This window comes from Vidua macroura, chromosome 2 (assembly GCF_024509145.1).
Source record: "Vidua macroura isolate BioBank_ID:100142 chromosome 2, ASM2450914v1, whole genome shotgun sequence".
Classification (NCBI taxonomy): domain Eukaryota; kingdom Metazoa; phylum Chordata; class Aves; order Passeriformes; family Viduidae; genus Vidua; species Vidua macroura.
Genome location: NC_071572.1, coordinates 39,851,883 through 40,140,240, shown reverse-complemented (window position 1 = coordinate 40,140,240; position 288,358 = coordinate 39,851,883). Strand labels below are relative to the sequence as shown.

At 40.1% G+C, this 288,358-nt stretch overlaps 2 protein-coding genes and 2 long non-coding RNA genes across 10 annotated transcripts; 2 read left to right on the top strand and 2 right to left on the bottom strand.

The window, feature by feature from the left end:
- Nucleotides 1–9,403: 9,403 nt before the first annotated feature.
- LOC128803769 (uncharacterized) lies at nt 9,404–19,602 on the bottom strand. Its single transcript, XR_008435827.1, has 3 exons — nt 19,517–19,602; nt 11,065–11,239; nt 9,404–10,439 (listed from the first exon to the last, which is right to left on the bottom strand). It is a non-coding gene; the product is annotated as an uncharacterized LOC128803769 (long non-coding RNA).
- Nucleotides 19,603–28,703: 9,101 nt separating this feature from the next.
- IPO5 (importin 5) lies at nt 28,704–70,036 on the top strand. Its single transcript, XM_054003350.1, has 26 exons — nt 28,704–28,886; nt 33,934–34,014; nt 38,463–38,655; nt 39,143–39,245; nt 39,471–39,567; nt 40,588–40,692; nt 43,890–44,012; nt 44,099–44,219; nt 47,709–47,796; nt 50,901–51,007; nt 53,363–53,487; nt 53,577–53,666; nt 53,756–53,929; nt 54,157–54,375; nt 54,826–54,909; nt 55,624–55,756; nt 55,850–55,971; nt 56,491–56,587; nt 57,037–57,209; nt 57,397–57,508; nt 58,106–58,161; nt 61,276–61,398; nt 61,985–62,204; nt 65,450–65,678; nt 67,158–67,299; nt 69,889–70,036. The coding sequence occupies exons 1-26, from the start codon at nt 28,803–28,805 to the stop codon at nt 69,973–69,975; spliced, it is 3,288 nt and encodes a 1,095-aa protein (XP_053859325.1). The 5' UTR covers nt 28,704–28,802; the 3' UTR covers nt 69,976–70,036.
- Nucleotides 70,037–70,792: 756 nt separating this feature from the next.
- On the bottom strand, nt 70,793–83,356 carry LOC128821932 (uncharacterized). Its single transcript, XR_008441282.1, has 3 exons — nt 83,231–83,356; nt 73,987–74,071; nt 70,793–70,990 (listed from the first exon to the last, which is right to left on the bottom strand). It is a non-coding gene; the product is annotated as an uncharacterized LOC128821932 (long non-coding RNA).
- A 1,142-nt stretch (nt 83,357–84,498) lies between these two features.
- FARP1 (FERM, ARH/RhoGEF and pleckstrin domain protein 1) lies at nt 84,499–285,345 on the top strand. 7 transcript variants are annotated; one of them, XM_054003333.1, is made up of 27 exons: nt 84,499–84,733; nt 123,522–123,717; nt 217,184–217,288; nt 221,858–221,900; nt 223,004–223,082; nt 225,539–225,636; nt 230,110–230,224; nt 231,383–231,530; nt 234,141–234,236; nt 234,877–235,040; nt 236,634–236,702; nt 237,439–237,502; nt 239,186–239,423; nt 253,657–253,844; nt 255,281–255,370; nt 257,559–257,692; nt 266,654–266,735; nt 269,279–269,516; nt 271,515–271,645; nt 274,661–274,729; nt 276,648–276,737; nt 277,796–277,878; nt 278,215–278,324; nt 278,824–278,987; nt 281,426–281,533; nt 282,544–282,695; nt 283,774–285,345. In XM_054003333.1, exons 2-27 carry the CDS (start codon nt 123,547–123,549, stop codon nt 283,853–283,855), a joined length of 3,111 nt encoding a protein of 1,036 aa, XP_053859308.1. In that variant the 5' UTR covers nt 84,499–84,733; nt 123,522–123,546; the 3' UTR covers nt 283,856–285,345. The 7 variants fall into 7 exon arrangements, with proteins under 7 accessions (XP_053859308.1, XP_053859298.1, XP_053859291.1 ...); XM_054003323.1 differs by having other exon boundaries at nt 253,654–253,844; XM_054003316.1 differs by having other exon boundaries at nt 237,439–237,514.
- Nucleotides 285,346–288,358: the final 3,013 nt, after the last annotated feature.

The window sequence follows — 288,358 nt, the reverse complement described above, 5'->3', positions numbered from 1 at the left end:
GACAGAGTCAAAACTCACCAAGGACAGATGGTGCTGAACCCTCAGCTCTGCCCCTTCCCTGCAGGCAGTGCAACAAGAATAACACTCTCCAAATACAATTTTTCAAACCAGTTTTGTTCCTATTCTCTCTCAGGCTGTTTTAGCAGACTAAGCAAGCAAAGCTTTTTCTATTTCTTATTATGAAAGATGAGATACTGGTCCCAGCAGTGGTTTCCATTCACCTTCATAGAGTGTGAGCCAGTCAGCTCCCAAGGCCTGCGATGGTGATTCTGTGCCATTCCCTTTCATGTGAAAAAATAGCAAGAACATGATGTTTAAAGATCTCAAGACAAAAATTATCACTTTAACAGTCTCTCACAACTTGTACCACAAGGAGAACTGGCAAAACAAACCATTTAATTTAATTATCAAGACATGAAAATTTTTTTCCTCTAAGAAATGCGGATTGACCTCTAAAGCTGTTTTCAAAGCAAGATGCATTCCTCTAGTGCATTCACAGAACACATTTCGCACCTGTTTTTCTAATTTAATATTCTTTCTGCTCCTTATAACAGAATTCACTCAATGCATTCACTTACACTCTAGTTTAAAAACAGCAGCTCTTAAAGCAGGTACATGAAACTGGGAAGGGCATGTGCTGCTGCTGGCTTCCACTTCAGGACAAACTTTAGTACCTCTTCACTTGCAGATAAATTCTTGCCCATTTGTTAAAATAGAAGTTCCTCTTCCCATGACTCCAGGAGCAGGTTTGAAGGTTTCCACATGCTCCTATGCCCAAAGTCAAGGTGTTCTGTTATCACAGTACAGGGGACAGTGGTGTACTGTGGAGCTCAGATCCAAAAAAATGAGGAGAAGAGCTGAAGACCTCCCAAGATCCACCAGTTAACCTAATGAAGGCAGATCTTGAATCTGGAAAATACATTATGGCTCTGAAGCATGATAACCCATGGCATGGAAAATTTTCACAAAGAACCTGCATGCTAAGTCAGAATCTCAAGCCTAGGAAAGGATGCAGAGAACTTGTTTTTCCTCAGGATTCTGCTGCATGAAGTGGATTTCTAGAGGAGTACTGGTAGCTTCACTTTTCTGGAGTGGATTGTCTCCTCTTTTCATCTTACTAATTATTTCACCTAATGCACAAGAGGCGGTCCTACTGACACAATATAGTCGATATTTGAATAACTTTTTCTGGTTTTCTTTCTTGTCTTGTTTCTTATTTCTCATATTCTTTGCATAATTGGAGAAAATTGTGTATTTGGACTCAGAAACTTACCTGGGTTTTTTGTCCTCAATGAAATAGACTGTAATTCATCATCCATGACATATCATTACTCACTGTAGATAAACACAAAGTCAAGAACAATACAATTTCATAGGAGGAATACTCTCTGCGAAGCAAAGGCATTTTAAACATCAAGTTGCTGGCTTTCATATTTTTAACAATCTAAAAATCAAAAATATCACGACTTATCTGTATGATGAGAAATATTTGTAAACACCAAAAACTTCTTGAGGAATTATAGAGCTCCCTCCTATTTACTGAACAGCTTGCCTACTAATATACTAGATAGCCAATGCCTTCAAGCCAAAACTTAGATGTTCTCAACTGCACTGATGCTACATCTATCTGCATACTCAAAGGAGGATTTAGAAATTCTTTGCATTACCTTCTTTGAGGAGCCTCTGTCTGATTTGAACTTAATCTTCAAAAATTCAGATTCATACGAAGAAACATATGAGAAAAGAAAATATTTTGGCTTCAGGTAAGCTATGAATTACTCTCCATCCATCTTACTGTCCATCCATCTAACATTGTTTCCCTCTCATCTCATCAACCAAACACTTCAAATTAAATCTTCAGCATAAGATGGAAAAGTAATGGAACATTAACTTTTAAAAAGTGAGTATCTTATCAACAAAGATGCTGATCCTTTAAATGGTTCTATTGGTATTTAGTGCCTTGATGAAGTATACACTGGGAACATAAGCTGCATAAAATAAATTACAATCAATGCCTGTATACTCTGTGACAAAACCACTATGAGCTGTATATCAAAGAACCTGGACACTTCTGAGTTCAATAATGAGAAGAACAGAGGCTTTTGCTGAATACAATGCATCAATCAACAATGCCACTACAGCCCTCTTCATTTCATTTAATTTAATTTATCCTTGATACTGTTTTCAATTAATGAAAGGGCATCTTTAAAATTTCAATCACTGTGTTGCAGAATCCTGGATATAAAACTAAACTGTTGCATGTGGGAATTAGTTAAGTTGCACTTTTAATGCTTTGAAAACATGTAAAGGATGCATAGACTTTATAAACACACCAACTTTCCATACCTTCTCTCACAATCACAAACTTAGAGCAGTTCAGACTCAATAGCATGGAACAATCACACCACTATAAAATGCTTTCCATGAGGAGAGGAAAATAGATCCCATCAGTTAAAGGAATATTTATATCACTGCAAATATCTCTTATTACAGCTCATGCAAATATCCCTTGTTATGGGTTATGCAAATACTATCCATTATTAGATTTATGGAAATAAGTGATTTGTTAAAATAAGTTGTGTAGTTTCTTCAGGAAAGAAGAGATAAAGAAGAGATAAAGAATTGCTGTGTGCATCAGTGGGGCTCAGAGATCCAAAATGCTGCAGGAGTAAAACTTTTTAAATAAACTTTGGTGGAAACAGATGGGAGCAAGGATGTGTTTGCTAGCATGGGGAGTCAGGTGTCTCTTGGTCACCAAGGCAAATGAGACCAACACAAGACAGAATTGCTTGCAACTATTCAAGAGTCAGCACTAGTGAAGGTATTCATCTGAGCCAAAATTGTTGGGAAAAACATAGCCACACATAGCTCTTACGATGTTTTGGTTTTTTTAAGAGAGTAGAAGCAGCAGTTAGAGAAGGCTTTTGTAAATCTTATCCTTACCAGAAGCAGAAAGTGATTGAGAATGTGAGACTGCGTATGTAAAAGTAACATTCACATTCCCTAAGAAGGGAAGAGGCAGAAAAATGTAATTAAACAGGGATTTCAGGGAAATAGACTTCAATAAGCACAGAGAATTCACAGGTAAAATCTCACAGATCTCACATACAAAGAGAAAAAGTCATCTTGGAAACTTTGTCTGGTAGACAAGCTGGTCTGCAAGTGACAGTTTTCCCAATGCAGAGAGAGGACAGGAGCTGCAATGAGAAATCAGTTTAGCTATATAATGGTCTTTCCAATTATATCAAATGAAGCAAGTAAGTACACATCCATAGAAACAAGGTTGTATTGATTGGGTGATATACAAAATAATAGCATAAGCAATTAAGGGAAAAATCAGAAATTCCCAGAGGAATTAAAAAAAAAAAAAAAAAAAAAAAAAAGGAGATGCTGGCAGATAAATCCATCTGTAGAGATACCAAGTGCCAAGAAGATGACCAAGAAAAATATGGATCTGTTGTTTTATTGAAAAGACAGTCTATTGGCAGATGACACCAGGGAAGGCCAAATACCTTTCTATGTTTGTCTTCACACAAAGCAACAAATCAATTAGCTAATGAACCAAGGAGAGTAACAGATCACTGTTCAGAACAGAGAAAAGATGGATTGGAAAGTGTTTAAGAAAAGTGTTTTTTAAATCAGCCAGGCCTCATGAATATTATCCTAGTGGATTACACAACTTGATGTGAGCTATCTTTGAGCACACTTGGAGAAAAGACAAGTTGCTGTAAAACTTGAAAGGGAGACTCAGATTTAAAAGGAGACAAAAGCAAGACTAAAAACAAAAGAATTGCTAGTTGTCTTCAGTTCCCCCAAGCCACTGAAACAAACAACCCAGTATCTTGAAGCATCCATAAAACAAGGAAACAAGTAACAGTCAATGTGAATTTGTCAAGGACAAACATTAGGCTAAAATAGTTTCCTTTTGTGGGTAGAGGAGAAATAGCAGACATCACATAGCTGAACTTGGAAAACAGAATTTTCATAAATGAACTACAGATTAAATTATTGCAGCAGAAGAGCAAAAGTAATGTTTCTGCAGGGTTATCTTAGAAATAGAATTATCTATTACCAACTGATGAAAAAAAAAGCAGAATTCTATCAAATCTGCAAATTGAAAAATAAATAAATGAAAGAAGAAAATAAGGTTTTGAACAGGGTTAGAATTAAAAGTAATTGCTATACTGAAGAAACCTTTTCTAAAATAGCCTATGATTCAGCAAAGAAAAGTACAGAAGTCTTACACTTAAGCAGGAATAATGAGTCACAGGACTGGACCAGACAGCAGACCTGCTCAGATCTAGCATTTCAATGGATCATAAGCAGAACAGAAGTCAATGATGTTATGCTGTTGGCAAAACTTATACATTCTACGGGGTCATAACATGAGGAGTATAACCCATAAAAAAGTAATTAATTATTCATCTGGCCTATCCACACTGGCTAGTTCTGAGAAGTACAGAGGGCAGCACTCAGAATGACCAGAGATCTAGAAAACATCACCTACGAGGTAAGAGGTTGGTCAGTTTGGAAAGACAACCTCAACTCAAGAAAATCCCAAAGTGGTGACAGGGCTGCCAAAAGGGAATACAAGAATGAATGGACTGCATCTGTAACAAAGAAGACACAGATTACATATTAGAAAAAAAAAAAACTTCTATCACTGAGGATACAGAAGGATGGAAGAAGCTGTAGCAGGAATGTGAAAAATCCAGCTTATGAGATATTAAAGACTAGGTTATATTACTGCTTGTCAAGGAGCATTGCTGATAGGGCAGGTTCTGCTTTTGGCATGGGAATAGACCATATGACTTCTTGGAGCCTCTCCCAACCATATAATTTTATGATTCCATGCTTCCATGATGATGAAGCTAATCAAACAAGCTAATTAACATGTCTTTACACATCTCAGTTCTAGTCTCAGCATTGCATCAGCCTATCTAGGAAAAAAGCTCCAGTAGATTTACTTTGCAGCCACAATCTTAGGAATTATTTTAATGAAAACTGACTCTGCAGAACTAGTTTGTGTCAACTCTGTAGGCAAATAGCAAGATTATAGACTCCTGTGTCGAGGCAGCAACCTGGAGCTAAATCCCATCACATCTTCAGGGCTGTGCAAGTCCCAATGGCTGACTTTGGTCCCATGGGATTTGGCCCCCAGACCTGCTCTCTGAGCTGCACTTGGCTGCTCAGTAAGGACCCAGGCAGCTACTGGCTGCTCCAGGAGCCTGGGGTTCCACTTGGATATGCTCTATTTGGGATATTTTAAAGCCAAACAAGCTGCTACTCTTTTTTTTTTTTTTTTTTTTTTTTTTTTAATGTGCATTACTTGACAACTTACAGCCTCATCCTATTATTGACTGCACACATTAAAAGTGAAAAACAAAGCTAAATTCTAAAACCACGGCCTAAATACATGTTAGTTTTCTTTTCTACAAAACCTGCTGAGTTACAGATATAGAAGCATGTTTTTGGTTTTAATTTTTACTGACTCCAGTAGGTGTGCTTTAATTTAGAAGCTGTTTGTAGGTAATTTCTAAGCAAATCAGACCTGATTCCTAGAAAGGGCAACACAAATTACCTTCACCATAAAAAAAGATAATTATGCTGTGCATGTTTTATTTGCCACTAGGTGGGAGTGGAACATAATCTTCTAGTTAATCTTTAAGCAGTATCAATAGAGAAAGTGAAAGACAAAGTATATTTTCTTGGCTGGTCACTAAAGAAAGATCATTCTGTCGACAGAGAATGACTTCAGTGATTCCCAGGTGTCTAGAACTACAAGCCGTGGGAATGCTGAATTTTTATTTAAAACTTCAATAAAGTACTGATAATTCATAAGAAAACATTTTGACTCCTACTCAGAATGCAAATTTTAAAAGTTTTTTTTTCAGTCAGCATTAAGAAGTAGATTTACATCTTTTTCTGAAACTTACACACCTGTCTAATGCATTTCCAAGGAAGTGCCTTGAATAATATATTATTGCTCGGCCCTATCACCTACTGCTACTGCTGCATCTCTTGTTAGTATTGAGAACACTGCATATCTGTATAAATAGTCTTCATATACATTGCACCATTTGTATACACCTAGAAATAATGCTCTTTTTTATCATATAAGGCCCACTTGTGGTTTTTTTTCATGACGTTTATTTGCAATTATTTTTTAAAGCCTCTGTGTTGTAAACAAAAAGGGTGCTCCTTACAATAAAACATCGTGTCCAGTAATTCTTCTGCATGTGTCTGTACCTGACTAGAAACAGGTACCCTTTTCTTAAAGCACAATATCTTAGTCTTTTATTAGTAATCAGCAATTACAATATTAAACTATAACTGGATCATCAAAGAAAGAATGACCCACAATCACAGGTTACAGTCTTTTCTTCCTTTTTTAGAAAGCTTAACATTAAAAAAATAATAAATTTAAAGACATTTTTACTATTTCTTGGAAAAGCACGAAGTTAAAGTATATGTTAGGAGGAATACACTAGAGGTTTCTAACATCATGGTGGTGAAGATGGAAAGATTTTGCACCACCCCTGCTGGTGCAAGTGTTTTCTGTAAAATTAGAAAGGAGCTGATTTGAACAAACAAGAGGAAGCAACTTTTCATACAACACACAGTGAAACTATAGAACATTGCATTAATGATTGCAATGAAGTAAAAATAAAATTAGTTAATTAATTGATTGATAAATACTCAAATTATGGAAGGATAAATCGGTCATGTTTTTGATTTTTGTTGGGTTTTTTTATGTTTATCTTTATTAAAAACTATGTCTAAGATGGAAAAAACCCGGTAGCATCTATATGTGGAACTAGTACAAGATGAAGGATTGTATTTTCCCCTTGGCTTTAAGAGCATTTCAGTTCTTGCTCGAGCCTTGAAAGTCCAGCCCTGCTTTGGGAACAGCTCTACAGTGGCATGAAGGAGGCATGGTACCACTACAAGAAATGTCAGCAGTGCTTCCCTTCCAGACTGAGCAAGGCTGATGGCTGCTGGGCAGGAAAGGCTGGTACCTCACTGCACTTCAACCTTTAGGGACAGCTGCAGGCAGGCAATAGCATATCTGGTGTCACACGTATTTGTGGACTCCCTCTGCCATTCTTCAGGGTACAGCTGGCTCTCTCTGGGTCACCACAGCCAGCTCCTGCCATGTGTCCAGAAACTCTGCCAGAAAGGTACAAACTGCTTAGCTGGGTTTCCACCAGGCAACTTTTCTTGATGAATATGCACAAGAGACAACTGGGGTTTAAAGAGTTACCAGGCATTAGTATGCTCCCCATGCTGATAAGACCCCTAAGGGAGTCTTTGCCAGCCCAGCAGGCATCAGGCAGGTGGAGAAGGGTCAGTCCTGCTGCTCCATGCTGTGACCTACCACCTCCTCACTAGAGTTCTCCTTAGGATTTATACCTTTCCATGTTGCTCAGTTTTGCCTCCTAAATTACTCTCAACAGCCCTGCCTCGGCCTGCAATTGTGCCTTCCTTATGTTCCATGATTTCACTCACAGCTTGGCCATACCAGTGGATGCCTGAGCCAGGGCTGCACAGCTGGGACAAAGCCAGGCTGGATTCTGGGCATCAGGGTCCTTGGGGAGGGTAAAAAACAATGCAGTGGTTACAGCCCATGCCATCTCCAGGCAGTCCTAACATAAATTTAGCCTCCCTGGGACACTACTGGGCTCTTCTGTGGTCAAAAATAGTAGGGATGACACACACCCTGCTGCTCGTCCCCTCCCCAGCTGCACACCCGTGACAGTCAACCTGTGACAGGGGATATAAAGCTGTTCTGCCAGCTCCAAGTAAAAAGTGAAGTCTCTTTGTGAGACAAAAATTTTTGTTTGTGATAAGAGGAACTTCTCTTTATGAGAAGGAAATTCTTCTGTGACCTTTTCCTCATGTTTTTGCTTCCATGTGGCTGTACAGTTGCACAAAATTTGGTACCACAGAATTGCCTGCAGCACAAAGCAGGTTGTTTTGTGACCAGGAGTCTCTAGCAGGATGTCATGGAAACAGCTTGAGCTCTTAAAATGAAGACTTCATTTACATTAGAAAATTGTTTACACTGAGTCCAGGATAGAGTGAAGCTGCTAAAATACTTTCTAAGAGCTCTGAGGACATCCAGTTCCCTACATTATGTCCTGACTATCAATAATTTGGGGAAAAAAAATGCATCTAATTTTAATGAAATCAGAAGAAAGGTTTCAAAGCAGGCCCTCAAGACACACATGGGGTACACTTGAGAGCCTGTGCCTCAGCAGTCAGTCAACATGACCTGGGACCCTTGACCCACAGGCACACTGGGACCTGGCACCTGTCACACCATTTCTCCCCATCTTCTCGAGTGATGCTGGATTCCCTGCTCTCTTTTCTTCCCCTCTCCCCTCACATTCTTTTTCCAAGGAAGGATCCAGCTTCCCCTCCCCTGCTTGACATTTTAGCCTAATTTTTGTACTTTCTGCTTGCAGCAGTGAGCTAATGGGAAAGGGACACTTCCATAATTAGCAACTTTTAAGAGTGGGAGTAGATGCTTCTGGGACATTGTGACTTCTGTGCAGCAGAGTTCAAAATTATAATCAGGGTGACTGACAGAGACATGGCGCGCTTGGGGACTGAGGAGGACAGTTAGTAGGACAGAGAATGCAGCGTATGCTGGCACCATCCCAGAGGAAGCTTCTTAACCAAGGATGTGTTTCATTAGGGTGGTATCAAAAAGACAGGGCTTGTCAGCGTGGAACAGGAATACACACAGCCATGAAGAAAAGACTTCTTTTTCCAGAAAAGCTTTAAATGCTCATCCTAGTTTATTATTTTTTTCCTAGTCCAGACCTGTTTCAATGCAGATAAGGCTAATTCTCCCAGATACATATTCTCATATATATATATATATATATATATATATATATATATATATATATATATGTGACACATTCACTTATATATCCTGGTCTAACTTGGAAATCAGTCATGATTTGAGCATGTTGTTGGACTAGATGGTCCTTCAGAGACTCTTTTCCATCTGAAATTATTTTGTGATTTGATAATTTAAATAGCTAGAAAGCACTATTGTAGCCAACCAGTTGGCTTTTAATGCTCATTTTTCACTCACAGTGCCTCCATACAAATGACAAATGCAATGCCAAGCAGTCAGAAAGCATGCTTCAGGTGTTTCACCAAGGGCTTTGACAGCTCAGATCACTCCCTAGCAGTTATCCCGGCTGGGTCTGTCTAATAGGGGCAAAGGGCAGGATCAGGGGTTGTCATCTCCAAAGGGATGATGGCTGCCACTTGTTTGACCTATCTTCCTTTTATAACAGCTGAGAGTAACCTGAACTGCATTTCAGCTCAGATACTTTCTCTTAGCTGCTTAAAATGAACAGCAAGCAAAGAAGAAAAGAATCTTGCACAACAGCTAGAACACTGTATTTACCAGGATGATTTTTATGCAGTGAGAAATAATTAACTTATAATACTATTTACAATTTTTGAAATTTACTCAGTCTAGTCAGTAATTCCATTTTTGCACTCAGAGGAAGTGCCTCCGGTGATTCAACCACTCTTAAAGGAAGAATACAAAGTATTTTCAATATTCTAATGCCAGCCGACAAAACACTGATATACATTAGTTTGGAAATTATGGGGTGAGGTGCACAATAATTCTCATGAAGAATAAGCAGGAATTCCAATTAAAAGTAAAATTGCAAAATACATCCAATCAAATGATGCAAATTACAGGGAAATAGAATCATATATTTTACCTGAGATAGAGACTGCTACAACTGGAGTGACAGAACAATTTTTCACATTTTTAAATAGCTCTGGAGAGAAAAGCTTCACAGCTTTATTTTAAAAGCATTCAGACCAGAGGTCCTCCTGGTGATTGGCTTCTTTGAGAACCTCTGTTATGACAATAAGGAGAGGTACAGTATAAGGAGCACCTTAAGTTATAATTTTACCCACGAAATAAGTGTACACAAAAACTAAGAATAAGTAGTGCAAACAGATTCACATGTACTTTGTGGATATGTACATTTAATTTTTATCTTACTGAAGAGGATTTTACAACACAGCAAAAGGAAACATTCTTTGCAATGAAGTAGAATAAAGCAAAACTGCAGGGAAATAGTTGATCTTGAAGGCTCTTAGAAGGACCTGTTAATTTTAACACAAGTTCATATTACCTTTTAAGCACTGATGAGGGCAATACAACAGTATTCAATTTCAGAGTGGAAAAAAAAAAGTGCAACTAATCCTGCAACGAATTCACCTCTCCTGTGACCTCAGTGGGACTCCTGGCCTACAGGTTTAAAAACAGCAAGGAGCACCACACATTAACTGAGTATCAGTTTAACTTCAGAAAAAAACACTAAACGCTGTGGTTAGTTGACCTTGTCTGGATACGAGGTGCCCATGTACAGCTCCATCACTCTCTTCATCACCTGGACAGAGGAGAGAGAATATAAAAAAAGGCTTGTAGGTCAAGATAAGGAGAGGGAGACATCACTCACCAATTACTGTTTTGGGCAAAACAGACTTGGGAAAATTTGTTTCATTTATTACCAGTCAAATCAGAGTGGGGTGATGAAAAATAAAACCAAATCTCAAAGGCTCTTTGCCCCATCCCTCCCTTTTTTATGGGCTCAACTTCACTCCCAATTTCCTCTACCTTCTCCATATAGGAGCTCAGAAGGAATGGGATTGTGGTTAGTTCATCACATGTTGTCTGCTGTTCCTCACACTCCTCCCCTGTTCAAGTGTGGGGTCCCTCCTATAGGAGATGGTCCTTCATGGACTTCTCCAACTGAGTCCTTCCCATGGGTTGCAGTTCTGCACCAATTGCTCCAGCATGGGTCCCTTCCATGGGGTGCAGTCCTTCAGGAACAGGCTGCTCCAGCCTAGATGTCCGATAGGGTCACAAGTCCTGGCAGCAAACCTGCTTCAGAGTGGGGTCATCTTTCCATGGGGCCACAGGTCCTGCCAGGAGCCTGCTCCACATGTGAGCTTCCCACTGTTGGTCATTCCATGCTTCCCATGTGGTGGTTATTTCCTCCTTTGGGCACACACCTGCTCCAGCATGAGATCTTCCACAAGCTGTAGATGGATGTCTGTTCCACTGTGGACCTCCTTGACTGCAGGAGCACAGCTGCCTCACCATGGTCTTCACAACAAGCTGCAGGGGAATCTCTGCTGTACTGCCTGGAGCACCTCCTGGCCCTATTCACTCTCCTGTGGGATCTGCCTGCACAGAATAAATTGCAAAGGTAAAGACAACTGCCTATGAATAAGCCTTACCTGCTGTCAGAGAGATCTTTGTTTCGGTGAGCTGTTGTTGATACAAGGAGCAGGTTGGAACCCCATGAAACATCCTCTCAGTTGCTTCTTCTTTCTCACAGAATGTAAGTGCCGCTGGAGATAGTGTTTTTTCCACTAGACAAAAAGCATCTTTTCCCCCTTTTCATTGCTTAGATATAGGAAAATATCTTTGTGACTGAAAGCCTATAATTTCATGCAGATATATAGAAAGGGTAAGGACAGATTTGATTTATTAATGGTCTCTCATCCTCTTGTCCTTTGCTCAGACATGCAGTAGGCACCAAATTAATTTGCTTCCATTACATGCTTCTTCCAGGAGACTGACATCATGGGAAGAAGGGGGAGGAGACTTGCAAAAGGTTCTTAGCATGCAACCACAACTACTGCATCTCAGTCCACTGAGAATACAGAAGAGCCTGGTTAGCAAGACATCTTTCTTCATTTCTAGTAAGTTACATCAAAAACTATTGTCATGCAGGGAGAGTTCTTTAGCATTTAATCTGGTTATTTCAATAGAGTTAACTTTACCAGACCATTTCACAAAATGATGTCCAAACAGGCTTCTCTGCAGCATTTCATACACAGACCAGCACCAGACATAGGCTCTCCGTGCTCTGCGTGGAGTCTATGCATTGATTCCTGCAGCACTCCACTTGCAGGATCCACTGATTCCTGCAACCCCTCTGCCAGATTTCTGAAATTGCTAGCACAGAGACAAAGGTATGTGACTTCAGTCAGCAACTTCTCCAGGTGCCCAGCCAAAGGTTCTGCCAAATCCTTCACACTCAGTTTCCCAGCCCACCAACTTTTCAAGACCACTGGTAGAATCAGCAAGCAGGGAGGAAAGGAGTCCTCCTTCTCCCAGCTTTCATGCAATGTGGCAGAAGATCTAGACCCATCCTACCTAAATGGCAAAATTACACTGGAAATCCCATCATCCTAGGTTTTGACAACAGAAAGAAGAGAAGAACATCCTGGAATAATCCTAGAGCCAAGTGAACTGAATTGCCCTGGGGTGGCAGCTACTGCTCTTCTTTAAATAGATAGGAAGCCTGAAGTAACTAAACACCAAAGAGATGCTTTATGGGGATATTTGCCATGGTAAGTACAGAAAGGGATTAAAAAAGAAGGGAAACAACATGAGCACTGAAGGACACAAATATGTAAGGATTCTTGAATACATTCGGGATAGTGCAGCAAAGCTGGTGAAAGGGTTGGAAGCTGTGTCCTGTGAGGAGCAGCTGAGGAATTTGGGCTTGTCTAGTTCGGAGAAAAGGAGGCTGAGGAGTACTCTTTTCATCTTCCTTTGGACAGGAAGTGGAGAGGGAGATGCTGATTTCTTTTTCCTGGGATCCAACAATAGGAAGTGTGGGAATGGTTCAAAACTGTGTCAACAAAAGGTTTAGTCTGAATATTAGGAAGCACATCTCTACAGAGGGTGGTCAAACTCTGAAAGAGTTTTAAAGAGGTGGTTGATGCCTGAAGCCTGGCAGGGTTTATGAAACATTTGGACATACCCTTAATAACATGCTTTAACTTCTGGTCAGCCCTAAAGCATCAGGTAGTTGGACTAGATAATCAACACAGGTCCTTTCCAACTAAAACTATTCCATTCTTTTTCTACACCTGCCTGAATTGGCTTTTACTTTGATTTTTCAGATAACATTTTGATAGTTAAGACAGCTAATTGTCTTTTTGTAAAGAATTGGACATCTCCAGTTCATTGATATTAAATTTCTATTAGTGTAAATGCATGGGTTTAATTACACAGTTTATCTAACTACTGCTTGTTGTCCACTCAGCTGGGAAGTGGTAGTCATACTCTAAAGTTTTTTCAGCATAATGAAACAGCAAGCAACCCACACAAGCCAGTAAAACCATGCCCAATAAAACTATCACAGAATCACAGAATATCAAGTTTGGAAGAGACTTTCAAGATCATCTAGTCCAATCATCAACCATCACCATTAAGGAATGCTGCTGAATAGAGAGATTTACACATTATATTTGGTAAATAAAATTGATACTTCATTTGGAAAATAAATAAACCATCAGACAATGAAAATAAAGTGAATCTGGCAGGTGATGTTCATATCCTCACCCCAGGAAATTTAAACACTTGTCACACCACCATCAGTTACCCATCACCACCACCCCCCAAGAGGCCTTCACACATATTTCATGCTGTTTAATCTCAAAGCACCACATACAATGGCAATAGCTCAGTGCAATTTGTACATGTGGCATGGATATGTGCACAGACTAGAGTGTTTTACTGTAGTGATTTCCACTAGTGCAAATTCATTGTTTGTCGTTCATTCTGTAGGAGAAAAAAAAACCAAAAACAACACAAAAAACCAAACAAATTTCTGACATCAGAGAGGTTTCCTTAAAAAAAATCTGTCTAAGCTCAAAAGCAGTCTCTCCTGTAAAGAACCTTTTTCATCAGGAAATCATTAACAGAGACAATTATTTACCTATGTTTGTTCATAATTTAAAGCCAAATTAAGCAACCCCATATCTATCTCACTTCTTAAAGACCCTTTTATTGATTCATCCCCATACCTATTTGTGCTGCTTCTCTCTTCTGGGAGGCTCAATTAAGTGAGGAAGTGAACCTTGCTTAAGCATCCTGAGTATCCCTTCAGCCGAGTGCTCCTGGGCAATCTTTCTCTTCTCCATTAACAGTGTCTCTGCTGTGCTGCCTGGCTGACACTTTCCATGATGTGCCAGTGGTCTGATTCAGATGTGGCTCCATTTGTCTGGTACAAGGCTGCCTTACTGAAGACTCCTTTTTCTAGTGTTGATGTTGCATCATTGTCCTCCTAGCAGGAAAGTTGCTCCTTCCCATCACGAAGCCCCCCTAACTCTGACCTGTGCTGGCATCTCTACCAGTGCAATGTACAGCATTCCCCACAGCTAACAGAACATGGACTCTCTGTTGGCAAAGGCACTTTCAGGATGATGCAGGATTTCTCCGTGTGAGTTACCAAGCCTGAAGGAGGCCAGCTGTCATCAGACCTGCCATGCACTACAAACGAGCGAGTAGACTGCTGACAATCACAGGCATGTGAGAAAACTGGTGACGTTGCTGGAGGGAAGAGCAAGCCAGCCGTATGGACTCTGAAGGGCTTTGGCATGGAAATAAATCTTACACAGCATAAGATCTCTAAAAACAGAGTTGAGCCAAGCCACAGCATGAAGCCGCTCCTGTTGCAAATGCTGCATGTGCGAGAGGCAATGCTGACAGCTCTCAGAGCCTGATTATTTGAATGCAGATGGTTGGTAGTCCCAGAGGCTGTGCTCATTTCTTAAAATCAGCTAACCTTCAAGATAATCACAGCCAAGCATTTCCTTGCCTAAAACATCAAGATGTGCTCTTAGTCAAAGCAACCACACCTTGACTGTCATGTCTGCAAAGCTACTTCCTGCTATCACACAAATTAGACTGTTTTACCTGAGAAATTGAATTACTACCTGCCATGAGACTCTTCTACTCCTTGATGTAGCAGGAAAATAAGTATCTCTTCACTGCACCCTCACACTTTCCTAGAACTAACCATTAAAAAAGTTCTTGAAGCATACAATTCACAAGCAGATGCTTTCATCAGATAACTCACTTGCTCTGCAGCAGGTAAGTCACTTCTGAGACATGTGGGAACACTACTCAATATAACTAAGGCAGAGCTGCTGGTTGCCTGAATAATACCACCTACTATGTAAGATGTTGTTGCATCAGCATGCTGGCTTCTTCCCTAACATTGAGGACAAGCAGAGATCCATTTCACTTCATAATATGTTTTGGGGAAGGAGTGTTTCCTTCTGAGAAAGAACTTTGGGATGCCCTCCAGTTGCTATATTCTTTAATTTATAGACAACCAACTCATCATGTTAACAGTTTTCCCATTAAGACCAAAATTTGCCCATTAGGTTCAGCTTAAAATCTTTTTAACCTGGTACCCTCTCTGGAACTGAAAGCACATCCAGACATTTAATGGGAAATCAGAAGGCTGGAAGGAGCTCTCAAGCTTCTATTTTTAGTGGTCCTAATACCTCCAGTTTATTATCTCAGATGTTTTGTCATCTTCCATTCACAGATATTCCAGATGGGAATGTGGCAGATGCTCAATATTGAAGGATGATGTGCCCAGGGATAGGACATGTGTCTTACTGCATTAGGAGCAAAGTATGCAGGCAAGAAGGCAGAAGTGAGGACCTGCATATTCACAGACAGAACCCTAATGCAAGTTTTCACCTGCCACTTCCATCACTGAATATTCCCAGGGGTATTTAATTACTATATTTTTATTCTGGATCTTTGTTCATATTTTCCAAAACAGAATTATATCCTCCCAAGGAAACACATTTATTTATGACTGTGGTGCCATATATAGCAAGAGTTGTGAAGATGGCTCTCTTCCTGTCCCTATTTCCAAACAACCTACTTTCCAAGCTAGGCATGGCTTGCTTAGGAAGACTTCTACAATTATAACACATGCAGAACCTGGCACCTGGGCCACAGCAGACAAAAACAGTGGCTGAAATATGTCCAGCATCCAAATAACAAGCACATAAAACACAGAGATAAAACATCACACATCTACTTTTCCCATAGATTTTCTCTTTATATTGCACTATATGCCTAAGGGGAAAATCTAGGGCAGAGTTTTTTGCTGGTCCAGTGTGTCATTGATTTCCTTTGAGAATTTTTAAGAACAACAGAATATGTCTGTCCCTGTATTTTTGAAGTATTTGTATCAGCAAAAAAAAAAAAAAAAAAAAAGAAAAAAAAAAAAAAGTGATCTAAGGAAAACAGAAAACAAGGAAAAACCCTGCAGGAGATTTTTCTACAAAATTATCATGATTTTCTGCAGATATTTTTAAATTCAGTTTTCTTACATTAATCTTTAAAAAACCCAACACATGTTCATCAATTTTTTTTTCCCAACCATTTTATTAGACCATTGCCATGGCTGGACTTTAGAACAATAGAAATGCTGTGAAGAAACAAAAAATCAATTGGACCTTATTTACCAAAACTATCAGAATTTAAATACTCTGTCCCACAAAAAAGCTTTCATTAGATAAATATGATCTTCCCTGAAAGATCTTAATTTACCTATTCTGAATTCTGTCAATATCAAGCAAATACTGCTCTGTTAAGGCTAATCAGAGGTGTGGTGATTTCTAAACCTTCTGTTTAGATAGCTGTTACTGTTTGCCAGTATTTATTACCTGCAACAGAGCTCACTTGAAAGAGATAAACCATCCATCAATAGGACATGCCCCTTCAGCAGTTGTTTTATCAACTGCTTCAAGTATCATTCTTTTTCATTAGCTGCTTCATCAAACATCTGTCTGTCTTTCATCTTTTTACAAAAAAACTGCCATAGCAAGCTACCATTGACACGTCACACCTTGCAATGATGATATTGTGGGGTTTTTTTTGTCTGCATTACACTTTCTAATCTCCGCCCCAGAAAGAAGGCAAGTAAAGGATAGTATGTTTTACTGAACCATACAAAAAAACCCCAGTCCAGCATGCATTTTCAGACATCCAGCCCTTCAACACACTGGTTTAAAAAGAGTAAAATCCTTTTACTATTTACACTTATTTACATATTATATTAAAATATGTAAATGTTAGAACCATAAAATGAGAGAATATTACTAGAAGCATACTCCTGTTGCTGTAGAAACTGAGCTTGATTTTTTTTCCTGCTACACCAGTGAGAAGTAACTGAATGGAAATCAACATCTTGGCAACTCACTATTTTAGGATAATTAAGGTGTAAGGCACAACAAAGAGATATTTGAAATACTTTTGTTAAAAAAAATACATTAGAAAATGTTTTCAGGTAGAGCTGGATGGAGAGAAGCTGTTAAAAAGGACAGAAACAACCATTAGAATCACAGAATCAATAAAGGTTTGAAAAGACCTCCAAGATCAAGACCATCATCAAGACCAACTTTTAGTTGACAATACCTTGTCAACTAAACTACAGCACTAAGTGCCATGTCCAGTTGTTTCTTGAACACTTACAGAGAGGGTAACTCCACCATTTGCCTGGGCAAGCCATTTCAATGCTTGACCACCCTTTCAGTGAAGAAAATCCACCTGATGTCCAACCTGAACTTACCCTGGCACAGGCTGAGGCCATATCCTCTTGTCCTGTCACTTGCTGTGTGGGAGAAGAGGCTGACCCCCACCTGGCTACACTCTCAGGCAGTTGTAGAGAGGGATCAGGTCTTCCCTGAGCCTCCTTTTCTCCAGGCTAAACACCCCCAGCCCCCTCAGCTGCTCCTCATAAGAATTCCTCTCAGGACCCTTCCCCAGCTCTATTGCCCTGGACATGCTCCAGCACCTCAATGTCCTTCTTGTAGTGAGGGGCCCAGAACCAGATACAGAGCTTGAGGTGTGTCCTCACCAGTGCTGAGTACAGGGGGACAATCACTGCCCTGGTTCTGCTGGCCACATGAGTTTTGATACAAGCCAGGATGACATTTGCCTTCTTGAGCACACGCTGGCTCATGTTCAGTGGCTGTTGACAGCACACCCAGGTCCTTTTCCACCTGGCAGTTTTCCAGCCACTCTGTCCCAGCCTGTAGCACTGTATGGGGTTGTTGTGACACAAGTACAGGACCCAGCACTTCACCCTATTGAACCTCATACCACTGACCTCAGCCCATCAATTTAGTCTGTCCAGATCCCTCTATAGAGTCCTCCTACCGTCCCACACATAGGCATTGCTGTCTGACTTGGTGCCATCCACAAACTCACTGAGGATACACTCCATCCCCTCATCTAGTTCATCGGTAAAGATATTAAGTATCTTTACTGGCACAATACTGAGTCTTGGGGAACTCCACTGGTGACCACCTGCCAGATGGATCTAACTCCACTCACCACCACTCTCAGGGCCTGGCCATCCAGACAGTTCTTAACCCAGCAAAAAGTGCAGCTGTCCAAGCTGTGGGCTGCCAGCTTTTCCAGGAAAATGCTGTGGGAGACAGTATCAAACTGTCTGGACTTTACTGTAGTTCAGGTAGGCAATATCCACAACTTTTCCCTCATCCACTAGGTGGGTCACCTGGTCATAAAAGGAGACCAGGTTGGTGAAGCAGGACCTGCCTTTCCTAAACCCATGCTGGCTGGGCATGACGCACTGGTCGGGCTGTGCATGCCATGTGATGACTCTCCATGATCACTCCAGATGATCTGTTCCATAACCTTCCCAGGCACAAAAGTCAGGCTGATTGGATATCCCCAAGATCCCCAGATCCTCCTTCCAGAGGATCCCCAGATCTTCCTTCTGACCTTTTTTTTATTCAGGCATGAAACTGGCCAACCTCCAGTCACCTGGGACAGCCTCAGTTAACCATGACTGATGATAAATGGTTGGGAGTGGCTCGTTGAGCTCTTGCAGCAGCTCCCTCAGTGCCCCCGGTGGATGCCATCAGCCCCACGGAGCTGTGAGTGTCTCAGTGGCACAGCAGGTCACAAACTGCTTCCTCCTGGATTGCAGGTGCTCTGTTCTGCTCCCTGTCCCTGACTACCAGCTCAGGGGCTGGTTGTCCTGAGGAAAACCAGTCCTTCTGTTAAAGACTGAGGAAAAGAAGGTATTAAGTACCTCAGCCTTTTCCTCAGCCTTGGTTACAATGTTCCCCTCAGCATCCAATAAAGGATGGAGATTTTCCTTGGCCCAATTAGAATGCATTTCTTCCCCAATACCATACATGATCTAACAATATATTATTCAAATTTTGATATAGAATCATAGAATGTTAAGGGGTTGAAATGGACTTTAAAGATCATCTAGCACCAGCCTCCCCTACCATGGGCAGGCACGCCTCCCACTAGACCAGGCTTCTCAAGGCCTAAACCAGCCTGGCTTAGAATATTGCACAGGTTGGGGCATTCAAAACCTTCCTGGGCAGCCTGCTCCAACATCTCACCATCTTCACAGTAAGAAAATTCTTTCTAATATCTAGCCTAAATTTCCCCTCTTTCCATTTGCAGCCTTTACTCCTTGTCCTATCACTACAGTTCCTGACAAAGAGTCCCTCTTGGGCTTCCCTGTAGGCCCCCTTCAGATACTGGGAGGCTGCTATGAGGTCTCCACACAACCTTCTCTTCTCCAGGCTGAACAGCCCCAACTTCCTCAGCCTGTCTTCAATAGGGAAGATGCTCCAGCCCTCTTACCCACTTTGTGGCCCTTCTCTGGACTTGCTCCACCAGTTCCATGTCCTTCCTATGCTGGTGGTACTGGAGCTGGATGCCGTGCTCCAGGGGGAGTCTCACATGAGCAGAGCAGAGGGGGAGTCACCTCCTTTGAGCCACTGGCCACACTGGTTTTGATGCAGCCCAGGATTTAAGGATTTAATTGTCTTTCTGGGCTGTGGGCTCACACTGCTGGTTTATAGTGGGTTTTTCATCAACCACCAACCCCAAATCTTTCTCTGCAGGGCTGCTCTCAATCAACTCTCCACCTTATCTTTAGCATAGAAAAGAATCACAGGCTCCAAACAAATAAATTCAGTGAGAGCACAAAGAACAGAGATACCTGAATTACAGATAGCTTATGTAAGATTTATTTGATGAAAGACAGCTAGAGAAATGTAATGTTAGAAAGCTGGAAGAGACAAAAAGAAAAACAAAGGACTTCCTAGACTTCTAAGATAAGTTTGGTATTCAGGGCAATTAAAACTAAATTAAACTAGATTAAACTGAAAATCTTTGGAACTCAATATATCTTGCAGATTGTTCTCAGTCTCCATCCCTATTTAAAAAAAAATCAAATCTTCTTTTAATTAAACAATTTGACCTTCATTCTTCTTAGCGAACAACTTTCAGTTTCTACAGGATAATGAAAAACAAGTGAGCAGAACCAATGCCACTTTGTACTCTATGTCTAACAGACCCCAGGAGCTACAGTCAAGAATGCAATTTAATAGCTGGAAGATGTCACAATTATTTGAGATGAAAGAACTACGTAACTTATAAATAAGAAGGTAATTAAAGCATGAGATAAACTCAGCTGCTACCCTAACTACTGTTTAAATTTTATTGAACTCTACAACCTGGCCTAAAACTTACTAGGTTTGTATCAAACACTTTTAGTTTGATTTCAAGCAGAGCCATTAGGCATTTCCAAGAACGGAACTAAAGGGCAGTATTTTCATTTTCTCACGTCAATAAATTTTTACAAGCTTTTCTTTGAGACATGCCTGGTTGAAAAGCCTTGAAATTTGAACTGAGGAATATTTTGATGACATAAAATGTCCCTGGAAAAAGTAATTTAGCACACTCTCAAAATATTGCTCAACCTTCAAAGAAAAAATCACAGCTTATACATGCTGAATAGAGAATTGTCATTAACTTTTCCAAGAACATTTCAGCAAAACATTGATTAAAGTGAGAATCCTGTGGGCTGCTGTTGAGCTGGATTTTTATTCTGCAGGACCACATCTGAGCAGGCTTTGCCCAGATTAACAGCTGGAACCAATCTGAAGTACCTGAGAAGTACAGAAAGACAGGTTCAAATACTCGCTCACTGGAAAGCCAGGCCTGAAGGAAGACCATACATTTGCAATGTTCTGTCTTAATCCTATATGATAGATGTTTTTATTACCTTTTTTTTTAATAATAGTGTTGAAAAAGATTTAAATTTACAAAGCTAAGCACCCAGAATTTGGAAAGTATTTATGTTTTCTGTGCAAAGACATATTTTGGAAATCTTTTTCCATTTCTGCAATTACTTACATGTGACCTCATATGATCAGGGAAGTTCAAGGAAAATTTTCCAAAAACATAGCCAAAGGATTTTTTCCCCTTAATTTAGCCCATTTGTAAAGATATATAATACTTCATATAACTCTCAACAGTGTAATTTGTGTTTTTAGACTCTGTCATGGTAATTGCTGATTATCACTTCTAGTTTTTCCTTTTAAGTGCATCCTCCCAGACTTCAAATTCTAGGTTAGAGCCTTTCCTGTGATAAGCACATTCAGTTTTCATCAAAGGGAATGGAAATGGCACATGCACAACTTGTAATCTGCACTTGTGCTTGCTACTTTGCTCTGATCACAAGAGGTGATGTTTGCATAGCAATGAGCATCTCCCCATGCTGGAGAGCCATGCTTCTGTTGAGCAACCTTAAACTACATTGGTGGTTTTGCCACACTATTCTTTTACCAGATCAAACCTAATTTTCTACCTGTCTTGTCTCCATATGTCTATCCTTTTACTTATCAAAGATTATGACTGAATTTAATATCTTTTTTTTTCCACATGGATTATTTAACAGTTCCTTTACAATGAGTCACATGTTCATGTTTTTCTTAGTCTCTTATTAAAACTGTCCCTATTAAATTTGCAACTGACATTTTCTTTAATCTAAAGATCTGAAAGTGTTCTTTCAGAAGGTGTGTGGAAAGAGGTTAATCGTTGGTAAGCGTTTATAAAGGTGCAACAAATGCAGGATATTATATGCAAAATTTTAGCAAGTGATTTATGAGTTAAACCACAGAACAAATGAAATTTGACATTCAACTCATGTTTGGGCACATCAATCTTTGTAATTTGGAAACACATTTCATTATAATTATGTGCTTCCAGACTATGCTTCCTTCCAATGGATTTGCCAATTATAAGCCAACTAATACGCTAAATCAATTGACTCTCTGTCTAATGCACAAACAATTGAAAATTTGATCCCTGCTGAAAGGGCTATTTTTCTACCAATATAGCAAAATGAATTGTTGAATTGTGACTATTTGGCCATCTCTTTTCTCCCATACATATGGAAGCTGGAAGGAGAAAGGAAGCTATGCAACATTAAGGCAGAATCAGTTCCAGAGGGAGCAGGAATCTTGAATTCTGACAAGATGACCTACATATAGCAGGATGGCATTTTCTCAGTGGTTTCCATGATTTTACATTATTTCTGAATAATACCTGACGAAATGTCAAAACAGGTGAGAGCAAAGAGGCTTTTACCATCTTAATACAGCAGACGGCTTCCCATTTTTTCAGTAGGAACAGCAAAATTTTTTGTGGGAGCTCAGCAGGTATTCCACAGCACCTAGTTCATTGCTTCAGAGAAAATATGACTTTACTATCATTCTGTGTGCTCATAAAACATGCTATACAATAAAAAATGTTATTGAGTAACTAATAGAAAGTTCTGAAAATGGTTGAGAATCTGTCTATTTCCTCACAGCTTGGCAACATGCTTGGAGCAGAGGGACTTGCCAAAGAAATAAATACGTAACCAGACCTGCCAACATTCACTCATTCAAAACTACACTCTTTCATACTGAATTAATTTTAATGTTATCAAGTTTCTCCCTTTAGGGGTAAAGAACATTTCCCATTAATATTATGAGACATTGACAAAAATGTCACTGCTATTTATTCCATGTAGACATTGAATTTGTGAGAGAGGAAATGGTATTTCACCTAAGAGCCCACACAGTGGCAATGTACTCATTCTGGAGTAATTCTGTTCATATCTTGCTTTTAAAGGCAATCCTCCCTTTCCATCTCAAGAAAAGCATTCTCCATAGACCTGCATCTGAAGCACTAACAGGATCATTCATGTATTTTCTTGTTCCTTTCCAGGCTAACACAGGGAGGGTCAGAAAGCTTCTTTAATCTGCTCAAAGCCTATGTTCAGATCACCTTGTCAGATGGATGCTTTTGACAAACTGTCTCAATAAAAGCAACAATATCACTGAAGCCATCTACAAATATCCAGTAATAATTGAATTCTATAACATTTAATTCTATTCTAAGAAAGAAACTCTATAAAATGGTCAATTTTTGTTTGTTTGTTTTGGTTTTTTTTGTACCAGCTAATTCCCTGTGTCTTTATATTAGTCTTTCAGAGAGCAGTAACATCTCTCCCTACCACTTCTTGCTGTTATTGACAAAAAACTATATTCCTTTTTTCATAATTTATCCATTTTTTTTCAATACAAACCCCACAGGTTTTGCACTCTTCTCAGCCTCTGTGTTATCAATACATCAAATAATGCAGTTCTACGAACACTGGGTTTTTAAGTGTCAGAAAGTTACGTCCTAGATTAACAAAATCACAGTATTGTCTGGAACTCAAAGGCCTACATTCATAATGCATGTAAACTACTATTTTTTTAAGTGCATGTGGAGCTTTGTGAAGCTTGGCAGGTTGTAGAACTTAGCATTGCTCAGGCTGCTCAGTAAATTATCTGCCTTGTCTTCTGACACAGCAGGCACAGCCTCAGTGTAGTATTATCTGTAATCCACACAAAAGCCTTGTCTCCTACTTCTTCCACTGTATCACTCTTTGGTAAAATGACCTGGACAGAACCCTGTTCAAGAAGTCACTTATCTCCACAGGTTATCCCAGCCCTTTACACTTCATTATTCTGCACTCTCTGGTGGTCTCTGGAAAGGTTGCAGTGAGCTTTTTTACAGGTGTACTTGTTCAGAAAATACTCCTAGACAAATATACAAGTCCCTCCGCATTCTGCTTTCTGGGAGTAGCAAAATTTCATGTCAGTTCCTCAGTCTGATGTCCTCCAAGGGATATCTGACTTCAGTGAGAAGACCTGGGAGGAGGGAAGTATGGGATGTCTCTTTGCAGCTCTACAGGATGTTCAAAGCTTCTTCACAACAAAAGCTTTTCAAGCCTGCAGTGTGTAGGACTCACGGAATAACCTGCATGTGAAGTTTTCCTGCCTTTTAATTAAGCTTATTAACCATTTCAGTGGCTTCAGAAAGCTCCCACCCAAGAATTCTGGATGTCATTAGTGGTTGATGGCTATTCTCCAGACTCCCAGCATGCTCCGCAATCTAGCAGACCCCTCAGCTTGTGGCTAGACACTGTTGTATCACCTCCCAGCTCTGCCTTATGGACGCAAAAAAACAGTAAGAAGCTGCAGGCCAGGGTTTATTGGAGTAGAATTGAAAGAGCAGCATGTCTCTCAGCACCCTTTATAGTTAGAGGCATCCCATCCCCATGCTTTAGGCATAGGAACTGACCACTATGCCCCTTCTGAGCTCTGAGCACACGAAACAGATGAACAGACAAACAATTTGTGAAAACTATAGTCCACTACTGATAGTCATTACTGACAGGATTGTAATTCTTTGCCTCACCCCACATGTTGGCCAGAGCAATTTTCAGACACTGCCTGCTCTTTGCAGATAGCTTGCTCTGCCAAGATTGCTTCAGACAGCCCCCGCTAGAGCATAGCTTCCCCCTGACATCAACTTACTCTGTTTCTTGACTTTTGCTGGAAATCTGCCCTCATGCACTTTCTAACTATTCTATGACCTCAGAGGCTATCATGGTTGCACTTTTTTGTGATATGTAGAGTATATGGAATTCATATGGACCATCAACATCAAACTTTAAGCTTATGGTAGATCTCATATGACAGAGCTGACCTGTTATTGTGCTTTGCAATATGTTTGAATTTATTTTGCTGTATCTTCTTTTCTGTATCTTTCTTTATCATCATCTCATTGTTTACTTCTGAATGTTGAAACATAGACATGTCAAACCTTTCACCTGTAAGTCAGCATCAGAAAGCATTTTACAAGAATCTGAGATGCCTTTCCTATTTTGTTTGTCATTTCACATCTCCTAATACTCTGTAAGAAACATTATAGCATTCCTGAGGTATAATAAATAGTTTTCTAGCTCTCCCTCTCTTTATAATCCATTTGTATTCAGAGTTGTGAAGTTCAATAAATACTAAACTAAAGCCTCTGCTTTTCAAAGACTTGAATTTTCAATTTCAGGGTCTGTCCAAGTTTTAAAACATCAATAAAATTTCACTGGAAAAAAACCACATGTTGTTCAACACACGTCTTGGGCCTTAACTGTTTAGAAGATGTCAAGGTAATTCTTCTGATTTCTGCTGTCATACTTTCTCCTGTCTTTGGTGGTGGTGGTGGTGGTGGTGGTGTTTTTTAAACAGACTGCAGGAATTGGGCAATATCCAGCAATAGCAACATTGCTGCTGGCTACTTTGCAGCTGTATCTATTTGAACTCTCCTCAGGTACTTTTTCAAAGCCTCTTTAATGCTGATAGCTGCTTCTTTGACATAATTTCTGACTGCTTCCCACAGTTCAAACTTGTCCTGAGTGAGAACGAGCACTTGATGTGGCAGACTCTGATCCCACTGCATTAGTGACAACTTTGTTTGCTTGGAACGCTCTGCCATATCTTAACTGCTTTTTACCTAGGTGAAGTTTTTAATCTGCTTTCCCCAAACTGTCAGAATTTGAAGTGGAACTGCATTTATCTGCTGAGTTTACCAGCAGGTTCTTCTGAACCCAGTATAGATGCTCCCTTCTATGCTTTGAATACCAGGGTGAAATGTATTCAAATGTATTCCTAGAGCATTACAGTACTAAATTTATTGATCATTACACACACAGAAACAGAAACACACACATAGACATGTAGAGAGACACTCTCGCTTGGCTCGCTCTAATGAACTGCATCAGGTTGTTCCTGCCTTCCCTGCCTTCCCCTTCCAAGGGAGCTCTAATGGAATCTGATGTTCATCACTGGTACTCCAAAGATAATCTGACAACTGTTTTTCAGGTCTTAGGCAAATTTCATACGCCTCGCTCTTTCTCAAAGACAACTAGGCAGTTTTTATATAACAACGCACTCCCTGCATTTACAGATGCAAAAAACAGCAGGAATAAGAAAACAATTTTCCGTGTCCTGTGGTTTACATTCTCTTCCCAATCCCCATTACATATTGTATTCTTTAGCTAACAATCCTACTACAGATTTATGGTGAAATCACCATTAAGACAAGTCAAGATGACATTTATTTGTTTATGCATGGAAAGCAGACAGCAACATTACTGAAGTTAATACAAACCCATTTACAGGTGATAAAAAGTGAGAAAACCATGCCTATTTCAAGAAGACATCCAAAAGTCCCTCCAGAATATATAACAAGCTCTACACACCTAATCCACATAGCTGAGGTCTGAGGACATTTACAGGAATGCACTTCACACTAGAAAGCATGCTTGCTTTTATATCTTTTATATTTCATCTTCACTTATGGCCCTTCTGAGCTTTCAGTCAGCTTTAAATCATTCTCTAGCCCTGCCTGCAATTCTTTCTCGATGCAGTCATCTTCCTTCCTTCCTTCCTTCCTTCCTTCCTTCCTTCCTTCCTTCCTTCCTTCCTTCCTTCCTTCCTTCCTTCCTTCCTTCCTTCCTTCCTTCCTTCCTTCCTTCCTTCCTTCCTTCCTTCCTTCCTTCCTTCCCTTCCTTCCTTCCTTCCTTCCTTCCTTCCTTCCTTCCTTCCTTCCTTCCTTCCTTCCTTCCTTCCTTCCTTCCTTCCTTCCTTCCTTCCTTCCTTCCTTCCTTCCTTCCTTCCTTCCTTCCTTCCTTCCTTCCTTCCTTCCTTCCTTCCTTCCTTCCTTCCTTCCTTCCTTCCTTCTCCTTCCTTCCTTCCTTCCTTCTTCCTTCCTTCCTCTCCTTCCTTCCCTTCCTTCCTTCCTTCCTTCCCTTCCTTCCTTCCTTCCTTCCTTCCTTCCTTCCTTCCTTCCTTCCTTCTCCTTCCTTCCTTCCTTCCTTCCTTCCTTCCTTCCTTCCTTCCTTCCTTCCTTCCTTCCTTCCTTCCTTCCTTCCTTCCTTCCTTCCTTCCTTCCTTCCTTCCTTCCTTCCTTCCTTCCTTCCTTCCTTCCTTCCTTCCTTCCTTCCTTCCTTCCTTCCTTCCTTCCTTCCTTCCTTCCTTCCTTCCTTCCTTCCTTCTTCCTTCCTTCCTTCCTTCCTTCCTTCCTTCCTTCCTTCCTTCCTTCCTTCCTTCCTTCCTTCCTTCCTTCCTTCCTTCCTTCCTTCCTTCCTTCCTTCCTTCCTTCCTTCCTTCCTTCCTTCCTTCCTTCCTTCCTTCCTTCCTTCCTTCCTTCCTTCCTTCCTTCCTTCCTTCCTTCCTTTTCTTCACCAGCTCACTGGCTGACTCCTGGTTTTAAAGCATTGGCATTCCCTGGGCACAACTAAGGCACAGTAGAAGGAGATACTTGACCTGGCCAGCCACTCCCGTGGCTGCACCCCAAACAGCTGGCTGGACAGAGCCCTCCACCAATGAGCAGGGTAATGCTCAAAGCCTCTCACCATGCATGTCATGAACCTGTGATATCTCCTGTGATCAAAGGGAATACTAATTAAGTTTTGCTCAATCTATTAAAACCTCAACAGGTTGAAGAGATGGACAGAGAAGAACCTTCTGAAATTCAACAAGGGCCAATGCAAGGTCCTGCAGCTGGGGAAGAATAACCTCGAAGCTGGGGGCTCATCTGCTAGGAAACAGCTCTACAAAGAAGGACCTGGCGATGTGGGTGTACAACGAGCTGTCCATGAGCCACCAGCACCCTTGTGGCCAGGAAGGCCAATGGTATCCTACGGTGCATTAGGAAGAGCGATCCCAGCAAATCGGGGGAAGTTGTCCTGCCCCTCTGCTCAGCCCTGGTGAGGCCATAAGCTGTATCCAGTGCTGGGCTCCTCAATACAAGAGAAATACGGAGCTCCTGGAATGGTCCAGCAGAGGGGGATGAGAAGACTGGAGCAACTCTCTTACAAGGAAAGGCTGAGGGAGCTGGGCCTGCTTGGTCTCCAGAAGAGATGGCTGAGAGGGGACCTCATTAGTATCTATCAGTATCTGAAAGGAGGGTGCCACGATGTTGGAGCCAGGCTCAGCTCGGTCGTGCTGAGCAATGAACAGGAGACAATGGGCAGAGACTGACACACAGGAAGTTCCACCTGAACATGAGGATGAACTTCTTTACTGTGCGAGTGACTGGGCACCGGAACAGACTGCCCAGAAAGGCTGTGGAGTATCTGTCACTGGAAATATCCAAGAACTGTCTCCATGCAATCCTGTGCCGTGTGCTCTAGGACGATCCTGCCTGATCAGAGAGCTCGGACCAGATACCACCGTGGTGTCTGCCAACCTGACCCGTTCTGTGACTCACTGATTCGCTGTGGCGGGACAGCAGCACGACGTCACCAGCGCCCGGAGGCGACGCCCCGCGATCTCCCGCGCTTTCTGTCCCTCCCCTTCGCTGCCCTCCCCCCGGCCCGGCCCGGCCCCAGCTCCGCGTCCGGGCGCGACCCCTCCCAGCCCGCACCGCCCGACCGCGGCTCCGGCCAATCCCGCCGGGGCTGCCGGAGCCGCCCGCCAATCAGAGCGCTCCGCCGCCCCTGCCTCCCGCCCCCGGCGCGGCGGCGCACCAATGACACGCGAGGAGACAAACCCCCATTGAGGGTCGGTTGAGCCGCCGCTCCCCGCTGCCCGCCTCGCCCCGAGCCGCCAGGACGTCAAAGGGAGGCAGGGCCAATCGGGGGCGAGGCTCCGTACGCCGCGACCAATGGGAGCGCGGCTGGCGTTGCGGCCCCGCCCCTCGTTCCCCCGCCGGCGGCGCGGCCGGCGCTCCCCCTTCCTCCCTCTCCTTCCCTCTCGCAGCAATGGCGGCGACGGAGCAGGAGCCGTTCTACGCCCTCCTCGGCAACCTGCTCAGCCCGGACAATGCGGTCCGCAAGCAGGCCGAGGTAACAGGGCCGCCGCGCCAGCGGCCGCCGAGACGGCCTGTCAGACCCGCTGGGCCTCGTTGGAGGGCGGGAGGGAGGGAGGAAGGGAGGGGGGCAGGGAGGCGGCGGGGCCGGCCGAGCCCCACGTGTGAGCAGCGGCAGCAGCTGCCGCCGGGGCGGCCCGGGCCTTGTCCCGGTCGGGGCGGCGGGGCCGGGCGGTGGCGACCGTTTTGCCTGACGGGCGAAGGGCCCGCGCCGGCCCTTGGCCCGTGAGGGCGAGAAGGGTCCCGTTACTCTCCTCGGCGCCCGCCCCGGCGTGTCCGGCGCCGCTCTCGCCCCTCGCCCGCCTGGAGACCGCTCCCCCCGCGGCCCGTGTGGGACCGTCGCCAGGGGCTGCTTGTCCCCGTTGCCCATGGCTGGCTTCGCCTGGCGTGACGGAGCGCGGCCCCGGCCCCGCCGCGCAGGGGGGGGCACAAGCCGGTGGCGGCAGCGGCGTGTGGGGGGCCGGCTCTCGGTGGCTCGGGAGCGGAGGCGTTTCTCGAAGGAGGTCAGAGCGGGTGCCTGGCACGATGGAAGCGCTGTTGTGTGCGCTCCCGAAGCGGCCCTCGCAGGGGCTCCGTGCTCCCGCCCCGGCTTGGCCGGCAGGAGCGGGACCGAGGTCCTTCTCTGTTGCCACACAGGAGTTTGGTTTTTTAACTTTTCGGAACGGCCCCGTATGTGTTCAAGTGTTTCGTCAGCTAAGAAGTATTTCATCCAAAAGAAGTGTTTCCAGTATGCTGAGTTTCTCTTGTTATCAGCAAAAAGTTTTCAGACATGTTGTTTCAGCTGAAATTCTTTGTGGCGGTTAAGCCACGTTAATTCTTTCTCTCTGTCATGCTTAAGGCTCCATTGTCAAGCCTGGTGGGGAATCTCTCCCGTTGAATTAAATACCAGCGTCTAGGTTTAGCATGAATTCCCGCTGCATGGCTGCATCGGGTCTTTTATCGCTCTCATCACTCCAGCGGTCAGCAGAGTTCAGTGCATTGTTTGGTGAAGAATAAAAAGCATTATTCCCGATGCTGCAGTGAAAATTCCTCAAATATGAATCCAGAGTGAGAAGGAGGGGAGACATATTTTTAGAAAGCTAGTGAAGTTTGGTATTGATAACTGCACTTTCTAGAGAGTCAGCAAGAATTATTCCCACATTCCTGAACATAGAGCTGCAATGGAGGCCATTCCCTGGGAGCTGAATTTCTTTCTCTTCTCAACTGCCTACATATAACCTAAAAACATTTCTAAAAAATTTTGAGCTTTATTGGAATTATAACAAAGCAAGTTCATTGTGCACCTGTGTCACAATGCCTATGAAATAAAACATTGGGTAAGAACTCTAAAGCTTAGATTTTTAAAACTGGTATATTTTGTCAGAAACTTGCTTGAAACTGATTTGGAGTTTTTTTAATCTTCATAAATACATGTGTACTATAGTCAATCAGAGTAAGAAACCCTAATTGGCATGCTAGATACCAAGCTTCTCAAATCTTGGTTTCCTATAAAAATACAAGGAATAGTATGACTTTTTACTTATTTATCTGCACTGAATTTGTCATTAGTTTCTGAATATTTCCAAGGTGTGCTGCAAATTATTTTATGGTTTAGGATCATTCATATTGGAAGGGTTCTCAGGAAGTCTGCCATGCTCAAAGCAGTGTCAGCTCTCAGGTCAGATCAGGTCACTCAGCGCTTTGTCCTGCTGACTCTTGAAAACCTCTAAGAATGGAGACTGCACAAGCTCTTTGAGTTACTCACTCCTGCTTGACTTGTCCTCATTAGGACAGAGAGATCTGCACCCCTTGGAGTCTGAACCTCCTTTTTTCAATTTACACCTGTTGTCTTTCATTTTTCCACCATGCATGGCTGTGAAGAACCCCACTTAGTCTTTGTGGTGGGTTAATGAACTTTCACCTAGAAACACAAATCTGTCTCTCTACAGTGTAGCTAGACTGACTTAAATTGGTTATTTCTTAAGTAACATATTTTTGGATAAAAGTGTTGCATAGCCTTTAAAATATTTGCTTCCTAAAATCATACAGGACTCATACTTGGTTTTAAACATTGGCATAGTCCAGTCAGTTTTTCAAAGTGTACTTACTGTTGGAAGGTAATATTGAATACATAAAGGATTCAAATAACTGCAGGTAAATTGAATTGCAGGTTTTCATTTGTATCCAGTGAAAACCAGTCAGAATGAGAAATGGATAGACAGGAAACTAAGCAGACTCAGGTTCTTCCAGATAGGTTTTGAAATGAGAATGAGGGGTGTTCAGCTGAAGACTGAACTTGATAGAGATGTAGAGACATATCCTGTTTGGGAGGATTGTAGTAAAAGATGTTAAAAAAAAAAGGATGAGGAAGAAAGCCTGGTGACTCCAAACTCAGTTGATGTGAATGGATTTATATGTGTATAGTCTACTCTTGTGAGACCCCACCGGAGTACTGTGTCTGTCTCTGTGGCCCCTAACACAAGAAGGATGTGGATGTCTTGGAGTGGGTCCAGAGGAGGGTCACAAAGATGATCAGAGGGTCTGGACAGCTCTCCTGTGAAAGACAGGCTGAGACAGTAGGGTTTGTTCAGCCTGGAGAAGACTGGAGGCACCTTAGAGCAGCCTTCAAGTACCTAAAGAGGACCTGCAAGAAAGGTGGAGAGGGGCTTTCACAAGGGCATGCAATAATAGGACAAGGGGCAAGAGCTTTAAACTTTAGGGGGGCAGGGTTAGATTAGATATACAGAATAAATTCTTGCTGTGAGGGTGTTGAGGTGCTGGAACAGGCTGCCCAGAAAAGCTGTAATGCCCCATTCTGGGAAGTCTAGGTTGGCTGGGGCTTTGAGTAACCTGGTCTAGTGGGAGGTTCTATGGCAGAGGGTTTGGAACTAGGTGGTCTTTAATGTCCCTTCCAGCCAAAACATTCTATGATTATGTGTATGAGCTAGCATGCTCATAACTTAACTTGACTAGTTGGTTGAAATCTGGTTGGTTTATTTTACCATCCATCCTGGAATGTTGTCTGTTGGCTGTAAAAGCCTGTCTTCTTACTTGTATGTGTGTCTTCTAATAGAGAAACTTTTGTTTACTTTGTTTTGGTGATTTTATACTCTTTTTAAAAATGCATTTTTCAGGTTTGGGAGAACATAAGTATCAAGTGTAGACAATAGATACTTTCTTGCATGTGTTATGCAAGTTGGTCGTGGTGTGTGAGAAATTTGCACTTCTGTGTAACATAACTGGGGAACTAACTGTAAACTTAAAGAATACAGTAAGATGTAGCAGGATCCAGGTACATAGAGTGTACATAGGTACATAGAGTGTAGGCAAGACGGGTAGTAAGATGGGTGGGGCCAGCAAAGAGGTCTCCTACCAGCCCAGAAGGAAGGTTCTGTGTTTGGCCATATATTCCTTGTACCCCTTTGATTTAGTGTCCTCTGAATCCAGTTTACAGAATTGACAGAGTTATGCCATTGAACAATTGCTTAGGTTGCTGCCATTTTTAGTGAGTTAAATAAACAACTCAAAATAGAATTTTATGGTTATCAGAATTGACATGAGGGAAGCAGCCTTTAATGTGCTTCAGCTGTCTGTGAAAGCATATCTTCAAATCCATGCTGGGCCTGAGTTTAGGGAGCCGTCGTGTTTCTGTATTAGTTTTTGGATTTGTAGATAATAGTGCAGTATAAATATATACATTCATGGAAGAGGTTAACCTGAGAAAGACTTTCTGTTCTGACCATAAACTTCATTTAATTTTGCAGTCTCCATGAAATGATTAGATTAAATGTAGTGATTCATTGGGGATTCAGAGTCTCATTGACTGTGAGTGTATGTTGGCAACCAGAGAGAATATGAAATGTGGATTCACTTTGTGAAGAAGGCCTACTAGGAAGCAGGTGCAGAAAGGGAGGAAGATGATGTCCAATATTAAATGCAAAACTGCTTAGTTGACAATAGCAGGTATCCTGTCAAGGTGTGTAAGAGTTTATTAGAGTATTGGAAGGAGCTACTGCAGAGTTGGAAATGGGAAGTAGGCAGGCAGAGAACTGATAGAAATGAACCTGGGCTTTGCAGAATAGGCTCATTCCTTGAGTTCAAGATGGAATAATGAATATTTGGAAAGGGTGAAATAATTCATCTTCAAGATTGCCAACAAAAAGTAATTCAGAATTACTAAGTATAGAACTATTTCTGGATGTTATGAGGGGTTGCTATTTAGCTTGTGATTCTGCTGCTCCTACCTTACATAGGTTTTATATATTTATTTTTTTAAATTGTTTCAAAATGCACTCATATACCATGTTTTGGATACCAAAAGTTGTTTTGCTGTGTCTTCACTCTAGCTTCTAAGTAACAATATAATTTAAAATGGAGATATGTATAAAATGCATGCCAGAAGCATGTAAGACAATGTAACTGAACTTACTAAACTTCTCATTTTGTTAAGAGGATTTTCCTAAGGAGGTGACTAAATAGCTTCTCTTTCTGAAATTCAGGCAGGCATTTAAAAATACAACGTTCTTATTCAGAATGTGTGGTTGAGACGTGGGGCTGCCACATAACATTGTAATAGTTCTTAAAAGGTTCAGAACCAGAACTGATCCAATTTTTGGACTATACATACATTTGTCTGTGATTATTAACCTGTTGGTCATAGCTCAGTCTCAGATTTCCAAAGTTCTTAATTCTTTGAGATGATAAAAGCTATGATGGATTCCCAGTAGGACATGTTTGGTGTATGTTGTATTTCTACGAGTTTATGTTCTATTTATATTTTGTAACTAATCTCCTAAGTGGCCAGTCATGCATATGTAGATCATTCCAATATGGCAGATCTTACTAGATAACTAAGATTTTACTCATAACTTCAAAATAGGTCATACATTTTTATTTTGATAAGTTTAATTTCTTTTTTTCTGCTACGTTATTTTTTTTTAATTGGATGAACTGATGTTGTTTTAAAAGGAAAGTCAATTCATATTAATGCTTAACACATGCTTTCTAATAAATGTTTACAATAAGCTGCATCTCTTTTTATGCAGGAGACGTACGAAACTATTCCTGGCCCATCAAAAATCACTTACCTCCTGCAGGCAATCAGGAACAATGCTACTCCCGAGGAGGTATGGCTCAATAACCTTGGATTTGTGCAGATTTTCAAGGGGACTTGGAAAAGAGGGGAAGAAATCAGTGCTGATCATTTTGGGATAAATGAGCAAGTTTGGTGTTAACTTTTCACTTATAGAAGTTACTCTTGCCAAAGAAATCAAAGGCTAACATTTGTAGAATATCTTGACATTTAACTTTACCAGTGGATTAATTAAAGAAGGGTTTGAATGTTAGCTGTTACCATAAGTAAGCATTAGGTGCTGGACTCAAAAAATCCTGATTAATAAAACCTACAACCTCTTCCCTGTAAATCCAGCTACTTAGTAGCCTAATTAGAGCCTAAGTGAAGTAATCCCCATGCTCAATCTAAACACTGCATATAAACATGCTGGGAAACATCCTGTGCATGTTTAATATGGTGCTGGTATCAGCAGGTAGTTCACGTATGTTTTGTAGAGATCCAAATGCTGAGCAGTGGATAGAGCTTTGGACCTGGTTTGTGTCCTTTGAGCACATTGAATGTACCAGAGCCACCAAACACAGGATGCTGGAAAAGCTTCAGAACTTTAAACGTGCCTTGTCCAGGCTATGTGAAAGCTGGGTTCAGATCCCTCTTCATCTTGAAGGCTTTGTTTTGCTTTACCTCCTTGCAGGAAAACTAGGCTGAAGAAAATACCCCATCCTGTTTGCATGAGTTGGGTGTCTGTGTTGTAGAGAGTGTAAGATTTGTAGGACTACTCAGACAACAGTTGGGGAAATCCTGCCTCTGCAACCCAGTAGTTTTGGCATTTAAATGGAGAATCAGGGATGCAGATTGTGTTCCCAGTACCCCTTGCATTTGACATAAAAAACACCATTAAGCTAGATTTGGAATAACTCTTTTAACTGACTGTGTAACAGTTTTTCTCCTAACCAGATGCCTAAACTATGGAAATATTCACCTCTTTCCTCTGTTCTTATTTCATACTTTCCTAATAGCAAAGTAACACTGTTCACAGAAGTGGAGGGAAGCATCTGACTTAGCAGTTAGAACACTTCTGTGCCAGGTGGTGTGCTGTTTGTGCACCTCAGTCTGAGGAGGGGCTTGTCCTTATTTCCTGCACTTGTAGACTCACTGTTATGAAGACTGCTTTCTATGCAACTGCATTCTAAAGGGCTGTACAGAAAGGTGATATATATTCACAGTTTATTTGATTCATTTTATTTGTAGGACTTAAATATTTTAGGCTGTTACTTTGCAATTTTGATTTACCACATACATATTTGAGAGGATTTCTGCATTTTTGCCTGCATTTGTTTTTTCTTGGTTAACTCTGGTTTGGCAGGTTTTGATTGTGTCCCAATTTACAGATGATTGGTAGAATAATAAATGCTCTGTAAAACTGTTTCTGCTGTTCTCAAAACCTTCTTGGAGGGCCCTGACCTCTCCCAGACCTCTGCCCATATTGTCACGTGAAGGGATGCATTTCTTAGTTTGAAGACTGCTGTTGTGGACAGCTTCCTGTTTAGCCTTTGGGAAGGAAGGCAGCCCAAGGATGCACCACAGTTCTGCCTTTGAGTTGTCTGTGGACCTTGGGCACTCTGTGCTTTGAATTCCACATTGGACTTGATCTCTGAATGACAGTGTGCAAGTACATCTTTGAACCACATGCTAAATGTTCTTTACTTCCATCCCTGCATATTTTCCTCCTTGAGGACTTGTACAATAAAACAAAAGTAAAACTCAGTGTGGCAATGCTACACACAAGATAGTCAAACTTTTTCTTATAAAATGTGTAGGGTTACGTGGATGCTTTGAATATCAGTGGAGAGCATAGCATCCCAGATTGCTGTTCATAATTCTGCTGCTGCCCTGCTCAGCAAATTGATTTTCTTCTTGTGCTTTATTTTCATCATCCCTAAAATACTAAAACATTTTAACACTATAAATTCTACTAATCAGAAGCAGTATTAAAATTGAAATTTGAGTATTATGACTACTTTTTATATTAATAACTTTAACACTTTAGTTGTATGTGAGCATCTGAGTAATTTAGACATGCAGAAGACTTAATGCTGGGAAAAAATGTGCTCTCTTTATGCTTCATTGGTAGCTGGAATTCCTTCTTTGGGGATGTATGCTTTCTATTGGTCCTCTCCTCATTAAAAGCTATTGCTACTAAATTGCAGAATTTTAAAATGTTTAAGTACATATTTTTAAATATGTAAACATAAAAGAACCTTTGGGGTGTGTGAAAAATACATATATTCTTTCTTAGAGTGGAAGAAACAGCCCTGAAGGTGCCATTAATTCAGCCATGTTTGTCATAATTAAATTGACAATGATAGTTTTTCTATGTAAGTGAGTATCTGCTGAGGAAAATATGCCAATTTTTATTATTAGAAGTCAGTAGCTCATTTGTCACTCCTTAAAACACTTGAATTTGCTTTAGGGATTTTGTTTTTTTTTTTTTTCCTAAGCTAGTAACTATAACCAGGAGATAATTTGTGTAGTGTTGGTCTTGTGTTTTTCTGTATGCCTTACTACTTGTGTTTTTACTTTGCAATCAGTCTGTTTATCAGTCTTCTAATATTTTAAATTCTTCAGAGTTGGAGATTCTTATCCTTGTTTTCATAAAGTAATCTTCACCTCTATTCCCTGTCTGTCCACTCTTAGTACTTCATGAAAGAATATAATATAATGCGAGTTCAGCGATTATCAGGTGTCAGGAAATCCGCACTGAAACATGATGCCTTGAGTAAGAGAAGACAGCACCAGAGTTTGTGCCCTGTTTAGTCCCAGTGAATTTGCTCCCCATTCAAGGCATTTTTATGTTAGTTTACCATACTAATGAGGAAAAATTTAATCTTTCCCAGTATTGGTGCTCCAAGGGATGGGAGAAAGAAAGATATAATTATATTTTGGTACCATGAAAGTTTTTGGACACATTGTTAGTAAGATTCCCACAGGCAGTGGGGGAAGAATGTCCTTCTGAACTCATGTTCCCCATATGACAGCCTATTGTTAGAGAATCTTGGCTTCTGATGGGAACTACAGCACAGGTGGGCACTGTGACTGTTCACCTGCTGCCTTCCTTACGTCTGCTAGGGAAGAGCTAATCCTACATATGTGGTGGCCTTAGTCCACACTGGAGATGATGAGGAGGAGATAAGGAATTATAGAGTTGGGTCCAGTTCTACTCCTGCTGGTACAGAGACACTTTGAGTGTACTACTCTTTAGTTGAGCAGAAAAGAGCTGGGTAGTTTAGAAAAAGACAGTTTGTCTGGAGACTGCAGAACATAAGAATAGTATCTTGGACGATGTTCTAGCAATACCTGGTATTTACAGCGTATGTTGACACTGCGACAATTTGTGTTTTCACATCTACAGGTTATGTCATAGTAACACTATTGAGAAATTGGAATTGGTTACTTTTGCTGCTCATTGAACAGTTTTGAATTTCAAAGGTTTATAAATGAAACTGTCATTCATGTGCGCATTAAATAAGAATATCTTAGCAAAAAAATGAGTTTGGATTTTTTCTTGTGAGATTGTAGTACACATAAGGTTTTATTACATGTGTTAAACTTTAGAAGTTTGGGAAGTGATTTTTAATTACTGTGTGTCCTTAAACACCAGTTGGTGAACATTCTATTAAGTTATTCATAGAGCTTCATGTGTCTTTGCTTTTACTGCAAGCATTACTCTATTAATTTTGGATTACTATATTTTTTGCTTCTAGTTCTTGTACAATTGTAAATGAATATAGTAAATGAATATAGATATACATGACACTGTTGTAAAATAGGTGTACACATCCAGGATACAAGATTGTAATATGTGATTTTGAGGTTCCTATGCTTAAGTTCAACTTTAAAGAAAGAAGTTTCATCATAGGCCTGCAAAACACTGAAAGCTTTATTTTGACTTTGATTTGGGTTTTCTTTTTGCCTATGTGGCTTTTTTATTGTTCAGAGAAGAATTTTATTTGCCAAATTCTAACTGTAGGTTCTTGAATCTTTAGCTTTAAGTTTAGTTGAGAATGTGAAGGAGAGCTTACAGGTTAATTATCTGACAAAGTTGCCCCAATAAGTCACTTTTTAATCCAGAAAAACCTGTCTGGATTATAATGACCTCATTAGGCCATTTAAAATAGAAAGAAATCATGGTTTAAAGATCCTTCAATAGCACAGCTAAATTCTTAACTTGCCACAAAATACGTTTGAGGTTCAGCTATAGAAAAAACCTGAATACCTCAGTACTGTCTTTATTTCTTTGAAGGGCTGTAATTGTCAGAAACATAGTTGCAAGCTGATGCTTCTTTACTATGTTTTTTTTTTGTCTGTTGCTTGAGAGGTATTCCATTCTCCAAAGAAGTCTACACAATGGAAGTGTCATTTGGAAGCATGATGTGGGTATTCCCTTGTAGGAGCATGATTACCATGTCAAACACTTTAACACACACACTTCTCCTTCAACAGGCTCGGCAAATGGCAGCTGTCCTTCTGCGCCGCCTGTTGTCATCTGCATTTGAAGAAGTTTATCCAGCTCTGTCACCTGAGGATCAGACGTCAGTCAAGAGTGAATTGCTGCTCTTTATCCAGTTAGAAGTGCAGTCCACTATGAGGAAGAAAATATGTGACATAGTCGCTGAATTGGCCAGGAATTTGATAGGTACTTTATTTATATAAGTTGATATTGTAGTAAAATGTTTATGTATTGATAGTAGTTGTATCTCTTGTTCTCTACTCCTGCTTAGGCTTTGCACATGATGTACTAACTGATTCCATGGTTTATAATAGAACCTGATATTTCTTCACACTATCCTTGACTAGGTGAACACTTAAACTCTGCTTTTTCAATTGCTCAAGTTTAGGTGAGATTGTATTAAGGTTTATAAATCCAGTTTTGTGTAAATTGTCATGAATTATGCTGAACATGGCATCAGTTTCTTTTTTTTTTTGAGTCCTGCTATATAGCAGTAAATAGAGATCATGTTCTGTTATGGAGTGTTTGTAGATTAAACATTTCACAATATTTTACATTGCGACTTAGGCACATCTTCCCATCAGGGAGTCAGTGATGACTGGTTTTCCTGCACCACTGATATCTCACCATTCTGAAGTTTGCTTATCCTAAAACTTTATTGTGTTAAATGTAGATGAAGATGGCAACAACCAGTGGCCAGAAGTTCTGAAATTCTTATTTGACTCTGTCAGCTCTCAGAATGTGGGACTGCGTGAGGCTGCTCTCCATATTTTCTGGTAAGCTACATTTTTGTAGGACAGCCTAATCATGTCTTAAAATGAAAGAAAAACTGTCACAACATAATTAACTAGAAATCATATTTATTTCATTTATTTTCTTGTATTGTGGCTTACTTAAGTGTGTACAGTTACAGTCTGTAACCTAAACAATGGATAAGCTTGAAATACTAGTTTAACCTTAACTTGTATGAATTTTTATTAATGTTTTGGTCTTATCCTTAGGAATTTTCCTGGGATTTTTGGGAATCAACAGCAACACTATTTGGAGGTCATTAAGAGAATGCTGGTTCAGTGTATGCAAGATCAGGAGCATCTCTCAGTAAGACCTTTATGTTCTTTTGGGATTTTAGTATGTTCTGAGCATAGCAACTCAGTGCAGTAGTCTCAAATACAAAGGTTAAACCATAGATTTCAACCAGAGAATTGCATTACCTGAAAATTATGTACATACGGAGTTTTGACTGTGCCTGCTGCAAACCAAAGGCTCAGACCCTTCTGTGGTCCTAAAGCTGACTGGCTGCTCATATCTTCGTTGTTTAGGCCCATATTCTTCTCTAGTTATGCTTGGAGAAACCCAGTTGCAGTGGCCCCAGGCAGATGGGGTTTTAGCCAGCAGCACTGAGGGGTCAGAAACTCCATGCTAAATTCTCTTTCTGGCCTTTGTATTTAACAGTGTAAGTCTGTCGTGTCTCTACATACAGTATCTATGTAGATGGTACATGGTATGTCTCAAAATTCTGAATTTACAACAGCTCCTTGAACTGTTTCTGCGTGTTTTGCTCTAAGGGTGTGTAAGCAAGCCTTGCTTTTCTGGAAGGCTTCAGATTAATTGATTTGTGCAGAGAATTGTACTTTGAAAATGTTTCTCTTGTTATGGAAAATGCTGGGCAAGGATAGGAAACCCTGCTGTGATATATGGGTTCAGTTTGCTGCTCCCCCAAGGATTACTTTTTCTGACCTTTGAAAGTCAACTGAATAACATTTTCTAAAGTACCACAAGTCATGCCTTTAAAGAAGAATGCCTTAAACACTTAGATCACACTTCTTGAAAAATGAGACTGACACTTGCATGCATATTTGAAGTTTTGGTAGAAGTTGAAAACAATAGGGTTTTTTCCTCTTTTATTAAATGAAAACCACCAAAACAAAAAGCAAAACTAGGGACTACTTGCCACCTCATATGATAAACTTTTTGTATTGTAGACAACATAGATGCTGATGGTCTTCATTATCACTTTACCTTAATTTGAAGTAAAATTTAAAATCACATGTTAAAAATTATCAGAGGCATGTTTCAGTACTAGTTTCTCACATTTATTTCCTCAATCTTGTCTTTTAGATCAAGACTTTGTCTGCTAGAGCTGCAGCTGCATTTGTGCTTGCTAATGAACTCAATGCTCCCCTTCTTAAACATTTTGCAGACTTGCTACCTGGAATCTTGCAGGTGAGAAACCAAACAAGTTACACTTAATGTGCCATTACTGTCTGTATTGACTATATACAAATGTAAGTTATTGGTCTGTGAATCTGTGAATTTTTGCTGAGACCTGAATTAACTAAGCCTTTTAGCCAGACAGCAGTCACCAGCAAGATGAAGTGGAGACTAATACGGAATTTTGCAAACAGAGGGTAATTGATTGGGTTTTAAGGAAAATAGCTCAGTTCTGATCAACTTAGGCGATGTTACAGAGATAAATGAGTTAAAATTCTTTGTAAGGTAAATGTAGGTCAAAATCATACAGCTTTTAAATTAGCCATGATATTGAAATACAGATATGGGCTACCCTGAGATGTGCAGTAATCTGTAATTGGGGAATTCATGGACTTGTGATATCCTGTATCTCTTCACTTTAGAGGAAAGCATCGAATTATTCTGAATGTAGATTCTCAGACTGAGAACAGAAGTCTGTAGACATGATCTTTACTGTTTGATAAATTAGGAAATTGCAAATAAATGCCTTTTTAAGCTTCATATAATTTCTGAGGCTGGATTAGATCTCTTGGATGGATGAATTTGAGCAAAAGTTGAAATTCTAGTGTAAGATTATTTACTTTTGCAGAGAAGCTTATTGTAAACCAAACCAGAGACAGAAATGGTTTGAGCTCTGAAGGATGACAATTTAACAGTATACTTCCCTTTCTATATCAAGAAACAGTGGAAGCAGCTAAGTACCTATGATAATACAGGAAGTGAACTTCTGGTGATTTTAAATTAGGCTAAATTTACATTAAAGACAGAGTTCTCACTACAGTCAGAACAGCAGGTTCTTGTTGAGGGTGTGAGCTGTAAACTGTGTGCACTTTGTGGCAAGCTGAAGAAAAATTTTGCCAAATCTACTGGCATCTGCAACTGATGGAATTCTGCTTGATCATAAATGCAAACTGAGAGGAATTTATTCAAATCATCTGAACTTGAAAATGTAATGTGTATAAGTTTTTTGATATTGAGGTCTCTGTTGGTTAGTCCCTGTCCATGCCTTTGTCAATAACAATTTTGTTGTTCAAAAGTTGTAACTGCCTGAGAGGAGCTTGGCTACACAGTACTGTGTAAGTGGGGGCGAGGCAGGGTGTGGGGTGGTGATACATTTGTCTTGATGTGTGGCACTTAAATAGTGTGTGGGTCTTAGATTTCGGGCTAATAGTCCACTCTCTGTGCTATAACTTTCAATGCTGCTATTGCTCTTTAGACACTGTAATAACATATGTACTTGGCTCGCATTTTCAAGCTTTCGTTTGCTAATGCAGAGCACAGAGCTGTGCTATGAAATCTGTCTTTTTAAAGTACTCACTGCAAGAAGAACTAGATTTTCTGGCTGTGGTAACACAAGATGGATATGAAGATCCGAGTTTATAAATAGGAATGTGTTAGAATAGTGGTGAGTGACCTTTGGAGACAGTTGGATGCTTTTTTTTTTGTTGCTGTTGAAATTAATTTTGTTGAAACACTGACGCAGTAAAAAAGCTAAAAATAAAATTCTGACTTGGCATATCAGTCCTTTCAGTACAAGATCTATAATGGTTATGCTGGAAGTTGAACTTTCAAAACTGACAGTTGAAACTTTTACCCAAAGCTTTCTCTTGCAAAGGGTGTTAAAAGCAGATAGAACTTCACTGACTTCCTTGGACACTGTTTGATACTACAGGAAAGTGCTTTTGCCTTTTAGGGCTCATGTTTCACTTTGAGCTGCTTTCTTCAGAAAACTAGTCTTGCTTTAAAAAACAGTCAGAGATGCAAGTGATGTAAAATACAGTTTTGCAGAAAATTCCAGTAAATATTACATTGTCATTTGAGAGAATCAGAGGATGTTGTAGCTATTAGACCAGAAGGCCTTAACTGTGACAGATTTTTTTTTTCCAGAGTTTTCCAGAACATTTCTGATACTAGAAGATGCTGCTTTTGTGTTGAAAATGTGGGATATATAAGTGCCATTATCAAAAATGTTGAATTCTAGACTTAAATATTAAAAATTATTTAGTTACTCACTTCAAAAAATGCTTCAACATTAGGAAGACATAAAATACTTTGCTAATGAAAATTCCTTTCAAAATCTCAGAAGTGAGTGTAAAGACTTTTTTCTTTGGAGCTTTGTTTCCTTCTAGATTCTAACACCATTGAGTAACAGTGTTCTGTTTTGGCACTAAAATATCACCCTCATCAGTTACAAGTAAGTTTTAAATTACTTTTCTGAATGTGGATAGGGGTTAGGAAAGATAGTTGCAAAAAGCTTGATTTCTTTTTGTCTTCCATGTCTGTGACTGAAGGCTGAAAGGTCTGCTTTAATTTGGTGGCTCTGGAGGGATGTCTGGAAAAAACCTCTTTAATCTTGTGGTTCCTGCTGTTTATAAGCATAAGCTATTCAAAACTTTTCTCACGTAACAGACAAAAGAGGAGTTAGGTTCATTTTCCTTCTTTCAGGCAGAATTACTTCCTTTAAAATGGATTTTGAAGTTGTTGTCAGAACCCAGTGGTTTTGCATGTTGGAGTCTCTGATGTGTGACCTTAATTCTTTCTGATTGTCTGCAGTGTTAGATTTGAACATTGTGAGTAATAACTTAGTTGTAGAAAACTTGTATTTTTGGATGCTGCATAGTATCCTGTTATGGATTTATGCACACAGGTCATCATAGCAAGGTCTGACTCTGGGATCCTGCTGAAAGTTGGAGTGAAGGCTTCTAATTAATTGTATTCTATTAGTTACAGCTTGAGCTGGTGCCTCCAGAGAGGGACCCCTGCCCAATTCATGTCTCTCAATTGTACGTGTGCCACTGATAGCCCAGTCCCCAGCCACTTACTTCTGGTTGGTGGTCTCTTGATTTCTTACTGGTTTTCACTGTTGCAAGACTGATCCTCTGGTGAAGTTACTTCATTCTCTTGGAATTTTCTGCTTGATTCTTATCTTGTTCATTCAGCTTGTATCTGCTGGAACCAGCTAGTTCATTGTTAGAACCATTAGTTTTAACAAAAAGTTTACTCTGGTCAGTTCTTGTGGCCTCAGGCTTTGGCTGATTAAATGAGACTGATTAAATGAGATTGTTCAGAGAAACAATAATACAATTAATGAAATTCCTTCTATAACACTGGTCCTATTAATAATGTTGTTTGTTTTTATTAAATCTTATCTCCATCTTATCTTTTTATAGGCTCTAAATGATTCCTGCTACCAAAATGATGATTCTGTTCTGAAATCCCTTGTAGAAATTGCAGATTCTGTTCCTAAGTATTTACGACCACATTTAGAAGCTACTTTGCAGCTAACTCTGAAGGTAAAGCTAGGAATGTTTTTTAAGAATCACTTTTTCCACCCCAAAACTTCTGTTCTAACCATTTGCTCTGATCTTTTGGGTTGTAGTTGTGTGCAGATACCAGTCTCAGTAACATGCAACGTCAGTTGGCACTTGAAGTAATTGTGGCCTTGTCAGAAACTGCTGCTGCTATGCTGAGGAGGCATACAAATATTATTGCACAAGCCAGTAAGTATTTTCCTCATTTTCTTTGTTGAAACAGTCTTCTTTTACAGTATTAAATTGACTTTGCTGTTGGTCAGTGGCAAAACCATATCTAACTGAGAGTTTGCTAGTGCTCGTAACTTAAGAAAACTCAATTCAGTGTCACCTAATGGAGTAACCCCCTTCCTATTGTGACTCTTCATTAATTAATCCATGCCTATGCAGGACCAAGAATTTGAATAAAAATAATAAAAATACAGTGGACTCTTATTTGATATTTCCAAGGAAAACTCTACTGCATGCTTTTCAGATGTCTTTGGAAAATTTTACTGTAACAAACAAAAGGCATTTAGTTCTGAAGTTCTACGTTTGGAGTTTGGTATGTAGGCCAGATACTTTGTAGTGCTGGCAAGTCAAGGCTGAAGGAATTCAGCATGCATGTTGAGCATCATTGGTGAGTTAAAGCTGTGAATTAAAAAGTCAGATGCTGGTATAAATACATAGAAATAATCTAATTAGTCTATTTAACATGCGGATGGTAAAGTCTTTGAAAAGGTACTTTTAAAATCAAGCATTATTATTTGATATGCTAAAAAGAAATGTCTTCTGAGTGGCCCCAGCATCAATGCTGTTTGCACTGGTGTTTCTTTGCCTTTTAAACCTTTTCTTTGACTAGATCGGGACACTGGCACAGCAGTGTAGCCTGCTTTTCCCTCTCACACTTGTGTTTGTCTAAATTCTTGCTTGTTTTCTGAAACTTGCATAAAAGGCAACTTTTGTTGTGTGCTCTGCTCAAAAATACTACAATTTTGCTGTGTGCTCAGCATGAGGAAAGTTGTATGGATGTCACTAAAATTATAAAACTTCTGTTGGAAAATGTTGTGAACTGGATCTGCTTGGCTTAAGTGTTTAAAATATTCATGAGAAGTTTTGTTTGCTAGTAGAATGTTTTTTTTTTTTAAGAGGTTCTTTAGAACATATTTTGGAATCTGTAAATTTTCAGAACACTCTATTTTCACTCCATCCTGTAGCTTGTTGGAATTATTAATGCTTGACACTTGCTGACCCCACATCATTGCAAGTTTCTTATTTGTTCAGGAGAGAAGTACCTCTTACATCTTTAGAATGTATTCCTATTATTTTGTGTTGCTAGTTGCTGTTTAGAAATGAAATACCTCTATTAAGATAAAGCAGTATATGGGAATGAAATACCTTTCATTTTCAAATTGTCTTAAAATTAGTCTTATTATTAATATATCATTAAGGAGAAAGACATCTATTTTGCAGAACTGGTAAAGCAGTTGTGTTCAGGGAATGATAAAAAGGTAGCAAAAAAGGATTGCTTTTGTCTTGGCTTTGTGTCTTAGTTTAAAAGGCTTTCTGTTTTCATTCAGCTGAGAAGTTGGTAGATCATTTGATACTCACAACTTAGAACTGGGACTGAGGCAAAATTGTCATCTTGTGCTGGTTTTACTGAGCACAATGCTGGTTTAGGAGTGTGTGTCCTTTGTGCCAGTTAGCTGCTCAGGAATCCACTTGGATTAAGACTTCCCTTCTTGAGCTCACAGGATTGCAGAGAGTTTTATTGCTCTGATAATAAGCAGGTTTAGTGGGCTTATGCTTAACTTGTTTGTAAGAGTCTATATATTAGCAGTAATTAAATTTTGAGGGCTTGTTGAGACCATTTTGAAATTTCTATGCACGTTCTCCATTTTTTTTAAACTCTTTGTGAAACTACATTTGCTGGCACCCACATTCATGCAAAACATCAAGAAGAAACAAGAAATGTAGGTTCTAGATATAATGATGGCTAGAGCACGTGGATGAGTGTATTCTCAGCCTTGTTTGTTAGTAGCAACAAACACTGACACGACTTTTTGGAGTCACAGAGCATTTATGTTAGATGATGTTTATCTTCCCTATTCCATAGCTGTTGTGAAAATCCAGGGTTCTCATGTGTGTACTTATGCATGTCTGTGTCTGTAAATCTTCTGGTCTGTTATACTTTGGCAGTTTTGGAGGTCTAGTCAGTGTGTATAAAACTGACATGTAGGCATCATGCTAGAGGGACCATAGTGTCTGTTATCTTGATAGTACATAAGAGGCCTCTGAATTTTTTTGCAACCATAGAATATTTTCTGTCTGAAAATACATACTCATATCAAGTAAATAAATCCATAATTTGATCTTTTTTTGATACTTGCCCTACAATGCTATCAGTAAGCAATATTTTTTTCTGTCATCAGTTGACCAGAAGTTTCTCATCTGTCCAGATATGTGATGGTGAGTTTGCTTAGGGTATTGTCTGTCTGGTAGATTACAATAGTGTAGGTGTATTATGAAATTCAGCAGTTGCAGTATACTTGATCAGTTCCAGTAAATCTCGTTAGCAGCATGAACAGTTACAGGATGCCTACTAGTTTTTCAGGTAGGTTGCTGTAAAGGACAGTTACCTGTGATGGCTGTCTTCAAGATGTGTGGTAGGCTGTGCCAAAAAGATTGTTTAAGGTCAAAGGTCGAGTATTTGACTGAAACCTTTTGTTTCCAGGTCAAAGTGAAACTTCGCTGCATAAATTATACTAAATTCAAATAACTGCTCTGAGTGGTTGGTGTGTGATAGAGAGTAAAGAAGTGCTTAAGAGCACCTTAATTTGCTCTGAAAGCCCAAGGTAGATTTTTTCACCCCTTGTGCTTCTGAAGGGCACAGCACCTGGTAGACTTAGAGCAGACAAACCACTGTGCTCCTTCCTCCTGTGAGAACTTATAAGAATAGGTGATGCTTATTGCATAGTAGTTTAATGCTGTGATAGAAGAGATTGTGTAATAGTCTCTATAAAGACTTAGAATGAGAAGAATGGACAGTCTACAGAGGTAGAAGTAGAAACTCAATCTACAGAGGTAGAAGAAGAAAACTGGTGGATTATAATGTGCAACATACGTTCATTATACAAAAGAAAAATTTGCATTAGGTGGGAAAAGGAAATCTCAAGTTTTAAACCATGGTCTCATTGTAAGAGAAAAGCTTTATGCTAAGCGACCACTGTATAGATGACAAAATCTATTGTGTTAATAAAATTAAGAGTTCAGTAGTATTCTTTCTTAATTAATAGTTTCTTTCATTAGTAGATGTTCAAAGGATGTCAGAATTTCAGAAAAATTAAGGAAGTATATCAGAGTTCTTTAGGCCTATAATACTGGTTTTAACTCTTTCAAGAATATAGACTTTAATAAAGAATTTGCTTTTTGTAATTGTCATGATCTACTAAAATTTTTTGAGTCTTGGTAAGTTACACTCAAGATTTTTTTATCTCAGTTTGAGTGTTCTGGAAATACTTCTCTGGCAATCAGTTCTGGATTATTGGCTGATGCAGTTTGGCAGACATGACCATCTGCCACTGGAAGAAAAGCTGTTTTTCTTCAAAATTTTTTGAAAAGAGAAAACTTGAAATTCATACTTGCTATTTAAGAATCTATTTTAAGAGATCAGACACAGTTTAAAACTGTTTTCTTCAGTTCCTCAGATGTTAGCAATGATGGTTGACTTGGAAGAAGATGAAGATTGGGCAAATGCAGATGAGCTTGCAGATGATGATTTTGACAGGTAATTATGAAACCAGTTGTTTCAATGTGTTATCAAGGCTGTGGCTAAAGGCACATTTAAAGTGCAGAATGCAAATGCCTGTAGTGCATTACTTTTTCTTTATTCAAATAACTACTGTAATTTTGTTCCTTTGGTCATGTGCAGTTTATACGTAGGTTACTTAGGAAGTGTTCAGCAAGGAAGTAAATTATTTAAGTTTTCATATTTGCTGCAATTAGACAAACTGCATGTCCCCACGTTTGCTATTTTGTACTGTTAGAGCTTTTCAAAGCCTTTAGCTTTTGTTTTTTTCTGTCATTTATATTACTCAGTTTAGAAGTCAGTGCCTCCTAATCCTCTAAATTGAGGGCTAATTCTGAAGTTAGCTGGAAGCCATGTTGAAGCATATTGACCTGTTTAATCATTCACAACCAATGTCTTTGTATTTTTCTGTATCTATGCCCTTGAAAATGTGTTGTTTTAGGAAAAAGATGACTTTGGAAGGATGTCATCAGGCATGACATGAAATCCTTGTTGGATTTCACCTAGTTCGAAAATACTACAATTTTGTTATTATTTTACATCCCTTGGTATGGCTAGCAATAGCTTATCTTGTTGTATGTTAGCAAGAAAGATCTAAAGACGTTCAGTCATTTGGATTTGCTTATCCCTGTATGCTTTGCAGCTTGCTCCAACTTTTTACTGAAATAGTAGTTTGCATACAGCATCCTGTTACATTTGCTCTTGTCCAGCTACTGTTAGAGTGAAATGGAAGAAAGCAGAAATAGGTGTAGGAGGTAACTATCTCCACACTTCTGTAAAGACATGGATGTTCATTTACAAGTCTAGACACTTCTTTGACATACCTGGCTCATCCAGATTCAGATGTAATTAGTGTTTTGAGACAATTTATCTCAGAACACTTAGAGATCTTCACAGGAAAATAGACAATAGAAGAGAAGTTCGTTTACCCTGAGCTGTAAAGCAACTTCTAATAGATAGCAGGCATGTAAAGACACCTGTAGAACTGATGCATAGGAATTTATGGAATTGTCCGTTTAATCTTTACCTTATTTGAAATAATCTTTTTACTTTGATGATGAAATTGAAAGTGAGCTGTCCTTTCTTCTCTGCCTCACATGGTAGACCATACCCTTTTAACCTCTTTCCTGAGTGCTGAAATTTTGCTATACAGGTGTCAGACACAACCACTACATTCAGGTTTGCTAAGTATTTAAATCTTTTCAGTCAATAAAATTTCAAGGGGGAATAGAATATTCAAGTTCATATCCTTATCAAGCCTTTCAGGGTGTGGAAATTTATTCAGATGGCTTGCTTTAGGCAGCTTAGTAAGTATGCTGAATCATGCATTTGAGGTATGTGCCATTTCCTCTTTATTGTCAGCAGAGTAACTTTAGTCTTCTAAATACAGCTTAGCTGCCTATGGATTTTGTAATAAAAATTTTCCTTTTCTTTGTTAGAAGTCACAAGTAGAGTAAGCACAGATCAGAAAACAAGTTATGCTCAACAGCCTTAGCCTGAAGGAGCTCCTTTGGCCCTCAAATAGGAGAGGCTTAGACACGAACTACTAGGCATGAGCTGGTCTCTGGTGATCATGTGTGTGAGGGCAGTTTTTCTTTTAGCAGGGTCACTCCTGGTGCTGCTTTGTGCTTCCCACCATTGAACTCACCTTTGTGGAGAGCTCAGTAGCTGATGTGCATGTTAACGTCTCCTGGTGCTTGAGTCTTTGTAGCTTCATAAGAAGACTGAAAATTTTGTGCAGTCCCAGGAACAGGCTAATGATCATCGGGCTGCGCCCTAGTTAGGGTGTGTTCGGATCTGATGAATGGGGATATGAGTCAGCCCACACAAAAGCAGCAGGGAATACTTGAGCATTTCCAGTTTTTTGTTGCTCTAACTTCATAAAGGAGTGAAATTCTAAAGGAGGAAAAGATTAATCCGACTTCCTCTTTTCTTGGCAAAAGCCTTGCAAACATTAGAGGGAGATGTGTGGTCATTTTTCTGAGATAAACTATCTTTATTTCTTGAAACGGAATGTGTGAATTAATGGTGGGAAGAAAGCTCAAGGAACAGAATTTCAGATGAAAGCTGCTGTTAACTTTAGTGAGTTTCCTCCAGTTTAACCCTGTATGCCCATGCTCCATTATCCTGCTGGTGATGTGTCTGTTTATTTGAACATGGCTGATCTGAGGAGCAAATACAATGCTGTCAATTTCTTTTCACAATCACATTTGTTCACAACATGTGAGTTTCTAGATTATTTATGGTTTGTAATGAGACTTGGGGATTCAAGCATAATAATAAGAAGACTGTTTCTGACCCAACTGACTGAAACTTTAAAGAAGGGGGAGAATGATCCCTTTGTGCATCATTACTCAACTTTTTCATCGTCATGGGTGTCTAGGATGGACTGCGATAACTTTGAGTTACTATACTGCCAGCCATACCCAGACTGTAACAATAGTTATCTGTGTCCTGGAAACTTTCTTGCTTTTTTTGTAGGGAATAATTCCATTGGGTGGAACAAATCACTTTGCATAGATAATGTTGGGCTATTCTAACTTCTGTAACTGGCCAAGAGTCACAAATTCCTTACCAGGACTGGATGTTTTCTGCCCAAGTCATTGACAAGAGACCATGCTACTGGGTACAGCCATACAAGAAAGGTCTCTTGTGTGCCAAAGTTTGAATTCTGCTGGTTCACCTGAATCATAGCAAGTCTGAACTGGTTTATGTTCTCGTGACAAAAAGGCAATGGCCAATACTTCATTCATTGCAAATTTAGTTTCAGCTTTCTCGGTGTATGTAACTGCTGTGAAATTCAGTCTGTACCTTCTGACCTAGTGCTAGTAAGACTCAAGTTTCTTTGGTAGTAGACTTAATCAGTGGCCTGCAGAAAACAAATGTCTCAGTGAATAGTAAATAACTATTTTGTGACTGGTGTATATGTTTTCAGATTTGGGTATGGTTTATTTACTTAAAGAGGCTTGTGTTTTCAGATGGCAAAAGTTTGAAGGCTAGAACTTGCAGGGAAGAGCTCCCTGTTGGACTGCTTGTTTTATTGTGGATATCAAACCACTGATATTTATGTAATCGATATTTAGCAATGCAGTGGCTGGTGAGAGTGCGCTGGACAGGATGGCATGTGGCCTTGGAGGGAAACTTGTTTTGCCTATGATTAAAGAACATATTATGCAAATGCTTCAGAATCGTAAGTAACTGCATTTTCTTTTATTATTTTTTAACAATTCTGTGCTTTCCAAGAACTTCAATACCTCTTAAGTCTTTTTATTTTGCTACTTGATATGTTATTATACATTTCCACTTTTGATGTCAGCAGCAAAAACTGTAAATGCTGTGAACTTGAAAGTTTATACTTTCTCTTAGACTGATTTATTAAACTTACATAGAGTGCATTACAACATTTTTTCTGGTACATGGACAGCTGAGCAGAGATGTCATTAAAATAATACAATTTTTTTTAAACACTGGGAATTACATAAAAATAAGGGAAGACATGGGTTTTTTCTATTTCAAAATATTCTCTCTAAATCCCTAAGCAGACCCTTATGGTACCTTAAGTTTGTCTAAAGTGCCACCATTTTTTCTGTAGCTCAGTGTTTTTGCTTCTTCAGAAGTGCTGCATTTAAGTGAAATTTTAATACATTTACAGTTTATAGAGGAAAATTTGTTCGTTTTTTTCCCCTTGGAATTTGATAGACTGAGATCATTGGTAGGCTGTCAGTCTGGTATGCTGATTTTTAATACTTGTTTCATGAGGTGCTTCTATATATTCTTATCAGTTGTTTTGTATGCTTCTTTTCCTCTTAAAATACCTGTAATGCCTGCTCAGCCAATGATTCAAAAAATACTGTGCGTTGCTTTCATGCGCTTTCACTTGACCTGTGGTTCGAGCCTTTGGAGTAGAAGATAACACGAAGTTCTGGGTACTATTTCTGCCTTCATGGTTTAAAACCCAGTCCAGAAAAAGCTGTTAGCATTTTGGGTATGGAACAGAGGGCTACTCAAGGTAGCATCTGCTGTGTGTGAAAACACTAAAAAAGTCAGTTTGGAATCAAAGTTTTTTCTGTAAAGAAAGTTTTATTAATGAAAGGAGCTAATCTGGCTCAGTATTGGTAGCTTCTAGGCTAGCAACTAGCTAATTTTGTAGTACATTCAGAGAAGTGTGGTCTAATAATCACTGAAAGACCTGACTCCTGTAATGGGGGTGGTCATGCAATTCATGCCTGATGTTTGTTTTCTTGTGGGTGAGAGCTGTCCATAACCATTAATACATCCAAATACAAAAGATGTTGTTTGGATTTAAAGCTCTCACTGGTAGGGATTTGGGAGGAAAGATGAAGCGACTTAGATTAAAACATTAACAGTCCTTTCAGAAGTCAAACATTTCCTTCTCCTATCCCCTCTTTCTTTCAAATATTTATTGAAATAATAATGTAGGACTTTGGAGTTTTGATTGGGTGGCCAGATAGTCCAAAGAAGATTGTGTTTCATTTTGTAGAGTCATTCATTTCAAGTTTGGAGTACATATTAACAGTAATGTTGTGAGAGTCATGAAGTGTAGGCTTAATTAAGAACATCTAATGAACTGAAGTAGCACAAAATAAACTGCTGCTTTTCTGTTGTACCTTCTGTCAAGATGATACTTCATTGTATCCTGGTCAGACAGAAGCTTGAGTGTCAGGATTCTACTACTCTGAACTGTGATGTTCTTCATTCCAGGAACATAATAGGTTACTAGCAATAATGACATATTGAGCTATTTTGGGAGATAAGATCTGTAATGTACATTTCCCCCAGGTCATTTTGTAAACCTGTTTATTCCTTTGGTTTTCTCTTCTGTAATCCCAATGATTTCTAGCACAGAGAAAGATTTTTGTAAAAAAGAAATAAAAGAAATTGGAGTTTCTCACATGTTGCTCCAAAAAAAGAAAGGGGCATGAAAGATTCATTTCAACAATACCCACTACTCTAAAAATAAGTTAATATGACTTGGAGGTGGGGAAAGTATACATTGTAAGTGCAATGTTACTGTTCCTACAGCCATGAGAAGACTGCTGGAAAGTTTAATACCAATCATTTATTTGTTTTAGATTCAGATACTGTTTGAGTCATTAGACCTTTTTCTTGAGGAAGATATGGGCTCTTCTGGTGATACTAAAACAGAAAAGAGATGGGGTAGAGGGAAATAAAAATATTAAAAATACTGTCCTGATATTTGCCTGGTCAGCTCATTTAATTAAAATGCAGTTTCCAGGTATTAGTATTGTGTATGTACTTGTATCAGCAGTTAAGAATTCTTTTTTCTAGGTCTGGATTTGGCCTGGATTAGACACTCAATTTTTTGTACATCTCTGGAAGTATGTATGAGGAAAATGGAAAAGTATTTAACAAATCAAGTAGATGCATTAACTTCCCTTCCATCTCCTGTTCTTCACTCTGCCTCCTCCTGTGTCCCCCAGCCCCTGCAAAGAAAAGGTGATTCATCTTTGTGGTGCTTGGTAGTTTCCAAAATGAGTAATACTTCATTTTCACTCTTCTGTAGCTGACTGGAAGTACAGGCATGCTGGTTTGATGGCACTCTCTGCCATTGGAGAAGGTTGCCACCAACAGATGGAGGGAATTTTAAATGAAATTGTTAATTTCGTTTTGCTATTCCTTCAGGATCCTGTGAGTATAGTTCTAGTAATTATTTCAAAATGTTTTCATTTCTGCTCTTACAACTGCTTGTTAACTGTTTGAGGGAAATACTTTTTCAGCATCCAAGAGTAAGATATGCTGCTTGTAACGCTGTTGGACAAATGGCAACTGACTTTGCACCTGGGTTTCAAAAGAAATTTCATGAGAAGGCAAGTATTAGAGTAGTACAGATAAAATGTGGTAAAATTATGTCCCCTTCAGAAACTTATTGTCTGAAAAAGGAGTATTTCTTTTTCAGGTGATAGGAGCTCTTCTACAAACCATGGAGGATCAAGGCAGCCAGCGTGTTCAAGCCCATGCAGCTGCAGCACTCATAAACTTCACTGAAGATTGTCCTAAGTCACTGCTTATTCCGTATTTGGATAATCTAGTGAAGCATCTTCATTCCATTATGGTGATAAAATTGCAAGAGGTATAATACACTGAACAAATTGTTTGATGGAGGGTAACCTTGTCACATAAGCAGAAAAAGTATAGCTGAACTAAGACCTCAGAAATGAGCCAGTATACCTATCTGCTGATGTTGGTCTAAACTGACGAGAATTAGCATATGTGCAAAAGCAGATTTTTATATTTGGCATGCTTTTAAGTAAAATGTGTGATTTAAAAATATAACACTTTATTCTTCCTCTTTCCAAGTTGATACAGAAAGGCACTAAGCTAGTTTTGGAGCAAGTTGTGACTTCAATTGCATCAGTTGCAGATACAGTGGAGGAGAAGTTTGTTCCCTACTATGATTTATTTATGCCCTCCTTAAAACATATTGTTGAAAATGCTGTTCAGAAGGAATTAAGACTTCTACGAGGAAAGACTATTGAATGCATCAGTCTAATTGGTCTTGCTGTTGGCAAAGAAAAGGTAAGCTTAGATTTTATATAATGGTCTGAATACGTACATTTTTTATGCCTTTATTTTATGTGGTATTAGCACTGAATTAATATAATCACTTGTTAAACATACAGCTATATTGTTGCTGATTTCTGTGCTTATCTTTGTTTCCATTTCTGAGGTGACTGTATTGCTTCTTAAGTTCACAAATCTGCAATAAAATCTTATTGTAGCTTAAGTAATTCTTGTCACACTGAAAAATGTTGAAAGCAAGAATTTTTTTCTTCGAGGTTTTTTTTTTTTTGCCTTAAGAAAAATGACACAGCATCACATTTAGGCAGTGTCAGGGGCAAAATGTATGCAGTTCAAAGGGAACTTAGTTTTGTTGTGGATGCCTGAAAAAGTTTAAGTGAGCATTTAAGTCTCTGAGAAGTAGCATCTTAATTTGCCTTTAAAAACGTAGTTGTTTTCTGTATCTAGTTTATGCAGGATGCATCAGATGTTATGCAGCTATTACTGAAGACGCAGACAGACTTCAGTGATCTAGAAGATGATGATCCACAGGTATGTTAAAATTGTGTCTTAATAGCTCATTGGTATTAAAAGCATTCCTTGTATACATGATGTTTCTGCCCCCTCCCTGGCCTTTCAGGGTAGTTGTCCAGCCTATCTTACAAAACTTGACATTAAGATGGCCCTAGAATCTTTCACAGAACTGTGGTTAGGAAATGAGACTTCCAGGACCTATATTTGCAGAAGAAATTTGAGCTTGCTGTCACCTTCTTATAAACAGATCAACAAGACATGTTAAGCAGCTGTTCTAATGAGCAGACAGCTGTTTTAACTTGTATATTTGAAAGCAAATATTCCTCTGAAAACATAGTACTGCACCCTTTTTTACTTTTTGCTCTATTTTAACATTTTCAGGAGTGTGGCTTGGTAGTATTGTTTAAATCTGGGAAATATTTCAGAAAAAATACTGTTTTTTAGAACAGGCACTTGCAATGCAATAATGAATCTTATAATGTCTCATTTTTACATGTATAGCAACTCTTACTGGAGGTGCTGTCAAGGTTTTGCTAGACTTGGGATGTCTTTTGAAGATGCATTTTTATGTGGATTGCATATTGGAGTACTTCTCTTTGAAATAAACTTTATGGACTGCTGACAAAATCTTTTCAAAAGTTCTGTTGTGTAATGCATTTCCTTTATGCCTTCCTTTTAAGTATGCATTAAAATAAAATGTGGGACATGAAAATTCTGCCTTCTCTTTTCTAGATTTCTTACATGATCTCTGCCTGGGCCAGAATGTGTAAAATTCTTGGAAAGGAATTTCAGCAGTACCTTCCTGTTGTCATGGGACCTTTAATGAAGACTGCATCCATTAAACCTGAAGTGGCTCTTTTAGACAGTAGGTTTAAGATTATGTTTTGCTTGAAAGGTATATTGAAATAAATGATTTTGTAGCACTTTTAGATTATTTTTCCTCCCCTCTGTATAACAGCACAAGATATGGAGAATATGAGTGATGATGATGGTTGGGAATTTGTAAGCATAGGTGATCAGCAGAGTTTTGGAATTAAAACTGCAGGCCTTGAAGAAAAAGCAACTGCATGCCAAATGCTGGTAAGTAATAAAATGGTTTTGATGATCTATGTGTTTCTGGTCAATCAAGTCTGAAGCCAAAATCTGTAACCAAAATATTCTTTTTTGTCTCACATAAACAAGTGTTTTGGGTGATACTGCTTAGTTTGGATTACAGGCACTTAGTTGCATGTGGTTTACTTGATTAAAAACAGTTTATTTACTTAGGAGTGTAAATTTTTTTAAATGAACAGATGGTTTTCCTTTTTTAGCAAAACTTAAATGAATTTAATATGTTAAAAAGTAGTTCCTTTTTGCAAATATTGCTGTTTGGAATTTGGTTTGAAAAATACATGTATGCCCTAAGAGTGAGACCTCATGCTGCTATCAGGGTTTCTCAAATTACCACAGTTGAGGGGGAAAGGAAATTGATTATTACATGTTTTTTAAAATAAACTAAAAAAACCCTTGCACTTTTAGCAATCTCTCTCTCAGCTGTACATAGTTGAAAAATATAAGTATTATCTCTTAAAAGAGGCATATCTGTGCTCTCTTTTTCAGGTTTGCTATGCAAAAGAGCTAAAAGAAGGATTTGTGGAATACACGGAGCAAGTTGTAAAGCTGATGGTTCCATTGTTGAAGTTCTATTTCCATGATGATATCCTATTAGCAAATTCCACTGTGAAAACGGAAATTTGGAATCAAAATTGTGCTTGCTATTTTCCTAAACTAATTGAAAGTGTTAGTGTTGAAATAGTCTGTGACTTTATAGCAGAAATTGTTTCAGAGAATGTTGGTTTACACACCCTGTTTTAGGCAGTGTATTCCTACTTTCTCCCCTCGTTTCTTTTTAAATAAGCAATCAGTAGAAAAAGAGATGTTTGTGTAATAAAGCAGAATAGAACTTGAACAACTTTTCTGTCATGGCCTGAAACAGACTTGAAAACACTTCCTATGATTTAATCTATATATAATTAAGAAAGCAAATGCATGGATTGTAGTGAAATTAATTTCGGGTAGAAAACTGAGAACTTTGTTAGGGTGGTGAGGTCTTAAATTCTAAGCACTTTGTTGGTGTTGATTGCTGTCTTTCCTTAATAATAACACGTGTCCGAGTGGCAGCCGCAGAGTCGATGCCCCTCCTTCTTGAATGTGCCAGGGTTCGTGGGCCGGAGTACCTCACGCAGATGTGGCACTTCATGTGTGACGCTCTCATCAAAGCCATTGGGACGGAGCCAGAGTCTGATGTCCTCTCAGAAATAATGCATTCTTTTGCCAAGGTAATGTTCTTACAAATTTCGTGGCGTTCCTGTTTGTAGCCTTTTGAAATAAGAACGGACATGTTTGGTGTTCTTTAAATGGCTCGAATAAATGCAAGGCATCCTCTACAGGAAATTTGTTGTGACTATAAATGTTAATGTCATATTAAATTTTAAAGCTGAAAATCTGATTGTTTTATTTCACAAGTGCATTGAGGTAATGGGAGATGGCTGCCTTAACAATGAACACTTTGAAGAACTTGGAGGAATACTGAAAGAAAAACTAGAAGAGCACTTTAAAAATCAAGAATTAAGACAGGGTAAGTTAACACAAATCCTGTTAACATGGGATGTGGCAGCTCTTTAAAGCAGAATTTCTAATTATTTCTGAACACAGAGAAAAATCTGTTTAGATTTCATTGATTTGTGTATTTATGCAAATAATTGGACTGTGAACCAACAGAATCCATGAGTTGTAAGCTCTTGGAAGATGAAGATAGCATCATTTTCAGCAATACTGTAGTTTAATCAAAAGTTAATGGACAGATTTACTTGAAAGACAGTGCACATCTATGGTGTTATCATTTCCATGGGTTTTTTTTAATCTGAAGTCTTTGCAGTTTTCTCAAAGCAATAGTAGTTGCTCATTTCTAAGTACTTTTCTTGTCTTTGTGGACAAGCTGGTGTGTTTGTTTCTATTTTATGTGCATTTTTGCACATTCTTAAATTGAGCTGTCCTGTACTTCGTCCTTTTCTGTGAAAGTTTTTTGAAGCTTCTTAAAAATGGAAAATTCCTGTTGCACTGTCAGCTACTGTTTCCTGTTTTCTAAATTTGTTTCTGCATAATTTTTCCCTTTCACAGGCTTCTTATGCACTTATAAAAAGGTAGTGGGTTAATTATTTTTTTTTTAATTTAGTGAAAAGACAAGATGAAGACTATGATGAACAAGTTGAAGAGTCATTACAAGATGAAGTAAGTTAGTTTGGAGTGTTTTTCTACTGATCAAGCACCAGGATGGAAATATTGCACAAATATGCTTTTGACTCACTTAGGGCACAGGGCATCCTCAAAATTATTTCTTCAAAGAAGAATCTTGTTACCATAATCCTTCAAAACTTACAGTAAGAAGTGGGTCACACTACATTTGTGAATTAGAAAATATGAAAGGTTTCCTTGTCTGATATGCTGAAGTAAGAAGTTCAGGATATGGCTTTTTATTTTCTTCATCTGCTCAAACAATTCTTGCATGACATTAACATTGATACAGATTTGACAGCAGACTATTTAATTACAGAATAGGCTGAGTTGAAAGGGACCCACAAGTATCATTGACTCCACCTCCTGCCTCATCACAGGGCATCCAAGAATCACACCATGTGCCTGAGAGCATTGTCCAAATACTTCTTAAGCTCTGTCAGGCTGGTGCTGTGACACTACAGAAGTGGTAGTCTCTGGGGAGCCTGTTCTAGTGCCCAACCACCCTCTGGGGAAAGAATCTTTTTCTAATAGCCAACCAAAACCTTTCCTGACACAGCTTGATGTTATTCCTTTTGGTCCTGTCACTGGTCACCGCAGAGAAGAAATCAGTGCCTGACCCTCATCTTCCCCCAGTGAGGAAATTGTAGACTGCAAAGAGGTCGTCCCTTGGGTCTAGCCTTGCTGGCTTGCTTTTTGTTTGAGCCTTGCAAGCTGGGTGACTCTTAGCCTTGGTCCTCTATACCTCTGATTTCAAGACATCTGGTGTGTCATGTCAGGAGCCTGTCTCAAAAAGAATAGCCCAAAAACAGTATCAGAAAAGGACAGGATAAACAGCTGCCGTCATGTGTTTGCTTATACCAAAGTGACTACTTAGCTACTTACACACTAGGGCACCAAAGTGAGTTAATAGTTTAAAGTGCAGGTAATTGTAGAAGAGATACAATAATTTTATTAAATCATTATTACTATGGAGAGAGGGTAATAATGACTGAATGCTGCTGCTTATAACATGAGACAAAGGATGCTCAGTAAATTTAAGAGCTAAGAATTTTTTTTTGCTGCACAATGCAGGTGTGAAGCTTGATCACATGAGTTTTACCTGTATGCAGACTCCAGAAATCATACCCATATGTAAATACTGTCTTAAATAACAGTGCGGTTCTTGACCCTCTTTTTAGGCTTTTTAGAATTAGGCCAGCATTCAAGAGGATATATTTTTGTTGCCTCCAAGACCCTTTTATTTCCTGTATGTCACTCTGTACTGTGAGAAAATGCAAGCAGGCAGCAGTTTCAGAAAAGCTGTATCCCTACTCTGCAGCAGAGTTGCAAGGCATTTTTAAAAATGTTCTAATGTTTGCTGATTGTTCTGTGAAGTCTGGAGAAAGACTTGTCTGCATTACCCTGTGAAAGGAGGTGTGGGATGAGGACATCACTTGCCATATGGACAGAATTAAGAAATAAGTAACCTTTGGTCTCAGAGTATGTTTATGTAGCTCTTACCTCAAGGCAGCAGAAATATAAGAAGCACAGAAGTAATGAAAGTTATTCAAACAGTAGTTTCAGATCCAGCCCTCACTTCAGCAATAACTAAACTGCTGATTTGGTAGAGAGCAGAAGGCACACACCAAGCAAGAGTTACACTCTCTTGCCAAGCATCTGTTATCAACTGATGGTCAACAGGCAGTACCAGGCTAGGTGGACCTTGTGGTGTGCTGGAGCAGTTCTCTACCTCTTAATGTCATTGTGTGAATTTTCCAGGGTTCCTGCTTGAGTTGTGTCTTGATGATGCAGAAATTGGCTCACTAGGAAGGGTTTAAATATCCAGTTGTGGGAAGCTGCCTGTTGCACAAGAAACAATTACTAGTTTGTCACCAGAAGGTGAGAAAGGTGAAGGTCACTAGGGACCAGAAACTAGCTGTACTGTTTTCCCTGCCTGTTAAAGTATAAACTGGTTAAAGGGACCATTCTGAGTACAACAGAAGTTGCTGTAGAAGAAAGTTGGAGTTTTCCCAGCACATATGTGGCCAGGGACTAATCCTCACCTATAGATATAATTTGAATTGATAGCTCTGAAGTAAGGCTCTTTATTTGACCAGTTTGATGTACTAACTGGCCAAGGTGAAAAATTAATTTTAACAACAAGAGGAGGAGAATAATATTTGTTATATTTTTGCCACAATCTTCATCACAAAGGCAGTTATCCATTTACTTTTCCATAAAAGCTTCTTAGGGTATCTATAAGTTACAAAGCGGAAAAAGGCTTTTTGCCTTCTGTAAAGGGGACACATTGAAGCAGCAAATTTGCACAAGACAGTTTTGTCTTGATCTGATTTTTCTGTCCCTGAAACAAGCCTGGAAGTCCTAGGCAACTGAGTTGTAGCAATCAACTTACCTTTTCCAGAAGGGTGAAAAGGAGAACTACCAGTCCGTCAGTCTCACTCTGTGCCCATTATGATCATTGAACGCATTTTCCCGGCGGCTGTGGAAGACAGGGAGGTGATTAGAGACAGCTGATAAAGCTTCCAAAATGCAAATCGTGCCTGATTAAATGATTGGGTTCTGTGATGCAGTGACTGTGTTGATGGACTAACGAGCAACTGATGTCATCTGTCTTGACTTCTGTAAGGCCTTTAAGAGGGTCCCACACAACACCCTTGTCATTAATTTGAGGAGATCCATATTTGATGAATTCGACTCAATATCTACATGACAGTAACAATTTATGTCCCTCGAGACACTGGAACATGTTGCCTAGAGAAGGATGTGGATGTCCCATTCCTCGGAATGATCAGGGCCAGGTTGGGTGGAGTTCTGAGCAACCTGGTGTAGTGGGAAGTGTCCCTGACTGGTAGGATGTGTCCCTGCCCATGGAAGGGAGTTTAAAACTAGATGATTTTTAAGGTGCCTTCCAACCCAAATAATTTTGTTGATCTATCATTCCGCAATTAAACAAATAATTGAAAATAAGCAAACTTAAAACAAAAGGTTTTACAAAAAAAGTCATTAATCAACTTTATTCCATTAGTTTAGACACCTTAGCACTTTGTGTGAGTTCCACTCCGTTAAAGATTTTTAGTTTTCATGTGAATTGTATCCTTTTCCTTTCAGGATGACAGTGATGTTTATATTTTGACTAAAGTATCAGACATTTTGCACTCAATATTCAGTAGTTACAAGGAGAAGGTACTGCCATGGTTTGAAAGGTTACTTCCACTAATTGTCAACCTAATTGTAAGTACCTTGTTTCCCTTTAATTTTTATTTAAATGATGCATTAATATGCCTTCCATGCTGAAGTCTTAGAGAACTTGGTAGATAGAATGTAGCAACTACTGTTTTACAAAATAGAAGGTTTATTCTAGATCAAGCATGACCTAGATCCTAGGGCTGTTACCCTATGCTTTTTTGAGCAGGCTTGCTGCTGTGCTACTTAAAATCTGTGTTGCAAGACCCAGGATCACTGACACACAATTGTTTTGAGAAATGAGAAATTTAATTTCCTTGAGACTGTCCAGTATCTCAAAAACGGATTTCAAGAGGAGGGACAAAAAAGTGTTGCAGACTCCTAGAAAAAAATGGAGACTGATATATGTGATTGAGTGTGAAACAGAGGTGGAAAGATAGACACCTGGATTTTGTTTTGTTCATGGTATTGCTGGAACGATTGCTACTGTAAATTACATGATTTTAGGATTGAATTTAACCCATGAAGATTTTAACAAAAGTATTAGACCACTGTTCCTGTGATTGTTGTTGATATAATCATTGGCTGTACAATAATTTCAAGATGTCTCAGCTGTTGGGTGTTTGTGCCACAGTGTCCGCATCGGCCGTGGGCAGACCGGCAGTGGGGGCTGTGCATTTTTGACGATGTAGTGGAGCACTGCAGCCCTGCCTCCTTCAAGTACGCCGAGTACTTCCTGAGGCCCATGCTGGAGTCAGTGTGTGACAGCAGCCCCGAGGTTCGGCAGGCGGCTGCCTACGGAGTGGGAGTGATAGCGCAGTTCGGCGGGGACAGCTACCGGCCCGTCTGCCCAGGTACGGACCCATGGCCGACGGAACTACCTGAACGTGGGGGTTAAAAGAATAAAATGGCTCACCTTTTGGTTGGTGAGGTCTGTTCCCCTTGGCAGTGAAATAGAGTGCCAGTATTACCTGTCGTAAACTGATGGATTGATAAAGTACCTGAGTTCCTCAGGCTTTTATTGTTTTCTGCTTAGTAGCATTTCTGTTGCAGCACTGACTGCTTAGCAAACTTGATTTACATATTCTTTTTAAAATATCATCTGGCATGCAAATGTTAATTTCATAAAAACCATCTTTTTGATACACAGCTGTCTCATAGATGCTTTCTACTAATATTGATGTGGTTACATATTAATGCAAAAGCCTTTGGATGTCTGAAAAAACACAAGAGACATATTAAGGAATAGCCTAGAATACGACTTGTGTGGCTCTCTGCTTTCTGATTATAAAAAAAGAGCCTGATTTCTGTAAAGTAAGAAGTCAAATGACTTATCAGAAAGACTTTGTCTGCTTTCTTTCTGAATGTTTCAAATTTCTTTGAAACTTCAAATTCATCTTAAATTTAAAGAAATTGTCTGCTTGCACTCTTCTTGCCAGTCACCAAAGTTAAATTTGCACACTAAGTAGCACCCCTTATCAAAGGGTTTTTTCCCTTTTTCTTAAGACAATATATAATCATCTAAGTATGCTTTTAAAATATGTATTTTACATGAATATTAAATGAAAGCTGAATTAGATGATGTAAGAAAATAAGAATCATCTGAAAGGGATTGACACAAATCTTACCTACATCCATCAGGGTTGTAATTTTCATTGTTAATGTAATGTAATGTTACATGATAACAATCAGGATAAGGTGTCTTTTTAAAAAGAAGAGAAAAAGCAGTGTGGGATGCCTTGCAATGAATCATTAAGAGCATGAAAATTTAGAATTGTCTAGACAGTTCTCATTTCGAATTTTTTGAGCTTTTTAGCATCTGTTGAAGTCTATTTTTCATTAATTACACTTTATCTTACCCCACTTAAACTTTGTAAAATCTTTGATCGTTCTCTTCCTACTTGGACATATAATCCTTGATTATGCTCAGACACCTGGCTTCTCCTTAAGTTGAATTTTATATAAATAAACTTCCAGCTTTACAGCATACAGTTTATTAGCAGACACCTCAAAAGTATTCTAAATCCTTTTGTGCATACATGAAAGAACTTTGTGATTTTTTTTAAATGAAGATATGCTGTGATTAAAAACAAATCCATGTCATGAGACGTTATCTACCCCACAGGTTTTGCTACATTTCTGAAAAACATAATGTTTGTGGGCTTTTATTTGTAATTTATTTTCTTTACTGGTTGATATATAGCACTGACATATTGTTCTTTTGCAAGTTTGAAGAGTATGTAAACACTCTTCAGAAGAAGCAGAGGTATTATATAAGCATTTTTGGCAGTCAGTTAAAAAAAGTCCAGGAATATAGCAAGAACTTGTAAATGGTATGTGAGCTACACTGATGAAACAAATGTCACTAAAACCAGTTTTCGTAAAGGGCAAAGAAATACGATGTAAGGAAAAACTACAGCAAATCAAGTCACTTTCTAATCAGGGATTAAAGGTTACAATTGATGCAACTGGCAAGGTTGCTTCTGTTAAGTTGGTGGAAGAATAAAATCAGCTGTTCTCTGTGAAAATTGTATCAATCAGCTGCATGGATTTCTTCCTAAATCACATCAGTGGCCTCAAAACTGGGTGGTGCCAGATGTCAGAGCAGTCAGTCCTTGTAGAAAAGCTTATTATAGAAGATGGGACTTCCATTGTCAAAAGGCTTTTTTAAGGTTTACCAAACACAGTATCTATGTGAGAATGGATCTGTTTTATAGACAAGATGAAAACTTGTCTGGTAGGCTGTACAGAGAAAATTATGCTGATTCATTTTTATGCCCTCCTAATTTTACAGTTGCAAGGACACACATACCTACAGAGTCATCCATTAGTATTAGTGAGTGGGATACAAATGAGATGAGATTTAGCTTCAGCAGCCATGACAGCCTCAGGTATAAAATGCAGGCTCAGTTGTCCTGGACATTGTAGACGTTTCTGAAACAAACTCTGCTTTGGAGAATAGTGCAGCATCATTATCCTGCATTCAGTATACATAAGCTAGCAGGTCTGAAGTTTCTGTAGTTCTGTAATGTTTAACAGCTTTTCTATAGCTGCTTAATTCTTCAAAAATCTAATGCAGTGGAGTTAATATAGAAAGTGGATTGTATATTCTTTAACTGCAAAGTTTCTACTTACTCATCAAAATTCAGAAGGTGTGAGATCTTACTCTTCCTCAGTAATTAGAGTTATTTTGAAGTGTGCTTTCTGTACAATTCCACAATCTGCTTACTGTGCTGATAGAGACTTTCACAGCTTTAGCATTTTATTTTTAGCAGAACACAAGGACAATTGTTCCTGCTTGCATGTAGTGTGCTTGGAAGTCTGCATGGACACTAGTAGCTAAAAATGTGACATTAATGTTAATTTAGAAGTGTGCATGTGGTTACCCACATGACTGTTAAAAAAATATAATTGCTATTAACCTAGGAAGAAAACTGGCATTTTTCCTGCATTGAAAGACATTTCCTTTCCTTGATTTTTATGATCTAAACTATGCCAAGTTGATTCACCAGGTGAGATTACTCCCATGACCTTTTCCTAGGGCATCTTTTAGTGGTGGGAGATGTGTATGTGTATGTCCATACATATTTTTATATACAGATGTGCCCACTAGGAATAGATACACAGCAGGCATACACTGAGGATGTGCACTATAGTTCACACTGAATGAAGGAGTGACATTCACAGTGAATGTCACTGTAGCAGTGCTTTTCCTCCTCCTGTGTTTATAGAGCATATTCGATTAAAGAGATAATGCTTGCTATCTGCAGTGTCCTGTGTGGTTTAGATTGCATAACTCCAATTGAGAGACATGGGAATATTATTTTCTTCTGAACTTCTAAAGCAAATTCAAACTTTTGCAGTAGCTGTTTTCTTCTGTTTCCTTGCAGAGCTTTATTTGCTTGATTTTCATATGGTAATTATTGAGCAGAGAAGAATTGTAGAAGCAGTGGAACATTACAATGATTAGATTTTAGGGCTTGGATCACAAAAAATCCTGGTTTTAATACATACAGTCATCTCAAGTAGAATTTGTGGTAATAATAGAGTATAGCTTAATTGTGCAATTAAACTTCATTCTTGTGTTTCTAACAATTAGAGGCGCTTCCATTGCTGGTTAGAGTCATTCAGTCACCAGATGCCAAAGCCAAAGAGAATGTCAATGCAACAGAAAACTGCATTTCAGCAATAGGAAAGATAATGAAGTTCAAGCCTGACTGTATAAATGTTGAAGAAGTCCTTCCACACTGGTTATCATGGCTTCCACTTCATGAAGACAAAGAAGAAGCTGTTCATACTTTCAATTATCTGTGTGACTTACTTGAGAGGTAAGGCAAAGTCTTCACACTAACGCAGAAAGTAAGCCTGTTTGCATGCTCTTTCCTTGCACTCTTTTTCCGAAACTGAGAAACTATGAGGTTAATCTACATATAGTTTAGAGAAGATAATTAAAAATGTCAGAACTGAGCCTTCTCTGATGTTATTTCTGCTTTTTTATACAGTTACTGTTCTTGTCCTAAATAGCATCTGTATGGCTGGAAAAAACAATCCTGGCTGCTTTATATATCCCTAATGGCAAAGGATCTGCAGAAAATCTTTACAGAAAATCTCAGGAAAAGTTTTTGGCACTCTGCTTACATATCAGAACCAGTAACTGATCAGGTCTTTTCTCTTAAAAGCAGCACACATTCTCTTGCAGCCTTCTTTTAAGTAGTTTTGCACCCTTTTGCTTTCCAACAAAGTGAAGTATAAAGAGAAATAATACGGAAAAAATCCTTGTACAGTGCTATCTCCCTTAATAATTATTTCAGCATCTTATCCCACAGATTATTCTTTGGGTTTGTGCTCCCTCCTATAGGTAAATGGAGGGAAAAAAGTAAACAGTTAATCTAGTGTGATGCACTTCATAAATGAGTGAAGAAATGTAGCCTCTGAGGCTATAATAATGTAGTAAGCACATTCTGGCTGCATTACATCTTAGGAGAAATATATAAAGGAAGTAACTTTAATTTCTTACAGTCTTTTCTATTTTGTGAAGACCTTGTATCTCTGGGTGCTTTATTAAGACAGAGTCTCAAAATGGCAACTGAGGTCCCTAGACTAGTTATAGAACAGTGAGGTACAGATGAGAGACACCATAATGACGCATGTGAACAGGAACATAGAAATTGAGAGCTGCAGTACCAGCACACTTCTGCACCCACCTCTGTGCAGGTGGCTCAGCCTGGCTACCTGCTTCTCTGGAGCTCTGCCAGTCCTAGATTCACAGCCTCTGCATTCCAGCAATGGTAGGGGGCAGGGCTGCAAGTAGATCATGTGTTCCACACAGATTCCTGATAGCTAATACTCCTCCACTCCAGCATTTGACTGGGAAAGAGGGAGCAGAACCACTTGCTTGCTGTGTCATGGCGAGTGCTGGCAGAGAGCTGAAGTTACTGGCGCTCCTGATGCCAGTAACACAACGTCCTGGGAGGCACAGAGGGAGGAATAAGTCCTTTTAGGCAGGGTATTTCTGTCACACTATTTACAGTTCCATCTGCATGGAACTCGGCCGTTCTGTAAAGTTCAGAACGTCTTCCTGATACATTTTAGGCTGAGTAAAGAATCAGGTGGTTAAATATTAACTGAAGGGGGAACATGCTGTCAGCAAGCAACAAAGCTGTGTATACTTATTCAGCTGTGTGAAACTTAAACCTAAATAAGCAGCTTTAGAATAAGATCTTTCAAAATCACTTCACTTACATGTAAAGTGTTTACATTATTTTTAGATAAACATTAATTCCTTTGCAATATGTCTTTTGTAACAGCAATAACCCAATTGTCCTCGGTCCCAACAATTCCAACCTTCCCAGAATACTTGGTATAATTGCGGATGGTGAAATCCACGAAGCTATCAAACACGAAGATCCATGTACCAAGCGGCTGGCTAACGTTGTTCGCCAAGTGCAGGTAAATAAATGCTTGCTTAAGTATAAAGGGAACATTTAGAATCTGCTTGCAGAAGAAACTAAACTGTTAACCCAGTTTTGAGAGCCTTATCTCCTTAGAGAATAATAGTTCAACCAGTGATCTTGGAGATCCTTTGATGTTCCTTGAATGATTAATGATAAAACTTGGCGACATTTGCACTTGAATAAAATAACTGTAACTAACTTTCATGCAGCGAGATGGTTAATATGTGAGCCAGTATTAGTTTTTGTGGGTTTTTTTCTGAGTCAGAAATTAGAATCTGGAGAGAAATTTGCATGTCCTTTTAACAGTGAACTGTACTGCAGGATTTGATCCAAGATGTGGTTCTTGTAAGGGTGGGCAGCATCATGTGGTGACTTTCTAGTACAGCAGCAGCTTGGGCTCTTTGTTAGAGAATGAGTGCAAACCTCAAGTTATTTTACTACTGCCCTTTTCAATCCTGTGCAAATACAGGTGGCTGTTTGATGTTTTCCCTGCCTTTGGGGAATTGCTTTAAGGTTCACTTCCTTTATGCCATATTGAGTTGCTTAATGATGATGGGGATGTCCAGGTAGTTAAACAGCACTTCTCTATGGTGCTGTAAGCGATAGTGCTCATAGTGCAAGATCTGCTCCAGGGCCAAATGTTGTTGGGTGGATGTAGTACTAATGAGAGAAAGGAGTGTGCCTGGTAAGCATGTCACTCATAAAAAAGCATGGAGGATTTTGAGCAGCTGATCTTCAATTATTACCTTTCTACTTGACCTGCTTTGGCAAAATTCAGATTCAAGAATTTTAGGAACATTTGATATTGGAACGGATTCACCTGTATGAGTGTAGCAGCCTGAGAGATCCATTTTGTCTGGTAGAAAAAGTTGTTAAAATTCTGAAGGTATAAGAGAAGGAAATTGAGCAAGTTTCAAAGTGAAAGTAGCATAAGTGACTGCTCTAGATTCTGCCTGACAGATATAAATCCTTTCTGTTAGTACTCATAGTCTAGGAATGCACCTTTGTATTAGGATTTACCTAATGCATTTGTTCACTTTACCATCAAGTTGGTTTTTTTTAAACAATACAGTGGCACATACATGTATAGATTAGTTGTTTACAACAATATCTGGTTCTGTCCAGGATTGATAGAAACTTTATGAGATAAGACCTTCTGCATTGTCTGAATGCAGACCAAGGAGAAAAACAAAATCTTATAAGTTGTGTCTTTTAAAAAATACAATTTTAGCACAGTGTTACCAATCCTATTTCTCTTCACACATAGTATTTTGACTTTACTAAAGTTGTAAGACTTTTATACTCTTACTAACTGTAAGAGTCTTATACTATGATAGGAATTTTCAAGGTTGTGGAGTTGCTAACAAGCTCCTGCTTCCCAGATTCCAGGAGACTTTTTTTTTTTTTTAATTATCTCAGTAAGCTGTTTCACTGCCAGTCTCTAACATGATCAACATGGTCATTACTGGAATTGAGTATAAACTTCTTTGCTTAGGTATTGTCAGGCCAGAAATATTTCAGTGTAAAGTATCAATTTAAATATGCATCAGAAATGCTGAAAGAGTGCATTTAATTCTGCAGTATTTCATCATACATTAAGAGTCTAAAATGCCTAATGGTATTTAAAACTAAACACACAAACTTACATTTGAGAGCATTTATTTTTGTATTTTTTAATCCATTTTTGTATTTTTTAAACTTTTTAAATTTTGAGAAAAGAGTATTATAATAGAACTGAACGTAAAATATACTAAATATAAATTAAACTTTTTTTTTTTAATTTACTTGAATCATACTGTTACTGCAAAAGCCAATCTAAAGACCTAAAATCAGTCACCTGGAATTTTTTTCCCTGTCATTATCCTAAAGAAAGCAGGGTGCCAATTTCTTCCAGTTTCTATTGATAAGTGAATAAATACTTTTTCCTCAATCTTGATTAATATTCAGCACTTTCTGGTGCCATTAGAACAGTCCTTACGGGTGGTGACTTTAAAAGCTAATATCTCACCTGCGGGCTGTGATAGCACAGATGAAGGGTTTACATCTACCCAGAGAGATGCTGTGCAGTTCTCTCTGAGAAGTAATTGACCTTTCCTTTCACTAAAGAGCCACACCCTGTGTTGGTAGCAGAATTTTGCACACCCTCATATAGCACATCATGCTGTAATCCCAGTGCTCACCTTGAAGCTCTGAGCTATGTGTTACTGCTGCACCAATGCCCAAAACACTTATGTGGAAGAAGCATGATTCAGTTTTGCCTGAACATTGGTCTTTTAACTTCAGTGCAAAACGATCAAATGGTTTAGGCTGTGGTTGACACAGATAGGAGTGTCATTTGTTAACTCATGTAGTAGTTACCAGAGAGTTCCCACGGATTCCGAATCAATTACTCTGCTGCTGTTCAGCCTTTTGGAGCATCTCAAGTTGAACCTGTGTATCACTGAGAATTTCAGTCTCTTTGGCATGTATATTACAGGAATCAGCTGAGTGAACGTTGAGCTTTTTAAACATAGCAGAGTTTGGGATGTGCCTTGGACACTTTCAGCCTGCATAAAGACCACTTCTCTTTTTTTTTTTTTCCTAGACATCCAGAGGACTGTGGACAGAATGCATATCACAGCTCAATGCAGATCAACAGGCAGCCATACAGGAGCTCCTGAACTCTGCTTGAAGGGCCTTAATTATCATCTGCAAGAAAACTAACTCCAAATAAACGTTTACCCTATTGTTTAGGTTTCTTTTGTTTCTTTTCTGAGTAAAACCAGAACTGTAGTGCGTGTAGGCCATTCTTCTGCAACCTACAGGCAGTGGCAGCAGGAAGAAGCATTCTTTCAGAACGGTGTTTAAATCGGTTTCTATCCCACAACATGAAAGAAGTTTCCTGTAAACCCTACAATAGCACTGAAGAGTATTTTTCTAATGTTATCAGCCATCCATACGATGGTGAAAGGGAAACAAGTTGAATTTTCTCATTAGACATAAGACCTTCAGCAGTAGATGTACGTTATAAGAGATAAACGTTTCTCTACATCTAGTGTTAATTGTATTAATTGGAGTGTGAGTCTTTGTAGGGTAGAAAGTGTCCTTCTGCCCAACAAGGTAGTAGATCAGAAGATGAAAAACTGAAGACAAACATCGAGCATGAAGACCTCATTGATCGCACTTTCGATTCCTAAAAACAACTTGTACAGTGACTCAATGAGGAAAGCTGTTCAGCTTCCAGCCCTTGAATGTGAAGTCTCTTTGGCATGTCTGACAGTATCTCATTCACTCCTCAATAAATGACATTGAAACACAAGAAGCTTGTGTAGAAGTTCAGTGATGTGTGGTTCTTTTAATTTTTTCTTGTGAAAAGATGAAAATAACAAACTATACAAGTCACGATTTTATATTTGAAACTTTGTATATTGTTGCCTATTACAGATTTTATGCTTTTTTGTTTCTTGACTTTTTAACAAATTTTTCACCTGAGTGTGTAGAATGGAAACTTAATGGCATTCCTTGTGTGACAGTAAATATACATATCTTGGCTTGAAAATGTTTTTCATGTTCAGATGCAGTTGCATTTCTTAACTTATAAAATGTAGTGTTGTACCAACTGCAAATGTGCAACGTGATCTGGTAGGCAGCAAACCTGTTGTAGTAGCCTGTTTCGTTTAAAGCAATCATGCAGTTGACAGCCTGACCTGAAAGAATCAAAAACACCTCAGGTCTTTTCTGGTACTTCAAGAGCAATACATCATCTACCAGCAAACATAGGCATAGAGTATCTGATTTCTAACAAAGGTGAGTGAGGTTTTTCCACTCTGTTATTTCAAAGCTGTTAATATATGCATTGATCTTTAAAAAGTTAAGTTCTTCCTGAAGTGTTCTTCAAGTTGATCTCAGTTGTCTCTTGAAACAGATCTTTTCACAAAGAGGATGTAAGTTTTCTTCCTTTATAATAAGAAAAGGTAGAACTTTACATGTAATAAATGCCTCTCATACTAAAGAATAAACTTGGTTTTGCCTGTACCAAAACCAGCCCAGGACCATTATACCCAAAGGTTTGTGAGACTAACTGCCTTAACCATAGAACTTGGCAATGTAGTTTGTTTAGAGGCAGCTGAAACAGTGCAACAAAGTGCTGTTCCAGTGTTCATTTTGTTCAGTATTGGTAATCTCTTATTTACAGAAATTCAAACATTCATGCATCTGGAAGATGAATGCTAAGGATTGGATACCAGTACTGTGAGCGAGCCAGTAAGTCATGTCAGTTATCTCAAGCACTGGTCCTAACAATTTTGCTATACTCTATCCATCATCTTTCTTCTTTGTGGGGTTTGTTTTTTTAGGTATTTGTTATTTCAATTTCCCCTCAGTCTAAAACATGTAAATTTTTTTCCCTGCAGCAAACTTTTTGTACTTTTTCTCAGATCTTAAATCTTAGGGTTTTTTTTCCCTTTTCTTAGGACTGTGTGGTGAGAATTGTAGCACATTTGGCATTTCCCAGAAACAGTGTCAGCTTTGGCTCTCTGTAACATAAGCAATATTTTAATTGCTCTCCTAATGGACCTGCTGTAATCCTCTTGCCTTCCTTTTAGTCAAAGTAACTGAGAACAAATAGAACCAGGAGCTGGGGTTGCTTTGTGTACTAGAGCCAGCATAGAGCATCTTTGTGTAGTTGCTTTTACCTTGTTAATCGTTTGATCAAAGCAAAGGGCACCGAGTGAATCATTGTCAGCCTGACAGGTAGGTTGGTTCCAGGTCCAACCTGGAGACTTATTCTTGCCTGTCCCCACTGAAGTTGTCAGGGTTAATCCAAAAGCTTCTGTGGCATTTTCTCAATTTGCAAAAGCTTTAAAAACTATGCTCCCTTTCCACCTATTTAAAAGCTGTCTGGATCACTTACATTGGCTTTTCTGGTTCCTTAATACAGAATTTTTAAGCAGTCAAACTGCTCCTGTTCATTGCACTTAAGTACTGTTGCCCAAAGAAAGTATAGTAGTAGAACAGTAGCTTTGTCTGCAGCTATCTATTATAAAAATAAAGTGTCATCTTTATGAAGGAGCCAAAGTAGTCTTAAACTGTGGTACTGATACAGGAAAGGTAGTTTTGATTCAACCATTTTTCATGGGTATAACTCCAATCTTGCTTTAACAAACTGCTCAGCTATTGTGTGGGTTGAGAGATGTACCTAGTGTGGCGTGAAGAGCACTGCAAACAATAGCAGTGTTTCGCTTTGCCTGAACAAAGAGGTACCACCCTAGATATCCACACAAAAGTGCTCAAAGTTGCGCTCAGTAACAAAAGCACAACTAGAGAACACCATGCAGGTGTTCCAGTACTGGAGTTCCATTAGCCCGTTTAGTAAGCATACGATAGTAACTAGCATTCGTGAGCGCTGCTTTCAAAAGTAGCTTATATCCCTGAAGTATGGGTGAGTTCCCATCTAAACTCTCACATGTTCTTACTGTTGTGAAGGTGAAGGTACTTGCTGTGTGTTTGCAGCTCTAGGTTCATCATGACAGATAATAATGCAGATGAATGTCAAATCTCCCTTACCTGGCTTTGTCTACAAGATCCCCCAGAGAATCCTGTGCAAAATCTATGTAAGCAAGTGACTTGTAGCCTTCGTGCTTTCAACATGGGCTTTGTGTACTGCTGAGGCATTCTGTCATTGCTTTTCTCCCTGCAGAGATTTCAAAGTGTTGCTGAGCGCAAGGGCTGGTATTCCCCAGCATAGAACAGTTGTTGTTATACCAAATGTTGTCTGTTCTCTACACATCTACATCTGTCAGTCTCATGTATGAAGTACATGCATGAGAGTAAGACGTGTTGCACAGTTGGAATTTTTGATGAAATAAAGAATTAAGGAAGGTGAATTTCCTATTGACTCTGTGTATGCTTGTCTGTGTTGTTATGCAGCTGCCTCAGGCTCTTGAACTGGAGCTTTGTTTTTGCCTTGGTGGTATCTGTAGGGGTGCACACATACACTGAGTCTTCAAAATACGAGGGTGCTATTAAAAGTAATACAAAAGTCAAGTACTTTCCACCATGTGTTTTCTCAACTTTGAAGTATTTTGTTGGGCATCTTTGTGGAGGAGCCTTGGCCTATGCTATTCAATCATTTGGTTTGCTCTTCCTTTGCTAACTTAGAAAATGCTACTTCCTTTTATGGGGCTCGAAGGTACCTTAAATTCTAAGAAATGCATTTGTTGTCTTCAAAGAAACAATAAACAGGATTTAAGTGTCTGTCTAGTACAGGTCCTTTCCCTTCATGGTTATCAGGAAGATGTTTGTGTTGCTTCAAGGAAGAACATCTCTCAGGACAGCTTAACCTCTATTGAGACTTGGAGGTATGGGCTCAATATTGAATAGAAGTCATGGGATTTGTTCAGGAAAAGGCTTCTATAGCATCTTCTCTGATGCAAAAGAGAAATGAGGGATGGAAGCCTACTCAGAACATGAAAGCTGTGTTTCCTATCTTTGAATACTAAATGCTAACTTCAGCCACAGTACAGTTATTCCAGTCGAAATCTGGGTTTATCTCTTGAGTTTTCAACCACTTTTCTGTATCAGAGTATTTGCTTTTCAAAGGTAATATCTTGTTCCTCACAGCCCACAAGGCCCAAATGGTCTTTACATTTGTCACAAGTTCACAGATTTTGCTCACTGAATTGACTCTGATCTTTTTAATTACCTGGTAGAGAAGCCACATCACCTCTCAGCTCTTCTGAGACTATTTAGGAAATCAGCATGGGAGTAGCAGCCTGGGATATCTCCTCCTGTTGAGCAAACAAATGATGCTCAGTGCAATTGCTCACCACCTGCTGAGCGATTCCAGACCCACCTTCCTAAACCCAGATCAGCTACCCTTCCAGGTAACCCCCCCACCACCCCCCTCCCACTCCAGTTTATGCACTGGCCATGGCATTCTGTGGTGTGGAATATCCCTTTGGTTAATTTGGGTCACCTGTCCCAGATATGGTCCCTCCCAGTTTCTTTTGTGTACCTCCTCATTGGCAGAACTTGAGACAAAGAGGGGAAAAAAAGTCCTTGACATAGGATAAACACAACTTGGCAAAAACCAAAACATCAATGTGTTATAAACAACATTGGCATTCCAAATCCAAAACACAGCACTGTAACAGCTGCTGGGAAGAAATTTATGCTACCCTAGCTGAAACCAGGACGTGCTGCAAGGCTGGAGTTAGTGTAAAAATAATTTCTTTAGTTAGGACATAAGGAATTGTTGTTTCTGCTGTGGGGAGACTGTTTCTACAACCTCTGCAACACATCATTTCCTATCATTCCAGTTCAGACCAGTGATAAACTTTCTGCTCATTTTCAGGAAGGAAAGGTAGGACCTAGGAGGTACAAGTCAGTTTTGACTTTCGTGATTTTGCTTTATCACTCCAAAGGCTGCCCATGACCTCAGTTCAGGTGCAGAGAAATTTTTGTGGATGCTAAACCATGAAATCAGAATGTCTTTTGAGTTTAGTATTGCTATCACTCTAGGCTTAAGAATAACTGGTGCTGATCTAACACTAGATGCACACAGGTATGTGTAGTGGAATTTCACTTACTTGAGGAGGTTTGTTGTTTTTTCAGGGTTTGGTTTTGGGGGGTTTTTTGTTTGGTTTTTTTTTGGGAGGGGGGTTTTGTATGTTCTTGCTCCCCTGAGGCACCAGATGAGCCATACTCATTGATGGAACAGAATTTTCTTCCAGAAGAATGGGGAGCGTACATGTCAGCAGAATTTCCTTAAGGGACCACTACCCAGGAGTATATAGTGAAGTATTCCCGACTTAATGGTGACTGATGGGAATTACAAGTTTAACTTCAGTCAGTTTTGCTCTGAAGGTTGTTACTTGTCTCTCATTTAGCCAATGCCACTGCTTGCTACCTGCTGAAGATGGCCAGTGTCTTCTGATGGTGGGTAAGAAGCAAAAAAGAAAGGGGATATTTCTTCAACTTACTATTTCTGCACTAAATGTGTGGCTGCTTTTTTTCCTATGAAGCAACAGAAAGTTTTTTTAAATATATCTGAAGTACAATTTTTCATGTAATATGTGCTGTTAACAAAATGCTGTTCCTTAATAACTGCACAGGCCTTGTGCAGTTGTCTTGTGGTGATAGGATTTGCCATAAATTAATTAAAAGGTTTAATATTCAATTCATATACTATCTTAAAAACCAATGCTAATCTTTCAACCAAAAAAAAGCTTGGAATAAAAATCACATTTGGATTCAGATCAGTGAGAAATAATGTAACACAGGATATTGAATCAGGGAAGCTAACCTTGCCTATATTACTTGAACTAAATTATGCAACATCACCATTTTTAAATACTTGCGAATAAAATGCCAAGAGACATGTTTTACTGTGAACTTTTGACTGTTTAGAGAGTTGGTATCCCTGGAAAACAAACAAACCAAAAGAAACACCAAACCTCCCAAGACTGCCAAGTTAGTGTGAAGAAGCGTGTGGATGCAGTGGTTGTGTTTCAGCCATTCCGGGCTCCAGCTAAAGCTTTTTCTGGCCAGTAGATGGAGATGAAAGAAAACAAAGAGAAAGTGAAGCGTTAAATCAGTACAGGTTTAGCCAGGTCTTCTTCCTATCCCTGTTTCTCCTGTCATTAAAGAGTGTGAATAATGTACGTGCCCATGGATAAATGTCTGCTTGTAAAATGAGACAGCCATTGCAACTTTCTCCTTGCAGCTACAAAGCCAAACTCTGTTTGGAACCTGCCACCTCTCCTTGTCCTCGGGATAAGGAGGAAATTAGTTTCATTTGGGATGCCTGTCAGTCTCTGAGAGCAAGCTAAAGGAATGGCAGCTCTGTAGATGAGCTCCTGAGGCTCTGTATTAACATTAAAAAGTGTGGATTCCTGTCTTTAAAATGAGTAAAAGCTTAAAGACATAGCTGGAAGTGGCAGTATGGTGAGAACACACATTTCTAGTGCAAAGCTAAAAAGGGTTAACTGGTAAAGAAGTTGTATTAAATTTTGAGAGAGGATCTTCATCTGCCCTTGTTGCTATTAAAATACTGTGCCATAGTATTTATTATCACTGGGGGGAAACAAAAAAAAAAAAAAAAAAAACAAAAGACCTCTACAACCTCAACCTCCAAGCTGTTGGAATTGGACTCTTCTCATCATTCTTATGCCAAACTGAATTCTGAATGGTTGCAGGACAGACAGCAGGGGAGTAGGTGAATCAGGAACAATTCACTGTTTCTCATAACACAAGACTGCACAAATAAAGTATAAAATAGGATGTTTGAAACCAACAGGGTTTTTTCCATACACTGTAAATTCTAATGGATGTGTCTGGAAGTCAAAAATAGATTATTAAAACCAATTATTCAAGAGGGTGTGAATGGTTAATAAGCAAGGTGCTCCTGAGGAAACTACTTGCTCAAGAAGTCCATAAATCACTGGCTGTCAGAAGCTGGGAGAGTAGGCTAGGAAAAGGATTATACTACCTTTGTCCCATTTGTTGTTTTCTTTCCTTAAAGCTCCATTACTCCATCTTCTGTCAGACACCCAGTTCTCTGATCAGGCTTCTCACATCCCTTTGTACACATCCTTCTCTACAGCACTCCTCACTTTCCCCTCACTGAATTTGTTTATACAGATCAAAACTCACGATCTTCGCTTGGGACTTTGGGAGATATAAATAATTGTTCACCCAGTTCATACAGGATCAACTAGAGCAGGAATCACTTTGTAAAAAACACATCTCAGTGCTAATATTCATGGAGATACTTGCTCTTGGGCCTGAGAAGGAAAAAAATGTGGTTTTTTACCTCGACACTGTTACATGGATTCTAAAAAAGGACAAAAGAGAAATCTATAATTAAGTACAAACATAATAAAATCTCTAGCCTTTATTCTCTGCACCGTTTTGAAGGAAATAATGGATTGGTTTTGTGCATTCAAATATTGCAGATCTGAAATGCTAAATATTTGTAGCTTACATGAAGGATCAAAGTGCAGTAGAAAGTAAGGCATGTGGTGAGACTCTGCCTTTCCCTAGTAGAAGATTAAATCCTTTTAATATTTGGGCAGTTTTATGAGAACTGCAGCTCCTTTGTTACTGATCTGCCTCTTCAGGATGAGAGGTGACAGCAGGAAATAGGGATTAAGATTTCCTCTCCAGTGCCAGAGAGAGATATGGCACAGAACAGATGTGTGATACCCAATGTTGTTATCAACTGCAGAGAAAATATGGAGGGAACAAATTAAACAGGGCTGGGCTGAAGCAATTGGAGATATCAAAGAAAAGACTGAATTTAAGAATTTAAAAGCATAAGATAATAAGGAGCTTCTTTTTTATAAAGAACCAGTTAAATTTAGTATGGACTACTATTACAACTCCTGGTGATTTAATAGAGTTCCTGGGAACTATTCTGGTTAAGCCTGTCCCATTTCAGCAGAGTGAATTCAATCCAATTCTATATTAAGCTCATGTCCATTTTGAAATCTAGTATTAAAAAAAAAAAAAAAAGGTATTTGTTTTTTCTTTTGCTTCACTTGGTAATACCAAATGGTCACTAGAGATGACTAAGATATTTTTAAAGGACAATTGTTTCCTAAAGATTACCAATAAACCAAAAGTGATTGCTTTCTGTATTTCATTGTCACAGTAAACCGTGAATCTCATGTTTAAAATATTTACAGACTGGAAAGCTGCACAATAAACTGGAATCCTATGGGACACCAAAATGCTGAGGGGAATAAGACATACAGGCATGCAGACCACTAACTGAGAAAACAAAAAACCACTAATGCACATAAGGGAATTTTTTTCTCTTAAGTAGGGTGGGAAATTTATCTAGTTAGAAATAGTTGTAATGAATTTTGACTGATTATATTAGGTGGAAAAAAACACGCATGGGAAAAACTCATACCCTCTGTGCCTCTGACCTGCATCTCAGAAAATGAAGATGCTGTAAACAAAAACTTTTCTATGTCTGTCTTCAGCATCAGAATCCAGGAGACAGGACAGCCCTCTCACTTAAAAGCTACAGGCAGAGACGCGGAACAGGTTAAAGAACATCTTTGGCAGTGAAAGACCAGCACTGGGAGGAACATGACCAACAGTTCTGGACAGCTTTGTCAGCAAGTTGATGGGAGCTGATGGGAGAAAAAGTGTATGCTCAATTTACCTGACCTTTTAGGAAAAATTTCCTTCCTGATTAGAAAAGAATCTCTAGTAGAAAATAGACCATGTCACTGTAGATGATTTTTCTCATCAGTAAAATGGAAATGATGCTTCATATTTTTTTCATCTAAGTTCTACTTTCTAGAGCAGTTGTTTTGTTTACATTCATTGAAATTTTATTTCTGAGAAAAAAAATAAAATAAGCAGGAAAAAATGCTTTTCAAGTCTCTAATAATTGTATTTTATTAAATGCAGATTATGCAGATCTTGCTAAGCTTTCTACAGTGAAATGTTATTTCTGTAAATTATTTAATGCTTTTTGCTTTCAGAACAGAAAGTTTCACAGATCCCTTTTGAAGAAGGAATTTCACTAATGATGTTAAGCACAGATAGAAAATTGATGATCTTGTTTCTCTTAATTCTGGTATGTTTTTCATGTGGGACACATAAAAATTACCACCTCGAGAAAACTGGGCTTCTGGTCTGACATTTAGGAATGGGCTGATTTTAGAGGCTGCCTTCTGAAATAGCAAAATCATATGCTGAATTGATGTTTGCTTTGACAGGTTTTACAGTTGCTCCCCACAGCCCGATTCAGATGTTCTAAACCCTAAAACAGGAGAATATGACAATGGAGAAGACAATAACTAAGCCACCTGTTGTAACTACCTGTTGTAAAAATAAAATGTCTGTCAGCCAGCATGAAATCGGAAAGTTCCCATGGGAGATCCTGAATGCAACAGAGCACCAGATGAGGCTCCCCCACCACTACTTTGAAGTGGGGATTATCCCAGAGGGATCTATTCAAACACACTGATGTGTTCCAGATGTATTCCCCTGTAGAAGGTCACAGCAAAAATATTGGCGGGAAGTGTTGAGGAGAGAAGAAATTTATTGTTTTCATGGGAATCTTTAAGTCTGATAATGCTAAAAGCCATGTTTATTGTTCTATATTGTTCTCATTTTCATATTTGCAAGGGGACTCATTTCAGCTGTGTTTAGTCATGGTATAAATTCTAAGGGGCTGCAAAAATGGGGTGTTTTTTTTGGTTTAAAACCATAATTTTATCACTCCAGGTACTTAAAAGGTTCTTCTTCATCATACAGTTAATCAGTTTCAAAATAATTTAAGAAATTTAGTTGCACTTTCCTCCTAGAAAAGTATCACATTTTTTTTCTCTGTTTGTTTCATTGTTTCTTTAAACAGATAAACAGTTTTTTCTGTCCAAAATTGCAAAAACAATGGAAGAGAATGAACTATGGTGCTGTGGGTTCTACCCTAGGCTCTGAATTCTAAAGACACATTTTTATTTAAAACAACATATTTCGTTTTCTTCTCCAAAGCAGTATTGAAAGATTAATGTGGCTAGTTTGTATGACATCTTTTCAGCTCTGCTAATATTTTTTCTTCCCTTTATCACTTCTCTCTCCTCACCATGACAGAGTTTCTGATGGAAATACTGGTATAGAATATGCATTTTGTCCTGATATTCAGTGTTCTTCTTCCCTTCTTTGGGAGAAAAGGTGAAAGTGGATTGTAGGAGAGGAAGCCAGAATATGAACAGCAAAATGGTTTTTTTTTAATTTGAGAAACATCTGTACTTTTCCTTGGCTTTTTTTTTTTCTTGAATATTAGTATATTTGTTATTTTATAAATTATTATTTTATCGATAATTATAAAAAAAAATTATTTTTTCATTTACACTGCAGTAGTTGACAGTTTTGTCCATTAATCAACACTTTGGAAATGTCAGTGTCATTTAAAAACACACATTTTTTTCCTAACTTGGACTTGTGGATGGGAAAAATCAAGCAGCAAAAAAGTATAAACCGATGTAGTGTAGTTTTGAGGAGTATAAATTGTTCATGAATTTCAAATGAACTTTCTAGCTCTGAAGCTTCAGGGATGATTCCTCTATGAACTGTTGCACTGTTGATCTGAGCACAGATAGGCAGATAAAATAATGCTCATTATCCTGAAACAGGCAAACTGAATAACACAAGGTAAATATGACAACATGTAACTGAGGTGATGTTGTCTGGTGTGCTGAGGCTGGGGAGAGGAGCTTGTTACAGCTACCTGACACGCAAAATTCTCTTTGTATAAATTCTTAGGGACTTGGGAAACTTGCAAACACCATTAAAAGGCTCTCTCTTAATTCATGATATTATACCCTTCCAGCAGGCAAAACAAAATCTGTTAATTAGCTGGCTCTAAGTGTTTGAATGGTTTCTTTTCAATGTTTGAGTATTTCTTTCACATGGAAATCATGAAATTTGAGCCTAGAAATTCACTCCTTTGCCAATTGGCTAAATACTTGTGTTTTTTCTCAAAAGTTAAGACATGGTCTACTGCTAGTACCATACACTATTATGAAAACTGTAAAAGACCACTGCCTCTAGCTATAAGCTGAACATTGCCTTCTAATGTAGAAACAAGACACATTGCTTCAATGTTATTAATCTTAACAGAATAGCCAGGGGTAATCTTAACAACTGATGACTCTAATAATATTTTGAGAAGACGTGGACAAGAATGTATTGCAAACAAAAGCCTTTGAAACGTAGAGAGAATCCCGAATGCTACAAAATGTGTAATAAAAATAATGGTTGGAAGATGGAGAGTTCTGTCACATTCTTGCATTGAAATTAGCAAAAAACTGATGAGTTACACAAGTTAACATAAATGCATAAGAGAGCCTGAAAGTGACCAATCAAATGCCATAGGTTTGCAAGACTGAGCCCCAAACCACATTTATGCAAGAACACACTGATAAATCTAGCACGGAAGTATTTGCTGAAAGTGTCTTTGAAACAAAATTTCAAGCTCCAGGGAAAACATCTGTGGAATGTTTTATGAAAAAGAATTACTAGACTTCTGAAATACACGGATTTCAGTTTGGGCATCATCTTAGCTTCTCACCTTAATGAAACATAGCAAAACATGAACTCAAGATATATTGTAAAGCAGTTCACAAAAGAGGCATAGATTTTTAAGGCCAGAAGGACCACTGAAGAGTCCAGTATGACCTTAGTGTAAACCAGACCAAAGAACTTAATCCAAATACCTGGTGTTTGAGTCCACTAATTTAGTTAGACAAAGCACAGACAAACAAATTCCCACCTGGGAGGTGGAAATGTAAATTGCAGGTATTCCGCCTTAACTGCCTGCATACACACATACCTTCTAGAACCTCACAACATACAGGAGAAAGTGTTGATGAAAAAATAACTGCACATCATCCCAGGATATGAGAGCTGTGAAAAAGTGAAGGCTTTCCAGAGATCTGTATTTGTATTCCGTTGTAGCCACTGCTATTTCTTTCCAAACAAGAAAAGGCAGAAGATGCAGAGATGCAGTCTCTCAAGATGACAGAACCCTTTTAAGATACTTCTCTCATTCCCTTCCTTGTTCTTGGGTTCTCCTTTATCTGGTAAAGCAGAAACTAATAATCTGAAATCCAGTTCCAGCTCTTCTCTTCTTTGTCAGTGGATGTAGACAAAGCTTGTCTGTTTTCTTTCAGAATCATGAACTAATTAGAACCATTTTTCTAATTTCAGTGAGTTTTCAAAAACAAAAGGCTTTTCTCTCAAATTCTCCTGTTTATTTGATGTACCAACAAATTCCACATCTTATTCAACAGGGAAGAAATGTAACCCAGTGTGCTACAGGAAACTAACAGCAGCAGTGACTGCTTTTCTCAGCTATTACATCAGAAGAGTACGAGATGCTGCCACTTCAATTTACAAGACAGAAATATGTTTTAGAGAAAGACTGCTGTCTTCTCAGATGTAACTCCCTAGTTGTTATTGACAGCCTTCAGAAGACCCAAGAATCGAAGGGTTAAGTAAATAAACACATGCAAACTTGCCCATGGCTCCTAGAGAAATGCCCAACACCTTACCAGCTTTAAGGTCACCATTCAAGAAAGTATTTCGCTGCTGCTTTTTGGAGCTTGGTAAGAAATGGTCAACAGCTGCAAGGCAACCTGTTACTTTTGTTCAGTGCCGAGAAATGCCACTCAAACTTGGAAGGCATTGAAGATGACATCATACATTCGAATTAGATTACAACAACTCTTTTGTTAGGTGTGAATGAGACATTAGCGATCTGGAAGTGTAGATAAAAAGCACCAGGAAATTCTAAATGTTAAGTGCTGCCACTCTTGAACAAGAGTTAAAGCTGCTGACAAAGTAAGTATTTGGGAAAAGGCAATCTTTTTATTATGTCAGTGTTTTTAACCAGAGTTCCTATGGTCAGGCACTTGGACTAGCTGGTCCTTATAGGTCCCTTCCAACCAAAATACTCTCTCCTTTTACTCTATTTCTATTCTATTTGCACTCTACACTGTCAGAATGAGATGTCTTTCTTCTGGATCTTCTACAGACAGTACATTTTGCATGGAAGAAGTTTTGCGGTAAATAACAATAATTTATTTTTCAGGTGTTGAGAGGTAAAGGCACTTTCCAGCTTTTAACTCAGTAATGTACGCATTTTTAATTAAGGTTTCAGGGTTGACTAGAGAAATTAAGATCTCTTGATCTCATGAGGTTCAACGGCAAATGCACTGAGGTATTTGTAGTGAGGTTTGTGCATGGAGAGGCAATGCTGCTGACAGAAGAGGAATTTGTCTTTTGGAGATTAAGCAAGGCCAAGGCTTGGACAAAAAAATATAGAGATTGCATATATTTTTTTTTTCCTCTTGTGACAGCATGATTCCTCAAATAGCCTTTAAATGCTAGTTGCTCAGAAGGGTTACTTTACAAATACATACCTAGTTTACTGCTCACTCCTGGGTCACTGAGAGAACTTCAAAGACTTGAAGGGTCTTCCCTGCATCACTCATTCGTGTGCACCTCCCAGTCTTCTTTCTGGAAAAACATCGGATGAAAGACCGGATGAAAGCTCAAAGAGATGCACGCTGTAACTCTTCAGGCATGCAAATGTAAGGGGGTGATTTAAGAGCTGCTGTATGCAGACAGCTCTGCTGGCCCTAGGTGTGACAGCCTTTTTGCTGAAACTCCAGATCTTCTCTGAGGGAATGCAGCCTCTGGAGGAGGCACGCACCCAGCCCTGCCCTCTGCCTGCTCTCGGCTCCTTTCTTCTGATGTACTGAAGACTCTTGTGAGAGACAGAAGCCCAGATTGCTGCTACTGGTTAAACTTTACTGATCTGTGTTTGTCTAATGAGGACGAAAATAGACTTTATGACAAACTAGTAACCATAAACGTGAATACAGTTCACACCCCGCGGTCCCTTGGTTTCTCTGGACGTCAGACAAGCACTTGGGACTAAAATGAGTGTCGTCTCCCTGCACATGAAGCACCGCTCTGTTCTCTGCTGGCTCCTGAAGCCTGGCTCCTAAAGCAGAAGAGCTGGGGTACCCATTAATGCGCAGCCCCTGAGGCACTGTCCCGGTTCCTCCTGCAGGACCCGCCTACTTTCACAGCCTCACGACTGTCGGCGAGCAATTCCCTTTCCCAGGAAGGGCGGCAGGGCGCAGCCCTCCTGCGGGGTGTCCTGCTGGCCGCCTTCGCCCGATGGTCCCCAAAACCCACAGGAAGGAACAGTGACCTTCGGGGCCTCCCCCTCTCACTGCCCCAGGGCTGCAGCCGGCTTTAACCCTTCCCGTACACCGCGGCCACCTGGGCACTGTTCGTCCCTTCTGCTGCCCGGGAGGAGGAGGCAGAGGAGAATGGGGATATCTGGAGCCCCCCACCCGGCACCGCAGCGGCGCAGGGTGGTGGTCGCCGCGCCTCCGCCTCTCTCCAGCTCGGGCTGCCCGGGTACCACGGCCGGGGCGGGCACCCCGCTCGCTGCGCCGCCAGCAGCGCCGATCCGAGCGGCCGCCGCCGCCCGCGAACGCTGGAGGGGGCTCTCGGCCGCCTCCTCCCGCCGGCGGCTCCCCCTCCGGGAGGGGGCAGGGTTAGGGGAGGGAGGTGCAGCCGCGGCAGAGCGGCGGCGAGCGGCGTCCAGTTCCCGCTCCCCCGGTCCGCGGGCGGCAGCAAGACCGACCCCTCCGCCGCCGCCTGCCGCCCTTCTCCTCCGCGCCGGCCCGGTGGGCTCCCCCCGCTGCCAAGCCGGACATGGCGACCCTGCTCCTGCGAGCCCCTGGCTGTCCTCCTCTCCCTGCCGCCGCCGCTCCTGCCGCCGCCTTCTCCTCCTCCCCGCGGAGCTTTTAATGGCTCGGACCTCCGGCGGCCAAGCGCGACTGCCCCTGCACCAGCCGCAGCGAGGAGAGCCGGCGGGAGCCCACGCCGCCCCAGCCCCGCGCACGGTAAGGGCGGCACACGGCAAACAATGGGGCCGGGCGGGAGCGGCGGCGGGTGGCGCCCGCCCCGCCGGGCACCGCGGCCGGGGCTGCGGAGCGAGCGGCGGGACCCGCCCGCGGGGCGGCCGGCAGCCGGCGGCCCCGAGCGCCGCCCCCGGCACCGCCGCCCCCTCCTCGGGCGGTGACAGCCCGGCGGACACCCCGCTCGGCCCCGCGTAATCCCATTACCGCGGGTAATCCGCGGGCAGGCTCTGCACAGAGCGGCGCCCGGACCGCTCGCCCTTCCCCGCGTCCCCGGGCTATCGCGGCCGGGCGCAGTCCGGGCGGCGGCGAGGGCGGCCGCGCAGCTCCATGCCTTTTGTTTCGCCCCGAGCTGGGACCCGGCCCCCGGTCCCGGTGGCGGGGCGGGAGCCCTGGAGGGACGTGAGGTGCCGGGCGGAGTTGTAGGGGCGGCCCGGGGAAGGGTTTAGCCCAGCCGGCAGCCGGCGGGGAGGTGCCGCTCCCGGGGGCGTGCGAGGGCAGCGCCTTCCTCCCGCCTCGGTTCGGGCCGGCCCGGCGGGGACGGGACGGGCTCCCGCTCGCTCCTGGTCAGGGCCACCACCTCGGGTTTCCTTAGTGGTTGCAGCCGTCCCGTTCTCCCTTCCTCCCTCTCTCCTTCCCATGCAGAGTACGTAGAGATGCCTCCAGCCTGGTGCCCTCGGCACCTCTGCCATCACCTTGCCCGTGTCCAAGCTGGCGAGTTCGCCGGTTTCAAACCGAGCGTTGCCTTCTTTTCGTTATGATCAGCCGCAGAGAGGCGGGAACCGCTGGGCAAAGTTTAGCGTAAACTGCAGTTTATTTCCAGAGCGGGATCTCATGTGCGGTAGGCCTACTTAGTTTTTGTGATACGGCTGCTTTCTCTCTTTTTAAAGCACGCGTAAACTCCGTGGAGTTGATTTAAAGTTGGCGGATTTGCTTGATTGCTGGCATGAAATTACTGTGTAGCCTATCTTTTTCGGCCACAGCCTTCTTACTTGGGTTACCTTCAAAGCGATCTGTCCCTCGAGAGTGGGAAGGTGATTGCTCTAAAAGAACAGCATCGATCAGCTGTTCTGTTATTCATATCCCTCAGATACCTTGACTCCTGCTCCACATTGCTTCCAATTCACAGCAAGCAGCTGATGTTGGAATCAAGCCAAGAAAAATAAAATTCTGGAGGAGGTCAGTTAAGAAAAGCCCCAGAAGTTATCTTTGAATTAAGATATCTCTTTCCTCTACTTTTGGATGTTTATGTGAGAATTGTGATATCTAGGTAACTGGTGGATCTGAGCCTTTTTGAAATGCTCCTGTTTCCCAGGAAAGTCCGAAATCCTCTTAGCTGTGCCTCACGTGTCCGACCTGCTGGGGTCTCGAAGCTGGGGCTGGCTGACAGGAGAGGACAGGACAGGACGGGAGCTGTGTGTGCAGAGCTCACTGCGTTGCTCGTGCTTACCCTGCCATGCACATGAAGGGCCGGGCTCTTGGTGAGGCCGAATGAGAGATACTCATTTTTGCCCTGGCCTTTTCCAGTGTCAGAAGTGTCCGTGCTCAGCAAAGGGTAACAACTCTTGTGCCTCAGGAGTCTCGCCAAATGTTTGTGCTTTTCAATTCAGAACTTCATTCTCTTAGATACGGTTTTGCTCCAGGATTTGGCAGACTCTCCTTTCCTTTGCAAATAACAAAGATGAGGGGTTATATGTAATATATTGAATTACGATGGCTATTTTTGAAAGCTTAGACGTGGCTGTATTGGTCCAAACATGGTGCAAATTCTTTTATCCCCATGGAATTAGTTTCAAATGTAGAACTGCGGATCCCTGTGGAAGGGGTAGTTGGCAGTAGGGCCAGTTTGTCATCATGGGAAGGGCTAGAAAACTATTTCTCAACTTGTTTTTTTTTGCACTATCTTGTGCAGTCAATTAGATTACTGGTTTTTTGCACTCTGTTTTTTGAAATAACCAAACACACTAGGAAAGTGGGCAAAATATTCAACAAACAGCAACATAGAACTGCAAAAAGTCAAAAGTTGGTATGAAATTGAATAAGTAATATCCAAGCTTGACTTTTATTTAATGGCTGGACTTCAGATTGGATTTTTTCCTTTTTTTTTTCCCCCAGGTTGACAGAGTTCATTAGTCATTTTGTAATCAATACCTTTAAACATGCTACTTGTAACCAAACTTTCTGAAATGAAATTGTGGAAGATAAATGACCTAAGGGGAAACACCACTTAAATGTGATGATTTGAAACAGGAAAAAGAAAGACTTGCCCTATGAGATGTATTTCTGCATTAAAACTCAGATGGAGAATTCTGAACTTATAGAGTTGCTCAGTAAATTTTCCCTGCTGATTTTTAGATTAATTAAACTTAGTAAAAAAACCAAACTTCCACGTAAAAAAAAAAATCATGTATGAAGATAATTAGCAGCACTTCTAAAAAGAAAATATATAAAAAATGTTGACATTGATGAATACAAGGCTGCCAGTTCTGGCAGCTTTTTAGATAATGTATGCTTTGTGATGGAGCTATGCAAAAGAAATGCTTCTCTGGTTTGAAATATCCTTACATTAAGTCTTTACTTGCTCTTGGGCATGCTTTTCTTAAAGAGACTGACTGCTGTGGATACTCCCAAACTGTGATGTGTTAGGGCATGAAGTCAGGGAAGGTGGTCCACAGGAGCGTATCGTTTTCATAGTGTTTGCAGGGACAAGTTGGTTGTTGGGCAGAGAAATCCCAGCGCTAAAGAATCGAGTGCTCATGGCCACCTGAGCACGTCCCCTCAGGTTTTACAAGATAAAAGAGAACAATGTTGGCTGTTCCTTGCTTGTTAGTGATTGTCCTTCCCTGTTTCCCCAGACTGGAATTTGAAGTGCAGGGCAGTGCTCTGTCCTTGGCCTCCCCTCTGCTCCATTTGGGGAAAAGCAGATCTGCATCTTGCTGACTGCAGCGGGGATCTTGATCCAGAACTTCCAGAGGGTTGACTCAACTCATCTTTTTAAGCTTACATTCATATTTAGGAAGCATTTTTTGTAACTGTAGGATTGGGTTACAAACCCTGATTATATACATAAATGAAGCTCTCAGTGGATGCTTTCAGCAGTTAAACCTCTGCGTTTCTAATCTTGGTTAAACTCTAGTGCTGAATCAATGTATTAGCCTTGTACTTTTTGTGCTGCACTGTTAGCATTAGGGACTAAGCTTACTGGGTTTGGTTTCTGGTTTAATTTTATTACCCCAACTGTTTTTTCATGGTTCTTGTCTGTGCCAGTGCCCTTATTTTATATTGGCTTTTTTAGAAAAGCATGCTTAAAATGCTGTTTATTGAATTTTGGTCCACCAACTAGTTCTGCTTTTTCTGTTTCTTCTTTTAGAAATTGGCATGTTTATCTTAAAAGGCCCTTTCCAGACTCAATTTCTTGACTTTGAAAGGTTACAGTTTGTGTATTCTCTTTCTCTATATTTTTCCTTTTTTTTGTGTGTACTTTTTTGACTGGCTGAGTAGATGCTGAAGTTTCTAATTTACGGATGGACCACTGAACTCAGGCGAGTAAAGGAACGGCTTGTTTTTCTGGTTGTAAAGGCACAGAAGACTAATTACAGAGGTATAAAAGGTCATCAAGCTCAAGTCAGCTTTGAATTTGTGCAAAATGTCAGTAAATTTGGCCTGTAGAAATGTTGGCAAATTAGACAGTTAGGTCAGTCTTTGTGGGTTGTGGGCGCTATCTTATTTGTCATCAATTGCAGCATGATGAGCTTTCTGACCTTGTCTGTAATGAAGTAAATTTGATTAAATATTATGAGAAAGGAAAATATGATATGCCTTTTGGGGGATTTGAGAAGCAGGGATGATCCTTTGCAACTACATTTCTTTTTCCTTTATTCTGGAAATATAAATGGAGGAAATTGTTCCTCATGCTTGGTTGTCAAAAAGAACTTAAAGAAAAAAAAAGAATGGTGTCTCTGTTAGCTGGTACTCAAATAAAATGAAGATTTGTTGGTGAAGTTCAGGACGGTGTCAAAGTTCTGTTTTCTGTTGATCTCGTGTGGGAACTGATTTTTGTAGTGTGCCCTTCAGTGTTACGCAGTGAAGTCTGTACAACAAAATCTGGTTTTGTGTCACTGTAGAATATGGAGAAAAAAACTTTCCAAGCCATGAAATCTAGGTACTGAGGTTTTCAGGAGAAGATGTTTGTACAATACCAGTTTGTTATTAGGCACGAGGAAAACTGGGAGGGTTGGGTGATATTTTGATGTAAGGCAGGGATGGTGTTTGCAGACATTGTCTTCCCCAGGTTATAAATTGGGTGTAGTGGTAAAAGCTCCCTGGAAAGTGGGAGGCTCTGTCTCTGAGATCCTGCTTCCCTTGCTGGTGATGCCTCGCCTATGCTTTGCTCTGGTGCTTACCATTAAAATCAGGTTTTTGGCATCAGCACTGGAGGTTGCTGACCCATGCTACCCATTTATCAAATGAGTAGCAATGTTAACAATGACTTCAATCCCCATTTCCTTCCAAATATGCTGTCCTAGGGTGGGGAGAAATTAATGGTTTGGACCTTGCAGGGTAACTGAATTTGCCATAATGGAAATATGTTAAGAAGCTGTTACTCTCCCATTTGACATGTAATCCTGCAGTCTTGTAAGGCTCTCTAAATTGCTGTTTCAAGTTCTCTCCCTCGTTAGGGGTAACAAAAGTGAAAAGTTGTGCAACCAAAGTGGACGTTCCCCTCCTCCCCAGAGTCTCTATTGGGTCTCCCCAGAGCATCTATTTCCATAACACCAGGTATTGAGGTGTATCATACACAAAATATTACAGAAATTCAGCAGCAGGAGATGTGTCACACAGCCACTTTTATCTAGGGAAAAGCTGTGACTTTCTGAGCAGAGATACCAGTATCAAGCCGTCCTCGTTTGAAACAACTGTGCTCGAGCTCAGGCACTGTGCTCTGTGTACAGAGGGGAATATAGCATTGCTGCCTCAGGGACAAGCTACTCGGGCACCTGGGTTGTCTTGCACAAAACATTGCTGGGGAAGAAGACACATTTTTGTCAGTCAAAAGATGACTCACTGGTAAACTGGAAATGCTAGCAGTAACAGGAGGGAGTTGGATATTGTTGGATGTTTCCTTTTCTGATCTGAGGCTGCTGCTTCTGCTGGCCATCACTGACTGGCCTTTCTGCATCTTTCACGCCTGATTATTGCAGGCCCAGTAGTTTGATCACTGGTCACTAATAATACTGGTGACTCCTTAATCAAGGGCCTTTATTTTCAGTCACTTGCACCGCAGACATGGATCAAGAAGACATCTGTCAGTGTATTCTGACAGCACGAAGGGTCTATCTGCTCAGTAACCTGAGTGTGTTTAATTGGCTCTTTCTGCACCACATTGGGCATTTTTCTGATGGTTACATTCTTTCAAATAATTTATTTCTGTGCCTGATTAAGAACCTGAGCTGCAGATGTTATGTGTTCACTCCTTCAATCTCTGAGTGTTATTTTTGGATGTGTCCCAGCCTCTGTCTCTCCACTGAACAATACTAAAGGTGTTCCATGGGGACCTTTGCTAGCCTAGCAATGGAGCACCAGCAGGCTGCTCATTAGTCTTTCATGTCTCTCCTTATCAGTTTTACTGAGAAACTCCCTATCACTTCGGTTGCACATGTTAGAATAATTAGGCTTCCTGTTCAGCAGGTTTGTTGGCATTGATTTTGGCCTGAAAGTTCAGGGGAGGGGAAGGATACCATTACATGATATGAAATAGCAATCTTCCATAGTTGCCTTTTTTCATTACAAGTCAGGTTTAAAATGTATTATTGCGCAAAGAGAGGCAGAAATCCCAAGCAGACTTTAATGCTACTTAAAAAGGAGGTGTTGTACCTTCCATTAGTAAATCAGTGAACATAAATCTTAAATTTCTAAGAGGAAAAGAGGATGTGATGATTGCACTGCTCAGTTGGAAGAGGGCTTCACATAATTCAGAGGCTCTGGGATCACAGCAGGTATCAGACAGACTTTGAGCATTTCCCTGGCCACCCTGATTTTCCTGTGATTATGGAGAGGATGGGATGTTGTTTGGGGATTAAGTTTTTTTTTTTTCTGTCCATCTCTCTCATATTTCCAATTATTCTGGAGTTTGCTGTTGCTTGTGACTTACCATCAAAGTTAACTTAATTTGGTTTGGTTTTATTTTGTTAATTCTCTACAGTCTTATGATTGTAGTAACAGCGATTACAACTGAGAAGTCTCTGGCCAGCTATTGCTCTGTATAATAGCAGTGTCTTTTTCAGATTAAGGGAAAGTAGGATTTGTTTAGTTTCTCCTGCCTGAGGTTATTTTCTCAAACATTCAAGCTAAAAAGGAAGGTAAAGCTCTTGTAAAAGTAAGAATCTACAGAAATTATGCTGTGGTTTTTTTTTTTTTTTTTATTTCCCCTCGGGAGTTTCCTATTTTCCAGGAAATTTTTAGTGTTCAGGCTCTTAAAAATACAGAAAATATTAAAGGGAGGAATGGAAAGGGGGTATTCAGTTGCTGTAGCTTTTAGAAAATGAAGAGTATATATAATTTTACGAACTCAATAGTCCCCGTACATTTTAGAAGTTAAACTTTGCGTGAATCTCTGAGATTAGTCTCCTTGGCAAATACTCATTCTTTTTGAATTTGAAGACCTCAGCTCTTATCTTATAATGGTGGGAATTCCTCTTGAAAATCTGTTTTACACTGTGTTTTTAAGACCTAAAGCCATTGTGTTTGCCTTTAACACATTAAACATTCAATAGTGCTTTTTAAACAGAGGCATCAGTTGGTGCATGTGGGAAGATAACTGTATGGTTATGCCATTGTAGCCTGTGTTATTCATTAGCCATTTTGGCTGAATTGATTGGTGTAATGTGGAAAATGATATTGTTTAATGTTTTGGTGCAGAGTGCCATTTTACCCTCCTGTGTCCTTTGAAATGTTGATCATAATTTTCAGTACTATGAAAGAGAAAATACTAGAAACCATTAAAAAAAGCATAAAATGAGCAAAAAGGAAAGTGTATCTACAATGTGTAGTCAATGAATGTTAAACTTGAAGCTAGCAGAAAATACCCTCAAAATGTCTCAATAGCAAATAAATAAAAGACAAAGCAGATGGTGTGATAGTATTGCAGTGGAGAGAAGAGCAAGTGGCTTTACCATTTGAATGTAAAAAATGTTTTAAAAGGCATTCTAATTAAGTGCTGCCCACAGCTCTGCTTTTAATAGTAATGTTTGAATACTGTGAGATAGGTCACAAATGACACAATTCCAAGGGTATAGGATCCATTTGCCTAAAACATGTGAGTCGGAAGTGAGCCTCTACGAGAAGCATTTCTAAACACACTTGGGAGAGAGGAGAAGCTTTTGGTGGTAACTTTATGGGGTAGGCTTTTCCATCTCAGTACTTTCTTTCATACTGTTTGCAATTAAGGCTTGAACAGTAGTGCTGCACCTTTGTTTGTGTGTGTTCTCTGTCTGTACCTCAGTAAACTGGTAGGCAGCTTCAGCCATGCTAGGCAAACAGTGAAGCTTAATTAAAAAGTGAGTGGTGGGTAGAGGAGAGAACTCAGATCACTGCAGCTGTTGCTGGAGGTCACCTGTGCTGCCTGTCAGCTGTCCCTGTGGCACGTGTGTGGCTGGGTGGCCACACAGGAGCTGCCCGGAGCTAATGCAGCCTCCTGCCATCTAATTAGCAAATTAGTAAATAGGACAGTGTCAGGAGAGGGGTCTGGCAGGACAGGGAGTGTGTGGTGGAGCCAACCACGCTGGCTTTTCACCCCATGGAGGCTGAGGGAAGAGCATCCATCGCTTGTGTGGAAACCAGTGGTTATTGGCTCTGTCGGTCACCACGTGTGAGCACTTTTACGTGGTGGCTCTCTGGGGCAGGAAATAAATGTGGCACTAATGAAGCCTGTTCAGAAAGTGAAATCTTCATCAAAAACCTTGCCCATATTGACACCAAGCTCAGTTTCCCACAGTTATCTGGGAATGCTTCCTGGAGCTGTGAAGTAGTGTGACTTTATCTAATGAAGTACCAAAGTGATGATACAGGAGCTGGATATCTGCATGATTTTTAACTCCAGCTGTCCAGCTTTTTAAGTGCAAATCAAGGACTATTTCACGTTCTGAACCAAAAAATTATCTGCTGGGCAATGCCCTGGACTCAAGAATTTGTCCCTTAATTTTGTGTGCAGTGTGTGCACACTGAGGCACCAGAGGAACCACTGGAGCAGTTTCTAGTTGTAATAACGCTTCAAGGATCATTTGAAGCAATGGACAAGCAAAAAACACTTGATGGTAGCTCTCTGCTTCAGAAAACCCTACACAGGGAAGCCATTCCTGTCTTCCTGAAAGAAGAGCATGAACATGATGGAGGCGAGCTAGGGACTAATAGCAGCATGCTGCAAGTGTATGACTGAAAAATCAGATCATCGTTGTGATGGAGTAGGGTGTGTGTATATTTTTCTACAACTGATGAGAAGAGGGAGCTCAGAAGAATTTTCATTTTCTGGAACCAGGATATGTGACCTTTTCATTTTCTCTGCTTTAAAGGAACCCTAACAACCCAACAGTTTATATATTCAAGACAATTCAGACATATATCTGAAAGCATTAAAACTGAAGACAATATGGTTCTTAATTGGGTATTTGCTAGGGTTGTTTTGACTCCCTCAAATCTGTTAGTGGAATTTCTTTGGGCAGTACATAAAACTATTAAATTTTCTTTCAAAGTTCTTTTCCTCAAAAGTGAGAATAATGTTTGAACATATATACATTATGTTATTATTTGAAATATTTAAAGCAGAAAATAGGTGATATAACAAGAACAGCCAATACACAGAGAAAGAATAACCTGTTAAAAGCTGGAATAGTTAGCTGTAGAGATGGTGAGCTGTTTGAGCGTGTACCACAATAGATGGATATAACAGAATTACATTTTTTCTCTTCCTCTGTCATGTAAAGAAAAAAAAAAAAACAACAGAGAGCTAGATATGCCTCTTCATCTTTGTATTTGAATTTTCTGTGTGATCATTGTGATATGACGATATTTTTAGTTGCGGGTTGAGATGTCTGTCTGTCAAGAAAGCTCAAAAAATTTTAATTCTGGTGTAAATGTAATTCAATGGAAAAAATCTGAGGAAGGGTCTGTATTGTACTTTTCTGCCTGCTTTTGTCAAAACAAAATGCCTCCTCTAACCTGAACAAAGTTCTTTCCACTTAAAAGCACACCAGGATTGGAACTGATGCTTGGATGTATGCCATGAAGGGAAAATAGTAGCTGTACAGCTAAAAAATGTCTGCCGAAAAATGTAAAATGTGTCTAGAAGTTTTGAATCCTTGTATCTCTGGCAGTTTTTGGGCTAATCTCAGTGAAGAAAGAATTTCAGAAAAAAGGTGATCTGAGAATGGTTCCAGCTTGGCAAGGAAAATGTGATTTGGAGACATGGAAGAGAAAATTAATCAGAATAATAGCTCTAGCTCTTACAAGGAGATTGAGTGTATTCATGAAATTAATATCTGAAAATTAATTATGAAACCAACATTATTATATATAATATATATATGTTTGTGTGTGTGTGTGTGTGTATGTATGTATCTCAGGATCTAAGAGGATGTTTTAAAATCAGCAGGTTACTCCAGGATTGTTCTGCAGAGGAATTTCCAGGAGTGGAGTAAGAATATCTGCTTTTGTTTTCTCATGGAGTATTTGTATCACAGTAAGCAAACCCACTGCACTACTGTGCAAATGGTCCTTTTGCAATCAGGTGACAGTTTGGTTCAATTCAGAAGAGTCTGAAATGCCTGAGAGCTGGATTGTATTGAACCGGCTGGGTAGAAGTTTCCTAAAGTCTTTTGGCAGTGTGTAACTTGTGAAATAAAATATATTGTAGCAATTTCTGATTTGTATGTATGTATGTTAACCAGTGAGTGAGTTTACTGTAAGCATTAACTTGCTTGTTTATAGAAAACCCTGGAGTAGCCTGTTTTTTTTCACTAAGCTTCCAGATTAAATTTAATTGCAATTTTGTCAGGAGGACAAGCTAGTCTGGTTGCTTTTGAATGTGTTTAAAGAAAGTTTCATAACTCCTTCTTTGGTATTCCTCCAGTAAGGCCTGATCCTTTCTTTGTCTACAATGTTTAAAGCTTGAGGGAACAATAAAGACTCAAATCAATTGGAAGTAATTGCAACTAGATCATCAGCATAGTTTTGTTTAATTTACAGTGTTTATTTAGTGCTGTCTTGTTGAGGAAGTTTAATCAAATTGCTCGTGGTCTAGAGGACTATGGGGAGCAATAGCAACAGCCCAGGTGCTTGTTTTCAGGGCTGTATCTTACATACATATATATATATATATTTGTGTTTGAGAAAGATTTTTAGTATCTGGTGCAGTGGCTGGAGTGTTTCCTCTGTAGCTGATCATGGAGACACAGGGGTTCCACTTGGCTGTGTGCTTTCCCAGTCGTGCAAGTCTTGTATTCCACAGATGCTCTTCCAACACCAAGAGAGAGAAGCTCTGCTTTTATTTTAAAGTCGCACAACAACTTAGGTGAAAAGAGTACTTTAAATACAGTGAATAAGACTGCGTTAGTAGCATCTCTCTGCTATTTTGAAACAGACTTTGGAATAGCCTCTAGAAGCTCTTGGTTCTGTGTTTATTGTTTGTACTTCTTGTTTAATTGTGCTGTGTGCTCATCTGGCCTCCTTGAGGGCTGTGGTGTGCCTGGTGCAATATTTCACTGTGCAGGGCTAGAATCCTTAACCCTCACGTTTGAGAGTGTCTGTGCTATGGGACAGCTTCAGACTGTTTTCTTCAGGGAATAACATGTGATAGGGACAGTTGAAAAGTAAAAGTCTTGACCTTTGAATGCATGGAATGTCACGGGGGATTATCCTTACCCAGTATGCAATGAGTTCATGTTAGAGGGAAAAACAGTAACCCATTTCTTTGTGCCAGTTTCTTTTGTCCACCCTTTAGTTCCCCTTCTTCCCTCTTCATGAAATTCCCATACTCATAGACTCTTTGTGTTTTAGCAGGATTTGTGGGATTTTTTTCAGATTCATTAATAAGGCTGAATTTCTTTCGGGGTAAAAGAAAAAACCTGATGAAAACTGAGGTTCTGGGATTCTATTTCTGTATGTCATGTGTGCTGCTGTTGGCATACCTGGGAAGGACAATTCCTCCTCTGTTAGTTTTAATAACATTTTATTTTAAAAAACCCAACCAGAACAAACCATACTGTTGCCATTGTAAGGCTGATTAGGGAAATGTATTTGATCACTAGAAATTAATGAATCTATGGCTTTTCTACTATAAATAGGGGGAGAAGAGTTTGCCATCGGAATAATTCCATTAATGAAAATTGGATGTTACTGATGCTACTTTTTTCAGGTGTTAAGGATTATTTGGTTTTCTCCAAATCTGCCTATATTGATTATTTGTTCAGTATTAACTTGTTTTCCTGCTTGAATTCTATTCATGTTTTTATTTCTCAACTCCTTTTTTTTTAATGCAGTTACTATCTGTGACAGCATTCCATCATGTTTATCCTTAATATCTGTAGTATTCATAATTTCCACTGATAAGGTAAATGTAGTGGAAGGACACACTGTGTATGTTTTGTAAGTTTCAGTAAGCTTATAGCCACAGCTTCTTCTGACATAGAGTCCTGGAACTAATAAGCAATTTGTTTATATTTTCAACAAAAGTATAAGTATGTAAGTTTTGAGTAATACTCTTTTTCCATTAGTCCTACAGCTTTCTTAACAGTAAGGAAGGAATGCACATCCTTGGAAGCTCATCTCGCATTTTGATGGCCCAATAAAACTATAGTCTTTTTGGCATGAAGCCTTTAAGTGTAACAGATCTTGTATGTGATTGGTACAATTTAGATTGCAAATGGCAAGCCCAGATTCGGACAGTTACCTTAATGGATGTTTTAAAGCCTTTTTTTCCTCCCCTGTGGCTGAAAACAGTCAGTTAAAAATGTTCTTTGTGATCATCACAAGATGCAAATTTAACGTTTTTTAAAAATTCTGTTCTTTTGTTGTGTAAGTTCTACATACACTTTGTTCTGTAAGTATGATAAAAATGCACTTCTTTTTGAGACAGTTACCAACTGTTAAAAGAATATGACTGTTAATGATTTGATTTATTTAGATACTTATTTATTTCAGTAGTTTTTTCCATAAAGAGAAATAATCTTTTTTTCCCCCTATGGATTTACAACTCAATATCTTTTTCTGTCGTTTAACATGAGACACTTTGATCAGTAAACACTTACCTTTTACTCTGTAATGGACAGACCCTTACATTCTGAATGGTAATTACCCTTGATATTACCTGCTTAATTTTTTTCAGTGATTTGTAGGACGAGCTTTGCGATGATTCCATTGCCTGCAGAGCTGTATTTTCAGTGATTGACTAAAGGACAAGTTTTAGGTAACTACAGACTGGAGTCAGTGTTAGTAAGGATCTTGGCAATGGGCTTTTTTGTATCCATAATCTAGTTCAAGGGTGCTCCCTATAAGGACTCAAGTTTTTGTTCAGGCATCTTTCAGATGTCTGAAATACCATGACTTCCATTAAAAGGAAAAGAAAAGTCTGCTTCACAGTTTGTGATCTTACTGTTGGGAATCTTTCCTGCTGGTAAACTGGTCTGTTTCAAACTGCTCTAGTTTCTTCCTAAATTTTTAATCTTCCCACTCACCTTGCAGACCACATCCCTTACATGCTCCCACACTTCATTATTCTGCAGATAGTTTGCTCTCTTGCTGCTCAGCTGTGTCAGTCTCCTCTGTTCCCTGGGAAGCTTTTTCTCTGCCCTGGGTTGTCTGTTTCTAGAGCAGGGAACCTTTGGGACAGAGCACTTCAGGAGGGCTCACAGTGAAGGGGTTTTTCTTCCTGGCAGCTGGCTCTCCAGAAAGATTATGAATAACCTACTTACTGGACCACTGGCATTAGATCTGTCAGTCTCTCTTCTGAATTTTAATAATTTTTATCTCACTGCTGTCTTCCATGATACAGGAAATATTAAATACATTTGCTTTCTTGAAGTGTAATTACTCATTATTTTTATGCCAAGCTGAAGCAGTTTGTGATTAATAATCTCAAGGATCCCTTTTGTGATCATATGCTTAGTCATTTTATCTGTGGTAGTAAGGCATGATGACCTATTTTGGTTAGTATGTCTGGCTTTTGAGCTGCAGGATGATAGCAGAAACATATCTTGGAATTTCTTGGGTATGCTAGAGACAAAATAGGGGAGTAAAATACCAGAAATGTTAGTGGGGCCTGGATTCTGTTCTGTTAGATGTTAGAGGCCTGTGAGACTATGAATGCTTTAAAGGGTCACCCTTGTTTTTAAAAACTGTCTTTAATAAGGAGTTCATTTATGTACTTCAGATCATTTTAGGACCCTTGAAGCAAGCCTGACTTTACTACAGGAATTCAGTAAGGTGTCACTGTGCCTTATATGCATTAACAGAGGTTCTCTGCTTCCTGGCAGTACTGAGTTACTGAGAGAGCCACTAATTTTTTGATGAATACAACGTTGAAGGCTCCTTACTGAATGAATCCATTAAGAGAGCTGCCTAAAGGGTATCTTATTTTTGCAGAACATGCAAAAAGTCAGAGTCACTTTGCAGGCAGAGGGCTGTGGTAACATACTATTTATTTTCCTTAAAGCAATATTGCATTTGGCTGCTTTGCTGGTTCTACATGCTTAGAATTTACTAACTGGGGGGGAAAGATTTTTAAAAAATTGAATACTCATATGCATACTTTTTTTTCCATTACATTGTCTTCCATTAAAAAAAAAAATCTTCTTTTTTCCTTAACTTAGAAGACCTGATGGCTTCATAGGTAGTTGGTTTTTATCCATTTCCCCATCTTATGTACTTCAGAGAGATGAGAACAGAGCCATAAGCCTCCTAAATTCCTAAATAGTATACATTGTATTCCCTAACTGCTAACTAGTCCTAGTAATTGCAAGACTCACACTTCATTGTAAGAAGGATGAAAATGTCAAGTTCATGACTGTGTGCCTGCTTTGTTTAGAAGCAACCTTAGTGCTTTTTCTTGAAGTTTCATTGACAATTGACTTGGTGAAGAAAGAAGTGTAATTCACTTAGAGCCTGAACTTTGTGAGGCAGTGAAACAGGAAAAACTATGGGCTTGGTAAATGGGGATGAAACCCAGGATCCATCAGAGTAAGCCCAGGAGATAATGTGGGTGATGAAACTGCAGGGTTTGGCCTCGAACACAGCTGATAACTGAAGGACAGGAGCAGTTTTTCTGCTGTCTATGGGATGCTCTTGCTGACCTTGCTACATTCCATATGCTGAGAATAGTGTGGTTTTCCTAAGCAGGCCAGAGGTGATCCAGGGAAATCTTTCTGTGAGAAGGGGAGAATTAGGGCTTGTGAGACACGAGCACATAGTGTTCGTGTGGCATTTTTCTTTACATTTTGATTTCTTGCCTATATCCATCATCCCTTACTGCAAAAATGAAGTGTGTTGGTAGTTTTTCAGTACTGTTGTACAGTTATTGAGCAGAAGGAGTTCTAGCTCTGTAATCTCTTAGCAGCAAGTAGAGCTTATCAAAATTGTTGCAAGGCTAGAAAACAGTCTGGTTTGTATTTAGTGTGTATTTTAGTATAGCGAGGTCTTCAGGTCCTTATTGGTGCGAACCTTTTATCCTACATGTGAGCTGCTGTGTGCAGTTTTGCTGCTTGCACACCTTCCAGGGGTTGCTTACAGCTCCCCTGAAGAGTCAGCCTGAACTGTTCAGTTCAGACTTGCAGTTGGTACCACAATCACTGTTTCCTCTTTGGTACCATTCCATAAGAACTTTGAAAGTGGACATAAGCTGCCTTGGTACAGACTTCTCTCGATTTTCCAGAAACACTACTTTTTCCAGGCAGAAATATTCCAGGTGGTGTTTCTTGGAGGAAGAACTTCTATGCTTCTCATCAGTTAAATGGGCTCTCTTTCAACACTTGCTACTTCTGTTTTATTCCTAGATAATCATCTCCATGTTCCAGCATTCTTACTGGCTATTTTTGCAGAGTTGGCAGAAAATTAGGATTATGTACATCAAAGCTTGAAGCACAAGAAGAATTTCAGGTATCTTAATTGAAGACATCACATGAATTAGGTATCTCACAAGCTTAGTGTCTTTTAGATAATTAAGGAACTTCTTTATATTTCAGTATATTTGAATATTAGTGAATCGAAAAATTAATTATGATCCTGAAATCTTAATCTCTCTATGTGTAATCAATCATTCTGTTTTAAATAGCAGTCTTGTTTGTGGTGAAGATGTGTGGTTTAGTTTTTTTTATTTCCTCTGATGCATTTGTAGAGTTGACTTTTAAGGCATCTTAGTGATTTAAGTCTAGTTCCTTCCAAGTGCTGTAGTAAAATTGACATTTTGGTATAAAGAAACAAGGTCTGTGCTAATTTCTGAGACAAAAGGTTTAGGAGCAGTTCATGTAAACAAGATGATACAACACTGAAAAAAGTGTGTAAATGTTGTTTAACCTACTGGTTGTGGAAAAGAGATATCGAAGTAAAGGCAAACACATCATTAAATTGCAAATGAATCTTTGAGATTTATCAGCTGATGGAAATGGAAACAGCATTTCTACAGGAAAATGGCAATAGCAGTTTTAATGTAAAGTTTTGTTCCTACCTAATGTGTTTGGTTTTCAGTAATGACTTAAGTCCTTTGTTTACCTTTCTTTCATTTGAACCAAAAAATGTATCTAAAAATACTTAAAAATATAATCCTGTGCTATCTTTAGGGTTTGTTTGGGGTTTTTTTTTGTTTTGTTTTGTTTTTTGGCAGGTTTTTTTTTTTTGTGTGTGTGGGAGGTGTTTTGGGTTTAGTGGTGTTTTGTTTTCTTTGGTTTTTTTTTTCTTGTTGTTTTGTGTTGTTGTTTTGTTTTGTTTTTGAATTGGCCAAGTTTCTTGTCTTGCTAGTAAAGTATGCATTAAGTCGTGGAGAAGAGTGGAAAGGAACACTGCCAAGGTGCAGACTACAGCATAAGGTTATCTTTCTTAAATGATATGAAGGACACTTGCATCAAAAGCTTGGCTTTTGTGAAATTTTTTTGGTTTGTTTTGGTGGAGTGCTTTTGTTTGTTTGGGTTTGGAGTTTTTTTTGTTATTACATGTGTTTTGCTGCAGAAAAATAACCAGTTCTTGCCAAGCAAGGCTCATGATGCTACTGCTACTAGTCCTGGTCTAGAAAGTTCAGCATCTTAGGAGATGTGTGATTCCAGTGTGCTTGTCTCTGAGAGATTATCACCTCACTTTTCCCTGCAGGCTGCTTTGTGCATGGCTGCTTGTGTATTCAGAAGAGACTTGTCCCCTCCACATGGGAACTTGAATTTCCTGTGATTTCACTTGTTGGGGGGGAAAATGAAATAAACTACAAGCAGATTCTCTTCCTAACCACAATTCCTGGAAACTCTATGTGGTTGTGGACTTGTTTTTTTCTGCTTTTCTTTCTTGATGTGATAATCTCCATTGAGGAATGGAGCAGACAGTTTATTTAAAGACCTGTTATAGCAAAATGTCATTTACATAAGCAGCAGTAGATGTCTTCATGCTTCTGAACTCTCTCTTCCTTTGCAGAGGCTTGGGAGATTTTTTTATGAGTCTAATCAAAAGGATACCCTGTAATGTTAGAGATACTTCAGAAAGCTAAGACTGAAAATTCAAACATTCTCATATATGCTTAAAGAGGCGCTCTGCTTGATCTTTCCTTTTCAGAGTGATCAGAGCTCAGTCCAGTGCTCAGATGCCACTTTTGTTTGTAGTCAAAGGCTTTTTTACCTTCAGTTCTTAGTGAAGTTGAAGGATAAAGAAATGTTCTTGGTGGTGTGGTGGGCCTTTGCAGTGTTCTTTCGTGCCCTTCTTCTCCCTTCAGCCAGCTGTTTCCCTTGTGGTTACATCCAGGCCTTATCTTTACCTTACTGAGACCTTTTTAGTTTTTGTTTGGGTATTACTTAATACTTGTTTCCATTTTTTTTGTAGCATTTGTTTGAAAAATACAAGGATCATAAGCTGCTGAAATTGGAAACATTAAAGAAATTTCAGGTGGTGAAAAAACCCAAGATGGATGAGTATATCTTAAGAAGAGCTTCAAAGGATTTGTAATACATAGGAAATTGTTAAGGCTGATTTCTGCTTGTGTGTTGTACAGGAAGAGAAAAGTTAATGCTGAAAGCATAAGAACATGGGACAAGATAATAAAGGCCTGAGAGGGAAAAGCTGGCATCTTCCTTTTCTAGCATAGTTTTCAAATATCTTCTATTTGGAGCAAACAGTTGACCATACTAATGAGGTCTGGTTTTTCCTGAAGTTGTTATGCTTGCCATAAAAGTCCCAGGTGGTGGTGCATGACTGAATAAACATGATTTTGGGTGTGTATAGGAAAGTATGGGTCACTCATTTTAATGGCCTGTTTCTGTCCTGTTTGACTGGTTGCCTAAAAGTGGCTCTAGAATAAAATTTACCTGCTCCTAAATGATCTGGAGTAATATATTCTGATCTGTATCTAGCACTGGTAACTTACAGAGTAGTACCAGTGAAACATTCATTCATGGAGACATGCCTCATTTTGTTTATTTGAAAACAAAGCAACGCTGCTTTTATTTAAGAAATAGCCTCAGAATTAGTGGTAGTTCAGAGTTATGCAAAGAGAAATGAGATACCAAGAGCTAGACTAGAGCTGTAGCCCAAACACTTTCATGGTTTTGCATGATCTCTAGATAAAACAAAGTGTCGTGGGAACACCAGAAGAGGTGGGGAAGCAGTTGTGTGATGTTGATTCTCTGGATGGAGCTGCACATTGGTGAGTGGCACTGTTTTGAAATCACAGTGGAGAAGTAGGGGCGAGTCACTGAATCAGTCATTTTAGTGCTAATATTGAAATTTTTGGGATTATCACTGAGTGGAGACAAATAAGCCCAAGAACATGATAAAATAAGCACTAACAGATTTACTATCATCTGACAAGTGGTGCTGATATCTCAATGAAGAGTTGGTGGCTGAGCTTTGTTGCTTGACAAGCAGCTCAGATGTATCCCATGTCATGCCTGAGTTATTGTTGATGTTCTCTTTGGTGCAGGAGGGGAAAGGTGGGCAGCTGTTCTGTTGCAGGCCTATCATGGGAGCCAGTAGGAACCTGCTGTGGTTTTATGTGGTTCACGTTATCAGGCTGTACAGCTGTGAGTCTGGGCAGTGGATGAAGGGGATCTCCAGTCCCATTGGCTTCAAATGGTTTGTGCAGAACAGGAGAGCCACCACACACTGTAGAACTTAAGGGGCAGCTGAAGTGGCAACCAAATACAGTGTCGGAACAGATTGGTTGATTTCTTGGAGTTTGAAATTTTTTTTTAAGTTCTGTATGTCTGCATGCACAACATGAAAGAGGCAGAGCAAGAATGCACAAAGCAGTAGAAAGCTTGTTGATTAGCCTGCTATCTGAGAAGAGATTTCAAATTGGGAATTTCTGCGTGACTGATTCCTCCTTCCCAAGGGAAGGATTTTCTCTGGGTTTCAGCTCAATCAGTTTTTCCCAAGAGAAATCACATATATACGGTCTAAATATTTTCTAGTTACTTGAGCTAAAAATGGATGGTGATACTGAAAAATGCAAATTCACTTCTCTCTGGAAGCTCACTTTCTGAAAGGGAACCAAAGTTTGTATACTTTTTTAAAGGCACTTAAAGCATTTTTTTATCAACAGGTGAGAAATGCAACAGAGTAGCTGCTCTGCATGAACTATAATTGTATTTATAATGTGGTGGTAAGGCTGTGCAAGTGGGTAAATATCTCATTGTATGAGTGGGTGCATAAATCTGTTAGTGCTTCGTAAATCTCATCAAGAGGTCATTTTCTTGACATCTCCCAGATTCATTGCTTGCCTGACAGCCATTTTAGGGAGGAGAGCTACAGGCATTGCTGGGGATGTGAAGGCAGAACAACCTTTAATGCTGTTTTGTAGTGCCTTCGGTTTCTAAATCCCTGCAGAAGTAGAGTGGCCTTTTTCTTCTTCCTCCTTTATCTTCCTCATCCCCTTCTGCTACTGACTTTTGGGAAGTGTGCAACTTCTCAAATTACTTTCAAATTCACCAGCGCAGGACCGTAATTGAGCTCAGCCACCTGAAATGGGGGACAGACGCTTCTCTTGTGTAACTCGCCTCTAATGAGGTTTTCAGTACCAGGCCACAAAAAAGAAGTAGGTAAATCTGATTGTTCTATGTAGGCAAAATTACAGACTTTCTATGCCTAACCCAGTCCAGAAACATGTAGCTGTGTTCATGTAAGAGGAACATGTTAAAACAAGTGCAGCTCTCCAATAGGAAGCAAACCTTTGTCTGACTTCTGGCTTCAGCAGGTGCTGCATATGCATGTTCCTTCTTAGGAGATGGGGTTTGCCAGCAATGAAGTTATTTATCCTCAATATTTCCAGGCAGAGGTCTGGCTTAGCCCAGCATTCCACCTCGAATAATAGTCAGTAGTAATACTTACAGGGAAAAATGTTAGTAAAATGGTGATCCCTCCCAGCTTTTGGCAGGCTGTAGTTCAAGGACTTTGAGCAAGAAAGTCATGTCTGCTCCTTTGTTTAACAATCCTTGACAGACTTTCTTTTGTGAATACATCTAACTGTGTATTAATGTATTTTAAATTTTTGCTTTCATAACATCCTGTGTCAATACCATTAATTGTGGTATGGAAAAAGTCCCTCCTTTTCCTCTTGTTTTTAAACCAGCTGCCTGATAAACTTCATGTTCTACTGCTTAATTCATTTATTCCAAGACATAATTTCCTATTTGGTTTCTCCATAATACCATTAATGATTTTATACCTGTCATTTTATCTATCTTTCCTCCTAATCTAAATGCACTTGTTTGCTTAGTTCTCCTTAGGTTGAAGTTGTTTCAGACCTCCCATTGTTGTTACTCTTTGAATCTTTTCTTGATCAGCAGAATGCGTCTCTGAAAATTGTTTGGTGCAGCAGCTGTAGGTGCAGCTACTGTGGTGTTCCTGTCAGGTATCCCTGAGCTGCTCACTCCTGCTGTTCCCTTTGCTTTCTCAGCCAGCACTGAACTCTTCATCTGTGAGTGTGTAGTTCCTGACTTTAATTAAATTGTGGTGACTCCAGGGTTCCCATTCATATTGGCTGCGACTTTGTGGTGTTTGTGAATAAATACCTGACAAATCTGTCTGCAGCTCAGTGTAGTGAGTTGGCTTTACAATTTTGCAGCTTGCTCTGTTTTTCACATAAATAATGACTATACTGAGTAGCACAAATGCAAAACCAGAGCTCTTGTGAAAACTGGCTGTATATTCCTGTGCTGTTTCTTTTAATTTAACCAATTCACATGAGGACCTTCCATTTCTAATTCAATTTCTTTAAAAGCCTGTGGTGAGAGACATTGTCAAAGGTTTGTTAGAGATCCAGGCATGTTATACATATCATACATACTATCATACATACCACATTTCCCTATATATGTCATGGCAAGTTTGCAAAAGAAGTCATGCCATGATGACATTCCTCTGTCATGTTTATTTGCATACCTGCTAATCTGTTCTACAGTTTCTATCAACTTTCTCAGTGTAGAAGTGAGCCTGTAGCTACCAGCCTGTTGTTCCCTTGAGTCCTTTTATTGAAATTGGCAGTACATCCTCAGCTTTTTATATCTTATTTTTTGAGTTTGTCTTAGAGGGAAGCCGGGCAGCATGGTTAATAGTTCTGTGGTGGTATGTTGAAGTGCCTTTAAAATTTCAGGTAAATAGCATCTAAATCTGGTGACCATTCTGTTGGTCCTAAAGTCTGCTCTAATGTTGCTGTGATTTTGACAGTCTTGTGCCTGAACTATCTTCCTGCTCCCGTACACACCTTGCATTTTCCTGAGTTTTGGGAGGGTGGTGGCCAGTTTGTCTCCATTGTCCCTTGGCTCTTCTCAGTAGGTGAGCAGGCTTTCCTTCTGTGCCCTGAGTGCTTCCCATGTGTGAAATAGGAGCTGAAAAGGATGAGGTTGCTGGAAGGCAGCAATATACAGCCATGGGGGAGCACCTCTTTCTGCCTCAGTCCTAGTTTATGTTGCTCCCAAAGCCATGGCAATAATAATATATTGATAGATATGAATTGGCATTTATTGCATTAATTATTTGGATGGACAGTGTAGTTGGATGTAATTGTTTACAATTCTTACCACTCAGAAGAAATTTCCATTTCAATTAAAAAACTTATATAAATGGTTTTTTCCAAATGTTTGGGTTGATAATGGATTTATTTAGTATACTAATGTAAACTCTTTTGTTTTGGATTGTATTCATAACAGGATTTAAATACAACTCTTCAAATGTTTAAGACATGAATAGAATTTTGGATCAGTATTAAGGGTAAGATGTTTATTGTTCCAAAGAGTTAATGTGTGTTTTGATTTTTAAGAAGTTCACAATTGAATGTTTCATATTAATTCCTGCCATTTGATCTTCAGTATTGGTAACAAAGATCCTCAGTCATGTGCAAGCTCTATTTTTGATGAGGATCAGACTTAGCCTGTCATGCCTCTAATGGCTTTCTGGCTGTTTTACTGCTTTTTACTTCCTGTAAAGAAAGAGGTAATTCATTGTTCTAGTTTTAGAGTACTTGAAGTGAGACAGCAGCGCTCTTCTCTTTCTCTTTTACTGACTTCATTTCCTCCTTTCTTCTGTCTTTATGTACGTGGTTATTTTTTGTTGTTCTTCAGTTTGTGTGTGTGTGTCCCCATGGTTTTCCTTAATTGCTTTTTGCTCTGACTGCAGGATCCTGGCTTCTGTGTGTGTGAGGTTTGTGTAGCCGTTTTTATCTAAAGTCTGCCTTTTTCAGTGGCTCCTGAATCAACTTCCCTCCCCTGAATCAATTGAGGTAATGTGGCGTGGTGTTGCTTAGCAATGCTGGAAGCTGATACCGCCTGGATGATGTGTGTGCTGTAACAGCACTGAGCAGAAGAGACTACCTGTCCTCTGTGGTCTGTGCAGAGAAGAAATCTTGCATTTTCTAATGTTTTCAGCATGCTTACCTTTATGTGTTTGGATGGGGTTTTTTTTCTTTATGTTGATGAGTAACAGTTTTAAAGACCTAGAAATGTTCCTCCCCTCCTTCCTCCTGATACATGCAGAAAACTTAGTAGCATGTAGAATCAAAATATAATTGGGATGTCAGTCTTTAAAGAACTGGGTATTTAATTAACTGTCTTGAGATAGGTATGTTTTCTGTCTTCCACCCCACGTACCAAGCAAAGCTGTTATGAAGGCAGAGCTGAGCTTTGTAGGATGTTTCAGTCCTCCAAAGCAGCATAGATTAGCAGCCAATCTGGTGTGCATGGCAGCAGATTAAAAACCAGGATGAATTTAATACCACCAACCACATAAGAATATAGAATGAGCTATTTTGGCAGCATATATAAAGGTGTTAATGGAAATTATTAGCTCTGAAATATTTCTTTAAAATCGTTGAAATCTCTAAATTTTCCACTGTGGGTAGATTTTTTTACTCTCATTTAAATGAGAAAAGAGTGAAGTGTTGTCTCTTCCAGCTTTCTTGTTTTGTAGGTTTTTTATAAAGCTAAGGGAGTATGCATTTTAAAAAAATTAAACTATCTGCTTGTTTTCTTTTTGTTCATTCTTTTCAATAAGAAGCACTAGAAAAATGACATATATTGGAATCAAATATCTTTGAGGCACATTTTTACCAGGTGGTTGCTCTCATTTTCACACAACACTGAATAGCATGGGCGATAACCCTGTGTTTAAGTTGTAGAGTAGGATAACTGTGAAGGTGTTATTTTCCTCTTTCAAACCAATCAGAATACAAACCAAAGTTTTTACTTACAATCCTGGGTAGAAGACAGAGGGGGGTGTTCTCCATCAGCCTGGTAGGAGTGTGGACCCTGACATCTTTCCTTTCTTTGATGGCAGTTACAACGAGTATATATGAATATACTCATACCCTCAGCAGGGATAAATCTTGGTCAGACTCAATTTCTTTGTTTGTTTCATGAAATTATGTTCGTGCTTCAGTAAGCACAAGCCCAACATTCTTTTGCAAAAACTCTGTCTTGGAGTTGGAAGGCTTACAAACTCCTTACAAAGTTCTTACAAATTTTGTGTACAGTTAGGCAAAGTGATTGGGTAAGCAATTGCAGCCCTCAGGTGCTCAGTACCTGCTGTCTCAGTGCTGCTGCCAGATCACCTGTTCCTTTGAGCCTTAGCTCCAGCACTGGACTGCTGATGGGGTGGAAGAAAGGTAATGGTGGGATGGGGACAGGGACCTCCACAGCTGGATCATGGGAGCCCAGCCTGAAGAATGAATCTGGGCACTGAGGGTGCACTTGATGATGTCAAAATACACCCAGAAGTCAAGGATGGTGGAGGTGGAGAGGTGCAGTCTGGAGGCTGATCCCACCTCAGTGCTGTTTATTGGGGTATAAAGGATTGCTTATAAGGCATGGGATTGTTCAATGGGTTGGTCTCTCTGATCAGCTGCTCCTGCCTCTCTTAACCAGTGTTTTTCATAACCAACAAATGCATTTCCAGTAGCCTGATAGTTTATTCATTTCTGGTTTAGACCATTTAATCCATAGGAGGTACTCATTTATCCTTGTCTGTAAGGAAACAAAACATCGAGCTGGCAAGGGGATTTTATAGCAGGTTCATTGCCATGGTTTCAGACAGCCTTACATAGCCTAAAAATAGATTCAGGAAAGAATATTCTCTTGCCTTCCCTACCTCCCCCAGCTCTAACTAATTGGAATTTCCTTTTTTTGTTTGTATGTTTTTGTTGTTGTGGGTTTACTGACTGACAGGTCAGGCAGATTTGTTTGATGTTTTGTTTTAAAGAGGAAAGTTCATCGTAGTATCTAAAACACTGGGGAGTGACTTCCCTGGTAGCGTGCCAAGGCTATAACCTCCTGCTCCTGTCTTCTACACTTCAGTAGTGCCACTCTGGCAGACTGCAGCTCATTACAAACCAGTGTAATAGTCCAAGATGTGTGAGGGACCATCCTGGGCATACCTTGGATAATTATAACCTTGACATTGTCTTCCTTGTGCTGAGCAGGGGAAATGCAGAGAGTACATGATGATGTGCCTTTAGCAGTCTGCACTGCTGCCTGAACAGCATCCTCTTCCAGAGGCCAGCTGGCAGCTTTACTGTGTCTCCTGCAACCCCACAGCTAGGATGTTGCAGACAGGTTGAGGATCATGGATGTAACTAGCAGGACAAGTTTTAAAATACTGCTTTGTGTACAGCAATGCCTGGGCAGCAGCTGCAAGGAGTTAGGGGAGGCAAACTGGGTGACCTCTCCTTCCCCTTCTTGGTGTCCTTGCTGAGACAGCACCAGAGCTACACAGCTTTGGCTGGCGTGCCTAGAGCTGGGCATGGCTTCACTACCTCCAGATTGCAGTGTCATTTGTCTTTGAATGTCAGAAAATGGAGGTGGAACACAGCTTGGCAATTAATATGGTCTCCTCTGATGTGTACTGGCTAAACTATGTTTAGCTTCAGGTTGGGCAGTTGAATTCCTGCCCCCCCACACCCCGGTCTTCAACAGAGGTGTTGACTGCTTCTGTTAGCAGGAGTCCTAGATGCTTTCAGATCTCTCTCCTCAGACAGGAAGGGCATGGGTTGGAATCACACTGATGCCTTGGATTTCCTGCATTGCTTCCTGTTGAATTGCTGGGCCAGAAGCTAATGGAGGGGGGGATACTGTACGCAGCGTTCCACTCCTGAGGCTCGCAGCGTGCCTATTTATGTTTGAAAGCAAGTAAATAACCCCACAGCAGCCTTATCAACTCATGTCTTTTAGTGTCAGGTTTTGGAGCCAAAGGAAAGTGTTCTGGGTTGGGTTGCAAAGGGGAAAAAACCCATGTGCTCTCTAAGTGGGTTGTTTGGTGAACAAGGTGTCAGTTCTGCTGATCCATTTCTCATCACCATTTTTCTTTGACTGGCCAAGAGAAACTGCAGTAAGCTTATTTGTTTGTATGTGTTGCTGCTGGTACAGGGCTTTTTCTTTCTTCCTGCTGCTGCTTTTATGGTCAGGGTGCCCTGACCTTCCTCAGTAGGGACTGAATGGAGAAGGACTGAAGTGATGTCAGGTTGTAAATACGTTAGTGAATGGGCTGCAGTGTATTGCTGTTTCCTTCTCTTCTTGGTTTATTTACCAGCTGTAAATACTTTCAGACTTTCCCCTGTTTCAGAATTGATCAGAGTTGTGAACTTCAAAGAAGTTACATCTTCTTTGTCCATATGCTGTGTTGGACAAAATTTGTGTATTTAGACAGAAGGTGGTACCAGATAGATAGGACTGCTTAAGGTACAACTGCTATTCAGAAGGGATTAAACCTTTTGAAGTCTTTTCTGTTGCTTGTATGCTGTGCTGCTTTGCATTTGGCAGCTGCAACATGTGCTTATGCTTCCCTGCTCCTCCCTCTGATACTCTGCAGTATTTATATGCCTGTTTTGGCACCTGGAGAGCAGAAGAAGAGCAGCCCCCAAGTGCAAATGCCTTCCACAGAGGAACCTGCCTTGACTTGTTCATCACCAGTGCAGGACAGGTGGGTCAGGTTGGCTGTGACTTTGTTCTGAAGAACATCTCTTCCTCTCGAAGTGGAGGTGAGTTTGCCATCCTTTTGGAGGATGCACACTGGGATTTTCACAAAGTACAGGGCTTCCTGGTTCCAAAGGGTAGCAACATATTGTTTTCACAAATGGTGATTTTTTTCAATGACCCAATCCAAACTTAAGCTGAAGGAGTTCCTCCAAGGATGAGAGCATGACTACCATCTCTGTTCAGTGATGTGCTCCCTGGGGAAAAGTGCAGACTGCTTCATGCAGGCCAGCCCAGATTGCAGAGCCCAGCTGTGTTAGTGATCCTATGAAAATATAATCCTATTTGATGCTAGAAGGGAAAATTTTCCATACCTGCTAGATGTTTAAATATTCTTTAAGTGGACCACCTTTCTGCTGTAGTGATTTAAAATCCTGAAAATACTCTATGCATGAATTTACATAAAATAAAACAACCTGCATAATATTACATCAATGCACAGTAGATCCCCTCCCATCTATCCAACACTTACGTCATTTTACATCCATTTTTGTTCCCTCCAACACTTCCAGCTGCTTCCCTGCTCTGCTCACTGGGCATCAGTGTGCTCCACATGGGAAAGCTTCTGTGTGTGCATGCTCCTGAAGTGTGTTTACTTGTGCTGAGCTTTGCACAAGTACTCACCTCCTCCACTGAAAGATGAAGAGACTGGGGTGTGTGTCTGTGTGTGTGACTGGGAGTGGTGGATGGCTGGAATCAGAGACAGAGAGTGTGTATATTTGGAGGAGCTTTCAGGTTGCTGGTGCATCTATGGGAGTGGAGGAGTTGGGGCTGAGGTGAAAGGAATGCCAAAAGCAAATCCTACACTGTTTATTTTATGAGGTGGAATTTGAAGGCAGATGCTTCATTTGTAGGCCTTGTGGGAATTGAAATATTCATATTCAGGAGTTATGAAAATTAGGGATAGTGTTTTCTGGACTCTCAAGGTAATGCCAGTCATGTGATTTGCTTTCTTTAAAGTTCACATGAGAAGTCAACCCACCTTAATACATGGAATTTCATTATAGATCAGATGCTATTTAAAGAACATGATTAATATTGCAAAGCAGAAGTTCATAATGTAAAGATGTAGTTCTCCCTTTTTGTGATTTGCACAGAAGTGTAATTATTTAGTTGCATTTTCCTCACCTAGCAATCTTTATGCTGTTTGTTGGGTGTGGAGGCAGTTCTCCTGCCACAGGGCACTGTTGTCGATTGTACTGTCTGTGAGAAAGCTCTGGTTCCGTGCCTTTTGTAGATGTTGAAAGGGGAAGGGTGGCTCAAGATAGTGATGGCCTCCTGCTTTTAAGGAACTGGACTCACTTCTCAACAGAATTCCCTGCATTGTTCAAAGTGATTTAAACACCCAGAAAATGGGTAAACTCTTGATAAGCCTGAGAAAATTAGCAAGAGCTAATTTTCTGAAAGCCTCATGCTCCTGGATGTAGCCTGCAGTTATGTCTAAAGCAAGCTGTGGTCTCTGAAATACTTGAAACATAATTTGGCCCTAAGAACCTTGCTTTTGCATGTACAGAAGCAGTGGGTTTTCATGCTGTTTGACCTAGATCAATAAAATGGATTTAGACTCCAAACTCCTAGTGGAGCCAATGTCTACATGTCTTTTGGACACTTGGGTTTTCTGTCTGTAATTCCCCATATAGGAAGTAAGGATATTGTGATGCCTCCTCCTCAAACAATCAGGAAGTTAGAATAAGTACTTTTTGAGAGAGTAAATCAGCCTTCTCTACAGAAAGCACAGAAAGATAATTGTTAATTCTGTCTTAACAGTAGAGTTCAAGGAGTTAGTAAGCCTTAAGGATAGATCAGGGTAAAAGAAAAAAAAAAAGAAATCCTGAGTGCCTTCCTGTAACTGACTGTGCTTCCTTGTGCAGTGAAATAGGCAGAGTGGTCTTCAGCAATCCAGGGAGGGAAACTGGTAATAGTTATGGTGTGCAAGAACAGGAAAAGGGTAACTTGTAGTTTGATGACATGCTTAAATGCAAACAATTCCTGCCTGATTCTCATCTCTTCCTTGTGCAGTATTCCTTTATTTAAAGAGGAAAACAAGAATATGTTCTGTTTGAAAATGAAAGCTGCCTCAGCAGCTGTAGGGTTTGCACCTTTCAGTGGGGATTTCTGGCACTGGGATAAGAGATTAGAGTAGAAGTGGCAGCAGACATTTGTGCTCCTCTGTGCTGCTCTCACCAAGAGAGGGGGAGACCTCTGAGTTGTTGTGTACATGCAGGATAGGGCTGTTGACTTTGGTCCCACCTCTGGAAGGAAATCATAGAATCATAGAATATCCTGAGTTGGAAGGGACTCACAAGGGTCACTGAGTCCAACTCGTGGCCCTGCACAGGCCAGCCCTGAGAATCGCACCATGTGCCTCCTGAGGATGTTGTCCAAATGCTTCTTGACCTCTGACAGGCTTGGAATCAATCCGGAGGAATCTGTCAGGAATAAAACCTGATGTCATTTTCCATGCACAAGGAAATAAGCTATTTTCTATCAGACATGACATACTTCCCCCCTCCCCCATTTGTCTTGCCCTTCCTGACAATCCTTTTGCACTTTTTGGGACACTTTTTCAGTTTTGGTTTCCTATTCTCTTGTCTTTCACCTGCAGTTTCAGCTCCTTTGCAGAATTGTTGTCAGACACCAGATATCTTGCCTGAATGAATGCCCCTTCCACATCCTTGTCCCATTTTTTTTTGCACTTAGTAAACTTTTGCCTTTTTTCTGCCTTGTTCTGTGCACTGCCTAAATATCCCTGGCTCCCTTCCCTGCCTGTTGCGCTTGCTCTCCCTCCTGTTTTGGGCCCTTTTCCCAGTCTGCTCCTTCGTCTTCCTCAGGTCTGGCATTCGTCCCTGCTGCATTCCAGATGCACTCCTTTCGCTTCCTTGCTGTCCGGGTGCTGGCAGCCCGGCCATGGCCAGCACAGGAAAGATGGGCTCCCTCTGCTCCAGGGCCTGGATCTGCTCCAGAGCCTGGACCTGCTCCAGTTGGGCAGCCATGGAAATGAAAGGAGTCTTGGGCTCCTCTGTTCCCAGGCTGGCGCGTGCTCGCCCGCTCTGCGGGCAGTCCTTGGGTTGCCACTGGGAAATGAGCGGCGTTCGAGTGTGCTCAGCAAGGAAAGGCTCCTGGGAGATCCTGGCTATTGGCTCTCTAAAGGCCTTTGCCTGCCGTGAATGTGCTGCGTGCTACCATCGGATATGGGTATAAAAACTGATTTCCGTGTTCAGCATAATCTAAAGTTACGTGAGACTCAGGAGCAAAGAAGGGAATATGAGGAGTATAGGATGTTCTCCAAGGGAAGGAAGAGCAATCTAATACCCAGCGTGCCTGCTTTGCCCAGCACAGCAGTGTCCTCTGCCGTGCTGCTTTACTGGGAGCCTTGCACTGAGTGAGAAGACCTATAAAAATCTTCCAGGCAGCATTCACGTTGGATTATTTGAAATGTATTATTTATTATGTCCCTCTTTCTGCTTGATCTTTCACTGTCAGCTTCTGCCTCTTAATACCCGAATTTTAAAAATGGATCTGAGTCCTACACCTCTCTGTCTTGCTTGTATTGTGAAGGCTGTTTTGGAGTGTTGCTTCCAATGACATTTTGAGGAGGTCAGTGCAGACTGGTGGGCTGCTTTGGCAGTATTTCTGCTATCTCTCCCTGCCAGTGTTGCAAGGATAGAACAAGAGAACAAGAGAACAAGGTGCAATAGAACAAGAGAATCCGTGCTTTCTACTGTCCACTTTAGTAGTAAAAAGTACAGATTCCACAGATAATGCTTTTTCACGCCTCCAAGCAGGAGAGTAATTAGTTTTGAGGTGTAACAAGAAACCACAGGGGTGTAATCTGTACTGAAACAGGTTTGTTGATAGAGACAATGGTGTGGTTGAACAGGAAAGCCCTTCTCTAGGTGCAGCTTCTAAAGCCTGCTCTAATAGTGCTGTGCTTTGGACTGACTTACGTCAATTTTCATTGTGAAGTTAGTTACAGTGGGAAAAGACATTTGTTCTGCAGGCACAGCAGCACCTCATACAGCTACATCTGTCTTCATGCAGCATGTATAATACTCACATTTTAGCCATACATAAAATGAGGCTGTACCTGTAGCAACAGTATATCCGTGTTATCTCTCACAGTATCTCTGACAGCTGTTCACAGAATAAACACAATGTTATCAATTATCTAAAGACACAAAAGTACCCTATCTTGAAAGATCAGGAGAGCTGATGTAAGACAGGCAGTGTCTGGATTGTGGTGCTTAGCACAGGTAGAGTCTTTCACTGATTGAAGTATTTGCACAAAGATAAATGAGTTAGGAACCTAAGGAAATTTGAAAGTCTTGCAATAATTTTTAAAAGAATTTTTGAATTGTTTTAAAGAATGATGTAATGGCATAATAATGGCATAATTTAAAAACACTCTAGGGTAAGTATTATACAATCACGCATCATGATCCATTTTATCTCCAGCAGGATGCAAGTGAATATATTGTTTTCTAAACAACAGTACATAAAGCAATTTTTTTCTTCATGGTACAAGTATTTCTTGCTGGTACTGTGTCATTATTGTGATATTTCCTTGGTCAAGAATAATAAAGGCTCATATAAAAAGACTTAATTAAAAAAAAAAAAACAAAACAAAACAATCATTGTATATTTAATTATAACAAACAGTTTTACAAACTTATAAAAAGTCTCTTTTTAAATATTTAAAACATCAGGAATTATTTTCTGGTTTTATAGCGGGTTATATACTGAGTGTAGAACTTCGGCCATAAATACATTTTTCCTGGTGCACGAGCTATGTAATAATTTTGTGGGAGTCTGATCACAAGCTTTGGGCATAAAGGAAACTAGTCAAGGCCATTACAGCCTCAGTTTAGCATGTTTGGATAGGCATCATCTGTGGCTCCCCAGTGCTGAGCACTGATGTCATTGCCTCTGTGGTTTGGAGCCGCTGGGCCGTAGGGGTGCCCAGCCCCTGAGTGAGCACAGTGTGCACTGCAGCTCCTGGGCTTCTGCTCCCTACTCGTGCAGCTCACCAACACAACGTGTGGGGGTACCTGGAGTGACACCTCTGATGGCTCTCAGCAGGAGAGAGAGCGGGACCAGTGCGTTTACCATGGTGTCGGGTCTTCTGGTAGGAGTCTGTGTGCTCAGGGCAGGGAGAAGCTCCTCTGAAGGGCCACTGAATGCCTGAATTAGTCTCTGGTGCTCAGCAGTTCTCTGGAGGATCTGGCTTGCATTTAGGCAGTGTGAATACCTCTACTGTATGCTCATACTTGGTTCAGAGAAATAGCATTTCCCCTGAGCTGTTTTATTTCTCAAAACCAGGACTGTATCAGATTTTCCCCCAACTGCTGAACAGTAGTATTAATGTAGTGTGTTATTTATTCTTTTGACATGTTTTTATTTCATGGAAAACATCTACGTTATGCTTGAAGCTGGGTATGAGTTGCTGGATCCCTTTCAGAATTCTGTTAAATCTGGAAGTAAATCAGATTACTTTGTTCTACTATAAGCACATTCGGCTTGGCTTTCACATGAGGTGTTGTATGGGTGAATGAGCCCAGAGCACTCCAGCTGGTGCAACAGCTTTATTTATGCAGAGAGATGGCATGAAAGGGTTTTGGAAAATGCTTTTAATGGCTTCAGAATTGATTTGTGCCACTATTGAACCACCAAACTGCTTAAAGTTCTTACTCACTTGGCTTGTGTTTTCTAGTGACAAAGTCTGGGCTCAAGTGATGACCTGGTTAATCAGGAAATTCTGCTGGTTGGAAACACAAGAAGCAGAGGTTTTCTTAGACTCTCCTTATAAGTTCCTAGCATTTACCATGGTCTTTCTGTTCATAATGTGAAATAGTTTTTGCCAACATGGTGATGCTTTTATGTCTCAACTGTAAAATGCTTTACGTCTTCATAAAATTATAACATGTACTTTCTCACTGTTGCAACACATTTTATCATCAGTGAAGGATTAGCTGGGTGACTTTGGCATGTATTTCATGTACTCTTTATTCTTAATAATTTTTCCCCCATGGATGTTTTTTTTTTAAATCACATTTTGTTACTTGTGCGACCGTGCTGAATTTCACTTTTTCATAGGTTTTAGTGACAGAATTGGCAGGTTATGCAAAGTAGAAGGGCTGTCAATAAAATCGAGTATGTAAGTATACGATACTTACACAAGTATACAATACTTACATACTTGCAGCTTCTTCCTAAGCATAATTTCTTATGCAGGCAGTTTTGTCACAGGGTTGAAAAACATCTCAGAAAGCAGGTTGGGAGTTTCACAGTGAGGAAGGAATATCTTCTCCCTGGCCCGAGATAAAGCAGAAATTTTGTAGAAGAGGTGTGGTCTTGTCCACTTGCGAAAGTAAAGTGTCAGGGAAGTATTTTCAATGGAAAACAGTGTTGAACTTCATGTATAAGTATGTTATGAACACATAGATGGTAGTTAAATGCTGATGCAGTAAGTGCAAAGCAAGTGAGCAATATTTAATTCAAATTTTAACTTGTCTAATAACAAATGAAGCATTTGTGTGGAAATACCTCCCTCTGGTCTATTAAGGGATTCACGGCTCCACAAGATCCCTGTTTTGCTCAGACTGTGCCTTTGGATGTGAAGGGAAAACATAGTTGGGTGAGAGTCACTAATTGAGCAATTGGAGCTAATCATCCCCTTGGCTTAGCAGATGAAACACTAATTTTCCTTCCAGGTGTAGCCAGAATTACCTGTTTGTACAGTGCCTTCAAGTTGGCTGACTTAAAACCTGAATTAAAAACTTTAAAATCAGTGGTGTTGGTTTGAATATGATGTTGGCATTCCTGATTCAAGTAAGTGATGTTGATCATGGTACAGGGGTGCCAGGTAGGGGTAGTGAAGAACAAAGTGAAGACAAGTCTCCAGAGGTTGGGAAACAGTCGCAATCAGGCAAAAGAGTAACTTGTATGAAGAGGTTTCAGAGGAGTTCCTTTGAGAGGGTGAGTGTAAGAAGTTTTGCTTACTTAATTACTCATTTATATATGTACAATGGCTTTGCTTGCTTGTGTGAGATGCAGGGAGGAAGAAAAATCTTTTGCCTTCAATCAGTTTCTAATGCAACATTGTCCAGAAATGTAACACAAAGTGAATCAATATGTCTGCTGACTTGTTCAATATCAGTGATGGCCATCAAAAGTAATTGCAATGTTGTGGGTTGAAATCAAGTATTTGTAGACCAGATTGGCTTAATTCACAGAGCAGTGTGTATTTGTGCTTAAGGGATGAGGATTTTCACAGAGGCAATTGGAAAAGCATAGATTTATCTATCACTGCACTTGTTGATAGATCTACTGACAGGTGTGTGGCTAAGGAAAAAAGATAGCACACGTCAAATTTGTGCAGGATGGGACCGTTCTTTGCTGACATCTGGCAGAATAATTGGAATCTGGGACAGCTGCTAGTGCCACAGAATTGCAGACAGTTTTAGGACCTGAATGCAATGAAGATAAATGAGTTCCAGTTGGAAGCTGAATGGCCCTAAAGCCGGAAACGAATGTGGGCACTCTGAATGCTGTACTGATAGGCTTGCAAGAGGTGTTTTTTATCCTGTACAGTCATAAATGCTCATTATTCTGGATCTCAGGCCACATTATTGTCCATATGAATAGTTGGAGTTCTTAAAGCTTTGTGTTATGCTCAGGTCCCTAAATTTGACATTGGTTTCAGGCTCTAGCTGGTTTGGTGTTAACTACATGTACTCTATTGCTTTACAAACCTGAGCATTCAGTTTGTCCAGCTGCATAACCATCCCACAGAAACTGGGTCAAGGGATAAGAGAGTGTTATATAGAGGTTTTCAGAGTCTGACCAAGATAGGCAACTTTATGGGCTCTCTTCAGTTTCAGTACAGGTGATGAATTTTATTCTTTCAGAGATAGTCTTGCATAGCTGAGGGAATTTCTTATTGCTGCAGATTTTAGGAAGTCTGCAGAATGCTGAAGAATCTGATTCTAAGACTTGCTTCTGCAAGTCTCTGATTTTTGCTAGGCAGCCATGGTGTTTTCTTGAGCAGGAAGATTTTTCAGGGTTAGTTTTCTGCTTCTTTAGGGACAGGAAAAAGATAAAAAAGATAAATCTGTGTTTAGAAATTAAGCCCGGTTAAGGACTTCACCCTCCATCCCCTTTTCCACTGACTGTACAGGGGATAGGTCAGGACATGACCTATCTTCTTGCTGATCTTCTTGACCATACCTCACCTTGAGCTTCTCTACTTCTCACTTCATGAAGCAGCCAACACTTACAGTGTTAACCTTTTTTGTTTTGAGCTAGAAGACAGTCTAATAGTACAGAAAAACTGAATTTTTCTTGCCTTCCTTCTCTGAGTATTGTGGGTGTGAGCAGAAAGGGCAGACAAGAAACTGAACACAAATCCCTTCAGCTACAAGGTTTCCTTTAGAGTCTGAGTCAAACTTAGTCTACTGGGTGCAAGCAGAGAAACAGACACCCAGCACCTGTGTCTGTATTACTGCCCTTCAAGCTTGAACTATTTTTCTGTAGGAACTTTTCCCATTTCTTTGCTTCTGCTTCTGCTGGGTTTTGTCAAAGAAATTATAAGTTGGACTTCACTGATCCTTTTAGGTCCCTTCCAAGACAGGATATTCTGTGATTCTGTGATTTACATGAATAATTTAATTTTTTTTTGTAATAATTGTATTTGCTTTGTACAGTTCTACCAGGGACTTGCGGAAATTAGGCAGGATAATGCTTCACAGTATAAAAACCTGAACTGTATTGGCCCTCTGTCTGCTTCCCATCATTTCAGACTGAATTTTAGTTTCAGTCTTCCTGGTCCTGTTGCCTTGTTATGCTGTTACTATTTTTTAATATGGGTTCAAGCTGCTTGATTTCATTTTTATGGTAATTCTGATGTACTGATGAAAAGGGAGCATCATTGACAATTTATGCTGCATGTATAGAATTTTCTCTTGCTGAAGGTATCCAAATCTGCTATGTGCCTTTGGTAGGGCTATACTCACACCACCCCACTGTGCCTCAGGCTTCCTCACCTTTAAGAGGAGTGTCCTGAGCACTGTGCTCCCTTCTCTTTCACGCTGTGGAAACGGGTCATAAGGAAAATAAAAGAATGGGAAAGGGCCTAGATACATGGTACCAATCTCCCCCATAACAGCAGTCTTCAGGCTTTGGGAACCACTTGCATCAAATTCTGAGCCCTGGTCTGACCTAAAGAGCAGAGTAGGTGAGAGACAGAGTGGCATCTATTCCAACATACTGCTTCTGTTTTCCTCAGTATTTTGTAATTTTTGTAGCCCTTTATTCCTGCACCTGTTTTCCCTGCCCCAGCACCAACAAGTGCTGTTTATACTCAGAGCTCCCTTTATACTAAGGAAGTTTGATACTTTTTTCATCCTGCCAGAGAAAAATATGTGGAAATTTTAGTTGGCCAGAACCTTACTGATGCTATAAAATGTGCATGCTTTAAACATGGAGAACTAAGGTGGCTTTGTGCTGAACCACATTGTGGCCTATGTCCAGCTACTGCATAAGTATATACAGACTTCCAATTTTTAATCTAAGCATTTAGTATCTGTATAAAAGGGTTATTAATGTGTGATTAGAACAAAACCACATCTCCTCATCTATCTAATGGCAGTTGTAGGGTTTTTTTTGTGTCTTCCAGGTGCTGTAAGTAGAGAAAGCTTGAGTCAGCCCAGTGGCCTGACAGCGGCTGACTGGGCTTAGCTTACCTTGGCATTGGATTTTCCAGCCTGTCAAGAGCTGATTTAATTTGCTAAGCCAGCCAAGAACAAAACAATGAATTGTTTTCTTTTGAGTTAGAGAGGTGCCGTGGCTCAGTCTGAGGAGGGTGAGAGTCATTGCTCAGCATCAGGCAGGACTGTATGGGTGGGAGCTGGGAAGGAGCAGAAGGGGACAAGCCTCCCCCATGGGCAGCTCTGCTGTCTCAGTAAGTTCTCCCCTCACACAGGTTAGGATACAGGTTCATTCTCTGCAGCGGAATCTCTCCATCTTGCAGGTGCTACAGCACTACTGAGAATGGCGCTGACATCCAGTGAACCTGCAGCTGAAACAATGGACTTCATTTTGGCCCTGGGTTTCAACAGCTGTCAGAAAGAGCAGACAGAAACTTAATAATTCTCTTTTGTTTGCTGCTCTCTGCTTCTGTATTGGTTATCTGTCTCCACATATGTTTTGCTTAGAGCTGCATATGCTAGAATCTGGTGGCTGCTGCTCTTTCTTCTTGATTAATACCTTCCCCAATTTACTGTCATCTTTCTACTAGAGTGTCTTTGAATTTCTCTATCATTTGACCAGACCTGATCCATCTCTTCATTGTGACAGACATTAGGCATCCTAATCCCCTCAGGTTTGCTCAGTGTTTGCTTAATACTTTGCTTTGGTTGCGTTCTGTGACCTTAGTTCACTGTCTCCTAGATGAAAGTGATATAAAGGTATACAGCTTGGCTGATGTGCTGTGTTGTTTTAGAGAGGGTAATTTTTAAGGCCTCTTACATAAAAGTATAGTAAAAATATTAAGCTGATGTTATGACAGCAGCATAGTGAGACTAATGGCATGCAGAAAAAAAAACCCTAAATAACTTCCATTGCAGCATGCTGATGTTTTGGCATATAGGTTAAAAAAACGAAAGGTCTTCTTTTAATTTTCCAAGTAGCAGATGCTTGTGACCAGGGTAGCCAACAGTTCTTAGATCTTTGCTTCCAAATGAAAGTGTTACAACCAAATGGTTAAATATATATTAAAACAAGAACTTCTATATTACTAACAATAAAAAATCACTCCGCTGTATATATGGAGTGGTTCTGCTTGTACCTTTCCTCCATGATTTTTTGGCTCCTAAATTATGAGTGGTTTTTATGTGTTTCATAAAGTTTATTGGTCTGTCTGATTGTGTGTGTGGGCCACTGTATCATCTAGTCAGAAGAACATTTATAGAAGGGTTCAATGTCTGTAATACTTCCTTGCATGGATTATTTTATGGTATCACTTTAACTGACTTGATTGATTCCTGTAATTATGATTTATGATTTATGATTCCTGTAATATTTCCTTGCATGGATTATTTAATGGTATCACTTTAACTGACTTGATTGATTCCTGTATTTATGATTTAATGGAAAGAACATAACCAAAAACTTCTGTAGTAACAGAGCAGTTGTAGAGGTCCTGTCTGCCCTCTTGGTGCTGGCTGGGGTATGTGGTGACTCCAAAAGAGCTCTTACTCAGACCAGAATCTGTGTGCACTTCTAGACTGGGTGCCTGTGCTACCTTTTTAGATGATCCTGTGTACTCCATACACAGGAAAACCAGATTAATTTGTAAAGGGGCCTGGAGTCTTTCTGTGTACTGCTTGGTGTCTTTTCTTCTGGAATTCCTGCTTCCATCTGAGGCCTCCTTGTTGGCACTGCTTGTCTTATAAAAAGATTTAATTTAATATTTTTAAAGAAGAAGATAAATATAACTGATTCCTCATAGATTTTTAGATTGCAATGATAATTGAGGAAAAGTTTTCCTCTCTGGTAGTGGTTGGCATGGGCTTGGGTAGGTTTCACTACTATCTCTCTGACCTTGATGAGCAGGTTAGTGCTGAATTGCTGCAAAAGCTTGCCTGCATTTTTTTCTTCTCCTTCACTTGTGCCCATTGAGCTGATATGTAGAAGTGTGGGATCCATAATTTTAAATTCCCTTCCTTCTCAGCTAACATTTCTTTTAATCCAAGTGCTGTTTTAAATTTTTTTTATGCCTAGGTATTTGCTGTGTAAAAAATCTGTGGGAACAGATTAGTCAAGACATGGAAGAGTAATGTGTAGTAAATAGTGCATCCTGCCAAATACAGGGCTGTTTTTATTCTATCCTTATGGTGGGAACTGGTGTCTTATTACCTGTCACTTTTCTTTATGGAGTCCTGTAGAACTGGTAATGCATTCACAAATTCATAGGCTGTCTTGTGCTTCCTTTTGTTCCCATATAGGCTTCTCAAGAATTGTAACCTCAGAGTTAAAGCCAGGCAGTGATTGGCAGTACTCTTCTTATGCCTCTGTTCATCTGGAAAGTTGCATTTCCATTTGTGCTCATCTGTGTGCTACATGTTTTGGTCGTTGATCACTGTATAAAAGTCATGCAGAATGAAAATGCATTTACCAAGAAAGATAAATGGACAGTAGAAGTGGGTTTCATCAGAAACCCATCTAGAGTGTCAAAAAGCAGTGTAGGAAAAGTGAAATAAAATTCTAGTGTGATGTGTAACATTCAACAATAAAACTAATGGTCTTTGAATTTAAAAAGAAGGTTAAAAGTTGTGCCAGTAATGAAGAGACGATTGTGCCAATAAGAACAGATGACTGGGGATAAAAGCATCATACAGTCAACTTAGGACACCCAATTAGTGTTGGTTTTTTTCCTGGCCTCCCCATATCATGTCCTCACAGTTCTTGGCTCATGAGTGGGATCAGGCCAGGCCCTGGGTCTAGAGCAGCTCTGGTCCCCAGCTTATAGTTGGTGTCATCTTGTACCCCTTGGCTTTCCTGCTTCGCAGACCCATATCAAGGTGGCAGCTGCAAAGTGCCAGTGAAGGCTGGAAGGAAAAAGTGCTGATGTAGCCAAGAGGGAACGATGGTCAGCAAGTGCTGAGTTGTTTCACTTGCTCTTCTTGCCTTCCTACCTTCTCTGGGAATCCTGTCTGGGGGTGATAATAGCCTGATTCATAAATAATTTAAAATTTACATAATTAATTGAAATCTGGGTTCTGTCGTGCTCTATTTCCAATGTGGTCTTGTTTACTTTTCCAGGAGAAAAGGAATAATTTTCCCTTGTGCAGTACCATAGCCTGTCTATCAGCCTTACCCAAGGTGATTAGGCTGTGTATTTTGAAAAGTATAAAGTTTGCCTGATTTTCTTGTCTTCATATGAGACACTAAGAAGAAATTGTGATGGCTCTTTTTGTTAATGGTCATACAGTTTACTACCTGTAAGCATATATAGCATGATGCTTATGTGAAAAACAACTTCTTTATGACTGATATGGTCTTCTTTGTCCTTATTCTTTTATCAGATATAAGAAACAAGTTTCCCTAAACATGGGTGAAACTGAGCAGAGACCAACAGCAGGATCCCGCTTAGGAGCTCAAGAAAATGCTGGGATCAGTACTTTGGAGCATGGACAGAAACCACCTATGACAACTCCAGGAAAACTTGTCTCTATCAAAATTCAGATGCTGGATGACACACAAGAAACTTTTGACATTCCGGTAAGGATATGGAGGATGGGGTGGCCAAAGATTAATCAAGTATTTCTGATAATGCATGTTCTCAAACCAGTTCTCTCTATATTTCAGCTGTGATTCTTTGGCTAATGAATTTGTGTTGCAGAGAAAATGGCTGTTGTGTATATCAGCATTAAATAGATCATGGTGCAATACAATAGCATTAAGCAGGGAAGTGAACTGTAGATTACAGTTTTTAATTCCGTTTCTGTTTGAACAGCTTCAGGAGAAGATAAAGTCCTTGGTGTTTTTTTTTTTTTTCCTTCAAATATTACATTAGTGGTTCCCTCTACTTTTTGAACAATTGATGTATTTCTTTGCCGCTGTTTTGCTCTTGATCCAGTAAACTGTAGATCTATACAGACCTTTTTGTGTTTCCTCTGGCAAGTCCTTAGGATATTAACTTGAAATCATCAAAGTTTTCAATAATTTATATCACTCTTACAGGCACCGAGTGCTCTCACAGAAGTTGAGTGCAAGAAAAGAAGCAAAGCAGTCTCATCTAAAGTTTCTCTGTACCCTGTTGAGATTAATCTAGGTTTGTCCTTGCCAAGCAGACAAAGCTGCTACTGCTTTAGTGTGTGGTTGTGATCAGTAGAATCAGTTAGAATTATTTTTGATACCAAGACCAATCCAGTTTCACACAATCTATCTGTTGGTAGCCACTAATGATTTTACCATGCCGAGCTTACACAATTAACATGTAATGTGGTTGAACACAGCTGCTGTTATGGAAGTGTACTGGAATGTATAATTTTTGAAGTCTTCAGGCTTCATTGAATAGGAAAGCGGAAACCTGAGTTCAAATTTCATCCTTTGTTACTTGCTTTTTCTGTAGCTGTGATAATTTCTATGTCTTCATTGGCTGAGTTTTCCCTTCTGTAAAATGGAGGATCACCAGCGACATACAGAGATCTTAGACATATAGTGCTCTAAACTGTATGTTTAGAGAAAAATGTTACCCCTGTATTAACATAAAGGAATTCTCATTATGAAAATTATAATTTAAAAAAAATGTTTATATTCTTTTTATGACCTGCTTATGAGGTTTTGTTTGTCTGTTGTACATGCAGATGCTTTTTGATCTGCTCTCTGCTGCTGTTTGTGATCCAACTGCAGCTTTGTGTTCAGTCTCAGATTTTATTTTAGTGGAAGGTAAATTCTCTGGGCAGGTAGGTTATGGGTGAACTGAACTGCCATCAAGTGAAATGCCCATGTATGTAGCAACTTGTTACACTTCTATGCCTTTCAGAATGCCTGTCAAATATCCACAGCAAACAGTCTTTAGGTAAAAGCAGTCTGTCGACAATTGTTGCTGTTCAAAAGTGTAGTTATAGTTTAAATCATCAAACACTAATAGAATTTTGGCGCTCTTTTATGTGATATAAATATCTCTACTATTTCAGAGACAAGTTTGGGTTTTTTTTAACCCATCTGTAGATGCTAATTCACTGTATTTTGAAAACTGAAAATGATGTGCAGACTTAACAGAAACCATTTAGAGATTAGGTCCCTTTCATTAAATTGTTTATAAGAAAATATAAGATCATGTGTATGCAATGCACCCTATAACTCCAGGTTTGCTTCTGGGAGTTTGAGAAAACAGTATTTTTTGGTCTTTAATATTAGAAAATATCAATATTTAATTTGTTTTTAACTTCAGCAACACCTGGAAGACCTGGGATATAAACAACTTTCTGTTGAGATCACTTCAATATGATTATTTTCAGAGACTTTTATTTCATAACCATCACTACTCAAGGAAAGCCCAGTTGGTTTGAAAGTCAGACCTGGTGGTGAAATATAAAGGATGCTTAGATACAAAATCTTTTACAGCAAATCTTTTGTAAAGCCTTTTGTCTTTAACCCCTGCATAGTCAAATGGAGGAATGCGTGTTGTTTTCAGTCTGCTCTAAAAGATACTTATTGTTTTAGTCCCATCTCATAAAACTGATTAAGTTTTGATACATCTAAATTGAGGTGTTTATTCATGTTGGAAACCCCATGTTCCTGTTTATAAGCTTCATGTTTTTAGCCAAATTGGTGCAGTATACACAGAAAAGGAAAGTGATACCATTTCAACAAAATATTTTAGGAGCAGCAAGTGTGGCCGTGGGCAGAAGACGTTAAACATACATGGCTAAGCACATCTGTGGGTTTGCTTTTCAGTGGAGAATTAAAGACTTTTTGCGTGGTTGAAGATCTGAACTACGCTTCCCAAAACCTGAGCTCCTATGATCATGAAAATAGCTTTGCAAATACCATACAAGTACAAACTGAGAAGGATTTGTTTTTCCTACAATTTCAGGAATTTTGCTGCACAAACCTGTGTTAGCAAATGAACCATACTTTGGGTGGTTTTATTGATGCTTGTAGTGTCTTGTAGGATGGTATGAAATTTAATGATGCCAGTTTATTATTTTCTCATGAAGTCTGAGTAAAAACAGAAAGAGATGCTGGTGCTACTTCCTCCTGAGTTTGAGGGAACTAGTGAAGTAGTTGGGACTGTCCCTCTGTCTGGTCCTACCTCTCTGCTATTCTTGTTATACCTTCAGCACCACCACCCCATTAGCTGTAAGACCATATCTATGTAGTATCTTTATTGGACTTGTTATTGTTTTGTTTGGACATTGTCATGGGTTTAGGTTTTTATTGTGTGCTTATTTGTTTTTTCTTGTTTATTGAATTTTGGTTTGGTTTGTTTTTAAATTATATTCTAGGAGACATGATTCAATATCCTTGCTCTTAAGCAACCCCTTTTCTCACATTGTATACAGATGACTTGTTAAATGAGTGCCAAATCCGTCTGATTTTTATGTCTGTTCTGTATATAACAAAACAGGAGGAAGATATGACCTACTTCCATTACCCCTCAGTGTTGCTGCTCTTCGGGCTTGTTTAAAAGTAAAGTAACTTCAGTGTCATTTGAGTTTCTAAAGGAAAATTATTCTTTAGGTGTTAGTGCTTTGTTGCCATATAATCATACCATGTCTGGCTCATTGTATTACTTCTCACAAGAAAAAAACCCAAATGAACAAAAAAGAGAGAAAAAACGTGCCTATGTATGGACTCGTAAATTATATATTTTTAATAGGAAAAAACCCACATAGTATGTGGAGAGAGTTTGTATGGGAGATTTCAAAAACAGAAGTCACAGTGAAGGCCTTTTCATCAATTGTTGTAAATGGAATATTGTAAAAGAAAGAGATACATAAGAAAAAATCTTTTATGCTGCTTGCTGTTAACAAACAATATTTTGTTGAAGAATCTTCCAACATTCCTGTATTCCAAAAAGCTAGTGAAAACCTGAATAGATAATCCTGGATCCTTTTACACGCACATCCATTTAGCTGGTTGGGTACACATGCTTGAAGGAGGCAGGGGGAAGGTAGGCACTGCTGTTTGAAAAAAAATAGATTACATGACTTTGACTTTATATTTCCTGCCTTTAACATGTAAGGAAAGTATAAAATTCATTAGTTATCTTTTTTGAGCACATTTTTGTCTCTTCAGCTATGAGAAGTTATGTAGAACATCCTTCCCTCTTTTGAGTTATTCAGCATTTTATGAGTGAGTCTCTGTACATTTAGTTTTTTGTCTGCCACAAACTCTCACACAAGAACTAGGTGTCAGCTGCAGTTGCAGGTGATTAGTGCCTGAAAATCAGGCCATGAATCAAGAGTTCCTGGTCATCCAGCACTTGCAGCTGTTGGTCATGATGTTGCATGCAATTGTGGAATATATTTCTCCCCTGCCTTTTGTTTCTAATTTCCACTTTGGCTGTATTTACTGACAAATTAGTTAGATATGCTTAGTGGAGACTGCAGAGGTCCAAAACACAGCGTTCTGTTTCAGCCAGTGTTTGGCTGAGTTATGGCTATGTGATAGAATGAGTAAATAAGTTTCCTTTCTGCTAGGTAAGAGGATCACAGCTTTAGCTAAAATTATTAATATGAAGGAGAAAGAATATTTTCCACCTGTGTACACATAATGATAATTATATATAGATAGATCTTGGGCATTTTGAAAAGTTGACACTTCAACCTGAAGACTTGCAAAACCCAACACTGCAAAACAGAGGTTGTGTATTATATAATAGAAGGTGGAGATGTACAGTTCTGTACTGCTTGATTTTCCTCTGCTTTTATTTCTCACCTAAGTTAGTTGAAAGAGAACTTTATTAATTCCATAAAGCCATAGCAAAACTTATATTTTCATATGTTTGTTTTGATATGATCTCCCCTATAGATTCAAAGCAGTTTAAGTGAAAATGAAATACAGTTTTTAAAGAACAGTAAAAACAACTGATGATTGCATCTACTTCAGATCCTTCTGGGGAAAAAACCCTTTCATGTGTAGTGTCTATGACATTTTTATTAAATTTACTTTTATAGTTGTTTCATTGCCAGAAGTAATCTGTTTTAAAACTGCTCCTAAGTGCAGAGTCAGTGTTGTTGCTGTCTAGGTAATGCTGAAGACAAGACTGATTCTCTTATTAGACTGCCAGGATGATTTGGTGACTCAGACCAAGTTTAACCCTGACTGATAGGATGCTTGCTGCTGCTCATGTCCTACTCTCTGGGTAAATGGCGCTGATGTGGCTGGGATGATACTGTTGATGCTACATAGCAAGTAAGAGCTGATTCTTTATTTTTGGCATCAAAGGTGAGATCAAAGTATGTCATAGGAGATTAGGATTCTTCTTTTGGTTAGGATCTGATCTCTTTAATTAAAACCAAACCGAAGTCTTCTTTATTGTGTCTGCAAGAAAATAGTTGCTTCCTTTTTGTGGCAGTCTTTTGGAAGGACCAAAACATGCTTGCCTGTCCTATTACTCAAGTTTATTAAACATCTGGTTTTTGTATTGTGTCAACTTCCTTTCCCTTTGAATATATTCAAGCTTTCTGAAATATGCAGGGTTGGAAAATGTCATCTGCTTTGGGGGATTAACATGGGTTTCTTAAGCAACAGGAGCCTCTTAATAGAAAGCAGGGTAAAGGTGTAATCCTTTGTAAACGTCACTTGTACACATTTAATTTCAATTTGCTCTTCTCTTGAAAGAGAAAAGCTGTAGATTAACTGAGAATACAGAATAAAGACCAAATGGTCTTGGATCTACAACTATTTATCTTCCACTGGAGTTTGGATGTAGTACCTTGGCAGGGAATTTCTCTGCCTCAATCCCAAATTTTTCAGAGAGAAAGACTTCATAATCCTGTTGGGGGTCTGTTTCTTAAGGATAATGTTCTGGCTGAGGTTTTTTTTGTTTGGCTGGTTTTGTTTGTTCATGCAGTCATATGGTGGTGGTTCATATTCCCTTTGTGGGGAAAATGCTGTCTATTAACTGTGCTCCCACCAGCTTCAAACCAGAATGTGTGCCAGGAAAAGCTAAATGTTAGAAAGTCTCAAGAGTTAATAACAAACATTACATGTGCTTTCTTATAAATTTCCACAAGTGCTGTGTTACCTATTAAATTCAAAATATCAGCCACAGTTTTATAAATGCTTGAATTATTTTCTGTTACATTTGTGGGTTATGATAACTGCCTTGTCCTAGGTATTTACATCTCTCCTCAATATGCAATTATAACCAGTGAAATAATGTATTAAAAAGAGCGTGAGACAGTATGGCAATGCAGAAACGTGAAACACTGTTTTATGCTTTCTTAGCCAGCTTCAACTTCAGTTCTATTATGAATTGCTTTTTTTTTTCCAGTTTAGGAAGTGAACAGCAGGTCAAATGTCAGTTATTCATCAGTCTGTGACTTTCTTTTCTTCTCGTGCCTGAAATTATTTGGCCATTGCTGTCAGACCATTTCCAGTGAATATCAAGCACTTAAATATTCACTAATTGTCACGCCAGCTCTGCTGGGTCTTCTGAAATTACAAGAAAAGTGAATTTTTTTTTTCAACCCTCAAACACGTCAGTTGTATTTTTCTTAGCAGAATATTGTTAGTGGCTACTCAAACTGATTTTTGTTGACAAATGTTTAGAATGTCTTTGTTGAAAGACAGGGTATTTTAGTAATATGTGTTAATAATTTATGTGCTTTTCAAAGTGGGAGAGTGAATAATCCAAAAGCAAACTTTTGTAACCTGAGGCAGCAGACGGTTTAAACTGCTGATTTCTTTGTTAAGATTCTGTAGAATGAATAGAATAAGTGGGAATGTAATTTTAAGTGCCAACAAATCCAGTCCATTCTCAGACTAGATTGATGTATTTGAAGATATCTGGGAAATGCATGTAATTTTCTTGAATGAATTAGCCTAACTTGTAATCATGGAAGGCTTCTCAAATATTGCCTTTTCACCTCTCTTTGCTGAGCTGACTCACCAAGTCATGCAGCAGTGTGTGAGCCAGCACAAAGCAGAAGATGGAGCTGGCACAGGAAGGTCAGCTGTGGATGCAGAGGCATTGTGGGAGCATTTGTGAACTCTGCTGCCCTGACCAAAGGGGTCAGTGAAATTATGCTGTTAATTTTGGTAGTCACGTCTATGCCTGTAAGTTGGTTTGCACAGTACTGGTGAGAGTGGATTGAGGATCTGTGTGGGGAGCGTGGGCATCCTCCCCGGTTACAGGGTGTTTCCTTGGGCCACCTGTTTGGAGGTGACAAATGTCCAAGGAACAGTGGGAGCTGTTTGCAATCTCTCCTTTTCAAACTGTACATGTATGGGTGTCCAGTGGTACAAACTCTGATTTTGCTACCTCTATGTTTTCCTGTTTCAGGAGTGATGGGAGGGATGTTCTGCCTCTGGTCAGAGGCAGGAGAGCTGAACTGCTTGTTGTATGCATCCTTCCCCTGAGACTGAGGTTCACCTCTTCCATCCTTGAAATTTTTAAAAGCTAGATGTCAGAGCCCCAGCTAATCATTTTCATCCAGACTAGGGTGAAAGCATGGTACATTGAACAGGCTGCTCATCATGGCTATCTCAAATGTGTATTTTAGGATGAGATAAATTGCTCTCTGGAGGTGCTTGTGTATCCCTACATGTTGATTTTTCTGTTCCAGCAGTAACAGGAAATCATAGACTCATTTAGGGCAGAAAAGGCCTTTAAGATCTTTGAGTCTAACTGTATTTATGTAGCATTTAACTATAAAACAGTATCATACAGTTTAAAAAACTTAAAGGAAAAATGCTGTGATATATTATTTGTAGATTTGGATCCCTCATACCTGAAACATCAGGTAGATCAGCTGGATATTAAGATAAGGAACATCCTCACCACCTTCATGCAGTCAAATGACATGGATATAATGGTTATCATCATCAATAAAATGAAGCAGAATCAGCAGCCAAGTTCTAGTTCAAGTTCTAGCACTTCCTTGGTTTTCTCATTTGGTACGTCTTGTTCCTTCCTTTGTTGGCACTAGAATGTGCCCCCCTTATGCTTATACTTTTTGTTTTCTCTTCCTCTCTGCAGCTCCTTTGGAACTGCTGGGTTCAATTCCTTGCTATTGGTATTCTCCCAAGAAACAGAAGACAGCAGTGTAGAAAGATGCATTAGTCCTGAGTGTATCTTCTGGGTCTTTACCCAGCTTCGTTCTGTGATGATGTCCTTCCTCAGTGCAGTATCTGGTCTCTCTCAGGCAGCCATGTGCAGTGCTGCATAGGAGAGAAAGTGCTCATCACCTGGAAAGGCTGTATCTACAGTCAGAATTAGGGATGCTTTCTGCAATGGCATAGTCACATTCTCATTCATACTCAAACTCTGAGAGTGGGAGGAAATACCCAATTTTTACTTAAGATAATTTGTGGTTTGAAAGTGAAATTTGACTAGCTTAAAATTATCTAAAGAAACCTTTATAGCTAGGATGCAGTGATTAAAGCAGTGTGTCTTATCTTGGTACAGTGTAAAGGGCTCCACCAGTTCCCAGATTTAAAAGCCTTCAGAAACTTATTAATATGCTGCTTACCTGTAAACTTATCTCCACAGCTCCAGTGAGCTGCCTCCACCAGGCTGCAATTACAGTACGCACGCACAATTAAATGTTGTCTTTTGCATGCCAATGTGTAAATCACATAAAATGCATGGCTGAAAATGTCTGCCAAAGCTTTTGTGTGTATCTGAATCAGGCTACCAGTGTTAAAGTAATTCTTGGATAAATATGTCAGTTTTTGAATAAAAAGTGATGCATGAGGCACACATCAAGAGGCAGATAATTCGCAAATACAAACAGCAGTTGCAGAAGTAGATTACAGTATCTCCTTTTCTTATCCCCATCCCCAAAATGGAGGCTTTGATAGAAATTGCACAAACATAATGCTGCCAGAATATAAATAGCAAATGGTGAATTATGACTTAGTGCCAATTTGCTTTTTGATGGCCTTTTGGCAGATGCAAATATTCATGCAGAACACAGCAGCAGGGAGTTTTTCTTCTCATTTCTTTCACGGTTATTGTCCCACCTGGTTTTCTGGTTGAACCTCTAGTAATTTCTACTTTTTTTCTTCAGTTTGCCTTGCTTTTATAATTCTGGTGTTGTTGTTATGCCATTATGTTTTCATACAGTTCTTACTGAATTTACAATTATCTCCATTTAGTAGATAGTGGGGGCACTATGTATTTGTGTGTAGCTGTTGCTTAGCATTCAGTTCTTCATGAATAAAGGGGGACCTTTTGCTCTTCAGTGACTCTTCACGTTTCATTGCTTCATTCCCTGGTGCAGATGCTCCATTTTATTCCCTACTGTTGTCTCACCCCCATCTAACATCTGAGTTTTGTCCTTTCTTAGTAAATATTCATCTTTGTATCCTCTCTGTGGACAGGTCGCACAGTTCCTTGTAGAGCTCTCTCTCTGGTCTTTTGCAAGGAGCACATTTGGGCAGAGCAGCAGGTCCTGGATCTGGAGTGACTGTTAGTTAGGGAGCACCTTGCTTTCTGTTTGCTGGCAGGGATAAGCCGGATCCTCATCCACTTTACATTGTCTCCGGTTGACTGGAGTTACTGGACATAAGCTGGGTTACATTATATGGTGATGTCATTCTCTGAGTGAGCTGCCTTTTGAAATGAATCTCAGATACCACCATTTTGGTGAACAGAATTGAAATAAGAGGGATTTTGCAGAATTAATTAAGGTAATACATGTAAACTGATATAAAAGAGAATGCTTTGTCAAAGCTTTAATATAAAGATACCGCTCAGAAAATATAAAAGGACATTATCAAATAGTTTTTATTACTGGATTCCCACAGAGTAGCTCTGCAACCAGAAGTATATGTAGCTCAGTATTCTTTGCTCTTTAGTGTTCCAGAGTAATTCAGAAACACCTCTGCAGTCAATTATAAATGTGGTGGCTGGCAAAAGAAAATGCTCTTCATAAAAACACTTGTATACTCACTCACAGCATGATACAGAGTGGAAGGGAATATGCAAGTAGTCTGGTCCAGTTCTTGGCTCAAGGCAGGGCCAGCAGTGAGCAAATTGCTCAAGGTCCGTAAGAAGCATTTAACTGTAAGAATTGAGGACTAATGTGTTCTAGAATTTTTTTTTTCTTTGAGAGCCTTAGTTGGATTTCAGAGTCACCAGTTGAACATCTGACACTTTAAAGCCTGTGACCTGTAGAGGTCAAATACCCTTCTGAGGTAGAAACCTTCAGGTTTTCTCTATGGCAAATGAGTGTTTGCAGCCATATCTTTGGGCTTATAAAAGAAATGAGGCAGTAGTCATTTTATAAATGAGAGATGTGTCATAAGCTTATTTATGTTCTAGAGTTTGTCAGACCCTTCAGCTTTTCTTCATAGTTTTCTCCTTCATGTCAAAGTATGGGTATGTGTGCTTTGAAAGACTATAGGAGATTCTAAAAATAAAATTCAAGTGGAAAGCAAATGCTTCAAATGGCTGATTGTGTCACAACATACTCAACTCTGTGATTTTGCCAAAATCTCAGGAAGAGCAAGGTAGAAATAGCAAACTGCAGGAGAGCAGCCTTTGTGAAAAGGAGAGACTCTTATAAATGCATCTACTTAAAAAAAGTCAGCAAGCCCTTCTGAAGATCTCATTAAAACCTGGATTCACACCAACTTTGGAAGAGCTAAGTTTTCAGACTTTCTTCATGTGAAGCCATTGGATTGCTGTTGTTAGAGAAGTAGAATTAGGAGCAGGTAATCTTTTTGTTTCTCCTATGTAGGCTGAGTCTAGCCATTGCCATTTCTTTCTGTATCTGTTCCATGAAACAGTAACTTTGAGCAGGTATATATGCCTTTGTAACTTTGAACAGGTATGTATGCCTTTCAGTGGAAAGGTCACTTCTCTGCAGAGCATTTCAGATCTGTGCTGCTTATGTTTCATCGTAGGAAGGTCGTATACACACAACTTAGCCAGGAGAAGTGACAAAAGGTTACTGAGGAAATGGTTCAGCATTTCCTTGGGCTGAGAGAACAAGTCTTTGAGGGTCAGTTAATGCTGTTGCTGCTTGTTTCACTGGAATGATGGATTTCCTGCATAGGTATAGCTGTGAAGTAAATTCCAGGTATGTTTTGGACATGATGGGGTTTTTTTGTGTGTGTGGGGGGGTATTTTTGTTTTTTTTTTTTTTTTGTTTGTTTGTCTGTTTTGGGGCTTTTATTGTTTTTAATTTTTTTATTCTTTTTTTTTATTTTGCATTGAACTTCTATTTAGGATGCCATGGGAGAAGAAAAAAACCAGAGCTCAAGTCCTCAGTGGTAGTGTTTGACTGAGAGTTAAACTGAAGGTTAACTCCTTCAGCACTCAGAATTAATTCACTAGCTATTGCCTGTTAAATACTTGAAAATAAAATTAATTTATCTGAAAATAAAGTAGCATGATAGGATTAAATAGCTAAAATAACTAATGCAAACTGATCTTTTTGAATCTGTAGGTAGCTTAGGTATTAATGTTTAAATTTCAAATTAGCTAGACATTTTAACAGAAGATGCCTGGCTAATTTGACTGTGAATTATGATTATTTATGAAGATAAATAACTTGTCCTCTTCTCTTGAAGACGTCTCATACTACTCACAGGTAATCCATTTGTCCTTTTTAGCCATCAGATCCTCACATTGATACTTCCCAGGTGAACCAGTGTCACCAATTATCGCTGTTTTCCTCTAGGGGCATTTAAAGGCCCCAAAAGACTGGCTAGTGGTTGTGCAAATTCCTTTGAAAATGTGGTGCATGTGGAAGGCCATACCACATCAATGAACTCCCTTCTTGTAGGAATGATCCATGAATTCCTGGGTATTTGCTGCTATCAGCTGCAAATCACTGCACTGGGATAGGAAGTGCTTGGGTATGTACATAGCTCTGTACCTCAGCATATAAGTTGTTTTTAACTCTTCTTCTGTCACAACTGTAGAGTTACAGCCCTGAAAAGCACTGTAGCACCAAGTGGAACACCCTCTCTTTAAAGAAAATGCCTTTGCCTTCACTCTCAGGCTTCAGTCCAGGAGTGGGTTTCTTTTACATTCCTTTACTGGTGTCTAAGAGGACCAGAGAGTGAGCTGGGGCCCAAGGCCCATGATTTTCCATGTTCCTTAGCTGTTGGCTGGGTTTCTGGCTGTGTTTTAGGTTGCTCTGAGGAGAGCTGACTGAGCTATGGCTAGCTTTGAGCAAGGGCTCATCCTGACCTGTGAGTCAGTGAGTCCATTTCTGGTTGTTGGGGTTGGGGTTGCTCCCTTGTCCTCTTTTTTACAGCTATTTACAGGATACAACCAACAACTGTAAGGATACAAGTGCATCTATAAGGATAGCCCTGGGGTACAGCTGAAGATGTGGCAGCATCTTCTAGCATGACAGATAGTAAGCTTGTTGGCTTCATTTTCTTCCTGCATTTTTTTCTGTTTCCCTGACCCTTTCTGATAAAATAATTTCATGGAAACATAAACACTGCACTGAGAAAGGCTGGCTTAACATTTTATCTCCCAACCTGGCACAAGCACTCACTCCTCTGCCTTTCTCTCCTTATTCCCCAGCATCCAAAGTCCCTTTTGGATCTACTGATGCCTCCTACCTCCACACTCTTTCTGCAGCAGAAAGTTCTAGCAGTTTGCTTCTTCTTTTACTTCCTCTAAATGGATGAAAGTAATATTAATCTCAGCTTTGTAAGGTTTGAACTATTCTGTTTAAACTGCATCAGAGAAAAGGGCCAATTATTATTATTACCTGTGACTATTGTGTTTTGGTGATTGACTGACTAGAAGAGGGTGAGCTGAAGAAGAAGGATTTGTTTAGAGAAGGGCAAGTCTACTTTAGGGATTGAACAAGTGCAGACAAGAGAGTGATGGAAAAAGGGTAGGATAGGTTGGATAAAGGAGCCTCTGAAGATGCAGAAGTATAAAAAAAGCTCACTAAGAGTAGGGGGAAAGCATTGTGCTGGACTTGTACAAATCTCTGGCTTACCTGAATTAATTTTTTTGGTCTGTACTTAAACACTAGAGGTCTGGTGCTTTTGTGTCTTAAACATCACAGTGTGGCACAGTCACATAAAGGAAGAGCACTAGAAATTAAGTGACTGCACAGTGCAGTCTGTCAGAATTGGAAGCAGAACTCCTCACTTGCTCCTCTTTTTAATTGCCGCCTATTGATGCTTACATACAGCAGAAAGTTAATGATGCATCTCTTAAAAAATTACTGCAAATTGCAAGACTGTTACATTAACATGATTAATTTGAGCTAAAAGCTGTACCCAAGATTCTGCTAAGGCACAGTTGCATATTAGAGCCATAAAGTTGTATGTGCAGCCATAACACAACTGCCTGCTCCTTACTTTCCGTGTTCTGTAAGGGCAGAAAGGAACCAATCTGTTAATTATTCTTGGCATTAGAAATATTGATGTCAGGAGAATGCTCTTTTAAGAAATACATTGAATCCAAATTACAATGGTCTAAAATACGTTTGAGTGAAGAAAATACCTTCATTAAAAATACCCAAAGTCACCAACTCAGCACAGACCATTTCATGTATCCCAAGGCAGTGGACACTTGACTTCCAAAGTGAAACCTAAGTGGTAAATTTAACAGTAAGGTGGTGTAAATCAGCTTATGTCCGTTCCATGCTTTTAAATATTGCAAGCTGCAGCAGTTTAAAAAGAAACTCAGGCTTCTGAAAATGCAAGTGATCAACAAAAGAGTGATTTGGGGTTGTTTTAATTTTGGAACCTGTTTGTTCGAGAGGCAGTTTAATGTTCTGAGTTCTCAGAATGGAGAAAGACTGGGGAATTTCTTTTCTCACCAGGCACTTCCTGCCACAGCTGCTTGAGTGAGTTAATCTACTTGGCTTCACATCTGTTCACTGCCCCCATCTTCACACCAGAGCAGGAGCCCTGTGGCTCTCCTGGCCCCTTTTTTCCATTCCAGGGCTCAACTTCTCATTTCCTAGGCTCCTGCCCTTATTTCAGCGTGTTGCCAGCTGCCAGGGAAGAGCTGCCTAGGGTACTGGATATTTATTGCTTGCTGTGTGAGTGCTGACCCTTGGGGAGAAGAGGGAAGAGGGTGCAATGTGGCACCTGCAGGACAGGCTGTCTCTAGAAGGGCTTGGGAAATGAGGCAGAGTAGCTGGATGAAGTTTTCCAGTGTCTGACTGAAATGACCAACAAGGTAATTCCAAATTACTGGAAAGGTAGGCTTCCTGCTGCCATGGCAACAGAAGTTCCAGTGCTGACTGAATTTGTTATTCATGAAGAAAACAAGGTAAGAATTGGCAAGTCCTACTTATTCTTCCACCCTTTCATTTTAATTTTCTTAGTGATACAGTGTTTGAGATACAGTCTTTGAAAGAGAATATTCATGTCTAAAACAAAATTGGAAATCTTTGGTTTTCTTGCACTCTTTAAGAGAATGGAAATGCTTTCACTCTTGATACAAGAAAGCTTTTGTTGAACCAAACTTGAGCTAAGTATGATAAGACAATAAAATGTGTAAGTAGCTTGAAGGTTTTTCAAATTCGCCTGAACTTTTGTCTGGTGAGCCTTTGTCCTGGAGAGAAAATATTTGGCTTAAAGGTTAAGATGAATTAGGTGACTTTAGATTATTCAAAGAATGAAGGCTGTGTTTGTACCCTCATTCCTGTTTCTTTGCATATGGTTCTTTCATCCATTCAGTCTGTGCTAGTCAAGGAGGAGGACTGTTTGAAGAAGGCACTGTAGAGCGCTCTGTCTCTCATCCAGCAACAGCTGAATACTTTATGGAAGTATATTAAGTCCTTGACAGGAGAAGGTAGCCAGCTGGCTGCTGCAGCAGGATATTCTTGTTCTCCCTCACAACTGAAAAAGAGGAGTTGGCAGAGTGCCTGCCAAGCTTGCCGGGGAAGAGTAGAGGCACAGACTCTTGCAGTATTTTAACTAGGTGGGCTGTTAACCAAAAAAATAAGAGAAGAAAGCACACATTTCAAGTCTGCCCAGGCCACCAACTGGAAAGTGGTAAAGGGCTGACTCTAATATGAATAATTACCCTCCAAGAGCTTCCATGCTTTGGGATAGCTTAAGAATGTGGTTACTTTAAGGTCAGAAGCAAGTGAAGTAACTACACTGGTGTTTGTTCTGCTTAAAACAGCATATGGAATGGTGGTGTCTCACTGGTTAGAATAGTGCTCTGACAGTTCTACAAAATCTGGAGTCTGGACATAATTTGATTGTCCTTTCTTGTCCTAATAAGTACAGCTCAAGTCAAAATGTGGGTCACCAAAAAAGATACTGAAAAGAAAGGAATTCACGTTAAAATTGGCAAATTCAGGAAAGAGAGAACACAAGAACACTGCTCACCATTTCATTAAGCCAAGTTTTGAAACAACATAAAACACTATCCAGTCAATCATCCTTTTCCAAAAAGCAAGCAGGTGAAAACAGCCTTAAGGCACAACCAATTAGCACAGAAATAGGTGTCTATTTTGGGTGTGGCTCACCAAACATGCTGAGGTACAAGTATATGAAACAAAACAGGCCTCAGGTCATTATTTTATAGCCTGTTCTTCCTCATTTGCTCCCTTTAATGAAGTCTCCCAGGAACTGCTGTGTGGGTGCTCCATTGACTGATGAGTGAAGCTTCTTCTTTAAGCACTGAAACTGGTGGTCCAGGAGATGTTTTTAGTAATTTAATGATGGAATCCTGACCTCTTATATAAGACTCAGAGGACAAATCAGATCTAGGTTCTGTGTTTGTAAATGCTCTTCAGTGACCTCCACTGTATTTTGGAACAAACCTTCTTCGGTTTTTCCATGATTACTGAAGATAAAGATATTAACAGTAACTACTGAGGCCTGTATGCATTTTTGGTGATGCAGTTTTTTGTGCTTAGAAGGTATTTGAAACAAACGTCATAGAGGTTCAACATTCAACATGCACTGAGATTATTTAGTTCTTTGATTACACAGTCATACTAACCTTTGATGTCTAAGATCCAGGTCACCATTTATGAAGATAACTAAATATTCACATGGTCTGGACTGACCTTTCAGAAGGCAGGAAATACTGCTCTGAATTGCTTTCCTTTACTGAATTCCTTTTCCCAGATAGATCTCATGGGTAGAGTTGGAAAAAACACTTGAATGCTGGTATCAGTTTATTCTCCCTTCCCAAACTGGCAAAATTAGAGTAAGCCCTGATTCCTTTGTTCATAGTGAATCATAATGTGTTAATATAAAAACAACCTCACATCACACTCCTTTGACCCCAAAATGAACTAGTAATAGCTCCAGTGTAAGATTACAGGTTATTATAATAGGTGCTGGCTTTAGTGCTATCTTATTGTCCACTTCACAAAGTTAAGTTTATTTGGCACTGTTTGATGCAAATAACTAGTCTGCCTTAAACACAGAAGAATTTTACAGAGCTGGGTGAACTGTGTTGTGCATTCATCTGAAGTCTGTTTTTCCTTAACTTTGATTAGCAGCAATCGTAGTCATGCTGGATGTAATTAAAAATATGGGAACACTTTATATATAAATGTGGATGCATGATGTAGATGTAACTACTAATTGAGATGTTGAATGTAACTCTGCACTTCTTGTCAAGTATAGTGGGTAGTCTTTGCTTGCAGATTTATTTTGTGGCTTGCATACCTACTTCAGCTGCTCATAGAGCTCCTCAGGCAAAGGCTGAAAGGAGGGCTGGGAATTTATTGTGCTTTTTCAGTTGTTCAGAGAAGAGGCAATGGATACATCTCAGGTTTCTCTTAGCAAGTTGAAGGAATTTCAGTCCTTGTTTTTAGATTTGCAACTGCTTGAGGCTTCAAAGGCATGTATGTGTGAAAGAGGAAAAGAGGGAAGGAGGAACACATACCGCTGCTAATCTTATGTTAACATCAACTGTAAGGGTTGAAATCCCAGTTGTAAGAAAGTAGCTGCAGAAGCAGAGAGGCCATTCAAAACACGTGCATTCCCTGCTCTCAGAAACAGGTAGTGCATCATAAAGACCTTGGTATCCTGTTCAGCAGGATATGGATTGCTTGTTCAATTTTTTAAAAATGCGTAGCTATTTTATAGTTTTGCTTCCAAGAAGACTGGGGTTTTTTTTTAGTAATAAAATTTGATCAGCAATTTGTTACTGGGGAATCTGTATGTCATTTACAGTAAGGAAAAAAATTTAAAGAACTTTTCATATGTTGAAGAATGAGATATAATGAGAGGTTAACTTTAAAAAAATTACCTCTAGTTTCATTTCAAAGAAGAAAATAGAAAGCTTTATTTGCTTATTTTTACTTCTGGTCCAAGTGTTGGGAGCACTTAAATGACTCTCCTGTTTTTTTTACTCTGTGTGTTGTCAGACTTTTAATGTCCTCAGCTGAAAAAGGAAATTAACCAGGAATCTCAGTTCCGTCTGTTCTTTTGTACAATGGCACTTTCTCACAACAGGACAGCTACTTGAAGCAGAGCAAGAATGTTCTGCCAGTTTGTCACCAACTCTTGCTAACCACATGGGAAAAGCTCAAGAGCAGAGAGAAGAATCTTGGCCTTAGTCTATTTTCCCCCTTTGCATGGGGGCAGAGGAAGTTACAGACATGAAGAAGCACTTATTACTGAATGCAGGAGCTAAAATTCTTTCTTGTTTCTGAGAGGGAGGTAGCTTTGCCATAGACTTCTGCAACAAATCTAACTCCGCAAGTTGCATTAAAAGAATACAGTTAATAGGCAAAATAAACCTGACAATTACCAAAATGTTTCATTTTTCTCCTACAGTTAGGTAACCTGTTTTGAATTCCAGATCAATGAGCATAGAATGATTTGAGTTGAAAGGGATGTTAAAGATCATATGATTCCAACCCCCCTTCCTTGGGAGGACACCTTTCACTAGACAAGGTTGCTCAAAGCCCCATCCAAGCTGGCCTTGAACACTTCCAGTGATGGGGCATCCACAATTTCTCTGGGCAACCTGTGCAGTGCCTCACGACCCTCACAGTAAAGAAGTTCTTCCTAATATAAAACCTAAATCTACTGCCTTTCAGTTTAAAGCCATTCCCCCTTGTCCTATAATTACATGCCCTTGTAAAAAGTCCCTCTCCAGCCTTCTTTTGGGTCCCCTTTACTTAGTGCAATGCTGCTCCAAGGTCTTCCTGGACCCTTGTCTTCTCCAGGCTGAACAGCCCTGTCAGCTGTTTGTCCTCATAGGAGAGATGCTTCAGCTTCTGATCATCTCCTCTGTACTCCCCCTAATAGGTCCCCATCCCTTCTCTGCTGGGGACCGCAGAGCTGGATATTGTGCTCCATCTGGGGTCTCATCACATCAGTAGAGCTGAGGGGAAGAATCACCTCCCTCAAATTGCTGTTCACGCTTCTTTTGAGCAGTAGTTGGATTTTATATCAGCCAAACAGTTTTATTGATATACTATTTAAAGAGAAAGTGAGAGAGAATGTGTGTATCAGTAAATGCCATTATAGTATATTATTAGTATATGACAAAATCACAGACTGACTGAGATTGGAAGGGACCTGGTGTCATCTGTCCAACCTTCCTTCTCAAGCAAGGCCACCCGGAACAAATTGCCCAGGACCAGATAGCTTTTGAAAACCTCCAGGGATGGGGGCTCCTCAGCCTCTTTGGGCAGCCTGTACCACTGCTTGGTCACCCTCACCATTTCTAGGTGGTTGATGTCTGTACCAGCAGTCACTCTGCAGGGCCTCACATGAAGCAGAGTGCAGTAATCACAAAATAACTGTTTTCTCCAATTTGAGAAATTGTGGTTATTATAGCAGAGTTCCTTGCCAAAGATGAAGCATTTGCATTTATTTCTAGCAGTTAAAAGATATCTGCAAGCACTAGTATAGTCCTCTCGGGTGAGGCTTCATAAGCTACAAAACCTTTTGATAAATAGGTACTAGGCTTGGTTAGGACTCTTTCCCCTAGAGCTATAGTAAGCTTGGGTTTATCTCATGTGCCATTTCTTTGGGATGCTTTTATTCAATAAATTGTCTCTGATTAATCATAACATTTACTCAGACCCAGCCTGTTTAATGTGCCTTTCTCTGCCCCTGCCCCAGCTTGCAAGATCATAGCACTTCAGAGGGATGTAAGTGCCCCTTCACTGCAGAAATTCGTTTCCGAGAGTCCAGAATAGCTCAGGTCCAGGACTTTTGTTGCAAACATTCCCAATAAGGGTTTTAGTAAGTCAGAAATGTTGAGTTACTAACTTCATTGATTATTTTTGTCACATTAACCTTGACCTACTAAACCAGGCAGCAGTTGCTGTTTTGAATGCATGCAGAACTGTAGCTGGCATCAGCAGCTATTGTGCTCTTCTGCATTCTCTCTCTGTAGCTGGATTCTTCTGTTTCACTTTGGTACCTGCTGGCATCTACATACCCAAATTTTTGATTGGCAGGTGCACTGTGACAATCAAAAATACTTATGAAATGGAGATGATAGTAAAATGCCTTAACAAGGAAAGCGAACCCCAAATGCAGAGCCAAGACAAATTATCTGTATAACTTGAAAGTATCAGCAGCTGTTGGCAAGGTCAGGAAAGTTATTAAAAGTTAAGTGTTTGTAAAGCATCTAGTATCCCTCTACCTGAATAATTTACTGTAAAAAATGTTAAGAAAGTGTAAGTATAATTCTTTTATCTGCAGAACAGATAACAAATAACAAATTATCAGACTGCTCTTGTAATTTTTAAAAATACCTTTAAAGTTTTATGATTTAAACTCTGATGCATACACATTTTCTTTAAATTAAAGAGATAGGCAAGTCTTTTTCCTTACATTTTATCCACTACCCGCTTTTTTTGCAACGGGACAAAAAACCAAAATCTTCTGGTTTTAAAACATCTCTTTATGGAAATACCCCATAACGGGGTATTGACCTCCATATGAGACAATATTTGTTCCATTTTTAAGTGAGAGGAAAATACAGCCAAACCCAGGAATCTTTAGCTTTATCATTCTTATTCAAGTGACTGCCAAACCACTGGTTTCCCATCACAGATGAGGTTTTTTAATATCCATCAGTTACAATTTCATGAATTCTCACTGCTGGCAGTGACACGCATGTTTTCATTTACTGCATTACGGGTATTCTCTAGACAACCAGTCTGTTGAAAAGAAATTAATTCCAGCAGTGAACTAAGATACTGAATTCTCAGCAGTTTATGAATTCATGTTTTTACATTGAGGCTATTTATAGCTGGATTGAATTGATTTGAATATGTAACCAGGTGGTTGTGGTTATGTCTTTTATTATCCGCTGGATTTGAAAAGCCAGCAGAGTGCAACTGCAGAATGGGAAAACTTGCTAATTGCAGTTGGTAAATATAGCATTCTATGGCTGAAATCTCAGCTTGTATTTCTCTCATTTCTGTTCATGATTTCAGGCATGATTAGCATGAAGGAGTACAATATACCTTAACTAGAGTATCCTAAGTAAGGCATACTATATACAATTTTTAGATCTGACTAATTTAAATTTTTTTACTAAAGATGAAAATCTAATAACTTGTTTCTATTTTATCCTGTGGTCCCCATTTCACTAACAATGAGAAGTGGCAAAATATTCAGGCAACATTTTAGACAAGATCTTTTGGAGAAGAGCAGAGATGTTATAGATGACTTGCAAAGCCTGTCACTAAGCTGCAGATTCATACTCAGCAGGGTTATGCTTTTTATCTTTGTCTTCTCCAATGAATATTCAAAATTGTTGGCTCAAGGAAGAAATGGGCTTAGTCCTGAACTGTGTTTTCCATGGAACAAAGAAAGTGAAAACTTTTAGTTGTTAGACAATAAGCACTTTACCCCATCAATTTTTTGAACTTGGAACTTGGTTGTTCCTTTAAGAGGAAGCTTGCATAAAATGTGACTTCTTAATCATCATCTTAATGTCAGTAAAATTGAAAAAAAATTTATCTCAAAAAAATCTTGAATTGTAGTTTGAGAGGCTTCCATAACAAAAACTGGAAAAAGTGACAAACTTGGAAGATTGTTAAGGCAAGTACATTTCACTGGCAAATTCTTTATGATTACATTAAGCCCCAGTTAGGCGTGTCCCTGTGCTGTTGGTCTTGACTGTAATATTTGGTTATTCTTGCTGTAACTGTACAGCACTGGGTAGACGGTAGTGATTGCTGAAATCTTTGCTTCTCTCTGTCACAGGAAGTAGCTGTTTTGGAGGTTGCCTTTGGTAGGACATGGGTGATGCCCTTCCTAAGACTGAGCAGTTTCTGATCTCTGCACAAGAAGAGATTTAAGATGATAGATACCCTGGTGTTTTTTTTTTCCCAGAGGTTGCATTGTAACTAGCCTTGCTTCCCTCTCAAAGACTTGTATGGTAAATTCACTGTTTGTGATGTATTACTTTTAGTCGCTCTCTGTGCACACAGCCTGCCTTTTCCAAGATGTTGTGTCTGGAATCAAAAAGTTTCTGAAGTGTTAGTAAATAATTGCAGTTTGTTTGAAAGAGGTATGCAGGCTGTGAATCTGAGTACATGCAGGTAGCTCAGTGTTTTTAGTACTAAAAGTATGCATAGCTAGAGGATTAGAAAATATCTGTTTTAGAAAGTGTTCCGTTGGTTTCTTTTGCACTATATTGATTTTACAAATTCTTTTTATCTAGTGACTAATGTATGCGTGAGGAATATTTTTGTAATCCCTTGTGTCTGAGGGGCAGCATCTCTATTGAAATGTGTTTCCCAGATCAATCTCAGTCAGACTGTTCTCAACTGTCTTGAGTCAATATACCAAGGAGAGGAAAGATCATGCAGTTCTATTTTTTAAGTCATAAAGAGAGTAGAAGCTATACTGTTGTTTTGATTTGGAAACACTATGATGATTTTTTTTTTCCTGCTATGCATGGACAGATACATGTTGATAAAGCAATACAAATGATTTTGAGAATACCAGTCAGGCCCTCTGTAATCTCACTGAAAACACTGACATATATTTGCTCCAGAAAACATTGTAGTGTATTCTGATTTTCAGTCCTCAGATTGCTGTATTTGAATGCAATCAGGTCTTTGTTACTCATTCACCTGCTCCTGTGTCTGTCTTTCTTGGATTAAATAATTTCCACAGGAGCAGCTTGGGAATGCTGGCTGTGCTTTCTTACACCTCAGCAAATAGCATATAATATAGAAAGTATTTTGGAAGAAACTTTTTTTATAAGAATAGCTGATATCCCTGTAGTGAATACCTCTGTATACATTGTGGCAATGCAGAGAAATACATCTGACACAGAAATCATTTGTTTTGAGCTTTAGTTTATTTGTGCTTCAGGGAGCAAGGCAAAGCCCAGCAGCTCTGACTTGTGCTGCTGCCAGGCCTTCCTGAGTTTTCTCTCCATGAAGAGCAGCTCCTGGCCCTGGCTGAGGCTCAGTTCCCCTTGATGGGGAGCACAGGTACAAAAAGTTGCTACCAGGATATGGCCACTCCTTCCATGGAAAATGCTAAATCAAGAGCCACAGGCCTCCACCATGGGTTTAATACACACACTGTTAACAGCAGCCCTGGAAATTGTGAGATGCAGAAGAGCATAGAGGAGTTATTCTTCATATTTTCCTGGCATTGCCAGGAGGGAGGTCTATAATTGAAAGAGCTGTATTAGTTACAGTACATGCAGTGAAACCAAAGCTAAGGCTGGTATAGGGATGGGGAAAGGTCAGAAAGCTGATGTGGAGATGAAAATTGGGCTATTGCCCCTGTGTCTGTCAGCCCCATTCAGCAGCTCAGCAGTGTTGAATGGCAGGTGCACATCTGGCATGCCCCAGTGGATCCCCACATCTGGCATGCCCCAGAGGGATGGGTGCAAGCAAGGAGCTCCTTACGTGTGTCTAGTCCTTCCTTCCCTCTGCCCCTCACAAAGTTGCATCTTCACTCCTGGCTAGAAGAACAACAGCAAGTTCTGTCACGTTATACACTACCTTCCATGGTTCTGCAGCCATCATCTCTTCCTGTAATGCAGAGACTTCTCAGAGAGTACATCCAAGAGTACTAGTAAATAAATAAATAAATAAATTCTCCAGTAAATAAATAAATTCTCTGCAATTCCAGAGGTTCTCTTTGGTTCTTCTGGTCTCTGCAGGAATGCCAATACACTCTTATCTTCCCACTTTATTCATGAGAAACTGTATGCAGGGCACACTGAAGCACTTCCTGGAAATGCAGTACAATATAGAAAATACACAGAGTGAAATTAGGTCGTTCAGAGCAGTCAGTTTTGGTTTTCTCCCAACTTACAGAATAAGTATTGGGGGTGAGACAGAGGAAGACTCCCACAGTAGGCTGACAGACTTCACATGTGGATACAATTCTGTACGTGTAAAAAGCAAATATATATATTTTCTAATAGATATCTGTGAAATCCAAATCTCTGAGAGCTTCTGTATTCTTACAGTTTTTTAGCTAATACACATACTTTGGGAAGGGAAAACAGTCTGGGGGAAATTGTGTGTTCATGAAACTGAAGAGTGACCCTAAGCAGCTCTATGTAGAAGGCAACAATTGTTTTCACACCAATTAAAGACTGAACAGCCTATTTCTTATTAGCTAAGTCTAATTTTGTTTCTAATCAGGAAACTAAATATCAAAGCAGAAAGGGTTTTTCTCATTTGTATTTAGTGGCAATTACATCACATTTCATTGCACCTATCTAGGAAACAACACATGAATGGAGCAGTTCTGAATCCTTCAATTGTTGTTGGAGTCAGTCTTTTTTACTCCTACCACTGTGATTTAGAAAAGCTTCTAACTTCTGAAAAATGCTTAACAGATGTACCATCTAGGTAAAAATACCATTCAGCATAGCTTTTTAAGAAAAGCTCTGCTTTTTCCAGTATATTACTGCATTGTGTTTCTCTCCCAAAGTTAAAATATCACCCTTCTAATGCTATCATCAATGTCACTTTTTTTCTTCCAAATCAATCAAAACAAGCGTCCTTTAAGAAGAAAAATCAATTTAGCCTATTAATTAGCTGAACTCAGTATAGTGCCTGAAGGCCAGAATGTCATTTCCCATAAGATTTGTTTTCAAAATACAAACAAAATTGGAGCACTCGCAGGTTGTCATCATGAAGGGCCCTTAATACTTCAGAATACACTGGTAATCTTTATCCTACCTCATACAGACCTATTTAAATATTCTTATTAAATGTTGTTGCATTTGTTCTGGTTTTGTTTCTGCCACATGGTAGATAAAGGAACTTTAGTCAGTCAGTGTAGTCAGTGGCTGGGCAAAACATCACTACAGCAAGCTACCAGAAGGTTGTATCTGATAATGGATTACTTTCCTGTGGTATAAGGCTCTTTATTTTCTCATCCCTCAACAAAAGAGATTATAAAATTTAGATTACCAACTCATAAATAAAGGAAAGCAAAATGAGAAAAAGTTATTAAATTAAAGTGGGTGTGTTGTAACTGTTGCTATATATTCATGGTTACCAGGGTTTCTGTCTCTGAAAGCTGCTTGGAGAGAGTTAATACATCTTAGTGAAAATCTGCTTTACTGTTGTATCTTTTTGTTGACAGTAGTAAAGTGTATTGCAGTGAGCATTCAGAGTGATTTGTCTTCTGAACCCAGTGGTTGGTACGTGCAGTGTGGAGCAAGTGACCCTCAGGAATAGAGACAGTAAATTCATCTCAGTGCAACCCTTTATAAGAGCTGAACTGTGCTAACACCAGCCATGTAATGGGCTTGACAGAGTAGAAGGGTCCTATTCAAACAACAAAAAAAAAGAACAAAAAGAGACCCAACAACCGCCACTTGATTAAAATGTTTATTTGTCAAGAAACTTTGCTTTCCTTGTCGCTTTGTTATGAATTTTAGGGCATGTTTAGGACTTCAGTGATTAACTTAGTATAATCTTGAGCAATGAAGCTTAGTTAAAGACTGTATGATTAAAGAAATAAGCTCTTCCTGTAGACATGCCATCAGTATAGTCTTTTGTCACTTTCCTATGTCATATTGTTTGCAGGATTTAATTTTGTTGTATGCCCTGATTTGTGTCTGTATTGTGCAGTATTTTTCCAGAAGTTCACCTGGTTTGCACTGCTTAAAATAAGAAAGAAAGAAAACCTCACAAGCTGTTTATCCATTAAGGTCATATTAACAACTTGAAAAACTTCCCTCTAAGGAAATGCATCTGAGTACAATTTAAGCAAAGATCATGTTCTGCAGCTGATGCTATTCTGCAGGAAGATGCCAGTGGGATTCTCCATAGCCATTCACAGGGAAGCTGGTGGGATTGGGACTGAAGAATCATTAAAACCATTCAAATGTTAAAATCATATGCAGGAGGAAACAAGAAAAGAAAAATGGAAACCACAATAGTTAAAGTGAAAGCTTATTGTCACTTCTTCAACTTGTATGTTTAAAGAAAGGCAAAAATATTCTCAGGTTTGCCAAACCCAAGAGTTTAAACATACAGTAGGGAAGACTTAAGAATCATGTTGGTAGTTCTTATATTCATAAAAATCTTTATTTTTCAGGTTTTTAAACTTTCTCTGACCTTCCTGGCAATAGACATAAATGACATTTAGAAATTGAAAAACTCAACTTGCAGCACATACAGAATATCCACATGAGGATTCTCCACCTTTTCTCAGGTGCCTTCTCCACCTTGTCAGGGGTCCAAAAAGTGACAGCATCCTTCTGCCTTGTGAAAGGATTTTATACTGGGCTGACTCTTGTCCTCCCACATGGCTGGTGAGAAGTAGTTCAGGTTACTGCTACCAAGTTCAGAATCGTGTCTACTTTGGAAGTGATTGGCATGGGAAAACTACCCTGGCTGCCTAGGAACAGTTTACACTGGCACTCGTTAGAAAAGTAGATCATAGTCCTGCTATATTCTGACAGAGTTGGATTTTTTATTCTGGCCCCTCCAGGGGAGAGAGCTACAGCAAGGAAGATAAACTTTTACATAAAAAAATAATGCCTGCATGGAGTAATGACCTATGGTGGTGTAAATGAGAAGTTTGTTCCACCTGTTTCTGAAGTTTCATTCTGTTTTTAAAATGAGACCATTTTAATTCACTTGTTACTCTGCTGGGTTTTTAAATATGCACAGTGCTTTTTGTTAAGGGTGTTTGCCTGACCCTGAATTTTTCTCTGAACTTTTTCAACAAAAGTGGTTAATGAAGTCACAGAAATTCTGTTAAATTATGAGGTGCTGTGCATCATTCATAATCGTGTCCTTGTTCATCTCCCTAGTTTGTAACAAATGTAATGCAAACACAGAGGCTTCACTGAATTTTAAATGAATTCATTTTAATATGTTTTATTCTGGCGTTGGGTTTTTTTTTTTTAAGATTGTTCTGAGATACCAGTTCTGAGTTTTGAGCAAGAGGAAAGGCTTTGCTGTGCCTTTTAATGTTTTTGATTTATTTGTTTGAGGTGTTTTTGTTGAATGCTCCTAATGTCAGAGAGCTGTACAGCAAAGGGTCTTGAAATTTGTGTATACAGGACTTATGGAAAAAAAGGTTTGGCTAAAGGGTTAACTAGTGTTTATCTCAACTTTAGCAAAGCTTTTGATACTGTCTCCCTTAACAGTCTCAGAGATGCTGGTGAATTAGGAGTCAGGTAAGTAGGTGGGACAGTGGACTGAAAGGACTGAAACCTGTCTGAACTGCTGATGCTTCAAGATCAGCAGCAGGACAATCAGCTAGAGGCAACACACTGTTTCACACTGAGACCAGCATGTAAAAATTCTTCTTAAGGGCTTAGATGATGGGACAGGATGCACCCTTAGTAAGTCTGCAGCCAGTTCAAAATCAGGAATGGTGGTTAATGCACCAGTGGCTTGTGCTGCCAGTTAGATGGACCTTGCTTGACAGGCTGGAGAAATGGGCCAACAGGAACCTCATAAAATTCAGCAAAGTCCTGCTGCTGGGAGGAATAACCTTGCACACCAGTACAAGCTGGGACACACTGACTGGGAAATGGTTTTGCAGAGAGGCCTCGGGGTCCCAGTGAATAACAAGTTGAACATGAGTCAGTAATACATCTGTGACAAAGAAACCTCCTTTTCCTATTAAGGAGGTCAAACACCAGTTACCCAGAGGTACTGTCTCTATCTTGGGAGAAGATACTCAAAGCCCTAAGGAGCCTGATCCAGCTTTAAAACTGGATCTAACTTTGAAGTTGGCCTTGCTTTGCTGAGGTGGGAAGAGCACTGAACCAGATGATCTTCAGAGCTCCCATGCAACCTAAGTTATTTTGTAATTCTCTGATTGTAGCACAAATGTTATAAACAGTATTCCTTTCCCTGCAAATACCCCCGGGGGAAGATACAGGCTGTGGTCTTTCATGTTTGCTTGCTGTAACACAAACTAAATCAAAACAGATGTTTCTGTGCCTTACAGTTTAATAAAGATTTTCCCACGTGTTGAATGTATTTAGACTATCAATGTACAGTTTACTCTAGTGTCATCTTCAATGTTATATAGTTTCTTTGCTGCTTTCTGTTGCTTACGCTGTGCCAAATGCTGTTCCAAGTCATTTCTCCATTTCTCATGGACAGCGTGTTTTACTCTTTTCCCCTGTGAATGGTTCTCTTTTGAAGAATTCAGTGTGACAGTTCTCCAGGGCAATTGCTGGAGTTGTTATTGCAGTTCCCTTCCATAAGGTAGAAAGGCATTGCTGAAGGTGTTGCAAACCAAGCTCTCCTCAATTTTTGTTGTGACTTAGCTGTAATGGGGGAGTATAGCATAACTATAAAATTTCTTCTTCACGGCTTTTTTTCCTCACCCTTCATTGAAGCTGGGTTGATCCTGCTTTCACCATCTAACCTGTGAAAACTTATTATAGACCATAAGTTGATGTTCCAGACTTGAGTCTGGAAAATAAAATAAAAAGCAAATTTCATCTCAGGGGAGTCTACTTTTAATATAAAATTGAGTTCTTTCCAGTCCTTCATAACATTATTGTTCTCTGCAATCCACTACGTCTTAGTCAGTAATGTTAGATTTTTGCTTGTGTGCAGTTCTCACTCTTGGTTATCTAGATATTTGAGCAGAATGAAAGTTCTGTAAAGAAAGATTTTGGGAAATACTACATTTGTTGAGTCAGAACCAAACCTGAACTGTTTGTTTTAATTCAAATCACCCCATGTCTAACAAACTAAGTTTGTCTAGACCAGGACACCTAGTGATACCTTTAATTTGTGCTGGTCAGTCTGAGGGCTGAAGGTAAATGATTAAGATAGAAAGAATTGTGTAAGGTCCTAATTTCTTGTTGATCTCCACAGAAGGCTAGTATTATTAACATCACTGGACTTAGAACAATTTGCTTGTTTATTTGTTTTGATGGAAAATAACATTCAAATTACTGAGGTGCCTGGAGGAAGAGATTGTAAGGATTTTGTATAGGTTTGCTCTATTTTATTCTTGTAACTGAAGGAGGAAATAAAGTTTTGGCATGTGGTTTCTAGAAGTACTCTATCTGAAACTTTCCTGCTAGAGGAGGTGAAATGCTGATGTTTGGGATGCAGTAGGTACTAAATTGGCCATGAGACATCACCATGAAGAAGCATCAGTTTGCATAACGTGTTTGCTGTTCCTCACACTGGGAATGTTAAGTGTTATGTGGAGTTACCCCCTATCAATAAGATAAACCAGTCCGCAGGTTTGGCAAATATTAACTCAGATTATATTTGCTTCTGAATAGTTTGTTTTATTAAAAATTCAGCTGTGTGCATAACTCTTTGAAGGGTTTGGACCAAAATTTGTTACAGGTGAAGCAAATAGATTCTAACATGTTGGACTGTAAGAAGTTTTAAAACATTTTGGAAATCTGGGAAGCAGATTATAAAAGCCAAGAAAATATCCACTTTTGCTAGAGGGAATTGAAGTCTAGATATTTTCTTTACCCACAGTGACAAGCTAATGATCTATGGAATGAAGAGGAGACATGCTAAACACCCGTGCACAGTTGTGTCATTTATGGCATCCTGCATTCATCTGCACTGATGTCACCTATTCTCATTGTGGACCCTGTAAATAAATTAACGTTCATCTGTTGCTACATATAAATATTGTTAGAATTTTGACCCTTTGAGACACCATTTTTAAAAAAGATAATATTTAAGAGCCAACACATTTTAACATTCCAGTTGGTATTTATGTTAATTTGAGCTCAATTCGTTCCCTAAGCATTTGAGGTCAGCTATTTTTAGCCTGGTTTCCTGAGGAACTGAAGTTTATAGGATGGCTGTATCTATCCATCTGCCTTCCACTGAGCTTTTTGAAGCCAATGATCAATTATCTTGATTTGGCAGAGAGAGTGAGGCTTTAATGCTGCTAATCTCTGGCAGGTTTCATTGAGAGCCTTGGTTTGTTTGAAGAGAGGCACACAAATAACTACCCCATCTAAGGGAAAAGGTGTAAGGTAAGTTCACCAGTGGTGTTGTGTGTGGGTTGGTGGGAAAACATCTGGGCCACGACTCAGTGCTGCTTCTCACTCCTGGGACGCTGAGAGAGCATGAGCCTGAGCTGATGTTGCTGAGGCTGGGGGGGGAACTGGAAACACGTAGGTTGTGAAGCATGGGCTGTGGATGATCACAGTTGGGGGGATGATGCATAGAGGTTATGGTCAAGGACCCCATGTTCCTGTGGTGATGACAATGTATGAATATGTAGCAAGGAGTCTGTTGGGCATCAGTTTTATTGGTCTGAAAACTATTTGCCTTTAAGAAGGGAAGCTATTGTATGGACACTGTTCATGTCTCTGGAAGCCTGCAAAAACATATAGCTTATTTTTCATGTTGGGAGAGGGTTCTTGGGCATGGCACACAGGCTTTTTTTATGGAGAATGTACACCTCCAAAACAAATGATCTCAAAGTCCTTCAGAGACAAGTTGGGCTTTGTTTCTCCTTAGCCCAAATATAAATAAAGTTAGGCTTTATTTCTCTTCAGGAATCTGGGAAGATCTGGGTGGAGAAATGAGACATGGAATTTTAGTTATGAATGGTAACGTGATTGTGGAAATGAGCTGTGAGCTCTCAGACACTATACCTTTAGATGATTAAAAAAAAAAATTCTAGCTAAGGCTTTCTCAGTAACCAAGGCTTTTCTAATAGAGTTTGCTGCTAGAGGATAGTTCTCTGGCTTCAGTGACTGAGCCTAAAATACTTACATACTAAAATAAAGCAGAGTATTGGGGGTTTTTTTTCAGGTGTTTTACCTTTTCTTCAGTATTTAAAACCTTACTTGAGATCATCATATATTTGTTCATCTATATAATCAATAGTCATAATACTTCCTAGAGAAAGAGCATTTTCTCTATATGGAGAGAAAAGTTCCATGTGTCCCTACAAAGGGAGAGTTAGCCCCAAGAATCATCATGTGGCCTCTGCAGTTGTGCTCATCATAAAATACAGGATGTGAGTTTTGTTCAAATGCCTGTCAGCTGAGATACTCTGTTTTATAAGCTGTGTTACCAGCAAAGTCTGTTCATCTTTAAATCTCCAAAAGTCTGTCTTGGGGTTTGCACTGCCATTTCACTTCTGTGAATACTTTTAAACAAAAAGCAGACACAGGACTAGACTGTTGCACTGCATTTGTCTTATCTCCTCCATAAAGCATGTATGCATTTATCTGTCTGCTTCCAGATAAGCTGATACTGAAGCTTCCATGACAGGTGGACACTCTGTACTTCAGTCTGGTTTAGTAAGTTGTGGGTTACTTTATAGAAGCCATTTCTCGAGGAACAGAAAGTGTGGATTTTGGTTATAATGAACTAGCAGAGCAAGACAAAAGTGTGTTTCAGTTTCTCTTCTTGAAAGCTGATAAGCTGATTATCTCTTCAATTTTCAGAATCCAAATAAAAACCCTGCTTATAAGCCTTAAGTCAGCTTGTGTATCTATCTATTCAACTCGGAGAAGGGCTGGATAATTTGTAACAGAAACTTAGAGATCGCACAGTAGTCAGCTGGAATGCAGAAAATGAGGTCATGTTTCTTGACCTCTAGTTGATTCTGCATTGCCCTGTTGCATCACTGACGTGCATTAATAAAAGTCATTGCATGCACAGGTTTGAGCATTTGGAGTTTTTGAATTTTATTTTTATTACTGTTTATTTCTGCAGTCACACTTGGAATATTTATCCTAATTGACCTTTATGTATACCTTCTGTAGAGAACACAGTTTCTATAAAATACTAGCAAATCAATCTGCTGTACAGAGCTGTCATGATCATGTATTACAGAACATTATCGTTTTTGATAGTGACAACGTATTAGGAGTTATGGTTTTGATGTGCCAACTCCTAGAGTCAATATTTACTTATACTTAGGTTGGGCCAGCAAAGGTGTTTCAGCAGTGAAGATCAGGGTGTAATCCATCCCAGTAATAATGCCCCTTCTCTTTTTTTTTTCCCTTTTTCTTCATTCTCCTCCTTCTTCTTCCTTCCTTCTCCTTTTTCCTTTCCCTTTGTCTGGCTGTTGTTTTAGCTGAATCAGTTCCCTGAATTACTTTGACAGCCACAGAATTTCTGTCACATATGTGAAGTTCACGAGGCTAATCTGCAAAGCTGAAACTTGAGACTCATTGAGAAGGGGGCTCCAAGAGCCTGAGACGTGTGGTCTTGGCTGCCTGTGCTCTCACTGCTGAGAGTTTGCACTGCCCTTCTGCCATTGCGTAGCCCAACTTGCTGAGTGACCTGTTGCTGGAAGATAGTTCTGCTTGGAAAGCCTCTCTGGGTTGTCTTCTCCAGACAAACATTCAACTGTCCATCAGCTGGGTCTAGAGGTTTTTATTGACCTTCCTGGGGGAGCAGCAAGAGCTGAAAGGAGAGAGGTATGGGATTAAGCCAGAAAAGCTTTGGGAGGCTCTGACCCAGAAGAGCATCTGCAGCTCCTACCCTGGAATCATCTGGCTGGTTTTCCAGAGGACAGGAAAGTGCTGAACAATGTAGTTTGGAGGGGGTTTATGCAGGGGATGTTGCAGGGTCAAGGAGTTGGGGTGTCATGTAGAGCAGTACCTCTGCAACCACATGCTATGGTTCCCCCATTCTGCTATGCTCTGAAGGGGTAAAGCCAGGCTCTTTGCTTTTGTCTTGTGTCACTTTCACAACACTTTCCTTAGCAACAAGTATTAAAAAAATAAATATTGTATTACTAACAGATTTTCTCCCATCATTTATTTGTGGAAACTCAGTTAACTGAAACTTATATTTAAATGCCTATTTGAGAGTTGATAGATCAAATTACTAGTGTACCAACTTGAATTTTTTTAAAGGAAATTGAATATGCTGAACATATTAATATTTCCTGGGCCGTCTGTTGTATATGTTCCATCTATAACTTGGAAAAACATTTTTCACTTCTTTTGTCAGATAAATATTACTACAAGAGGATAAATAGTTATGTGCAAATACATTGGCAGTTTCATATAATTATAAATGTGTGCACTGGTTTGAAGGGGCAGAAAATTATATTTAAAGGCATGCTGAGATCCAAGAGCTGAGTATTTACTGACAGCAGTAGTGCATTTGCTACAAAGCTTGGTTCATGCTAACAATGTATGTAGGCTGCACACATTAGTACTTTATGCAGAAGTAAGCATAAACACAGATGACAAGTAGGAAAGTTTAAGGGTCTTAGCTTGATCTTTCCTTGCTAATTAAGTGTCTAAGCATACCATTGTTCGTTACTTTGCTTCACAAAGGAGCCTCGTGTGTTTTCAGCATAGGATATGCATCAAGTCCCTGTCACTGAATTACTGTCAGTGTATTTACCTAAACTGTAATTTGTCCCAGAATTCATATTTGAAGGCCGCAGCTACTCTCAAAGCTGCAAAATCAGAATCAAATTGCATTTCTGTATCATATAAATGTTTCATATCACACACCTTTACATTTCTCTCATTCCAGTTTTTCCTGCCTTGAAGCTGAAGAGGCATTTAGCACAGTAGTGCAATATAAGCAAGAAAGTTTGAAGCTATCAACAGCCACTACTTACATTTAATATCTTTATTGGAATCTTTATCCTCCCTGCTAGGCTTTAAAAATCCTTCAGGTAATCAGGACCTTAGCCAACAAAATTAATTGTATTTTTTTTCGCTAAAATACTTGCTGTTACAGAGGAAGATAAAGAATCAAATATTTCTATTATTTTTCTTAGCAGTAGGTAATTTTTGACCATATCAAGAGCTATGCTTGCTAAGGTAATTGTAGCAAAAATCAGAATTTGATCAAAATTAATCAGGGCATAAAGTAGTTGTGCTAGGAGATTGAAGATATCTGTGTGCTCTTGGACCCCAAGCTTGGTAGATCATAACTAACTGGGAGGTGACTGAAGACTTTGCTTTCCTCTGCAGAGTCACATGAGAGGCTGGGTGTTGAAATGGATTGACTGTTGATAGGATTTGCCATAGTGGATCATGCTTTCAACTGTGTGCTTCTCTTCTAGCCTATTACAAGCAGGCAGACTGGACACAAAGGCTGCATTGAAATATAGGTTAGCTTATATACAGCACAATAGTTAAAATAGACTCTGTTTAATGAGAAGTGTAGTCTGAAAGTATCATTTTATTGTTGTCTGCAACATGGATCTCTTCAAATTTGAGTCTGTATTGGGGTGTTTTGCAATTATTTTTCAAGTATTCCTGAAAATTAAGAACGGAATCAACATTTGTATATATGTTGAAGAGATACATTTTAAGAGTTTGAAGCTTATTCTTTTGCATTGGAAAGCAGATGAAGTACATGGAAGGGAGAAAATAATAGCCCAAAGTTTTCTGTTCCTTATTTCTTCCTTCTGGAATGTGGATATAAATTGTTGGTTAGAGCTTTAAAAGCTGACAGAATGCATTCAGAGATTTTCAAATTACTTTTGGATTTGCTTTTAAAAAAATCCAGGACCTGACACTTCAGCAGAGTTTAGAGATGATAGACTTTATTTTATTCACCTACCTTACGTTATTGGTCAGCTTTGTCTAGTTCAGTAACTGAAAGCAAGGTGAAGTTAGCAGAGCAACGGGAGAGCAGGTTGACCTGGTAATGACCCTGAGTTTTTCAACTGCAGTGTTACATTCATGCTTACCTGTATTGTCAGGATTTAAGGGACAGAGATCCCTGGGGTGATTATAAGAATACAATTGTTACAAATGACAGCTGTTCTGCATGGTGTACTTTTCTGTCCATTCATGCAGGGGCACCACAACCCTCTGCTGGGTGCAGTTTTTCTGTACCTTTTGCATCCCGATGGGTGTTCAGTCACACAGGTCAGATAAGCCTTTCAAGATAGTCAGTAATCCGAAGCAATTTGATGGTAATCCAGGTGTGTTCTGACTCTTGAGGCTCAGAGCAAGAACCTCAGCTAAAGACAGAGGAGCAATCGATGCCCAGTAGAAATGGGCATGTCTTGTCAGCTCCCATCTCAGTGTCATCAGAGGCCACGACACCTGGAAGAGCTGCTGAGATACCAAGCTGTGTCCTGGCCATGATCTGGTGAAGCACTCTAATCCTACAGCTCTTGCTAAACTGGGAGATACTGCTAGCTGAAAACAACATGAGTGATGACAGTGACAAAGAAAAGGCTTTTCTGACAGCTCATTTAAACATCCAGCGCATTTAGAGAATGTACAACGTTTTGTGTGCTAGATAAGAAACGATGGTCTGAGAGGCTAAAACGTTTGTGATCTGCTTATATGAGCACCCCAGTCCTTGCAGGATCTAAGAAGATAATTAGATAATAGGCTCCCAGCAGCTGCTTTTGTTATATCTAGTCACGAAAAGAGAAAGAGGTAGCCTGTAGCATATCAGAAAGTGACGTAGGAATAAATGGAAGGTATAGATACAGTCAGAAGGCATAGGTCATCATGGAAAGGACTGCACACAACAACCCTAAACATTTTGATTGCTCAGCATTATATTCTTGGCTTTATGAGACTTATTTTGCCAGAGGACATGGTGAGCAAAACCAAACAAATTGTTCTCAATCAGGGAATATCTAAGGGCCAAGTTTCTAAGGGCATTAGAATTCATTCCTGACAATGCAAAAGACATCTCTTGTGTGTTAGTGTGAGTAGTTTTTTCTTTGATGGTTTGTTTGTTTGTTTGTTTTTAGGAGAGCCAAATGCTAATAGTACAGATGAAAAAAACAAAAAAAAGTCATCAGTAACTTCTTTATGCATCTGCTGCCTTTGTCTGTATATCTGCTTCATTTCTGCATCTGCTGTATTTTCTTACAGAACATTTAATTCTCAGAGATTAGACAAAAAATGAAAACACACTTAAGCACTGTTTGCCTTCCTTTTTTTCCCCAAAACCTTCTTTCAGGCTTTCTTTAGTTTCATTTTCACAGTTTTGCTTTTCACTATCCATTTATTAGCTTTTTTTTTTCATTTCTTTCAAAACTTATATGCATAATGCAGTCTCTCTGTAAGGCCCTTATTCTGAGTATATTTAAATCTCTTTTAACTCAGTTCATGGAAAGGGAATCTTTGAATTAGATATTTATTGCCATTTTGTTCCATTTCCCTTAAATTCTTTATAAATTCTTTGACTAACTTTAGGTTTTGACTTCTCTTAAGACAGTAGGTCCTATCTTGAAAAACTAGGAAGACTTCCCACTTGTTAGCCTTCATAAACTAACAGCTGAACATTGAAGCCCTGTTATGGCAAATGGGAGCGTGACTGAGTTGTTTCCCACTGAAGAAAAAAGAATGGCAATGGTGCTCCAAGACAAAGTTGTTTGGGTTATCATGGTAAATTTTATAGCAAGCAGAGTTGGTTGAATAGAATTATCAGCTGCAGACACAGTAAATGAGGCATAAATCATGCTCATTAGGCTGGGTGGTTTCAGGGAGGGGGGTGAAATTTGCAGTGATATTTCTGCATGCAATAGAGCAAAGCTCTGGTCTGTAAAAAAAGTGAAGGTATCTGCTTGCAGATCCTGCCCCATGGTGAAAGCATAGAGAAACTTGGGAAAATTACAGTTCTCACAGTCTGTGGATTATCCCAGATCTCTTGACTCTACACATGCATTTGCTTCAGATAATTAAAGAAGCAGAAAAAAAAAAGTGCCTTTTCTCATAGAAATAATTTGTTATTTGAGGTGCCTGGTGTTACTGGATAGCTACAAAGTGTGCCTTGTCCCTGGCGTCTCTAAGAGCGTCCTTTTCAGATGCAGAATGATATTTTGAAGTTTGTGTCTCTGTTAGCTCCTGTCTCATGTCCGTCAGCTCCCTACAGCTGCTGCCAGATCTGACCCTCTTGTCCTTTGGGCAAGCTCTTGTTGATGGGCCACGTCTTGTCCAACTTGATCATACAACCTCAGGAAATCATTCATCCATGCCTGTTTGCCCTGTAAACATTTACTCTGCTGGGCTGAGCACAGGGGACAACTTTCATTCTCTGTAGCCTATCCATTGAAAAATGCTACTTCAGAGTAGTCTGGCACTGCTCACCTGTTCTGCTCAGATCACACTCTTGATTATTTAGGTTTGCTTAATGGCTGCCTGTCTGAACTGTGTCTTCCTCTGTGCTCAAGCTCAAGGATTCCTCTGGGAGCTTTACTCCGTGCAAGTAAGATATACTGCAAGCTTTGTAAGAGGCCTGTTTTGTTGTCTGTATTTTGTGTGTTATAGCTCCTCAGGGATTCAACTGCAAGAGTTAAGTATTAAGGTAGTGACTTACAGCATCCTGATGTTATGTATAGATCACTTAATTAAATTTGAATGCCTGAAGACTTAAGAGATGCTTCCCTTTTGAAAAACCACCAGCCCAAAAGAGGTCTTTTCAAATTAAAGCCACCCCCCCCCAATTACAGTTTTTAAAGCCTATGCCCACTGTTGGGAAAGTATCCTTTGTTTCAAATGTTACTGCACATACTGTAGCCTTTCTCAAGAGCTGTATGAAAAGATGATACTTTGATCTGAAATTGGATCACTTGGAGAAACATTTTCTGCGTGAAATGAAGAATTGTTCTGCATCGTCAAGGGAAACAAATTAAAAGGAGATTTTTTTTCCAGTCTCTCTTAATCCAGTACACAAGAAGGAGCATTTATTTCAGTCCAAAGTATAAGATCTAGTCAGTAGATTATGTGAGTGTTGTTGTTTATCCACAAAGACTGTAGGGGGAAAATGTGATAGTGAATGCTTGTCAGTGAGATCCTTTTCTCTTGGAGAACTGAGACAGAGCCTAAATTAAAAATGGCATTTTCTTGTACTTGTGAATTTAAAAAAAAAAGTCTTCTAAAATGCAGAAGAATTTTAAATACAACTTGCAACAGCAGATTGTAGTAGGCAGAAATGTAAGTGTGATGGTGTATTTTAAAAAATACAAAGCTGAAGATTTCTCTCAAGCAGAATAAAAGGAAATTTGCTATTAATATGGACAAAAACTTCAAAAGTGCAGGTGAAGGAAAAACTGTCACTGACCTGATTGTAAAGATACAGCAGTGTTTAAAAGTGTTCTAGGCAGGATTAATTCCCACTTAGAAGCAAATTTAAGGTTTAGAGGGGGGTGGTTGGAAGGAGACATACATAAATAATTGTCTCCCGATCTGGAATTTCCGCTTGGTTTCTGGCCAGCTGGAGGAGTGGACGTTTTTAGACAGGACAGCAGTTGTTAGTTTTTCTCATCATTAGCAGTCAAGAAGGTTTGTCCTTCGACTTGCAGTTAACTGAGAAAAGGTGTTGAATAGTAAAAAATTGAGCTGTCCTTGAGTATGTTCTGTTTATGCAGCAAGCCACATCTTTTAAATGCATTATCTTAACTTAGTCATTAAAAATAGTTACCTTTGAGGGGAAGGAGGCGTATTTCATCTACATTGTTTCATTGCATATTCCAGACATATTTTACTACACATTTAAATTATTATGTAGTGTAGTATTGATATCCCAGACTTGCTGATGCACTGTATGCCCTGACATGTGGGCAGACATGTGGCCATGTTTGTAGCTCTGTAAAATGACAAGACCACTGGTTTTAGGGACAGGCCTTGCTGGATCACTTGATGAAGGAGCTGTTACCATTTTCCTTCTTTAATGCCTGGTGGGAGTAATAGGAACTGAGGTTGTTTTCTGTTGTCACACAGTACTTTGAGTGCCAGGAGCCCTGCTTCTGCTCCCTTCATTTACTCTGAGTCAATGTCTGACTTTGTCCTGAGCAATTTCTGTTCAATCCTCCCCCTTTGTCTTCAGGAAGAAGTTGTCTTTCTCCTCCACTGCTCATCTCCCCCACACTCTTTAAATGAAAACTCATAGGCTGGATTTCCACCCCCAGCAAAACAAAGAGAAGTTTAAGACAATTATTGAAGATGCGCTGCAGTAAATAAAGGGATTATCAATAGCAGAATTAAATCTTGGAGAGTAAAGAACTTGAAGTTCATGTGTGGAAAAATTAATGCTATGAGGGTCTCAAATAAAGCCAATTAAAATAAACCAATGACTTCTATGAGCACTACTATCCACTGCTAATCAAATCTGTTATTATAGTAAAATCTCTGATCATTAAACAGGTTCTATTCTGTGTGGCAAGATGCTGTTGCAGACACAGTTATATTTGCAATAGTCTACTTATTCATATTCCTCATTTAGTTCTATATTGCTAAAACTCCCTGGATTCTAAGAAAAATGTGCCACAATACTGTATACTTAAATATTGTGGTGTGACATACCTAAAACAAGTAATGAACGAGAGATTCGCTGAGTGACCACCTCATTACAAACCTTTCTGTCTTCCCCATTGTTCAGCCTTTGGGAATAGGAACAATGACCATTTAGGCTGCAAATAATGTGCTTACCCAGTAAATTGCCATGAGAAAAGTCCCTCTGTGTATATCTGTTTGCTTATGCCTCCCTGCAGGGCATAATGTATGCATAAGATCCTACATAAGGAACACACACTTCGTTGTGCATAAGATTTATGTAGTATATTTTATCTATGCCTGGAATCCTTTTGTTATTAATATTGATTATAATTATTAGAGTGTGTGAGCTATAGCTGCTGTCCCCATAGGCAGCAGTCCCTCACCCCCATCTTCACATCCTTGCAGTAGAATCATCCCTTTTGCAGCAAACTCAGATTTTCAGGTTTATTCATCTTCTTCTTTCCATCCCATCTTTACTTTGCCCTATCACCAGTCCTAGCTCTGCCCTGTCCACTGCCCACTGTTGATTCTCAGCCTAGACATGGGTGGTATAATGCAGTTTGCCAGTACTGCATTGCAAACCATATTTGAAATGGTTTTCCTGGGTTATTTTCCACTTCTTCCAGGGCCCAGCTGTCAATCTGTGGGATAAGCAGCAATTTTTTTTCAGGTTGTACTTGGGGAGTCATTAGTTTTTTGCAAGTTGTTTTCATGTCATGTTAGATTTTTTTCAAAGATACGTGCTTTTAAAGTGTGGTTTAAAAAAAGAAGGTTCTAAACAATTTCTGGTATTCTTCCTTCAAAGGCAAACTCACAGAAAGAAAGTTCTTTTAAGTTTTTGATTTTCTCTTGGTCTTGTAAAGATGTGTGTTACAACTCACCTTGGGTACTCCAGACTCCTCTTGATGGTTATGTGTCAAATTATTCTGACAATGAAAGTGTCAGGGAAGATATATACCCTTCAAAACACTTGTATGTGAGACAAGTACTAAGAAAACTGTTTTCTGACAGCTGTGGGAAAAGTCAGGAATCTTCTTCTTCTGCAGAAGAAGAAAACCACTGTAGACGGGTTTGGCCTCTGTATGTAGGATGTGCTGACCACTTTCCCTGTCCTTCAGGTTTCTGACTGAGTAGAAAAATAAGTAGTACTGTGAAAATCAGAGGGATAGTGGATGCTATCTTCACTGGTACTTATCTACCAGTGTATGGCATTAAGGCCATATTTGGTATAGATAAACAAATGTTGAGTTTTTTTAACATCAGAGGGTGTCAACAACCAGTGTTCTGTTAGCATAGTCAAATCCAGAAATACTTACTATTTCTCTCTTTCACCTGAATGTTTGCTGCATGTTTGGAGTGCAGATCTTGAGAGTGAGCCTCAACAGGCTCAGTAAACCTGTTGAGGGGTCCAGTCTCCACTTCTCCCAGACCTTTTGTCTCCTGGCCCCTCTAGTGGGGGTCTGTGCAGCAGTGTGTCTTTGCAGTGGGACATGGTGTCCTTTGGTGGAGTGTATTGCAAGACCTGAGAGGTAATTTTAGCTCCAACAATGGCCTTGTTTGGTGCCAATCTGATAACAGCCATCCTGGTTTGTGGAGATCACAATCTATTTTATGCTTGGTGTGCTGTCAGTCTTTTGCATGTTAAAAATCAAATACTGTTTATATAGAGAAACAAAGTGGAAAAAATAGTTTTGTTCCTGTTGAGAACTTGTCAATTTATGTTACTAAATGTCATGTTTTTCCTGCCTGCAATCATTTTTTGCTTCGTGAACTTGCGGGGGAAGTGCTGCACAGCATCTCGTGAAGAGGAAGCTGCTCAATCGCTGCCCTGACCTCAGAGTGTCTCCTGGCAGCCCAGCTTGGGCCCGCTTCCTATGCGTTTTCCCACTGCAGAGCCTTTCCTCTGGGGACCAGTCACTGGGCCAGTGCAGCTTTTGCCTCAGGATGCACAAAGTCTGCTCAGTCTCTGCACAGAATGGGAGGTTTTCAGAAGCTGTTTGCTGAGTGACATCAGTGCCGTGGTTTCTCTCCTTTGATGGGGAGAGCTGAGGATGAGTTCCCAACCACAGAGATGCAGCCTCTGGTGGTCTTGCCACCCACCTCCAGCGGGATGTTTGGCAGGATGTGCAACTGCTGTGAGCCAGCTGGCCACACCTCCCACATCGTCTCCAGCTCTGGGTGGAGAAGCCCTGATGGCACAGGGCAGAGGAGAGCAAGAACAGCAGTGCAGAAGTTGACCCCCCTGTGCAGTCAGGGGTTCCTGAGTACTGTAGCCAGACCCTAGACTGCAGTCTTATTAAACCCAAATTATCCTAATCCTTCAGCTCATGCTGCTGTATCTATAAAGTGTCATTGCCTATTCATGAGAAGAAAAGCCTTCAAAATGTTATTTGCACACTTAAAGTCACTTCAAGCAGCATGCAGATGCTCTTGCCTACTCCCCCTGTACTCTGAGGTGCAGCCAGACACTTTCTGCTTGTGCTGCAGAAACAGCTGGTGAGGAGGTCTTATGCTTTTGCTCCATCATTTAGTAATTAAAGGCTAATCTTACAGCTGCCTTAAATGGCAGAATGGAAGCTAGCTCTGCCATCTTCAGATTTTTTTTTAATTAAATAGATTACAGTGCAGCCTGCCTTGAAAATCCCCTTTTCAAATGTATTCTTTGCTCTTTGCTTAATACGTATCCTGTGGTCTTACTACATGTTGATGCACTCACAGTTTTAGATCTTTATATCATACATGAGAATGTTTTGCCAGTGTGAAAGAATGGCATCGGTGTTACAGGTCTGGTAATTTAGAGTCTCAAATTGCATTTGTGTCAGTAAGAGCACAATATTTTCTTCACGTTCCTAAGGAAGAGGAAATTAAATTGAAAAGTCTTCACATTTCAAATATTGAAAGATGGTAAAATGGCTACTGTGAATTGCCTCCAAAAAGAAAAAAAAAAAAGGCATCCAGTCCTTTTGCATATAACTGAGCATAACTATTTAGGTGTCCAAACCCATTTCTTGTTGGAGAAAAACTGCAGGATGAAGCTTTACAGTCCCTTGTTGAAAGTCTGCCACAGCATCAAGGTGTGATGTGATGAAATCAAGACAAGGAGCACATAATGGGGCCTTTCTCTTTTCTTACTTGTGGGGGGTGTTTGGTGCAGTCTGTTCACCCCTCCACACCAAGAAAAAATTGTCAGCCGTTTCTTACTCTGCTGAGAGTGATTGATCTCACAGCAGTGTTCAGTGTTTCATTTTTTCTTCAGTACTCTTAAGAAGGTCTGTAGGAGAGGTGGATTTACCGCAATGGCGGCTAAGTAGTTTAACTTAATCCTGAATAAACAAAAATATGCTCTCACCAAGGACCTGGCATCTGGGACTGTCAGCATTTATTACTGCAAGACTTAGAAGAGATAAAATTATCATTAGCCTTCACAGAAAGACCATGAATATATTTTGAAAGGCATGTACTTCAAAGCACAAATTAGCCTCTCAGATAAACTAGTTTAGATACTAAGATGCCTGTATTAGTAATGATACAAGCAAAATGCTTATCTCTTCACTGGATTTGTGCTTCATAGCTCTATTTTACATGTTTGTGGTCCTTCCCCGTGGGCCAAATAGGGCTGAAATAGGTGTGTTTACTGTTACACATATGTGTATTTACAATTGTGTGATTTTGTACTCAAAGGTTTTATCTACAGCTTCTGCCGAAATATCTCCACGAGGGAAACTGTGTTTAGTAATTAACTGAGGTTTGGTGGGGTCTGGCCATCTGGCAGCATGCTGCTGTTGATAAGCAGGCTGGGGTGCAGTGCCCATGGACTACCAGGTCTAGGGAACTGTGTTGAGTGTCATTATTACAGGTGCTTGCATGAAATACCAAGATCTGGAATTATTCAAGCTTTTGGACCATCAGTTGTATCCATCAAAAGCCCTAAACCCACAACTACACATTTTGTTTATTGCAATAAGGTGTTGGGTTTTTCCATTGTTCTTGTTAGTAGTTTAAATAGTGAACTTCAAACCTAGATTTCATTCCTGAGGAAGGAATTGTAGCAAATTGCACAAGTATTTGAAAATGAATTTGTAATAAAAATAATAGGTTTAAAATTTACTCTGAATATTTCTCTGAGGGGGAACCCCAGCCCCAACACCACTTGAATTTCAGTGAATGGACTAATACTCCTTGTAAGCTTGGGCTTAAGAGTCATCACTGTAGTTCCAGTGAGAGGGAGAATGTTTTCTGAAGGAATCTCTCTCTCTTCTTCCAACCCATGCAAGTTCCCTGTTTTACAGCAAAGCTGAAACTTTCAGGACTCTGCTAGGAGCTTGTCCAGAAGGATTGTTGTCCACTGCTGATTGCACCGTGGCTGCTGCAGCCTGGGTCGAAAAGGCTGCTCTCTGTGTTTTACATAGGAAAGCCAAATACTCAGTGGAACTTTATGCCATCCCAAGGTCTCATCTTCTATTCATAGCTGTCCTTCCCTAAAAGAAACATGTAAATAGACAGACACATAGATAGACATACAGACATCTGAAAGCAATTCTGTCCTTCTGAAAGGCTGGAGAGACGTGTGACACATTCAAACTGTATCTTTACAGCAAAGTTTCCCAGTAATGTATTAGGTGGATGAGTTTTGGAAGGGTCAAGTTGTCCACAAGAGGGAAGGATGACTTTCTGGTCAAGCTTGTCATGAACAACTATGCTTGATAGAGTGGAAAGTATTTTTATTACGAATTCCTCCAAGATTAGGCATCAGAGGTTTTTTGAGAAAGTATCTGTGGCAGGAGTGTGGGTACTGAAAAATGGCTTCAACTCAAAAATGTCTCACTGCATCAGTGGACTTTGGTTCTTGCTTTCCTATTAAATTGAAATTAAAATTTGTTTCTGAATTACCTCTTTCAAAGAATGACCATAGAACAGACATTGAATTGAGCAGAACAATTTGGATAAAACATTTGGAAACTGCAAAGTTTCCTCCCAACATCTGAGAGCTCTCCAGTCTGCATTACTTCTGTTTTCTTCTTGCTCACAGTTGGCAGTACCTTATGCCAGGGGTAGTTGAATTAAAGTCAATAGGCTAGATTATGTCCTGAGGACTTGACCCACAGTAACTGTGGTATGTTGCTGAGCAACCTTGCAGGACTCCCAAGGAATGAGCTGTGCTTAGGGAGCCACAATTTACTCTTTTTTTTTTTTCCAAGGGTTTTAGCAGTTTGTTGCCAGTAAACTTCTACTTAGTTTTGTTCCAGTTCTTGCACCGTTCTAAGCCTTAGCTGTTCTCCAACTACCTGTCCTAGGAGAAGCAAATGGGGGCCTGTTCCCTGACCCCCACACACTTAGGTTCCAGCAAGCAGCTACTTAGAGGTCTTGTTCAGAAGCCCACCACATCAAAATGAATCTTGACATTAGTTGTAAAAGACAAATTTCAGACTGGGCTAATGTTATGATAAAAAAAAAGACTTTTTTTTTTTTTTTTCCCATGCCTACCAAGGCAAGCAACTTTTTAGTTTTCCTTTGAACAAGTTATTTGCATCAAGTTCATATTCTGTGGTTCTTTCTGTTATGAGCTGAAAAGAGCCAGTTCTTTAAAGGCCAGATATACTGCTGAGCTTTGTGAAGGAAATAATTATTTTCAGAATAAAGTGACTTATTTCAGATCAGCGTGTCTGCAGGGGAAGTGGAGCTACTCCAATTTAGTTTATTTTTCAATAACTCTTCCCATTAACTTCTCCATATCCAGTCCAATATTTTCAGGAGTTGTGCCACCACCATTTAAACTGGATGCTTATCAGCACAGTTTATAGAGCAAACCAACACCATGATTAGAGAATTATGACATAAATTATCATTGAGACTTACAGTATGTAACAGGTGTTTGTCCACAGGCACAAATCAGTATTGTAAAGAGCTTACAGGGAAATACTTTAATTTCCACAAATAACAAGCAAAAAATTTTATGCCTTTCTTATAGAATCATAGAATATACTGAGTGGGAAGGGATCTAGAAAGATCACTGAGTCCAGGTCCTGGCTCTGCACAAGGAGATGCTTGGACAGAACTGCTAGGCTGAGAAACAGTTTGGCAATGGAGCCTTAAATGTTTTAAAATAATATTGCTGCAACCCCATGGTGCATGCTGTTAATGCTCAGAGAGGGAAACAAGCCTCTGTAATATTAATGTTCTTACTGTTTATGTGAACTTTATATGTTAGGACCTACAGGGAGTCACTGCTGTGAGGCTGCTTTTTCATTCTGTCAATGCACAGAATTCCATGTCTCCTGTCTCTCTGTAAGCTGCATAAACTTGCAAGAGGTATGGTAGCTTGTAAGAGGAAGTTTTTAAAATAGCTGCTTTGCTGATGGGTATGACATTTGCCCCTGCAAAAGGTGAAATCTCTCCACTGCTTTCCAGTGAGAAGCAGTTCCAGTAAACTGCTCCAGATGCGACTTAGTAGTCTTGGGGGCCTTCTGTATTTGAATTTTACCTGACAGCACACTTTCTGTAGGTATAAGGTAAGTCGCCCGTTGGGAAGGTGCAGAAGGGATCTCAGGAAGAGCCTCTCCCAAAGAAAGGTTTGGAATGTATAAACAGGAAGTCAGGAGGCTTTTTGTTTAGTGACACTAGAATTGCAAATTATGGCTTAGTCTGCTTACTTTTTCTTTGCAACCTTTTTGGGTTTCTTGAATTCAGTAAAGATGAAACAAATAGAAAACTGAATGAAATGAAATTATGGAAAATATACAAAGGACATTTTAGGCCCTGACATTGGCAAATTTATTTACACAGTAGGGGAAAGGACTACAGAAGCACTGATAGTAGAAATGAACTGTAACTAGCCAGCTCCATTGAGGGAGGACTTAGGGATTTCCTTCCCCTGCACAAATTGCCTGAAGCTGAGCATGTGGGAGCTGTTGTTCGCTGCTCTGATCTCCCACTGAAGCACCACTGGTTTTATTCCTTATGAACTATGGACTGCTGCGAGTCTGTTAAGCAGCTGGCTGTTAATCATTATGGACTCCTACCACGTTTGGGTTTGAGAACCTGTAAATAATCAAACTGGGGTTACCTTTAGCTGGGTCTACCTGTTGGTCAGTCATCCCCACTGTGACACAGAAAATGGGGAGCAGCTGGCCCACATTTCATAGCAAGTTGCTGTCTCATTCCGTGCATGTCTGCTATACAATGCTTAAGCAGGGAGACTGGTGAATGTCTTCTTAAATGGGTGCAGTATTAAATGAGAGTGTGAGTGTAGTGGGAACAGAGCAAGAGATGGCATTCACTGCTCAACTTGAGAATCTGCTTAGTCAGTCTTAACTTAGCCAATCCTAGTTCTAGTACACTTCAGCAAAATACTTGGAAAAAGGCCCTGGTTGCAGTCTCCCTGCAGGCTCTTTATTGTTGTGTTGCTTCTGTACTATGTTCTCATCACCCTTACAGTCTGTAGAACAAAAAGCCAACATGACTTGGTGCTGGATCACAATTAATAGTCAGGTAAGCAAAAACTGCAAGTGTGGTTCTTCCATCATGATATTTAGTGTGCTCCATGAATCCATCATCAGGAAAATCCCAGGCAGGTCTCAGAAGACTGTACCACATCTGAATTTGGCATTAAGAGAAATGCTGCTGGAGTGAAGTGGCTGGATTTGGTGCATGGCACTGGAGAAGATAGCTGAATAATTTGCAGATGTCTCAGAAAAGAGCTGCAAGAATGAATAAGGGAAAAGGAAAAAAAAAACAAGCTTCACTGCAGATAAAAGCAAGTCTTTTCAGAAAGAAAGCTTGAAGTGGTGTTTGGGTTGGGGTAATAGGGGAAACAACATAACATGAAGCATTCTACTGCAGTGAAGGAGAGGCAGTGCTGACGTGCAGGTGAAGTACAAGCAGCAGGTGGACCTGTCCTAAATGTTACACAGGGATTGTGTAACATTAACATCAATAGCAGGATCAGAAGTAAAAATGAGGATTTGGGACACCTGTAGAAAGAAGCTGCAATTGGAAGTTATTCCAGCCATCCGTCACAATTTTTCCTTATACTTCTTAGAAACATGTTCCTGTCACTCTGAAGTGAACCAGACCTTTTCCAACCAGTGTCAGTTTATCAGAAGTTCACAATTACATCCATAAATTTCACTCCATATTTGCTTGGCAGAACTCCTCTGGGTCGTCTGGCTTCTGCAAGCTTAAAATAATTAATCGGTTTCTTGCTTCCAAGACTTTAGTCAAGCTGAGATTCACTGATTTGTGATGCCACCAGATACTGGAGTGTGACTCCCATCTGCTCTCCATGCAGAGGAGACATAAAGGAAAGTACTAAGTTAAAAGCTTGGCAGCTGAAGAAATACTGGCAGCTGAAGCTTCCTTGGTGGTATTTCTTCTCATGTCCATTCTTTCATGTATGTACATCCTTTCTCTTGTCTGTCAGACTTGGAACATTTTAGAGAAGATAAACTGGAGGAGCAAAATAAGCACAAAGTAAAAGTAGCTGAATTTGCACAGTTTGCAGAATGATATAAGTTGGGGTTTTTTGGCCATATTGGCTGGAAGCAGATGGTGAGTGTCCCTCTGAAATCTGCTTCTGGCTGTTAGTTTTGGAGACCTTTCTTGATGGCCGGTGTTTGGGAGTTTTTTGATCAGGAAATTATTTGGTAAGCTCCTGCCTCCTACTCACAATACAGTATGCATATCAGCATAGTGTCTAATCACGCCTTACTACAGATTTGTTGGTATCTTGGCAGTCTCTCCTAAGACACTGCCCACACAGTTTGTTAACGAAAGAAAAAAACTGCATAAAATAATAGGGATACTTAAATCTAAGGGTGAGGGGAAGCAGATGTTTTTGGTGCAGCCATTACAAATTTCTTTCTGATTAAGGTAATTGCTTGACACTATATTACTGTAAAATTTTTGTTTTGCTTAGCTTTTTCAGCATTTCCAGAGAGATACCGAGAGGGTTGTATTTTGCCAGTGTATCCCCTGTGATTTTGCTACAGAAGCATTTTATAAGTTACATGTATTTTTCTTCCACTGTCTGAGATGTAGATGTGTGTGTTTATCTGTGCAAAGGTCCGAGTTAAAACATCTCTGAAGCAGAAGGGGATATTCTGCTCTGTTTTTAAAGCTGTGGTGGAGGAGGATTTCAAGGGCATTATCACCTTCATAATTTATAAACCTCTCCCCTCTGGAGAAGATAACTTTAGAAGAAGACCTTTGCTCCAATAAAATAAAAGATACCACTCTATCTTGTATTGCTTTTTAATGGTTCCTATTAATCTGGTGACATTTTAGGAATTCTGCCTTTTTTGACTTACTATTTTTAGCTAATGCATTTTCAAACTCAGGCCAATCTTAATGCAAACTAACCTTATGTGTATAGTGAGTCCTTGCCTTAAACTTCTAAGCTGCATGAAGTCCAGCTATGAATGACATGGTATGTTTCTCTACTTATATTACTCAGTATGAAAATAAATATAATAATTTGGTTATCTCAATGATAAGTTGGTCAATGGTGTGATATTTAAGAATGAGTAAAATACAGCCTACTTAATTAATTGCATCCTGTTACTTCAGTAATAACCATGGACAGCAATTGTAGTTTCTCTATAATTCTTATGTACAAAAGACAAATGGAAGTTTTATCATTTGTTGTTGCTAGATTTTGCAGTACAATAGCATGTGCATTAATGGAGGAAGGAGTAGAAAGGCAGGTTTTAATTTCAACTTTCCATGTTGCACGAGGATAACTTAACACTGCTTGTAGTTCAGTGTGTGGCCCAGAAGAGACTTCATGTGAACATAAATACAGCAAAAAATCATAGCTGTCTCATGCAGGAATGCTCCAAAAGACACAGTTCACAAAAAAAAAAAAAAAAGTTTGACGTTAGATACTGCTGTACAATCTCTGTACGATGTAATTGACATTGATGAAAGTTTGTGTGCCAGTATAATTGGATGTGAGATTAAAAATATTACTTGTGTGTGTAGAGTACCTAGTGAGTGGGAAGAGGCAATCTTGTGGCCCAGTTTTTATGTACTGGAAAAGTGCAATCTTAAAACCGCTGAAAGGACTTAACCAGCTGAAGAAGTGAAGCAAGCAGAATGTGACTTTCATGATAGTTTGCGTTCAAGCTGAGCAAACTTGCAGAGCTCATTTGAAAACAAATTCCTGAACACTCCTCTAAGCCCCAAAAATTTAGCATGAGGCCCAACCTTTCTCTCCAGTAAAACCTTTCCATCTTGACCAGGATACCTGCAAAATTGACTTTCCTACTCTTTCCCTTTTCAATAAAAACCAGACATGCTAAAGTACAACAGAGCAAGGTATGAGTGACTCTGTAGATAGCTCCAGATACAACATGGCAACCACACTTTTGATTTGGAAGGTAATCAGGTGTTCATGAGTTAAAGTAATCACCTGTTAATTAGGAAGAGAATGGATTTTTAAATTAATAGTGGCCCATGATTAGCATACATCTAGTGTAAGATCTAGCCATAATTTTTAAAGGATTGTTTGCTGTTGTAAAGGAAGAAAAAAGTGTAGTGTTTTATACCCTAAAGCAGTGTCATCCTACAATTCCCCCTTTATCTGTTGTACTTTTCAGAAGCATTGCCTTTACTTATGAGCTTGTACATTAGACCCTCTGCCCTCAGTGTTACAGATTAGCTACTGCCTGAGACCCTGGAAAAACACAGAAGCAAAAGAAACCAGAAGAATCTGCTGTTTTCACTTTACACAGTGTGAGTTATGATGCATGTGTAGGATGTCTGTCATTGTTTGATACTTTTTGCATTACTGTAAGCAGAGTCATCTTGACAGGAGCAAAAGCACATCTGTGCTGTGTCCGACAGCCGAGTGGAGCCCAGTGAGATGTGGAAACAGCAACAGCACTGTGGGGCAGCAGTTCCCACTCTGTGTAAAAGGAGTTGTCCTCCTCACAGAGAATATCAGCCCACACCTCTGTGGCACATCTCTTGTGGTGCCCTAATTAGCTGGGCTGTCATGTAGATGTCGCACAGACACATCTTTATCCTGAATTGGCAATGACTAAAGTCACTGTTTCCCAGTCATACAGGAAAATAAAAAAGCAATTAGCTCCCGTGGTAAGTTTGCTTGTTGACTCCTACAGGGTCCCTAATCCTGAGAGTTAGTGTAGCTCCCACCTACATAGTTCATGCAAAAAGCTGCGTTAAGTTTTATATTTCATGTGAACAGTCTCAAATGCTAGGTGTAGTACTGGCAGTTCAGGCTGAGCAGCTCCTTGCTCTTTTGGTAATGACTTAATTTTGATATTTATGAATTTAGATGTGATGACTAGTTCCCACAATGATTTTGATTACATGAACTACTCACCTTGGGAATATGCTTCCCCAAAAAGTTAGTTTTCTGTGCAGTCCTCCTGTATCGAAGTCTTGATCTTTCCTAGGTGCCACTTTGCATGACGAGCACTTTTGTTCCTGTTAGGATGGAGAAGGGAAACAGCTGATTGCACAAATAACAAACTGAAGTGAGGTGATACTAAGAAAATGAAGTCAGTTTGTTTCTCAGAAGGTGGTTCCCTAAACTTATGGATCTAAACAATAAAATTAATATGCCTGCTTATTCTGGATGTTACTCCCCCAGCTTAATTAAGTACCAGTAACTCTCACTGCTTTCACTGACAATTGATTCTGATATTGCTCAAGTTTTATGTGAATTTTGAATTCCAAACTAAGATACCTTCTGAAATTTTGTCTGAATTTCTTTGATTTTACTGCATCCTTCCCGCTTTGCTTACACCTTCTTTATAGGAGTTATTTCTACAAAACAGGTGAACTTTCTGTGCTGAAAACTGAGATTGTTTTTTCCCAGCACACTATTGAAATTTCATTTTGTTCTATGTTTTCTCCCTGCAACAATTCCAATAGAAGATACAGGCACTGCACTTTTGACTTTTACAGTCTTGCAGTAATGCCATTGCTTTGGGGCATGTTGTGAAAAGCTTACCACATCCTTGTTCACTGCCTGGATCTGTATTCCCACAGCAGAGAGACAGACATTCACTCCAAGTGTAAGCTTTGGTCCGGTGTTTAAATATAGCACAAATATTCAGAAGGATTTTTCCCTTCTCATGCCCTCCTACCCTCGAGCAAATCTCTTGTATGGTGTTGCTTTCCAGATGTTCTTGTGAAAAGCAGAGGGGAATCACTGGGGTTTTCATGATGGGAGATCAGTTGTGGGGGTTTTTTCCATTAGTTCTGCCAGGCAACCTGAAGTGTGAGATCTCAATGAATTAGATGAGCTTCAAAACTGGGATGAAGGAGAGGAGACAGATATTCCATGAGTAACAGAATTTCTTGATGGCACTGGCTTGTTCTGTAAACTTTTTTTTTATTACTCCTGTTCTCCATGCAACCAATAACCACTGGTGCAAAGGTGAAATCTGTAAGAATGAAAGATCTGTAGACTTTGCATAGGTAATTTCACATTCTGGGTTTGCAATTGAATTTGTATGTGTAGCTAAATATAAATGTGAAGATTTAGTTATGCCAGTCCTGAGACTCTAAGGCATGAATCCAAACCTAGGAGTTCAGTGGCAAGCTGCAAGCATCACGAGTTGTTCTGCCATCTCTGAGGTCTTTGCAGGGAGCAGTGGAATACTAATGATGGAAACAGGACAAATCCCTCCAGAGTTGAAGTGTTCTTCAGTTCCCTTTCTGGCAATTTCACTCTTTGAAAAAACGCACCATTTCCTTTTGGACATGCCTTGGTTGTCAGAAAAATACTTCTAAGATAATACTCCTCCTATCTGGTTTGTTCCTCCCTGCAGTTAGAAGGGATGCAATGGTAGTGCTCACCTGCATTGTCCTGGCTCCTTACTTTTGCCGCCTCACAGATTATTATAGAGACTGAATTGTGTGCTGTTAAGTATTGAGTTTTGCTCTGACTGTATCTGTTTGCTAGGGTCATTGAAGAAATATTCTTGGTGGTATTCCAAAACATTGAGTTGATACACAACATGCTCATACTTTTTTTTCTTGCCTTTTTGAGGTCAGAACGGTGTGCCAAGCGCCTTTCAAAACAGGTAAGGCCATGCAAGACTTCGCAGTCTGTTTTTTACCATGGTTACAATAGGTCAGAAATAAAATATTTGCTCAGAAGAGAGGGGAAGGGCCCTGACTTACCAGTGTAAATTTTTAGCTTATTAAAAGATCTAAAATATATGCATTTGACTCTCTTTTTGCGTGGATGCTGTGTTAAAAAGAGTCATCCAAGAGTCTTAGCCAAGAAGAGCATTGTCTATGTGAAGAGGAACGGAAAGGATAAAACAGAAGTTGAGAGAAATGAGCATGTTGGATGTTGCAGATGGAATTAATAATGGACCCATGTCGGTAATAAGGTACATAATTTATGTTTGACCTGTGAGAGTTTCAGCACTGAATCTTTACAGTTTCTAAAGAGCTTTCAAGATTTCCCTTTCCCTTGAGGAAAATCCTTAAGATTTTCCCTTCCCTTTATTTCCTTAGGAACTTGCGGTTTGCAGCAGCATGTGGGAAATGTGGAGTAGCTGTTTTTGTTGCTCTTCACTACATGTTCCCAGAACACCTTTCCTGAAAGTGAGGATTTCTGCAACGAATTCAGTACTGGCTTCCCTTCTGTAATTTCCAAAGTTTTAAGTATTTTCCAAGTGAAGTGGTAACCTAAGTCAGGTAAATTCTTCTTCCTTTGGATCTGACCCTGAGAGGTTCAGATTATGTTATGTTATGTGCCATTAATTTCCACCGACTCCAGGTGGGAGCAGAGAGTGCACAGGATCTTGCCAATTCTGGCCTTCAAATTGCAAATGAGTGTAGTGCTTTTGATATTCAACACTCACGGATAGCCTTCTTTTTACAGAATTGCTAATTACCTGGTTCATTAAAAGTAGTACTATATTGCTGTGAATGAGAGTTAAGCCTTCCTTTCAAACCTAATGCAAAACTTCCCAAAAGCACAGTAACCTGATGTCAACCACCTGCTGATTTTACACCCAACTCATGTGAAAACTGGTGGTTTGAAAAAGGCTCCCCACCTTTTATAAACTGTATTTTACGAAGTAGCTCTAACACCACAGTGTATGTGCATTACCGACTTAACAATTCAGATTTCTGAAGTTTCATATGGTGGGATTGGTAGATACTAAAAGACTTGGAAGGTGATGGTGAAACACCACCTTCATTCTTTTTGTGTGTATTCTGATAAATTTGAATCTCTACTTCCCTCTAGCTGTTGTTCTGTCTTTGTGTCCTTAATATTGTGGGGTCAGCAGAACTTCTAGGTTTTTTCCTCACATGCTAGGTCCTTCTTCCTGTAGTAATGTCTTGCCACCTGCTGTGCCTGCTTCTGCCTCAGTCACACAGCTACTGATGTTAAGTGGGCATAAGTCCCAGCTGCTTTGGTTTGACTACCATGCTCTGTCAGCGTAGCAGCATCTGTGCCATTTTGGCCTCTTGATAATTCCATACTGTAGCTCCTTAAGTACACCTCAGAGCATTCAGTTTACCTCAGACTCTAGAATATGGCTTTGCATTGATACATGCTTGGCTGAATATCCATGAAAGTATTTTTGCAGCCCTGAGAAGCTGAGAGTAATCCTAGACTCTGTAGAATTAGTGTATTAGGTGCATGTACACAGCATGTAAAGCCTCTCAGATGTTCCCAGTGAGTTGAATTCCCATGCACCTCAGAAGGTTTTTGTCAGAGCACTGCCAGAGTGATTTGCAAGAGTGAGAATTGATCATGCAAACCCCATTTGGCAGAAAATAACTGTGCTAGTACAGGTAATCTCACATAGCTGGTATTTAGATAATTTCTGCTCTGCTGCATGCTTGCAAGTGATTTTTACCATCTCTTAGTTGTTTTAGGTGGAAGAGAGAACTTTCACGAGTTCAGCCACTGGAGCAGTTAATATACTTGGTCTAATTTATTTTCTGCTAGCTTAGCTGCCTAATTTTTTTTCAGTTGCAAATAAAATGTGCTTAGAATAAGCCAAAAGATTACTTTATCAAAGAGTCATATGGGGCTGCATATTTACAACAGTGAAGTAGCTATGCCTTAGTAACAACATGAAAGTTGCAGAACAGTAAGCAAGAACATAGGACTGGATCAAAATTTATTGTGTCATTTCTAGGTTCTTCTGCTGCTAAAAATGGTTCTAAGACCTAATGAAGGCTCCTCAGATTAATGAAAATGTGAGCCTGTTTGGTGCATGGTCATTAGGTTGAATATGATTCATATCGCTACCAGTACTTAGTAAGGCACTGGCCTGCTAAGTTTAAAAAATATTGAACAAATTAGTCTGTTAATTTGCACTCTTGGTGGAAAATTGGAGACATGATATGTAAGTGTGTGTGTTGTAAGTACCATCTAAATTTTCTCTCTCTGTCTCACATTTGGTCCCTCTGGATTAATGGCAGCGCAGCATGAGGAAATCTGCACTCTCTCTCTCCTTTGTTATTAAGTGACTGGAGTTTATGAAGTTTGCCCTGCTCTGTACTTACTTAAAACCTTCAAAATGGCTTTTTTTCTTGCACAGTATCACAGCCATATAGTTACAACAACTCTGTCCTGGTGCTCAGTGATCAAGTACAACTGAGAATCCTTTTAAAGTTTGAAAGCATCTTCCGCTTTGCCAGTGGGATGGATGTTTACTTTTGTGGGAACAATTTTTTGGCCTCGTAGAGAGCTGTGCTTGAGGAAACAGGCACCTGGGGTAGTTTGTGCAGCCAGGTCTTGCCCCAGAGAGGAGATACAGGAGCCCAGGTGCCTCCTCTGCTGCAGGCCAAGTGGGGATTTAAATGAATAGGTAAAAATACCTGCTGTTCTAGGGACTGGAAAAGTGTCCCAGGGACTGCATGGTTTCAGGCATGCTTGCTTTGGTATGCCAGCTCTGACCTTGAGAGCAGTGAGAGGAAAGGCTGCTGGGATGTGCCAGGATCCAGCTCCCCAGGAGATCGGGAGCACAAATGAGCCCAGCTCCTTTCGTGGCTGTTGGGTGAGTCATGCATTAGAATAGATGGCATTTGCAGCAGTTGCAGCCCTGAGTTTCCTGCAGTGATGAGATCCTTGGTTCAGTGGCAGGGCTTCTGTGTCTCTCCACAACAAGGATCCCAGGTATGTCCTCCTGGAGCACGTGGGCTAAACTGTTAAAACATTACACATGGGGATACCATGTTAAAAGGAAAACAGCCTGGCATGATGGTCTGCACAAACACCCTATAACAACAGCTCTTTTTTTTTGAGATCTGAGGCTGTGACTTGAGGGAGCATGCTCTGTGCTGTGCTCATGAGAACTGAGCGAGGCCACGGTTCCAGCGGTGTTTTCACTCCCCTGCATGCTGGCAGCATGACTGCCCACGGCTGATCCTCAGCCCTGCTTCCCACCCAGGGGGAAGCATGGCTTGATCTCCCCTCCCCACTTGTATGCCTTGGTCTAATTAAAAAAAAACAAACAACGCAACTGTTCTAATTAAAAAAAAAATAACACTTCCTTTTCCTCCTACAGATCATGCCTCAGGATGAAACTGTGCTGTATAACTTCAAGCAACAATGGTTGCTTGCAACTGGTGTGGTTTTTGATGCTGCAAGCCAGTTTGAGCTACTCTTGTCCCCATTTGGGTTTTTCCCCCTCCTCTTTCCCCTTCATTTATACAGACCAATTACCAGTGCAGTCAGTTCTGTAAATTGGTTGCTGTTCCTATTGATCAGAGAATTGATCAGCCTATAACCTAATTCCTCCATGCTTTTCCTGCCCCTGAGGTCCCTTTTGGTTAGCCTGTGCACTGAATGGCTCCGTGGGTGCAGATGACAGCAGCAGGGATGAGCCTGCTCCTTTCTACAGGAGGTCAGAGTGGAGTTGGGTATGCTCTGTTTGTGAGATTCAGCCTGGGGAGGATGGTGATGGGTTGTGAAACATGTGAGGGAGATCAATTTTCATCATCACTGAAAGCACATGAGTAACTACATCCAGTGTGGGTCAGATCACATGGGTTCGTATCCTTAATGAATGACTTTTTGTGTGTTGACCTCTACTGCTAATTAATATGGAAAAGTAAACTGAGATGGCCCAAGTTTTTTAGTATTTTACTGGTAATCGATGATGCTGCTCAAAGCAAAAAGCAAATTAGCCCTTTATCAGTTTTATTTTATGTTTACCTTGTGCACATAAGTGTTTGCTGAACTGCCCAGAGCTTGTGAGAACAGGAATGGGATGCAGAACACATTCCCCTCATAGCATAACTGCTTCAAATGGTTGTGGTAGAAGAGCTGCACAGCCTTTTGCAAAGGGTCTGGCTTTCATCAGAAGGGTTTTTTTCACCTATTCTTAGCACTTTGTTCCTTGATTTAATATTCCCCACCGCTTTACTCCAGCTGCTTTTGTTTCTTTCGGAGGGAAGCAAAGAATCGCACCAGCTCTTCCATTTCTGTTTTGAAGTTGTTCCCTCTTCCCCCACTCACCTTCCAGCTCATAGCTTGTAAAGGTGCTTATGTATGAAGTTACTGTGGGAGCACTTCTTTGATGAGAGGTTCTTGTTTTACATACTCAGGAAGTAATTTCTTACATATACCTTGTTGACGTGGTCTGCAAATTCTGTTTTAGACCAAAAGACTTCTTTTTATCTCTCTGACAATTAGATATCTCAGCTCTTAGATATGTTCTATGTTCTTTCTCAGGGCTGTTTTATTTGGTCTTTTCTAGCCTCCACATTGGTAAAGAAAGTTGAAGAGTTAAGATAGAATGCTATTTGATACCTGGAGTTTTGTCTGCCTTTGGAAATATGCAGCTTTGCATGTTTAGAACCCAACTGCAATGCTGAAAAGGTTGTCCTATGGCAGCTTCAGCAAGCATCTCTAAAAAAACTGCAAGTTTACATTCACTTAGGCTGCTTCTTAATTTTCCTAGCACAGTGTAGTGAATAATTTTGTTCTTCTAAGACCTAAGCACTTTGTAGAGTTCATATAAATCCCAATTGTAAAAAATAACTGTTATTTCTAAGTACAGAAACTTCCTGGGCAGTGAAAGAATTTAAAAGATTGTACTGTTTTCCCAGACCAGCAGCCAAAACACCTTCTTAGTTTGTGCACAAGGGAGGATGGATGTAAAAGATGCCAAAGAAGTGATGTGGATGGATTCCCATACCACCTCTCCCAGAAATGTTTTTTGGTTATTACTGCATTGTAAACAAGCAGTTGTTTCAGATATGGCAGGAATGTCACCTGTTTACTGTCATTGCTTCATTTGCCTCTTGAATATTTTCTTTTCCTTCTGCCTGTGTTTCTGCAAGTACCACTGTCCTTTCTCTTTTAACACCTCTTCCACAGTCTCTCCTAGAAAAGTTCTGTTTTAGTTGAAAAGAGAATTCACAAGCTGTTGGCTGATAGCATAAGGGGAGATTTAAATGATGCACTGTTCTCCTTCCTTTGTCTTTGATGCTAGGGAGGTTTGCATGTGGTGAGCTGTTAAAATAATCAAAAGAATCTGCTTTGCCTTTACACAGTTTGTTTGCATTTGTTGCCACTATTAGCCAGGAAAGCCTTCTATATTGTTAATGGTATTTATTTAATACCATTGTTAATGATATTTATTTGGTTTTGGCATAGTACTCAGTTTAAATGTTTCTTCAGCTCAAGATAAAGGTGTTTTCAGTTTCCTGGTTTGGCTTTTCCCTTCCTTTGTCCTTTTGTCTTCCTTTTGCTGGGGATGAAATCAATGCACTTGAATTTTGGGTTTTGTACATTTTATCTTTGAACAGACACCTACTTTTCCTGTCTGGGTAGATCTGGATGACTCAGTGTTTGCTTGATGGGCCATGTAAATTTCTTTTCATGCTGAGGGAAGAGATTTTTTGAAATATGATGATTTTATTATCTGTTAATAAATTTACAGTATTATCTTTATCACCTTAAAAATGTTGATATTTGGTCAACTTCTAGCTTACCTATTTGTAGCACTTTTGTTCCAAACTAGGTATCCTTCATGTCAGCCTTTTAGTATTTATTTTGCAACTTTTTCTACAAAGGTGGACTACATGCCTTGTGAATATTTATATGTGTATACTTTTTATGTGTATAACAGTAATCACTAGTCTGGAAACTTTCTCTGTTGTGGAAGGGCTGTAGCCTTTGGGGGTTTTTTGATACTGACAAGCTAATTACTAACTTCCTGTGGTTTTCTTCACAGGCTTCTGGGCTGGCTAAATAAGAGATACCAGCTTTCACCAGTGGTCTGCTCTTTGCCAGTGATACTATTCTCCTAAACCCAGGGGAACATGGAGATTTTGCTGCCTACACTGTTGGTGTTTTCAGGCAGCTGATTTTCTGTTAAAGCAGTGAGGCAGTGGAGTCCCTATGATAAGCATCTCTCCGATGTTTATCCAGTAGCTGATCTTGCCAGAGTGAATAGACCAAGAAATGGACTCTAGTCCAGACCGACTCACTTGAGATGTCTCTGGTGGTGTGAGTGCAGTTGTGTTGAGAAATGAAGGTCATCTTGATCTGGTGATTTCCTGTTACCATTTAAACCATGGAGTACCACTGACACGTATGTGTTTGTGTGGATCCAGATATATATCAGAAGAAACAAAAGCCAGAAGTTTTTGATCCCTCTTGTTCTCTGGTTTCTGGAGTCTTGGAAAATCCCCAGTTCTCTCCTCAGTGCCTGAAAAATAAGGACATATTCCTTTTTCTCCTTCCATCCCCCAGCTTTTATGGATGGATGATTGTAATTACACTTTGACTTACTGATAGTGAAATTTGACACAGATGAGTACAGTTGAAGGGAAGTCACTCAGCCTTTCTCTCTGAGGAGGCATAAGCAGCACTTTGAAGTTGGAGTTTGGAATGGGAATGGGTATTTATTAACAGGAGTGCAGGCTGTGCTCCCCACCCCATGAAGCCAAGGGCTGTAAGATGCCAGATGAGCTGTGGCAGAGCACTGCTAAGCACACACTGCCCGGGGTAAGCGTGTATAGATTGCCCTTGTAAATCGCTCTCAGAAATCCTTTTAACTGGATGATGGGCCTTAATTTTGTTTTATGACATTTGTTCTGGCAGGTCAGTAACTGTTTATGGATTTGAGGATATTTCTGCTGTCACAGGTGTCCTAACATAAATATGTCCATTTGCTTAGTTGTCCTGAGGAGCTGCGGGCATTTGGCAGAAGGCACGACCTGCTGGGATTTTTTTTAACTGAATCACTTCCCTTTGTGGCAGTTGCTCTTTCTCAAATGTGAAGGCAAGGAATGGAGAGTAACAACCCTGGGTGTAAGTCAGGAGCAATTGAATGTTTTTAATATCGTGACAAAATCAGTGCAATTCATTGCCTTAACACTAAAATAAGGTGTCAAGATTTTTGAAATAGTAATTTTGGAATATTTCTGATTAACTGTTATTTCTTGAGGGTTTTGTTGGTTTTTGTTGTGGTTGGTTTGTTTGTTTGTTTTGCTTGTTTGGACTTCTTGTTTGGGGTTTGTGGGGTTTTTTTTTGGTTGCTTGCTTTTGGTTTCTCTTTTTTTGTATCATTTACACTTTCTGTAAATGGTAGTCAAACCTTGTATTTCTTATTGAGTACTTACTGTAGACAGTATCATGCCATCCCCACTTACATTACGGAATGTGGAAGTATATGTCTAGAGTAACTTGCCTGACATACATCTTCTGTTCCCTTAAGGGCTTTAGATAAGTGAGGAAGGATTTTGATTATGTTTTTGTCCTGTCAGGAAGCTTTTCCACTTCAACATGCAAGTCATGGACCCTTACATATTAACCCTTAACAATTCTTTTACATGTGCAGCAGTGCAAAATCTTCTGCATGTATATTTCTCCCATAAGTTCAATTTCTACCATGGTGCAGAAGCAGTCCTACAGGTCTTCTAAAGTACTGAAATTATCTGCTACTCTGGGAGAAGAAGTTTGCATGAGTTCATGTAGAGAAAACTGCATTTCCAATATGATGTGGTGCTTCAACCACCAGTGTTCTGAGGTTTAAAGAGCCTAACAAAGAGGATGGTTGTATACAGCTGCTGCTATTGATATAAACAGCTTTGCTGCTTTGTTTTGTTTTCCGTCCATCCTAAAACCATATGTTTGATTGAAACATTCACATAGTGGCCTTTTATACATGTTACATGGCATGCCAGACTAGAACAATGATCCCAAGTGCCTTTCTGGCAGGAGATCATCGAGCCAGCAGCTCACTTTGCCTTCTTCTCACAGCTGCTCAGAGCTGTGAAGGGATGGAGCTGTGGCAGTACAGACTCCTGCAGTTTTCTCCCTGGGCCTTCTCCACCACCTTGGGGTGGGACTGAATCTGCCAAGGTGCTCAGAAGGGATGCTTGCATGAGTTTGAGGTGTGATAGGGATGTCCACATGCAGGTCAAACAACAAGCACCTCTCCAGTCATGCCATAAAACTGGGGAGAAGCTGCAGAAACTTGCCTGGCTCACTGCAAGGAAAGCTCTTTGCCAGAGCTGTTGTCCCTGCTCTTTTTTCCCGATTGAGAGAGAACTGGTTTTCACAGAAGAACATTTGATATTTTTAATGTCTGTTTCTGAGATGAGTCCAGAGCTAAAGAACCATGTTTAAAGTTCTGAATGGATCAATGTCAATCTTGGGGAATCTGATAAATTCTTTTTTAGGTCAGCCCTTCTTGGGGCAACCTGTGCAGAACAGTATTTTAGAGCCTGTGGAGGCTTAATAAGCCAACCCTCTCTAATTGGCCTACTATTTTTTAATAGACCTGACAGTAGACAGCAGATTTTTATATTTTTTTAGCAGGTAGACAGCTCTCATGGCAGAGCTGTGCTTTCCTCTTACTTAGCAAGACAGTGAGTACATGTTGCAAGGTACCCTTTTGCTGGCATGGTAAGGACATCGGAGGAACAAGGGGTGCTTTGAAATGCAGCTTTTTCTCTCAGTGTTGTTCTGCCTCTTTTCCAGCCTAAGTACTGCAGAAACTGAGCAGAGCTGAGGTAGGCAAATGTTGCTAAAAGCATCTAATCACAGCCTCAGTCACTGGAGTACCTACTTGGTGCCCACTGTCCTGCTTCAAAGACTCTGAATTTTCAAGAGCTTGAGCCGGATTTCATAGACCTGCGTGTCAGACAAAAAAACATTTGCTGTAAAAGTCGAGGGCACCCTCTTCCTGCCTGGAACAGCCTGAGCTAGTTATGAGCACAGAGCTGCTATTGTTCTGCCCTGGGAGATTGTGCTAAAAGCTTTGAAGCAGCGTTTGCATGTAGGTGTCCGTTTTCTAAGCAGTTTGTTTCTTTCTTTCTTTGTTAAGGGAAAAAAAAAAAAAAGAAGAAAATGAAAGAGAGAACCCTGCACCCTCACCTCCCAGCCTTTCTTGGCATGGCTCTTTGACTTGGTAATTGTTGATTTTACAAGGTGTTGTTTAGGCTTCCTAGTTTTTCTTTGGCCTAGCTATTAAACTTATGTTACTTGTTGGATCAAAATCAGAGGATACTCAGTGAGTTAGTGCAGGAACTTTGCCATCATAGATAACAGAGGTGCATAACATGATATTATGCAGTACATTTTGTGGAGCATTACAGGTGATAACTGATAAACTATTGGGTATGTCTAGCACCTACATTTTAAAATTCCTTGGTGAAATCAACAGGTTGCAATAAAAAAAGGGGAGGAATTTAAGGACTATCATGCACAGCACTGCTGTTGTGTCTCAGCTGCACTGCACAGCTCTTTGGCTTCTTGATCCTGGCTTCTATGAGCGGGGTTCATTAAAGTTTCAGTCTAGTAAGCTGTCACTCTGAAAGGTGTCGTCCTGCTCTGCCTAAATCTCAGTCAGGTGCTAGGGGACACTCAAAACTGTTTTTAATCTAGAATTTCAGAGCTGCTGTAGGTAATGTAGGATAAGCAATAATCCTCCTTCCTATGTGATTTTTCCCAGTCTGCTGACCTGCACCTGACTTGCATTGTATCAGGAACAGCAATCATGGATATCTCTAAAACACTGAAGTTCAGCCAGTGTTTGAGAAGGGCTAGGGAAGAAATTCTCTTCTGCTTCACCATGTGATAGTTTCCCGTTCTCTCTTAGCAAAATGCAAGCTCCTACCCAAAGTGGAAGAGAGAGGCATCTGTTTACGACTAAGAACATTAAAGTCAGTGGGAGGGGGAAGGGTAGTATAGGAAAGAGCCTGGTGTGTCATGCTTTATTACTCTTATCCCTTTCAAAAGGCAAATCTAGAGTGAATTAGAGCAAATGTGAAAAGCGTGACCTTTCTTTCTTCAAAGAGCCTGTGGGGAACAGGGGGTGATTGAGCACTAGTGGAGAGAAACTTCCTCTGAGCTGGTACATGCGAGTTATTGGCCATGCAGGACAGGGTACTGCATGGTCTATTCAAGGACATGCTATTGCTCTACCCAAAAATCAGAAAATAAATTCTGCAAGTGTAAAAAGTGGGAAAAGTAATTCCCCTTCTGTGGTTTTCTGATATTTTAAAATTGTGTTTGGATTGGTCTTTTAGTCTTTCACGTGAAACTGTGAGAACAAGGCTGATCTTTTTTTTTTTCTGAATGGATTGTCAGTGTAGTGGACAACGTGACTCCAGATACTGAAGTTTTAGGGAAATCATCAGGACATGTGTTTAAAAGGGTAAGAGTTGGCAGAGTGGAACAGGGCTTACTAGAGACATTGCCTGTAGTGATTCCTTGAAGTGAGCAGGAAAGACTCGACTTCTTTACTCTGGTACTCCCTTGAATGGTAGATAAATATTAATTACTCCCTGGTTTCAAACAGTGCAACTAAGACATGAAGGCTGACTGTGTTCCTGTTTGCCTGGGTGTGAGTGTGTTAGGAGAAGCAGGGACAAGAAAAGTACAGGAGGTCAGTGTCAGGAAAGGTGTCTGCTCTTGCAGAGGTTATGCTGACTTTTTTTAGAGCCCTCCTGACCTAAGCTGCCATTAGGCCCTTGATTTTAGCACTCCTTCGGGCAGCTGAAAAGGTGTCTGGAGGGATTGGGCAACACTGGATGAGTTGCTGGTGGCTGAGTGGGTGGAACCATTTTGAGCCCTGAAGGATTCACATGGAAGGTTCCATGAGGGCCACAGAGAAGTGTCTCAGGCAGTCAAGGATTTGCAGCATCCGTGGCTTCCCTTTACTACATCCTTCTGTTGCCATATTATGACCTTGCTCAGAAGGTCTGTTGGTTTGTGGTCTGTTGGTTGGCCGGTACTGCCTCACCTGAGGTGGGTGTCCCTTCTCCCAAGTAACAAGAGACAGGATGAGAGGACATGGCCTCAAGTTGCACCAGGGGAGGTTTAGATAGGATATTAGGGAGAATTTCTTTCCCAAAATGGTTGTCAAGCAATGGAACAGACTGCCCAGGAAGTGGTGGAGTCATCATCCCTGGAGGTATTTAAGAGATGTGTAGATGTGACACTGAGGGACGGAGTTTAATGGTGGACTTGGCAGTGCTTCCTTGGCCTTTGTGATCTTGGAGGAGTTTTCCAAACTAAATGATTCAATGATTCTATGCTTTGGCCTGGGTTTTGCCAAAATGCTTATCAACGTTGCACTTTGCTACCTTCCTCTTACTCTTCCAGAAGCCCACATCATCTGTGGAGACGTGCATGTAGCTGCATTTGAGCAAGGTAAAAGTCCTGCCTGGCAGCCACCTGCTCCATGGGAATAGCCACTGGATTGCCTGCAGTAGCCTTCTGGTTCTTGGCCAGTGTGAGTGGATCAGGCTTGTGCCTGCTGAGTTGCAGGGAAGGGCGGAGAGGTGAGGGTGTCTTGCCAGGTAGATCTGCCTGGGCAGCCCTTAACAGAACATGTAGAAAGAAGCAGAAACTATGGTGGAGGCAGCAGCAAAATACAAAGTCATTTGGAAGTGCAGTAAAGAAGCTAGAAAGAAAAAATTTAGTTATAACTAAAAAAAATAGTGTAGTAAAACTAGGGAGAAGAAAAGATACAACAAAATTAAGATATACTTTAAAAAATTAATTTATAAGGAGTTTATTGGTTGTGAGAGATTTTTGGGTGGGAAAAGAAATGATAAATAGTTCTACATGCCTTTAATCTCTCATAGTAGGCATAATACTCAACTGAGAAAGTAAGATCTGTGAAACCTCATTTTGTGGCTAATAAGTACTTTTCTCTGGAATGCTTATTAAGGATGTTGAATTAACAGCATTGAAAATGAGGCCATTTGCTACCTTCAAATGTATTTTTTTTCTCAAATAAATAATTCAGTAACTTCTTATGAGCTTTAGAGAGCAAGCACTAGCATGGCAAAGTTAAGTTCTTTATCATCTCTTTTTTGATATCTGCTAAGTTGCTGTTGTGAAAAGTGTTAATTGTCGTTGAGTTGAAGCTGCTGCATGCAGCACATACATACAGAGTGCTAATTTAACTGTGACTGCACTGCCTTTGCATCAGCCAGCTGAGGGGAAAGAGCAATTCTTTGAGTACATTTTACCAAAGCAGGATGCAATGGTTTCAGTGGGGGGCAGAAGATCTGGTGCTCTTCCAGAAGATGTGAAGGTGTTGAGGATGTGTGGAAAATGCTAAGGAAAAACTGTTTTGAAAGAATAATGTAGAACCCAGCAGAAAAAAATAAGACAGTGGGTGCAAAGCCCTGGTGTTTGTCTGTGTTTTGCTTGTCCAGAGAGCAGATATGCCCAGAGAAAAGTTATCTGTAAATGGCACTGTATGCTCTCTGCTGAAGAGATGCAACTGGGTTTGGCAGCTGTCCCCCAATGGGCTGATTAAGGGGCAAAAAGTAGTATTGCTAAGTGGAAAGGGAGGCCAATAGACTGATCAAAGCATAGAGAAGGAAAGTATTTTCACCTAATGTAAGACATTCACTTTCCTTTTTGTCCACTCAGCTTATTTGGGAAAGTTTTGTCAGCTTTGTGTTGTGGAAAGTACACATCTGCATGTTTTGAAAGTACTGTCTTTAAATGACACCTTCATTCTTCAATCTGATTTTTATAGTGTAGGTTTCAAAGCAACCCCTTAAACAATCTTAACTGTGTTTATGCCATAATGAAGGAAGATCTCCTTGTTTTTTTCTTTCCAGCCTGCATCATGGAAGATGAAGCAAGGTTCTCTAATAAACTGTGGTGAGACCAGGAGACAAAATAGAAAGGGGAGAACCAGGGTGTCAGCAGCAGGGGGGATGTTTGGTAATACATGCCTAAAATAAAGAAATAGTACACTTTGGTGTGATTTTTTTCAAGCAGATTGGGGGGGAAATTTGTATTTGATGTAATAATTACTTTATTTGTAAGGGGTAGATTACAAGGAAATAAACTCCGGTGACCTTCCAGAATATGTTACTTCTTTCTGGTTTCAATAGGAAAAAAAACGCAGTGACATTTCAGTGTTCCTGATGTGCCATTAACAAAATTTATGTTTATTCATGCATTTTTCAGTTTGCTGTTGAGAGTACTGTGTACTTAGGAGGAAGAGAAGTCTAGCATAATCCAGGCTCAGAAATATCCCCAATCTTCTTCATTTCTCTTTGTGTAATATGGAATTTTAGCTTCTTTGCACCCTACCTGAGTGATCTTCACACATCTTAGTGAGGTATTTGACAGTAACCATAATTTTTTCCTCTTGACAGCTGAGAGAGGAACAAGATGTTTGTCTCATTCGTTATGCTTAATTTATCATTAGAAAGATTCATTTAATGTTGATAAAGATGGATATGAGATGTTTCCTCTTGTGCCTGATTCTGCCCTTGGTGTAGTGGGACACTATGAATCCTTGAAAGGGAAAGGAAAGGGAACCTATAGCTGCTTCCTTATTTCTGAGTACTGCAAAGTTGCTAGTGCACAGTGCACTTGAGGGTTCAGTGCCCAAAGAGTCATAAAACATGGTGCTCTGCTGTATTGCCTCGTTTATAATTGTAGGATAGAGATTACAAAGCTGTTCCAACACAGAATTGTGTTTCTCATCTCTAGTACCTTTTGGTGAATTAATAGAAGTATAGGCAGATACTAAGCAGTTTGTGGTTGCTGTACAATAGGAAAAGAAGATACAATTCTCAGATTAGTTAGCAGTTTACAGTCCCTATAAGCAGAATATCAATAAAGATTTTTCAGATTTTTTTTTTGTTTGTTTGTTATGGTAGAAAAGGGAGGACCAAGGTCTTGTGAACCCATTTAAGAGGAGGGTCTTCTCAGGAAAGCATCTACTTTTCAGAGGGAGCATGTAATGTTGCAGGAGTGTTATAAATTTTCTGTGTTGAATATGGAGTTGGTTTTGTGTGATAAAAATCATGGTTCTGTATGTCGAAAGCAATGTTTCAAGTATAGATGTAGTATAACTGAATGTCTGCAATTATTTTTCTGGGCTCTACAGGCATGTCTCTTTGGAATGATGAACTTCATCATTCAGTTTGAGAGAAACCGGGTCAGAGAGACATATAGTGAGGCAGGGAGGTTGTTTGGCACACTGGAATTGCAGAAGAGAAGCTGGCCCTAGCAGCAGAGTGTGCTGCTCAGAAGGCAGCTCTCCCAGTAAAGGCCTTGCCTTGTCATTTGAGCCACAGCCCAAATGACAGCCATGTGGAGCAGAAGGGAAATGATAAATTTGCCAATGTGTAAAAAAACATGGCTTGGAGAACTGCAGGAGGTCAACTGCAGGAGTCATGCTGTGAGTATGAGACATTACAGGCCTCTACCTTGCTTATACTTAAAAGTTTTGATGTAAGAGAAATAGGAATCTTCATTTCTGACAAATGGAAAGATAATACAGGTTCCTGGAGACTGTTCTTTGCCCTAAAAGATGCGGGGAGTTTTATACATAGAGGTTGTGTAGCTCTGCATGTTGCCACTAGTTATCTTCAATTCCAAGTACCAGCCTAAGAAGGAAAAGAAGAAAACTCTTGTTGTCTTCAGGTAAGTGTGACTGGATGGGGGTTCATCTACTAGCTGGGGTCATCCCACCACGAGGCAGAAGTTTAAGCAGAAAAAAATAAGCATAACATGTTTGAAAGGGTCAACTCATTTTAGGAAAGCTTGCTTGTTACGATTGGCACTCACATCCAGCAAACCCGCTTGGGTGTACCAGGGATGGGCACTGTGCACAGAGCCAGCTGGAACAGGAGCTTGGGTAGGATAGTGGCGACAAATCCAACTGTTCCTCAGAGGTCCTGCCACCAGCAAGAGTCTAAGAACACAGCAAACCTCAAGGCATATTGCAGAAGCTCTTGCTTTTTGCCTGGGTTTGGTTCTGCCAAGTTGTATGGATCCAGCCAGTGCTGGGGATCATCATTTCTGACTCTTCTTTTCTTGGTTCCTGACTCTTGGGTTTTTTTGCAAAGTTGTGATACCACGTGCTCTAAGAGAAGAGCTAGCAATGAACTGCACACATTAATGCAATTTATTTGCTTTGATAGAGTACACTTGTCAAGTGACAGTGTTTGAGATCTATTTCAGCACAGGAAAAGATTTTGCCTTCTGATGTGAATGTCATCCTGCCAAAGGGAAAGGAGTGTTTTCGTCTGACAGATTGTTTCGTCTTGGTTGATCAGCAGGCAGACACTACCTTATTCAGTTTACCTCTGAAGAGGTGACTAGACAGTTTAATCCTACCCAAAGAGCATTAACATTTATACAAGTTTGTTGAGGACAGGAAAATAACATTTTAATTAATACTTTTTTCTGTCCTGAGGAGCAGAAGATTTGTGAACATTTGCGTAGATTTGCGTGAAGGTCTCCCAGGGAAGCTCTTTTTATGGGATGTGCTGCCTCTGGGCTAGGCAAACCTCCAGGTTTGGACTAACCTAGGAGCTGGCAGGGCTTATGCCTTCAGAGCTAGGAAATACAGACAAAGGGAAACCCTCCTGGCTCTGATCTGCAGTGCAGTAAAGGTTAATTTTGGTCTCCTGTTCACATGTTGCTAAAGAAATTGTTGTCGCTACATTCCCTCTGTGTTTAGATTGTGTAACGGAGTTTTCAACTCTAGCCCTTTTCTGATTTTAGGGGTGATTCCAGAATGACTGTCAAACACAAAAGTCCTCACTTGTCATCAGTGTGAGGATATTCAAGTTTTGGGCTTCCCTGCACAGCTCTCCCGGGCATTTGAGACACGATAAACAAGAAGCTGCAGTCCCTGTTGGCCATTACTAATGCAAGCTTCTCTGTGGTTGAGATGACTTTTAATGGGACACAGCAGTGTAGTCAGAGGGAGAGAGAGAAGTTGAAACGTGTGAATCTCCGTGGGATTTTGAACAATATCTCTGTTTGGTTTTGCATTCCTGTCTGGGTATATGCAAATGACAGCTTCAAAATAATTTCATTGCATGCTCCTCTCTACTGCCAAAACATCTGATGCATCAGTAGATTCCTTGGTCATAAAGCTAAATCCTGCATAAGTTTCAGACTATAATAAGCTGAAATCATTAAGTCCTTCTAGAAGACAATGTTGGATGCAAAGAGAAAAATATCATATGATAATAATTTTCCCTCTGTTCACTGTCTTCAGGGCTCAGTTAATCTTTTGGATGTTTTCTGGGGGGAGGAGGTGGATGTGTGCTTGTGTCAGTCCCTTTTATTGAAAAGAACTTGATTCATTGGGATGGAGTGATTTTTTAAATAAATAAGTCCAAAATTGTTGAATAAAAATGCCAAAAAAAAGTTCCCATTGTGAACTTGAGCTTTCAAACATAAACACATTAGAATTAAGGCTGCAGTAGAATTAAGGCTGCAGCCTTGTTCCACATTCTGATACAAGTGTCATAAGCCATAAATTAGACCTTCTCAAAACATTATAATTTTTTGTGCACTGGTTCTGGCAGTAGGCCATTCCTTCTCCAGATTTTAAGCCCTTTCTCAGCAGCCTGATACCACCTGAAAGTTTTCAAAGAAATACTTGCAATACAGTGAATATTTCCCTCTTCTAATTTTTAGTTTAGTGTGCCTAAACTGCTGTGGTTGAAAGCTCCCTAAGACAATCTGCTCAGGGTGGAACATGATGAACTAGGAAAATTTGAAAAGGAGCTCAAAACAGTGTTTAATAATGGAACCCAACTGCAGATGGCACTATCCACTTCTATGGCATGTGGCATGGTTTTCATGCACCATCTACTCAAAATAAGTTACCTAAACAATAGCAGGAGCCTTTGGAAGCTTTATAGCTTGCATACCTTCAAGTTGTGTCTGTGCTTGCAAGCATCATTCCATCGAAACTGAATCCAAGCTGAAATGCTAGCATTCCACCTTTTTCCTCTGCCTCCAATCTTCTTCACTGGTAGTGGCTGCCTAGAGTTGCTGTCTTCAAATTTTTATTGACAGAGTACTGTAAAGACTAACAAAAATCCTCCTGGTGTTGCACATATCCAGTGGATTTTTCCAGTACTGATGGTTCAGCAACAAATGCTACAGCCGTGTTGATACCTGTTCTTCTGTTGGAATACAGTTCTTTGCTATTGTGTTTCTTATCCCTGTGAGGAAGTGGCATTTTACAGGGATTTGAGTATCCTTCTCTGTAGCAGAACTGAAGTGTATTCCCTCTTCTAAGTGATGGCAGCAGAGTCCTCAGTGGAGGACATTCTTGTAAGGACTTTGAGTCCTGCAAGCACTGGGAGTAAACCTGAGGGCCTTCATTAGAAGCAGACAGATTCAAGCAGAGTCAAAAAGATTATTTTATTGAAGATTTTTGTGTTGCAGAGATTTTGCATTACAACGTAATTCCAAGTACACAGAATTTCGGAGAAAGATGATGAAGTGGAGAAAGAGTGGTGGTTTCATTACCAAAGCAACTGTTTTGTGGGGACTGGTTGCAGACATAGTGGCCAATGATGAGTTGAGTATTTTGTGAAATGTGCTTAACTGGTTGTTTCTTAAATGTGACTACAGCTTTTTAAAATGGGTGGGCATAACTCAGAAAGTCATTGGATGGGTTTAAAAATTCACAGCATTTCAGTGTGCTGCTGGATATTAGGTTTGATGAGAAAAATTAATTCACAGCAATGCCTGTGGTGGGTTGAGGAACACTGGCATGCAAATTATTATGATCATTCTTTAGGAAGCACAGAGGAAATTGCCTCAAATTGCACCAGGGAAGGTTTAGATTGGCTATTAAGAAAATAATTCCTCATGGAAGGGGTTAACAAGCATTGGAATGGGTTGCCCAGGGAAGAGGTGGAGTCACTGTCACTGGAGGTGTTTAAAAGGCATGTAGATGTGGCACTGAGGGATATGATGTAATGGTGGACTTGGCAGTGCTGGACTAGTGGTGAGACTTGGTGATCTTAGAGAACTTTTCCAAACTATATGATTCTGTGATTATGAAAGTAAAATTAAAACATCGGAGATTTTAACAGGTGATGCTTAACAATTCTTGATTTCAAAGAAAAAAATAGTTTCCACCTTGTGAAAGCCGATGCTATTTATATTGTTATCTGTTGAAAATAATGCTCTTTCATTAATATTTAAACTGTCTCCATACCCAGAATAGTTCAGAACTACTGTACCTTTAAAATATGAATGTGAGATGCATGAATTACAGACTTTAGATGCTGTTGACATTAATTATAGATTAAGGACTTCTTGAAGATTTTAGCAGATTTTTCTTCTGCTTCTCTTCGGTACTGTAGTTTGTTGTTCAGATTGGGAGGAGGACAGACTGAATTATGCTTGTGCAATTTTCCTCCAATTGTGCATCCAGAAATAATGTTTAAAAAATATGGAAGGGGAATTGAATTATCATTTTCTGGGCTGCAGACACAACAGGCTAATGCAGCTGTAGAGATGTGCTCAAGTAAGAGACTTTATGTTATGAAAAAGTTATTTCTGAGTAATTATAAACAAAACCATGGCCCTTGGGATAATATAAAACCATTACTCATAGAACAGTTGCTTTGTTACCACTAAAATATTTAACTTTTTCTTGCTTATTCAAGGTCAGCAGCTGCTTCCAAGGCCTGAAGTAGCAATTCTATAATAACAGGCTATAGCAGAGTACGTGAGGGAAGTGGATGGCTCAGACTGTGTCCTAGTGACCACCTTTCCCTAATGTACAAGCAGCAAATACCAACTAACATGAATTTTTTATTTAAATAGTCTTGCTTCTTTTTTTTTTTTTTTTTTTTTTTTTTTTAATTACCCTCTAAAATACAGAGGGAGCCTGGCAGGGGAAAATTAATCTATAAATCTTTCTATTCATGGACATGGCACTATTCACTACTGGTTCTTTGTGGTAACTTCATGTAACAGATTCTTTGGGAAGTTTTGGCTTCCCTTTGCTGGGCATTAGGCACATGGAGAGGGACAAACAGTCCCATGTGAAATGTTGACAAGCAGGAGTAGAGTGCTTTAGTTAAGTGTCATTCCTTGCACAAAGTATCGACCTTGAACCCAGCCAGCTGAGAGTCAAGAAAGTGCTAGATGTTCATCTGTGTTTCTGTGGCCTCTAGGAGAGCAGGCTGAGGGGGCTTGGCTTTAGACTGTGCCTAAGAAAATGTTTGCAGTAGTGAGCTAACCTCCCTGCTCCAGAGGTCATGGATGCATTTTTTCACTAAACTTGATTTTGATATGAAGTGTACTTGCTGTTGGGATGGAGAAGACCAAAGCCCAGGTCTATGCCTTGATGGAATGTATTTGTGAAGGGTTTAGAGGCTGATAATCAATAACTCCTGACTCATCTTGCCCATTAATGTAGGTTAGAATAAAGGTGGAAAAAGCTGAAGAGTTTGGGTATGACTTGACAGACCTGAAAAACAAAACAAGTTTAAAACAAGAACTTATTATTTTCCTACTGAGACACTGAAGGGCTATCTTGTATGTAGCCCATTTTTAGAAGAATTTTCTAATTCCCCCAGTTTATCAAAGCTCTTCTGATATCTTTCTCAAATTTTGTTTTTGGAGTATATAAGAATGTGTTCCTCTACTTGGTGCCAGCACCTGACCTTCTCTTTTTATTTAGAAAAATATTTTCTTTGGACAGTAATGGGATGCTTGCTTAACCACTAACATGAGATAGTGCCTTCAAACTCATCAAGTATAATTTGAGTGTAAAGCTTCCAGCGTGGCACCTGCCTTGCATATCATTCAAAGCAAATTGAATTGTTTGTCACAAGAGAGAGTGAACAACTTGGAGGTTGGATCTTCCCATCGAGGATCTAATCAAATTTTGAAGAATTTGTGCTCTGCAAGGAATGCAGGGCTTGCTGCTGTTAGTGTAGCAGAGAGAATGGTTTTTATTGGGTTTTTTTTCCCTCGTAGCTGCACTTCGTTCAAGCTGTCAAGGTGGTGGTAAGGTCTTACTGTGTCTTGATGGTGTACCCTAGGAAGAGATTCCTGCTTCTCTGATGTGTCATGTCAAAGGTAGCAGATGGTATAAAGAGACAGAGCAGTCAAAGATGGAGAAGTATCAGGGAAGTGTGAAGGGATGAGACCAGAGAGCCAGAGCACCTGTGGAGGTACTGTGAACAGGATAGCATCCCACCATTTGTGCTTGAAACTCCTATCTGCCCACATCTTCAAAAACATGAGAACTCTCAATCATCTTCATGACCTCTAGCAAATACTTGGGTTAGATCCTGCTTTGAGAAATTGGTCTCAAGAGTCTGCTGGGAATAATATAAATTAATTTTATAATTGTAACAATTAATTTTAATATTACTGCACTAAAAGGGTCTCACTTGAGTGCAGATATGCAAAGCCAATGTAAATAAACATTTGAAAGGTAAGTTGTCTTTTAACAGATGAAGAAGTAAGCCTAAACCTGAGAAGTGCAGGAGCTTTTACAATTAGCTGGAGTTTAAAGAGTCTGTTAGTAACAGGATAGAGTCCATGGTTTGCCTCACATATCAGCATAATTTTAAAGAGATTTTTTTTTTAATTGGTCTATTGACATTTGCTTAGTAATGACCGACCTCTAGAGGAGGAGGAACTATGACTGGCAACGAATCAGGACAAAACCAAGGAAGACCTCAAACAGCTGAAAAACAAAAAGCATTGTGGCCAGGTCAACTGGCTGAATGAGAGCTTTTGAGCAACCAGAGGGCTGTGGTCAAAGCTCATAGCTGCTCCCTGCTCTAAAGCAGCAACTTTCAAGAACTCTCATTTGAAAGTTGAATGTTTAAATTAGCCATCTACACTCTTCCATTTTTAGGCATCGTAGTGCTTTTGTGTGCTGAGTTTTGGACTTCTTCACACTTTGCTTCTTTGAATTGTCAACCTAAGTATGCAGAAATCATGAATCAGCCTCTCTCTGTCTCCAGTGGCATAGAAACCATGAGATTTTAAGAAGTAACAGATGTTTTGTTCTTTTTATTTGCCTTCTGGTTTTTGCGCTTGAAGAGTTCTTATTTTAAAAGTGTTTCACCTCAAACCCCAGGCTAGCACTTTATTTATTCATTCTTCAAATGTAAAACAGATTCTCCCATCAGCCTCAGTAATGGGGGCTTAGAGAAGAAAAATTCTATGTTCATGAGAAAATTTGAGTTGGCATTACTTGGTTCCTTTAGGTTGTATTTGGGAATACAGGATGGGACTTGATTTTCTGGGTTACTGGGAATGGTCCTATTTTATTGCAAGCAGCCGTATTATATAGTCCCATCTGAAGTTTGGTTTGACTACATTTATTTAAAGTACATTTAATTTCAGTCTATTTAGTACTTACATTTACTAGCCTGTATATTCCCTGTGGAAAACTCTTCCAGAACCTCACTAATCAAACAGTTAAAAATGTCTTCTAGTTTCTCATCTGGACTTACTCATGGCCAGGCTAATACCTACTTGGTATTGTGTTAACATCCTGCTGCAGCTGCTGTGAGTGTGTAAATGAGTTTTATTTCTGCTTTTGCTCGCTTTCCTGACACCTGGCTTTTGTTCAGGTGTGGTCAACGTCACTTTCATCATTGCAAACTGTGAGAAAATAAGTATAATCTCCAAATGTCTTAAGTTTATAAACCATCCCCAGTACACAGTGGCCTGTCATAATGTTCAAATGTTGACTCAGTTACATTAGAAGTAGCATAGTCTGGGACAAGATAAGTTTATGCTGCCCCTGGAAATCAGTGTAATCAAAGGTATTTATATGCTTTTGATTAACATTTCATTCTAAAGATTAAGTAGAATTTAATATGGGATTTAATGGCAGTATGAGGAAAGAATGGGGAAGGTATGCTGCTTACCTCCCAGATACTGTAGTCTAACCAGGTATCATGTCACTAGTGTAATTGGTGCTGTATGGAAAGTTGGAGTGGAAATTATATAAAAATTCAGGCAGAATGGGCATTCTCTGGAGATTGTCCCAGGTAATCATTGTAGATTACATTAGCCCACATTTCAGTCTAACTTTGAGAACACATTTTTCAAACTTGAATGCTAAGAAAAACAAATTAGGCTGACATTGCCGGGCTTTCAGTGGTGATTTAAATGCTGATTAAGCTGAAGACCTGCACCTTAGTCACCTGAAAGATTTCGTTGGAAATTTGTCCGTGTCCTGGGCTTGTTTGATGTACTTAAAGCGATGTCTGTGAACATATGGGACGTTGTGTCAGACCTTTGGTAATTAGGGTTCTGATGGATTAGCTCTATGGAAGCTTCTATCTTTATCTCAGACTTTCACCTGTGTGCCTCAAATTCTGGGTCAAGGAAGGTGAAAAGTGAGATGCCTGAAAGTGAGAGAAAAACCTTTCCCATGGTTATTTGTTCTCTGTTAATAAACAATCTTTTGATAATCTGGTTCCTAAGGAATCATGATTCCTAGTAGCTGGCAAGTAAGATGTCCACAGTGAAAGACACGGATTTGAAATGGCAAAATGAAAAAAGATCATAGAATTTAATCACAGGATCATTTAGACTGGAAAGGACACTCAAGATCATCAAGTCTCGATGGTCAGTTTCTGCTTGTGCTACCACTTTCCTGATTTAACTGCACAGGCTTAGGGAGTTGTCTCTTAGGGAGATAATTAATCATTTAAATACGTAACCTAATGTTTTTCAGGCCCCCCAATCCAGTATATTTTGACTATACCCAGGTTAATTGCATGACAGTTCACAGTACCAGATTTTCTGGAACTAATTTGCTGAGTTTTTACCAAAAAGACTTGAATCATAATAATAGTGGGAGTTTATTTTGTTTTGCTTTTCTGTATTGTTATCACTATATGTAGAAACAGCAGTATGTGATCAGACATACTGGATTTCAGCTGCATTTGTGGAAGAGTACTGATGCCTTTGTCAAAAACATATTTATTCAGGATATCTTGGTCTCACTGGATATATTTTAATTATTTGTTTTAGATTTTTTTCTGCTTTTGTAGGCACTGCTTCTATTTTGAATTGCACACAGAAGATGGTAATTGCCTAAACGTTTTGTTCAAAAAGGCATAAGGTTTTTACTTTTTTGGGCATCAGTCTCTTTGAGGAAAGACCTACCACTTTGAAGATCAAGTGGCAAACTAAAGAACATTGAAATACACTGTGCATGCTTGTTTTTTTTTATTTTATTCTGTTTGCCTCCCACCCAGAGTACAGGTTGTTTGATATTTAGCTCTCTGCTGTTGTTCAGCACAGGACTTCTCTAAAATCCACTTGCACTTTCTCCTCTCCCCTGCACCTTCAGTGAATACCATGGGATACCATTACTTTCACACTTACGTGATGAGTGTGAGTCACTAGAGCTTGTAGGGAAAGGAGTTTTGGGTCCTTCTGCTGCTGAGGCTTGCTGGCCCTAGTACAAGAAGGTGACAAGGTGACATCCACTTACAACCCAGCAGTACCTCAAAAAATTTGTCACCTATGTAAGTCCCTGCAAAGGGATTAGTTAGGAAGTTTATTGCCTCTCTTGTGACAGGGTCTGGTTTTGGGCTCTACCTGTTTGTGAGAGGAAAAAAATCAAGGTAACTCAGAAACTGACCATTCAGTTAAACTCAAGTTCTTCCTCAGATCTCCTACTTAGACTTCTGTTCACCTCTTGGGGTATTTACAGTAAGATTCTTTGGTTTTGTTATTACAGACATTCCAACTTTTGAGTTGAAAGTATCAGTAAACTCAGATTCAACTCAGAGCAGCTGTTGCTTTAGTTGTTTCTCTTTGTTATGGTACTTGGCTAAAAGGTTGGGTTTGTTATTTGTTTATTTTAACCATATAAACAAGTGTCAAGAAAAAAAAATATATGCTTGCCAGGCTTAGGAAATGTAATATTTATCATTTCAGTCTTGGTATAATCAAAGGTTAATTTTTATTCTACTGGACATGAACTTCTATCTATGAGTAGGGTGCTGTGTAATGGGAAAGGCTGGCTCTTCTCTTTATTTCTGCATGACTTTGAAATGTGCCTGTCTGTGTTTGTGTGTGCCCTTGTGTAGCGGCACAAACTACAGGTAAAACATGTATGTGCACGCATCAGAAATGAAGTAGAACAATGAAATGAGCTTTGGCCCTTCTCCTTGTGAGTGTGTAGGGGAAATTTTCCAAGAGGGCTGCCACCAAGTCCTCGTGGATTTTTGGAACCTCTTCCTTCTACTTCCCCTATGTTTGTTCTTGGTTTAAGGACAGAAACTTGTTTTTCAGTAGCAGTAACTTCTGGGCAGAGTTTTGATGTAAAGACCGGTGCCCCCTAACGTGGTTAATGCCTTTGTGACCATAACCCATGTGTTTAAAAACCAGCCATATAGTAGCCAGTACAGTCACTGAAAGGTTTATTTCTTAAAAAAAGAGAGAAGAGTGTGTCATCATGTTGCTGAGTGTGAAAGCAGTACTCATAAATTAATCCAGACATAGTAATGCTCTTGAGGTGGAAGACATTCCAAAGACATTAAGAGTTTTTGGTTCAAGGTGTGGTTCAAGGGTTTTCTAGTAAGAAAAGTGAAACTTCTCAGAAAAGTAAAGCAGAATACTAAGTATAGAAAGGTGAGTCTGAGCACAGAATTTGGGTGATATTTTCCATCAGTCTTTTTATAGATTTTGATGGTTTGAAAATGTAATATTTGGTGTTGTAGCAATGGCTTGGGATTGTCTATGAATAGTAACCATTCTTTTCCCATAAGAACCATCAGAAAAAGTACTATATCCTGTATGCTGAGTATTCCATTGAGTTCTCTAACTGCAGGATCAAGTCTTTAGTTCATGACACCTGTTGAAAACTTGGCAAACTATACTTTTCTTTCCAAAGCAAGGTTCCTGGTATCTTAGCATATAATTCTATTATTATATATTAGAGTGTTATTTATATGAGTATTTAGAAGTTATAGGTATGGTTTTGTTAAAGACATAGTTTTGGTTTTTTTGCTTATTTTTATTTATTTATCTATCTTTTTATGGTGTATGGACTTCCGTAATGCTCGGAGCTGTGATTTACATGCAATATTTCAAGCCTATTGTGAATCTTTAGAGGTCCTTCCAGTCCCTGTGTAGGATTCTTGCCTTATAATGACTGCACAAAACATCTCAAATGTAATCACAAAACCAGATTTCACAAACCACTTAGCAGCAACATAAAAGGTTAATGTATGTTTTATGCTGGATTTGGAGGCTGTGTTTGGGTCTTTTTGCAAAAAAACTCTGTTTAATAGAGTATACTGTTGCTGGAAAGAACAGTAACAGTAAGCAGATTTTTGCCTGTGGCAAATGCAGTCATTAAAACAGGGCTATAAATCTCCCCTTGTATAACTGCATGCGTGGTGTGTGTGCTGTGGGTATTTTTCAGCCTGTTACATGAAGTGGTGAAGGAAAAAAAGCATGGCTACCTGTATTTTCAGTGTAACTATATAGCTAAATAGTGGTTTTTAGGAGTTGTATCTTCCCAAATCACTTACTGATCTATCAGTGTGACGGTGCTGCAATCGGAGACTGAGTGCATTGTTTACTTAACTGTTACTTTTAATTCATAATGCCAGTTCTTCACACATAAAAAAGTATGGCTCTTGGACAGACATGTTGTTCCCATTATTTGGCATTTATTTTAAGACCTAAAACAGCAGCCTGCACATAAAGAACTTGGTTGACATTTTTCCTATTTGAGTTTCTTCGTTGTTTTTGAAGACCACTGCTGAGTAATTTTCTGCTAGCAAAATTTTGCCTGTAGGGCCACGTGTGCTCTGGAAAACACTGTGGGAGGTTCCAGCTGTCTGGCCTTGCAAGCTGCTCAATTCCTGAAGAGCATCTATGTATGTCTGCAGCGCTGGGGAGTCACTCAGCACAGGTTCTCAGCACCTTACAGGGTGGTTCTGCTAAGCTGAAATGTGATCCTTATTCAATAGGCTGCTCTTGGACTTTGAATCTCCTTAAAGCCATCACTTGAAGTCTAAAATAACATGGAAGTCCTTCTTTTCATAGAATTATAAAATCATTTAGGTTGGAAAAGTCTTCTTAAGATCAAGGACAACTGTTAGCCCAGCATTACCAAGTCCACCATTAAACCATGTCCTTAAACATGTGGTGGTCTTTTAAAGGCTCCAGGGATGGTGACTCAAGCAATTCCCTGGGCAGCCAGTTTCACTGCTTGACAACCCTTTCAATGAAGAAACGTTCCTCATAGCCAACGATTTGGGCTGTTGTGATCCAAGTGAAGGACCCAGCACTTGGCCTTGTTGAAACTTTCACCACTGACCTCAGCTCATGAATCCAGCCTGTAAAAAATCCCTCTGCGGAGCCTTCCTGTCCTCCAGTGGATCAACACTCCTGCCCAACTTGGTGTCATCTGCAAACTGACTGAGGTTGCCCTTGATCCCCTTGTCCAGGATACCAAACAGGGCTGTCCCCAGTACTGAGGCCTGGGGAACTCCACGGGTGACCAGACATCAGCTGCATGTAACTCCATTCACCACCACTCTCTAGGCCAAACAATCCTGAGAGATTTTTACCCAGCAAAGAATGCACCCATCCAAGCCACAAGCAATTTCTCCAGAAGAACACCTCAGCATGCTGTTGAATGGAATTGGTTATTTTTGCTTTGAGGAAACTTGGGACTTATAAACCAGAATTAGAAGCAAAATGTAAGTGTTGGTCAACATATGTAGAAAAAGGCTATGAGCTGTTGCTCATAGCCTGTGCTGTAGCTCAGCTCTGAAGACCTATCCTTTTTGTAATACATTCTTAATCCTACTGTCTTTATTTCTGCTTTGTCTGGTGTCATCTTCTTCAGGCTTTTCAAGACCATTATCTTGCTTAAATTCTCAGCTTTATAAAAATGCACCTTTCTTCTGTTTCCCAGAAAAGGAAATGCCAGATGTATCTCAGGCATGTGGAAAAGTTGCAAGCAAAAAGTGTGGGACTGTAAAATCCTACCTGCAAAAGTTTTAGATAAGAAAATCTCATCTCATCTCATCTCATCTCATCTCATCTCATCTCATCTCATCTCAATCTCATCTCATCTCATCTCATGATCTCATTATAATTGTTTGAACATCAGATTCACAAGGAGTAAGAAAGGCTCCCCCAGTTGTCAGTAGGGTGAGAGTTGTGCCAGTGGGCAAGGCACCCCAAGCGTGTGAGCCATCTCTCTCCAGATGGGATGAATTTCCTATCATGATACTTCTCTCTTGTCCAACTCTAGAGCGACAAGCTAGACAATAACTCCAGACATAACATATAACTTTTAGACAGCTGAAGTTGGGTGAGTTAAATTCCATTGTGGCCACTGGTGCAGCTATGGGAGTGCTCTGCATGAGCCCACCACTTGCCCCACAGCTCAGCCCTGATGGAAATACATTGCTTTTAATGCACTCATTGCCTTATTTAAAAGCATATTTAGGCACATTTGAGTATGCAAGTGTATTTAAGGACATTTGGTGACACTGTTGCCAGCAGTTACGAGAAATTAAGTGGATTTTAATAGTGTCATCTCTTGATCACAATTATCAGGAGTGGAGGAGCGTTGGTTGTGCTTCTGCTGAAGTGCAGGTGATGGGGATGAAAGTTCAAGTCTTCACTGCTTTCAGGATGAATGGCTTTTTTTGTACAATGGCAAATATGTGGTCTGTAGAATTTTTATATTCGGTATTGAATCCACATGTGATGTCAAATAGATCTTGTGATTTCTCAAGCTTTTAAAATTGCTCACTATAATCCTAACACTAATTATAAATCTCCAGCAAGGGCACATATCCAGACATATTCAGCATCACTCAAAAAGAAATATAAGCCCTTCCTTAAATACTTGATTTAATGTCAGGATATCCTGAAATAGCTGCTGGTGAGAGCTAGCCATTCATAATGGATGTGAACTACATTTTTTTTTTTTAATTGAGAAATACTTGTCTTTAGTAGTTTAGTCATTTGAATGCAGTTTCCGAAGTCTATTTAAAATATGCTGATTATGTCCTTTAATATCTTTTACGTAAGCACTTATCTGTTTCCTAAAAGCAAATAGACAAAATACCTTATGAATGTTAGTGATAACAAGAAATAAGCACACCACCATGTTAAAGGTCATGTAATCCAAGGGGAGAAGCAAAGTAGCAATGAGATGAAGGCAGCTTCATCTGTTCAGTTTTGCCTGGCCTGAGTGTTTCTCCTAAAATACCCTTCCTTTTCACTTGACATAAAGGAATTCCAGAGCAACTGGATGCTTAATTGCTGTTAAAATGGATAAATATCAACTCAAGGATCTGAGGGTCATGGGGGTAAATATATACCCTAGTAAATAATGTGAAATTGTGTGTCCTTGTTAGCATGTAACTGGGTGTGAAGAGCACCCTATTTCAGTGCTGGGAAATCATGTTTCTTTATGAGCGAGAAGGAAGTGTGTGGGCTTGGAATGAGTGCTTACTGACAGTGATGAGCATAACTCACCTTTTCCTGGCCTGATTGTTCGCAGTCTGCTTATAGTTGTGATATGTTGCATGAAACGAATTATCTGGGAGGGAGTTGAATTCTTCTTTTGGATCATTTTCTTGTTTTCAGCCCTTTTCCCTCTCCCTGTAGGCTGTGGAGAGAAAGTAGGGGCAGCTGGTGGCTGTAGGCACATGCCAGGATATGGGAGCAGCGGGAGGTATTGTCTGTCAGCATTTGTGCTTTCTTAAATGGAAGTACTGGTTGTTTCCAGTGCCGAGACGGTGTCCGAGTATGATGGTCCCACGGGGTGAGAGCCACACATTAAACCTGTCACTGGTCTAATCTCTATATCATACTGTCACTTGAGTGAACTGCACTTTGCTCTTGGAGCAAATTGTTCTGTAGCTGATTACTTTGTAAGATTTTTTTGTACCAGTAGAGGGGATGGATGTTAATTCCAATTATGACAGACCTCTACATTTGCTATTATTTGTATTTCCTCTGCATGATTTTAGACTGTTATTTTAGTAAAAACATGAAGGCTTTTTATCTTTCTTAGTGTTCTCTGGGTAGCTAGAAGCAGAACTGCAGCACTTTGGTCAATAAGTCCTTGGCTTACATGGGACATGATGGCCAACCTTCTCAACTCCCCCCACTGTGTGGTCTGAAGGAGTTTCCCACTGGGGCTCACTCAGAAGTTGCTGCCTTTGGTTAGCTTGAATGGACCTGTCAATGAGTATTGATGGTCTGGGAAGAATTAAAAAGCCAGAAGGATGCCAGTGACATGTGTCTTCACTTACTTTCTCATCCTGCAAAGCCCGTGCCCTCTCTCCTGACCAAGGCCTTCCTTGATATTTTAGTGTAGACAGCATGCTTCAAGATGTTTGGTAGCAACAATTCAAGAAATACAGTCTGAAAAAGCAAAAGCTGATAGTATTGTCTACTTAATGCCACATCAGGGTTATGTCTCTCCCTGGTTTAGTCCCATGGTGTTTTTGTCAAGCATTATTACATATTATGAATAAAAATTAAGTCCAGCACAAGAAGTATGTTAGCAGTAATCATTGGTCAATGCCATTGTGGTCTTCTGCAGACAAAAGTTCTTTCCCTAAGGAGATAGGAGTCTGACTGGGTTGTCTTCTCTAAGTAAATTATGATGAAGAATGCTAATTCATGAAGCTGGTAGCAAGACAGTGTTTTGGTGGAGATCACTAAAGTATGTTTATATGCTGGCACAGAACTTCACTTGAGGGCTGGTGAGAACATGGATAACCTAAACATTTTATAAATAGGCAGAGATGAAGTATATTTAGTAAGTTTCATATTAGGCATCTTGGTCATAATCACTTGTAGCACAATCAAGGGAGAGGATTGTCCTGCTCTGCTCTGTACTATTGCAGCCTCACCTTGAATCCTGTGTGCAGTGCTGGGCAACACAAAATAAGAAAGATATAAAGCTATCAGAGAATATCCAGAGGATGGTGAAGGGCCTGGAGAGGAAGCTGTATGAGGAGCAGCTGAGGTCAGTTGGTCCATTCAGCCTGGAGGAGACTGAGGGGAGACTTCACTGCAGTTACACCTTCCTCATGAGGGGAAGAAGAAGGGCAGACACTGATCTCTTCTCTGGTCAGTGACAGGACTGAGGGAACATGTCAGGGGAGGTTTAGGCTGGATATTAGAAAATGGTTCTTCGCCCGGAGGGTGGTTGGGCACTGGAACAGCTCCCCAGGGCAGTGGTCACAGCACCAGCCTGACAGAGTTCGAGAAGCATTTGGACAATGCTCTCAGGCACCTGAGACTCTTGGGGTGTCCTGTGCAGGGCCAGGAGATGGACTCCAATAATCCTTGTGAGTCCCTTCCAACTCAGCATATTCTATGATTGTATGATCCAATGATGTTGTTATGTTGTAAATGAAACGTAATGCTCTCACATAGCCCAGGAATCTCTAAGTTACCTGGGTATTAACATTAAAGAAATTATATTTATAAATGTAAATTTAAAATGAGATGTATGCTATCTCTAAAGACATAAGAACTGGGGTTTCAGCATTAAGAAAAACCCGCAAATTAGATAAAATCAAATCCTTTTCCAGCTACACACATTATCCTCAAGGTTAAATGGATTAAAACTCCTTGTGGAGGAATTCAACTCAGACTGAAAATGTGGTCAGAAAAGTCTCATTGTGGCTGCCTGGTGTTTGACTTTTGATAGCACATCCCCAAAGACTTCTCTTTGACGTACCTTGAACAGAGAATGCTTGTTTCCCACGAGGTCTGTTGTTGCTGATAGAGGTCGTTTATATCTAAGTGGTATCTAATACGACAGTGCTGTATTCTGGCCTTAAGAAAAAAACACTTGAATGGCTCATTTGCCTTTTTAAACCTGCTGTGCCTAAAGATGTATTTTAGCAATTTTGTCCAAAGCTCAAATCACAGTAACTAATTCTGTACAACATGCGTTTTTTAAACAGCATAAATGAAAACGTTGCACATTAAAATAAAACAAAATAGAATCTGTGAAGGTTGTGTTTCAGAGGCTGTGTTTATGCACTTGTGATAGTGAGTGGTGATGCTTTCCTTTGATATTTGAGGTCTCTATCTGAGTGACAACAAGCAGATCTCCTAGGAATCTCCTTAGCTTGAACAGTTGGTATGGCTGAATGAGCAGTGAAGCAGAAGGGTGTACGTTATTGTCTCTGAAGTATTTCACATAAACTGCAGGCACAGGCAATTCTGTAAGGTACACACACACACAAACACATGCAGAAGTGTGGGAAATCAGGTGAAAGTTGAATGTTCCACCTTCAACATAGGCAAAAGTAAAATCTTGCTCACAGTCAGGAGGAAGCTCTCTAGAGATTAATGAGAGGCTTTTGCCCGGCTCAGACCACGTGCTGTTAGCAGACACCATGTACAGCTTGGAAATTCTCCTGGCCTTTCTTCCCTCTTCACCTCCTCTTGCCCCAGAGATACGAGTACAAATCCCTTCTTTCCCTGGTTTGCCACAAATTTATAAGCAGATCTCTGCTCTGGCTGTCCTGCTTTGCTGTTTGATGCTAGGTTGAACATGCAGGTCAGTCCTGGCAGGTTTGGATTTTGAAGTGGCTGGAGGTGAAGACACTGTTGTTACAGTGCACACTGGCACCACTCCACTTGTGCTCCCCCCAGTGATGGCTGTGGTTATGTGGTTTTTGCTGACATAACCATTCATCAGAGCTCTACAGTCTAGAGGCAGTTCCACCTTTCAGAGACCTGAGATTACCCAGGGATGGAATTTTTAGAGCATCTGCTGTGTGAGGAGACACTGCAAGTTGCAGGCAGGCTACAAAGGAAGAGTGGAAAAGCTTCTAAGGATCTTTCTGAAAACTGTGTAGTTATATTAAAAAGGGAGGTAGTTGCTTTTATCTTTCCTTGAAACTGTGCCTTGACTACATCATTATGAGGTGCCTCTGAAATCTGCTGGTAGAAGCAGCCATTACTGTAACTCTTACCATACCCATTCCCCTAACTCATGTCCACTCTAGTTTGTGTCCCAAACTAAAGGTAGCACTTTTCAGTGATGCACAAAACAGAGCTTGTATCTTCCCCTTGCAAATACCCTAGGAGTATAGACAGTTCTCACTTCTTCTCATGTGTCTTCGCATGTTTAAAAGACGGATCAGACTCCAAGTATATTCAGTTTTAAGGTCTTTTGAGGCTGCTTAGAGAAATATTGAACACATTCCTGTACGTCCATCAGGTTGGTTGGTGACAGGTCTTGCATAACCAAACAAGAAACCTTTGTGTATTGGGGATTTGACTGGCAAAAAACTACTCAAAAATTCTGCCTTTCAGATACTTAAAGAAGGGATTGCTTTTGATGCTTGTTTTGCTCTTGCGAGTTTTACTTCCATGAAAATGTGTTGTTGGTATGCATCTTGCTCATTAGGAATGAACTCAGATCATCTCTGTTTCAGTTTCACACATAAATACAAGATTACTCCATGTCCAATCTGGAGCAGTTGCAGAATACTGCAGCCAGGCTTTTCTTTTAGACAGTCCACATCAGTTTTGGAAGACAGGCTGGTACCAAATGGTCCTGCAGAAACTCTAAATTTCATGCAAGGTTGTCTTCCTTACCCTGCCTTGCACTTTGGCTGTCAGAGCACTGCATCCAGCTAGAGCTGAAGACAAAGATTTAGGGTGTAAAATTATTACATTATAGGTTAGCACCAGCCACAGCCTGAAGGCTTCATTTAGGAGTGTCCCTTTTGGAAACTTGTGTATCCAGTTGTTAAAATGTGCTTTACTGCCTCTGATAAAGTAAAAAGTAAAATATATACAGTCCTGGATGGTGTGAGCTCTTTATGAGATTAATAGTAATGTTGAGACTGATGGAAATGTTGTTCTTGTTGCATTTGGTTTTTCTTTAGATTTAGGATTTAATATTTTGCCTGAACACCTCTTATTTTTTGTTGAGGTTTGTTTTTTCCAGTCTTGGACTTTTTGCATTTAAATGAAATTATTTTCTTCAAAGGATTTTAGTGCAATCATGGTTGAACTAAAATGTATCCAAATAGAAATAATAAATAGCTGCTTTGCATCTCAATCTGATTTTATAGTAATAACTCCCATATTCTCATAACACTTCATATTCTCATGTTTCCAATCTATATATAAAGGTTCTGGTTTTACATCTGATGACTTAAGAATTGCCTACTCCTTCATTCTAGCAAAGTGTTTGCTTATGTGTAAAGAAAATGAGGAAAAATGAGCAGGCAAAGAAAACAAAACAGAGAAGCAAGCACTTCTTAATGTTAAAAAAAGAAAACTTGAGAAGGTGGTTAAATGATTTTTGCCTTGAAACAGGGAGAGGAGTGGTAAAAGTGGGAGGCAAGGGGTGAGGGGTATCACAGAGTTTGGGTTTTCCATCCCCAATTATGTGCTGGCTGCTGTGCTGTTGAATTACACTGAAAGCACTGAATGGTGCCATTATATTCCTTTTCAAAAGTTGTGGGCTATGAAATTCAATCTGAGGTATTTTTAATGAGTGTTCTGAGCCTCAGTTGCAGCTCTTCCCAAGAAACAACGAGCACAGTGTGCCACTAAATAGTGCCAGGGCTGGGGGTTAAACTCATTCAGCTTTTTCCTTGCAGGGAGAGAAAGTAATATCAACATTTATTTGACAGGTATATGCTTGGTTCCAGAGTTGAGCTTTAGTAAAACAGCTTTCCATAAAGAAAACGTTCTGAAAAATGAGGCTCTATCAGGTTCACATCAAACTCCCATCTAGTTTCTGAAAACAAATCTCGTGGTGTGCTTTCCAAAGCCAGTGCCCACAGTACACATGCTGGGCTTGTTTTGTGGGCATTCTTGTGTTGCAGAATGCTGGCAGGCACATCCCTATGGGCAGAGCCTCATGGTGGAGGTGCAGTTCATGCCAGATGGAGACATCTGCCCAGTTACACTCTTGGCTGTCAATTAAACATAGATAATTCAGAGGTAATCTTTGTTAGAGAGATTACCTGCTGGCCTCCCTGTGTCTCCACTAAGGGTTTTGGTGTCATAGCTGGAATGGCTTTGGTGTGACTCCCTCCCTCATTGCCCCTCTGAGCTAGACACAGCTTTTCAGTGAAGACATTTTAGCATGCACCTGGTTTTAAAAAAGCCATGTAGCACAAAAGTATTGTTACCTTCCACCTTTCTTACGTGCTGATTTGCAAAGCTGTGTGTTTCAGATCATGAGGAAAGCACTGTTTAAGGCATCTGCCCTGCAAGTCACACCAAGATTTTAAATTTGTGATGGGCTGGTTCTGGTTTTTACAAGGCATCACCTTGCAGTGTCAAGGCTCTGAGGCTGGAAGACATCACGTGGATGATACTCTTCAGAAAGGAAAATAGTCACTTCCAGCAGTGGATGGTTGCCTTGCTAAGGGGATGAAGAACACTACAAACCACTTTTAGTTTTACTAGTAAAATTAGGCAGAGATGACTCAGCATTTACAGGAGCTAATTTAGGGAATAAGATGACATATTTTTAGTAAGTTTTCTCATTGTTCTTTTAATGCCTCATTTTTCTTGTCCACACTGTGCATTTTAATGATGTTCAAGGAAAGTAATTTTAGTAACAGTGGTGCTGCCAAGAGTTTCCCACTGGAAGTCTAAGAATTTAATTGTTGGTGTGTGAAATTTTGCAGCCTTAAACAGTTATTTAAAAGACTTGCTCTGCCACTGCTGTTGTACTTTCTAACTGAGAGTTAGATGCCAGCTAGTTAAAATGCTGTAAAGAGAGCCAAAGGAACCAGTGAACCAGGAAACTAATCATGAAGTATTTTGTTAATGCTTTTCACCATGAGTAACATTTTGTAATAAACAGATGTGTACTAGACTACTGTGACCAAAAGCTGAATAGTTTTGGTTTATATGGTTTGTGGTGTTTAGCCAGTGGGTTTCAGTTTTTCTTTGGCATTGATGAAAGAGAGATGAATGTGTGAAACAAATTCTGTGGAATTTTGTCCCTACAGCTACTTGAGGAGGAAGTTCTCCGGGCTCCAGGAATCTGCCTCTTTCTTCCTCTTTCTTCTTTACAATGTACTCCGCTAGCTTTGTGGTGGATGCTGCTGATTCTGCAGTAATAATTTATTAACTAGTAATAATTTTAACTAGAAATTTGAATAATTGAAAGATGGAAAACAAAATAAGTATTAATATCAGTTTGCATTTGTAAGAACTGCAAAGAAATCAAATTACTGGAGGATTATACACCTGAAGATGACACATTGGTTTGTGATGTGAAAAGCTCAGTCCTGAAGGTGCCCAGCCCATCTCTCCTCCATTTTTGTGTCCTCTCATGCACATTGAAATGGCATATATAATAAATACAATGTGGGTGGTGTTTGTCCATTAAGGTGCAAAGCTGTAATTTTATGAGCCAAGTGAAAATAGACGAAGCAGAGGCTCCAATTCAATAGCTTTACTGTACTGTAATTATGGAGATGTACAGTTACCTGAGGATTTACTGTAGCTGATTTTTATATTAGTCTGACTCTACTATAAGAGAAAGCTTAACCAAGCAGTACTGAAAATAGCCTCATCATAAAACTTTTCATTAGTTTTGCTAAATAATATTTTCTTTTTCCTTCCACAGCATTTACCTATTAAAGAGGATTATTTAGTATTTACTGTTCACTTGAATTTTACTGTTGGCTATTTCTACTGAATTTGATTTTTGGGTGTTGGAAGGGAGTTTAAGGTGTAGCAAGAGCAGTCTTTCTGTTTCTGCCTATTTTAGAAAATATTTTGACATAAACCACTTTGTCATGATCGGATATCCAAGACCATGATTACAATAAAAAGTCCATATTTCAAATTTAGAGAACTGCAGTTTTCTTTTTGGAGACCATGTCAGAAATGCAAGGAAATGAGAGGGTTATTAAACCCCTTCTCTTTGTCTTCTTTGCCTCACTAATTGTTTAGTGTGCTGATTTTTGGTATAGCAAAGAAATTCCTAAATAGTTGTTGTTGAAGTTTGTCATACCTGATAGGGGTGTGTGGGGGGGGGAAGTTTAACTTTGCAGCTGCATTTTTTAAGGGTGGTAAAACACACCTGAAGTAAAAATTACCATATCTTAAAATTATGCTGTTTAAAAAAAGGTGCCTGCACCACCATCAAAACTGACCAAAGGGTAAAAGTGTGCATCAGAGACTGTGGAAGGCAGCCACTGGCATTAAGGGAATACAGCTTATGTGGTGAGTGTAAAAGCAGTCCACTAAAATCTTGAAAGAAAAGAACACTAAATAGTCTCATTGTACACACACAGCAGATGATCAATTGCCTGTTTTTAAGGCAGCATAAGAGACTTATTCTGTTACTGCTTTTGGCCTCAATCCGCCCTTTGATGGTATGTGCACAGTCTGTGCAAAAGCATGTGGGATATGTGCCAGGAGTGGAGCCCTCAGCTACATTCAAATGGAAAATATCTTAAAAGGAATGAGGAGCCTTTAGGTTATCACAAAAATCTGCCTCTTCTACAGCTTCTTTTCAAAATGGGATGCATACCTGGTGGCTGCAGGTCCACTGCTTAAAAGCAGTGGTGGGAATGTGTGGCTGCCCTGTTCAAAGGTGTCACTTTGCTGCTGTTCTTTGGCCTGGTATGTAGGAGTCATGAATCACACTTCTTCTAACACTTCTCAACTACCCAGTCTAAGCTGAACAGCCAGGTAAAAACTAGTAAGCCCAGGTGTAAGAGCTATCTTGGTGGTCTAATGCTATTTTTATACTAGTCTAATCCTTCCTATAGGATTAACACCTACGCTTAGAAAGGGAGGAGAGGAGAAGAAGGGCAGAGGGGTCTCCAAGTGTCTTGGCAGTATTAGATCCACAGTAACAACAATCAGACCAGTGCTTCTTGCCTTTAATCCCACCTTTCAGGAAATAAACTTTTGCTAAATATGAATCACGCATTTCATTTTATCCCAGTAAGGATAACTGTTTAAAATATGAAATTTGTCTTCAGATGCTGACAGCATTGTTCTCCTGTGAGTAGTTTTCAAGCCTTCTTTGAAGTATAAATTTCTGACAGTTATTTGCTTAAGAACCCTGTGCTCAATCTCATCTGTGAGGTTGTTTTTATACTATTTGCTTGGTTTTCTTTCATTTCAAAACTGTAGATACATACATTTTTTTAACAGTTTCAAAAAACTGAGAGAGTTATACTGTTAAGAGTGTGGGGTTGTTATTTTTAGTAGTGATTACAACCGTGTATGACTTCAGAAATAGTAATGAAGTTACTGAACGAAGTTTTCCCAGTCATTTCAATGCAGTTGTTAAATTGGAGTATAAAAATAATTTGACAATCTGATTTGGCTGATCTGATAAACGGCTGATCAGTCGAAGGGCTTTTTTTTTGGTCATTAACCCTGAAAGAGCAAATACATTTTAAACCTTGTGTTTAACCTTTGTGCTATATAATATTTAAGTATCTGTAAAATATTTAGCATGACCAAATGATCACATTTCATTTTAGACCATCTGAGCACCCAGAATGTGATAGGAAGAGGGCATCACTGGCCGAAATGCCCGCCTTTATGTGGTGGCAGGTGTGAATAATGAATGTACCTTTTTCTTTAAGATTAACATAAAGGAATTATTTTCTCTCCTATGAGCTGCTACTGTACAGGCAAGTGTAATTAAAACCTCAAACAACCCAAACTTCTTTCTGACCCATTCATGGCAGTTTTGAAGAAGAGAAGGAGAATAGTGTGTGTTTCCATGTGAAACTATTTCTTACTTCAACCAAAAATAGGACTTATATTTTTCAATGTTCAGAAGAAAGTGTTTATTTTATTTGGTTCTTTTAAGCTGGTATTACTGCTCAGTAATGTAAAAACAAACAAATAAACAAAGACCTTTCAATCAAGGATCTTGTTCAACCTGGGATCGGAGATTATTTTGCTGAACAGATAAAAAATGTTAAAAACTCTATTTGACCATAAACATATATACTTATTTTTTGGTACATAATTAGTGAAATAATTGCTGAATTAACTGTGGGAGGTGTGTAATGTGTCCAAACCTGCTTCTTTTAAACCTCTGGATATCTTGTATCATGGTTATCAGATACAGGCACGTACTTTCTGTTTTTTTAAAAAAAAACCAAAATGTATTGCAGTCTGTGTCAAAGAATGGTCTAAACAAGTATGTAGAGGGATATTTTTTAAAAAATGATTGGGATTTGCTAGAACATGAAAGAATTGTTGAACCTATTAAAATATTCACCATTGGAATATCATAAGCAATATACTGGTTTGGATTTTGGTGGGAGTAGAGTGAGGCTGAATTGAGTAGGACTGAGATAATGAGAAGACAGCAAAATATTGAATATATAATCCGTAAAGCAGGCTAGTTTGGCTGGGTACCTTCATAGCTTGCAGCTAAATGTGATGATGCACATTATTCATAATTTAGAACTCGACGTTCCCTGAAAATGTAAAGCTACTTTTAAAATGTGATTTCACAGAGCTAAATGAAAGACCGCTTCAAAATGCATTAAGGAATAGGAACGTGTAGCTGGAAGTCAGTGAGCTTCTTTTCATTGTAATAAATTTCTAATATTATTTTGGTATAAGTAAATACCACATCAAGAGAAAAATAGTAATTCTCTGGTATATCAGTCTGGCTGGGGCTCACTTCATCTCAGATGGTTAAAACAGATGTCAGGGCTCCTTGTTGTCAGGGTAAAAAATACACCTGTATTGCAGGGGAAATTCCCTGCCAGTGTGCTCAGATGGCTCGTTTGGGGTACTGGAGCTGTAGTATTTTTTCATTGATTGTACAGAAATCTGTTTGTCAACAGAAACAGGAGCAGGGGACTGCCACCTGCTGCAGGTACTTTCCAGCTCCTGGGACTGCATGTGACCCTCCCCCAGCTGTATTCCATCAGGATACCATGCCCTCCTGTTTCCTTTCCCTTGCTGCCTTACAGGGTGGTGGTATCTGTGGCAGCAAGTGGTCTGGAGGTATAGTCTTGCCACCAGCCTTCATTGCTTCCATGCTTCCATGTCAGTGACCCCCATGGAGCAGACTGGTGCTGGCATGGAGCAGGGAAAGCAGCCCAGCTCTGGCTTATGGAGATGCTGTCATGGGGCTGTGGAACAGGAGCCAGTGAAGCTTGCCTAGAACTTGCTGTCTGAGGCATGGCAGCGAGGCCATGCTTCATGGTTGGAAAATGCCTTCCAGGTTCTGTGGAAAACTTGTGTTTTCTCCTAGGCCTTGTAACCATGCTGAAGTCAGGCACAACTGTTGACTTCAGATGATGTCATTGGTGTGGTGCACTCATTCCTGAATGCTCCCTCTGTCAGCTCGTGTTTACTGTGCCCTGAATGACTCCTGGTTTGCTTCCATACCCAGTGGACTGAGCTTTTAATTTATTGTGTTTAAATTTTTTAGTAGGGATGTCATGGAACTGCACTGAATCAAGATCTCTCTTAAACCTTGTGTGTTCCTGCTTTTGTGGATGTTGTACTTCTCCTTCTGGTCCTGCAAGACTGGAGTATCATCAGGCTTTAAATCTCAGCAGATTTTGTATGCACAGCATTTCCTTTGAAGGAACTGTCAGATTTTATTTTGAGATACACTGATCAAAGATAAGATGAGTTTAGAATAATAATATTTACAAATACTAGGGTAAGAAGCATTTGATTTTATTGAGGCATACTCCAGAGAAAATGCCAAGTGACATAAATGCTGCAAGACTGCTGTTCCATCATTTAAATGCCTATAAGAGAAAAACCTTTATGAAAACACTCAGCAGGTTTTGATCAGAGGCTTTTACTCATGGTCTGAGATCAGACAGCTGTGCTCTTCTCAGCTAACCTTGAGTGGTGTGGCTCTCTGCCTTTTTTCCTGTTGATCAGAAATCTCCACTCAGATATGCTTTTTTTTCCTGTGAGGAAAGATGAAGTTTGGTCTTTGTCAGACAGAAGTCCATCAAATACTTTAGCTAGACATATGTACATACTCACTGGCATGTCACCAGTCCTCTGGTTGTCAGGAGTAGGAAGGCTTCTTGCTGTGAGGATGACTGATAAACTCATTCTTCCTCTCTCTAGCAGCCCCTGCCAAAAACTGTGAAGACCTGATTCTAGTCTGGAAGCAGGAGTATTTACTTCTAAATTATTTGCAGGTGTGTTTTCTTAATGCCATTCTTACACTCAGTCTAATGTGTTTAATATTCTGTTGCCTCCAGTGAAATGCACTCAGCAGGAAGCTCTTTCATTGAGATGGTGTGTGTTTATTTGTGCCTGTGTACAGTGATAGGTGGAGTGGAAAGTGTGGGAAGCTTTCTGTTAGAACTGACATACAAGGCACAATGGTCAGTGCAGGCTGGGTAGTGAACACTGGGAATGCTTTTGGTTTAATGAAGCTGGAGAACATGAAGTGAGTGTATTCAAATATACTTGCACTTGAGACTTACTTTGGATGCCATTGTGTCAGATCAAAATCGCTCTATCTAGAAAAACAGAGGTCTTTTTTCCCTTCCTTCTTTGCATCCTCTTGGCATTTTACTCTGAATTACTTCAGTTACTGCACGGTTATGGTGAATGCTTAAAAAAAATAGTATTTTTTATCAGTGATTGTTCTTTATGGTTTGACAGTATCCATGAGGCTTATGTTTGCTACAACAAATATTAACAAACAGTTAATAGATTGAGTGAATATTGCTTCCTCATGGCTTAGGTCTCTCAGAAGCACTGGGAATATGTTGGGTAAAAACCTGTTCAGCAAGTTTTTGGAGAAGTGAGCTTGGCTCTTCCCTTCAGGCTTTCAAAACCAGCCAACATTGAAGGGTTCGGTCATTGTGTCCTGCATGAACAGGGTGACAGTGCTGCTGTGGTGGCACATACATCCTAGAAAATGTGCTTTCCCTAGAAAAATGTCATTACTTTAATTTCTCTGGTGTATGCCTGAGTACTGGGTATTTATTTACTTTTCACAGTTCATCTTAGAGAATGTTAGATAAGTTACCTTTGGAAAGATGCTTTTCCTACTGAGGATATTACCTTAGGTGGAAAAAGTCTGTCTTTATTTTTTGGTATCCCAGTGAAACAGAGTCCAGACTGCATTATGATGCTTTTGGGAGGAGGTGGGATTGAGCAGCTGTCCGCTCTCAAGTAGGCTGTTGGTATCGGCACTGCCTAGAGATGCCAGGGCCTGGGCTCAAGCTCTGAGCTGGTCTGCCCACCTGTGTAATGGTTGTCTTTTCTTCACTTGATTACTACTGTTTCATTTTACTCTATTATTTTCTGGGCTAAAAGGGAGGGTTGAGTTTACAGGTTGAGTGCAAGACCAGTAGTCCCGGATGTGGTTGTTCTCTCGTAACAGCAGGGTTTGTGCAATTTAATGGGTTATTATTTGTTCTGAAGTGAGTGTAGACCTGTGTTTCAGGGTCTCTTGAGTTAAAATAGGTGTATTTGTCCAAGGAACAAAAATATTTTATTTCAGTGATTGGCCTTTTTATACAGAGACGAGTTTTTGCAGAAGACCTGCTGGTGAACTGTAATTTGTAGTATTTTCTGCAGGTGTGGATTTAATGGATGGGCTGATGAAAAGACTCCTTACAATCAGCAGAGTGGTGGCTCTGGGTGCTAATATTGGGCTAGAACATCTGGTCTTTATAGAGGGAAGGCTTTCAGTGTGTTTGACTCCTTCAAATTACTTGCCAGCTCTGCCAGAGTAGCACAGACAGGCCTGGAGCAGCCTCAGTGCCTCCCAGCAGGCAGCTTGGGATAAGCATATATGAAGTCAGAACCCAGGGCTTGAGCCTGTTGTGTGTCAAGCAGCATCCAGCAAACCCTCAGTCCTTGGAGTTTTGTATGACAGGTCTGTCAATGAACATCCTGGTTTCACTGTGTTGTACGGAGATGTACACACACCACCTGACATCGCTTGAAGGGCCATGGGATAAAATAAAAATTCACAGCAGAAATTAGCCTTGGTAGACATAAGAAAACTATATCCCAAGCCCCCCTCTTCTATTTCACAGTACTTTGCCTTCAAAAAAATAAAAATGCACTAAAGATGGATTCTGAGCTGTCATGCATGGATGGATGGATATAGTCTTTAGCTTTAAAACTAGTAATTATTGTCAAGTGCCCTCTGGGTGTGGTTGTAATATCCACTGATTTTGTAAACAGTTTTGGCAGTGTTGTTTGCTGAATAATTTCTTAGCATAATAATTTTTCTGCCACTAATTAAAAGCATCTTTGTAACCCTAGGCTTTGTTTTCTTCTTACAGCAAAGAGCTCCAGGGAAAGTTTTGCACGATGCTGTTTGCAACCACCTCAATCTTGTTGAAGGCGACTATTTTGGCCTTGAATTTCCAGATCATAAGAAGATGATGGTATGTAAAAGGATTTGTTTCCAGCTGTTTTTTCATCTGCATGCACACTGTTTTCTATCCTTCTGCTCCTTACTTGTAAGATATATTTAATCCTCAGTCTTCAAAACGGAAAGGACTTCTAAAAAAGAATTGTTCTTGCCAATTGGAGTTGAAGAAATGAGAGTGGAGTTGAAGAAATGTTTTTAAAACCTGATTGTTCCTGTCAGATTTCATCTGCATTGAAAGTAATGGCTAATTCAGACACAACTTGTGAAAGTGTTTTGTTTTTCTAAGTTGCTGTACAGAAGCCAAAGTCTGGACTGTTACAGAGCCTCAACTCTTGATTTTATGGTCCTGCTTGATTTGGAGTGCAGAAATAAACTTTCTCTGCTGATAGAAAAGTTGCAATGATTGTGACAGAGATCATGAAAAACTCCATGGGGTAAGAGAGGAGATGGATAAAATATTACAAGGTTAATAAAAAGGAGAGCAAATCCAAGAACCCCCCAAAAATTGATGGGAGTGCTTTCTGGAGCTGTGTGGCCCAGGTAGGTGTCCTGGTCCTGACACTCAGGAGTCTGAGATCAGTTGCTGGCAACATTCAGGCATTGCACTACCCATATCATGTACCAGAGAAAGCCATAGGCTGGTGTCTTCTTAGTCTTTAATTACTTTCTTTTCGAAGTTTGTTTTATTTTAGATTTGTCATGTAACCTACTAGTATGTGTGCTAGTCATCTGGATTGCTTTGCCAGTATATTCTGATGTATATTGGATTTCATGCCTGTTAGGTGAATTTTGCACCAGTAGCCTGGATAGCCTAAAAGAAATAAAAGAAAAAAAAAATCTGTGTTCTTTCCATCTAGCTAAAATATGCATAAGGAACAACATTTCTTGATGAAATGAACAGTAGGAATCTTGTCTGTCATGCCTTAGTGCAGGCACAGACATTAGACAATAGACATTAAAACAGAATGCTAGTGTTCATAGTGTTCTAGGCTAACTATAATTAAACAGGATTCTTTTTTAAATGGATGTCAATCTTTAGAAGGGATCTGCTTCACAGTGTGCTGCTGGAATTACATAAAACACAGTTCACTAGAAGGGTTAGCATTCTGCCAGATACCCTTGGCTAATGCTTGAAGTAACTTGAGAGTTTAATGTACCTTTTCTGAACAGTGCAACTGTACAGTACCATTGCAGCAGAGGGTCCATGTAGCTGTGTTAATAATGGCATTCTGGCATTACTGATGTATGTATGTAAAACTGAAACAAATCCTAACATCTTTTGTCTATAAAGTTGCCTTTTAGTTTTCTAGAAAATAGAGAAGGTCATTTGATCAACCTTCTCTACCTCACAGGTCATTAAGTTTTAAATAGATGACTGACTGCATTTTGCTCAGAGACCTGAAGTAAACTAACAGTTTTCAGTCTTGTGAAAACAAAGTGATTTATTTGCTTGAGGCAGAACACAGGAGAGATTGAGGTGCTGCTGCTGCCTGAGGCCCTCACAGTGGCAGGAATTGACTGGCTGGAAATATGTCCAGACAATCACAGTGGGGGATGCAGAGCTCTGATGAAGAGGAAGGTGGACAAAACCCCTGAAGCACAGTGCCAGTTTGACCTGAAGGAAAATGCTTCCATGCATAGAGCAGACCCCCACTCTTGCAAAAGGAAGTACTAGCCAAATATTTGAGAGCACCAGTCCATGTTCCTGCTGGTTGGTCTTTGCTTCTGAAAAATGGGGAGCTCCACAAACCTTGCCCATATCTAGTCATCTGTGCCCCAAGAATGGTGAAATTCAGTGGAATTAATGCCTTCAACCACCCAAGAGTAACTCACAGAAACTCCGAAGCAGAAGATTTGATTATGAATTGTTGTTTCAATGTGGAGCAGCACTCTGAGAATGTTATTTACACTTAACTTATTGTAACCAGTTTATATGATTCAATTGAAGTGAACATTCCCATGGGATTTAAAATTTTTGGAGCTTCATAAAGGCCATAATGTAGAACTCAAGCATTGTGCAAGTAAAAAACCCTGCAGTTAATGGTATGTCTGAGAAATAAAACACACATCCATATTTTATATTCATATCATCTGAAGAGAATGAGTTGCTTTTCCGATGTAGAGTGAAATGTAAAAGGAAAAATAAATATTTAGAGCATGTTTGTTTGGATGTAATAGTATGTATGTGAAGTCATATAGTCACAATTTGGCTGTGTTTATTTCAACATGCAAGGCTCCAGATCTCATATCTGACATATTGACAGTGGTATGTCAAGTTGCCTGGGAGCTGTGTACATTCAAGCATGCCACGCTAGGAGCAGACAAGATCTGCATGGGAGATGATTGTGGAGGGTCTGAGTGCTCCACTTCCTGCTGGGACAAGGAGAAAAACGAGGCACTGTCGCCAAGCCTGGGGTTTCACAGAGTTTCATCACACTTGATGTCTGCCCCAATTCTCCAGCTGCTGAAATCTGGTCACCATTGTGGAATGCCAGCCTTTGTTTAACAAATAAATAATCTAGTCTTGTAGTTATGGGGAAAATGAAAGACATTAATCTTGATTAAGTCCTCGCATTAGTTTTCCTTTCCAGTTTATAAACCAGTCTCAGATTGATGGTGTTTAGGTATGGTGTGGGAGCTGCACAATGCAGAAGTTTTGATTGCTTGGGTTTGGCCATAGTGGTGATGTTGCTGTTTTGCCCCACCTTTCCCACTACATGCATTCAGTACTTGGATTTGCAGTATCCAGCAGTCTGTTCAAGGATGTTATGACTTGCTTGTAGGATGGCTGGAAAAGTAGAGAGGAATGTTGCACTTGTGTGCTCATGCTGTACCATAAACCACCTCTGGGGAGAAGAGAGGGGTTTTTCTGTGGGATTTTTTTTTTGGTGGGTTTGTTTGTTTTGGGATTTTTTGTGTTCTGTTTGGTTGGTTGGTTTTTGCATCAAGTAAAATACATTATTCTCCTAATCTTGTAAATTGGCTATTTCATATTAACGGTGTCCTTTCCCCCTCTCATTAAACTTGGCAAAGTCCCTGACCTTTGTTGCAGATTATGTACATGCAAACTTTCTGAAACAAAACAGTTTTAAGTTATTCAAGTGTCAAAGTGTGTCAGGACCAGTTCAACATGCAATAAAAACTGTATTGCTGTTCTTGGATAACCAAGTTTCTTTAACCTCTGAAACAAAAGAACAAGACTTTCTTCCTAGAGTGAGAAACATAAGAAGAATTCCATTGAGTAACATTAGTGTGTGGGAAAGGGCAGGGCTGTGAGGTCTCTGCTAATTGGAATGCCTTGTATTAGTAATAATAAAAATGGCACATGGCACTGGAGCATGTGATACAGGCCTGCTCCTGTCTGGCTTCTCAGGTGATTTTGGAAATGGATATTTTGAGTATGTTTCAGTCTCTGCATAATCTAAAATTATTAAAGGTCAAAGAAGTAATAATTCTAATGCATACTCTTTTTCTAGAGGAAGATTCAGTTAATTTGGTTTTTAATGGCTTTAACCTTTATGATGGTTGTAGGGTGTTCTTCCACAAGTTCTAGATGTCTTCAAGGGAGACCCTGTGCAATTTAGTGAGATAACAAAATATAAATCGTGGGCATGGTTACCAGCTGAGGACTATGAGCTGTCTCCAGGCCCTGTGAATCATCTGGCTTTTACCTTCTGCGTGATTGTCCCTTGACTTTCTGTAACATTTTGCCCCAGCCTTTCTGACTTGAGACTGCAGGACAAGGGGATAGGCTCTCAAAACTGTATTTCCACCCACTGCTTCATTTTGGAAGCTGAAGGGAAGACCCACACACTGTCCTGGAAAATGGGTTGTCAAGTGAACTACATGCAGAAGTTACGCTATCCCCAGTTAAGAATGCCTGAGCCTGAATTTCCCAGGTTTATAGAAAAGAGAAAATGTTCCGTAGCTCAAAATTAAGCTTTCTCCCGCCCATGTCTTGTCCTGTTGTCTGCTTCACACCTGTGATCCGAGAGGACATTTCTCCTGCAGGTGGTGGGAGGGAGGCTCCTTCACCTCCATGGAGCCCAGCAACAGAGCTCCACATTTATGGCCAGACCTCATACTGGGATTCCTGTTGGGTCTCCCATACCATAGCTGCTGCCGTGTCATTTCCCCATTTGTCCAGCATTCCCAGCCTCAAAGGCAAGCACCAGGTCCATTCACTTCCCTTTCTCAAGATTATTCAGGGTTTGGAACTCAATGACAATATAGGACTGTCTTTTCCTAAACTCCTCATTTCAGTTGTTCTTTCCACAAAATCAATGGCTCCGGACCACATGTGCTGGGATTGTTCGTGTCTGGGACAAGTGAGGGGGAGATTTTCTCACTGTTTCCCGGCTCTCCAAACCTCTACTGCTTAGAAAGCTGTGCCCATGCACAGTGCTGTTTCTTGAGCATTGCCCAGAATTTTGGGGAGAAACCCCACCCTGTATAATTAAGGAAAGCATAATGACCACACTGGAAAAAATAAATAGTTAACTTATAATCTAGGTATTGCAATTAAAAATGCTCATCTGGTAGTTTGTTTAGATATTATAACACCACCTTCTTTTGTTTCCAGGTGTGGCTCGATCTTTTGAAGCCTGTTATGAAACAGATTAGAAGTAAGTACTTCCTTGTTGACATTTCTTTCCTTCATCTGAGAGTACTTGAATAAATTAAGAGTCTGTCGGTTGCAATCTTTATATTCTCAACCTTCTGCACTAAATTTTGCTGGAATTATTTTCAGCTTCTGGCCTGTCCTTAAAGGATGTACCTGTGAAGTTATGCCACATGAGCATATGAACAGGCTACCCCCACCCCATGGGAGGCTGGGGTTTAGTCAGTCGCTGGAAGAGGTGCTGGTGGCAATGGAGGGAACAACTTTGTAGAGAAAAAGAGTGCAGTAAAAGAAGGACTAAAGGAATATATATTACTGACTGGTAGTAGCAGGAATCAGAATAGAAGGGAAACAACAGGAAGACTTTATTACTGGGAAGGAGCTGGCAGATGTATTACCACTGTGTGGAGATTGCTGCAGAACCTGGGACGTTTGGAGACCAAGAGGAGGAAACAGTTGGGATGGCAGAAGCTACAGTGGGTAGTAGGAAAGAACAGGAAATTGTAAATAGCCACCAGTTCTGGAAAGAGTAGAAATGAAATGAAATGAACAGGAAAGGTTCTGATTACTTTGTTTCTCTGTCAGCTATCAGCCAAGTTCTTAATTTATGGAGCTTTGCCATTGAGATTCAGATAGGTGCTTTTCTGGTCATATTAGTCTGAGTGTATGCTCTGGCAGTTCTCCCTCTCTCAAGACAGGGATGTATTGGTCCTTTTCTCACCGGTCTTGTAAGAATTGGAACAAATGTGCTGTTCTTAAAACAGAAATAGTAATTTGCTAGTGGACTTCAAAAGTACAGTGTATTTTAGCTCCCTCCTGTTCTGAAGCAAGGAAAGTAGATACACATATATTTTATTGGATCAACTGATGTAATTGCAAAAAACATAATTGGTTTTGTCAGAGTAGCCCTCAACCAAGTTACTGTTCTCTTTTATTGTGTGCAAATTTTATTGGAAAATCTCCAAATATCCTGCATACTAACAAAGGACAAGAGGTTGGCACGTCTGTATGCACTGCAGGTTAAATGAATCATCCCTTGTGCATCATTGTGCATATTTGGCCAGTGTGTTATTGATGTTTGTTAACTTCCTTTGACATTTTCCCTAGGACCGAAGCACATTGTTGTAAAATTTGTGGTAAAATTCTTCCCACCTGACCATGCTCAGCTGCAGGAGGAACTGACAAGGTTAGTAGCTGTGTGACTATTTCTTCTCATTAAATTTCTGGTGGAAAGAGGGGAGAAAATGGAATTTGAGATAACTGGATGAGGATTGATGACTGCCTCTTACTTTTAGCTTGGTGTTATTTGTCCCAGCCTTGAATGCACCTGAAAAAACAGGCCCTAAGATTCAGTTGCAGTCTGTGCTAAGACGTTCTGCAAAGTGCAGTAGTCTTTTGCATCACTGGATATGGAGTCCTGGGAGAGCTTAACTTACCCCAAGAGAAGTCAGTTTGGCAACAGAGTTCTCTGTTTGGCATAATCGAGTCATGTATGGGCACCCTGGGGTACCCCTCTGCCAAGGGACATGTGTGACTCTGCACCCTCATTTGGGAGAGAGCTGTTTTGTGTGAATTGCTGATTTGCAGCAGCATTGGACCCTGTTTTATAGCCAACACAAATGCCAGAGATTTTCATAGGTGGAAGTGTGACTTTGGAGATGGAGAAATGCAAAGGAGAAGGAATAAAATGAAAAGTAAGAATGTGGAGGAAGATACACACATATGCAGACAGAGTACCTTAATACTAATGTTTAAATGCTTTTCAGTGCATTTCAAAAACTTCATTTAAGCTTTGAATTTCACACTGTATTGGCACAAAAACTCCTGTTTCTCTGTGAGTAAATATGGGGGACCTGTTAAGGTTCTTTTTCACTAGCAGGTCATTAATTTGTGGTCAGAAACATTGTTTTGTTGCAGTATTTCTTCATTGCAACTTTTCACTCTTTATCTGGTGTACAGTATTGTTAGCTTTTAATTACATGTTTCCATTCTGATTCAGAATATTCACTATTAGTCCTCTTTTGCAAAGAGCCCTGGTGTCCTTATGACTTGCATTATAAAGAACAAGTCCACTTCTGTGGACTTCACTGTTTATCTTTGTCATGTTTTATTTTGGCAATAGAGCATTGGAATTGAAAAAAATAAATAATTGATATTGCTTGATGGCCTGGAAAGAAAAAAGTAGAAATGTGGAGGAAGAAGTAGTGTTTACTTGGTAAAGACTAAAGAATAAAAGAAAGTAAAAAGAATTAAGGGATGAATGAAAACTCACAACGGGATGTTATTAATGAAATGTTTCTGTTTCTGGATAGATACTCTGCGTATCTGTTTCTTAGTATGTGAACTGAAAATTAATTTTTGGTGATTTCTGTCTGTATCTGGAGATGTGTGGGTGTTTTTTTTTTTTTGTTTTTTTTTTGGTTTTTTGGTTTTTTTTGTTGGTTTTTTTTGCTTGTTTTGGTTTTTTGTTTTGTTTTTGGTTTTTTTTGTTAGATTTTAAATATGTATGCTAAGGAACTTGAATATGTATACATAGCAGTGTGTAGGATGTGAAAGCATATCCATGGGGAACTGCTTCACCACTTGAAGAGGACATTCTAACATTTTTGTACTATGTTCCTCTACCAGGGTGAATTTTGTATGGGTATACAGATGTCTGCAGGTTTCAAAAGGATGTTATGTAGATCTGCTGTATTATTTCAGCATGTATGCACAAAGTACTTCCCATACTCCTCAAATCAGCTTGCCCTTTTCATTTAGTGTGTACCTTGTACATCTTCTCATTCAGAAACTCACTGTTCAAATTAGAGCTTTTGTCTAAATCTATTAAAATCTAGTCTTACTAAAATGATTGAAATCCTAATATGAGTTCTCCAGAGGAGCTGCAGTCTTTGGAAGGCTTGTTAAGGTGAGTCTCACCACTTCAGGTTTTATCCCAGCTGTAGGAAAAATGCCCATTGCTAGCTCTTTTTTTTAGGGAAGAATGGGATACTGAGTGGAACTAAGCCAATTTCTGTTAAAGCTAAAAGAAATTTAAATTATGAACTAATATCTTGGGACTTCTGTTCTCACTGCATTTAAGCTGGCAGTGTAGAATTGCCCTGCATGGCTGAAGTGGTTTGGAGGCAATGTTAGAAAGGGCTGGTACATGGACTGTGCAGATATTAGGGCCACAAAGGTATCAGAGCTAGATAGAGTTGTTTGATCACAATTTTGTGCCTCGTTCCCTAGTGAGTGCCAAGGTGGAAGTTTAGAGTTCACTTAGTATTCTACAGGAACCAACTGATAACTCTAAATCACTGGTTTATCTGTCATTTCTTCATGGTTAGAAGCAGCTGCATTATCTCTTGCTGAATACTTAATAGCTGTCACGTTTTCTAGCACTGTCATATCTTGTTGCTCTGGTTCCAAACAGAGGGGGGAAGAGAGAAAAAGAGAGATATCTTGGTTCTTCAAAGCAGCCACCATGTTCAGCTCTAATGGCAGTAATACAGTATCTGTTGTGTTTTATTTACCCTCTAAACTTCGGGAATTCTGATCACTTGTGTTGATTCCAAAATGTGAAGGGAACGTGCAGGTTGGGATAGTTTCCCCTCTTTCCTTCCTGCTTTGTGTAACTCTTTGTTCACTTTTGTTTTGCAGGTACCTATTTGCATTGCAAGTGAAGCAGGACCTGGCACAGGGAAGGCTAACATGTAATGATACCAGCACTGCCCTCCTAATCTCACATATAGTACAGTGTAAGTTCCCTTTGTTCTTTCCAGAAGGATAAACAGGATGATTGGTTGGACATGCTTTGCAGGGTTACCTGTTTGTAGATGCTGTAGGGACAGGTTTAAGCCATATTGACAATTTATTGTAGTTCTGTAAAATTGCATTCAAATACAGATAGTTTACTATTTCAAACAAAGAAGAGTTTCTGGTCACTGGATTTGAATTTTCAAAGCATTTGATAGGCTGCCAAAGGTAATTTAAAAAGTAGACTTTGCGGGCAGTGACAAACTTGTCGAATTCTGCTGAAATCCTGTTTTATTATAATTTGCATCATGTCAGTAGGGTATTCAAATTCCTGGAGATCTGTATACTGTCTAGAGAATGTAGTAAATAAACATGCTTAGAATGGCAGACTAAATCACAATCCTAAGAGGAAACTGATAGGGAAGAAAAGAAAACAATCGATTTTAAGCCTTTTTTTTTTTATAATTGCAAAGTATGCATAGTAACACTGTCCAGTAGAATGATACATTAATTTTGTTCATGACATCAAAGCTTCTTTTAGCTTCCACATCACTTGAAAGACAGTATATGTTTTCCCTTGCAAGACTTTATGGATACTCATCTTGAGAATAACATTAGGAAAAACCACTTAGCAGCAAGTATAATGGTTGTAATAAACATTGTTTTGCATGGTCCTTGTACAATTCCCTATTGTGTATGTGCACTGTAATGCTGTTGTATGGAAAGTACAGTCAAGACAGACATTTGGAAGCTCTTTGGAGGTGAGCAGAAAAATCTCATGATTCTTTGTCATAGTCTGTTAGAGTGTTAAGGCTCTAGTTTGTCATCAGTTGCTATTGGAAGGGCAGGTATTTTGTGGTTCTGTTTGCTATGGTCATTATTGACCAGAGTGACTGAGTAGCAGTAAGATGCTGTGAAATTCTGTAGTCCTCATACCATTTTAAAATTGAGTATTTTGGCAGCACAGACTTAAATAAAATCCTTGACTAATGAGGTTTTTGTCTCTTGTTTTTTTCCTGCTGCAGTGTCCAGCAATCCAGCTGTATTTCTTTTCTCAGTTAAGCTAGTTCTAACTTTCTTTAATCTCAGGCAAAAAAAATTCTTGATCATTTGAAGAAATTGCGTCTCATTTGCTAAAATGCATTCTAGGAGGCTGAGTTTTCCTACTAAATGTCTGTGCACCAAAGAAAGATGTTGAGGAGCAGACACCCTAATGCATGTGTCTCTCTTCATTGAAGTATTGCTTTATGATTGCTAGAAAATTCTGCTAGAAGTTTGGAGTTGCCCTTTTTATTTGTCCATCTTGTGTCTCATGAACGTTTTTCTGTGAAAAACTTCTCTGAAAAGAGTCTATAGCTGTATCTCACCTGCATGGCTGTCTTTATTTATTTTGTCTCTAGCTTATTTCTCAATAGCAAAAGAAATTTTATGTATTTGTGTGCAATAAAAATCAGAGTAAACAGATGATAAGAGTAACGGTATCAAAAGGGAAAGATTGAGAATGCAGGTTAGTTCTTGTATGTCTTACTAATGCTGTGCCAATGAGTGGTTTCCATGGGGAATATCTGATTCCAGGAAGTCCATATATTATGTAGGCTTATGTCAATGTTATATACTGTTACTTATCATAAAATCACAATATGACAGCAAATAGGTTTTTGCTAAATTAGCATGTATATTACAGAATAATTTTTTTTATTTGAAGCATTCAATTTAAAATTACCTTAAAAGCATTGTAAGAAGTGTTAGAACTGAGAGAACACTTGGATACTGCAAACAGTGCACTACAGTGAGTGTGTGAAGTATGAAGATGGACTGACCACGAGCCACAGTGTGCCCAAGTTGCCAAGAAGGCCAGTGTCACTCTGGCCTGTATCAAGAATAGTGTGGCCAGCAGGACCAGGGCTGTCATTGTCTGTACCCTGTACTCAGCACTGGTGAGGCCACACCTCAAATCCTATGTCCTGTTTCCCTCAGAAAGACACTCAGGTGCTAGAATGTGTCCAGACAAGGGCAAGGAAGCTGGGGAATGTTCTGGAGCAAAGGTCTTATTAGGAGCAGCTGAGGAGGTTTAGCCTGGTAAAAAGGAGAACTGATGGGGGGGGGGGGGGACTTACAGTTCTCTACAATTGCCTGACAGGAGGCTGGAGCCAGGTGAGGGTCACTCGCTTCTCCCAGGTAACAAGTGACAGGACAGGGGGAAATGGCCTCAAATTGTACCTGGGAAGCTTTAGATTGGATACTAGGAAAAATTTCTTTGTGGAAATAAGAAATTCAGGCTTTGGAATTGGCTTCCCCAGGAAGTGGCAGAGTCACCATCCCTGGAGGTATTTAAAAGACGTGTAGATGTGGCACTCAGGGACATGGTTACTGGTGGACTTGGCAGTGCTGGGTTAGCACTGACTTGATGATCTTAGAGGTCTTTTCCAAATGAAGCAATTCTATAATTCTGTCGTAAGAGGAAAAGAGCTGAAATACAAAGCATTAGACATATCAGAAGTGCTAATGCAGACATAATACAGCGTGGTGTAATGCACTCACCAGGTAAGAGAAAACCATCAGCAGTGTAAATAAGTCTTTGGCTAAATCACATGAAAAGATTTAAAAGAATAATTACATGTGAGGCTGACAATATTTGCAGAATAACTTCCTCTCATTCTTGAAGGAATGCTATTAGAAAGTTATTCAAGGTGGAAAAGGAGAGTAAGGCAGTAAGTTAAAGCTTGTTGAGTACAAAGTCAGAGAGAACAAATTCAGAAGTAACTTGAAAGCCGGGAAGACAATTTTGATAAAGGATTAGCAGTTGAAAAATGCTGAGAACACTTTAAAAATCATGTAGAGTTGAAGAAAGTGTCTTCTGTGCTGTTGACTCTGAAGAAAGCCCTACAGGAGGTGTGTTAAGCTCATGTGTGTACACAGATGTGGGGTTTTGAACTGCATTTTGAAGAATCCAGGCCCATGTTATTTGAGGAGTTGCAAACTTAGGTGGCTTTATGGCTTCATTAAAGAACAGAAACTTGCCATTTATTTGAGATAAGATTAAAAACAGACCTTGAAGAGTTTTGAGACTGGGATGAGTAAAACTGGAAGCAGAAAGCTGTTTCTGAGATGGGGACAATTTTAAAAAGGGAAATTCTCAAAGGTTGTGTAGTATTTCTACCGTTTTAAGGAATGATTGAAAGCAGATGGGGTGAATGAGGGGGTTTAAATCAGACAGTCTCAGTTTTCAACTCTTTTCCACCTCTGACCTTCAAAGTAAAAAATGTCATCATGTGTCTGCAAGCAGTTTGGGTCAAAAAAGCTACTGCTCTGTCACTCACAGATGCTTTTCAGTGCCTGCACAGTCTATTGCTTCCCCTGTGCATTTAAAGTACATCTGATCCCAGTTTGTCAGAAACATGGTGTTTTAAATGTGATCTAAAACCTTGCCTTTTTCTGAACAGACTTAGTTTGAACAGAACTGGATCAAGGGTCCATTTACATGGGCAGAACTGAGGAGAGGATGAAGCAGGTGTATCTGAGCGTGGGTCTGTCATATCCTGGGTCAACTGTGCAACAACGTGTCCTGCATTTAATTTGAGGGCACTGTATTTTAATTTCCCTGATGTTACCAAGGTAGCAGCCTTTGTTGCAGCGATGTTGCTATTACTCCATCAGGTTTGCAGGCAGAAGCTGCTGTGCCTGTTCAGTGAAAAAACTAATAGCAAGATTTTCAGAGACATTCCAAGAATAGCAGGCAACAAGATAGTAATTTGGCACCCACAGATAGATTGCCTGCCCCTCACCCCCACACCTGCCAAAAAAAGGGAATTTCACTGAATGGACTGCAAAATGGAAGGTGGGTGTGCCATACTGTTGCACACACAGTGTTGAATAACTGCAGCAGATGGGAGCAGCTTTGAGGAGGAGGGAGACAGAATGTGTCTCAAACTGCTGCAGAATTAGAGGAAGACAAATGTTTCATAATCCCATGAGGTGGATTACAAGCTAGTGTTCAAACGAGCAAACAGAACCATCTTTCTGACTTTCTCTCAAAGGTTACCATGTGGGACATGAGCCTGGAGAGCAAACTAGTGCTTGGCTGCTTCATGGAGAGGCACCTGAGCACCATGAGAGAGATGGATGAGTTCTGCTCAATTAGTGCTGCCCTCCCTGTTACCCCTGCCCTTATCCCCCACACAAGTCAAGGTAGCACTGATGGTTTCACCTTTTCAGCTGACATCCAACAACTTACTTAGTTGTGACAGATGGGAGAGAAATCCTGGGGTTTCTTCTCACATATCAAGTACTAACACAGAGGAGAAGAGAGTAATGTGTGGAAGATAATGTAGTGGGAATCTGAATCATAAAACCATGGCACAGGTTGCAAGGAACTATGTTTGCTTCTCTTCTCAGCTGTCCAGGTCTTCTGGATTGACCAGATCATTCAGATGTAATATAGTGCTTTAACAGACTCCTCTTAAAACTCTCCACAGCTGAGATTGGGGATTTTGATGAAACCATAGATCGTGAACACTTAGCGAAGAACAAGTATATACCTCATCAAGAAGCACTAGAAGACAAAATCATGGAATTTCACCGTAACCACATGTAAGAGTTTTTTGGTTTTGCTATTGGCCTTCTTTTCCTGTAGAGTAGTTCTAATGGTAAATATATGCTAGATCTGAAGTACAAAAGAGCTTTGGACCTCTGAGTTTCTCAAAGGTTGTTTCTCAAAAACTGTTAATGCCTATGAACTTTCTGAAGGTTACTCCTGCCTTTTTCCCATCATCATAACAAGATGTTTAAAGCACAGTTGATTCGATATTCATTCAGGCATGCTGTTATTTTACAGTCTATTTCATACAAAATGCTTTACTGCTGATTTTGTGCATGCAGGTATGATTGCAAATCACAACTGATCAGTCAGGCACTTCTGACAGTAGTCCTTTGGTTTCAAGGACACTGAATGTTGCCTTTCAACCTTTCCATGCTGTATTTTGAGATAGGTTGAAGAAGGGGTTTAGTGATAGTTTTAGGAAAAGCACAGAGTACTTGCAGAATTACGGATTTGGGGGAAGATGATCCAAGATGATGATGCAAATTGGTATCCTAATGTCTGAAAAAAAGACCTGTACTGGGAAGACGGTGAACAGAAGTACAAGTAAGGCTTAGAAAAGTGTTTTTTAGCTGTCAAGAACACTTCAAGATGTGAACAGTTTCATTTTTGAGTTAGGTTGAGTAATAGGCGAGTGGTAGTGATTTCTATGGCAGTAATAATCAAAGCTTTGCATAATTTCATCACAATTAATGGTGGTGATGCTTATGGTTTCACAACATTTATGGTAAGGTTTTCATGCCTTCTGTTTTACTGCATTTTTGTGTTACAATCACTTTTACAATGAATAGCATGCTTCCAGTCATTATTTTTTTAGGAATATGGCATGTCTTCTAGTGGAAAAAACAAAGGGAGGTAGTAAATTCTGTTAGAGCTAATGGTTTAAAATCTAGCTATATCAGGTGTCTCAGAATTGGAGCAATCAAAATTTATAATAGATTGTAAAATCTATGTATTCTTTGATATTTGTTGAGAGTAAGTTGTTGTTCTAGTGGATATAAGTCTGAGGATGTAGAAAAGCTATACACATATTATACCTCTGACGGGTTTCAGTCTCTTTGATCAAATGTCTCTTTGTTCTCTGGAGGACCTTTTGATCTCTATTAAAAGGTGTGACAAGCTTGTGAATGTTCCCTGTTTTCTTTCTCAAGGGGACAGACACCAGCAGAATCTGACTTCCAGCTTTTGGAGATTGCCCGTCGGCTGGAGATGTACGGGATACGCTTGCATCCAGCCAAGGACAGGGAGGGGACAAAAATCAACCTGGCTGTTGCCAACACAGGCATTCTGGTGTTTCAGGTTAGAGCCGCTCGGGACGTGACTTTGTACTTCATAAAGCAGAGAGATTTCTGACAGCACTAAGAATTCAGGAACTCAGTCATGTCTGCAAGTATTCAGTTAGAAAAATGCAGGAACTTCCAAAATTTTTCTAAGAACGATCTTAAACCCGTTATAGCTGCACTGGGTCCTCCGCTTCCAGGGACTCCTACTTATGTAATGCACTGTGTAGGGCTCCATCTGCATCCACAACGTGCTGTTCAAGATGCAAACTGAACCATAGCTCACGATTTGCAGGTTGGTCATGCTGAACTTCTCCTACATGTAGCAGCAGACAGGTCTCGCAGGCATGGTGCATGTTAAATGGGTGAGAAGCAGAGACAAGTAAAACAACAGACAGCTGGAGTCCATACAGAAGGATGAAGGCAGTAAATATGAGCTCGCTGTAGTGTTACTTTGTCAAAGTTTTTACAGTTTTCTTGACCAGCCTTGGCCATTGTATCTTTGCTGAATCCATGCATCATGCTTCTTTCCCTTAAAGATCCAAACGGTTTTCCTTCTATTCTTTCCTCTCCTTTCCTACTGCAGTCATTCTCGTACATATTCATGAAGCATCGTTAGTAAACTTGTCAAATTCTCATTCTGCAGTTCCTCTTATGTAAATAACAAATTTGGCTTTTACAATTGTGAAACTACAGGTAGTCAGCTGGTGTCAGCTGCTTTCACTTTAGATGCTTACCTGATTCTGTGCTAAAAAGAGTAAGTAAGCTGTTCTTTAAAATGTCCCTTTTTACAATTGTCAAAAAGACTATTAATTTTTAACTGTTTAACTGTAATTTAAAGACTAGTATTTTAAGCCTTACAAAGTACTTTGAGTCCTTTCATAAAGAAAAGTAACAGCAACAAACAAGCCCCGAAGTGTCTGACCCAAATGCTCTAAGATTTAAAAATACCCAACCAAGCAAACAGCCAAAAAAAGGCAGCAAATTAAAAAGATCCCTGATCAACTTAATGAGTTGGTAGTGGAACCCCAAAACTGAAGCATAGGTTGAAACATGAGAACACTAGGACATTGTTAGAAATGCACACAACTCAAGCAACTGTATGTTCAGGTCCTTCCCCTGCTCCCCCACAGCATTTTCATCAGCTGAATTAATGAACTGCCAAGCCTTATAAATTAAGGCTGTCTTCAAGGTGAAAGTGTTGTGTCCACAGAGAGCAGCATGGACCTCAGAGTCCCAGCACGCAGCTGAGATCCTTCTGTAAAGTGTAGCTGCAAGTTGATGGCCCAAGGCTTCATTTGTCAAGGTCTGAAGTCATGTCTGTTCGACCTAATGTGTTTGGGACTTTCAAAACAGTTTTGTTTTGTTGTTAAAGTTTCTGAAAAGTTTGGAAATTTTAATGGGTGAAGCTCCAAGACTGAATGCTGAAAAGGAAGTCGGGCTCTGACCTGCTGGAGTCTGCTCAGCAATTGGTGTCTGTCAGTAGGCTTAGGGCTTCCATCAACCACTTCATAGGTCAAGAGCTAAGTTCTTATTTTTATTTGGGTTGTAATTGATAGAAATTGACATATGAGGATCTCATTAGAATGACCCCAATGAAAATGAAGTTTTACTCACAAATGGCATAAGCTGTAGTCAGACTTATTTTAAAGTTTACCATTTATTTAGAAATTAGTGTCAGTGCTGCTGATTATTTTAAGTAGATTAATTATGTGATTCTTAGACAGCTGGTTGACTTAGCAGAGATCATTACACTGTCATTACTCCTACAGCTGTCTGGTGATGGTGCCCAAATCAACATGGGTTTCTGCTTTTAGCAATCCTGCAGTAGTTCTCTAAAACTTCTGTGCTGTGTTCTAGGAATATTTGTATTGAAGTCTTCATTGAACAAACTGCTGTATTGAATATTTTAACATAACACCTCCAATACCTGCTGACATAGATCAAAAATGATAGTTCTGGAGGGTAGGGGCTAATGATGTAGTGGCTGGGAGTTGGAATACTATGAAGATAATTCCCTTCTTGCTGTTAGCTTATGGTATTGGTTGCTTTTTCCCAGAAAATCATTTTGTGGCTCTTCAGAGACAAATAATTTGTTTAGATTGCTTTTGCTTCTGGTTCTGGTACTTCCAATACAAAACCTGTAGTTGCTTGTTTTTTTTCACAGTTAAGCAGTATTTAAAGAGATACTTATTTTGCCCTGCAGACATAAAAAGAGGGAGAAAATCTTCTTCATCAAAGTGAGGTGATGTGTCTGGATTCCCTGCATTCTTTGCCGCTAGTGGAAATAGAGTGAAGCACCTTTGGAAGGGGATTTAGTCCACAGAAAATCTTGAGTCTGCATAGTGGCAAAATAGCAAAATCGGGTCCACCACGTCTTGTGCAGTGATACTGGGTTGGATATTTCAATAGTAACTAGTCCTGTATTGCAAGAGTTTAACCATAAGTGCCTGCCCTAGTCATTGCACCAGATGTTTATGGTTTGCATTATCAGAGGATGAGTTAAAAGAAATGTCATCATTTCAAGTTAAGTGAACAAATAATTAATTTATGACAAGCTTCTTTAGTGGTTTAGATTTTTCCATTCAGATGTGGAATGATTAAACCCAGCTGGCTTTGTTCTCTGTAGGGTCACACCAAGATCAATGCCTTCAACTGGGCTAAGGTTCGAAAGCTGAGCTTCAAGAGGAAACGTTTTCTTATCAAACTACGGCCTGATGTGAACGTAAGTCCTTGTTAGGAGTTGATGAAGTTGACAAAAGGTTATTTGGTAAATTTCTACTCACAGATCACACATAGTTTTTATCACCTCATGAGTATTTTAATTGCTTATGTTCACTGTTGGTACTGTGCACATCAACCTGGTATCTCAGGTGAGCAGTCCTGGCAAAGGACATGTAAACTGAATCAGTCATAATAGAATGTCCCAGAGTCAGCTTCTGGTTGCAACTCTGGTACTGTATCATCAGTTCTTAAAGGTATAGCATATAATCAATTTCTTCTCGTTAACATTCAAACCACTGCTTAATCTCATCATATTTGTCAATGAAAGGAAGTTTGAGCGATAGCTTTGATACTGACAGGCAGACCAGTGATGTCTCAACGTTAGAAGGATAGGGCCTTTTAAGCCTGAAAGCCAGTAAGTTGGGAAGAAACTTTTGGGGTTTGGTTTTTTGTTTGTTCATTTGTTTGTTTGTTTTTTGTTTTGTTTTTTTTTTGTGAGGTTTTTTTTTTTTTGTTTGGTTTGGTTTTTTTTTTTTTTTTTTTTTTCTTTTTTTTTTTTGCATAGCACCTGATTTGTCAATGCATTTCTCTAATCTATGTTGCTGACCAGCTTACATTGCAAATGCTATCCCAATTTTCAGAGTTCATTCCAGGACACCCTGGAATTCCTTATGGCCAGTCGAGATTTTTGCAAGTCTTTCTGGAAGATCTGTGTGGAGCATCATGCCTTTTTCAGGCTTTTTGAGGAACCTAAACCAAAGCCTAAACCTGTTCTTTTTTCTAGAGGTTCTTCATTTAGGTTCAGGTAAGACATACATTCTTTCCACCTTTGTTGCCTCTCCATTTCAAAATCACATCCATAATGGTCTAGGATTAAACCTGTTATTTTCAGCTCACCTTTTTTACATTGTAGCTTGCTCCTTCATATTTTTTTTGCATCTTCTCTGCCAGAATAGTGCAAAGAACACTGTAGGGGAAAAAACCTGCATTAATTTTGTAGTAGCTGTTGCAAAGTAGCTTTCTGGAGGTAAGATATAAAGTACATAGGGTCCAGCTGGTTTTGCACAAGAAAATTCACCCATGTCCTAAGCAACACTAGCTAGCAATCTTTGGGGATTCTTTGAATCCTCTGCTCCGAGGATGGGGTCTTTCCTGTGTATCAGAGTAGAGATTGTTGCATGTCCCTGTGATAGACCCATATTTGTGTAGTTAAAAGCAATGGCTTTATGCTCACAAAGGATTTATGTGAGATGATCACCTCTGGACCAGGTATACCTGTGATACTGTTAGACCTGTAGGAAAGCTTTCAATAGTTGGGTTATTGTTCTGTTTTTTGGTTTTTTTTTCATTACACTGGAAGAAGCATTGTTGTAGATATTGCATTGTGTGTGCCAGGGGGAAATCCTTTTATTCATACAGTTCATTTTGTTTGTGAAGCTGATACAAGCTGTACTGCCAGAAATGCTCTTTGCTGAGATGAATGATGCACTCTAGATGCCTTGCATAAGAACACAGTGTATATATAACCATTCTGACTCTCTTCCCACTTTGTTTGCTGCCTGCAAAGTAAATCAATTAAGATGGAAGGACCTATGTTGGGTAAACAAACTATAGCTTGTTAAGTTTCTGCCTGAAGTAAATAGAAGACTGTAGGTGCATTCAGTTTACCTCAGGCTTTGGAAAGCAGGTTTTGGCTACATCCTCCACTCACTGTGATCTGTGTTACTACACTCAATAACCTTTTCCCGGCCCTGAAAGCCTCCAATGAATTGGAAGAATTTGGCTCTCAGTTGAGCATTCTTGAGGTGTGGGTTTCCTGTGCTGCTTTCAGTTTGCTTTGGACAATAGGTGGTGCTGGGCTTTCTCACTACTTCACACCCTGTAGCAGAAGGGTAGAAAGGGATTTCCAGCCTAAATCTCTGCAGAAAAGGTATGTTTTATAGTAAGAACCAAGGAATGAAGTAGATCTCGGGGGTTTCATCTTGGTTCCAGGTTTTACTAATGTCAGATAAGGCTGGTATTTGACTAAAAAGGATTCAGGAATATATTCATTCATTACAGGAAAGCTTAACCCCTGCTTCACTTTCCATTGTCGTGACTTCCCAGTAAGGTAGTACCCTATAGGGAACACTAAGCTGAATTTAAGCACTTCTGAAATGGCATCAAAAAGTAGCTCCATAGCAAAAAAAAAAAAAAAAAAAGAGGCAAGTAACCTACAAAATGGCAACAATCTGTGTGTATCTGACCAGGTCCCCTTCTGTATGATCTTAACCTGAGTTTCTGATGATAGTGACAAATACTTTTCTGGTTGCTGTGACTTCATATGCAAGCCAAATACAAGGTTATGATGATCAGGTGATATATTGTGTTAAATACTTTAACTCTGGTTTTCTTCCAGTGGTCGGACTCAGAAGCAAGTTCTTGACTATGTTAAGGAAGGAGGGCACAAAAAAGTGCAGTTTGAAAGGTGAGGAAATAAATTTATTATCCCAATATGTTATAATCCAAGAAAAGTCATGATTTCCAGTTAGTTATAGTCTGAGATCTTGGCACTGGTCCAAGGAAAAAAATTCCTTCTCTGCTGCCTTGACTGTTTATCACATGTGTAATATCACACGGTCCTGCATGTTTTGGCAGAAGTTTCATAACATAGTTCACATAAAATCAGTAGTCTTCAATCTGTTTTTCAGCAGTGAACATCCTATCACAGGTAACTTTCTCCCAATTTGATTTGCACCCTCTTTGTTGGGATGTGGTGAATGTGTGGGTACAGACATACTCAGCTCAGAATAAAACTGAAAGTAAGAAAAAGTACAGCCAAGCTCAAGGGAGAGGTCTCCAGGGAAACTGCAACTCTTCTAGCTTGCTAGAGCCAATTCTGTCTGAACTCATCATGCTCATGGGGAGCTGAAAGTAATGGCCAAAGTGCCACAAAGACCATGACAATAGTTCATTGCTTATGATTCATGCTTACCTGATAGACCATTTTTGCTTCAGTGCTTTTCCCTTTTCTTACAGTGGTATGTTTGCAACACATAGCACATTAAAATTTTACAGAAAAGAGGAATGTTAATCTGTTTTGGAGCAAAATTTTATGAAAGCTGTTATTCAAAGGTTTTGTTTTAAAAGCATGTCTCTTGATTCCTGTTTGTAGAAAAAAACCCCTGAAATAGCTCTTTATGTGATTTTCCTTTTATCTCCAGGAAACACAGCAAGATTCATTCCATCAGGAGTCTGACTGCACAGCCTTCAGAACAGCATACAGAGGTGCCAAAACAAGTCAGTGATGTTGATGAAACCCTGGAAATGAAATACTTTTAAACATTTCTTGTTAGATTACCCTCCACTGATTGCTTTTTAAAACCCTAGGAGCATAGTTTTCTGCTTGCTTACCATTTAGCTGGGAAGCTAAGGAGCCCTGGGTGTCATAAGCTTTAGGTTCTGCTGAGTGAAACAGCACTGCTTACAGACAACCAGACAAATATAAATAGTGAGCTTGTCTGAGCTGTACTAATGACCATCTGAAAAATTGCAACCCTCAGTGTTGCTGCTGGGGTCCTTGGTTGTAGCTGGCTATTGCATCTGGAGAAAGTGTAATTACTTTTCTTTGCTGAGAGGTCTTGGTTGCCCATTTCGAGGTGTTAGGTTAGTGTTAACCAGGTATTAACCAGGGAGGAGAACAATTATTTCGTCAGAAAGATTGCACCTCTGGCCTTCTAAGCCATTAGCTCTGGTAGATACCATATGTATTTATCTCATGCTGACAGCTGCTATATGCTGGGAGTTCACAAGTCCAAAAGCCCAATAGGGGTGAGGCTGCAGCAGCTGCAAGTTCCCAGGTCCAGCTGGTAGTAAGATTGAGCATGTATTCACTAGGCACACATGTGAATGCACACATACAGTACATGAACACATAGCCACACATGTGAACACTGAAAACAGCACTCCCACAACACAGACAGTGCCAGTAGCCTCACCCTCTTCTACTCTTTGGCTCTGGTTTCTCCAGTTACTGGCATCCCAAACACACCAAACATATGGGCTGATGGCTCTCCTGGGACAGCCTTCACAGTAGACAGGTCAGGAAGCTTCATTTTCCTGACTCAGTTGTTGTGGTTTCTCCACTTGCCAGTGTTTTCTTTGCTCATCTGTGTCTGTGGAGATGAACCTTTGATCACATAACCTTATGTTAGGTAGTGCTTAAAATGTCAGGAGCAAGCTGCTAGGTTAATGCAAGAATGCTACTTGAACCTTCACCTTCCATGCATCACTTCCTTTTGATATTCACAGGCTCTCTCCTTTCTGCAAATTTAGGAACTTCAGAGAATTTTGTTATAGATGGAGCCCAATTCAAATAGCTTGTAGCATTTTAATGTTGCTGAGACAAGCTCAGATAGATGGAGCATGGCTGCTGGGCAATTGTGTGCAGAAAAGCCAGCCTATGAGCCAGTGGCAGGTATGTTCCAAGGAGTGAATGCAGGGTACACAAAAGCCCACACGTGACTTTTTTGGTGTATCTAAGTAGGGTGTGCAGAATTTGTTTTATTTTTTATCTTTTCCTCCAACTTCTCAGAGTTGTGTGCACAGGTTGATGTGGCCAACCTTAGAGCAGTCAGTGGCTGCCTTAGAGCATGGAAACACCTCAAATACCCCTTTTTACATTATCACTGCATTGTCTGCCTTCTCTTCCCTTGTTTGGCCTGTTTTTTTCTGTTCTTCAAGATCAGAAGCCTCTTTTTGTAAAAAATTCTAATCAGTTTTAAGGCTTGGGTTACCTCTTTTCTTTCCAAGAGACTCCTATGTTGCTGCAGATGCGAAATTCTGGTGCATAATTACATGCAGCCTTTTCCCTCTGGCTCCCATCCCTCCCAAACCTCTCCCCTCCCACCCTCCCTCCCCCTTTGTCTTTCCCTTTGTCTCCCCCTTGCCTTCCCTCTATTATCTTTGCAGAGTGCTAGAGCCTATGGAGACAACAATGATGCTGCAGCAGTGCAGAGCTGCCGGCAAGGGAAGGAGTTGAAATCTTCAGCAGAAGACACTGGACAGCACAAGAGCCCGTCCTTGAAGAAGAGTCCAAAGGAAGGCAGAAAGGTGGATGGAGCAGTGGTCTCAACAGTGGAGGAAGAAGAGGAGCCAGCTAAGGATAGGATGCAGCAGAACAGACCTCAATCACAGCAGCCAAGCACAGGTCCAGCTTCCAGGGCTGCTCATGGCAGCAGCACCTCCATTCCTTTCATTGACTGCAGTGATGTAGATAGCGAGTATGATCTCCTCAGAGGACAAATAACCCGGTCATATTCCCAAACAAATGACAATTATGAGGGTGATTTGACCAGTGGTGCCTATATTCACTACAGAGATGAAAATCTCAATAGAACTAGATATAGGGACTCCTCAGCTTCTCTAAAGTCTTCCCAGTATCTCTCTGAAGAGTACCTTGATGATAACACAGCTAATCTCTCCTTCTACACTGGGGGAAGCCCCAGGATGCCAAGGCATAGCTCTCTGGTTGATGAAATGTTTAGAGGGCCGGGAAGCCGTAGTCCCCTGGCCACTCCATTGCCTCCCAGTAGCAAAGAGTCAAGCCCTAACATAACCCTGAGTAGAACTGGCTCTCAGGGTTATGTCTCAGAAAACGGGCACGACTGCAGGGCGAGGACTGGGGAGGAGGACAGCCACGCCACTAACTGCCATGGGTATTGCAAATATTCTCCAGGTTCTCAACGGCCTCGTGCACAGAAAACCCATAATCTCTGCAATAAGTCAGTTACAGATCCATTTATCCTAAGCCAGATATCCTCAACCCCTGGGCAGGAGTATAGATCAGAGAGATACTGCAAAGGAAGTGGGGTGGCTAAGATGTCTTCTGCAGAAGGCAAAATGATGGCCAATGGTATGCCAGCTGGGGCACAGTCAAAGCAGAGCCCATTGATGCAGTCGCTGCGTGCCAGTGGCATGATGGATCACATGGCTGCAATCCAGATGATGGAGGGCTCCACCAGCAGTGGGACAGAATCCAGTGATTCTGACTCAGAAGTCATTAATCCCTTCACTCACCCCCTGGTGTTTGGAAACCCCGTTGTGCTGAGCTCTTCTCCCATGCCTAGAAATAAGTACTCCTTTGGAAGCCTTCAGCTTGATGAGGAGGTGGAGGAGGATGTGTCTGTTGGCCTCAGTGACGAAGATGGTGTGCAGGTCTTCAGCTGCTAGGCACCAGCATGTATGAGACCAGGGGATACTGTGGTTGCTCGCTGGAGTGGTTGCATCTCCTGGGGCTCATGACAAGTGGCTGGTGATAATTTCAGTGCATGGGCTATTTCAGACATTATTGTTGTACAGGCCAGCCAGAGGGAAAGGATGCTAGAACACAATAATAAGTCTCAGTGATGCTAAACAGTTTGCATCTCCTCTGAAAGGCAGGAAGAGAGGAAAATTATTACTGATTGAGGTACCTCTCTAAGACTTTATACACTCTCCTCTTCTTTGTGTGAAGTCTTGTTTTAGGTATATGTTGTAACTGCTTTGATATTTGACTAGTTATTTTGACAAAACAAACAATCAAATCAAGTAGGTACATTGTGCTCTTTTATATGTTTGTTACAATCTTTTTCTCTCCCATTCAAGGAGAGCAACTTACAGTGCCTCAACAGAGTTAGGAGGAAAAAAAAAAATTGCAGCCAAATGTAGGCAGCTTGATATTCAAGACCAGGACTTGTTGAGATCTTGAAATATGCTGGATTTTTTTTTTCATAGCAAGAATATGTCTGGTCTACTCTTCTTCGTAACTCATTTTATAATCTGATTAACTAAGGGTACAAATCAGGCATGAATAAAATGACAGTATTGTCAAGAAAAATGACAGTATTGTCTTTTTCCTCAGTGGGTTCAACAGGCTGACTTGGTGATGGAGATTTTGAAACCCCAAACTCTTCCCTGGGCAAGAAAAAGAACAGGATGAAAGATATAATTCAAGTGAAAAAAACTTTGATCAAAACAGCTCTAATGAAGAGTGGTATGAATATTACTTGCAAGGCAATCCTTTCTATCCTTTATCAGTTTAATATATATTGCAAGAAATTTTTTAATTGGTTATACTTTCAGTGAAATTATTATAGAGACATCAGAGTTTTGTGGTGGGTGGTTTGGAGATGATGGCTTTTTCTTTTTTTGCTTTGATCACAAAAAATCTTTATCTGTGCAGGATCCAATTACTCTGTTGTAGGCTACTTTTTTAGTAGTGCCACCTCAGAAATCTTTCATTCCCTGACAAGAGAATGATAGGAGTAACTGTGCTCCAAGGTGATTGTCTTCTGTTCTATCCATAGAGTGGATATGGGCAGAAGGACAAATAGAGTAATTCTGTGTATACTTCCTTTTCACAGGCTAGAAGTATTGAGAATTAAGGTATCCTAATAAAATATGATGTTTCTCCAAGTTAAGTAAGAAAATCCAGATGAAAGGTCCTCTGTATGGAAACTGTTCCACAGTTACTAGAGCTGGGAGACAGGATGTGCTCTTTATAATTGGCCTTATTTTTAACTTTTATATATTTTTATTGTGGAAGAATGAAATAAATCCCAGAATTTTAACTGATGAACAACAGCATTGACTGAACTGCAGGTCATTCCCATTGATCTGCATCAGTTCATGCATGCAGCAACGATTAATCCATTCACATAATTACCGATGAAAAAGTTACAGGACTTTGTAAATTTAGACAATATAGAAATTTTCAAGATTGTTTTTACAAAAATTATAAAATAAGAAGTCTTTTTAATTTTTCTAATGCCTTGGTCTATGCACACTTTAACAGAGTTTAATCTGAGTGAAGGATATTTAAAAATATACCTACAGTAGTTAGACATGTGTTGTTATATACTTTACTGTTTTGAAAGTAAAATATATCTTTGTATAAATATAAGTATCAACTCTCTCATCTCCTTTAAAGTGTTGGTTTTCTTAGAGATTAGATACCTCATTCTTGAACAGGAATGATTTAAAGCATCTCTTCAGATAGTGATATTTTGGGGATAGGGAATACTCTCATTTATTCCTGTAGTTAAAAGCATGAGTCTACAAACAGTGAGATTGATAATTAGGGAGAAGCTTGCTTGTATATGATTATAAAAGAGGATGGTTTGTGTTTTTGGATTTAGAATAGCTGTAAAATAATTGCCTTGAAGTTCACAATATATAAGATGAAATATAAGTAGTTGAAGCTCACATCAGCAAATAGTGTGAGCATGGGGAATTGGGTGCATGACTCTCCTTTTGATTTATTTTTTATTGCCTGTGCAGCAAAAGTATCAGTTGGTATAAAGTAAAGTAATAGCAGTTTGAACAGATGAATCAATTGCTTCATTAGCCAGTAAAATTAGAGTTCAAGTAATGGATTTTCAACAAAAGGATTTGCAGTCATTTCTGCTACTTAAAAAAAGTGAATAGATTTCACATTCACGTTGGATTTAAGTGAATATAAAATTTTATAAGTAGTGTTTGCTGTTTTGCATCCTCTCATATACTGTTTCCAGGCTTGGTTCTTCTCTCATATGCCTATGAAGATGCTAACTTCATAGCTTTTTGAGTACAGACCCACTGGGTTGCTGGAGTTAGCCTAGTTGCTAATAAAGTATCTCAACAGCTTTTCCCACTTCAATATTATCCTAAAAAATGCAGTATGAGGAGTTTTCTGTCTTCTGACATTTTTTCAGCTTTGAATGTTTAAGTAGTTGTTGTTTTAACACATGGAATTCTTCCAGTTAAAAGAAGTAAAGTTTATAAATTACATAGGAAGTAATTTCATTTAGGATTAATTACTTCTGCAGCATTCTAAGCCAGTGAAGCTCCGTTTAATATCAGCAGACAAGGTTGTAATTAAAGCAGTCTGTGGGCCAAATTCCTCCACCAGACATGTGGTTCATGTCTGAGCCCTTGCCAAGAATGGTGAAGTGAGAAAGGAGTTTTAAACTGACATTTTCAAACAGGATCAGGCCCCTTAGAGTTCCCCTGGGAATTTGTTTCTGTGGGACAATGAAAAGGATTTTGCAGAAAAGAACAGAAACCTTTAGGGCAAGACTGCAAATGAGATGAGATGAGATGGAGGAATTCTTGTCCTGGCTCACAAAGTGCTTATGGTAAGAGGAGCTTGTCAGTTCTAGTTCATTGTTGCAAACATTTATTAATCTGAATACATTGGACAACAGCAGTGATCTAAGCATAACTTTGTCTCACATATAGCAGGTAGTTACAGACAGAGTAACTAACTGATTCTCCCACCAATTCCAGTAGATTTTGGAATGTGGCTGATGGTACTTCTGATTCACCGTTCTAAAATTGTTATTGTCAATAATGAACTTTCAGATCCAAACTCATCAAGTGCCCAGATATCCTTAGGCAGTTGGTACAAATGAGGCAGATGAGTCCCAGCGTGACTGAGCAGCTATGTCCAGTGTGAACTGTGTAGTCCTGCATCACCCATCTCCTGTCTTTCCAGAGGATGTGGAAGAAGCCTCTTGTTGGGTTGATGAATTCAACTCTGTCCATATAGTTGGGTAAATATGGAGGTGAGTTGCAAAATCAGTTAGGGGTTTGTCCATAATAATGTGCAGATCTAGGTAATCTCTGAATAAAAGACCTTCTGATTCATTCTTTGCTATTCCAACTACTTGACCACAATCAGCCATCCTCTACAATGGCAGTAGAAAGGTCATGTCAATTTTAAGGTTTGTCCTACTCGGCAGCAGCTCAAACTTGTGATGTCCTTTTGGGATCTTCTGGAATTTTTTTTTTTTAAGGCAGCCTTTCCTAGAATCTAGTTTTCCTCAGTGACCCAGGATATTAAATTTGTCAATAAATAGAGGAAAGATGGAGAGTGGCAAGTTGTTGTAGAAGCCAAGAACTACATAGGATATTCCAGGTATGGAGTTTTGGATAATTGATACCTGAATGGCCTAGACTGCGCTGTTTTCAGTTTATGTCCATATCCCCAGCAAACATACTCCTTGTGCATGGCAGAGAGGAGTGTTCTCTGAAGATGATTTACACCAAGTGCTGCCATTTCACCCATGGCTCATAGCCTGCCTAACAGGCATCATCCCACTAACCATTGCACACTGAATACAAATTATATTTAAAAAAAAAAAAAACTGAAGAGAAATTCCTGTAGGTGAAAAATGTCAACATGTGACTGAAAGTTTTTAGGTTTGCTGTATTCATGTTTACATTATATGAGCTATACAGAGCTGAGTTATAGGCAGATGAGCATCATGAAAGAATTGCATGTCAATAGTTCGAAAAATCATATCAGTCTATTAGTTTTCTTCAAGATTAATGGGCATGCAAAACTAGAAAGAGTTTTCTCCACAGAGCAGCATTGTTAATGTTGAATGTAATCAGTAGAACCCAGTAAAGAGTGAAAAAACAATGGTTTGTGAATTGGTTCACTAAATGGGGCTAGTATTACTTGACCAGACTGCTTCAGGATCTGTATTTTCTCCCCTGAATATTTGTAGGACAGGTTTTTGGGGTTTTTTTTTTGCAGTGAGGCTTTTATTAGTTGAAGTAGCTCTGTTCATTCTGAAGCAAGGGCATTCATGCCAGAAGTTCCTGTTCTGACTTCTCTGTCTGTACATGCAAGTAGTTGGTGGTGACCAGAGAAAATCAAGTAGAAAATGGGTGAGACAGATCTAAAAGCTGTTTATAGGCCCTCTTTTTCTTCACTAAGAAGCAGAGATGTTTTAAATTCTGTCCTCTTCAGTCCCACAATAAACACACAAATGTAGAGTCTCGGTAATTACTAGAAGTTCCTTCTGGAGAGCTCCAGGAAGACAAGGAAAAGAGAAGAATAAAAAACATCTTAAGCACACAAAAAATATCTAGCCTTATTTATTTGCAGTTCCCTTTGGCATAATGTGCTTTCCACTCTTTTCCTGAGAGTTTCAAATCCCAGTAGTTTTATAGGGTACTCAGAGAGCAAGAATTATGTTTATCAGTTGAACTGATGAAGCAGACCCAGTTTTGAATTTTGGTAAACCCAGTGATCCAGATCTCATTGGTGTGATCTACATGCAATTAACATGAACTGTGGCTATTTCTGGAACAGTTCTTTAACAGAAAAAAGGATGCCTGACCTATAAATTCTGTCAAATTCCATGTTTGTTTAACGAATCTCATTTGTCTTAATGAGCCATTAGACTGCTGTCAGAGGTAACTTTAGAATTGAATTTTAATTGCTGCAATTTAACTTTTAATGATGAAAAAGAAATTACCAATCCAAGTTTTTCCTGTCTTCTACACGTGTTTGAGGAAGTTGGGTGTCAGGGCCTTGTGCACAGAAATGTGGATCACTGGAGAATCCCTGTCATTCAGCAGTATGGTTGTTACCAGCTGGAAAGAGCAGTGAACGTGAAGGAAAGAGGTTCTCTGTTCAAGCATGTAATAAAGTGAAGTAAGCCAAAATCTCTTTTAGTCTTCCAATAATGCTTCCCTCTCTCTCTGTCTCTCTCTCTCTCTCTCCCCCCCCCCCTTCTCTGAACAGTGTAGTTTCTTGAGGCAGCTTCTGTATACTTTAGCTTGTCTCTTTCCTCTTCGTTTAGGGGATCAATCCTCTTCTCCATAAAAAAAAATAAGAGAAGCCGTAAATATATGAGGGAAATTGAATCTTCTGGAACAATTTTTAATATGTAGGCCTTTCTTTTGTTAGCTGCTGTCAGACACAAGTGGTAGGAGAAGAGTCCTTTTCTCAGAAATCCAGCTGTTTATAGGTGTCTCCTTGGTGGTGATGGTTGTGGGTCTTCTGGTGTTAAGTGGCAGATGCACAGTGTTAACATCATGAGAACCCAAGGCTCAGACTGGTGTGTAACTTTTTGCAAATGTGAGTAGCGGTGGACTCTGGTTTCAGTCAAGCTACATTAGGAAAAAATTTTGCCCATACTGTCAGATTCTAGAAAGGAAGGAAATTTAAATCCTAGGAAACTGACATCAGCAAAATCTTTCCTCTTCTCTTTCTGTAGTTTCTGTAGTTACTGAAGTATGCCTAGACAAAGGCACATATCTTAGTTACTTATTTGTAAGGGAAATAATACTTGTGCAACATGTGCATCCTGAGTAAAGGTATCTTCTGTGTTCCTCCCTATGGTTAGGCTCTGTGGTGCCATTGATAAATACAGAATTTCTACCTAAAAATCAAAGGCATCATATGAGCAAAAATCCTACTTTGGGTGACATGTAGCAGTTTTACAGAGTGTTTTGTCTTTTGTTCTAATTCTGTATTCTATAAAGAGCATGTAGAATAAGTTTGGTTTATGTTGTTTGTTATTGAAACAGTGAGCACTTTCTTTTAAATGTTATGAGATCTGGTAATCCTTTGTGCCTGGCTGAGCAATGTATTCACAGGCATGTTTTTGACAAATATGTGTGTAAATAATGGTAGTGCTATTAGAGTAAAGGGAGTAAAGACCTTAGGATCATAAATCTGCATGACATAATGGTAAATAGTTTGCTCAAGAATGGTTAGAGTTTTAAGATTGTAATTTTCGTTGATGATTTTTTGTAAAGTTTTGGCCCCTAAGAACCATAAAAATCTACAGTTCACACTGATAAAAATCAAGTCTAAAGGCAGTAATGATACAGCTGTCACTGACTGAGCATGGAAGGTTGAAGGAAAATGAATGCTTTCTGATTCAAGAGCTTTCAAGCTTGTTAAAATTAGATTAGATGCTTTCTTTAAAATGCTGCAAATCTGGTTTTGAGAAGTGCACAGGCTTTTGCCTTTGATGGTTTTCAGCAAGATCAGAGGTAGTTCTTTCTGTTTAGTTCAGGGAATGTTAGAGCTCATGCCTGTTGCTTTTCCATGAGGCACTTAAAAATATTTGATGAGCTGAATCCCTTTTCCTGCTAAGAAAATCACCTGGGCCCACTAACAAAAGTACGTAAGCTTGGCAGTGTTCACTTACCCAGCCCTTTCCTGATTTCTGTGTGTGCACATGCATAGATTTTTTTAAAAATAAATCTCAGTAGTAAAAATTATTTTTAAAGATTGGCAATGCTGGGGACTTCATTCTCATTTTTGTCATTTGTTTAATGCCTTTTAAAGAGAAACATTTTTTGTTTCATTGTATTCACTGTTTTGTCAGCATGTACCTCTCTGGGAGAAAAAGCCTTTTCAATGTTCTGTCTATCCTCAAAGCATGGTATATCTTCTGTTCCTTGCATTGTTTCGAGCACTGTCTCAATGTCCTTTTACTGCAGAAATGCCTATTTTGTATTTGGATTACCTGATTCCTCCTGTTACAGTGATCCTGCCTCACAGAGCACTCCTCTCCTCAGAATTAATGAAAACCCTCGCCAGGTTGTGACTCTCAGGTTGAGAAACCACACCATGTTGAGGAGCAAAAGAGAAGAGGGAAGCAAGGGGAGAAGGTCTCTTTTCCAGGGCATTTGGGCTTCATTGAGCACAATCAGATTTCCCTTCATTTCCTAATGAAGGCTGCACCCAGCAATCCAGGCTGTGTGCTGTGCTCGTAAGCAGGATCACTGCAGTCCTGGGGAGGTGTCTTGGTGGAATGGACAGTATCTGTGGCATTAGCTTACATGGGGGCTGAAGGTTTCCAATTCCATTGTGTCGTGTTGGTTTAAAGGCAAACAAAAGGAAACTAACCCTAACCCTGGGTACAACAGGAGAACCTTCTATAGGTCGCTCTATTTCTGTCTGGAGAGATCAAGGCTAGACAAAGGACTGATGCCCAGTGACCTTGCATTCTCCCCAGACTGTAATGCTCACTCTTTGTTCTTAAGATGGGAGTAGACCCTGATGTAGGCCAACAGCAGTTACTGTCTGATTTCACACTCACCGCTGTCTAATACTGCAGTACACCAATGAAGCATGGACCTTTACCAGCTGGAGAGGTTGCTGGCTACTTAACCAACACCAAGCTTGATGAGACTATAAGCATGTCAAGCCATTTAACTGTGTATGCATGGAATTAATTTTTTTATTATTATTTTTAGTTTCACCTGTATCTGAAGGCTTTTACTCATTCTAACTGGTATTTTGCTGTAAAACTGTCACTGGTTTAATTGTTCTGTCCAATTGCTGGCTGATGCTTTGTCCTAAATACGAGGAAATTGTTTCATTGAGAAGGTGCACCTTTTTCCCAAATTCTCCTCATGGCTGTGGGTGTGCATTTTGCAGCTGTGAAGTCAAAGTGAACCTTTCTTCCTCTCAAGCTCCTCTTCAAGCCAGGCAGAGTTAGTGGTTATGTGTGACATTGGATTTCTTCACGAGTTTGCTTTTAATTCTGTTCCTCCTCAAAATCTTTGGTACTGCATTCAGGGATGTTTGTACATTAATTTACGGCTTATTTATTAATTAGTTGTGTAACTACTTTTCAAACTAACAATCTGTATCCACTGCTTCAGCTTGATTCATGTAATGGGGAAGAGAAGTGCAGCTTGATTAACTGGTTCCCCTCAAGCTTTTGTGGAAGTCAGTGGGGTTTTTTTCTTACATTGAGGGAGAGCAGAGCAGAATCTCCATCCCGTAACTCTTCAGCAGCATGGCTGTGCCTGGTTCACAGCTGGGGAGAGAAGGGGTGGACACCATTATTAAACTCTTCTTCAGTCTGAGGTACTTTAGTGATTGGTGAAGTGCATATGAAAACTCCGTCTGCTTCATCTGGTGCTATCTCTCCCCCATGCCATTTTGTATCTTCTCTGACCAAAACATTTAGATGCACATTAGAGCTATGCAACCACTGTGAAAATGGAAAATTAAGCTAGACTGTGTGGCCACAGCAGTGGCAGCTCTGCCAGATACTTTGTTATTAAAGAGCCTTTGTAAGTGATATGCTCAGTAATGCCAAGGAGGAAGGGGAAACAACTTGGGTTTCATCTGCCAGACTGGAGTTTAGAAAACACTGATCTGACATTAAAGTTGAGTAACTGGGATATGGATGTCACAAGCCTCCCCTGACTGCAGAGCAGGCCATGGAGAAGGAGTAGAGAGAATAAGTCCTGCAACATTCCAGGTATTGAGAAAGGTGCTTTTCTGGCTTTTAATATGTTTTTAATTTCTAATAATAACAGTTACAACCTTGAGAACAATAAAATTCTCAAGAGTTGACTTGATGAGATCTTAAGTGGTACATTAAGTTTTCCAGCAGAATTTTAGTCACCTTTAATAATAGTGGATGTTTTCTCTCACTTTCCATAATTGAGTCATTATCACTTCTTGGTACTCCACGAAAAGGAGCATTCCCATGGGCATCTTAACACTGCTGTACTCTTCCTCTCTGTTAAAAAACTCTGTGTATGAATGGGAACTGTTCCTTTTGAAGCAGATGCAGAACAGTAAATGACTGATTTTATTATTTTGTAGTTTCAGGAGAAAATGAATGAAGGAGGAGTATCTTCAGGATACACAGAGTTCCATTTGTCTCCCTCACAAAGAGGGGAGCTCCCCTGTCTTAGATTAGTTTCTAACCAGGGATTTCATGTAGGTCTCATGCTGCCTATGTAGTCAACAAAGAGGCAGCAGGCAGTTCAGGCCACCTATGATGTGAATTGACCTCTGGGAGATACCTCCTTCATCATGTGGAAAGTACTGATTTTAACTGTTTTTCCTTTGATATGAGCCATGTCTAGAGCAGTATCACTCAGCCTAACACTCCATAGGCACCACCCTCAGCCCCAGTGGGTTCACAGCTTTGTGTGGCAGGAGCCAAGAGTATCACAGGTACAATGAGTGGGATGGATTGGTCTGGTGGCCGAGGGCAGAGCCCGGCCTGCCCCTCTCTGGCAGGGCACCCACAGCTTGCCAGCACTCCATGCCTTCCTACCCCCAAACTCCAGCAAGCAACCGATGTGTATTTTGACAAAGGTGTAGCTATTAAGTATTTGATTCTAGCTGCTGGCTTCTTTTGTGTAGCACGTGGAATACGTATGTTGGTGGGGAGCGATTTGAGACACGTGTAAAGCTAGGAGGATAACCTATACTTTCATGTCCTGTGGCCATGTAAAATGCCATTGTCATTTCATAGATTTTTTTCCCCCAAGTTAGATTTCAATCAAGTTTTGCTTCTTTTGTTACCTTATCTACTGCAGCACTTCTGTCTGGTGTCGGTGGAACAAAGAACCTCTCCAGGTATTTTGGCATTGATGGTAAACTCTGGCATGCCATGGTAAAGTGCATTCTCATTATTTGCCACTGTCATCAACCAGTGGTGGTTTCTCTTCTTAAACCCATACTTAGAAAATAATTGAAGCACATGCATAATGATTCCTACCCACTCCTCCAAGGATGTAATTTTAGTATATACTTAAATAATCCTCAGATAAACATTCTTTTGGGCTTTCTCTTGGTTTGTATGTATACAGCTGACTCCATGAAATTTGAAAGATGGCCCAATTCTGAATCTAAATAAAAATCACTTGAAGTACAAGCAAAGGCAATTCCATGTTTCCACCTGCAAACCATTTAGGCCTCTAGTGTGCAGTAGCATTTGCTGTCTGGCAAATGACATGCTAATAATTGCCTGTCAGTCCATGAATCCTTGAGGGTGAATTGTAAGGGATTTCAGTACCTTGTAAATAGGATTGGTCTTCTCCTTTCTGCTTCTGTTTATATTCTGCAGTATGTAGTTGATGAATAGAGCCTGTATGAATATACTCTTCTGTGGCAGGAGATCAGATTAAACACTTTGTTAATTCAGGTTATTTATTCCTCACCTCTTTGAAAAAGAGAAAGTCACTTTGCAGCGCTGCCATGACCCATCAGCATGACATGTGTCCTGATTGATTGGTAATGGGGGAGGGAAGAACCTCCATTTTTGTTTCTTCATGGCTTACTGACTTTGTCACACCAAAACAAACTTGTTTCCCACATTTCCCAGAGCACCATGCAGTGTGTTGGTATCTGTGGCTGTGTTGGCTGTAATTAGGCCCCAGGATGTACTAATGTAAGGACATTTTGAGGTCCTTTCATAATGCAGCCACTTTCTTATAGCTAGTTTCAATTTTCACTTGTTCAGTGTACTGGCAGGTGGGGTCTGACTGAGCTCTTGTTTGTAGGTGGTGATGGTGGTTGGATTTGGTCACTGCTCCTGCCCACATTGGTACCAAAGGGGAGGATGCAGCATTTCAGCTTGCTGCAAAATAACTTTGAGAATGTCAGTGATGCATTGACATGCAAAATCTTTTATCAGTCGGGTGTATACACAGTGCTGTGAGCCACCAGGCACATTTTTTGTGATACTTTCCATAATGCTTTTCCCAGGTTAATGTCTTCCAACTGTAAGATAGGGCATCTTTCTAATTCATTGTCCTTTTGATATTTTGTAGTTTGAAATACTTGAGTTGTACTGATAAAAGTTACAGTACATCAGAGCTTAGATCTAGGATATAGAGAGGTAGATAGATATGTCAATATATCTATATCTATCTATCACAGATAGGTGCTATTTAACTCCTAGACTACAATGCTGTGAACTTCTCACAGAGGTGCAAATCATTTATTCGCTGTCGTATGACAGGCATAGTGCCAGAATTTCTTTGTTTCCACGTTTGAGATGATATCACTTTTCTTATGTCTTTTGTAATGTAGTTAAGTACTTTTAACCTTACAACCTTGCTATTAATCTGTTTCACTATTTCTCAATGATGAATTCCATTTCTTTGGAAAATACTGTATACAGTTGTGTGCTAGTGTCAATAAAATTGACATTTGTGTAATAAGCTGTGGCATTTTCTCAAATTTCACTGAACATTGATTTAGTGTGAAACTGTTGGTAAATCCTTTCTAGCTGTAATAATACAGACCTTTATTTCAGACAAATACTGCTTTGACTTTGATTTTTAATAGGCTACATAACTGTCATGATTACGTAAACTGATAACTGTGCTGTTTTTTCCTTCTCTTTTCAAAGGAATGATTTATAAACGTGAACTGGTTTGGAACTGGAAAACATTCATGTTCTAGCAATAAAGCTTGAGTACTTCCAGAAAATAAATAAGTTCTACTACTGGCCTAATTATATTTCTTTTATATTATATTTACTGGAGTATCTCAGCTGTGGTTTTCTAGCAACAGGAACATTTACCTATCATAATTTAGGGAGGACATAATCACATGATAGTAAATTGTATTTGACCCTGATTATATATGGCGATGTATGTGTTTTACATTTCATCTTAGACAGCCTGTTAGCTGTGGTAGTCAAGAGCTTGTCACATTTTTTTTGGTTGGATTTTAATGTATGATGCCAAAATGGCACAGACTGTAAATGTTCTTCCACATGACAGATTCTTCTTCTAAAACAGGTTTAGATTGTCAGTTGTATGGAGGAGGGGATAACTGGGAGAAGACTGGGCATTTTTGGCAAACTTTCTTTCTGTTCAGTCATTAATCTGGCTGCCTCCCAGAAGACAAAATGCTAATTTCAGTAATTTAATCTAGCGTATATGAATCCATGGAAGTGTAATTGTCTAATTCTTTAATATTTTTAATGCAAAATGAAATGGGATGTTATATCTGTGAAAATCTGAAATTGTCATGCTTTGTGCATTAAAAGTATTGCTTTTCTTATGTAAATGTAATGCTAGCATTTCCATCCCAAACAATCAGAGGAGCATGGAAAGACTTACAAGGTATAATATGCATACTCATGTTGTGTGTAGAAATTGGGGAACTAGTAGTTTTCTCCCTTCATGTTAGATCTGACTGATCTTAGCAGCAACACTTCTGTAGATAGTCATCCTTTTTCTCTAGACCTCAACTAGATAAATTTGTACTAACTTGTCCTGTAGTTCCCTATGAAGTACTGATTTGAGTGTTTGAAGTTCTACTTTGCTGGAAAGAATGGCACTCCTGGAACAATTACTGTATTGTAGTACTTATTCTCTTCTACAGAGTGGATTAAAATGATGAAATGTTTTATATTAAGTCAGTGTTTAGAATCATAGAATGGCCTGGGTTGGAAGGGATCTTAAAGACCTGGTAGTTCCAACCCCCTGCCTCAGGCAGGAGCACCTTTCACTAGACCAGGTTCTTCAGAGCTTCATCCAGCCTGGTCTTGAGCACTGCCACGGATGGGACAGCCACAGCTTCCCTGAGCAAGCTGTTCTAGTGCCTCACCCCTCCCATGGTAAAGAACTCCAGCTCAGTCATCTGTGCCTTGATTCCTTCCCTTCAGAGACAGTAATTTCAGCCAGTTTTATCAGCTGAAAGACACTTAACCAGTCCCATGGTGAAAGCAAGTGGATGCAGTTCCTCTGACTTCAGGGCCATTTGGGCTAGTTTGAGTTCCCTGATGGCTATGTCTTGTAGCATAATTTCACATGCTGCAATTTAAGATTGTAACTCCTTGTGGTACTTTCTTGAGAAAGCTTGTCCTAACTGATTTCTCTTTTATCATTTTTCTTAGCAGGTTCTCTGACTGGCAGCCCTCACCTTTCAGAGCTTTCCATCAATTCCCAAGGAGGACCATCAGTGGCAAATATGACTTTATCTCCAAACTTGAGCCCTGATGCCAAGCAGTCATCTCCCTTGGTCAGCCCTTTGCTGAATGACCCGTCATGCATCAGGGCTGATGATGAGGAAGAGGTCAAAAGAAAAGTAAGGCAAATGAAGTTGGCCTTGTCTCTCTTCTCTCTGATGTGTTGTGATAAATCTGGGTCATTCCTGTTGGTTGCAACCTCAGGAGCTTGTTTGGATGGGATCGCCCATAAATCTTAATGAGTGGAGTTCGGTAGTTTGTTGTAACAAAGCAGTCAGCTCCATTGTCTTACTGGAGAGAAAATTTCCAGGTGACAGAATGAGGAGGAACAGTGTTGAGCCTGTGTGGGAGTATCTAACCCAGGCTCTCCAGTCTGTCTCTGCTGGGAGCACCACTGGGAGCATCTGGTTGTGGGAGTAGAAAATGCTCTCTTTGAGCCACAGCTTGCAGCATTCAGCTGGGAGTGTTTGGCTCAGACCCATCATTGCAGCAAAACCATAAGGGAGCATGTCATCCAAAACTGATTTCTGAAGATAAAGTGTTTGCCTGAGCCAGGGAGTTCTGGGTGCCTGCTGGCTCATCCCTCCTCTGCTGCTGGGTGAGAGGGGCTTCCTTTTGTGGCTGGTCTTTTCTCCTTGTCTTAGAGCATCTCAGGAGGGAGAAAGAAACTCTGGTGGCTTTGCTGGGAAGTGGGAGTTTGTGTAAGGAAGATGTCTTTCCCCACTCTGCATAGTTAGCAAGATGCGTGAAAGAAATTTGAGAAGAAAATCCGAGGATCTGTTAATAGAGTCAGGACTCTCTGTGTCAGTCCAAGACAGAGTAGCCAGTGACTGTGTGCACCAGCTGATGGTGGTTCCTGTAGGGGTGCATTCTGACTGGAAAATGCCCACACAGACTCCCTTTGCAGGGCATTCACAGTGTTTGCACTGCATCATTTGTCTTCAGGGAGGAAACGAAGGAAAAATATCTGTGGTTGGTTTTTTTTCCTTAATTTTTGCTTCCTGAGCAACACAGAGGAAGATCAGCTGGGTTCCTTTGGCTCTTCAGAATTAAGAAATTTTTGATCTGTAACCTAATCTAAAATCTATTAGGTTGTCCAGCCAAGAAAAACTTACAGGTTTGAATTTTTTTGGAAGTATTTTTCCCGTGGATTACCATTCTGATGACAAAACTTACAATAATCAGACACAAATTTTTGTCATTTTGTCTAATTTAACACTTGGTTTAAATGGTCATTTAGCCTGCAAAGGATTTCTTCATGAGCTTCACATGTCCTGCTCCAGAAATAAACTGAAAGAAACATCAGCACCCCAAAGCAGTAGAAATTGTCTTGGCAGAAAAAGAAGTCTCTCAAAAACCCAGAGAAAGTTCTTGTTCTCTTGTGTTTGCAAGGAAGGGTTGCTTTTAGGGCTTCAGGGCTTAGGAACATTCAAGGATGAGTCACAGCATAACCACAAGCAAGGGTCACTGGTTTGTAACTCTCTTTGTGATTTATTATCTACAGTTTCTTTCTCCATAAAAGCAGAGGAAAACTTAATGTGCTTGCATTTTACAGAGGTTCCCAACTGAGAAAGCTTACTTCATTGCTAAAGAAGTGGCGACCACAGAGCGAACGTACCTGAAGGACCTTGAAGTCATCACATCGGTATGTTTACTTGAGCCTTACTCACGGAACACGTGAAGCTCTGGGCAGGGGTGGTATTTCATCTGCTCCATTTAACATCCTCGCTGCTCTGTTTTTATATTCTGCTTTTACATTCTGCACTGTAGTTATTCTGTGCGGTGCACGGCAGTTCTCCTCCAGGGAGGAAGTAACACAAGAATCAGAGAGTAGAGGTTTGCTCTGTGGTTAGTAACATGCACTAAGAAACTGTATCAGGTTGAGGAACTTGGGACACACTTCAGTTATATTTTCTTGCTCTCATGCTTTGTGGTTATAATTACTAAAAGTGCCTGTGGGTTTTCAATGACTTCTCTTAAAACTAAAGTAGCTCCTTAGGGGCACATATAAATGTTGTCTACTGTATTAAACGCTCTCCATTTAACATGAAACATTGCAGAGTACCTATTTGAATGATTCTGATTTTTTCAGAAAGTGAAACTGTGTGTTAAATGAGGCATTCATCTGTAGCATCTGATCAGAGTGTGATTGTTAAAGTCACCAAGGCAAATAGCTGCCATCTTTGCACACACAGCAACAGTCTTGTTTCACTTCAGAGAATAATGTATGCAAGAGCTGGTCTGAAATAACCATTTTTCTGTGAAATGGCACTGGGGGATCCAAACCCCTTCATGGCATTTTGGCCAGCTCCAGACACCTCAGCTCTTAAATCACCCAGTGAGGTGCATTGCCCACTCCTGTGTTGAGTGTTGTGGTAAGGAGAACATGCTTCAGGGGGAGAGTGTTGGGACCAGCTGGGAACCAGGGACACACTTTCTGAAACTGAGCTTCTTCTCTGTTCCAGGACCCCACGTGACAGATGCAGCTGATCAGACCCCAGCTTAGACAGAGCCAATATAGCATGGTTTTTACAGGCAGCAGGGTAGCTGTGGCCCCACTGCTACTTACCCTTGCTTTTTGGGAAGCTGGCCTGCTGAAAGAAGAGGCCAGGTTCTCTGGGACAGTTCTGCAGTCATTGCTGTAGTCTCAACAGCAGATATGGTTTTTTCATCTAGTATTTCACCCAGTGGCAGCAGAAACAAAAAGTTTTAGCTCTTCAGAGCTAAAGCCCATTTTCCATCCCATCCTTCACTCTTATAGTAGGCAAATTTGAATTTGCTGGATCACCATGAGGGATGGGCCTGATGGTTAGCATACAGTTGTATCAGCTGTGCTCCACAAATGACTGGCCCAAGAGGCCACTGAGAGTGATCAAGTAGCCAACATAGTTGGAAAAAGAACAACTGCTGTGCATGAATTTTGAGACTTGGTAGATGAGCTTCAACTTTAGTTCTGCTTGGTGCTGAGATAAAGCAGGGGAGAGGGAAGCTTGGGAGAGATCTCTTTTTATCCCAGCTCTGGCTCAGCTCCAGCTGATGCAGTGTCAAGCAAGACTGCTCTGACAGTCTTCTATGGTCCCAACAGCCTTCTAGGTACTGCTGGAAGTCAGCCACAGATAGCTGGAACCCTCAGGGCAGTAAAGAGTGAGCAGTGTTATCCTGTTGAAGATAACAGGCATTACTACCTTGGCACACTCCCTAGTCCTATGGTTTTATGTCACCCATAGTCTGTTAGGGTGAAATAAAGAGAATATGGAGCAAGACTGAAGAGAAGCCTGTTTCAGCCTTTATGGTGCCTGTCACTGCCACTTCAGTTTTGTGATAGAAGTGTCTTCCACTTGCTCACTTAGCAAAGTGATGTCCTCTGTGTGCACACAACAACATGGGCGTGGGTGCTTACTGAACCAACTCCTGCCAAAGGCATTTCAGATGGAACTTGGCAAAAAAAAAAAAATGCAGAGCATATTTTTTGCTTTTACTGAATTGTTTACAAGTATTGTAATTCTCTTTCTCTTGCACCTGCAGCGTTTGCAAATTCAGTTTGTGTTGACTAACCAGTTTGGGTTTGAAAAGAATTTTCAAGATTTGATCCGTGATGGCAAAAGGGAAGGGAGTTCTTTTTTCAGCTGTGCAGGGTCTGATCTCTGATAAGAGCACCAGTTCAGCACACAGGAATGTCAGGGATAGTCTGGGTTGTGTTCCTAGTGCCAGCTAAATACGATCCTTGCTGGCTTAACTGTTAGGAGTATTTAGGTTAGATACATAAAGACAGAAAATGATCATACCTTCTGCATTCCACCCACTGATAATTTTGCTTCTTTTTTCCTTTGTAGTGGTTTCAGAGTGCAGTGAGTAAAGAGGATTGCATGCCTGAAACATTGAAAAATCTAATTTTCTCCAACTTCGAACCTTTGCACAAATTTCACACTGGTTTTCTCAAGGAAATTGAGCAGAGACTTGCTCTGTGGTAAGACTGTTGATTGTTATTTATCTGTATTCTTTCATGCAGTTTAGCATTTTTGCATTCCCTTTTTGCTAACTCCTTGTGATCTACTGTAGGGCTTAATTTGTGAAAGTCACAGATGTTGGTTATTAACAGACAGGGTTTATTGAATCACGCTTTGTTCATGTTTACTTGACAAACTCTGTTGTTCAGATATCTCAGTTACAGACATATGCAAATGAGATCATAATTCTGGATGAAGCTTTCTCTTGCCAAATGTCAGTTTTCTACGTGGCAGCTCCTTTGAAGAACATGCTGCAAGCAAGGCTTATCAGTAATAAAGAGGCAGAGGTGAAGGACCAGGTTCTGTTTCTGTCAAAATAGGTACAGGCTGGGAGGATTTCACAGAGCAGCTTCTCATTCTGCAGCATCACAGCTGTGACACTCACAGGGTCTACAGTGCACTTTACAAATTAACAGAGTCTTGGAAGAGGACACTGGGCTTGAAAATTATCTATTCTTAACATAATAGTGACAGTAAAACATGACATTTTTACAAAATAGCTATGAAGTGAATAATTCTTCCCTGGCAAGGCTCTTAATTCATTTGACCACTGAAATCTTAGTAGAGGCAGGAGCATAAGCAGAAGCCTTCTACTCTCTCTGATTAGACTTGTCTGGACTAGATTGTCTTGTTCTGTGTAGGCATTTTTTGTAACTTTGGTTCTAGGAGCTGAGTTTTCCTTCTCAGTTAGAAAAGTGACAATGAAAATCACATGAAAGCAGGGCAGGCAGACCTAATGGGTGTTAATCAGTTTAATTAAGATAGGTTCCCATTTAACTAATGAATCAAAACAAAAATAAAACACAGTCTCAGAGTGTGTGAGTTTAACTCTTGTTTTGTCTTGAGATCACTTAATGAGCGCACAGCATTTTGCAGACTAGTGCTGTCCAAACCCACCCTGCACAGTTGCAGAATTAGCAGGTGTTCTCTGGGAGGAGGGGAATGTGGTACTGCCTCTTAGAGCTAACATCCTCACCCAGGATTTTGGCTGACTCCTAATATAATTATTTTTATATATATATGTATATCTAGTTTGTATATGTATTTATATATAACTAACATAGTTACTCCTAAGACATGTGCTGCACAGCCACCCTGCTTGCATTGCTCTTTCTCTTTTTTTCATTGGGCTGCTACTGGTGTTAATTGCATTGCACTTAGCAGCATTTATTACAGGTACTCCAAGAAGATGTTATAAAATAGTGATTGTTTCTTCAACCTTGATGTAAGATTAACAGTAGTTGGAGTTAATCCCCAACTAGTTGGGGTTAATGTGTGTGGCGAGAAAAGGAAAATTTATGCAGTTAGTAAGGACCAAGTTCTTTTCTCTGTCAGACCAGTCTAATCTCACTGGGTGCTGACTCCTGGGCACATGTTGAAATAGAGGTATCCCCTCTATCCTTCTGGTGGCATTAGAGGTGGATGCAAACCTCCTGTACAGGTATGATGTTTTTCAAAAATTGGATGATGCTGCACTACCAGCCTGCTTTGGAAAGGTGACATTGTAGTAAGTGGAGGTAAGGACCAGTTATGTTACAAGAAAGACAAAGTATTTAGGCTTCTAGACTTTCCTTGGTTTTACTTTGTTTCTCCTTTTCATTTAGCTTCTTTTAGAGCTGAGTAAACCTTCTGTTTTTCAGCTTCTCCATAAAGTTTCACAGGGTGGTAAACCTCAGTTTAAAGCTTGTAATATCATATTTTAACTGCACTGTGATTTAAAGTGCTGATCTGCTACAAAGTTACTTTGCAATCCAAATTTATTCAGAAATATTCTGCTGAGGTAACTTTGTCCCAGCTGGGCACCTCGTTCTGATTTTGTCAGCTCAGCTATTGCGTGTCCTTCCACAGTTAGTGTAAGGCCACTGGGATTTCTCTGTCGGCTGCTCTGAATCACTTGACAGAAAAGCAGCCACGTTCCTGCATTCAGTTTGCAGCCAACAGCCTGGATGCACCTAGTGTAATACCCCTGTTGTAGACAGTGATGGTTGTTAAACTTCTGGAAGATTTGAATACGTGCCTTGAGAAGGGAGGCAGACTTGCTGACAGGTATTATTTTGGAGGTGTTGGTGTTTCTATATAATGCCACAGATGCGGAGATAAGCCGCAAGCAATAAACTCTATCCTACAGAGATTAGTGTTTAATTAAACAGCCCCTCAACATCTACAAGAAGCTGGTGGCAATGTGGTAGGGAATTCCTTCAGCAGCATGGTCAAGGTCACTTAGCTCAATATCCACACTGCCAGAATGGCACCTCTCTCTTTGGCCCTGGAGTTTTAAGGCAGTGGGCTCTGGCTGTGTTCACCACCTCAGGGCAGGTCGCTCCCAGCTGCCCAGCAAATCATGGGCCTAGCTGAGCACAGCTGCACGCAGGTGTGGGCAGGATTCAAGCCAGCTCATTTAAATCCGACTCTTCCATGTCATCTCTTAAATTTCCAGGCAGGTGGATGGAAGGAGGAAGGTGGGACACTTGTCCTGAGATATGAGCTTGCTCTGCATTTGTCAGAGGGTGATGTGTCCTACAAAAAAAAAGGGCCTTTGAATGAAAGGGTTGTGGACTTCATCAAGCTGCTGGAAACCCCTAGCTACCAACATGTGCTGTGGGAGCTTGTGAGAGAGAGAAAGCCTCCTGCAACCAGTCCTCTGTGTTCCCCTAGTGATGCTGAGTTTTATCAACTTAAAGTGCAATTCAGCCTGCTCACTCTATACACAGATGTCAGTGCACTTCTCTAAGGTTTGTTTCAAACTTCATGCTGCATGTTGGAAGATCTAACAGGAGGTCGTTCCCTGCTCTCATATTGAAGCTGCTGCTGATGCAGAAGAGCTGTGGTGAGAACAAGGCTCGGGGGATTGCACATAACAATTGTTAGATGTCTCCATGCCTTTAATTGATAAAACATCCATAGACTTTTAGTAGTTTCGGCTGGAGGAACCTCAGGTTGTGTACATTATTAAAAGCATTTCTGGCTTGCTTGAAGGCTTCTGAAGTGTTTGAATCTGCAGTCAGGGGCAGGCTGTTTGCTACAGAACATCTTAAGGGCCAGGATCCTTTTGACCTGGTTATAGATTCTGGCAGGTCTGATCTGTTTCTTTACACAGTTCACCCATTTTTCTCTTTTAGTGCTGCATTTCCTAAGAGCAGCATGTCTCAATGTCCAGGGTCTAGTGATATTTTTAAATATGACATACACTGATACTGACACCAATAGTTAGCTGCAGAATATAGGCAGTCAGTGCATTTTTTTCAGCCAGAGTTTCTTTCTGGCCATGAAACTGAGAAGATTCCTGGTGGTTTTATTGCACAGCATCCTAAGATGAGTGATACCATGCTCTGGGCCACGTTTCCAGCCCTGCCTATGCTGTTGCAGGGCCAGTAATGCAGCCCATGAATCTCCTCAGTTGCCACAACTGTGCTGAGCTCTGGAGACTGCCCATGTTCCTGGGAGCCAGTGGAATACCTCGCTGGAGGCCGTGTGGTTTGAGGAGAGGAAGGATGACCTTTGGTGGATGCAGGCAGGCATGGTGCTTTGCCCTCTCACACAGGAAGGGAAGAGAAGAGGAGAAGAGCAGGAAGCTGTCTCAGGTAGGAGAGGGAACAGCACACATCAGGATGTTCAGTGAGCAAGTGCCAGAAGAGCTGCATCCGGCACTTGGGCATCCAGATGCTGGCCCTGGCTGCCAAGACTCTTCAGCAAGGCCAGGAGTTCCCAAGCCTTTTTGCTGGGAGAAAATATGAGAGGCATATGTCAGTGACTTTAGGTTGGCTCCTGTTTCCCAAGACCCGTGAGATTTTATGGCAAGGAGGAAGAGGTGTGGGCAGTGCAGGCAGAGTGCTGAAGTGACATACTTCATCAGCTTCTGGGTGGTTGAATCTGAGAAGTCAGGTTCTACTCCTTCTTTTACCTCAGCTGTTTAATAACATTGGGCCACATTTGGGCCACAAGCACCATTTTCCATCCAAAAGAATTGAGCTCATCTTTCCACACCCCGTTAAATGTATTGCAAGTTTCCATACTGATTTCTTTAAATGATGACAGAAATTGGCAAATAGAGAACCATAAGTATCTCCCTTTTCTGACCACTGAGCAGCATAGAGAGCAACACTGGGGCAAGCCAGGATAGCTGTTTCTGCCTAAGGAAGCCCACATCAGGCAGTAGAAATCTGTGTTTTGGGCCTTATCATGTGTTAGGAAAAAAAGGTGTTATGTACTTCCTGGAAGTGCAGGCAGACTCATCTTCTCCCAGGGAAGCTGCTAGTTTGACTTGCAGATCTTTCTGAGGAAAGCTGCTGCTCAGTGTTACCAGATGGGAATGTGTGGCTGGCAATTTGCAAAAAAAAGGGCTCTTAACCTTAGCATATGAAAGGAGAAGGTGCAATCAGGATTTGTGGAAGCAAAATTGAAAACCTCTAATAAAAAAGCACTCAGGGAGGTGTAGGAAGATGAGCCAAATGTTGATTTATTAACCATTTTTTGTTTGAGAAGAAATACTTGCACTCAGGAAGAGCAGCCTGATAGACAGTTTATATAAACAAGGCAGCAGTCCTTATTTGCCTTCTCAAAAGCAGCGTGCTGGCAGCTCAGCTGGTTCTGCATGTCTGCTGAGGAGGCACGAGGAGGGCACTTTCAAAAGTGTCTTTGTCCTGTGTACAGAAATGAGGTGTGTGTAGCAGTACAAACCTCTGAGTTATGCACTGCAGATTCCTGAGAACAAGACATTGAGAGGGGCTTGGTGTCAGCACACTGGGCTTGATTTTGAGAGGATAGTTTTCATTGCTGAAGTCACTTTTGGGTACCTCTGAGGATTGGAACTGTGCTACGCCCAAATTAACTGGAAATGGTGGGAGAGAAGTAGCACATCCAGGATCTGTTAGTCAGAGTTAGAGCCATGTTGCATCAGTCTCTGTGGCTCCCCTAGCAGGGTATGCCCAGGGTCAGCTCTGAGGCTGTTCCACAGCAAGATATGGAATGCTGTTGCATTTGCAGCACATTTTCATGCAGTGGTGTTACTTGCTCGGATCCCTTACCGTTTAAAGGCATTACTGATGCACGTTTGCTGTAGGTTGGATTTCTCCCACAACAGGGGTAGCCATCCCAAAGTCTTTAAATGTATGCACACCCTCCAAAGGCTTGGTATGACTCTGGGAAGCTCTGATGGCTTCAGCAGTGCATTTCTTAGGCTCTGAGCTGTCATGCAGCACTCACTGCTGAAAGTCCGGCTGCAGTGCTGGCTGGAGCGGGCAGGGCAGTAAGAAGCAGGGTGTGAGCAAGGAAAGGGGTGTTTGCTTTTATTGGCTCTTCTTTTCCAATTACAAAACATGCCTGTTATTTAAAAGGCAGTTGTAATGGGGAGTGTTTAAGGTATTTTTTAGTATTAGAACTTTAGTTAATAAAAGTCATAAAAAGCTTCAAAGTGTGTAGGTGGTCAAAGAACCAGCTATGGTGTTCAGGAGGGAGTTCCTGAGCATGTAACACAAGGTCATATATTGTAAATATAATTTGTTACAATTGATTTATTATTATTTTGGCTGCAATTCAAGGGCTGCAATCAAAGACTTCTGTGTTTGCCTCAAAAAAATCTTTACTGAGATATCTTTCTCTTCTTTTTTGCCTTTCCACCATCCCTATTAAATTTCTGTTTCTTCTGATTGAGGGTATGGGCTGACTTGAGATTTCTTTCTTTTATTTTTTTAATTATATACACTAAGAACTTCATGTAATTCGAAAATCTGACAGAGCTGCTTGTGTAATCCCTGTAAATCAAGCTGAGAGCTGTTTGGAGTAATATATATATAAAGTAGTGTCTGAATTTCTTACTAGGTGTAAGCCAGTCTTCTCTTTCCTTGCTATTGTACACTTGTATTGTTATAGAAAGGAAGAGACTACTTGGATAAAAATGGGAAATGATCTTATAATGACAAATAATGTCCTCATTTTTTAGCATGATTTTCAGTAGCTTTAGACCTCCCCCACCATGTCAGTGGAGTAAGGGCACATTATGCACGGGGAAAACTGCTCCTACATCTTCTGTGGAGATGGGCATCATAAATCAGCTCCTGATGAAAAGCTGTGAGACCCTAGGCCCTAAGTTTTTTCCCTTGTCACTGGGAGATAGATACCATGTTCAAACAGTGACCCATGAAAACAAGGAGTAAGAAGAACAATTTAGCCATTGATGCACAACAAATGAGCAGCTTCCTCCCTCTCAGCAAGCTGAGTGTTGTTATTCAAAACATACACTGCAGGAAGAACTCTCTTTCTGCTCCTGTGCTTTGGGCTGTTGCAGCAGTAAGACATCATCTGATGTGTTGTGTGTTTGGGTTTTATTTTTACATTCTTTGTATTTGGATGCTCTTTTCTTGGTGTTTCTTCTTATTTTCTTGGGATTTGCATGTTGAGGAGCTGGGGAAGATGGCAGTGTAGCTTGGGGTTTGCTCTGGGGTCCCAGCATGGAGCTGGGGTACAGTGGAGGTTGGGTTTTAGGAGCCAGATAGGAAGCTGTCATGTTCCCTCATGCCCAGTTTCAGCTTTCCCTGCCTCTCTGTCCACATCACAGCCTACATGCCTGTGCACCCTCCCCAGTGGGAGAATCATCTCTGTTGCAAGGGAAATTCATTTGCCTGTAAATAAATAACTAAAGCAAGAAGAGTGACTGGAACAAGGAGCAATATGCAGCCATCACATTTTCTCTTAAGAAAAAAACCTGGGTTTATTTCTTCCAGCAGGATGCATCTGTGTGCAGCACAGGTCATCTCTGTCAGCTTGGGCTGAGGGCTCTGGTACCATTCAGCTCTTCACTGTTCAGCCAACAGCTGGAGAGAGGCTGTTTCTTCTGGGAACCCCCTTCTCTCTGTCTCTGTCAGTCTGCCAAGATGCAGAGCAAGTTCGGAAAGCCCGAAAAGTCTGTGATGCCAGTGAAGAGGGACTATTCCTGATGTGTGTGACTGATGTGGTGAGATGCTGTGCAATCAGTCAGTGCTGGTGGTGCTCAAGAGGGTCAGCTTTTAGGAAATAAGGACCTGACTGTTCCATGAACAGCCCCATTAATTATTAGCTGTTGGAACCACTCACTGTGACTTTGGTAGGCTTGGGCTCAGCTTCCAAGTAGCCAGCTAGTAGATAAGATATTTGCACTGTGTATTCTAGCCAATCTGTATTGTAACCTTCAGATCAGAAAAGCAGTGTCTATTTAGAAAAAGCAGTCTGTAATGATGTTCTTAATATTTATCTTGGCAGTAAGTAGATAACTATATATTTCATACTCAGAAAGGTACGAAACTGCCAAAGTCCATTAGATTAAATCAAATGTAGACACATGAAAAAGGATCCAGGCAGTGCCAGAGAATGAGAGAATAACACATAAAGCAAGAATTCTTATAGAGATAATTGCTGAATACCATTCCATTGCTGGCAGCAGCACAATTTCATCTGGCTTTGACACTTCTGAGCTTGTGTGTAGAGGCCCAGCATGAACCATTTGGGAGGGGATGCTGCATGCTGGCTTCATGGGTGCAGGGTGGCTTTCCCTTGCTTCCTGCCAGTGTGGGGCTGCTGCCTGGGACTCCAAATGGTTGTGGTTTTCAATCAGGGGCACTTGGATATGCACCACTTGGAGCAGAGCTTTAGTAGCTGGAAGGTTTTATTTACAACCTGTCAGAGGAAATCTCAGTGGGGAGAGCTGCTGGATGGGTATGTCATGGGGGAAGGGAGAATTAAGGAACAGCATAGAGTGCAGATGATTTGACAGGCAGAGGCTTCCTGAAGACAGAAATTGTACTTTCAGTTTAGATATTTCTTGGGCATGATTTGACTACGGCAGTGTTTATACGACATCATGTTGTTGCAAAACAATGATAGTAATTAAAGTTACCACTGACACAACCCAACTTCCTACCCCAGTGTAACCTTTGGGTTCAGAAAAAAAAACATTTAAAATCTTGATGAGTACTGTTTTTCCTTGCCTAAATAGGCATGTGAGAGTTAACACAATGGGAAATTATTAAAGGCAGTCTATGAAACTGGGTGTTGTTCAAATGAACATGGAATAATCCCTTGTTCATCAATGGAATCTCTTTGTCGAAAGATAAAATTGGCAAGGGGAGGGGGACAGTGCTTTTCCCCATACACTCCTAGTGATTTCTTTTGAAAGCATAGCTTTCTTGGAACAGATCTGTAACAGTTAGGTTCTTTATAGTCATGATTTTTCCCCCTGTGTTTTTAAAAACCATGTGTTTGGTTTCACTCAGAGTGTGGTATCCTTGCCTGTCTCACACATGGATTTAGATACAGGAATATCTTTTTTATCAGGTGCAGTGTTGCTCCAAATGCTGCACTCATCGAAGTGCAGCTGGCTGGGTAGGAGGCAGCACTTTGCATTTCTAATACCATAAGTGAAATACTGAATGGAAATTCCTGCCAGTATGTAACACTTATGAGTCAAAGCCAGATGCTGGATGGATTTTTTTTTTTTCTTTTGGCCCCGCTGTCCCTTGCACAAGCATAAAACTCTTCAGAGGAAGAACACCCCCCAGGTCCTGTTCTGGGGTTCAGTCATTGTATCTGAACAGAATTAACCTTCTGCTCTAAGGTCACATATTCTCATGGGACTCTGATGTCTTCTTTTCCCCCAAACCATTTCCAGCCTTCTCTGGTGTGTTCAAAACTGCTAGCAATTTTCTTTAAAAGTCTAATCCTTCTGTTAAGTGCCTGTCCTCTCTGTTTTTAGGAGTGAAAGGCAGGCTGGGTGAAGGGTGTACTGTACCTGGGAATTACATGTCTGTCAGGAAGATTCCTCACAAGCTTATGAGTGAAGGAGCATGGGGGTCAGGATTTTAAAAGAAATGAGCTATTGAGTTTCAGTGCTTGTAAGTGATTATGCAGTTTTATTGCATGACTGAAGTGTGTGGCATTTCTGTTGCTGACAGGGAAGGCCGCTCTAATGCTCACATTAAAGGAGATTACCAAAGAATCGGAGATGTTATGCTGAAGAACATTCAAAGTATGAAGGTAGGAATGATCCTATAACTACTAAGCTTTGACACAGATTAAGTTCAGCATGCTTTTCATTTTCATCTGATGTTGCCTCTTGTGCTGGTTTTTGCCAATTGTAATCAAGGCTTATCCTATGAAAGTTTCCTTTGATGACGTAGCAAGCATTTGGTGGATTTCCCTGGGATTTCGGAACTACAAGCTGATTTTAAATTATCAAGTCCCTTTGCTCTACTCTACTAAAAACAGAAGCAGCAAACACAAAAGTTCAGGAATATTTCATTTCCAGTTCTTTTTTCATGCAAATATTCATGCTAAGATATTGCAGGATTAGTGACCATAAGCTGGATATTGATTTGACTTGGGAAAGTTGTATTTGTGCACTACAGTGCCAAGTTAGGTGAAAGGTTTTTGAATCATGAGTATAATTGCCTCTGGTGCCTTTAAAACTAGAAGTAAAAATGCATGTATGAACCATAAATCTAGGTGTAATGTTGGGAAGACTTTGCAATGTTCTTAGTTTGGCCAGAGCAGTATTCTCAGTGCTCTGTGTTACTGAGAAAACAGCATGGAATGCAGGCACAGGAGCCTGTGAAAACTCTACAGATTTGTACAGTGTGGATGTAAGCTCACCTTACTGTAATGTATCTACACATCCAGGTCAGTGTGGGGCAGAACATGGCATTTCACCTTCAGCACTCGGATCTCCGAGTCATTTTGAAACTCTCCAATAAATCTTTCCTTGGGGATGGCCACTTGGGCATTCTGCAGTTAGTAAATGGAGCAGCCTTGAGTCCTTGGCTGGAGGAAAGGGCAGTTTAATCATTACAGCTCTCCCGAGATGTTGGCTAGGACTCAGTTTGTCTTTCAAAAGGACAGAGTGAGACGCGGAGAAGCAAAGTGACGCACAAGCGATTATACGGCAGATCAGAAAAAGGGAACACAGAAAGATCCATTTACCATCCCCAACACAGACAGCCCTGTCACCAATAAGACAGCCTTGCTCTCTCTGCAGTGCACTTAGCCAAGAACTGCTTTTTCCCCTCAAGATGTAATTCACATGCATTGGATGAAATGTAGAGGGGACTTTTCTACCTCCACCTCTGCTCTCAAGAAGCATGCAGCTCTTCACAAACAGTTTTTAGAATACCGGAGAGCTTCAGACAGACTTTGTCTCTGCTATTGGTATCTTGCAGCTTTAAATTGTGTGTCCTTTGCTGTCTGCAGGTCCTTCTGGGTCACTAGTCTGAAGGCAGTGTACAGTCCTTACTGTAACAGACCTGGCAGCCCTTTCCCATTAAAGGGTTTTACTTCATTTGCTTTGTGATCCACCACCACTGATCAACTGATAGGTGGAGTAAAGAGAAAAAAGCTAGTTTAACTTAAAAGAATGGCACAAGAAACAGAAATAAAGTTAGTAAAAATTGTACTTATTTATCATGAGATGTGTTAAAAGATCTGAAAATTGAAGTTAAGAAAAGTAATTAATGGGTAGCCTCTGTAGCAGCCTGGAGGGTCTGCTTTGTCTTTTCCTGAATTCCAGACTTGTAAAATGAATATGCAGTGTGTGGAGGAAGCAGCTTGGCTCTAGGGAAGGTATGTTTCTGGTAAACATGTCACAAATCACAGGAGAGAGAGAGTTGACTGGAAATGTGTCAAAAAGCACAAACTTCAGATTAAGACAGAATTTCTTCTCAAGTCCATTCAATTTATGCATTCAATTTCTTTTTGTTGCTGTTTAATATTCTACCATTTACTGGAAAACTTTAGCTGACTGCTCAGGGGACCTCTGTACATCCTGAAGAACCAGTTTACCTTTTTCAAAACACAATTAATTCCCTGTGTAAATTGTTAAAAAAAAATACTGCCGAACTGTTTTAAGGGGAAGTTGTGAATACCTGTGATGCTGAGACCTAAATGGAGTTGCGTATTTCATGCAAACCTCATTCAATGCTGGTGTGCAGCTCCCCTGCTACCAGTGGGATTATTTAGAGACTTCACTAAGGAGAAGAGGATGTAGTCTAAGGATGAAGATCTTGTAATATACCCATTTCTGTCAGGCAATGCCTCTGGTTTTGTGTTTGTTGAGTTTCCGAAGAGATGCAACTTATCATTAATAAGAGGGGAGCAGAAGCCCGAAGTCTATTTGCCTGCATCTCTGTTCCCCAAAACCACCTAAGGGAAACTGGGGCATCTAAATCCCTTCATCCTTTTAGAAAATCCCATTCACATTTTTTGGCTGTCTCCATTGCACCTACTTGCATGACCTGTGTTCATGTCATCTCCTTGCCTTTGGATTTCTCACTGATAAGAGAGTTAATTTTGTTGAATTGTGTACTTTAGTTTTCCTGGGAATGCAGAGGGGGTGGGGGTGTCTATTTCAAATGAGTAATGCCTTTTCTCCTTGGCAAGTGAATATCAGAACCATTGTGTTATACAGTGATTTTGTTTGCAAAATTCCCACTGCTGTGCTAGTTGGATGTGTTATTGGATTAGGTATGGGCTGAGTCATGTCTCTCAGTGATTGTTAAGAGCCTCCTCTTTTCTTTCATGCATAAAAGCAACTGACAATTCACCTGCGAAAGCACAATGAGATTTTAATGGAGTTGGAGAATGGGATCAAGAACTCCCGCAAGCTGGAGACCTTTTGCAGAGATTTTGAACTACAGAAAGTCTGCTACTTGCCTCTCAATACCTTCCTCCTCAGACCTTTACACAGGCTTATGCACTACAAGCAGATAATGGAGAGGCTTTGCAAGCACTACCCTCCAAGCCACATAGACTTCAGGGATTCGAGAGGTAAGTAAGAGAGAAGGCGTCAGTTCCTGGAGCTGGGGAATGACATCCAAATCCATTAGAGGTGTATGGCTGGAGGAAAGAAAAAATCTTTTTTTTTTAAGCCTACATAAAAAGAGGATTGAGTTGCAAAATCCACCACTCAGAACACCATAAACAGTGGGATTAAGGTTGCTCTTCTATACACATTATGCCGCAGTCTGGGCAGGTACTTGGAAGAGAATTCTGTTGGGGGTTATTAAACACACAGAAATGACAGCAGGTTCAGGAAGTCTCTTGAACTGAAAACAGTTGGGAGGTTGGGAGAGAGCACAGGGAACATACCATATGTGCTTGTGTTGTTCCTAGCTTTCCCTAGAGATCCTCTAATAACACAAAATACTAGCCCAGGTGAACCCTTGGTCTGACCCAGTAGGGATGTTGTTGTTAAGTCTTTCAGTGTTATTTGTCTTCTTTTTCAAGAATACAGTTTGCTCTGTTATCATTTCCATGATTTGTTTCAGGAGCTCAAAGCAGCCAGCATGGGTTGGTTTTGGATTTGGGGTTGTTTTTTTGTTTTTTTTTTTCAAACATGAAGAAATTGCCCTCCTGTAGCCTGAGCTCGGTGCCTGCCATTTCTTTCTGATGGTTTGTTCTCCTTCCCCCTTGCACCCATCCCCTGTGTGTGTTTAAGGATAACTCCATTATCTTCGGTGCATTGGTGCAGGTCCATGGAAGAACTTGCTCAGCCCAACTGCTCCCAGGCATAACATGTGAGCTGAGCTCCCTCAGATTCTGTGGGATGCAGACTCTGTGGGATGCAGACAGTGCACAGAAAGCAGAGCTAACCTGACCTGTGGCAATAAGAAATGCCACAGAGACCTGTGCCACTGGAGTGCTGTGTGACACAGGTGTTGGCCCAAATGTCACTGCTCCCTGAATGATCTCAAAGAAAGCAGTGAGCAGTGCCTGCATTTCTTTCAGCCAAGGCTAGAGGATGAGGATGATGTGTCCATTCTCCTTCTCCCTGGAGAGCGTAGCAGGCTGACTCTTGCTTCACTTCTGAATTGGATACAAATATAGGTTTCACAGGTGAAAATAAGAGAACATGAGGACAGTGTGACTTAGAGACCCCATCACTGTGGGATTGGTTTCTTACTAAGGTGTTTGCAGATTTTTTTTAAAGGTTGGAGTCTAAAGGAAGCAAAAAAAAAAAAAAGTGAATTTAATCCTGAAGAGAGCATAAGTCTCCCACTAGCAAGTGGGTGAACTGTGTACTGAGCAATGATGTAAGAAGGAAGATGGAACTACTGTTATTGTTCACGTGGCTGTGTTTTTTTAACACAAATGGCTGTAGCTTCTCTTCTGGCACTGTCAGCCAATGTCTTTGGCCCATTCAGAGACTGCCTACCCAGCCAGGCGTGTCAAGGTTGGTGCTCATGATGGCACAGGGAGTTGGTGGTGTCTCTGGAGAGAATGAAGTAAAGCCATGATGTGACTCAATGATGTGCAGCCCTTTAGTTGTTCTCCTTGATGGGATTGAGAACAAACCCCAAGGTGTTTGCCATCTGAAATTATGCAATAAGTGACACTGCCATGTTCTGCTCTTTTCAAATATGGATCTGACCCAGTGTGCTGCAAGCAGGGGGGAAAAATGCATTGTTTTGAAGCATAAAGAACATCCCTAGATTGATCCGAGTTGTAGGAATTTAAGCCCTTTATGAGAATCCATTCATTGGTGCTCTGGATTGACCATACTCTTCTTATAAAGTTACTGTGGCTAAAACAGGGCAAATTTTTGGGAAATAGACTATCTCTACATCACAACACTCCACCCCATCCACTGCATAAGATGATGTACAAAGTTTGTGTGGGTTTTAGTCTGCCTGAGTAGCTTTATGCTATAGAGGAGAAGAGTAGCACAAGAAGGTTAATGAGCTGGGTACTGCTGACAAAAGCCGTATTTCTTTTTGAACATTCTTGTAAATTTTTAATAAGCACTTTATGGATTTGTCCATCTAGCTGCTTTGGCTGAGATTTCTGAAATGGTGGCTCAGCTCCATGGAAATATGATAAAGATGGAGAACTTCCAGAAGCTGCATGAACTGAAGAAAGACTTGATAGGCATGGACAATCTGGTGATCCCTGGAAGGGTAAGTAACAGAGTTGTGATTAAGATTTGATACAATTTCAAATCATTAGGTATGTTTTCAAAACCTGTTTATTAGGGGCACATGTGAAATTGCCTTTCATCATCTGAACCTTATTCTGTCACCAAAAACTCTCAGGTATAAACATAATAATGACAAATGTCATGATTTAACCCCAGCCAGCAGCCAAGTACCACACAGCTGCTTGCTCACTGCCCCAACAGGAGGGCCAGGTAGAGAATCGGAAGGGTGAAAGCAATCAAGAGAACCCATGAGTTGAGATGAAGGCAGTTTAACAGGGAAAGCAGAAGCCATGCACACAAGCAAAGCAAAACAAGGAATCCGTTTACTGCTCGTCAAGGGCAGACAGGTGTTCAGCCATCCCAGGAGAGCAGGGCCCCATCACATGTAATGATGGCTTGGGAAGACAAATGCCATCACTGCAAATGTTCCCACCTTCCTCCTTCTTCCCCCCACTTTATTATATTGAGCATGATGTCATATGGTCTGGAATATCCCTTTGGTCAGTTTGAGTCACCTGTCCTGGCTGTGACTCCTCCCGAGTTCACATGCACCTCCAACACTCTCACCAGTGTGGCAGTAGGAAAAGCAGAAAAGGCTTTGGCTCTGTGTAAGCCCTGCTCAGCAATAACAAAAACATCTCTTTATTATCAACCCTGTGTTCAGCTACTTGTGCCCGGCACAAATCCAAGATACAGCCCCATACCAGCCATGGTGAAGAAATTAATTCTACCCCAGCCGAAACCAGCACCTTTAAAGCAGAAAAAGGCAATCCTCTTTATTACCTTTTTTTGACTTTTTCAGTTCTGTCTTTTATATAGATTTGGAATTCTAGGCAATTCCAAAGATCTTTTACGACAGAGGCAGTAAAAATGCAGTATTTATCACAGCATTCAGAGCTTGAGCAGTTGCACATTTCTTCATGCTGCCCTTATTTTCTTTTCCCAGCCCTTGATGCTAGAGCTCGACAGATTAAAGGCAAGTAAGGCATTCTGCTGGAAGAACTTCAGTCCTTTCACCATGCCTTGCTTTGAAACTCATGGCCCTGGGGAGGAGCAGTCTCTTCAGTCTACATGTAACATTAGCAATAATTTTTGAGACAGTGTTACCTTAAGTAAACACTTAATTGGGCCATAAGAATACCAACATCTCTCTCTTACTTATCATGCCTTTTAAAAATCAAAGGCTCATTTCAGAACAAATGAGCCACAGTGTAATATTTGTAGCCTTTTTTAATTTTCTTAGGCACATGTAGCTGAGTGTGCCAACTTGAAAGTTGTCTGTTGGTGAAGCAATTTCCTCCCCACTCCCTTGACTTTTGTGTGTAATACACAAAACCAGAACTTGCAGCCGTGTTTGAAGTTGATGTGCCATTGGGAAGGCAGTGCTGAGCACAGGTATTTCTGCATTTGTGGCTGTTCCCCACTCCCTCCCTTTACCTCTTCCCTGTCTCCAAGCAGCTGCCACAGCTCATGTTTCTTTCTAGTGATCCACAGACTGTTCACATCCTTGGCAAGTCCCTCAGGACATTTCACAGCCTCTGCATCTCTCTATCACATGAAATTAAATGCTGTCATCATGTGTTTCTGCTACCCTAGTCTATTTAAAGTCTGAGCAGTCTTCCTGTCCTAGGAAGTTCAAGGAAAAGGCAGATGGGGGGCAGAAGTTGTTTCCCTGCCAAGATGAGAAGCATTGGCCACCACACTCTGGCACATGCCCAGGGTGTTGCTGCTTCCAGCCCTTGGCTGTTCTTCTGGCTCTGACTCAAGTCCCTGCCCTGCTGCAGGCAGGGCTGGGAGGCAAATGCCACTGTAACCCCATCCTCTGGGATGACAGGGACATCCCAGAGCAGGATGTCTTCTGCTGCTGAGCTGGTTCCTGTACTGGACATGAAAACCCCCCATGGCTGGCTTGCAGTGACCTGCAGCTCGGGATCCATATAGTCCCACCGCTGGCCATGCTGGTGCTGAGCCTGCCAGGGACTATCAGGTGGTACCACATGATACTAATTACGATTAATACTCCTTGGTGGCCAGCAACAGCTTCCAGTGGCCTCTCTGGTGCCGTGAGCCCACTGTGGTATAGGGATAACCACATCTAGCCACTTTTCCACCCTTCAGCCCTTAGGCAGTGCAGGTGGGACTGGACACACCAAAGCAAGCCTAAGGCATTTGCATTGTTTCTCTGAACAGGTTGCTCTGAGCCAGTTTATTCCTAAAATGCATGTGATTTAGGTGCTTTATATAGGCTTTTACATCCACAAGTATGAGTAGAATGACCTGAGAAAGACTGTAATAAATAAATAGAAGCCTCTTAGCAGAAGCTGGAGGAAGTGACTGAAAAATGATGTTTTCATGGGTTTGAGAGAAATATAAGGGTGAGTTACTGCATAGTTCACAGTAAGCCCAGGAAATCCACCATTTTGAAAGTTTCAGATGTGCTACTTTTCTTCTATTGCCATCCCTAAACATTCTTAAACACTATGGTCTGAATTAATGTGGTGTATTATATGACATGGATGGTGCTAGTATAACTCACTCTGCCAGACAAATGTCTTTCTTTGTCTGCTGCTAATGGTTATGTTGAGTCGTGTAGCTGGCTTTACATTGCAGTGAATGAGAGCAATATATGCCATATGCATCACAGAAGATTACCAGTGGCTAACCAAGAGCACATATATCATTAGTTTTTATGTTATTTGTGCTGTGAAAAATACTCCTTAAAAACTGACCGAAGAGGGAGCTGTCTGAAGGAGTTATTGTCAGGTAAAAACAATGTTGCTTAGCTGAATTTTCTTAGTATGAATGAAAAGAGTTTATCCTAAAGACAGTTACTAACAGGAATTATCCTATAAATTAGATTTCTAACATATTTAATAAAAGTCTTGGTAGCTGACAGTCAAGTCATTTGTATGATCAAGTCGTCATATTTCTGTTTACATACTAAAAAAAATCATAATTTCTGCAGGAGGTAAATTTTTGTATTTGTTTCCCACAGGAGTTTATTAGACTGGGCAGTCTTAGTAAGTTGTCTGGAAAAGGTTTACAGCAACGGATGTTTTTCCTGGTAAGCAAGAAGACAATTTTTCTTTGTACAATGAAATGTAACTCTAGGCATGTACTAGACATAACTGTTAGATTTGAATTTTGAAGTATTTTTAAACAGCCTTATTTAAATTAACATAGTACATCACCCATGCAGCTGGTTGTTAAGAACCTACATTTCTGTTCAAATCCAATATTCTCTTCGTAACTGCTTCTTACAAAGAGAAAACTATTTTTCATATGACATTGTGAATATAATGATAAAATAATACCTCCTTGAACCTTGTCTTAAATAAAAGCAGAGTCATTACAAAGTGAAAAGTGGCACCAGGGATAGTGATCATATTCAGAAAAGAAGATAAAGAATGACTCCTGGTGATATGAACAATAATTCACATAATGCTCTCAGAACACATTACAGAACCAAATTTTTCCATAAATCATCCAGTTCCAACACAAGTGCCCAGCATGTTGATGGACCTGCGTGTAGCTGGAGACACATTTTGTAAGTTTTACACTAGGCAAGTTTGTCTCCCCCCACCACTTTGATGTCATGGTGATCCCACTCGGTCTCTGATCCACAAGAGTCCACTGGATAGTTCCTCCTCTCTTTTCTTCCCAGCCAGCTGATTTGCTCCCAAACTCCTCATGTTACTGCTGTTGTACCCTTGGTGCTGGGGTCTTGGGATGCCCAGCAGAGTGCACAGATTTGTTAGTATACGAAACCCTGAAGAGTCAGTGCAGTGTGGCAGAAGAAGACTCCTTGGCTTCTTGTGTGCAAAAGGTGAAGGCAGTGGCTATGTAGAAGAGCTTGTGAGTGTGCTAGATTTTACAAGGTGTTTGACATTTAATCTTTCCAATGAGCCAAAGATATAACCTGATAAATCTACCTGAGTAGGATTATCACCTGCCTTTAAAGGCACTGAAGAAGAAGCCTAATGAATACGGTGAATATTTTCTTGCATACCAACAGATACTAGATGATGCCTTGGTATTATGCCTGTATAAAACACTAAGAATCTGAGAATTAGACTCTCAAGTCGTTTGCTTTCACTGTCAAAGAATTCTTTTATCTGTCTTAAGCAGCAGAATCTATTTGGAGGTAAAATCCCAGATCAGTACTGTGGGATTCCAAATACACGTGTAATTCATTGGCAAAATTAAATCCCCCTCTAGTGGCTGATCCACAAAGCTTCATGAATTACTGCTGCTGCATTGTAGGGGGCTGTGGTAAGACCTCTGTTTCACACCACAGAGTATGATTTTCTTGATGCAACCATCTGGTTTGAGAAAAACACCCTTTGACCCAGGTGGCCCAGTGAAAATATTCTGTTCATTTTATGGCAACAAAATGCAGGCAGTCATTTGACATGCTTCGGACAACTGTCGTTACCTGCAGGAAGGTCTACCAATTGAGATTTTCAGTCCCTTCTCCTTGGTATTTTTAACCTAAAACCACCTACCTTAAAAAAGGTAGGGGGAGTAAAAGACAGCCGCTCTGTTTACACAGGCTGAGTTGGACACACCTCTTGGGCAGGTTTGCCTATCTTTTCTCTCAAACTAGGAGAAAATGTTGGTGAAGCACCCACCTTCCATAGCTTCAAAGAGTAGCAGAGTGTGAAATGTACTGCTCTGTTTCACCACTGTTGTGCCTTCGTAGTTCTGACCCAGAGATCACAAACGGAACATTAGAAGGCATCGGAAAATATCCAGTGGAAAATTATGGAAACATACCTAAAACTAGCCGGAAAAGAGGGCAGAGAAAATAACAGGTGCTAACACTAGGTAGTGGAATATTGTGGAAGCCAGTATTTTGGATTCATGAGTTAGGACTGCCATATAAATACTCAGCTTTCCTGTATTCACTGTTCTCTTTTTTTTTTTCACATACATACATGTCAGCCAACACCATTCTAATAATGCTTATCCTTGCTTTTTAGTTTAATGATATCCTCTTGTACACAAGTAGATGTCTGACAGCATCCAATCAGTTTAAAGTCCATGGTCATCTTCCACTGTATGGCATGACAGTAAGTATTGTGACTTAAGGGATTCATGCTTAAGTGGCCATTTGTGGTCCCATCTTAATTGCTTGATGAATTTCTGCTGGGCTGAAAACAGCAGCAAAGGAAGGTGTTCTCTAAATCTATCTTGGGTTCAGCATCTGTTCCTGCAGCCTTCTGCACAGAGGTGATCACATAGCAAAAATGAGGAGGGAAAATGCATTTTTGAGGGCTGCTTCCTCACAATGCAGACTTCTCTGGAGATGGGTTGTTTTTTTCATTAATTTGACCATGATTCTTACAAGTAATTCATCACCAATTCATTATAGACACACACAAGACAAGTAAACAGTAGCAACAATCTAATTTCTATAAAAAAAATGCATTTCCTAATGTTTCCAGCTCTATATCTTAAAGCCAAAGTAGTGGGAATCTGACAGCAAAATGTTATTTGGAGCTCTTGTTGCAATTCTTCTGGAAAATAGCCATTTTAAGCCAATAGCACCTATTTACCTCTTCTTGTATTGTTTCAAAAATATTTTTGCTGATTTCAAAACGCTTTCATTCCCTCCATTATTTTCAATGGAACTTCTCACTGTTTGGTATCAACTCTATGCTGTTCTCCTGAGAATTTAATTAATTTGTCACTACCACAGTAATTCATTTTCGCTAAACACTTGCAAGGTTTCAGGTTTTGTCTAGCATATCAAGGAATCTACTCAGTTGTTGATGGCCATTTGGGCTGGACTTGCTCTCAGCAGAACTGTGCTATGCTACAGTTTCCAGAGCACTCCCAGCATTTAACACATCCTTTTGTACAATAAATCACTCTTCTGATAAAAATGCTGCTATTTTCTCTGACACAAAGCAGACAAAGCCATGCTTTTGGTTCAAGACATTATTGCAGAACTTACTATTCTTCCAACTTGCAAAGCACTGGTTTTTTCCTCAATACCTACCTCAAATTTGTGAGCATTTCTCCTATTTTCTTTTCCCCAATGGTAAGAGCTCATTCATTTCACTGTTTCACCTTAAGAACTATGTACTTTCTGCAATCTGACTGCATTTGGCCTTTTACCTCTCAGATGGAGGAAAGTGAGGAGGAATGGGGAGTTCCTCACTGTCTGACACTACGAGGTCAACACCAGTCCATCGTTGTTGCTGCAAGGTAATTCAGTGGAGACAAAGTCCACATGTGAGTTGTATTTCTCTGCAGCTGTCACAGTGGGACAGAGAGGCATCATTTTGTTTGTATTTGCCCCCAAAACCATCTCCTCAAAGGTGTATTCTTTTGTGAAAGCCATTTGTTAAGAAAAAAGTGGATGGGACACAATAGAGTGGCAGTTGTGCAACTTGAAACCAAAACTAAGTTATCAGGGGGAAAAAGTAGCATCTTGTGTCTGAATTTATTTATTTCAGTTAAAAGTAAGCTCAGCTTGTGCCTTTCTTAGAGTTTGTTTTCAGCCTGTATGAAAGTGAATAAAACCTGAATTTTCATTGTTAGTACCCGTGCTGAAATGGACAAATGGACTGAGGACATCCAGATGGCAATAGACCTGGCAGAGAAAAGCAGTGGCCCTGCCCCAGAGTTACTGGCAAGCAGCCCTGACAATAGTAAGTAAATGCCAGAGAGTAGGTTTTATTCACTTTTGTCAGTATGACTGGTGGTTGCTTCTAAGCAAAGTGGTGAGAAGTGCTGGCCACAGGTCAAACTGAGACATTTGAAGTTGATTCATATACATATGTATGTATAGATATATTGAGATTTGTGCCATTTTAATGTTCTTGTTGATGTTAGCAGAAAGTTTCATTGAATAGAGAAGTGACTTAAGCATAATGATTCCAGGAACTCTTTGGGCAGTGCCTGTCCTTGGAAGGTATTAAAAATACCAACAAAGCATGGTAGTTCGCCTTGAATTCTAACATTTGCAGAAACACATAAATTAAATATATAAAATATAATAATCTGTTTAAAATCTGGACAAAATTATTTCGAAAATGGTGGTTTAAAATTAATTCACAATACTGCAGACAGAATTGATTTGTTTAATTTTTCCAATTATACATGTTGTTACATAGAGGAAGAAAGATGCTTTTTCCCTGCATTTCATAGAGTCTCCTGATGAAACTACTGTAGACCAGGAATCTGAGGACGACCTCAGTGCATCCCGCACCTCACTCGAACGTCAGTCACCACACCGTGGCAACACTACGGTGCACGTCTGCTGGCACAGAAATACCAGTGTTTCAATGATCGACTTTAGTATTGCTGTGGAGGTATCTGCCTCAGAACAACCTGAACTGCAGCTCCAGGCTCGCTTTTGAATGACAATTTCCTTTTTGCTCCTCCTTAACAAGTGCGCTGTTCCCTTGTCTCCTCCTGGGGATGTTTCAAGCATGCTTATTAAAGCGCCTCCCGTATTCCCAAACGATGGCATCAACCGTCACACAAGAAGCACAGATCTGCTCCTGTAGTGCACCTCTGTAAAATCAGTTAGAGCAGTAATATTCATAGAAGCAACTGTCAAAAAAAAAAAAAAGCTGATGCCCTTTAGAATGTAAAGCAGTTCAAACTGTCTTAATGCTTTCAGTTACACAGGCATTAAGCCATTGCTCGAGCGGAAAGGATATTGTCTTTAGCTGCTGCAGCCAGAGTTTTAATTATGTGTATTACTAACTTACTTTCTTTACCTAGCCATCTTTTCTGGAACCTTGTCTCATTGCTCAGTCTCATCTGCTTTTTCTTTATTTGCATTTTCCACCTCAAAATAAACCCCTTTTTTACCACTCTGATCACAGCTAAGCCAATTTGATATACATTCGTTGATTCTGTACTCAACAGCTGAGGTGCAGACATTGTCTTTTCAAAGATTGAAATGAAAGACTTCTAGCTCAGTGTAGGATTTAGGATGAGGTGGTAAGCCTGCTGAGGTGTTCTTCCTTCACCAAAGATAGTCCAAGGAGCTCTGTGTACTTTATCACAGGCCTCAGCAAATGGAAGTTTATGCTTTATGAAAATGGAAAAAGGAATATTAAAGCTGAGTGGATTTGCACTCAAGTGGCAGCCCTCAGACATCAGGGCACCATTGTTCTAGAGAAGAGATACTGATGCAGAACATAGGGATACAAGGACAAACATGGTTTGTATAACTGCCTCTGTTTTTAAACAGGAGGTGAGTTTGTTGCTGAAGTATGACAAAATTATTCCGTACTAAAAAATGCTGACTGTAGAGCCTCATTTCGGTCCCACGTAGGTGGGATTTTCCATTCTTCATACTCTTATATCCTGCAAGGGAGGAATAGTTCAGCACAGGACAAGTTCTCGTATTTTTCCCTAAAGCAGAGGGCTTATTATAAACAGATATAGAACTTACACCAGTGACTCATTCTAATGATTAAAACATTTAGTTAGGCAAATCTAACTAGGTCTGAGATCAGTGTTCATTGCTGCTCATTTTTCTTCCTTCCCTGTGCCTCAATGAACACAAAGCAGTGAAGACCAAGCACAGCCTGGAGCCATGCATTGTTCTGTGAAAACATCTCCAGCTCCACTGCTGCTCCATGCGTGGCAGGTCCTGCTCATGTTCACGTCGTCCTGTCGGTGCCTCTCACTTCAGCATTACCGTTTATTTTCTTTGTGTCTCTCCCTCCTTTCTGTCTCTCGTGGTAGAAGATCCTCTCTCTGTCAGTGACTGTTCCTCCCTACCTGCTGGACTGATCAGTGATCAGCGGCCTGTTTCCATTTCATATGTCTGCTGGTACCGAATGCAAAGCCTGTCCTTTTATGATATCCTCCAGAGTAATGAGGTAACAGAAAATTAAGGAGTACACCTGTAACTTAGGGCAACGAGGCAGTAGTCCAGACATTAGAGAACATATTAAGATGAGTTAAAGGAAAGGCTTTAATGCATATCCAAGGCTGGTGAAAGCAGAACTTTTTAAGACTACTTCATTTGTAGTAGTTACACCAGGAACCCCAGATTTCAACTATTAAGCTTTACAGATAAAGATATTAGCTTCTGCATTAGATAAAGAGAATGATTGTGATCCAGGCAAGAGCCCTTACAGTCAACAAGGAATGGGAAGTCATTAATAATTCACTGAGAACCCCCCTTCATTTGCAAGGAACAATGATGCTTGGCTTTCCATCTTCACCATGTGAAGAGCAGTTGCTTCAAGCAGCCATTAAATACATGTACTTGGTTATGGCTTACTCCTCCTTTATGTTAAACTATCCAAAATACAGCTAAAAATAAGGTTAACAGTCCTTGTTTTTGAAATCTTTGAAAAGTACTGTGTGAAGTCCCTGGGTACAGAGACCTCAATCTCTATCTGCAATTCTAAAGTATGTCATAATTTTCCTTTACATCACAAATTCATGTCAGACTTTCTGTTTCCATTCTATTTAAGTACCATTCTAAAAGAAGAGAGTAGGATTAACAAGACTGAGGTTTAGTAGCAGCTTGCCAAAAGCCACCTCGGTTGATAAAATAATTAGTGTAGTAGCTTTGAGTTTTTGGAAGTACCCAGCTGCAAACAAACAAATACATTACATTACTGCTCAGCAGTAGAAGAAAAGTATGTCCAGTCAATCGAAGCATTTTCATTTACAACCAGATCACATAAAACCAGATAAAAGCAAGTAATTTTTCTTAAAATAACTAAGCTGCAGGCACCTTTCACTGTTTTACTTGGCTGCTTTTGATCTGTTTCAGAACCAGCTGTCTGGAAATCTGCTAAGAAAATTCAAAAACAGCAACGGGTGGCAGAAGCTTTGGGTGGTGTTCACCAACTTCTGCATGTTCTTCTATAAATCGCACCAGGTAACCGACTGGGCAAGTGTGAGTGGCTGGAGAAGACATTGAGGGGCTCTTTTCCAAAGAGGCAGCTGAGAGAAAAGTGGCTATCAGTCACAGATGCTGTAGGCTGGAGCAGCAGGTGCAGTGGTCCCAGCTGCACACACAACCTTCACTGCCACTGGCACACAGAGCAGGGCTTGTTCTCACTGCTCCTGGGTCAGTTCTTTCCTGAAGCTTTCAGCAGTCACAGTACATGTCATTCTTGAAAGCACAGCAGAGCTCACCACTACTCAGAAGCTGTGGTGCAAGTTTAAACCAGGCTTTTATCACTACAATTAAAAACTTAATTGTGACTTACAAATTCTGTTTACCCTTACTGACACTTAACAAACAAGAGAACAGTGGTCAATGATTTAATCCACCTGAGCAAACATTCTACTGCAAAAATAGGGGATTTCTGTTTAGAATCTGTTGGACTTGTGAATCTGTTTGAGCAGGACATAAGCACAAAGTAACTCGAGTTGCTACACTGTGCTTTCATTGTCATAGAAATCCTTAATGATTAAAAAAGGAATTGGAGGATATTCCACAGGTAAGAGGGATAAAGAAATTGCTTGCCATCCAGTAACTGGACTTCAGCAGTGAACCTGCTGGGTGGACAGCACAGCTCTAAAGGAGTAGGAGTTTGCAAACTGAGGATGAACCTGGCTGGCACCCTGCCAATGGCAAATGATGGAGCATTATGTTCATCAGTTAGAAAGTAATGAAACTCCAAGATAATAGCCAGCTTTCCTTCAAGGAAATACTGATAGGATCAGCCCACAGCAGATCCTTATGCAAAGGGTCTGTAATGATGACCAACTGAAACTACCAGACAATTAATCTTACTGCAATTGTATAAATCTGGTATTTTTCTGCACACGTGTAGAAACACAGTGATCTTTAAATGAGTGGGTATCTGCTTTCCATTAGTTATGTGCTCTCTTTATTTAAGGGCATTTGATCTCACAGCACTTTCCATTGTATCTTTTCAGGACAATCATCCTTTAGCCAGCCTTCCTTTATTGGGATATTCACTTACCCTTCCCTCTGAATCTGAAAACATTCACAAAGACTACGTGTTCAAGCTACATTTCAAATCCCATGTGTACTACTTCAGGGCTGAAAGTGAATACACCTTTGAAAGGTAAGTTTGTTTTTGAGAGAAAATTTTTGTTAAATTCCAGGAGCATTCTTCCAAAGGTTAGTAGATACAAAGTTTATTAAATAAGTTGGTTCAGTAATACAGGAAAGTGGTTCAGCACAACTGGAGAAAGGATCTTTTAAAGTTATGAATGAAATTTTAAACCTGATATCACTAAAATCAAGTGATTGGTTGTGATGGTATGAAAGCAGTAATAGTAATTACTGCAAAACCTGAATTATCCAGTCAAAATTGATCAGGCTGGCTGTATGGGAAGCTCCATGCCTCAGACTTCAGGAAGCATGTGAATAGATGACAGGTCACCTCGGTAGCTCTTCAGAATAGCTTGGCTTCCTTTAGTACAACTGCGTGGAAAATCCACACCTGAAACAAAATTCCAATTTTTATAGAAGCAGCTGTTCCTACTACATATTTATGCCACTTCACCATGTAATTTTTACACCTCCCACTGAACTTCAGATACATGGAGAGTCAGGGAAACGGCACTACTCCTCCTAATTTGTGGCTTGTGGTTGTTCATAAAGGGAACTAATTTAGCTCTTTTATATGAAGCATGAACATGTCAAAAATCACAATGTCTTCATCAAAGAAAGCTGCTCTTAACCTTTAGCCATGTCATTTCAAAACTATAAACAAGGCAAATTGTGGGAAAATGGTGATTAAAAAAACCACAAAATGCCTTTATCAGTTCTAGGAAAAAGAAGCAGAAATTACAGCTAAAGTACATTTTTTTTTTGCTCTCAGATTAAGAATGGTTGGTCTCAGTTGCTCATTGCTTGGACCACTCAGAAAAAAGATATTTAGTGTCTGCAGAGCAAGTAAAACCACTATTAACTTCACGAGTTTTGGGTCCCATACCTGCTGTTCTCTCTAAACTTCCTTACAGTTTTGGCAGTCGATCCTCTTGCCTTGAGATAGATTGAGGGGTGAAGTAGGAAGATGCTCCTGCAGGCAGTAAAAATCAAACTGTATGACCAATAGTACAGACAGTATCTGTCAAGAAAGTCTCCTCTGGGAATTGATGTTTCTTTTGTTTGTGTCTCCTCGTGCCTCCTCACAGATGGATGGAAGTGATCCGAAGTGCCACCAGCTCTGCCTCACGCACTCGAGCTCTGAGTCACAAAGAGCCTCACGCCTATTGACGGCTGAACAAGCCGCTGTGTTGATTGTCCAGCAGCTGCTGATTTTCTAGAGGACAATTGAAACTCTTTTTTCTCCCTCCAAGTTTAGGAAAACTTACACTTTGGTAAAAGAAGAGAATAAGTATGGTTTTGCAGAAAGTTTCACAATTCCTCAGTAAAACTGTTTAAGTTCTCCTTATAAACAAACTAGCTTACCACCATCCCAGTGGCTGCAGTTCATTTCATGTCTTGTATTTTGTCATTCTGTGCTGTTTTTAGCTTGTGCCAGTATTAAAATATTGTCCTTATTAGAGTGCCAAATGCCAAAAGACATTTTGTTGCCTCAAAGATTGCACCTAAAAGAACTCCCAGATGACTGAGATCTGAAAACTTTCTCCTCTGAGGCAAACACTATTTTCTTCTCTTTTCGTAAAAATATATTATTTTTTTTTACCATGTTAATCTGTAGACTGCTGGGCTTTTAAATGTAGATGGATTTCCACAGTATAGAATATAATTATATATACAGCAAGCAGTCGAACAGGAATGAGATAACTTTCAGATTTCATGCTTTTTTTCCCAGTCTTTCTACATTTAATCAGCAACGATTTACTAATTTTCTATGTTTAACAAGGAAACAGTTGACATTCTCATTTCCCTTTGGGGTCACAAATCCATGTGGTATAAATAAAGTATAAGGTTCTTATCTAACCATTTTTTTGGTGCAAGTTGACCAAATTGTTCATCTGTGGGCTTTGAAAAGTGAGTACTACTTGCAAGACGAAAAATTTTTTTTAAAAATCCAGTGCAATATTATTTGGGCTGTTAATGTACTGTGAATGGTTATGTACAAGAAGAAATTAAAGGCTGTGGTGACATTCTGCTGTTTGTTTTACAAACTTGAAAGAAAACCTGTATGCTACAAGAACTGCAGCTATTTGTGATTCATTTGCAGTGTTTTGGTAACTAAATTGCTCTAAGCTGGGGGGGTACTACTGAAGCCCCAAGTTTTCATCCTGCTTGCTACCCATCCCAAATTGACTTCCAGTTTATTGTTGGAATTTCAGTCTCTCCCTCTCTCCCCTGGGGCTCAGGCAGACAGAGAGCGACTTACACAGCAGAATTACCCATTTCATATGCCTAGCTTTAACATCAGCTGGCACCGCATTTTGGAGAAGCTGGTGGCGCGCTGGGAAGGTTGGCAGCACTGTATCTGCAAGGCTTAGATGCTTTCCCTCATGTTTTAAGAAACATTGTCACTAGGGTGACGTACAACTTCCACTGGCAGAAGTTTGATGTGCTGGTAACACCTATCACCATTACAGGCCTTGGAGAAAGCACAGTGCTAAGCAGAGGGGGCCTGAAGGTCAGTCTGGGAAATGAAGCTGGGGAAGTTCTATCCCTGCTTTTTCTTCATCCAGCTACTCGCTTTGTTAATGGCTTGTCTGTGTGCGATGTGTAAAATGGCTTCTTACAGCTTTGCTCACAACAAAAGGGAATAAAATACCTCACAACACCATTGTACATATGCCTGTTTTGCCAGTAAAGCGTTCTTTCTGTTACCTCCAACCCCAGACATACCTCTGTCCAAGATGAGGATGGGCTCCAAACCCCTTAGGAAAAGCAGCAGTCCCCATGGCAAAATCCAAGCACACCCTGACAAAGGGAAACTCTTTTCAGAGCATTTCCTTCAGCTGCTTGGAGACCTTCAGCCCCCTGGGCAGGTAGAGCTCTTTTCCTCAGCTGGTGCCCCTGGCTCGATGTACCAGTGCAATAATCACACCTACCCTGAAGTATTGCCTCTGGCTGGGACATGCTGAAAGACAAACTTGGGAAGTCGGTAGGAAAATCTGAAGCCCATTTTCTCAGCTGCAGGTCCCACTGCCTTGTCCGTCCCAAGCCTGTGACCCTGCCCTGTAGTAACATACAGGAATTCCAGTGCTTCAGGACTGACCAGGAATGCGAGCAATGATCTGTGTAGTGAGGCGAAGGGGAAATAACACAGCATAGGTGAGTAACAACTCAGCTGCAGCCTTACTGGTCTGGGAAACCAATGCTGAAAAAGCAACAGCACTTGATGTTGCTATGAAGTAAAACGCTGCAGGACCTGGTCCTGCCAAAAATTATTGAGTGGTAAAATAGTACCTTACAAACCAGGGCTCTGCCTCTTCTCTTTAGAATTGTTATCTATAACAGTGAAAAGTTTTTTTTTAATGGAAATTACATTGAGGGCCATGCCCTTAATTCAGTCAAAACTGAACTTTTTATTTAGAACCCTGGGGCTTGTTGGATAAAATGTTCATTAACTGCTGTCTGCTGCAGTAGTTTATTCTGAGCTCTCCAAAGAAATCAAGTAACATCTTTTCTCATTAAGTTTCATTTTTCCACAAGGTGAATTTGGAAAATAAAGCAAAGACCAAAATATGGTGATATTTATTGTTAACAACAGAGACCAAGTCAGGCTGTGGGTGCAACTTTCAGAATACCCACCTAATCACCATTTTCACCTTTTTGTATTATTTTTCCTATCAAAAAAAAGTTTAACACAAGATTTTTTTTTTCTTCTCTACTAGTGTGATTATTACTTTCTTTTTAAAATGAAACCATCTGAACTGCTGTCACCTGTCAGCATTTTTCTAGGTGTCTGTTTCCAGGGTTAACCCAAAACTGAAATGATAGTAAGAGAGTAAAATCAATCGTCTTGATGCTCATATCTTGGAAACAGGCAGAGTCCACGTGTGTGAATAAAACTCAATGTACTAGAAAACTCTTACACACAACCACTTATTTTTAACTCCGATTCACATCATATCAGTGCCTGTTCAGTGAAGCAGGGCCTGCAGAGAGGCAGGGTCACTGTTGGTTGCCAGGTCAGGAGCTATCACTAAACACATCTTTCTCAGCTGCAGGAAAACCTCAGACGAGGCACTCCAGGAGATTTGCTGCTGGTGGTGTTGTTACTCACCATGAAATAGCTGCCAGTTTCCAATAATGGACAAATAAAAACAAAACAGGGACTTCATTGCCTCAGGAGGTTGCACCACAGGCAAAGGGATCAAAAAAGCCTGGACTCCTGTGGTTTTTTCAACAAGATTAACCATCTCCACCATTTATCTGCGGTCTAATTTAACCTCTGTCAAGATGTGTTTGATAATACACCTCAAACCTACCTCTTTTCAGAACATTTTATTTGAACAACACTGACACCTTAATGCCTTTGTAAATTCAGCTGAAACCACACAAAAATGACAGACTGAAAGACAAGTCAGCAGGTAGTGGAAAACATGCTGTGATTGCAGAAATCTTGATAACAGTCTCTGACTAAGGAGGAAGAAAAATTTGTTTTATAGACAGAATTAGGTGTATTCCCCTGCCATTCCATCAGCCAAGAACAAGAAAGAGGATCAAGAAAGACCCGAAAAGCCCAACTGCCCATTCTATCTTTCTATACAGGACCAATTACATGGTCTTAGCCCTCAAAAGCACAGTTACCTCTGTGCAGGCAGATGCACAACTCCAGCTGCTACAGCACATGGACACTGCCTCTGCACTGGGGCACAGGAAAGCTGGTAGGGGACAAAATAGTGGGCAATGTGCTACATATATGGTTTTTAGCAGCAGAAAATAGTGATGAAGTACAACTACAGGAGTGTAGCTGTCACAGAGTCTGTCACCAGGTAAAGGTGCAATCCATGGGGGGATGAGCAAATGTAGTTTGTTGTGAGCACTTAAATCAGTTTCACTGGGCTAGCAGGATGGAGGCTACAAGGTGGGTTTTAAATCACTGCCATCTGCAAATGCTACAAATTCTGAGCTGATTGCCATTAAAAACCCAACACTGTTTAATAACCTTTCTGCATATCATTACTGACACGTGGGCAATAACTGCTCTAGAAGCCCACAGAGCATCCCCTCCAGGGAAGGGGCCCTGAATCTCATCTCATCTCACTGACCACTCAGGTGGCAACATTTCATGAAACTTTTCCTTCTTTATTTCTAGGTCACTTAGTTTACAAGGTTTACTGTGTTAGTGTAGAGTGACAAAAGTAAAAGTTAAATACACGGTTATAAACAGGCAGCAACGTTACAGAAAACAAGACACACACTTTCATGGTCCTCTGTAATCACGCATCAAAGGCAGCAGGAAACCCTTGCAATACGATTCGTCCATAGCATGTGCTCAGTGCAGTTCCCAGCACATCTGCACAATGCAGTTAAAAAGAGGAAACACATTTGTGCTATAGCTTCAGCTCCTCCCCAGCAGCCTACAAAACCGATTTGCAATTGCCCTGATCCTTGCATGATACCTGTGTTTATCAGCACTCTGGATAATCTTCCAATGGTGACGTTTTTGAAGGCAAAACACATTTCCTTCAAAGTCAGGTTACTGTAAAACTACTACAAACTGGTTCCACACAGTTTAAAAAGTAATACAGAACATCACGTAAAGTAGTGAGAGCTAAAGAAGACATTGCCCAACTACATTAAAAGTACATTAAGAGGCAGATGATGGGGTGCCAGGGT

What these genes read in the sequence shown, in the direction of transcription:
- IPO5 (XM_054003350.1), top strand. Translation starts at nt 28,803, where the DNA reads ATGGCGGCGACGGAGCAGGAGCCGTTCTACGCCCTCCTCGGCAACCTG. An exon ending in GCAGATGATGATTTTGACAG is followed by an intron (nt 47,797 to 50,900) that starts GTAATTATGAAA and finishes ATCGATATTTAG; the next exon opens with CAATGCAGTGGCTGGTGAGA. An exon ending in CTGTGTGACTTACTTGAGAG is followed by an intron (nt 65,679 to 67,157) that starts GTAAGGCAAAGT and finishes CTTTTGTAACAG; the next exon opens with CAATAACCCAATTGTCCTCG.
- FARP1 (XM_054003291.1), top strand. Translation starts at nt 123,547, where the DNA reads ATGGGTGAAACTGAGCAGAGACCAACAGCAGGATCCCGCTTAGGAGCT. An exon ending in AACTACGGCCTGATGTGAAC is followed by an intron (nt 234,237 to 234,876) that starts GTAAGTCCTTGT and finishes CCCAATTTTCAG; the next exon opens with AGTTCATTCCAGGACACCCT. An exon ending in AGACTTCAGGGATTCGAGAG is followed by an intron (nt 269,517 to 271,514) that starts GTAAGTAAGAGA and finishes TTGTCCATCTAG; the next exon opens with CTGCTTTGGCTGAGATTTCT.